The 243,043-nt window shown below is 50.9% G+C and overlaps 1 protein-coding gene and 1 long non-coding RNA gene across 8 annotated transcripts; one reads left to right on the forward strand and one right to left on the reverse strand.

Annotated features, from left to right (window-relative positions):
* Window positions 1,113-41,885, forward strand: LOC102168017. The gene is made up of 5 exons (XR_002340049.1): window positions 1,113-1,280; window positions 4,359-4,409; window positions 33,088-33,201; window positions 35,302-35,691; window positions 36,573-41,885. It is a non-coding gene; the product is annotated as an uncharacterized LOC102168017 (long non-coding RNA).
* NFATC2 (nuclear factor of activated T-cells 2) lies at window positions 62,273-226,076 on the reverse strand. Of its 7 annotated transcripts, none has more exons than XM_021077200.1 (11): window positions 225,279-225,796; window positions 190,218-190,715; window positions 185,315-185,486; window positions 141,881-142,083; window positions 140,488-140,660; window positions 125,967-126,107; window positions 110,591-110,646; window positions 110,061-110,187; window positions 106,761-107,450; window positions 73,762-73,849; window positions 62,273-66,737 (listed from the first exon to the last, which is right to left on the reverse strand). In XM_021077200.1, the coding sequence occupies exons 2-10, from the start codon at window positions 190,700-190,702 to the stop codon at window positions 73,806-73,808; spliced, it is 2,091 nt and encodes a 696-aa protein (XP_020932859.1). In that variant the 5' UTR covers window positions 190,703-190,715; window positions 225,279-225,796; the 3' UTR covers window positions 62,273-66,737; window positions 73,762-73,805. The 7 variants fall into 7 exon arrangements, with proteins under 7 accessions (XP_020932859.1, NP_001106923.1, XP_020932857.1 ...); NM_001113452.1 differs by lacking the exon at window positions 225,279-225,796 and adding an exon at window positions 208,579-208,939 and having other exon boundaries at window positions 190,218-191,220; XM_021077198.1 differs by lacking the exon at window positions 225,279-225,796 and adding an exon at window positions 208,257-208,561 and having other exon boundaries at window positions 190,218-191,220.

A 243,043-nucleotide genomic window follows, 5' to 3' on the forward strand; every position in this document is an offset into this window, starting at 1 on the left:
TAGAAGCGCCTGGCTTTCGGTGGGCAGCCGGCAGGGACCCTCCCAGAGACACGCCAGGTCCAGCCTCCTCGGGGGTTGCCCTCACGTCACGTCTCGGACACAAGCCGCAGTGATGTCACCCGCGGCCACGGTGCAGAGCTCCCCTCCGTGGTGTCTGTGGTCAGCCCAGGGCGCAGAAGTGTCTCCCTTCCTGGGCTTCGGCGTCCCAGTGAAGTCAGATTTCCTGGGCTGTGGATTCAGTTACCAGTAATTGCCTTGTGAACTGGCAGATGCAAAAATAAACATTTCTGGAGCCTGAAGCACACGGAGCTCTGGGGGTGGCCCGCCAGGCGGGCTGGGGGGAGAGCTGCGGGGAAGCCATCTGGCGATGGTGGCGCGGTGTCCGTCAGGCCCCGCACTCTGGGTCCAGAACACACGCCAGGAAGAAACCCAGCCCGGGTGCGAGCAGGCGGGCTGGCTTTCCCTGACTTGGAGCTGTGGGGAGGGAAAGACGAGGCCTGGGTCCATGGCGGAGTGTGGGCTTCCGCCGTCACACGGAAGGTGGAGTGGCAGTGGGGGGACCGTGCCAGGACCAGCAGTGAGTCACTTTTTCCACCACTTCCTGTCCCCCCTCCAAGTCTGCTGTCTCACGCTGTGGTTGCTCTGGGGAGGGAGAGCAGAGTCCGCCCTGGGGAAAAAAGGCAGATGCTGAGCCAGGGTTACAGGGATTGGCATCTTTCCCACTGGCCAGGTGTGAGGAAAGGAGGACCCCCGCCCCAAACACTCTCACACAAAAACCACCATTGCATAAGAATGGGCCTCCCTTCGCACAGAGGATAAAATCCTAATTCCCAAAATGTGGGCCCCGCCTCGCACTCCCCTGCCTGCCATCTGGGGCCTCAGCCCTAATATCTGTCCCCTGCTGTTCCTCACATTCCCTGGGCCCATCCCACCATCCGACTGCAGGGCGTTTGCACTGGCTGTGCCCTCTGCCTAGGATGTGGGTCTCAGGTCTCCGCCCACTTGTCACCGCCTCAAGGAAACGCTCCGTGATCGCTCTCTCTAAAATAGCACCCCCTGAATTTGATTCTGCTCTTCTCACCCTGTTTTTCTCCCCAGAGCTTTTGTCATTACGTGGCATGATGCCACCTAGCAGATGACTTACTGATGGTCTGTCTCCCCTAATAAAACGCCAGCTCCGTGAATGCGGGGACTTCTGCCTGTCTTGTTCGCTGGTGGGTCCTCGTGCCTGGAACAGAGCCTGGCGTGGTAGATGCTCCGTAAAGCGCAGTGGATGTGGGGTGAGTGTTGAATGTGTAATACGCAACCAGAGAAGAAGGCACGGAGCTGGGAGCTGCCCTGTGGTGTCCTGGACAGAAAAGGGCGCAGGGGGCAGATACAGCTGTGCTCACCTTGATTTGGGGAAACCAGGGTTGGGGGGCGGGGGATGCCAGGAAGAACCTTGCCTCCCAGGAGCGGTGATATGTTATGAAACTCATCTGTGGCAAGAGGAACACATGAAGAGGGAGGGCTTTGGTGTCTGACTGCTTTGCTTAAATCCCAGCCTTACCCCTTCTCCGCTGTGTGACCCTGAGCAAGTCAGACAGCCTCTCTGAATCTTTTTCTGCATCTAAAAACTAAAGCTTATAGTACCACCTGACAAGAGATTGAGGGCGGATCTAATGAGATCATACAGCTAGTGCGTTTAGTCCCATGCCTGGCACATGGGATGGCTGCAGTAATGTTAGCTTTAAAAAGATTTGGTTGTATGAGGGACTATCTCAATCTATTCTGGTTGGTATTACAAAATATCATAGACTGAGTGGCTTACAAACAACAGAAATTCACTCCTCCCCGTTCTGGAGGCTGGGAAGGCCAAGATCAAGGCTCTGGCAGATGTGCTCACTAGCGAGGGCCTGCGTCCTGCTTCCTAGCCAGTGGTGTTCTCACTGTGGCGGAAGGGGAAAGGGAGCTCTCTAGGGCCTCTTTTATAAGGGCATGAATCCCATCCCGAGGGCTCCAGCCTCATGATCTAATCACCTCCCACAGGCCCCACCTCCTAATACCTTCACGTCACGTGGGGGCTAGGATGTCCGCATATGCATTAGGAGGGGGCAGAACATTCAATCTGTAACACCACCCAACATATGGGCCGAGGAGGAAGATTAAGCCACTTGTTACTCTCTTTAGACTTTCACAGTCAGGCAATCCCAAATGTTCAACTGCTTAAGTCATGCTTCTTCTTTTTATGGGAAATCTTTTTACTTGCATGCCACTCTACTGAAAAATGCAGACCTCTTAAAAGGTAGATACAGTTATCAAACCTAACAGCTTTTCATGTATTTGGTGCACCTAAGGTCTGGAGACGGGTGTACTAATTATTGCTGCATAACAAATGACCACAAACTTAGTGGCTTTAACAACACCCAGATGAAACACATGCTGTTTGTGTGGGTCAGGAATCTGGGCACAGCTTGGCTGGGTCCGCTGCTTCAGCATCTTGCGGGGTTACAATCAAGACGTCAGCCAGGGCTGGGGTCTCATCTGAAGACTCAGCTGGGGACAGATTCATTCCAAGCTCACACACGTGGTTGTTGGCAGGAGTCAGAGCCTCAGTCCCTCCCTGGCTGCTGGGTGGGGCCCTCTCAGTTCCTTGCCACATTGGCCTCCCCAACATGAGCTGGCTGTTGACCGCATCAGCCTCCCCAACGTTGCTTCATCACAGCCAGCCAGCAGGAGGGTCTGCCAGCACGACTGAAGTCAGAACCTTCTGTAACCTAATCACAGTTGTGACCTCCCCCGCCACCCCCGACCTTGAGATATTCTGTTGCTTAGACACAAGTTACTCAAGGGGAAGGGGTTACTCAAGACACAAAAATGGAAATCATTGGGCTCATCCTAGAATCTGCAGGCAACAGAGAAGAGCTTGGGAGGTGTGAGCAAAGGTTCAGCTAAGTGGCCTCAATGTTATCACCTCTTTTGATTTGTAATAAGGTCCCTGAACCTGCCTACACGTTTCCGTAGGTCACCGCACAAGAAACCTTTGCTTTTTGGCAAAAGAACTGTCTCTCTTAGTTCATGTAAACAGGAGGCAGTAGATACCCATTGCTTGAGGGCGGTTGTGAAGGAACTTCTGTGACATAACAAAGGCAGGCTTCTCACCCTAAAGACCTGGTTGGTGGCGGGGTGGCGGGGAGTGCGGGGTCCTGGATTACCTTGCACATGGAGCCAGGGTCTCCAGGGAAGGGAGGGACTTAGATACCCAACCGTGGCCCCTCAAGAAATGAAATCAGGCAGGCACGTCCATCCGAGTGGGCTCTGAAACTCCCTCCTAACACCCACTGGCTGATAAGAAACCCACCTGCCAAAGTTCGAGAGCCCAGGTGAGCTTTGGGGAGGGCTGCTTCTGACAAGGCAAGTGGAGAAGCTGGAATCCCGTCAGGACCCAGCAATCCTAGTATGATTGATTGTCTCTGGGATCCGTGGCTGACCACCAACTAGGAGAAGAGGGATGGACATGTGCGGCCCATGGCCAACAGTGACCCCTAGTGGCAAGAAGAATTGATGCATGTAGCACATGGTTCAGACTTGCCCAGTTCTGTTGTTTAGAAGCAGGTCTGGTCCCGTCTTTGGACCAAGTAAATCCCAGGGATCTTGGACAATGGGAGTGGTGAGGAAGTAGGAGGCTCAGCAGTGTTAGATTTTCTGCTGATGAGGCTTCATATATATACTGAAAACATGAAAGCAGTAGGGAAATATTTGGGTACCTCATTGGTCATCAAGATTATAGAATATGCCAGAGGTCAAAAAACTTTTATTTAAAAATCACGTATGGGAATTCCCTGGTGGCCTAGTGGTTAAGGATTCGGCATTGTCACTGCTATGATTCAGGTTTGATCCCAGGCCTGGGATCTTCCACATGCTGTAGGCATGACCAAATGTATATATATATATATATGTGTAAAAAATATTTTAGCTCTGTCCCAGCCAATGAACACTGCTCTTGTAACCTGGCATCAGCCATAGACACTAAGTGAAAGAATGAGCATGGTTGTGTTTGAGTAAAACTTTATATAAAATCAGCCAGCCAGCCCTGGTCCATAGTTCACTGACCCCTGGAATAAACAGTTGAGGCTAGTCTTTCCACCTTTATAAAATGAATAAATAAATAAACATTAAAAAATTAATTAAATGAACGAATAAATGAAAGTTATCATAAACTGTTCTTTCCGCTTTGGGGTAAATGAAGCCCCATCCATGGATTTGCTAAGTATCCTTTTCTGCTTTAAATGAAATAGGGGTTCCTCGACACATTTTCAAATTGCTATGTCTTTCCTTATATACATGAGTTATTTATTAATTATTATTTTCTCTTTTAGGCTGATGGAAGCTCGGTTGTGGACGAGAGGAACGATGAGCTTTCAACTTTCGTGAGTTATCCTCAATTCAGTCATTTTCATACATATACACACACGTACGCGCTTAGGAATGTACTATTTGCGGTTGTGAAAATGCAGTTGCTCATCTTCTGCCTTGAGAGTCTGGAAAAGTTTATGAATCTCAAATAGTACCCGCTGGCATTGTCCGGTACCACACATCACTTCCCTTTCGTCTCGCCGCATGCTTACAATACAGGCTCAAGTTGGCATCAGAATTTTCCACTAGACAGTCTGCGAGTTCCAGCAGCGACTCGGAGGTGTTCCTCCCTCAAAGCCACAGCCGAGTTCAGGGCCCCGGGGGAGAAACCACCTAGTGAATTGGGAAAGGAGTCTGGGTCACAGGCAGAGGAATTTCCTTCCACTTTCCCCCTTTGCTCCTCTCCAGACAGACCTGCCTTTCCTCTTGGGTGTTATTTCTTAAAGACTTCAAGCAAAGCATTTAACCACAGGTAGATGTTCCTTACGTGGCCATAGATTCTGGATATGGGTATTTGGAAACTGTGGAGGTATTCTTTGTTAAAGTATATGAAATGAGAATTAGCTTCTAAATATTGTATAAGGGTTTGATCAGAGAAAGTAAATTACCTGGAGCCATTTCCCTGGGGAATCGGACCTTATGCAAATGTGGGAGCTGGCTCTCTGGCGCCTGTGAGCCTCTTTCTTTGAACATGATGCTGGGTGTCCAAGAAGGGAAGGATGGATGAGAACTGGGAGCAGGTGAGGATGAGCCAGAGCCACAGACTAGAAGCCCCGCCCAAGTGACCTGCAGGAGAAGGTGGCCTCCTTCCTCCCAGAACCAAATAGGCACCTGCCAGGATTCGAGGAGCTGGAGGCTGAGGGCTCGTTGCTGCCCCTGGCCAGGCTGCGTGCCCCCCGCACCCACCCTCCAAGCATAAGAGCTGTAGATCTGCTTCTCCACGTCTACCTTCCAAATCTTGCCTCAAATGCCTCCTGTGGCCCACGCTAACCAGAAACTATGCAGGGAAAGGAATTCTGCAAATTCCAACTTCGCTGAGTTGACACAATCCAAACCCGCCACAATGAGTACATCAAAAAGTAAATGGCGCTAAGCGAATTGATTTGGCCTTTTAGCAGAAATGTCACTCCCCAGCTGTCAGCTTAAATGTAGACATTGAAAATGTACATATGAAAAAGTTCTGCTATTGTAGGAAAGGCTTAGGGGTCAGAAAACGTAGATTCTGACTTTTAGAATTATTAGCTGTGTGACCTAGAACAAGTTACTTAACCTCTCTGAAAGTGCATTGCCTCACTTGTAAAAGGGGGGATTAAAAATACCTACTGTATATAGGTAATATGTACAAGATTTAGGACAATGATGGCATACAGTAAATGCTGAATTCATCCAGGCACATAACGTGCGTCAGATTGTGTGGTGCTGTTTTTAGAAGGTCATCACCCCACCTGAGGCTCTCACTGAACTGAATCCGTGACGTCAAGGGTGATGATTAAGTGACCAACATAAATGAACCAATGAACTATACCCCTGGGTACTAGGAAGAATGGGTGGGTTGCCCCATTTCAAAATAAGCTAAACTTTAGTAGTTTATCAATTAAGTGGCTGAGCCGGGACAAGATGCTTGACCTTCTTTTGATAGCTCACCCAGAGCCCTTTACCACCCAGCCTCGAGTCTCTCCTGCGTAGTGGAACATGTTGGGGGTACCACGAGGAAGCGGCTTTGTATTCAGAAGTGGTTGCTATTTACTTTCTCATCATTGCAAAGTTGTAGCAAATGGTTGGAGTTCTTCACAGGCTGCCCTGGAGAAAGACTTCTTAGAGACATGGAGACACGGAGCTCTACTTCCCTTCAGAGAAGTCTGGATGTTCTGCTTTGGCCAAGTTCCCTCTGGTCGTGTTCCTTCCTTCCGTCAGTCAGCCAGTCATCCAACAAAGTAGGTTAATAATCTACTATGAGCCAAGCACTGTTCTAGAATCTGCAAACACAGCAGTGAACAAAACAGACATGGTTGGTCCTGCTGTCACGGTATTTACATGCTTCTAAGGCTGTGGTGACCAGGCTCCAAGATGGCCCCAGTGATCCTTGCCTCCTGGTGTTCAGACCCATCTGTGGTCCCCTCCCACACTGGATAGGGATGAGTTACGTCTGCCTCTCTTTGTCACACACACACACACACACACACACACGTGTTGGAAATGCCTTCTGGGTGAGGTTGTGGAGACATCATGCCTTCTCTCATGCTCTCTCCCAAATCCCTCACCCTGAGAAGCCCCAGCTGCCGTGTTGTGAGGACACAGAAGCAGCCTGACGTGGCGGGCTCCCGCAGAGTGAGATCCCACGCCGTGGGAGGGAGCCATCTTGGAAACAGACCCTCCAGCCCCGGTCAAGCCTTCAAATGAGGCTGCAGCCCCAGAGGCACCTTGATTGCAGCCTTAGGAAAGAGCCTGAGCCAGAACTGCCCCCCTAAGCTGCCGCCACATTCCTGACCCACAAAAGCTGTAAGACAATCAGTGTTTGTTGTCTTAAGCCATTACGTTTGGGAGTAATTTGTTATGCACCAATAGATAATGAAGATGTGCGGAGAGACGGATAAAGCCTAGAAGAATCCCAGAGGAAGGTTAAGTCCTATGGAGAAAAAATAAAGCAGGAAGGGGACCAGGCAGGTGGTGAGAATCGCAGCTTTTAATAAGCCAGGCAGGCAAGGCCTCACTAAGGAGGTGACAGGTGATTAAGGTCTGAAAGGAGATGGAGGGTTTAACTGGGTGGAAGAGTGTTCCCGGCAGAGGGATCAGCAAGTGCAAAGGCTCTGGGGCAGGGGCTTGAGTGTGTCCGAGGGTCAGCAAAGAAGCTGATGAGGCTGGACCAGGTAAAGGGGGAGATGATAAAGATGAGGTCAGAGAGATGACAAGGGGCCTGGCCGTGAGGCACGGAAAGCTCCGTGATGAGCTGATGGTCATAATGGCTCGTGACTTGGGTGTGCCTCAGTGCCGGCCGTGGCTCTTCCATCATTGCTTCCTTCAGTCCTCATCAGGGGCACTAGCCCCATTTGCCGGAGGAGGAAACTGAGGACCACAGAAGTTAACTTACTTACTTAAGGCCACACAGTCAAGAGGTGACAGAGCCAGGAATTACACCTGTGTCTTAATCAAACTCGGGTCCTCCAGCCTGTGGGCTGGAATTTGGCCGGGGAGGCAGAAGCAGGGGCCCTGCCTGCCTCCCTGAGGCATCGTGACACCTCAGATGCTCTTTGTTTAAACTGGGATCTGCGGAATCCGTGTGGAGGGAGTTAAGTGCACATGTCTCAAGCCCGGGAGTGAGCACAGGCCATCAATGACCCGCTGGGGTGGAATTTGGGGCGCGCCCACAGTTCTGAGGATCAGCAAAGAAGCTTGGAGGCGCTCCAGCCCCAGGGACAGCAGGACCAGCCGAGGCCCCCTTGGCAGCGGGCACGGCGGCTCCGGTGCCGGCTCCCCACAGACATGCATGAGTCAGCGCCGGGCAGCCCCGCGCGGTCTGCCGGGGACACGCCGTTCTGCGGGGCCGCAGCTCCCATGGGGAGCCAGGGCTGAGCGGGCAGGGCCTCTGGAAAAATGCTGCGGTGGGTACACCCTGGCACTCCTCTGTGTTCCGTGCTGCCCCAAATTCGCCCGTGGCCTCCTGCCAGCCAAGTGGGATTCAGTACATTGGTTTTTTCAAAAAGCCAGTAGAGCACTTTTTGAGAAGTCCCAGGCCCAGATGTTAGGCTTTGCTGCTTTCTCTCCCCGGGTCAGAACAGCAGCATCGTGTGGACGGAGTGCCAGGTGCTGGGTGGAGATGCGTGTTGTTCTGTCACGTTTGGCCCTCGGCCCAGTCTTGGGGGTGGGGGTGGGCTGTCTCTATTATTCCCATTTTCCAAGTGATGAAACGGAGGTGCAGAGAGCTGAGAAAACCCGACCGAGGGTAGGAGGGAGTTCTCCCGCTGTGCAGTGTGACCCTTCTAGGGACCTTGGGTTAATCCAAGGTCACAGGGAGGGGCAGGGAGGGAGCTGAGGGCACCCCACCCCTCCCGCTTCCATGCGAGTGCTCTGTTCTTATAGGTGGGGCTTCTGGTTAATAGCATTCATCTAAATAAACAAGACTCCCCTTGATAATTTGTGCGAATAATTCAAAGTGTACAAAGCAGACTCTCAGTTGCCGCCTAATCAACATCCACTCTTTCTTTCTTCCAGAGTAAAGCCCCAGTTTTCATCAGTGTGGCATTGTGTCCAGTTAAAAGACCCCACTCCCAGCAGAGTCTGACTCCTGACCCCTAGAAGCCTGAGATTAAAAATGTCTTAAGCTACTAGGTTTGGGGGCAAGTCGTTATGCAGCAGGAGATGACCTATACAGACGGCGGGAATTAGCCAAGTGTCAGGAGGGAAGAGAAGGAGGGTGGGAGGCCCTTCTGGGCATGGGCCCCAGGTTGCAGGGGCCTAGAAGGAAGAGAGATTGGTATGAGCAGGACCCCAGGAGTCTGGCTGGGTTAGAGAGCAGGCTGCAGATGTCCATTCCACGAGGTCAGGAACTTGACCTGTTCACCCACCAACGTATCTCCAGTGCCGGGAATGTGAAGCCTGGCCATGCAGTAGGTGCTCAATAAATGTACAGGAAGGGTGGTCAAGGAAACTGAATGCAAAGGAAACCCCCCCCTCCTTTTTTTGGCTCGCCCGCAGCATTCGTCTAAATAAACAAGACTCCCCTTGATGGAAGTTCCTGGGCCAGAGATGGAATCTCAGCTGGAGTTGTGCTCTATGCCACAGCTGCAGCAATGCCAGAACCTTAACCCATTGCACCGGACCAGGGACTGAACCGGTGCCTCCACAGAGACAAGCTGGATCATTAACCCATGTGCCACAGCAGGAACTCCAAAGAAGAATCTTGAGAGGATTGCTCAGGGCACAAACCTGAGGCCGTCCTCCTCTCCGAGCCTGGACTGGTCCTCCAGCCCAAGGGCACCTCAGCTGGCATTTCAGCAGGATGATTGCCACCCAGGGAGGGTGGCCTGGGCAGAGGGGCTAAGGGACAAGAAGCGGGAGCAGAGGGGGTGCTGACACAGGCCTGCGGGCCAGGGGTGGCCTGGACCAGGCTGGCCACTGGGGAGGGGAGAACATGACGGGAGGGGGAGCATCAATTAGGAGGAGAGCCCACAGGACCTGCCCACGGATGGGCTGTGTGGGCCACAGGAAATGGGAGCCCCAAGGGACACCTACCTCTGTGGTACTGGGAGGATGCTGGGGCCGTTTTGGGGCGATGGAATACATCGGGGGCGTGATTTGGGGCAGGTCACTTAGCCTCTGCATCCTCAGTTTTAGTCATCAGTAAAGTCGGGTGAGCAGATCCTACCTGGTAGGGCTGTTGCAAAAATTAAATGCGATAATGGCTAAAGACAGCTGGAAAAAAAAAAAAAACAAGAAAAAGAGACCTTCATCATTTATATGTCATGTGTGCTTTATATGTTACACGTGTGACTTTTTTTTGAAGGGTAGTTGATTTACACGGTAATTTAGTTTCAGGTGTACAACATAGTGGTTCGATATTTTTATAGATGGTATTCCATTTAACGTTGTTATAAAACATTGACTCGATTCCCTGCGCTGTACAGGGCATGCTCGTGTCTTATTTATTTTGTATTAAATTCAAACCCTGGAGAAGGAGCAAGTTGGGGTGCTGCCAGGCACCAAGAGAGGTGTTCGCTTTTGGAATCTTTCCTCCCCCCCAACTTTATCACTGGGAAGAGACAAGCCACTCGAAGGAAACAAGAACCCTCTTGCTGAAAACTCACTTTTGCCAGCTGTGGCAAAAGCAAATTACATTATGTTTTTTTCTGCCTTCTGCAAATGGCACCCTCCTGAGACATGGCCTCTGCTCAAACCAGCAGAACCTCTGAAATAGGATGCTTCTTGGAACCACCACGTCCAGGCCCGCTCACATCTTGACATCATTCAGGGTCTAACTGTTCTGTCTCGCCACTACTGATGTATAGATTTCAGGGTTTCGAGGACTAACAGGGAACTGCAACATATTTGTGGGCTCAAGTCATTTCTTAGTTTTCAGACCCAATCGTGCTTGCTCACATAACGGCTGGCTCAGGAGCCTGACGTAGGTACCAGCTCTCCTGAGTGTCAGAGCTGCGTTATGTCAGTTTCTCCGATGCTCTTAAGGCCCCGACTCCCAGGCGAGTGTGCTCATCATCATGTGGCCGCTCTGAGACTCTAGATCAGGAATTTGGCTCCCCAGGAACATGTGGCCATCAGAGACATTTTTGGTTGTCACAACCTTGGGGGATGGAGAGGAGAGGGGTGCCACTGTCCTCTAGAGGGTGGGGACCAGGGATGCTGCTCAACACCTGCAGGTGCACAGAACCAGCACCCAATGACTGATCCAGCGCCCAATGTCAATAGGAATGAAGTTGAAAAACTGCTCCAGACTTACTTGTTTGTTGAACAAATCTTCAGTGTCTGCTGTGTATGCCAGGTTCAGCCGTTCAGCTAACACTGTGAATGAGACCAGCGAGTTTCCTCCCCTTCGTGAAACCAACATTCTGGTAGAGAAGACGGAGAAGAAACCAGCATACAGTGTATGTTCTAAGCCCGCTTCAGGTGATGAAAATTGCTGTGGGAACAGGATCCGTGTGTGTTTTGGTTCGCAGCTGTTTCCCTTGTACCTGGCTTGATGCTTGGCAGGGGCAGGGCCCGGGGATTTTTTTTCACTGTTTTCGTAGTGGCTAAGACTCTGTTAACTGTGTGCCCTTGGTCAAGGGCATCTCTGTGCCTCAGTTTCTTCATCTGTAAAATGGGGATTATCACAGGACCCACCTTGTAGAATTGTGGGAATCAAATGAAAGGATATGTCTAGAGGGCCTGGAACATTCCTGGCCCCCAGTAAATGTTCAGCAATGTTGCCAACATTCATTCATTCGTTTCTCCCTTCGCCATGGCTCCACAGAAACCACCTCTGCTCGGACCCCTGGTTCTATCTCTGCCCTTCGCCTTTGGCAGCTGTCGTTGGTTATGTGCCCAGCTCAGCGTAACAGACCTTCCAGCTGGTATAAAGAATGGTGACAAAAAGACTTGGAGAAGAAATGGGTATGATTGAGTGTGGTCCACGCCGTCACTGGGGAGAGCCCAGATGCAGCTCCATGGCGACAGATGGACCTTCAGATCCATCATGATGGACGTGAGTGACGACCATCTTTCATGTCCTGGCATGTTGGCAGCTTCCACAGGTCCCCCGCTGGCTTCTGACCTCCAAGTGAGGTTTCTCTTCTTCCACTGCCAACTTCTTATCTGTGGCCAGTTCCCAAGGGGGAGCTATGGTCTGAGATCTCGGTTTTCTGCCTAGACGAGTTAAGAGCATTTCGGTCACAAGTAAGAGGAAATCAGTTGAAATGGACTTAAGCCGAAAAAGGAAATGCATCAGCTCCTGTAACAGAAAATCAGGAGATGGCAGCATTCAGGATGCAGTGTTTCCAGGCATCTCTCTCCTTTGATCTCGCTTCCGCTCCCTGGGCTATGTTCTCAGGCAAGTTCTTCCTAAACGCTGGCTCAGCCTTCCTACCCCATCCTCACCAGCAACTCTGGACTCACGTTAAACAAGTTCAGGAACCTCAGCTGAAAGAGAGCATCCCTTTCCCAATAGTTCCAGCAAAAATCCTGGGGTCAACTGTGACTGCCCCATCTTGGGTCATGTGCTCATTCCTGAACCAGTTGCCATAGCTGTAGGGATGTGCTGTTTTGATTGGTCAGACCTGGGTCAGGTGCCTGCCCTTCTGACCCTCTGGCCTGGAATAGGGGTGACCCCACCCATACAACCTAGATTGAGAACAGAGGAGAGGTGTCCCCACCCAAAGCAAAGGAGAGAGCTGTTACAGCCTAAACGACAGATCCTTCTATTCCATCTCATTGAGCATAAAACCCAAAGGCTCAAGTTCCCAATTCCTCCCAGCTTAACCAGATAGTGGGTTGACACTGTCAGCCAGCTTTCTTTTTTGATGATCAGATGTCAGCATGGTGGGCCTTCCCACAAAAGATGGACGGCTTCAGGGAGGGTAGCACCCAGCTAGACCCGCCAGCCTTCCCAGCACCAACGGCTTCCTGGGTATGGACCAGAGAGCACACCCGACCCCACTGCATCTGCCCTGGAATGACCTCCTGGCCTTTCCGCAGAGCAAACGTTCCATGGGTTCCTTTCTCTCCATGTAAAACTCACCTAAATTTGAAGCAAACTCATGAAACTTTTGCTAAGCAAGCGATCTGGGTATGCCTGCAATTATTTTGCTGATCTGTTTTAAAAATTTAAATCCACTTGTATCTGATGTTTTTAAACTTCTCCCAGTGTCATCTGCTTTAAATAAGAACAGGAGTTAGAAATGACACTCTGGGAGTTCCCGTCGTGGCGCAGCGGAAACGAATCCGACTAGGAACCATGAGGTTGCGGGTTCGATCCCTGGCCTCGCTCAGTGGGTTAAGGATCTGCCATTGCCGTGAGCTGTGGTGCAGGCCGGCAGCTGTAGCTCCTATTCAACCCCCTGGCCTGGGACCCTCCATATGCCGTGGGTGTGGCCATAAAAAGCAAAAAAAAAAAGGAAATGACTCTCTGAACTTTCCTCGTGTTCAGTTGTTAATGGACTAAATAGGTACAAACTAAACTTCTTCATGCCATTAAAAACAAACACACCACACAATCTTTTCAGGACTGGCTTGGAATAGAAGCCATGGAATAACAACAACAGTAACAGTAGTTCACGTATATTGCACACCTTCTATGAGTCAGGCATTGGTCTAAGCATTTTATCAGTTTGAGCTGTCTACTAATATTGTCCCAATTTTATAGCTGAGGACACTGAGGCACAGAGAGGTGAAGTGACTTGGCTGGGGGATAATGGCTGGTGAATGACAGAACAGGAACGTGAAGCTAGCTGATCCAACGCCACTGGCCTGCAGGCCTAGGGCAGTCTGGTTCCCAGCCATTGACTGCATCTTAAGATGACTTCACTCTTGCTAGATGGTTGAGAGGTCACCCCGTTTTCAGGTTCATTCAGCAAAGGCCGCCTTTCATGACTGCTTGATGTTCTTAGAGTTAAGGCTGAGGACTCATATTGGTAAATGGGCGCTCAAAATTTCTTCCTCTGCCAAAGTTCTGTTAGCCTGCAATCCTCAAAGGCACTTCGCATATACAAACTTCAAAGCCAATTACATCCAGCCTGATGTGACCAGAGGGCGCCTCCCAAGGCCCTGGCAGAGAAGACAATTGGCAGAGGAGCTGTTTTTAATGATGCTTCATTTTGATCGAAGCAGAATAAATGTGTGAGTGCTCCAACAGCTATTTACCAATTCCAGCTATGGCCACTGACCCGCATCTAATACTGCTAATCACATAAACACAAGTTTTGTCCCCACCCGTGGAATACATTTCCAGCTCATCCCCACCTTCCACCCCCTCCCATTCCCACCCTCCAGCCAAGAAACCACTTTTGTTTGTCACTGACAATTGCCCTAATTAGTATTGTCTATACAGCAATACCAAGCCTGTTCCCTTTATTGCTCCTTGTCCCAAAATGTGCCGTTAAAACAGAGAGCTTTGAATTTTTGTAAAGTCTAAACAATCCTAAATGTGTAGGGCTGCATTTGTAAAAAAAAAAAAAAAAAAAAAAAAAAAAATTCAAAGAATGAGCCCAACTTCAGATTTCCATCTCTAACCAATTATATCTGTTAGGATTAGGTTTCACTAAATATAACAGAACCTCCACCCCAAATATGTTATGCCTGAAATAAGATCAAAGTTTGTTTTTCTCTCATAAAAGTATCAGAGATCCTGAGGACTGTCTTTCTGTTCTGCCATCTTCAGCCTCTGGCTGCCATCCTCAAGGTCCTCTTAGGATTCAAAGTGGCTGCCTCAGCTCCAGCCTTCACATCTACCTTCTGGGACAGCATTCGGAAGAGACCGAGGAGCAAAAGGACACTCACACCCTCTCTTTTACAGAGCCTTCCTGGCAATAACCCTACCCAAGTTCCTTTTTTGTCTCCTGGGCCAACTCATAATCGTGTGGCCATATCTACCTGGAAGGGATCCCCAGAAATGTAGTCTGGACATTGGCTGGCAATCAGCAGTCTCTGTCACCATCAGAGATGCAGTGTGACTAGATCAGCCCAGAAGAAGTTCTGACCACCCAGAACAGTGCTGGGGACCAGGGGGTCCCCCTGGTACTTCTCCCTCACTCATTGACCCTTGAGTCTTCATTACTCCGGACAGACTCCCTTTTGCCAGATCTGGGGGTAGAAGCGATTATTGGTTCTAGATAAATTCGGCTCAGCGACACCAGAGGAGCAGAATCCTTGGGGTCAGGGGTGTCTGTCCACACCCCACCCCCGAGGCAGCCCTGATCTCCGTAGTGGAGCATCTGCCCACTTTCACAGTCTTCCTGCCTCTACCCCATGCACCCCAAAAGAAAAATGTTTCAAGGCTCTGCTTTGCTTTTCTTTGTCTCCCTCAAGGTGGCAGTGCCAACATGTCGGCTTTTCTGCCATCTCCTTTACCTTCCTCCTCTTATCCTTAACCCCCCATCAGCTCTTTCTAGCATCCTAGAGGCTGGTTTACAGGAGGGGGCTCCTTCAAGGGGAGCCCGGTGGGATGGCCACGGAGGGGTGGACAGTGGAGTTGATCGGAAATCACTGAGACTCAAAGACCAGAGGGGAGAACTTGGGTTAAATCGCAGGTTCTCATCCAGGGCGATTTTGCCTCCTGGGGAAGTTTGGCGATATCCGAAGGCATTTTCAATGGGGTGGGGGGTCCCGGCATCTAAAGGGTAGAGGCCAGGAATGGCGCCAAATACTCTGCAGAGGTGAGCACAGGCCCCACAGCAAAGCATCCTGTGGCCCAGGATATCCAGAGCATTGAGGCTGAGATATTCTGGCTTAAAAGGACCTGAGATAATGTAGCTTCAGAGTTCAGAGCACGTGTCCTGAGGTCAAAAGTTTCGGCTCAAATCCCAGCTCTGCCACGTGGCAACTTGGTGACTTTGGACAGGCCCCCTGACCCCTCCAGCTGGTCTGCACATCTGGAGTGTTTGGGGCTTTCCGAGAGTCGAAGGAGCTCGTGGCCACAAAGTGTGCTGTACGGTACCTGCCGCCCGGACCTCCCCCAGGTCTGCAGAGTGGAATTAAGAGAAATCTATGTACTCTGGGGTTTCCAGGCTGAGGTTTATAACGCTTACATCCTGTCCTGAAACTCAAAAGAAAGCCAAAGGTTACGTCTACAGGGGAAGAACAAGGAACACATCTAACGGGATTATGCAAATATGGTTCTGGGCCGGAACCGAGAGGCGAGAAGGAAATGCTGCTGCAGACCCCCCCCGCCCCCCCAAAGCCGGGTGGAGGAGGGTGCTCAGAACAGCTGGCCCCCCACGACCCTCTTCTCCTGTAATTCTCCACTTAGGATTGTTGGGGGTGTGGACTGGGCCTTTCCCTGGCCAGATTTCGGATTTGATTTGGTCTCACTGAGATGGGGTTATTGCAGATGAGAGAAGTGAGTGTTCCAGAAAGAGCGGTCCAGGCAGAGGGACCAGCAAGGAGAAAGGCCCTGAGCGGAAGTGGGGAGCGTATTCCAGGTGGGAGGAGATGGGGGGAGGAAGATTCTGAGGGAATCTCTTGAAGCTGAGGCCAAGGGGATTTGCTGATGGATTGGATGTGGGCTACAAGAGTCACCAAGAGTGACCCCCAATTTTTTTTTTTTTTTTGGTCTTTTTGCCATTTCTTGGGCTGCTCCCACAGCATATGGAGGTTCCCAGGCTAGGGGTCAAATCGGAGCTGTAGCCACCGGCCTATGCCAGAACCACAGCAACGTGGGATCCGAGCCACGTCTACAACCTACACCACAGCTCGTGGCAACACCGGATCCTTAACCCACTGAGCAAGGCCAGGGATCGAACCCGCAACCAAATGGTTCCTAGTCAGATTTGTTAACCACTGAGCCATGATGGGAACTCCAGGAGTGACCCCAAATGTTTTGACCTGAGAAACTGTAGTGGGTTCAGTAGTGCCCCCTAAAGGATATGCCCAAGTTCTAATCTCTGGGAACCAGTGAAAATGACCTTATTTGGGATAAGGGTCCTTGCAGATATGATTAAGTTTCTCAGGTTGAGGTGTTGCCTTCATGGCTCAGCGGAAATGTATCTGACTAGTATCTGTGAGGATGCAGGTTCAATCCTTGGCCTTGCTCAGTGGGTTAAGGATCCAGCGTTGCCATGAGCTATGGTGTAGGTCACAGACGTGGCTCAGATCTGGTGTTTCTGTGGCTGTGGCATAGGTTGCAGATGTGGCTTGGATTCCATGTTGCTGTGGCTACAGCTCCCATTGACCCACAGCCTGGGAACCTCCATATACTCCAGGTGCAGCCATAAAAAGACAAAAAAAAAAAAAAAAAAGAGAGAGAGAGAGAGAGATGACCCTGGATCTCGGGTGGGCCCTAAATGCAATGGCAAATGTCTGTAAGAAGCAAGGGCCCAGAGGTACATGGGAAAGGCGCGTGAAGACGGGGCAGATATTGGCGTGATGTCTCCATGGGTCAATGGGTGCACCAAGAATGGCCAGGCAGCCACCAGAAGCTGTGGGTGGCATGGGATGGCTTGGCCCCAGAGCTTCCAGAAGGAACCAACCCTGTGGACACCTTGACGTTGGACTTCTAGCCTGCAGAACTGGGAGAGGATGAATTTCGGTTGTTTTAGCCACCTAGGCTATGCTTCCTTGTTTCAGCTGCCACAGGAAACACATACAAACGGGAAAGATGGAGTTGTCCCTGATGGAGGTGGAAAGTCTAGAAGGACGTTTGTGTAAAAACAGGTGGAGGGGAGGCACCCTACTAAGTCCTGTGCAGGGAAGCCGTGAGTGCCCACGGCTTGGACGGGGCGGGGGGTTGGACGTCGAGGGCCCAGCGTACCTGACCCTTGCTGTCCCACTTGGCACCTTCTTTGCTGCCCCTTCTCGTGCCTGGCCTCACGGCTTGGACCTCTGCCTAGTGCCCGCCAGGAAGGCCTTCCTCGTCTGCCGTCTGAACCAGCCCTGCCTCCTCCTGGGCCCCGTCGTCCACCTCCAGCAGGTGACACTCTCTGCAAGAATCTTATTCTTTGTTGGCTTTTGTTGTCTCTTTCCCTAACACCAGGGCGCACGCGTGCACGCCTTACACTGAAATTGACGCAGGGCCCGGGGCTTTCTCTGTCTTTATTTCATTTATCTTTCATTTCTTGGTTTTGCTCTTCATGCGTTGTCTTCTTTTATGACTCCCAGGGGTCAGGGCAGTGCCTGGTCCACCACTGGCCCCTGGGCAGCCTTTTCTGAAGCCCTTAGCTGGGGTTTGGTGACTGTACAGTCCCTTTTGCATCCTAGGCCAAGGGGTTGACGGTCCCGAAGTCCCCAGGGTGGAGATTCTTATTCACCAGGACTGGCTTAGGACTCAGAAATCCACATTTTTAGCACAGTTCTGATGCTGGTGGCCTGGAAGGGCTCAGGCTTTGTCAAACACCATCATCCAGCCTGCTCCAGGGAGGGAACTGCCACCGAGACGCCACCCTCCCAGGAGGCTCCTGCCTACTGGGACCTGGTGGTTTTATCACTGGCCTATCACCTTGCCATCTGGATGGTCCAGAGCTTGCACCCATGTCCAGCTCTAGGTCCTCCTGAGCCCTGTTGGGTGGGGCTTTGGACACACATAGGGTGTTTCTGCCCATCTCTCTCTGACTCAACCGGACGTGCGCTGGAGCAGGAAGGAGACTCCCAGCAGGACGCCCACTCTAGTGCCAGCCCTGCGATACCATCACCCCAGATGCCTGGTGACTAACCCACGGCCCCAAGGGCATCCCTGCGTGACAAGGGCCAGCATCCCTGGAGTTGAACCTCTCAAGACTTTCCACTCTGGGGAGAGTCAGATAAAGGCCAGGGCTTGAGGGATGGAGGCGGGGAATGGTGGGCCGGAAGTGGACTGGCAAGCTTGACCAGTGAGGGGCATGGCTTCCAGGGCTTTTGGCGCAGCTGACCTTCAAACTGATGTTTGACCCTGGAAAGCAGTGAGTGGCATGATGAGTTCCCGATGGCAGAGCTTCCAGCCTCGGGGAGCTGTAGGGCATTTCTGAGAAGACTCTCTGCTCAGCTGACGTCAGCTGCTTCTGCTAGAATGCCGTGTGGCATCCTGTCCTGTGAGCTGGCATTGTTGGGGGCAGTTGGCCTCCTGGGAGGACACTGGGCTGATAAAGACTTGGGATCTGAGGGTTGCAGCTGGTCCTGGGTTTGGGGTGACTACACATGGATCCATATATAAGGGTAACTTGGGTTGGCCTGCAGGGATGAGGCCGGGGAGAAGCAGAAGCCAGTGGGATGGGAGGTGGGTCGCTGACTTATTTCTATTTCTACTTGGACTGAGCAAAAGTGGCAGCTAGGATTGATGGAGGGGCCCCCGGCTATGCCAGACTGAACAGGGAAAATTCAGTTCTCGGTTTTTTCTCTGCCTAGTGCCCGCCAGGAAGGCCTTCCTCATCTACTTACAACACTTCAGATGCCAGATGGGTGGGTTTTCCCCACCTCAGGTAATTCTGTGACACCAGCTGCGTGTCCTGCAGTTCAATCCTGACACTAACCCCGCAGGTCAAGGGCTGAGTCCCGCCAGACGGTCCCTCCCCCTCTTTCAATGCTAATCTCAAGTCCAGGTTGTCGCCTGTGCTTCTGACTGACTGGCAATGAATGGAGGTTCCCACACTTCTGCTTGGGTTTGATGACTTGCTAGAGCATCTCACGGAACTCAGGAAAACAGTGTTCTTACTATTGCCAATGTATTAGAAAGGGTATTTTAAAGGATCTGGGAGTTCCCGTCGTGGCTCAGTGGTTAACAAATCCATCTAAGAACCATGAATTTGCGGGTTCAATCCCTGGCCTTGCTCAGTGGGTTAAGGATCTGGTGTTGCCATGAACTGTGGTGTAGGTTGCAGATGTGGCTCAGATCCTGTGTTGCTCTGGCAGTGGTGTAGGCTGGCAGCTGTAGCTCTGATTCGACCCCTAGCCTGGGAACCTCCATATGCCACGGGAACGGCCCTAGAAAAAGGGGAGAAAAAAAAAAAGGCTCTGAACAAGCAGATGAAGAGATACATAGGGGGTCCAGAAGCCTCCCAAGGGCAGGCGCTTCTGTCCCTGTGGAGCTGGGATGCGCCGCGCTCCTGGCACACGGATGTGTTCACCAACTCTGCATCCTTTACCTCGGGGGTTTTTGTGGCGCTTTATCACATAGGCGTGACTGATTCCGAACTCACTTTCCAGCCAGCCCTTCGCCTCTCTCTGAAGGGCGGGGGTGGGGCTGGAAGTTCCAAGTTTCCAATCACAGCTCCGTCTTTGTGGTGACCAGCCTGTATCCAGAGGCCACCCAGAGTCACCTCCTTAGAACAAAAGACGCTGCTTTCAGCCAGGAAATTCTGAGGGACTTAGGAACTTTGTGTCGGGAGCTGGGGTCAGACGCCACATATTAGAAGAAAGAGTGCTCCTAGCACCCCTGTTTACGAGGGCTTTGGGAGCTCTGTGTCAGGAACCAGGGTGAGCGACCTCTGTATATATATTCTCTATTATTTGACATGCCCTGCAAACATCTCACCTCATCTGTCTTCAGAGGTGGGGGAGAAGGAAAGGCTTGGGGCTAAGAATCGGAGGACTTAAGCTGAAGACTCACTTGGCTCAATTGTTGGGGAGCCTTGGGAAGCTTACAGAAACGATAGCAATGGCAGTGACCACAGCAGGGACAACAGCCCCCATTGCTTGGGCCAAGGTCTGGGCTCAGCCCTTTGGATGTACCCTCACACTGTGAAGGGCAAAGAGGCTCTAGAGTTGAACAGAGGTGAGATTCTGTCCCTTATGAGCTCATGAGGACCTTGAACGTGTCACTTAACCTTTGCAGGGTTAAAAGACAGCCATGATTTATTCACTAATCTCATTAATCTGAAGTCTAGGCAGGGCTCGGCGGGGACAGCTTGTCCTTGCTCTACACGGTGTCAGCCAGGGTGGCTTGCAGGAAAGCTGGCTTCTAGAATCCCTGAAGGCTCGCTACTCACCGCCGGTGCTGATGCAGATGCTGCTGAATGATGCAGAAGCTGATGCAGATGCTACTGAGTGATGCTGATGCAGATGCTGCTGAATGATGCAGAAGCTGATGCAGACGTTGCTGAATGATGCAGAAGCTGATGCTGCTCTGGCTGTGGGCTCAAACAGCTGGGGCTCCCCAGGCAGCTCTCTAACTGTAGGTAATCTCTCCATGGTCTGTCTAATTTGGTGGCTTTAATGTGGCTGGATTTTCTTACATGGCAGCTCAGGGCTTCAAAAGCCTATGTCCCCAAAGAAACCTACAAACTGTGTGGCCTTAGAAGTCCTTCTGTGTCACTTCTGCCACATCCTATTGTTAGAGGCAGTCAAAAATCCATGTAATTTTCACATTATGAGCTGTTGCTCTTCTTTCAATTTTTTCCAACCACTTAAAAATGTGAAAACCACTCTCAGCTCATGTGTGGTGCAAAAATAGGCAGTGGGCCCAATTTGGCACTTGGGCAGTAGTTTGCAGACACCTGAGCTAGATAACCAGCCTCGGGGCCCAGACCCTGGTTTGTTATGGAATTGGGGATGCAGTGAGAGAGACGGGTGGGGGCTAGCGGACCGTCCCAGGGACCACTGCCCAGGTAGAAATTACAGAGCTATCCCCTTACCAAGCCTGACTACTCTCCCCAAAGGCAAAAGTCTTTATGTTCAGGACGTTCAGCCTGTGGGTTCAGGAAGTCGAGAAATGGGGTCACTCCTCCATGGCCATGTAATAAGCCATGGCCTTGGGTGTGGAGGCGGGGGATACCAGTTGGTTTCAGCGGTCAGCTGGTTGGCAGGTCTGAGAAAAGATGAAAGCCACCCCTGGGCAAATGGATAAGTCTTCTTAGAGCAGCATCACCTCTCCCCTGCACACCTGTCTCCATCTGGGAGGGGGGCTGCGGGGAGCATATCTGCTCTGTTGACATGCTGGGGGATTATGAGTTTAAATATATGCAAAGGGCCTTATTGAGCCCTTGGCATAAAGAGAGCACTCAGAAAATGGTAGCAGTTGCAATTTGGGGTTGGCAAAGTCATGTCCTGAAGAGTGTTGGCCTCAGATAATCTTGAGTTCAGCTTTGCTAGCTGCATGACCCTGGCAAAATTACTTAACCTCTCTGAGGCTCAATTTCTTCAATGAAGTTATAAAACCAACCTTTCAGGATTAAACCAGATCATGCCAGGGGTGTGCTTATGGATTGGAAGCAACTAAGCAATGAGTAACTCTCCATTGTGAGGTTGTTGTTGTTGTTGTTGTTATTATTATTATTATTATTAGGCTGAGAAGAACCCACTTACTGTGTTGGATGGTAGCGACTCAGAGAGCATCATGGTATTATCTGTTGTTGCAATTTGAAACACTCTTTCCCCCAAGCCCTGAGCCTCGTGAAATACAGACATAAAAGGCAGTTAAGGACCAAAAACTTAGCCTCATTCTGATAAAACCAGCTGGAGGAGAGGCAGCCCCTTCCCACGGCAAGTTACCTTCCTGAAGCTGGGAGTGCCCCCAGTTCCTGGAGGCCAGAATTAGTCATGTGATCACACTACACGCTGGGGTGGCTGGGAAATGTAGTCATTATTCTGGGCAGCCCTGTGCGCTGTGAAAGCAGGGAGTGGGACGGATCCTCAGCTTCAATGATAGTCTGTCCAACGTAGGAGAAAACAACAACAACAAATTCATGATGCCTTGGATGTGTGGCCACAGTCGGACCTCTTTCTACTGCCGCCGGCACTGAATTTAGTTCTCCGCCAGGACGCTAAATTCTCTAAGTGGCCACTGCAGCCTCCCCGCAAGGGAGAGGGAGGGAGGGGGTGGGGCAGGGAGAGTCCAGCTAAATCCTCAGCTGTTTTCCTCTCTCCCACTGCTTGGGTGCCACTGTTCCCTTAGGAAGGGGTGTTTGTCCAGCGGGGGCACAGCTTCCTCTGCCTGGGCAGGAGTGAGGGGACGTAGATCCACCTGCTTTTGTCTTTAGACCACGACCTATCCCTCCCCTCAAAGCCCCCAGCGACCTTCCTTTGGATGGGTAGCAGTGAAAGAAATTTCTGGAAAGAGGTCATAGCCAGGCTTAAAGGCCCCTCAATTTCTGAAAGACTCTGGGGCCCGGTTCCCTTTGCCATGTGGTGCTGCAGAAGTGCTGAAAGCCAAGGAGAGGCAGCATGGGGCCGGGGCAGGTGCAGGAACCACACCTGAGGTGCCGGAGCACATGGGGCAGTGAGCCTGTTGGGAGGCTGCTCACCAGGGAGGTCTGGGTTTTCTACCTCCAGGGGACGGGGTGGGGTTAGGAAGGAGGCTGACAGGTTGCTCAGCTCCTCCTAATTCATTGCACGTGCTGCTGAGGACTGTGGCTTCACTTCCAGGAAAAACTCCCTTAGGGGCTGGGAGAAAATCTCTGTAAAATCCAGCTACCTGCTTTCCCATCTCCTGGCTTGCTGGTCGCGGTGCGGGCGTGAGTTCAAGAAAGAAGCCGGGAGGCAGGAGGCAGAGCCCGGGCCACTAGAGGGCGTTTGGGAGATGTGGCAGGTTCGGTTCCGGGTCCACGTATCTGCGTGGCCTCGGATGCACCTTCGTGTGCCAGGTCCTGAATCCCAAAGGGTGGACACGTGGCTCTGGCGGACCAGGGACAGTCCTAGGGGTTGCATTAATGGATATGTTTAAGCGCGTGGTTGTGCGTTTTTATGTTCGCCCTCCTTCTATCACATGATTGAGAGTAATGATTTTGTTTCCTTTTTTGGTCATTTTTATTTTCATTTTTGTAAGTAAAAAAAAAAAATGAGTCTACTTATATGCAGAACATAATAGGGGAGCTGGCAGTCAGCCATGGCCCAAATCCCAAGGGCAGGCTGGGCAATTGACCAGCACCCGTGTAGGTGATACTGTGGGCCCAGAACAGACCTGCAGGTGCTCTAGGATGGGAATGTTTTAAGTGGATTTTATAAAAGAAGGTGACAGGCATTAAAGTGGGTTTTCCAGGTCCATCCATGAAACCCTCTCCGGGCCAAGAGTTGCTAGAAAAAGGATTCTTTGGAGGCTCTCAGCAGCCGTGCCAGCATTGGGAATGGGCCCCGGCTGTCTCTCTTCCATCCCCAGTCCCCTGCCTCTGCTGCCCCATCCAGAGAACCCCTCCATCCTACTCTTTGATGGGCAATTTGGGCCGGCGTGTTGCTTCTCCCTGGGGAGGTGGACTCATGGTTTTTCTCCCCAAGTGCAGGACAAAACACTTGGGTTTTGGTTGAAAAGTTCACAGTGACATCCAACAGGTGCAAGAGGGGGAGTTGTGTTTGGGATTTTTTTTTAACCCTCTCAAATCATCCCAGAGCCTCACAGGCCAGTCCCGCAGTGCCACATGGAGCGCCCTTCCCCAGCACCCCCCTCCCAGGTTGGCCACGTAATACAGGAGCCCTCAGATCTGAGTCCCTGCTCAGCCATAGACGGGCTGTGTGACCTTGAGTGAGTGACTGTGCATCTCTGAGCCTCCATTGCCTCAGTGTTAAAAGGCAGCAATAGGAGTTCCCCTTGTGGTTCAGTGGGTTACGAACCTGGCTAGTATCCCTGAGGATGCGGGTTTGACCCCCGACCTCACTCAGTGGATTAAGGATCCGGCCGTGAGCTGTGGTAAAGGTCACAGATGTGGCTCAGATCTGGTGTTGCTGTGGCTGTAGTGTAGGTTGGCAGCTGCAGCTCTGATTGGACTCCTAGCCTGGGAACCTCCATATGCCACAGGTGCAGCCCTAAAAAGCAAAAAACAGGAGGAGGGGGCAGCAATAAAGTCAACCTCCCAATTGTGACATGAGGCTACCGTGACCCACGATGGATCCCTCCACCAACAGCAGCCTTCTGGGCGGCCAGGCTCCACAGCATCTCAAGAGGCCTCTGCTTCCCTTGGAAGCTGAGGCCAGACTTCAGGCTCCCCACCCAGCCTGGAAGGTGACAGAGGTGGCTACCCTAGGAGGACAGCTCGGGCCGGTTACTGCAACCACCAGTCTAGGTAAGAAAATGCAGGAGGGGTTCCAGAGATGTGTGTCTACGGATGTGCATCACAGTAGCATTTGTAGTGGCAAAAATTTTGAGGCACTCTAGATGTCACTTCTTATTAAGGTTTACTAAACGAATCACAGCACCACTATTAAGGGGAACACGCTTTGTTTATGCCGGTCTTTGCTGTATCTGCTGGCTGACGGCTCAGCTTTCACCTCCCCTTCCTCCTTCTTGGCACCCCCACTTTGTTTAGGTATTACCTCTTTTTTTTTTTTTTTTTTTTTTTCTTTTTAGGGCCGCACCTACAGCACATGGAAGTTCCCAGGCTAGGGATCAAATCAGAGCTTTAGCCAACAGCCTAGACACAGCCACAGCAATGCAGGATCTGAGCCAAGTCTGCAACCTACACCACAGTTCATGGCAATGCTGGATCCTTAACCCGCTGGGCGAGGCCAGAAATCAATCCCGTGTCCTCATGGATATTACTCAGATTCGTTTCTGCTGAGCCACAACAGGAACTCCCAAATCGACTCCTTTCTAATGCAGCCATGATGCTCCAGAGAAGCTGACCCCATCCCCAGACCCAGCAGTAAGCTCTAGCTAATCAAACCCGGGGGTGGGCAAATATACTCGGTGAAGGACCAGAGAGTAAATGCCCAAGGCTTCACAACCACGCGGTGTTACACTCATCAACTCTGATGCTGCAGCAGGAGAGCAGCCTCAGAGGATACAGACACAAATACCCCCGGCTTCTTCTGATAAAACTTGACTAGGAAAGCCAGTGGGCCAGGTGGGGCCCATCGGCTGTAGATGCCACCAGGCCTCAGCCAGTGCTGAACATCTAACTCCGCATCGGTGAGTGGTTTAGAAACCCCGTCTGAGCCCTGTCAGCACCAGGCGTAGCGCTGGTGGGAGTTACTGGTCTAACCTGCGATCAAGAGTGACTGAGAGGCCCTCTGTGGTCAGAGCAGGGCTCTCAGAAGACGTGACAGTGGATCTGGGACCTGAAGGCTGAAGAGCCAGTGACGTAGGAGCGGTGGAGGGGGTCCCTGGTGCAGGCAACGGCAGGTGCAAAAGCAGAAAGGCTTTGTTCTCAGAAAGAAGCCCAGGGCCTGGGGCAGAGGGAGGGAGGGACAGAGAAGGGGCCGGGAGGCGGGCCAGTGCTGGGCCTGCTGGTCTGGCGGGGAGAGTCCGCGTGGCCTAGGTGGGACAGGAGGCCATTAGAGAATTCATCAGAGGGTTCCCATGAGTTGTCTTGTGTCATAGCCCTCATGAAACATCCAGAAAGCTACATGACCTATGGTAGTGGTAGTTATCATTAAGAGATAATTATTACATTCATATTTTTGCTTGACTGTGCTGCTTAATTTTTCTACAATAATTTTATCTCAAGAGTCAGAAAAACATGGTCTTAGCATCCACTTTGTGGCTATGCAACTTGTGCTCTTTCACTAGGCCTCGTGCTCAGAAAAGCCCCACATTCGGCACTTTTGTCATCTTAAACCTCCTAGTAGTGTTATCCTTGAATTTGCGCTTTGTAAGTCTGATGGGACAAGGAGCATGCGCGTGAGGGAGACACGCACACAGTGTGTGCAGTGCTCTTCCACACGTGTTTACTGTCCCCTGTGTGTTCCCTGTTCCCCATGACATCAGAATCCTGCGGTACCCACCATGCGTGGCAGGTCAGTGAGACTTAAAGCAAATCCAAGGGAAGCGTGTCACTTTTGTGACCGAGCCGCACTGGGGACACTGTCAGCTCTGGGCGGCCAGGATTTCTGCCAGAACCAGAACTCGCTTTGAATGCTGAACAAAGGCAAAGGCAGAAAGAAACACGGATGACCCAGGAGCCCCTTCTGATGTGCGTTGCTTCCGTGTATCAGTCAACCGTTTACACGGAAAAGGATGGCCTGGAAGGAAAGGGGAAGATGGGGTGAAACGTCCAGTCCCTTCTCCTCTCAGTCCTTCCTTCCTTCCTTGCCAGGAAGGGGAAGGCGGAGTGTTGGTCGATGGGCCCCAAGAAGTGAAAGACACTCGCCCTCAGTATCAAGAAGAACTGGTTCCAGGACCTGCTGTGGGTCCCAAATCCATCTGCTGACAGTCAATCTCACCATCAGCCCATCTCTCCTTGGTTCTACATCCATGGATTCAGCCAATCGGGGATCATGCAGAACTGTAGGTACTTACTGAAACCCCGCCCCCATACAAGTGGTTCAAACCCTGTTGTCCAAGTGTCACCTATAGAAACAGATTGAATTCATTTGGTATGTGTTTCTACTCTTCTGGTGAGGAATGGAGTACACGTGCATGTGCAAGCTGCAAAACAGAAATTGTGTCATCTGGGTGGTTCTTCTTCCAGGTCAGATGCTCTTCTATTTGAATTTAGAATTGGGATCGTGCCATGAAAAATGGTTAGTAGAGTTCCCGTTGTGGCTCAGCGAGTTAAGAACCTGACCTAGTGTCCGTGAGTATGTGGGTTTGATCCCTGGCCTCCCTTGGTGGTTAAGGATCTGCCGTTGCCATGAGCTGTGGTGCAGTGTGCAGATGTGGCTCGGATCCAGTAGTGCTGTGGCTATGGTGTAGGCTGGCGTCTGCGGCTCCGATTCGACCCCTAGCCTGGGAACATCCATATGCAGTGGGTGTGACCCAAAAAAGAAAAAAGAAAAAGGGATGGCAAAAATGCATGCCATCTCTGAATTTAATATCTTATGAATTTAATGTAATGAAAAAATTAAATGTTTTCCTATATGTAGAACATTAAATAGCAAATAAAAAAACACCATAGCAAATGAAGGGAGATCACAGAAGAAAGAGAAAAGCTTTGTATTTTAGTGCCTTGAGTACCCGGAATGCTACTTTTTGAACAAGGGCCCTGCCTTTTCACTTCACACTGGGCCCTGCAGGTTCTGTGGTGAGTCCTGTGTCCCGTGTCAGAGAAACAAGAGACGAAATGGGGTGTGGGGGTGGGGGGGGCACCGAGTGGTGCTTGGCTGGCGAGGAGTTGGCTCTGAGCCCGGGCTGGCCTCCTCCCACCCACCTTCCCAGAGAGGAAGGAGCCAGGAGGTTTGTTTGCACTCAATTCAGTTAATCAAGTGGCTGGCCAGGCATCAGCGGTAACTGAGACTTTATCACAATATTTTCTTTGGCTCCCGGCTTCACCTTGAAGGTGAAGTGTGGGGAGGGGGAGCGGCTGCTCTGAGCTCACTCTCTGGGGTCCTTCTGGAGACGTGCGAGCACAAAGAAAGCTCATTCTTCTGCTCTGAAAAACAATCAGGCCCTTTCCCTCTTTTATTTATTTTTTCATTTTCAGTCCAATTTAGAAAGAGCTGGGGGCCGTGACTCAGTCCTGCCTCGGGCCCCTTGGAGAGGCCGCAGACGGGAGCAGGGGGCCCGGCTAATCTCCGGGAGCGGTATTTATGACCCTCTGGGAGGTGGAAGCAGACGCTGCCCCGCTGCCCCTGTCAGAGCAGCCGGGAGCTGTGGCCCTGGGGTGGCCCTGCATCCTTCCACAGCGACACCCTTGCCACGGCCAGCTCAGCTCCTCCAAAAGGTTCCTCTGCTTCTGGGGCCGGCGGGGCAGGGGAGCAAGGATGACAGGTGGCCTTTTCAAGGGCTGAGGGCGGGGTGATGCCCACAGTACCTTCGAACACCTTCCATGACCCCCCAGCCCCCCACTGAGGACCAGATGGGAGCAGGCATACTCTGGAAGGACGCCCTGTGCCCGGCGGACCCTCATGGTCAGGAGGAGAGGAATCGAGCAGGAAACACTACCCCAGACGCTGGGATGATGTCACCCTCTGCGGGCGGGGCTGTGGCATTTACTCACTGGGCCTTTCTGAAGCTTCCTCCCAGCTGGGCATCTGTCCGTCTGTCCGGCACACAGACAGGGTTGGGGAAGGAGCTTGGCTGTGCCCTCACTGCGGGTTAGTTTGAATGTCAGCGCGTGGTCTGTGGTGCCCTCCCTCACATGGCTGATGCAAGGAGGGCACATAGGGGTGCCCCATGCACGTTAGTTCTGCTTATAATCAAGGTGCCCCGAATCTAAAATGTCCCAGTTTTTAAATGACAGTCTGTCACGGGTTTCTCTTTGTCCCACCAATTGATTTTCTCCTTTTTCTTTGATAATAGCACTTCTGGATTTTAGCTGGGCTCATGGCCATCCTGAATCAGCTGCACCTTCAGCATGTATTCGTGGCCAAATGACCAGACTCAGGCCAACGCACTGGCTATGAGTTAAAGTGATACGGGCAGCTGCCAGGCTTTGCCCTCAAAGGCAGGACAACCCTCTCTTCCCCTCTTGCTGTTGGCTGAAAGCAGGCCCAGATGACGTGATGGTGGCCCTTCTAGAGGGTCACGCCCTGGAAAGGAGGCAGAACGACAAGTGGGAGGTAGCCTGGGTTCCCCGGCTCCCTGCTGCCTCCATGTCCATCTGCTTATCCTTGAACTGTCTTGGGAGAGAGAGATAAAATGAACCCTTTGTTGAGATGCTCATACTTGGGGTCTCCAGGTTCGCAGCTGGACCTGTACCCTAAGCGATTCCTTTGGCACCTGTCTCAAGTTTTAAAACAATACTATATCTGCAGGCTGGGCACTATTGGTGGGACCACTCATTTACAACCTCTGCCTTAGACTTGAAAATCTGACCAGTGAGGGGGATAAGACAAGAAATAAATCAGTTTGGTTAGAGAGGATCAATGTGTAAGAGTCATAATAATTAAAAGCTCAATAGGCTCTCGTGAGCTGTCTATGCCAAGGTGGTGCTAGGTGCTTTCCCTGAGGAATTTCCTTGAGATCATCAAGCCGAATCCTCAAATAATCCTATAAGGTAGACCCTTTTAAAGATGAGGGGGGGAGTTCCCGTCGTGGCGCAGTGGTTAACGAATCCGACTAGGAACCATGAGGTTGCGGGTTCGGTCCCTGGCCTTGCTCAGTGGGTTAAGGATCTGGCATTGCCGTGAGCTGTGGTGTAGGTTGCAGACGCGGCTCGGATCCCGCGTTGCTGTGGCTCTGGTGTAGACCAGTGGCTACAGCTCTGATTCGACCCCTAGCCTGGGAACCTCCATATGCCATGGGAGCGGCCCAAGAAATAGCAAAAAAAAAAAAAAAAAAAAAAAAGGTAAAGATGAGGGTATGAGGGCATGTGACATTGACTGTGAACTAAGACATGCCTTGCCTGGGGTCAGTGAGCACCTCTGGGCACCTGGGGCCAACAGGAGGCACAGGGGTCTCTGATGTGGTGCGTCCTAATCACCCCCTCTCATGTCACAGACGATGGGGGGCTGGGGTCCAGATAGAGAGGGAAGGGGACCCGCCCCTGAGCAGACACCCAGGTCGTGGCAGCATTAGGCCTTGAGAGAGGTGTCACTGCAGCGGGAAGAACAGACAGAGCAAACCTGCACGGGACCTGGCGATCCCCTCACTCATGGGCTGGGTATCAGAACCCCTGCCAGCTCGTTGGTAAGCAGCCCTGACGGGGAGCCATCCAAGGAGTCCCCAGGGTGTGTTGTGATGGAGTGGGGACCTCTCACTTAGTCCCCGAGCCCCAGGCTCCCATTCGCACCCCTGACTCAGGAGAGCGCCCCCCCAAAACAGAGGGGAGAAAGAGGCTGCAGTGCTCATGGGCGGCTGCAAATGAGGGGTCTCTGAGCCACCAAACTTCTGCCGAGCAAAGCTATTTTTTTTAATTTTAATTTTTTATTTAATGGCCACACCCCAGCTTGGGGAAGTTTCCCAGGCCAGGGATTGAATCCGAGCCACAGCTGTGGCAATGCCAGATCCTTAAATCCACTCTGCCAGTCTGAAGATCGAACCCAAGCCTCCGCAGAGACCCAAGTCACTACAGTTGGATTCTTAACCCACTGCCCCACAGCGGGAACTTCGAGCAAAGGCTATTTTTAACCAGAAGAAGGAGGCTTAGGGCATTGGAAGGATGTTCTGACAAATCCTTTGTTCCCAAGTGGACTCACAGGTGGTGGGTTTCACCCCACACTGTTCCCTCCTGAACCTCCTAGGTTTTTTGCAGATGGAACATATGGGAACATATCCCGGCTCTGCTGCTTACTGGCTGTGTGACCTTGGATGATTTCTCTAACCTCTCTGAGCCTCAACTTCCTCATCTGTACAATGGGGGAGATAGGAGTAGTGCCTTGGCAGGGTTGTGAGGACTAAATGAGTAATGCACATAGCTCATCTGTTTATGAATTTGCATTAGGAGTATTGGCTGAAACATTCTAGAAACAGCTATTTTTATTTTCTTATGGACCATGTCCTTAACTAGTGTGTTGGTTCCCATGGCTGGTTTCCTGGTGTAAGCCACAAACTCAGTGGCTTTAAACAAAAATTAGGATCTTACAGTTCTGGAGTTCAGAAATCCTGAAGTCAAGGTGTCAAAAGTTCCTCCTTGAGGGGGAAGATCCCTTCTCTTGCCTATTCTGCCTCCTTGACTCATGGCTCCTCCCTCCATCTTCAAAGCCAGGAGCATCTTGAAGTCTCTCTGTCACATCGCCCTCCCTCCCTCTGATCCTCCCATCTCTCTCTGTCTTTTTTTTTTTTTTTTGCTATTTTTCGGGCCACACCCGAGGCATATGGCCGTTCCCAGGCTAGGGGTCTAATTGGAGCTGTAGCTGCTGGCCTATGTCACAGCCATGCCAGATCCAAGCCGTGTCTGCAACCTACACCACAGCTCATGGCAACACAAGATCCTTAACCCACTGAGCGACGCCAGGGATCAAACCTGTGTCCTCATGGATGCCAGTCAGGTTCATTTCTGCTGAGCCACGACGGGAACTCCGCGTCTCCCTCTTGTAAGGAGCCTTGTGATTCCATGGAGCCGAACCTGATTATCCAGGGTAATCTCAAAATCCTTCACTTAATCGCATCTGCAAAGCCCCTTTTGCCGCAGAAGGGAACATTCGGGTTCTGGGGATTAGCACGTGGACACATTTAGGGGCCATTATTCTGCCTTCCACAACCAGTGATGGTGATTTAAGACTAGAATCGGACCTGAGAAGACATCTTTAAGGTGGCTTTTTGGACTGCAAACATTTTTTAGAGACATATGCAACAAAGTCCCAAATATCAGTGGTTCAAACAAGACTCATGTCTCATTGTCTCTTTCCCTCGCTCGCTCTATCAGGTCCCCACTCTCTCTGCCCTGAGGCTGTGCCATCCCCAGGGTGTTCCAGATGCCCCAGGTGTTCACTCCTGCAGCCTGGCCCATGGGAAGGAAGGAAGGGGGGAGCACACACCCTCTTTTTTTTATGGACGTGCCCAGAGGTCGGATCCTTCACTTCTGCCACCATCCTGTTGGCTAGAGCTTGGCCACACAGGCACGCCTAGCTGCAAGGAAGATTGGGAAATGTAGTCATTTTAGGTGGCCACGTGCCCAGGAAAAATGGGGGTCCTCATACTAAAGAGGAAAGGAGGAAATTAATATGAGTGGACAAAGAGCAATTCTGCCACGGGGCTAAAAGAAGAGAGCAAATTGAGAGCTCTGTCACAGACATGGGGCTGGAGGGGAGGAGAAGCAGCCCCTCCCTGGGGGGAGGCATAGAAATATCCATCACACACACGGTTAATAGCTTAGTCTCTGTCTCATCTCTTTCCTCCTTCCTAAGTGGAACCCTGCTTAGGTCTAGATCACAAAGGACTTGACTAAAAAGTTTTATCTCAAGGAGTTCCCACTGTGGCTCAGTGGGTTAAGAACCTGACTGAATAATCATGAGGATGTGGGTTCCATCCCTCCCCTTGCTCAGTGGGTTAGGGATCCTGCGTGGCTGCAAGCTGTGGCATAGGTCGCACATGTGGCTTGGAACCGGTGTTGCTGTGACTGCAGCATAGGCCTATAACTACAACTCTGATTCGACCCCTGGCCTGGGAATTTCCATATGCTAGATGCAGCTGTAAAAAGAAAAAAAAAGTTTGATCTCCCAGTCTCCCTGGAGACAATGAATGTGAGCAGAAATCTGCTGGGGATTTCTAGAACGGCTTTCAGTTTTCTGGTAGGTATACCCTCCCTTCTTGCTTCTCTAGCCTTCCTCTTCCTCCCAGAAGCTCAAGGGTTCTGCAGGTGCAGCAGCCACCTGACAGACATGATGTGTGAGCCTCCAGGAGAGCCTGGGTCCTTGATGGTAACACTGAGCCCCTACCATCTGCGGACTGCCTACCTACGGACTTCCTTCTACCAGAGAAACGTGAACCCCCTGTTTGCTTAATCCTCTTTGCTTTGGCAATTTGGGGTCTCCCTGGCCTGTGTATTTGTTGTCTTCCCTTGTACATTACAGGGAGGCTTGGATGGTAGGTTCTGCCCCTCTTTACACAGCCGGTGGCTTATCCCACCAGCCGAGGGAGCCGCCTATGGAGGAGAGAAAGAAGAGACAGTTGCAGTGGAAACCCATGCTTCTTCCCACCATTAACCAACTTGATCCTTTATTTATTTATTTATAAATGTGAAAACGATGTTCAAGGGATCTCAGGACATTTGGAGAAAACAAACGTCAGAAAAGGGAAGGATCAGAGTCGATAAACAGAATGCTTCACTCTGGAATAGGCAGAGAGAAGTCAGGGAGAAGAAGAAAAATGATTTTCATTCTACTTTTTATCTTTAGGAGCGTTCGGGAGACTGTTGCCTTGACAAGAGTAGGTTGTTGTGAAAATGGAGGAGTCAGAGAAGAAGGAGTCATTCTCGAAAGTGACAAATATGAGTACCTCTGAAAAGTTGGGTAAGTGGGCTGAGAAATAAGACACCGCCAATGATCAAGTTAGTAATCTGGAGTACAGAACTGAAGAAATCTCCCAGAATAGAGAAAGACAAAGCTGGGAAATGTAAGAGAAATGTCGAAACAAAGAGGATAACTCCAGGAGTTCCAACTGCTATAAAATGGGAATTTTGAAAGAAGAGAGAGACTGAAGGGGAGGAAGGCAATAATTAAAGAAATGAGAGGAGACACTCCCCTGCACCCCCAGAAAGACTCGCGTCTTCAATTACATGCTCCACCCGGTTCCATTTCCGACACATACTTATAGACATCAAGGGAAATTTTTGAAACACTTAAGAATAAAGAGCCTACCCTACAGGCTTTTGGAAGTAATAATTTTGAAAGTGGTAAACTACCAGAGACTGAGGATCAGATCAACACCAGTTTTGTCCTCCGCTCGGATGCCGGAAGTCGATAGGATGTGTCTTCTGTGTTCTCAGGGTGAAAGATTCTCAATCTAGGGCTCTTTATACAGCTAAGGAAAATTAATATATTCTTAGACAGTCAGGAATTTGGAAATTCACAATCCATGCGTTGTATGCAAAAAAATTACCCAAAGATTTAGGTCAACCTCCTGACAAAGAATCTCAGAAAGAGGATGACATATACAATATTTAAAAGTGGCAGGTGATAATTATACAGAAGAAGCAAAGACTTCGAGAAAGAAACTAAGAATATATGTTAGACCTGGCCCTCGGGGGATTCTCCTTTGAGCGGGAAAATTTCAGGGACTCGGGGTCACATGTCCTTCTTCATGGGTCTGCTCACCCTTAACAAATATGATTTACCTGGTGATGTCATAAGGGCTGTTTACTAGTTTTCAATTTTTTGAGTCAGCCTATTGACAGTTCAAAGAAGATTTCATTCTAAATTCTAGAACAGGATAATGAGAAATGATAGTAACACATGGAGACATTACATATCCAGGCACTGTTCTAAGCAGGTGGCATGAAGTAACACTTTTAATCTTCATGGCAACTTTATGAAGGAGCAGCTATGCGTATCTCCATTTTTTACCAATAAGGAAATGGGAACACAGAGAGGTTAAGCAACTTGCCCAAAGGGAACACAACAAAAAATGGCAGAGGTGGGATTTGAATTCAGGCATACTGACCTCAGGGTCCATGAAGTAAAAGTAATACAATGACACGCATAGGAGGACAAGTACAGGAGTCAGAGGAACTATGCCAATTTCCTCATCTTTCACTGGAAGGAATTGTTTGATATCATCTAAAGTTGATAAATCAAGAGGTGGAAGTGGACATACTGTTAAATCAGAAAAACTAGAGGAGTTCCCACTGTGGTAGAGTGGGTAAAGGATCTGACTGCAGTGGCTGAGGTCACAGTGGAGGCACAAGTTCAATCCCCCACCCCGTGCCGTGGTTAAGGATTGGGCACTGCTGCTGTGTGGCACGGGTTGCGGCTGAGGCTCGGATTCAGTTCCTGGCCCGGGAACATTCCAGAAGGGAACCCCCAGACTCCTGGGAAATGGCTGCGTGCCCCTCCCCCAGAGGGCAAGGGGGTTGGATGGTGGCACCCTGGGGGAGTCCAGAGAAGAGATTGCTGGCATTGCACCTAGAATCATACTTACAGGCATCTGGGACACTTGTAAAACCCTGCCTGGGTCTGGCAGCACCTCCCCAGGTCCCTGGAAGATATTGGGGAGGAGGGATCCCTGCAGTGTCAGGGTCTCTCCACCCTCAGCCCTTGTCCGCTCCTGGCTCTGCAGTCCCTTGGCCTCCAGGCCCCTTACCCCTCGGTGCCAGGCTCTCAGAGCCCCCTTTGGAGCCGCTGCCCAGGCCTCGGCCCCTCCGAGGGGTCCAGACTCTGCCCAGAGCCGCCCCTTCCCTGCGGCTCCGGCCGTGAGTCACGCGGCCGGCCGTGCCGCCTGCACTATCTGGGGAACCCGAGATCCCCTTTAATTCCCTCCAGCTGCGTCTCTGCAGGACTGAGGTAATCCGTTCTGGCGCAAGAGGAAAGCAGAGGGCTTGTTGTGTCTTTGTTTCATTCAAATGGTTTGGAGGATGACTCACTCGTTTTCTTCTTTCTTTCTTTTTAAACCAGGGCACCGTCTAGAAGTCGTTTTTGATTAGAAGTTGACCTCAGAAGTATGCGCGCATCATTTTGAAAACATCTGCCGGCACCACAGAAACCGACTCCGAATGAGAAAGGACAGCGTGGACCACGTCCAGGACCAGCGCCTTCCCACACGGCGCTCGGGGGTATCGCTGGCCTGGACCAAGGCTGGGATGTTGTCCCCGGCATGCGCCCGGATCCCCGTAGTGACCTGGGGCCAGCTGGGGGTGATGAGAGTGTCCCCATCGAGGTCGTCATCGCCCAGGACACTGGCTAATGTTATCGAGTCCTTATTATGGTCCATGCGGATCACAGGGAGTCATCCATCCTCGGCGCTTCCCGTCGGGCGGGAGTCTACAGGCTGAGTGGCATTGTCAGGTACCGCTCAGAAGCTGGGAGGTTGGGGTCTAAGATCAATGCCCTTGACCCACCTGGGCGGGACAATCTAGTGGGTGGAGTCAGAGGTCTCCTTAGGAACTGGAAGCCGCCAGGCAAAGCCTGCTCAGCCCCGAGGCTGTGAACCTGGTACCCGGTGAGGTGGGAGAGGGCAGCCAGAGGTAGTGGGCGGGGCCTGAGTGGGGTCTGAGGTCGGTGACAGGAAAGGGGGGGTGAGAGGTGGGTGGCACAGGGGTGGAGGGCAGCAGAGCACGAGGCTGACCGAGGACACGGTCCCTGTTACCTGCTGCACCTCTACTCTGTGCCAGGTGGCGGGTAGAGACAGGTGGGGCAGGCCGTGGTCATTCCCGAAGTTCGGTGGCTGGAAGGACTCGGGCCAGAAGAACCCAAGGGGGAGAGAGAAGCACCTCCAAGCAGGGGGTTCTGGAAAGCTCCCAGCGGGAGGGGCTTTGGCGAAGGGCAGGCTGGAAGGGGAGGGCCTGCGCAGGAGGGGAGCGAGCACCTGTGCGCTTAGGTGAGTTGCACACCTGCGGGTAAGAGGGTTGCTCCCTTTGGCAGTTCTAGGCCATCCACAAGGTGGGTTAGCCTAGACGGGGACGATGGGTCATAGCAGAGCAGTGACCGATACTGCGAGGGGGCGGGTGTCTCGCATCTCTGCCAGGAAAGGCGTGGAGGGCTGAGCACCCCCCACCCCAGAGGGCCCTCGGCTGGCACCCCTCGTGGCCAGGCCTGTGCGCCCCTCTGTGGGGTGTTCGCATGTTGATAAACCACCTGTGCCTGCTCAGGGCGTTCTTCCCCGGCGTTGCCATAACAAGTTGCCACAAGCCAGGGGCCTGAAACAACCAAAATCTGTTCTCTTACAGACGCGGAGGCTGAAGTCCTGAGTCGAGGCGTCAGCGGGGCCAGGCTCCCTCCAAAGGCTCTATCGACGGAGGAATCTTTCATCACCTTTTTTTTTCTAGCTTCTGGTGGCTTCAGATGTCCCTTGGCTTGTCACAGCAGAACCCCAGTCTCTGCCTCCATCTTCGTGTGGCCTTCTTTGTGTCTGTGCCTTTCCCTCCTCTCATAAGGACCCTTGTCACTGGATCTCCCCCCACCCCCAGTAATCCAGGATGAGCTCATCTTGAGATTATTAACTTCATTACATCCCCATGGACGCTTTTTCCAGATAAGGTGCCATCTCACAGGTTCCGGGAGGACATCGGGATCGGGGGCAGGTGCCATTCAACCTGCTCCACAGAAAGGCCCATTTCCCTCCAGGGGGTGGGCGCTTGCTGAGAATAGGAGCTGTACGTCTTCATTCATTCATTCATTCATTCATTCCACACATGTTGAGGGACCTCCCCTTCCACGTGCCGGGCACGCTGCTGGGGATACGGAAGCCAGGCAGACAGATCCCGTTCCTGCCCACACGGATCTGCCTTTGCACTGGGGGCGGCAGACCCAACCAGAACAGAGCCCCACACACACCCCCGCCCCCCACCCCTGCCGCTGCAGGTGGAGCTGCAAAGGAAGCCAAGGAGGGGCTAGACCAGCAGCACTGGGGGCAGGTGGAGCAGAGCAGCTCCAGCTGGGGTGGGGGCTCAGGGAAGGCTTCTCAGAAGAGGGGACACTGAAGCTGGACCCTGGATGCTGAGAAGGACCAGGTTGGGGCCTCTCTCTCACTTCTTGGCCATGCAACCTTGGCCAGTGGCTTCATCCCTCTGCGCCTCGCTTTCATAGCCTATAAAACAGGGACAGCAGCCACACAACCGCCTAGAACCATCATCCTGAGGTCTCAGTGAGTGAACCTACGGGGAGCCTTCACACCTGCAGAGTTCCTGGGACTCGCTGAATAGGCAGGAGCGAATCCTCCGAAAAGAATCCTTAAATGTTAACATTATTGGCGCATGGGCAGAGCCATGCACCCAAACATTTTGTTCATAATTTGAGGGATATTTATTTTAAAAAACCAAACGAGGCCCAGAGGTCGTCACCACGCAAAACTCTGCGCCTTCCACCTTCCTCATTTTACAGCTTAATGTGAGGCTTGTTTGAATCAGGTTTGGGGCCTGGGGCACCGTGTTTTTTGGGGGGGTTTAGGGCTTTATGGTCTTCACCCAGGCTGGGCAGAAGTACCTGTGGATGTTGGCTGCCACTTGGGGCAGAGCAAGTTGGATCCTTGGGACCGGCCAGTGGAGCCAGGGGTCCCCTACGTCATGCTGACTCCGGGGATGGACAGAGGTCAGGCTAAAGGTTGTTCTGGGGTGAGAAGGGGAGGAGGGGCAGAGAAGCAGAGGAGCTGCAGGAGGTCCCCCCCACCTGGGCTCTGGGATCCCGCCCTCTAGGGGGCAGTAGGGCTCCACGGAGAGCCTGGCTCCAGCTCCCAGGGGCCTCCTCTTCACCTTAGAATGCGCCCCAGGATTCAGCATCAGGGAAATTTCTGCCCAAACTTTGCCTTGGCTGGGCCGGGAGGATGTATCTGTTCCGACTCGGATGTGTGGGGGGAAATGCTCATTAGGAAGGAAAGGATTTAGTGTCTCGGAAACGTGAATGTTTCTAAAGAGGGACGCCTGACAGCTGTGCCCACTTAGGGGGCACCGTGGGCTCCCCGCCCGGCCACCTGACCGTGGAAGGAAGTTGGATTCCTGAGGCTCACAATAGCCACAGGCGAAGGCATGGGTTCATGGCCAGATTCAGGGGTGTAGACCCTCAAAACAAATCTCCGTGATCGGTTCTCCCCACGCATCTGAGGAGGCACCTGCTTCTCCTCCTCTCTTCTGGGGGAACGGGGATAGCCTCCAGTGTAGCACTGTGACCCCAAAGATCTGAGATTCAGGGGTCACACCCCCTGTGGCCTCGTGGTCCCCTCTGGGGGGAGGGGCAGCCTGATGCGTACATGTGCCTGAGGCACACAGACCTGGGTTCAGATCTTAACTCTGCCACTTCCTGATGTGTGCTCATCAGCAGGGGGCCTTTCTGAGCCCCCAGCCTCACCTGAAAAACAGGGGAGTCCTACCTCGCAGGGTGGCTGCCCTTCCTGGCCGTGGTTCCAGTGACACGATTCGTGTGGTCCAGGCACATGCTGAGGACTCGCCATCCCACCGCCTGCCGCCCTCCCTGCTCCGTCCCCCGCCTACTCCAGCGCCTCCCCTAACCTGCCCCCCCCCACTTACTCCATCCCTTCTGCGCCTTCTGTTTACAGTCTGTCTCCTGCTGGAACGTGAGCTCTCCCCCGCTGTAGCCAGGACACACATTCAACACCAGGAAATCCTGTCCAGGGCTCTCTTATCCAGTTCAGTCCCAATAAATCTTGGGGCTTGCTCACATGAATGGAGGGGGTTCTTAGCCAGTTATCCAGGCCTCAGTTTCCCCGGCTGTGTGCTGAGGCTGCCGGGATGAGAAGTCTCCAGGAGGCTTTGGGGCAGGTGAGCACACAGGTGTGCGAGCACCTGGCCCAGGCACTCGCCAAGGCAGGTTCACTTCCACCATCTTTGGGTTTCCAGGGTTTTCCACGGCATTATGGTACATCAGGAGCATCGCCACCCGCCGGCCCCCGAGGCCAGCTCAGGGCTACAGGCCACCGGCCACCTTCCATACAGACTCAACTAGTGAGGCCTGAGTGAGGTCTCTGCACCAGACACTCTCACACTGGCTCCTTCCACACACCGGTGGTGTGTGTGTGCGGAGGGGCAGGTCAGGGAGGAGGCCCCTGAGGCTCAGAGAAGTGGGTCCCTTGCCTGTGTAAGTGACACGTGGAACCTAGGACTGCCCCCACTATTCTGCATGCAGCACCAGGGAAGGAGGTGGCCTATGATGGGTGACAGAGCCCCCCCCCCATGGTGGCCAAGGGCAAGGGCTCCTGTGGCACATGGGTGGAGGTGGGCCTGAGTCCCAGTTTGGCAGTTTTCCCACCGAGTGGCCTCTGGCAGGTGACTTCATGCCTCTGATACCCCTTTCCTGTCAGTTGGGGTGATGGGGGCCCCCCAGCTGTGGTGAGAACGTAACTAGCCCAGGGACACACATCATTATGTGCTGAGTTCAGAGCTGAGCAAAGGAGGTGAGGAAAGCAGGTAACTGCCCCCCAAAGATGGGCAGGCCCTGCTCCCCAGCCCCTGTGCGTGGACATTACAAGGCACGGGGGGAGGGGGGATTAAGGCTACCAATGAAATGAAGCTCACTGAGCAGCTGACCTTATGATGCTGAGACCAGAACTGGGGGATCCAGGTGGGTCCAGTGGAACCACAGGGAAGTGGAAGAGGGAGCAGCAAGAAAGGCTGGACCTGCCACGGCTGGTTCTGAAGGCGGAGGAGGGGGCTGGGAGCCAGTGAAGGCAGAGTGGCCACCAGAAGCTGGAAGAGGCAGGCACACCCTCGAGCCTCCAGAAGGAACACAGCCCTACCAATGCCCCGATGGTAGCCCAGGGACCTCTGACCTCCTGACTGTAAGATGGTGACTCTTGTTGTCTTAAGGCACAAGTCGGTGGCAGTTGGTTAATGCAGTGACAGGACGCTCACACAGGACGGCTGAGTGACGGCAGCCTCTCAGGAGCAGGACTTGGCAGGATGAGGCTCGGCCTCAGACCTGCTGACAGTGGGTTAAAGCTTGTAGAACTTTACAAACAGGAGGAGATCCTTGAGATCATCCGGTTTAGCCTTTCAGAGCAGGACGTCCCCGGATTGGTCCCGAGTGCTGTCCCACGCAAAATGGCCCATGGGTGGGGACATGCTGTGTGGGGACGGTCCACCTTTCAAACAGTCACAGCACCCTTTTCTCTCTTAGAAGCTCCGAGAAGCTCTGCAGCAAAATGCAAGACAGGCTTTCTAATGTCAACTCAGCACTTGTGCCAAAAAACCTATTTCCCCTAATGTCACCCCCCCTCCCCGCCCCTGTAACATCGACCAACAAGTCACAGAGCCTGTGTTCTCTGGATGGGCTGATCTAGACAAGTCGATTCACGAGACAAATGGAGAAATTGAAGCCCAGTGAGGTGAAAGTACCTTGGAAAAGCCCGGCGGTTTGGAGGGGAATATAGGCTTCGGAGTCAAGGACACCAGGGTTTGCAGCCTGTCTTTGCTGCACCGGCCTCGGGGTCGTGGGGAAGCCACGTCACCTCTCAGAGCCTGATTCCTGTGGAGAAAATGCAGGTGATAAGAGTGGCTGCTTTGCACGGGCCCACGACGGGCAGTGTCCATCCATTTGAGCTGCTGTAACCAAGTGCCCTGGACTGGGGGACTTGTAATCACCAGAACCTTCTTCCTTCCAGTGTCAGAGGCTAGGAGTCTGAGCCCAGGGTCTGCAGAGAGCCCTCTCTCCTTGTTTCCTCATGGGGTGGAAGGAGAGCTTTCGGCACCCCAACACTCGCAGGCCATCACCCCGGGCCGTGCAGCTGGCATCTCCGAAAAGCATCTCCGAAGCCAGAGTTCCAGAGAGAACCGATTGCACAATGTATCCATTCATTCATCAAAGACGGGCGTGCCTGCCACACGCCTGGCTCTTCTTGGCGCTGTGAGCACAGCTGTGGACTAGACAGACTGTGCCCTGCCCTCCAGGAGCTGATCTTCTCATGGGGACAAAGAACAGTCGTGGGAAAGATCATGCCATAGGCCCTAGACGAAAAACGAGACACTGGGGTCTGGAGAAGGAGGGTGGCAGAAGGGTGCCCAGTACGCCATATGGGCTGGGAGGGGAGGGCAGTGCAGCTAAATCCTGGGGTTCTAGGTGTGGCAACAGGGTAGATGGTGATGTCATCTTGTGAGACGGCTTCATGGGAGGAGAACGATGCTTTGCAGGTCTGGGGCCATGTGATGAGCTCCGTTGGGTGTCAGGGTGAGGGAAGACCTGGCTGGAGCCAACGCACCTGGGCGTTGTTCGTCTCAGGATGGGAATCAAAGGAACAAGGTCCCGGTGGATGAGAAGACACAGAGTCCTGGGGCGGATGCCTGGGGAGCCTCCACTTGGGCTGTGGAGGGAGGACGAGGGGCTGGTGGGTGGAAGGAGGGAGACAGGTGCACAGGTGTCCAGAAAACCAAGGGCAAGGGCACAGGCTCACAAGGCGGAGGGAACCCAACAGAGCTGAGAAGCCCAGGAAGGAGAGAATCCAGAAGAATCCATTTGGTTCAGCCGGGGGAGGGCCCTGGTGGCTCCATGGGCCCTGGTTTTGGCGGTAGGCTGGGGGCAGAGGTAGAGGGGTGGGCAGGAGGAGAGGAAGCAGGGACAAGACTCATCAACAGCTCTTTGCTTTGCTGGGAGGCCGGGAGAGAGCCAGGCCAGTAGCTGGAGGTGGGGGGTGATGGCTTTTTCTATTTTTACTTCTGGTTTATTTAGACAGGGGACACCCAGCATGTTTAAATGCTGATGGTGGGGTGCCAGGAGGGGGGAGGGTGAATATAAAGGGGGAGGGTGACCAAGGGCAGAGGGGCAGGAGGGGGCTCCCCCAAAATCCTAAAACAGGGGTGGGACGGCCACCCAGGAGGAAGAGCCCAGACCAGGGGTAGAGCCAGCACACGGGCACCGGCTAAGGGGGGTACAGAGCTGGGCAGGGTGGGCGGCAGCCCTGAGAGCCCTGGGGACAGCTCATCACAGGCCTTTAAGAGTGATGGAGTCTGACTTGAGCCTTAGAACGAACATCTGGCAGCTGCGCTAGTGGGTGGAGGCGGCACAGACCAGTTAGAAACAGGGCTCACAAGCATCCATCTGCTTTGTGGAGATCCTGGTGGGAACGTCAAGATGCAGAGCAATCTGAGAGGTGGTGTGATTTGAAATTTAAAAGCACAGGATCTAGGGGACAGGCTGGGCTTGGATTCTGACCTCTTCCAACAGGCCGTGTGACCCCAAGCTGGTGCCTCGACCAGTGTGTGGTGTGTGTGTGCACGTGTGATTGTTATAAAACAAATGACCTCAAAACTTAGTAGCTGAAAACAACACAGGTTTATCATCCCATCATCTGTGAGCTGGAATCAGGAGCAGCTTAACAGCGTCTTCTGCTCAGGGTCACTCCGGGGGCTGTGATCAAGGCGGCACAGGGGCCAGAGTTCACTCAAGGCTCCACTGCGTAGCATCCACTTCCAGGCAAAATCAGCGGCTGTTGGCAGGATTCAGCTCTTCTTCAGTCCCTTACTGTCCAAGGCCAGAAGCTGCCCTGAGTTCCAAATGGAGTTTATCAAGTAGGCAGGGGATAAATGAGTCTGGAATTCAGGAGAAGGATCCAGGCAGGTGACATCAGTCTGGGAGTCCTAGGCATGCAAATGGTATTTAAAAGCATGCAGTCCAGGAGTTCCTATTGTGGCTCAGTGGGTTAAGAACCCAACTAGTATCCATGAGGACATGGGTTTGATCCCTGGCCTTGCTCAGTAGGTTAAAGGATCCGGCATTGCCGTGAGCTGTGGTGTTCGTTGCAGATGCGGCTCAGATCCTGCGTTGCTGTGACTCCAGCTCTGATTGGACCCTTAGCCTGGGAACTTCCATATATTGCAGGTGCAGCCCTAAAACAAACAAACAAACAAAAACAAACAAAAAACATGTGATTGGAAGACATCACCAAGGAAATAGGCGCAGATAGAAAAGAGGCCCAGGGGCTGAGCCCGGGGTCTCCCAGAGTTGGGGAGATGAGGAACCCGCACCAAATGGTGTGGAAAGGCCAGTGGGAGAGAAGAAGGCCTGGGGGCGTGGGGCCCGTGGGAGATGAGGATGCGCAATGGGCCGCTGACTTAACAGCCAACTGGGGTTGCTGGTGACTCTGACTACGTGGTGTCGGTGGGTGTGGAGGCTGATGGGAGTGAGTTCCAGAGAGGATGGGGGAGAGAGGCATGGGAGCAAGGGGACACGGCCAGGACGTCGAGGAGTCTTCTCCTCGAAGGAGAACAGAGGAATAAGACCACAGCTGAAGGGGGGCTTGTAAGCTCAGCAGTTATTAAAGTGGGAGAAGTCACTGCACGTTCATGTTCTGATCAGAATTGACCTAGTAGAGAAGGATGCTGGGCGGTGTTTTGCGAAGCAGGGGTGGTAGGGTGGTCTAAGGTGGGACCCCTGGAAGTATCGCGAGGCAAAGCCGAGGGAGCACAGAGGCCCTGATGGGATAGGAGCTCACGGTGGCTCCCTCCAGCTGCTTCCATTTTCTTCACTAAATAGGGAGCAAGGCTGGGGTGGTGGGGGCTGGGGACTGAGGGCTGGGGGGCGAGGAGGTGGTGAAGCTAGGAGTTTAAGGACAGAGGAGAAGCTGTGAAAGAGTCACCCAGAAGAGTCAAGAGTAGAGGTCAAGGAGCAATGGGCTCTGGTGTCCAGGTGGTGACGGAAGCCCTGCGTCACTGATGTCACAGGTGCACAGTGCGCTTATGTTTTTCTGTGGCCAAGTTCACGGGTACAGGCGCAGAGGAAACGGAGCATTGGATTTAACCAGCTTGGGTGGGTGGATGATGCTTGGCCATGGGATCTAAGCAGGGAAGGGGAGGAGGGAAAGGTGAGAGTGAAAAGATGGAAGGAGCCAAGGGTTGTAGGTGGGAGGTGGGATTATTGGCGTCAGGTGCTCGAGAGAGATGAGTGTCAATGAGGGGGTTTTGGAGACTGAGACAATGGGGGCTCCAGTTATTAGTCATTCATTAATTTCAAGGTTTATAGCCATGGTTCTAAGGGCTGTCTCAGGGCCGGGAACACAGGCATGGTCTGGGGCCTTGTCAGAAATGCAGGTTCTCTGGCCCCTCCCTAGACCCACTGAGTCAGAATCTTTGGGGGTGGAGCCAGCAATCTGTGTTTTCACAAGACCCTGCCCCCCAGGCTTTCTGATGGGCATGAAGCTTTCAGAACCACTGCTCTGAGGTTTGATGGCTGGAGAAGGAGGAGACGTGTCCCAGGACCAGAAGGATTTTAGACACTGAAAAGTTGGGAAGAGAGAAGGATCCTTTGTGGAAGATGAAACTGCTGAAAATTAAGACAGGAGTAGCGCTGAAGAAAGTGCCCTGACCCAGGAGCTAAAATTACTGAGACGCGAGGATAATGAGTGGGTGGAGAATAGTCTAGAAGTGGCAAAAAAAAAAAAAAAAAAAAAAAAAAAAGTAAGGAAGACCTCTACCCTGGAGCCCAGTGATATAAGGGCTGTGGGAGACCCCAGCCCCTCTGAGGGCATAGCAGACAGGACCATGGTCCCCAACGATGCCCGAACTCCTGGCGCTCATGTGTGTTACCTGAGGCAGCATTGGGAAGTTGGCAGGTGTGATCACTAATCTCCAGGTGGGAAGGCAGCCCCACCGCCCAGGTGGGCCCAGTGTAATCAGGGTCCTTATAAGAGGAGGCGGGGGCGTCAGAGGCTCGGTGGTGCCTGGCACGATGGGTGCTGCTTTGAAGACGGCGGCAGGCCCACAAGGCCCGGAAGTGGATTTTCTCCAAGAGCCTCCAGAGTGGACACAGCCCGGGGACACCTCGAGTGTAGCCAGGTGAGACCATTGTGGATTTCTAGCCTCCATGAGCTGTAAGGTGATGAATTTGCGTTGTGTTAAACCACTGTGTTTGGGCCCTGTATCCTGGATGCCAGCGGGGGCAGAGGGGGGTGGGGTCTTGGGAGGGCTGAAGGTTTCGGAGCAAAAACAGCAGGCACGACTGGGAGGAAAGCTCTGAGAATGTGGGGACTTGTGTCCAGGGGGTCATGAGAAGAGGGCGAAGGTGCGGCAACTGTGTTTCAGGGCCTGGGGGGCAGGAAGGGGGGGGTTGCAGAGCCTCCAGGGGACCTGCAAGTGGGAGATGCGGGCAGCCTGAGGGCCTGACACTAACACGGATAAAGGGCGAAGTCATTAGCCCTGCGGGTGAGGCCGTGGGTGGTGGGTGATGGGAAGGAGAGGCGTGTCCCCCCCCACCACCGCTGCCATGACTCTCAGAGGGGCCTGCACCCACTCTGGGCAGCGTGGGTCCCTGTCAGGGCAGCAGAGGTGCCACAGCGTGAACATCTGCAAGGCTGGTGTGGGAGGCGGCCCCGCCCGCAGGTGCCCTGGCTGCTCCGCATCCCCTGGGATATGCGAGTGTGGGTTTGGGGGCGCGGCAGGGCTGCAGGTGTGTCTGGGAGGGATTAGATGGAGAAGAGTTGCCTCCAGAGCGCATTAACCATAGAACGTGGCGAGCAGGAGCACCAAGCCCGCCGCAGCATCCCGTTACCTTGTCAAACAGACTCCCTGGGGAGATCGTGGTTCACATTCGGCTTGTAAACGGCAGCTGGCTGGCCGCCCTGCTCTTACCTGTCCCCGAGGAGCTGTTGGGCCACAGCAGCCAGCATTTTACAGGCAGGAGGGCCCCAGGTGATGGCAGGATGCCAGAAGGCAGATAAGAGCCTGGCGGGCTCCTGCATCCAGAGGGCGTGATGGTCTTTCGGACTATGGGCAGCAAAGAGAGAGGGCTCTTTCTAAAAGACAGCTTGGAATCCACAGATGTGTAATTAGAGGTGCATAAACTGAGCCACATGGGACAGAAGAAACGTCTCTCCTGAGTCAGATGTTCGGCTTTTTCAAATGTGTTAAATATTAGGAAATGAGGAATTTTCCATGCATTCCGGATGAGTCTATTGTTCCCACTGTCACTTGCATGTATGACTTTTGGACATGTTTGTTCATTCAGCGCACTCTTCCGGAGGGCCTCCCCAGGGCAGGGTCTGGGCACATGGCACTGAACCAAAACAAAGACTGTCTTTGCCCTCCTGGAATGTACAGGTGCACGCGAGAGGCTGTAAACAAGCAAACGGTTCTGCAAACGAGGGTTCTGTGTAGGTGACACGGGTGTCTGGGTGGGGTGGGTGTGGACCCCTCATTCCCTGTGGTGGCCAGGGGGACGTCCTCAGAGGATGAGATGTCTGGGGACCTGTAGGGTCGGGGAGAGCCAGGTCCACCAGCCTCTGGGGTCAGAGCATTGCAGGTCTCGGGAAAGCAGAGACAGAGGTGGCAAGGCGTTTGGACTGGGTGATTCCAGAAAGGGAGACTGGTGTGTGGTGAGAGGTGAGTCTGCAGAAGTGGTGGGTAGGGAAGGTTTTCGAAGAGCTCGACAGAAATCTAGATCATTCTAAAAGCAAAGGATTTTGCCCTGTGATTGGTGGAACCTTAAGGCTGTACACTGTTTCAGACCTGAGTGCCCAAGCTGCCTGCTTCTAGAAAGAAAAAAAATAGTGTCTGCAAGATGGCAGAAGAGCAATCATCTGCATATCATTCTCCCAGCGAACATTGATTTTTTTTTTTTTCTGCTTTACTGAGGTGTGACAAAGTTATAAAGTATTTAAAGTATAACTGACAGGAGTCTCCCATCTAACAAGCACACCCATTACTTTGTTACTTCGCCGTGATCTTTTTTGAATGTAAAAACCTTCAGGCTGTACTGTCAGCAGAGTTGAATCTACAAGAGCGTTATCAACTAGTCACCCTGCTTTACATTAGATCCTCAGAACTTTTATTGCAGCTGAAACTTTGTACCCTTTTACCAACCGCTTCCGATTTTCCCTGGTTTCCCCTGGGAACCACTTTTTTTCTGCTTCTTTTTTTTTCCCCTAGATTCCACATATAAGTGAAACCATGCGGTAGTTGTGTCTCAGTGTCTGATTTATTTCACTTAGCATAATGTCCTCCAGTTTCATCTGTGTTGTTGCAAACAGCAGGGTATCTTTCTCATGGCTGAATGCTATTTTATTTGTATATATACATGTATGCGTATATACATGTGTGTGTATACATACCTAACACATTTTCATTACCTATTAATCCATTGACAGATACTTAGATAGTTTCCATATCTTGGCTATTGTGAATAACGCTGCAATAGGGAGCATGGGAGTGCATACCTATTTTGACATTCTGTTCTCACGTCCTTTGGATACATACCCCAAAGTGGGATTGCCAAGTCATATGGCAGTTTCTCTCTTTAATTTTTCGAGAACCCTCCATACTGTTTTCCACAGTGTCTGTACCAATTTACATTCCCACCAACAGCACTTTTATAAGGGTTCTCTTTGCTCCACATCCTTGCCAATGCCTAATACCTTTGACTTTTTTTTTGATCTGAGTTTTATTGAAGTAAAGTTAATTCATGTGGTTGTGATAATTTCTGCTGTACAATTAAGTGACCCAGTCAGACATAGACACATATCCATTCTCTCTCAGATTCTTTTCCCACATAGATTATCATAGAATACTGGGTAGAATTCTCTGTGCTATAAGGCAGGTCTCTGTTGGCCAGTCACTCCATATACCTCGGTGTGCACATGCCAATCCCAACCCCCAGTCCGTGCCTCCCACCCCCCCATACCTGTCCCCTTTGGTAACTAGAAGTTTTTCAAAATCTGTGAGTCTGTTTCTGTTCTGCAGGTAAGTTCATTTGTATCCTTTTTTTTTTTTTTTAAGATTCCACATATAGGTGATGTATGATATTTGTCTTTCACTGACTAACTTCACTTAGTATGATAGTTTCTATGTCCATCCATGTTGCTACAAATGGCATTATTTCATTCTTTTTTAAGGCTGAGTAATATTCCATCCTATATATGCACCACGTCTTCTTTATCCATTCCTCTGTTGATGCACATTTAACTTGCTCTCATGTCTTAGCTATTGCAAATAGTGTTGCGATGAATGTTGGGGTACATGTATCTTTTCAAATGATGGTTTTCTGTGGATAGATGCCCAGGAGTGGGACTGCTGGGTCATGTGGGAGTTGTATTTTTTGTGAGGAACTTCCATACCATTTTCCATAGTGGTTGCACCAGTTTACATTCCCACCAACAGTCTAAGAGGATTCCCTTTTCCCCACAACTTCTCTGGAATTTTTTTTTTAATTTTATTTTTTATATATTTTTTTTAGGGCCACACCCATGGCATATGGAGGTTTCCAGGCTAGGGGTCGAATCAGAGCTGTAGTTGCTGGCCTACACCAAAGCCACAGCAATGCTAGATCCAAGCCATGTCTGTGACCTACACCGCAGCTCACGGCAACACCAGAGCCTTCACCCACTGAGAAAGGCCAGGGATTGAACCTGCATCCTCATGAATACTAATCAGATTTGTTTCCACTGATCCACGACGTGAACTCCTCCAGCTTCTATATAATTGTAGACTTTTGGATGATGGCCATTCTGGCTGGTGTAAGGTCATGCATCATAGTAGTTTTAACTTGTGTTTCTCTAATACTTAGTGATAATGAGCATCTTTTCATGCATTTTTTTGGCCATCCATATGTCTTCTTTGGAAAAATGTTGATTTAGATCTTCTGCTCTTTTTTTTTTTTAATTGGGTTGTTTGTTTTTTTTTTGATATTGAGCTGCAGGAGGTGTTTATGTTTTGGAGATTAATCCTTTGTCAGCTGCTTCTTTTGCAAATATTTTCACCCATTCTATGGGTTGTCTTTTTGTTTTGTTTATGGTTTCCTTTGCTGTGCAAAAACTTTAAGTTTAATTAGGTCCCATTTGTTTATTTTTGTTTTTATTGTCCTTGCTCTAAGAGGTGAATCTGAGAAGATAGTGCTGCAGTTTATGTCAGAGAGTGTTCAGCCTATGTTTTCCTCTAAGAGTTTTATAGTATCTGGCCTTAACATTTAGGTCTTTAATCCATTTTGAGTTTATTTTTTTGTATGGTGTTAGAAAGTATTCTAATTTCATTATTTTGCACGTAGCTATCAGTTTTCCCAGCACCATTTATTGAAGGGAATGTCTTTTCTCCATTTCTCGAGGTACGTTCTTGCCTCCTTTGTCATAGGTTAATTAACCATAGATGCTTGGGTTTATTTCTGGAATTTCTATCCTGTTCCATTGATCTATGTTTGTTTTTGTGCCAGTACCATACTGTGTTGATGACTGTAGCTTTGTAGTATAACCTGAAGTCAGGGAGCCTGATTCCTCCAGCTCCACTTTTCTTTCTCAGGGTTGCTTTGGCTAGATGTGGTCTTTTATGTTTCTCTACAAATTAAAAAAATTTTTTATCTGGCTCTGTGAAAAAATGCCATTGGTAATTTGATAGAGATTATGTTGAATCTGTAGATTGCCTTGGGTAGTATACTCATTTTGACTATATTGATTCTCCCAATCCAAGAACATGATATACCTTTCCGTCTGTTTGTATTATCTTTGATTTCTTTCATCAGTGTCTTAGTTTTCAGAGTACAGATCTTTTGTCTCTTTAGGTAGGTTTATGCCTAGGTATTTTATTCTTTTTGATGTGATGGTAAATGGGATTGTTTCCCTAATTTCTCTTTCTGACCTTTCATTGTTGGCATCTAGAAATGCAATTTATTTCTATGTATTAATTTTGTATCCTGCAACTTTAGCAAATTCATTGATGAGCTCTAATAGTTTTCTGGTAGCGCCTTTAGGATTTTCTTGGTACAGTATCATGTCATCTGCAAACAGAGTTTTACTTCTTCCTTTTCCAATTTGGATTCCTTTTATTTCTTCTCTGATTGCTGTGGCTAGGACTTCCAAGGCTATATTGAATAGTAGTGAGAGCAGACATCCTTGCCTTTTTCCTGATTTTATCCAAAATTCTTTCAGCTTTTCACCATTAAGAATGATGTTATCTGTGGTTTTGTTATATATGGCCTTCATTAAGGTGAGGTTCCCTTTATGCCCACTTTTTGGAGGGTTTTTTATCAGAAATGGGTGTTGGATTTTGCCAAAAGCTTCTTCTACATCTATTGAGATCATCATATACTTTTTATTCTTCAATTCGTTAATGTGGTTATTACACTGATTGATTTATGGATATTGAAAAATCCTTGCGTCCCTGGGATAAATCCCACTTGATCATGGAATATGATCCTTTTAATGTATTGATGGATTTGGTTTTCTAGTATTTTGTTGAGGATTTTTGCATCTATGTTCATCAGTGATATTGGCCTGTGATTTTCTTTTTGTGTGGTATCTTTGGTTTTGTTGTCAGGGTGATGGTGGCCTCATAGAATGAGTTTGGGAGTGTTTCTCCCTCTGCAGTTTTTTGGAATAGTTTCAGAAAGATGGGTATTAACTCTTCTCTAATTTTTGATAGAATTCTCCTGTGAAGCCATCTGGACGAACAGACTTTTGTTTGTTGGAAGTTTTTAAATCACATTGTCGATTTCAGTACTTGTGATTGGTCTGTTCATCTTTTCTACTTCTTCCTGGGTTAGTCTTGGGAGATTGTACCCTTCTAAGAATTTGTCTCTTTCTTCAGAGTTGTTTATTTTATTGGCATATAGTTGCCTGTAGTAGTCTCTTATAATCCTTTGTATTTCTGTGATGTCCTTTCTCCTTTCTCATTTTATTGATTTGAGTCTGCTCCCTCTTTTTCTTGATGAATCTGGATAAGGGTTTATCAATTTTGTTGATCTTTTGAAAGAACCAGCTTTTAGTTTCATTGATCTTTTCTACTGTTTTCCTCATTTCTCCCATCCAAGTGCTAACCAGGCCCGACTCTGTTTAACTTCCAAGATCAGACAAGATAAGGCACATTTGGGGTGGTATGGCCATAGACCTTCATTTCTACTTCATTTATTTCTGCTCTCTTTATGATTTTTTTCCTTCTGCTAACTTTGGGTTTTGTTTGTTCTTCTTTCTCTAGTTGCTTTAGGTATAAAGTTATATTGTTTATTTGGGATTTTTCTCATTTCCTGAGGTAGGCTTGTACTGCTATAAACTTCCCTCTTAGAACTGCTTTTGCTGCATCCCATAGATTTGAGTTGTTGTGTCTTCATTGTCATTTGCTTCTAGGTATTTTTTAGTTTCCTCTTTGATGTCTTCAATGATTAATTGGCTGTTTAGTAGCATGTTGTTTAGTCTCTATGTGTTTCGGGGGGGTTGCAGTTTTTTGTTGTCATTGATTTCTAATCTTATAGTGTTGTGGTCAGAAATGATGGTTGATACCATTTCAATTTTTTAAAATTTACTGAGGCTTGATCTGTGACCCAGAGACTGTTCCATGTGTGCTTGAGAAGAAAGTGTATTCTGCTGCTTTAGGGTGGAATGTTCTATAAATATCCATTAAATCCATCTTGTCTAATGAATCATTTAAGGCCTGTGTTTCCTTGTTGATTTTCTGTCTGGACGATCTGTCCCTTGTTGTAAGTGAGGTGTTAAAGTCCCCCACCATTATTGTGTTATTGTCAATTTCTCCTTTTAAGGATGTTAGCAGTTGCCTTATATACTGAGGTGCACCTATGTTGGGAGTATATTTATAATTGCTATATTTTCTTCATAGATTCATCCTTTGATCATTGTGTAATGACCTTCTTTGTCTCTTGTAACATTCTTTATTTTAAGATCTCTTTTTCTGATATGAGTTTTGCTGCTCCAGCTTTCTTTTGATTTCCATTAGCATGGAATATTTTCTTCCATCCTCTCTCAGATTTATGTGTCTCAGAGCTGAAGTGGGTCTCTTGTAGATAGCATATATATGGCCCCTGTTTTTGTATCCATTCAGCCAGTCTATGTTTTTTGGTTGGAGGATTTAGTCTATTTACATTTAAGGTTATTATTGATAGAAGTTCTTTTTTTTTTTTTTTTTTTTTTGTCTTTTTGTCTTTTTAGGGCTGCACCCATGGTATATGGAGTTCCTGGGCTAGGGCTCCAATCGGAGCTGTAGCCTCCGGCCTATGCCAGAGCCACAATAACCCAGGATCCGAGCTCAGCCTGTGACCTACACCACAGCTCACAGCAACACCAGATCCTTAACCCACTGAGCAAGGCTAGGGATTGAACCCATGTCCTCATGGATGCCAGTTGGGTAAGTTAACTGCTGAGGCACAATAGGAACTCCAGATATAAAAAGATCTTAATGCCATTTTGTTCATTGTTTTGAATTTGTTTTTGTTGGTCTTTTTTCTTCCCTTCTCTTGTTCTCCTCTCTTGTAGTTTGATGAATATCTTTAGAGTTGTGTATGGATTGCTTTTTCTTATTTGTGTGTGTATCTATTTTGCAGATTTTTGGTTTGTGGTTACCATGAGGTTTTGATATAGGAGTCTATAGATGTACACAATATTCTTTTTAAGTTGCTGATCTCTTAATTGCAAATGCATCTCCAGTACTGTGCATTTGTACCCATTTCTTCTCATGATTGCTGGTTTTGACATCAGATTTTTGTGTGGATGATTTCCTACCTTTACTATATGTTTGCCTTTACAGGTGAGCTTTCTCCTTTGTTATTGTTTTGCTTCTGGTTGTGACCTTTTCTTTTCCATCTAGAGACGTTCCCTTAGTAGTTGTTGCAAAGCTAGTTTAGTGGTGCTGAATTCTCTTAGCTTTTACTGTCTGTAAAGCTTTCAATTTCTCCGTCAAATCTGAAAAAGAGCCTTGCTGGGTAGAGTATTCTAGGTTGAAGGTTTTTCCTTTCATCACTTTAAGTATATGGTGCCACTCCCTTCTGGCCTGCAGGGCTTCTGCTTAGAAATCAGCTGAAAACCTTATTGGAGTTCCCTCGTATGTTATTTGTTGCTTTTCCCTAGCTGCTTTCAATATTTTCTCTGTCTTTAATTTTGGCCAGTTTGATTATTATGTGCCTCAGGGGTGTCCCTCCTTGGGTTTATTTTATATGGTATTCATTATGCTTCCTGAATTTGAGTGAGTGATTCCTTTCCGGTGTTAGGGAAGTTTTCATCTATTATCTAGTCAAATATTTTCTCTGACTCTTTTTATCTTCTCCTTCTGATACCCCTTTAATGTGAATGTTGGTGTATTTAAGGTTGTTCCAGAGTTTGTAGACTCTCCTCATTTCTTTTCATTCTTTTTTCTTTATTCTTTTCCACATCAGTGATTTATACCAGTCTGTCTTCCACCTCACTTATTCTTTCTCTGCCTCCTCTAATCCGCTATTAGTTCATTCTAGTGATTTTTCTTTTATTTTGGTTATTGTATTTTGGAACTCTATTTTCTTTTATTTTGGTTATTGTATTTTGGAACTCTATTTGTTTAATCTTTAAACTTCTATTTCTTTCTAATTTATCAATCCTGGCCTCCAGTTCCCGCCCCCCCCCCCAAGATCTTGGATTATCTTTACTATCATTATTCTTTTTTTTTTTTTTTTTTTTTTTTTTGTCTTTTTGCTATTTCTTGGGCCGCTTCTGCAGCACATGGAGATTCCCAGGCCAGGGGTCTAATCGGAGCCGTAGCCGCCAGCCTATGCCAGAGCCACAGCAATGCGGGATCCAAGCCGAGTCTGCAACCCGCATCATAGCTCACGGCAACGCCAGATCGTCAACCCACTGAGCAAGGGCAGGGACTGAACCCGCAACCTCATGGCTCCTAGTTGGATTTGTTAACCACTGCGCCATGACAGGAACTCCTACTATCATTATTCTAAAGTCTTTTTCATGGAGGCTGCTAATCTCCAGTTCACTTAGCTGTTTTTTTCTGGGGTTTTGTCTAGTTCCCTCAACTGGCTTGTATTTCTCCGCTTTTTCATTTCACATAGCTTTTTGTCTGGTCTCCTTTTCGCAAGCTAGGGGGTTGTACCCTCTTTTGCTTCTGGTATCTGCCTCCTTGTGGGAGAAGTTAACACAGGGGCTTGTTATAGGCTTCCTGATGGAAGGGACTGGTGCCTTCCCACTGGTGGGTGGAGCTGAGTCTTGTCCCTCTGGTGGGTAGGGCTTTGTCTCTGGGTGTTGATTAGAGGCAGCTGAGGGCCTAGGAGGACTTTAGGCAGTCTGTTTGCTGATGGGTGGAGCTGTGTTCCCACCTTGTGTTGTTTGGCCTGGGGCTTCTCAGCCCTGATGGGTGGTACCAGATTTTTCCAAAATGGCTACCTCCAAGGGAGGGCACACCAATGAATATTCCCAGCACCTCTGCCTCCAATGTCTTGTGCCCAAAACAAACCACAGCTGCCCCTTGCTTTCCCAGGATACACTCCAAGACCTGCAGATAGGTCTGACCCAGATTCTTAGGGAGTCCCTGATTTGCTCTGGGACCCTGTGCACATAGAATCCTGTGTACATCCTCCAAGAGTAGAGTCTTTGTTTCCTCCAGTCCTGTGAGGCTCTTGTGCACATGCCCCAATGGTCTTCAATGCCAAATGCTCTGGGGGCTCCTCCTCCCAATGCCAGACCCCTGGGGAACCTGATATGTGTTTTGGAACTCTCCTGTGGGAGAGCCTCTGTGATATAGTTATTTTCTAGTTTGTGAGGTGCCCACCCAGTGAGTATGGTATTGCTTATATCATAAAAGCACACCTCCTACCATCTCGATGTGGCTTCTTCTTTGTCTTTGGGTGCAGGGTATCTTTTTTGGTAGTTTTCAGCCTATTTTACTGATGGTCGTTCAGTGGTTAGTTGTAATTTTGGGGTTTTCATGAGGGAAGGTGAGCTTAAGTACTTATACTCCACCATCTTGTCCCAATCCCATGCTACCTTTGACTTTTTGATAATGGCCATCCTAACAGGTATGAGGTGATGTCCCATTGATCTTGACTTGCATTTCACTGGTGACCACTGATGTTGATCATCACTGTATTCTATTCCATTAATCCATGTGTCCGTTTTTATGCTAGTACAATTTTGTTTTGATTACTATGGCTTTAAATGTAATTTGAAATCAGGAAGTATGGTGACTCTGGCTTTGTTCCTTTTGCTCAAGATTGCTTTGGCTATCTGGGGTCTTTTGTCATTCTGTACAAATTGTAGGATTTTCTATTGCTGTGAAAAATATCATTGTAATTTCAATAGGGTTTGCATTGAACCTGTAGATTGCTTTGGGTGGGATGGACACAGGATAGCTTTCCATTTCTTTGTGTCACCTTCAATTTCTTTCATCAATATCTTACAGTTTTAAGTATATAGATTTTTCGCTCCCTTGGGTAAATTTATTTCTCTTGATATGTTATAAATGAGATGAGTTTTAATCTTTCAGATAGTTTGTTAGTGTATAGAGATACAACTTATTTTTGTATATTGATTTTTTTTTAATCCTGCAACTTTACCGAATTTGTTATAATAGCTTTTTGGTGGAATCTTTTAGGGTTTTCCCTATATAATATCATGTTATGACTATTATGAACAGTTATACACTAACATATTGGATAACTAGAAGAAATTCCTATAAACACCCAACATACCAAGACAATCATGAAGGAAGAAAAGTCTGAAAAAACTGATTACTCACTCAATTGGTAATCAAAATGGCTTCACTGGTGACTTCTGTAAAACATTTCGAGAAGAATATGAGTTCCTGTTGTGGCTCGGTGGGTTAAGAATCCGATATAGTGTCTGTGAGGATGTGGTTTCAATCCCTGGCCTCGCTCAGTGGGTTAAGGATCCAACGTTGCTGCAAGTTGCGGCAAAAGTAACATATGTGGCTCAGATCTGGTGTGGCTGTGGCATAGGCCTGCAGCTGCAGCTCCAATTCAACCCCTAGCCTGGTAATTTCCATATGCCATGGGTGCAGCCATAGAAAGAAAAAATAGAAGAGTTAATGCTGATCCTTCTCAAGCTCTTCCAAAAAACTGTGGAGCAGGGAACATTTCTAAACTCATTTTATGAGGCCAACATTACCCTGATAACAAAGTCAGATAAGGACACTATAAGGAAATTTGAGGCCAAAATTCCTGATGAACATTGTGATATTCACTTTAACAAAATTAAGGATAAAAAATGTATCATTATCTCGGTAGACACACAAAAAGCATTTGACAAGATCTGAGATCCTTTCATGATTAAAAACTCTCAACAAATTACGTATAAATGGAGTGTACCTCAATATGTCCAAGACCACATGAGAGAAGCCTACAGCTAACGTTATATTCAACAATTAAAGATTTTCCTCTTAAGTTAGGAACAAGACAACGATTTCACTCTCACCACTTCTATTCAACAAAGTACTAGAGTTCCTAGTCAGAGCAATTAGACAAGAAAAATAAAAGGCATCTGAATCAGAAAGGAAATGAAATTGTCTGTTTACAGATGACATGATCTTATATAGAGAAAGCTCTGCGATTCTACCAATAAATCTGTTAGAGTAAATGAATTCAGCAAAGTTGCAGGATACAAAATTAACAAAAATATTTTGTTTCTATATACTAACAATGAACTATCCCAAATTTACAAGAGCATTAATAAGTAAAATATACTTAGGGATAAATTTAACCAAAGAGTATAAAGGTCTAGTCACTGAAAATTATGAGACACTGAGAGGAACTGAAGGCACAGATAAATGGAGAGATATCCCATGCTCAAGAATTTGAAAAATTAATCTTGTCTAAATGTTTACACTACATAAGATGAATGGCATATTCAGTGTAAACCCTATCAAAATTCCAATAGCATTCTTTAGAGAAATAGCCTTTGTTTTCATAATTTGTATTTAACTATAAAAGACCCCAGATAGCTTAGCTTGAGCAAGAAGAACAAAGCTAGAGGCATCACACTTCCTGATTTCAAATTATATTATAAAGCTATAGTAATAAAGCAGTGTGGTATTGGCGTAAAAAGAGACACACAGACTAATGGAACAGAATGGTGAGCCCATAATAAACCTGTGCATAAATAGTCAATTAATCTTCAATAAGTGCACTAAGAATAGATAATGGGGAAAAGAAGTCTCTACAGTAAATGGTGGCATTGGGAAACCTGGATAGCCAAGTGCAAAAGAACAAAAAAGGACTCTTATTTCATACCAAAATCAACCCAAAATGGCTTAAAGATTTGAATGTAGGACCTGAAACTATTAAGATTCCTAGAAAAAAAATAGGGGAAAACTTATTGACATTTGTCTTCGCAATGATTTTTTGGATTTGGTACCAGTGCACAAGAACAAAAAAGCAAAAATCAGCAAGTGGGACTACATCACACCACAAAGTTTCTACACCGCAAAGGAAACCATTATCAAAACGAAAAGGCAACCTACTGAATGGTAGAAAGTATTTGCAAGTCCCCATATCCTGTAAGGGTTTAATACTCATAGTGTATAAGGAACTCATACCACTCAAAAGCAAAACAAACAGAAGTTCAATTTAAAAATAGGCAAAGGATCTGAATATTTTTTAAGACATACAAATGGCCAGCAGGTGTATGAAAGAATGCTCAACATCACTAATCACCAGAGAAATGAAAGTGAAAAACACAATAGGATATCCTCTTACACCTGTTAGGACAGCCATTATCAAAAAGTCAAAGACAGTTAAGTGTTGATGAGGATATGGAGACAAGGGAACCCCTTACATACTGTCGGCAGGAATATAGAGTCACACAGTCACTATAGCGTGGAAGTTCCTCAAAAAAAATTAAACGACCACATGATCCAGCATTCCCACTCTTGGGTAGATGTTTGAAGGAAATGAAAATAGGATCTTGAAGAGAGAGCTGTACGCCCACGATCACTGCAGCGTTATTCACAATAGCCAAGGTATGGAAACGACCTAAGTGTCTGTCTGTGGATGAACAGACAGAGGAAAATGTGGCAGGTGTGTGTGTGTACATATATACACATACAGAATGGAATATTACTCAGCCATAAGAAGGACATCCTGCTACTTGCAACAACATGGACGAAGTTACGCTATGGGAAATAAATCAGAGAGACACAAATGCTGTATGATCCCACTTATATGTGGAATCTAAAGAAAGTCAAACTCTTGGGGTTAGTAGATGCAAACTATTAATTTAAAATGAATGAACAACAAGGCCCTACCGTGTAGCACAGGGAACTTTATTCAATCTTCTGGGATAGGCCACGATGGAAAATATTTTTTAGAAGCATATATATATATATATATATGGATGGGTCACATTGCTATACACCAGAAATTGGTACAACATCGTAAATCAGTTACACTTTAATTAAAAAATAAAGTCAGATTCATGATGGCAGATGAGTAGAATAGTGGTTACTGTGGCTGGGGGTTGGGGAAACAGGGAGATTCGGTCGAAGGGGACAAACTTTAATTTCTGAGACCAATAAGCTGGAAACCTAATGTGCATCATGGTGACAGGAGTTAACAAAAATGCGTATTTGCAACTTGCTAAGAGAGTAGATCTCAAGTGTTCTTACCACCAAAAGAAGGTGTCTGGGTGAGGTGATGTGTGTGTTAAACTGATTTTGATGATCATTTTATAATTTTTAATATATCAAGATACTATGTTATGTATCTTCAGTATATATACTTTGTCGATCATACTGCAGTAAAGTTGGGGAAAAAATAAATGCCAAGGGAACAGGTGGAAGGCTTTATGTACGAGTGTGAGCATGAGTGTGATATGTCGTGGCCTCTGTGCAAGCAGGGAGGGATGGAGGGAACCAGGGCAGTGCAGTGGCTGCTCTGTCGTCCAGGCTGAAGATAAAGGTGGTCCAGGGAACGTGAAATAAAGAGGTGTGATTTCAGAGTTGGTAGATTCACCAAAACTTGCTGATGTGTGGGGGCTTGGGGGCAGTGAGGGGTCTAGGACCACTCCCAGGTTTTTGACTATGCAACTGCTTAGATGCCGTTGCCATAAATGGCTGGGGAAGAGCAGGTGTGCTAGAGGGTCAGGGTCGGGAGAGGAGATTGGGGAGTAGGAAGACGGGGGTTATCAAAGTGGAGACAAGAGAGTTACATGAGTCCAGAGTGTGTAGGTGAGGGTGTAAGTAAAATCTGGTGCCGGGACTGTCCTGTGAATGCTTTTCCTCAAGAGCCGTCCTGATGGTATTAATTGCAGAGGGTTCGTGATCACATCTCCATAGCAACCTTAACACTTTGAGGTCTGGCGGAAACCAGCAGCCCTGTGATCTGGGGGTATTTCTTAGGAAGTCCCATCGGTAGCTCATAGCCCTGAGCTGCTCCCACCTCGCTAAAAGAAAGGGGAAAACAAAAAAGCTACAATCAGATTGTCACTGTTCTTTGTGTCTGGAGTTCAGTGCAGAAGTTAAAATTTCTAGTAAACCAAGAATTCCTGGAAATCCTGGGATGGGGCAGGGGGTTCCGTCTCTTTGGTGGTAACTCCACATTGGACCGTTTACCAAGCTTTACTTCTGAATTGTACCAGGAGGATGAAGGCAGAGAGTTTAGAGTAGAAAACTCTTTTGGGAAAAGCTTGGTCCAGGCTTATCTTAACATGGAGTGCAGCTTACAGCACCCTTGTCTCACCCAGCTCATCCTAGCACCCAGGGCTCCTCACACAAAAGAAAAGACTTCGCTTTCATTTGTGAATGGTCCTTTTGGGCTATGCCTCTTTCACGGTTTTAACTCTTACTCAAGCTGGTCCTGCAAGAAACTAGTTTCCTCCCCCTTCATGAACCTGAAAAGGCTGTGTAGGAGTCAGCATTGTGTTTTCTCTGGGAAGGCCTGTTACTTCTTAAATTCCCATTTGCTACTAAGCCAGTGCTCTATTCCTACTCCTTCGGACAGAAGAACACTGCGCTGCTGTGTGGAGCAAAGGATGCTCACAGATTTCAAAGTCTCCCCAGGGAGGAGAGATTGGATACCCCCAAGTGTGTTTCCCTTTCATTTCAGGATTTGAAGATTGGATAAGCTCAAGTCTGGGGCTTTAACGACTTGACTAGAGTCTCCACTAGAGTCTCGAGTAGCTATTGAGTGAGCAAAACTCAAGACTTACTGTCAAAGCTCCGAATGTTTCCTTCTAGATATTGGGGAAATGAGCCTTGGGTGAATCAAATCCATTAGCTAACTGATGGGAGAGTATATCCATAGCTAACATTTATTAAGCATGCACCGTCTCTGAGGTAGGGACACTTACCTTCATCTTACATCCGGAGAGACCAAGCCACAGGTGGAATTTGACGGTGTGGCTCATGTAAATGTAGAACACAGACTTATTTTTTATTTTTGGTTTTTTTTTTTGCCTTTTCTAGGGCCGTTCCTGTGGCATATGGAGATTCCCAGGCTAGGGGTCTAATCAGAGCTGTAGCCGCCTGCCTACGCCAGAGCCACAACAATGCGGGATCAGAGCCACGTCTGCGACCTACACCACAGCTCACGGCAACGCCGGATCCTTAACCCACTGAGCAAGGCCAGGAATCGAACCCACAACCTCATGGTTCCTAGTCGGATTCGTTAACCACTGCGCCATGACGGGAACTCCAAACACAGACTTATTTTTTTATATGGCTGTATCATTATATCTTTGTTTTCTGCTTGAGATGGTTCTGGTTCTATTCTGGTTCTGGTCCAAGATGGTTCTATTCCGAAAAAGCGGCATAAGGTTTTCAGAAAGTGAGCTAACAGCCAGTTGTAGACAACTACAGCAAAAATCATAAGGGGGCAGAGTTGCCCCCTAGGGTGGGTGGATGGGGCTGGGGAAATATTTTCCGTGGGGCTTCTGTTATAAGCAATTTGAGTCCTCCTCGGATCACCATTTCAGCACCGTTCTGGTGGCCCAGTTTTGCACAATCCCACGAAAACAAAAAATACCGTGCCTTTTATCAGGAGAAGGCTGCTCACCAGGAAGGTCTCCTGGAAACTGGCTTGAACCCTAGAGGTGTGGGTGCTGGAGCTTTTGGGGGCATCTGGTTGACCTTGTGCTCTGAAGGAAAGAAATAGGAACTAGGCGGCCCCCAGCCACTGGAGGGGGCCCAGGGGTGTTTGAAGCCAGAGCTCCTGCATATGCTTGGAACACCTTACCCACGTGGTACCTCTGGTTCCAGGCACTAGAAGGGCGCTTGGAAAAATCCCCAAGAAGGTGGACCCCAAGTGCAGAGTTACGGTGGGCGGACTTGTCCCCAAAGGCTAGGGCCTGAGGCAGGGGCCCCACTTCCCTAGAGTTCGAGAGTAACGCTGAAGAGGTGGAGTGGAGTTTGAACAATATTATGTTAAGACTTAAATAGCAATCATTTCCTAACCCCTTAGGTGCTCCAGCCATAGGGGGGAAAAGCTGTTGTTAAGAAGGAAGAGGGAGATCCCATTGGGGCGTAGTGGAAACGAACCCGACCAGTATCCATGAGGATGCCAGTTCGATCCCCAGGCCCGCTCAGTGGGTTAGGGATCTGGGGTTCCCAGGAGCTGTGGTGTAGGTCGCAGATGTGGGTTGGATTCTGCGTGGCTGTGGCTGTGGCTGGCAGCTGCAGCTCCAATTCGACTCCTAGCCTGGGAACTTCCACATGCTGTGTGGGTGCAGCCCTCATAGGAAAAAAAAAAAAAAAAAAGAATGCAGATGGAAACTCTAGTATTTACGATATCTCTTTTTTTTTTTTTCGGTATCTAATTCTGTATGCGAGTTTAATGATTAAAAAAGACTACTTTTTTTTTTTTTTTAAACTTTGGGATTTTGTAAGACGTTCAAGCAGCAGACTGTTTCTGCCTTCCAAGTGACCAGCTTGGCCCTGTTCTCTGTAAATGCTCTGTGAGTCAGCCCAAGGTGGACATGATATGTCTATTTCCCTGGATGCTACTTCTAAAGCGGTCAAGAGAGAGGGATTACATTCAGTGGCGCTGTCGTGGAAGGAGCAGGGGGAGAAGGGGACAAACCCAGGCTGACCTCCTTGCTCCGTCACCTTGGGCTTCTGATATAAAATGGAAACGTCGGAGGTTAGACGGAGAATGGACAGGACCGACCCCACAGGGCAGAGACGGGCACTAAACCCACATACGGGTGCGTGTACTCCCCGCAAAATGTCCCATGCTGTGACCTCAAAATGTGAGAGAGTAGAGCATCTCTAGAGAAGAAAAGGCACACCAAAGTAGCCACTGCTTTCAACTGTTTTATTGCTAAACTATCATGATACAAGCCGTATAAAAATACTTTACATATAGCAAAAATAAACTACATTAAACTGGAGATTTAAAACGTTTTGCATAGGAATGTGATGTATTCAAACTCTGTTTTTAACAGTCAAGATTTTCAAAACCTAAGCCTTCCAGCGCCACCGCATGAGAGAGGACTTGTTTGCTGGAGAACGAGCAAGGACCCTCTCAACCTTTTCTCCCCTCGGGGGGCTGTAGAGGCGACAGGGGTAAGTGAGGTTTTTGACAAGGCGTGTGTCAGGATGCTTAGCTTGTCCCTGCGACAGCCCCCATCTGCTCAGGCCAGTCAGAGTGCTGAAAACACCTGCTAATAGGAACAGCAACATTTGTACCCAGAGCCTGAACCAGGCAGGCAGAGTTTATTTTAGTTAGCCAACTGTGTAAGGGCAGGCTGTTAAACCTTTCTTCCAGCACCCAACGCCCCAGCTCATTTTCAGAGGAGCCGGCTTAGGGAACACCACTAGCTCTCCAATCACCAAAAAAGTTGGTTTTTAAACTGAGTCAAGACTGTGATGTTGGCTATAACTCAATGCACTCTTGAAAGCTGAGAGAAACTGATGCGTGTGATCAGTTTCGAGTGATGTGGCTTTTTCTCAAACGTTTAGTTGGAAAACAGGGAAACCACTTGGACTGGCTTGTTTGGCTCCAGGAGATGTAATGCGCAAGCCCCAAGCTTGGACGATTCAGGGTTACGATGCTTTGGGTGCCGGCTGAGGAGCTGGCCCTCCAAAAGGGAGTTCAGGGAGGTTTACCCCAGCTTGTCAATGTCACAACCCCCGCGCCTCTTGTAAACGTAAAGCGAACAAAGTCGTTCACCAGACCCCTGACACTCTTTTGATTCCGAACAAAGAAAGCACTTGGAAAGGGTCTGACATGAAACTAAACAGACTCAGCCTCCCTCTAGTCCGGAGCGACAAATGAGAACACGTCCGCTTCCCATCTGTCTGCACCTGACAGCTCTGGCACGGGCCAAGGCTGGCTTCCTGAGAGGGCTGGCTTGGCCACTGGATGTCATCAAGAGAGGCCACACCAGTGCCTCCCAGTTCTGAGAGGGAATGGACTTGACTCCTCTAGGCTGGGTCTTTGCTGGAAAACTCTGGATGTCCTTTGGGTAATGCATATGGCGGTGTACCCGCCAGGACTCAGCTCCGTAAATGCCGAGGTGCACACCTGTTCCGTGAACATAACTGTGTTAAATCCCCCACCACAGCAAGGCGGGTTTGTTAGCTCAAAGTCACCAACTAGGTCACTTATTGGGGGCATCTAAACACTTTCCACTTCTCCTCAGTGACATGATGGAGGTGCGAAGCTGAGGTCGGCAGCACCCTCAAATCACAAACAGGTGCTTTCTTGCTCCGCAGAGCCCCACCCCCGGCCTCCCGCCCCCATCATTTCTCTGGAGATGCATTTCTTTTGGGAGACAGGTGGGCAACAGGCTCTGAGGTGGGATTTTTGGTTTTTTGTTTTTTTTCTGGAATGATTAACAAATTTCTAAGAATACATCCTTTTCTCTTAAGGGAAAAAAAAATCATCCACCAATATGTAAAAAGAGGCACTTGACAAAGATTTCTGACCACTTATAAATATCTTCTAATTCCAACAAGGATACGGTATTTTGAGACAGATGAAAAAGCATAAAAATACAGATAAGAAAATAAAATTTAATAACATATGAATGAATTTGGGTCGCTATTATATATTATCAAGCAGCAGTATTTTTGTACAATACAGGAAGACTTGCAAACTTTGGAAATATACTACATTCAGCAACAGGCTAGGTGTCTGTCAGAAGTGCTACATATTTACATGACCTTGGCCCTAGCAAGTGCAAACCTCCACCTAACAGATCCTTCTAACCCACGTGCAACACACCCATCAATAGTTCACACATCCTTATTGTCTTTCTCTCTGAGGACCTATTGCCTCTTCTCATCCTGAAAATATTTCATGAGCAGTTTACTCTTGGCAAAACCTCCTCCTGGCATGGGTAACTGACAAAACTTTCTCGATTGCTGTCCAAGTCTTCACACACGTTCTTTGGCCTCCAAACTAATGCTTTTCTCTTTCCTTTGCTATTTGGTATAGTTGTTTATAAAAGTGCTTCCTATAATATCCAGCTGGATGTCTTAGAACAAGAGCTCGTGAGTGTATTATACACACACGCACACACACACGTACATATATACGTACAGGAATTTGAACTACTAGGAGGCCCTTTGCACTAACACGGTTAGAATAGTGATGGAAAATGCGTTAGTCCGTTTTCACCCCATGCACAATGAAGCTGAGCAACTTTGCTACAATAGCAGGAAGGCGCTTGGGTAAAACATTCAGATAACTGAGGAAAGGCCAAATTCCCTCATGTGCAAAAAATGGCTCCTAGCCAGGTCAAGTGAGAACAGATCGCTCACCAAACACTTTAACCCTTCCCCCGTGAAGTCAGTATGGCTGGAGAGAAAGTTCTTTAGGTAAAGCTGCTTGTATAAAGGACTTTTGATTAAGGAGCAAGGATTCTACATCCCAGAAGCTTTGTGTGGCGGTCAGCTTCTTACTGGCATTCTGCTCGTTTAAAAGAATTGTGCTAAACTCGGCTTGGGGTGGACAGAAAAGTCCCCTGGTGTTGGGGGAAAAGAAATGACCAAAAGGTTACATGCACATGGCTGCCAAGGCCACAGCCTGGACATTCGGCCCTCTCCCGGGAGCTGGGGTCCCCAGGGCCCAAGTTCCCAGCCCAGGTCTCGGGAAGGTTGTACCTCTGGGTGATGAGAAAGCCAGGGCATAGAAAATCCACAGTGGGCCCTTAGCTGCCGCGATTCTCTTCTTAGCAGGAAGAGGAGGCCTAAGTACAGCCTTTTGGAGAGGCTAGGGCTATTTACACTCTGTGCTGATTACTAGGGAAGCAATTAAATAGCTAAAAAGGAGTCCCCGGCTGCTCCTGGGGTGTCCACAAGAAATGTAAACACATCTGTGTGATAAAAACTCACCTGCCAGGAGCTGAGAGGCTTTTATCTATCTGTAAAAATTGCACCAAAGGAGGAAGACGCTCGTGGGTCACAGGTGCACTCCACAGAGTGAAGCGCTGGGAGAAAAATCACGCGTCCCAGACAAGCGGTCTGAGCGGAGCGCTTCCCACTGAGGGCTGGGCGTGAGTGGGCCTGCTTCTCTTGGGGTCCCTTTTTGTGTTGTTTGAAGCAGCGAATGCAGATGTGTCCTTGAGGCCGAGGAGGTGGGGGGGAAGGCGTTACATGGGTTCTGGTGAAAATAACCCGTCACCTTTGGGGCCAGATCCTGAGCTTGACCGCTTTGAGTCTAGGCCTGAAAGGGACTTCCGCCCTCTTCCCGGTGGGGGGCGGGGGCGACCTACCCATGGAAACACTTGGGCCCGCCAACTGCCACACTGCTTAACTATTTCACTTAGCAAAAGTACCTGCACTTATTGTTCTACTTATTTCGGTGGCTTTAGTCCTTCTGCCATTTCTTCTCAAAAGTCAATGCACAAGCTTGAGATACTTCACTGCTTCTGGAGAAGCGTTCTGGCTGTTAGAAAGCGGGAGCATCAAAAAGCCAGGGAGCCTGTCGGGCGGCAGCAGACTGGGGTTTGCCCAGTGACGGGAGCCTGTAACCTCCAGGCCCAGACCAGGCGCTGCAGGGGGGTGGGGCTGCTGGCCGGGGTGGGGGGCCCATCCAGCGGCCCCCCCACCCCGGTCAGCTCTTGGAAGCAGATAAGAAAAAAAAAAAGCATACACATGTCATAACTTAAGGCCGAGAAATTGTAACAGGTGATCTTGTCGGAGTCGGTCAGTTTTTGCGTCTGAATCAGACCCTTTTAAATCAGGCTGTGGACCAGGCGATCCCTATGGAGGACCGGCCGGCTTCTCTGCCCGGAAGCTGGGTCACGTTCCTTGGGTGGCTCCGTCGGGGAGAACTCCTTTCCCTCAAAGCATACGAGGACAGCGTCGGGGCCTGAAGAGATGAAGCCGAGGGGCTGGGGTGCAATCGCAGCGCCCCCTCCCCGCTCCCCCACCCCCCACAGGCTGTCTACTCTCAGGCACGTGCCGGCGGCAGCAGTCTTGTGCAGAGTGCATTTGGGGTCAGCAGGCACTTGAGGATCAGATGGGACACCCGTGAAGTCAACCAGGATGCTCTTGGGGATTCAGAACAGAACTCAGCATGCAGAGGGCTCTCTGGCGTCTGCAGAGAGAGGTGGTGCTCCTGCACGGGGAGGTGGCTCGTGGTCAGTACGTGCGTGGTCCCGCGTGGCCTCCGGGCCAGGAGGTGGACACCAGGGAGGGCGGGGGGATGGGGAGAAGGCTCCGGGGGCGGCTGTGGACGGTGTCTTGCTGATGGCTGCTTCTACGTCTGAGTCCGGGCGGGAGGTCCTGAAAACTCCTTCCTGATAATTTCATTGACTACAAAAGGAGAGAGAGAGAGGGAGAGGCGAGTGAGAGGACACCAAACACACAGATCAGGTTAGCCTTCTCGAACCTAAAACGACCAGGCTATCTCTGAAAAAGACATTTGGGTTCCTTGCAATAATGCATGTGACACTCTTCGACATAAGAAATGCCTTCCTACCTTGTGACTTCCCCACCCCCACCCCATGACGACTTTTTGCGGTACAAGTGTATGAGTGAAAATTGCCCAAATGGTAACTTAAAAACTGCAGTGGCAGAAATGGGGTTGGGCCACGGGGCGTGATGGCATCAGGAACATTCTCCTTCTTAGTATTGAAGGCTCTCCTGTTATTACGTTGCCCGGAAAACACCTGCTGCCGTATGACTACAAGGCACTTCCGCGACCCACAAAACCGACGGCTCTCAAAAGAGAGACCTTTAAAAAGAGTGGGTGGGCAAAGACTAGCCACCCACACAAACCTGATCTCTCTCCCTTTTGGCACAACCAGGAATTCCTCCCCTCCACTGGTGGACGGTCAGCCATGAGCCTTCTCAAGTACCAAGAGTCTGCCAGGGGCTCTGGGAAGTTCAGTCACCCCCTACCCCAGAAAGATGCATGGCATTTAGCAGGGAATCAAGAATGCCAGGCCAGCCACTGGCGTCAAGGAGCCAGCTCTCCTCTTCCATCCTGGCCGCCCACCCGACCCCCGGTTCTTAGCATCAAGGCAGTAAGATCTGAGAACAGGGGCTGTTGCAAAAAGGTTTCCTCAGTGTTCTTGGGGGAAACGTCGCCACCAAGAGCAGCCCAGGAACCAGGCAAGGCTGTGCCCATGCCTTAAGCTGTGTGTGTGCACCTTCGGTTTTGCAGCTGGATTGTGCTGACCGGTCCCAGGAGCAGAAAAGGAGACGAGCCCCAGCAAAGGCGCATGACTCTCCCCTGCCCTCCTTCTGACACTCAATTCTTCCCACGGGCTCTTCCCACTTTGTTTTCTCATCTCGGCCTTATCCTAACATTACGGGGGGAAGACGAGCCGTGAGGGTTAACTGCCCAGATGTGTTTGGAGTCTCTCCAAAGTCAAGCTGGGCTCTCCTACGTCCAGGGTGCTCTTCCCTGGAAAACCCCTGCCTGGATGAGTCTGCAACGCCCAGCAGCAGGAGAAAGCAAATACGAACAGCTCTGGAACTGGATTAGCCAGGTTTGGCTCTCGGCTCCCTCACAATCAGGCTGTGTAGCTTTACCTCTCTGCCTCAGTTTTCTCATCTGTAAAGTGGGAATCATCAGCATGAGTCAGGACTGTTGTGAGGATTTGAGCATTGGTGTCTATACCTGCTCCTAGCATGAAGCCAGGAAAAGGGTGTTGAGTAGCTGTTGGCTCTGGTGGGTAGTAACGCCCCCGTGCTTTATGTGGGACTCTGTACCCATGGGCTGTTTTGTGGCAGAGGCCAGCCAGGCGTTGCTCACGGTTCTTCAGGTCTGTGCTGAAAGCCTGTGCAGGTTCTAGAGCCAGGGGGCCAGGGCTAGAACCCCACCTCTGCTGCTTCCTCGCCTGGTGAACCTTGCCTGGGTGATGTAACAGCTTTGGGTCTCAGTTTCCCCATCTGTAAACTGTGTATAAAACTCTGGCCTTCCTTCCGTGGTTGTGGAGGCACTTAAATGAGATAATCCAAGGAAGCAAATACTCACAGTGCCCGCTGGAGAGCAGGCGCTGGTTCTTAGAGCGCTGTGGACACAGCCTCTGTTCCGACACATTATGCAGATCTTTGGGTGTGGATGTATGAGGCTGTGTGAGAATAACGGCCATTTCTGACGCGTGGACCTGGATCTACTACGAGGAACTCAGAGGGCTGAATTCCTGTGCTCAGCTAACCATCGTTAATTGTGCACTGACTGTGTACCGGCTTCCAGGCAGCTCCCAGGGCCCCTGAACCAGGATCTGGATCAAGAAGGGCCCCATGTGGGGCAGGGCAGCCAGGGTCTTCGGGGAGGACAGTGAGGCAGGAGTGAAAGCAGAGTGCGGGGATGGGGGGCGGGAGATGGGGGGGGGGTGTCAGTGTGGCTTCAGGCGAAGCTTTTCAAAGCCCGGATTCTGAAGGGTTTCCTGTTTTCTCAACCTAGGAAACGAGAGGAGTCAATCCTCAATGGAAACTTTCCACAGGCTCAGCTTTCTAAAAATAGCTGGTGGGCAGAGATGCTGGCACCAGAGCACTTGCCAAAGGGTCGGTTCCCTTCTAAGCTCGGGGCCGGGTTCAGGGCTGGGAGGTGGGAGTCTGGCAGGCTTCCCCCTCCCCGTGGAGGGAAACCATCCTGGCTTTCTGAAAGCTACCTTCAGGTAGGGACTAACAGTCGAATCTAGAAACCTGGCCAACATGCTGTATCAGGACCTTCATGTGGCCGGGCGTGGGGCCGTGGCTGTGCACCCTGGCCCCCAGTGAGGCTCCCTCCTGCCCCCTTAAACCTCTCTGGGCAGAGGAACCTTCCCTTTTTGAAACCTCAGAGCTCACACCACTAGCTGTGGACAAGGAGAAAGTTCTAGAGCAGAAGCCTCTGCAACCTCAAGAAGTCACACTGGAAGGGAGAAGAGGGGTCTCCAGCTGCCCTTTCTTTGTGTCAATTTCATGACTGTCACCGTGGAATCCCTCCCTCGTGGGGAAAGGATGCTCCCCACTCAGCCCTGCCGCCTTGCGTCTGACGTCCTCACTCTGCGCCCCTGCGTGCTCAAGTCTCCTTTATCCACCCCCCACCCCCACCCCCTGCCCTGGGCCGTCTTCCCCTGATCTGGTTCCTGCTCTGACCTCGCCTCCTGCTGCCCTCCCCACCCCTGCTGCAGCAGACCGCACCAGCTTCCGTTCTATGTGCTCCCCACGCCTAGCTCCTGCCTCAGAGCCTCTGTGCTTGTTGGTCTCCCCTACCCCCTCCAGGTCTCTCCCCCCCACCCCCCGCAATGCTTTTCTTCCCCACTTCATTCAAGGCTCTGCTCCGTCTTGGGGAGGTCTGCCTGGGGGGCCATCCCCAGCACCCTCACCCTTGCCTGCAGTGCTTGGTCCCCCTATCTCCTGCATTGATCAGTTAATCATGTAGAGCTTTAGTTTCTGGCTCCCCCGCTATGTCCCTAGCTCCTGAAGAAGGCCTCCATGCATTAGCAAGGGCTCAGCAATTGGTACTCATGAAGGAGAAACCTGGGATTTGGCCCCAGGTCCGACTCTGAGGTCTGAGTGTTGAAACCCGCTATTCTTGATCACAGCCATCAGCACTTCGTTTCTTTGAGCATCTAGCCTGTGCCAAGCTCTGTACCTTTCTTCTCACCTCTTCCCAAATGGGGCCCCGGGCAGTTCTCCAAATAGCATCCCTCCTGCCCCATTCCAGCACCACCTTCCCCCACATTCCTCTCATGGGCTCCCACCTCCAGCAGCAAATACCAAAATGTCCTAATGCTTTGCTTGCTCCTCCTACACCACGTTACTGGAGTCACCTGTAACCCCACTGTACCATGCATAGCAGCACGCACAGAGCAGGTGCCTAATGCATGTATCTTAGCCCACTGCAAGGCCCCCACACCATAAGCCTTGGTCACTTGGTTTAGGGAAGCGGATTTTCCTGTGACCCAACGTACACATGGGTGGTCTGTTTGCCTGTCTGGAGCCTTTTCCTCCACAAAAGAATTTAAGCCATTCACATTTTTTGAGGGCTAATGATATGGTAGGCACTATGCTCATTAAGCCCTGAGTTACTTCTCAGACCAAACCTAGGAATTTAGTCACCCTCCTTTATAGATGGAGAAGTAGAGACAGGCAGGCACTTGCCATGGCAGGTGAAGGGGAGGGGTCAGGATTTGAACCTACGGCTCCTTTTATTAACCTGTATGCTATATGGCTCAACCATCTAGGCAAAAGGGCTGTGCTACGAAATTTGCTAGCCATCACCTTTCTTCTGGGCCCTGGGAGCCTCGGCCTCTTGTGTGTGACTCAGGAAAAGCCCAAGGGCAGCCTCTAAGTTAACAAAGCAGAGGAGGCCGTGTGCTGAGTGGTTAAGGTGGTCACTGAGCATCACTTTCTCAGAAGAGAATTGAGGCCAGCAGTGTTCGGTCTGCCCCAAGCACCCTGACCTTTTGTTACCCTTAGTGAGAGACACGGTGATGAAAACACGGCTGCGGAATACGGCTACAACCTTAGGGGCACTGTTAAGCCTGCTGCCCAAGGCCGAAGCCAGAAAGAAAAGGCAGACAGCTCGAAGTACATCAAAATTATTATGCATTTCTCTTTGAAACTTCAAAAAAGAAATCTAATAGTTTCAGTATATATGACAAAGGTTGTTCATATATAAAGAGGTGTGACAAATCAATAGCTATTCTTTAAAAAATGGCTATGGGCAAATACATATACACACATACACACACACACCAGGGGTCAACAAACTATTTCTGTAAAGAGTCAGATAAGAGTATTTTCAGCTTGGCGGGCTATGTAGTCCCTTAGCCCCTTACTCAACGCCTCTACCATGGCTATGTGCCAATAAAACTTTACTTAACAAAACAGGCCGGGGGCTGCCTTTAGCCTGAGACGTAGTTGCCAGCCTCTAGTGTATACACCAGTGGCACAGAAGAAAGGAAAGCAGCGTATGCTCGCGTCCCTAGTTTGGGGGGTTGGCACTGTGGGGAAGCCAATGCCTTTAACAACATCGTTCCTCCAACGACTCTCGGTTGACTCGTGTTAAACCTCTTAAAAGTGATGTCCGTGAGCATCCCCCGGAAATTTCGGGTTCACTTGCAGGCCCGGCCGCCCATGTGCTGACTTTTAGCCGAGCTCAGAGGTTCTGAAACTTCACCTGGCAGAAGAATGGCTCTCAGGGTTACCCACAGAAACCCACACAGACAGGCTTCAGGGACTGTTTAAGAGACTTTCCAGGGAATTTTGACTCTTCTAAGCCTTCTCGCCTTGAACTGCTGCCGTTGGAACTTTGTCCCCTGAGAAAGCAGCAACAGGAAGGAGAGGCCAGGCCTCATCCTGTTTCTCTCCCAAACCTCAAGCATGTTTTCTAAAGTCTGGTTACACCATGTGGGGGCCCTCGAGGGCTGGGGGGCCGGCCGGGGAGTCACTCCTGACCAGGGAGGCAGAGGCTGAGCTCTGGGGACCAAATGGGAGCATCTGAGAGTGAACGCCTTGCTTCATAGACCCTTGGGGCCCCTGCCAGAGCGGGAGGGGGGCGAACCAGAAAGCCCACGCAGTGTTCTCTGTATGGTCCGCCCCTGTCCTAACTGCTCTTACAGCAACGCGACTCTGAAGGCCAAGGGCAAACTCTGGGGCCCAAACTCTGCCCTGAGCGCCAGGCCTGTTTCCCCCACAAGAGGCTAAGGAGGAAAGTCACCCCTGTGACTTGGGTATCAGAATGCTTTCCACTCGCTAAGTGAAGCCCAACCTTCCCTCCCCTCCCGGCCCTCCCCCATGCTCCAGGGGGATTTGGGAGAAGATCTTTCCAGAAGGGCCCAGCCAGGCCAGACTTTAGAGGCTCAGTGGAAAGGATAAAAAACCCTTGATAGGCCTGTGGCCCAAAGCCGTGGGTGGGGTCCGCAGAGCTACGTGATGGTCAAAATTCCCTCTGAGGCAGCGCAGCTCAGAGCCAGCTCGCCCCGGTTCCCGGGCCCCCCGAGGTCAGGAGCACTGCCAACTTCTGACAGCGGGAAGGAAGAAGCGCGTGAAAAAGGCCCTTTGACTGAGGGGCTGACACTCAGCACTGATACTGCGGCTGCCTTTCTATCACCCCGATGCCCTGGGTATGAAACCCTCGGGAGGTACTCGGGCACCTGGTGGGTATCCAGCCAATGTGCGCTGGGTTCCTGCTGCCTTTTGGCTGTTAATGGGGTTGGAGAGTCACCAGGGGAGAATGTGCCAGGGACCCTCCCCCCACGAAGGTCGGAGGGTGGGGGAGCTGGCTCACATCTCCCCGGCCCCCGCCCTCTGGGAAAGGCTTCGGGGATGTCAGCCCCGCCGCTGCCGCCGCCCTGTGCACTAATGTACGCGGCAGCTGATGGTTATTTTTCCAGGGTTTTCACAGTGGGACGTCAGTGTGATGCTGCGGGGTCTGGCTTGGGAGGCCGTGAACCCCTTTTCACGGACAGGTGGACAATTTGAAAGCTACTGCCCAGCAGGAGGCCCGTAACCCAGCAACACTGATGCTGGCTGACTTCCGGCCGGCGAGTGCTCACCACGTGCTGGGCGCAGCGGGCACCGAAGCCGAGGAACAGCAGTAGCAGCCCAACAGCCAAGGCAGAGAAAGGTAGTGACACCCTCCCTGTCCCAGGTGGACTCTTTTCCCCTCAGAGCCGCCTGCTCCCTGTGCTATAAAGTCTATGGTAGCGCCCAGGCTCTTCTGTGAGGGCCCAGAGTCCGGAGTGGATGGAGGGGCTCCCCTGCTTGTAGCTAAGGCGAGGGGCTCGGCTAAGAAAACCACACTCGGCTCTAGCCCAGTTCCTGAGGCCGGTTTCACATCCAGAACCTAAGCGGTGAACGAACACCTTCCAAAGGGCACAAGAGAGCCCCCGGGGAGGTGGGGCTGAGAGCTGATGAGCCCACGACTAGAAATTACCTAAGGCCCCGGGGAATAGGAGGCTTCTGGGCTACCTGCCCCTTCTCGTTCCCCCAGTGCAGACTGTCCCACCACGGATGGAGAGCATTCCTTAACTGGGAACACCAAGCAAAGTGTACAAAACCAAAAAGGAGCTGGACAGGGCAGGAGCGGAACTTCCACAGACTGGAACCCAACCCGGCACTGCTGTCGGCACAGGGGGAGGGGCCCCTGGGAGAGCATGCAAGTTCCCAGAGCCTCCTCGCCACCCCCGACTCCCCACCCCAGCCCTGGAGAACCTCAGGTTTGCCCCCCAGGGCTGTCCCCTTACAGAGGAGTGGGGTCGAACCCTCTAGGAAATGCTGGAAGATGAGAGAGGGCCTTCAGATGGTAAAGTTTTGTTTTACTAAAAAAAAAAAAATTCAAGTTAAGGAAACACACAGCTGGAAAACACAAGGAAAGGCAGAAGATATCAATTACCTTTAACTTTGATTTCTCGGATCAAAGATCACAGTCATTCTGTTTCATAATATGTTTTGTATCCAGCTAAGGTGTGTGTCTATCAGCTCTGAAAAAGATTTGCAAAACCATTTTTGAGAAGAAAAAAAAATCACCTTCGACCTCTATTATGCTCCCAACTCACACTAATAGTATCCATTTCCAGAGCAGCTCTTAACCCAGGGCCACTCAAAACCCAGGCTCGAACTCAACCCTCTGGCTCTAGTTTAAGCCCCGCATCTGTCTTATTTTAACAATTGTGCCAGAATTAACCCCCAAACCAGGCTAATTATCACTGAGATGAGGGACTTTGAGTTCAGAGATCCCTAGTTCTTTGCACAAAATTCAGCGGCAAGAAGATGGTGGCTTGAGGGTTTTTTTTTTTTTTTTTTAAGCCAGACAAAAATGGCTCAGTTGCTGGTCTATCATAGGGTTTCAAATCATGGCCAACTAAAGGGATAGAATAACACTGGCATCAGTTGCAAAGAAAATCAGAATTTCTTGATGGATCTACTCAAATGTAATCCTCCTCCTTCAGGCTTTGATATAGGCTACATCTGACCCCTGCTTCCTTATGAGTGATACAACCTCAGTGCACATGCAAATTCCTGAGACTGTATGCTTTCTTCCTGTTTTTCTTTGGTCGACAGCACCCTTCAGAAGTGTAGTTGACAGGCGTTCAATTATATCAGATTCTCTCTTCCCTTTTAAATAACCCTGCTCTACAGCTTTTAAAACACTGGCTTTTCCCATTCCTTTCATTTTTTTTTTTTTTTTGGTTTTGTTTTTTGTTTTGTTTTTTTGCTTTTTAGGGCCATACCCACGGCAGATGGAGGCTCCCAGGCTAGGGGTCCCATCGGAGCGGTAGCTGCCAACCACAGCCACAGCAACGCCCGATCCGAGCCGCATCTGCAACCTGCACTACAGCTCATGGCAATGCCAGATCCTTAACCCACTGAGCGAGGCCAGGGATCAAACCCACAACCTCATAGTTCCTAATTGGATTCATTTCCACAGCACCATGACGGGAACTCCCCCATTCCTTTTAAATGGCCAAATTAGAAGGCCAGAGTCTGTTTTGAATACTTGCTTTAGAAAGACTTTCTGGGATTAATTTCTTGCAGGGAGTGGTCCAGCGTTTTACGAGACACAGCTTTATCTGCATCATTAGGACAAAATAACCAGCTTCCTGCTGCTCCTCCTTAGTGGGTGGGAACGCAGTTTGGACCAGGCATTTCGGGCCATCTCCTGAAGCAAAAAGGCCCCTGGCCAGTCCCAGGTGCTTGGGCGGGATGGCAGCTCCTGCGCCGTGCTTGCCTGTCTGTCCTACATGCCGGCCAGTTCCCATTCTGAGAGCAGAGGCCTTGTCTGACCACTCAGAGCCTTAAAATAACACCTCTGTCCCATCAAGGGCCAAATTAATGTTTCCAGCCCAGCCCTCACTCCTGAATTTCAACCTTGGATCTCTAACTGCCCCCTGGGCATCTCAAACTCAACAGGGTCAGAACCACGCTGCTGACTGTCACTCTTACCGCCCCCTGCTTCCGGTTGTTCAGGTCAATCTCGGTCACAGCCCACATCCCCTCCAGATGCAAATGCTTCTGGATTTACCCTCAAAATAGAGCCGGAAACCAAGAGCCTCTACCACCTCCTGTCTGGCTCCCTCACCTGTCTCCTTGCCTCTGTGCTGGGCTCTCTGGTTGCCACCCAACAGCAGGCGGTACAGTTGGAATTTAAAGTAGAGCACATGGCTCACTTGAGGGGAGAAAAAAAACCAGCTCCAAGGTGCTAAAATGGCCAAGACGTTTGCACTTGACCCATGCGGACCCTTCAGTTAGCAGGTGCCCTGCAGGTGTCCTAGGTCACACCCTTGGAGCAGCAGTTTCAATCAAAGTGGAACCCTGGGGACCAGGCTGCCATCTGCCGGTCCCCAGGAAGCCCAGGCCCGCTCTGTCTCCACCCCACCCCACCCCCCATCAAGTGTTCTGAGCGTTTCTAAAGCATCATCCTGATCAGTTGGTCTGCAGCCTTTTGAGGTGCAGCTTCATGTTTAGTCATGAAGTTTCATTCTTGAATTCTCTGCTTCCTGGGGGAAGGCTGGCACCAAGAGCCGAAGCAAGGGTCTGTTTTCATTCAACTAAGGCCCTGATCTCCACCACTCACCTCCCTGCAACCACCCCGCTTGGGAGGGGGCTGATCACGTGCCGTCTTTAATCCTCCCAGCTCTCTCTGGGGAGGCGGGGGGTTGGGGGGAGGCTCACTTCTCAGGTCAAGTGTCTGAGGCACAGAAAGATGGAGTGACCTGCCCAGGAATGACCCTGGCTCTACGGGTGCCAGGCCCGGGTCAGGGCTTCTACCTGCATTTGGAAGGTCATCAAGCCTGGGGGTAAATGCCGTTTTGCATCCGAAGGGCTTGACACAAAAGCAGTGTGTCAATCCACCCCTGTAAGTCTCACGACCTCTCCCTGAGCCTCAGTTTCCCCGCCAAATGGGATCAGTGAACCTCCCTGGAGAGATGGCTGCAAGGACTTGATGAGATGACGGTGCTGGCTTATTAGTCCTGGGCAGGTGTTTATGGACCGGTAAAGAAGGAGAACAGAAGAATGCGAGTGAAAAGGCAGGGAAGGAGACAGGCCAGGCCAGGCAGAGCACAATTCTATTTCCCTAGTCTCACGGATTAGAGGGTAAGTTAGGGTACGGATTGGAAACGGTTCACCAATGAATCAACACAGATAAACATGAAAGCACAAGGTCTCAACAGCTCAGATACAGAAATACACAATCTGTCACCTTGACCAAGCACACAACTAGCTTCCAGCCACCTGAGAGCATAGGCACATGTCTTTAAGCGGGATGGCGTTAGAGCAGAAGGCCTGTGTACACCTGTGTCATAGGAATTAGAACGGGTCCAAGGTCCACTGAGTTTAATGGTTCTATAATGAAAATACCAGTGTCCCGACCAGTGTGGAACATGCATCTTCTCCATTCTCCACTTTTTCCGTGATGACCCATCAACTTACAAACAACTCAGACCTTCTCTAGGCTCAGCTGCCCTGCCTGGGAAGACTAAGCAACTGCATGAATGCAGATCTGAGCTGAGCTCATCTGCCGGCCCTTTCCTCCAATTCAGCAGAATTTCTTCCGATGACATGCAGCAAAGAGGCACCTCTCCTCTCGAGCAACCACACGGCTTCTAAGGCAGCGACCACAGGCAGGAAAGCATTCTAAACAAACCACACTGGCTTCCGCGTCCTCCTGCCGTTTTATCACTGCCCCGGCCCCAAACCTCTGCTGAGAGGCAGCAGCCACCAAGCCAGCCCTGCAAAAGGAGCCGTTGTTGCCTTTTTTAAAAACAAAAAGAATAATGGTAAAAAACAGAAGCACAAGAAAAGAAACAGTGCTCCAAACCCACAGCTCAGCCTGCAATCGCAAATGAGATGCTAAGATTGATCCCGAAACATGTGGGAAGCCGTCGTCCTCTCTGGGGGTTGGAGGGAATTCAGCAAGCATTTATGATAAGACATGTGCGTGTCCTTGGCCTTGCTGATGCAGGAGAGGGGGCAGTGAAGCAGGCGGGTCGAGCGCTCCAGCCGGATGAGGGGCTGGAAGCCCAGAGCAGGAGGTCACCTCTCTTGTCACACAGTGCCAGAGAAGTTCCTCGTGGCCTCTCAGAAGGGGCCCCAAGCCCCAGGCCTGCCTCTGGAGACCTCTCCTTTGAAAACCAGCACCACCCCTGCTGCTTAGAAAGGACTTGCTGGCTATGTACCGACTCCTCCAGCCTCGTCTCCGCCTCCCCCTGCCATAAATTCACCTTCCAGATCATTCGATGTCCTTCCGTACGTGTCACAACCTGCTCACAGCACAGGGCCCCCCAACCCCAGCCAAGAAGGTTACCCCTCCAGACACCCACCTGTTCCAAAGCCCCACAGAAGCCCGCATCCCGAGAGGAGGCAGTCCCCTCTTCGTGGTCACATCAGCCTGAGGCATTTTGTCCTGAAACCTTCCCCCAGATGATTTGAGTCACATCTGCTTCCCTCTCAGGTCCCTCAGCCCAGTTTGGTGTGAGAATTGATGGACCTGCAGACTGTCCCCAGCAAGCACCTGGCAAGCCCTCACCCTCGGGCCCACCGACTGGCACCAACTCCCACCACCAGCCTGAGGAGGGGGAGGAGGGTGCCAGGCCAAGCACCCGAGGGACAGCAGATAAACCTGGGACCCCTGGGCTCCCCAGCCGACCCCGCCCAGGCCCAAGAAGTCACTAGCTGCCTGGAAAGAAACTTCACCAGGTTCAAGCAGGAACCAGACCTGCTCCTACATCTCTCTCAAAGAGAGTCAGAGGCCCAGGCCTGGCACTGATGGCTCTCAACGCAAAAGCTGCCTGGAGTGACCAGCACAGACTGTGTGTGTCTGTGACACTACGCCAGCTCTCCCGCAGGTACCTTAACCCTCCCAGGTCACGCAGACAGAGCCCCAACTCCTGCCTCACCCCCGATGAAACCTTTCGGCGATACAGTCCTTGCTATGGACTGAACTGTGCGCCCAGCTTGCCGTGCTGAGGCCCTGGCCCTCCCAGTGACAGTGTCTGGAGGTGGGCCTCTGAGAGGCGATGAGGGTTGGATGAGACCGTGAGGGTGGGCCCTCCTGGTGGCGTCAGTGGAGACACCAGAGAGCTTGTGTGCTTGGGCCCTGGGCTCAGCCGGAAGGCATCCAGTCACCAGAACCCCGTCACGCCAGCAGCCTGATCGCAGATGCCCAGCCTCCAGAGCTGCGAGAAGACTCATTTCTGCTGTTGACACCACTCAGTCTGTGGACGCGGTCATGGTGGCCTGAGCTACGACACTCCTGCAAGCCCCATTCTGCCCGAGAGCATTTCTAAGATCCCCGTGGCTCAGAGGGCAGGCTGCCAGCGAAGCCGCTGAGCTTAAGAGCTTGCCCAAGGTCACACTCAGGGGCAGGGTTGGAACTGGGAGCAGGTGCGGGTGCGGCCCCACCCCCAGGCCTTCTGGCCACCTGGCCCTGTGCCGGGAATGCTGCCTCTTCCCGTTATGTGTCTGAATCCTAGAATCCTACTCCTCTGCCTACATCCAGCCTCAAGGGCTGCCCGGGTTCCCCTGGCCACCAGCCCCTTCTCCTGTGCCTGCCCTCTGCTGATCTCACAAAGGCAGCCCTTCTGAGCCTGATAAGGCTGCACGGCTCTGCGGGTGGTGGCCAGAGATGACGCAGATGAGGGGCTGAAGCGCAGCCGAGAGGAGCTCACACCTGGGACAGGCTGGGGTCAAATCCAGCCTGCCGTGGACTTGATCCCCTGGCCCCATCTCCACCTGCCTGCAGAAAGTGGGCAATAATGGTTCTTAATTTTAGAGGGAATTTTAACAATTTTAGAGGGAATCAATGAGTTGACCCATGATGCTGTGAACAGCATCTGGCATGTGAGCCAATTGTTTAACGTCTTGGGCCTCAGTTTCCTCATCTGTAAAATGGGAATAACAACGTGCATCCCAGAGATGCTGGGCACTGCGTACAGTTGACACGATGCCAAGTTTAAAAAAAAAAGTGTTAATAGCTATTAATATTAACATCATCAGTACACATCCGTCCACCCCACAGAGAACACGTGGTTGACAGACTGGATTGCCTGGTGGCCAGACCACCTTCTTTCACCAAAGCACTTTCACCATGGAAGCCATTGCTGAATTTTCAGAACGGGTAGGTCTGAGGTCAGCTCAGCTGCCAGAGATGCGTTGTCACATCCTGCCGAGGGTGGGGGGGCCCTCCCAGGCCACCCTACCCCGTGCACTGCCTGCCTGGGCCAGCGACACACAGAACAGCCTCTGAGTCACCAGTATTCTGCAAACCAGAGGTCCCCGGAAGCCAGCCCTGGCAGCAGGCCTGCTTGGTCCCCAGCAGCCCCCACATCTTCCCAGCAAGACCCTGGGGCTTACGAGAAAAATGCCGCACCTCGTCCCAACCTGTCCTCAGCTCTCGGGATGAGTAAACATGGCAGTTCTGAGGCTCCTGTTTCGAGTAAGAAGCTGAGGTGCTAACTGGGAGGAGGGCAGATCGGGTGCCGCCAGGAAGGTGCCAAGCCCTGGGGGGTGGAGGAGGCCCCCTGCCTGAGCCAGCCTCCGGGGAGGCACACTCGTCCTGCTCTGGTCGAGTCCACGTCTCTCATCTCCATTTCCCAGGGCCTCAGTCCCAGCAACCTCCCCCAGGCCTACCCTTCACCCGAGTCAGACTTGGATGCAGCACTCCAAATCCACATGCAGCGCCACCGCATCGAGGCCAAGAGGGTGGTGCCTGAGCTGCTCCCCAAGCCTGGGAGCTTGGCTGCTTGGAAAGACAAGGGCAGGAGGTTAAGTCCATCTCCTCCACAGTTTCTAAAGGACCGCATGTGCACAGTGGGCGCCTTCTATGCTTGTACGCAGGGCCCTCTCTCTCACAGGTATCATCTCATTTACAGCCGCTGACAGTTCTGTAAGCACGTGCCAGTGTTCACGGAAGCTTCGCATTAGCTGGATCAGGGCGAACCCCACAGGTGCAGGCATTGGCACAGCCCTTCTGTGGCACGTGATTACCATGGTGATGGATCCTGGTTCGGGGGGAGGGTTAGCATGGCTCAGGCTTTAAGGACCCCGAATCTTGAAGCCCAAGACAAGACAACGTCAATGCCTCACTGGGACCTCATCTCGCCTTTGCTGCCATAGCCCCAGCACCAGCGACAGAGCCCAGCACATAGTAGGTGCTCAATAAAAATTTCATGGCAAAATGGTTGAATGAATGAACGAAACACAAACTCCTAACCGACTGGGATATAATCAGAATTTGCCCAGTTAGGTCTGGTTTTCAACGGTCTCCAGGGAACTGGTCTGAAACTCCAGGAAGGAAGTTGCTGGCCAGCTGTTCTATTAACTGTACGTGAAACCTCCTCATACATGTAGTAGAATAAAAATTACCATTATTTTATTATTTATATGGCACTTTTCTACAAAGCACGTCACAAAATATTACTGTAATCCCCACAGTAATCCCAGAGAGTAGGTTGACTGTCCCTATTTTATAGATGAAGAAACTGAGGCACAGAGAGATGAAGGAATATACCCAGCTTCTACAACTACGAGGTAGCCGAGCCAGGATTCAAGCCTACCCAGTCTGGCTCAAGCTATTGAAGATGGGAATTCTTTTGCAATTATCATCTGGCCACCAGAACCTACTTCTTCTCATGCAACTCAGAACAAAGACTGGTCCTTGGGAGACCTCAACTTTCATCAGGGTTACACAGTAGAAGTCACCCATATAGTATTTCAAGGAAAAATAGAGATGAGATAGCATGCATCTGGGGGGATGAACTGTAAGCAGCAAAGAGTGGCCTGGCCCCTTTCGGACCGTGATGCCAAGCCTGAGGCACATATCTAAGGGGTGAGATGGTGCTAGAGTATCATAAGCCCTAAAGTAGAACCAAATCCTGAGATTCAGAGAAAAAAGGCAGCTTCCCAGATGTAACTGGAGGCTCCCAGCTTGCTTCTGTTGGCAGTATTCTCCAGCAAAAGAGGAAAATTGAAGCTCTCTCCCCACAAAACCACCGGCAACCTGTATTTCTGGACTCAAGGTGGTGGCACTCTGATTCTGGCGTTGGGCTCTGACAGCATAAAAGGCATCCTCTCTCCAAAGAAAAGAATAACCATCTCAGCCTCCAGTCAGGGACCTATCTGACGGGGAAACCCAGGTTATCCCAGAGGGTGACAGAGGTGAGTGGCCACCAGACTGCAGCTATCCACAGCCTTCTAGTTAGAATTCCCCTTGGATGGATTTTTCCATCCCACCCAACCCACTGCTGGGACCCAGGGGATCCCACTTGGCTTGGAGCAAGGACACTCCTTTAAGATGGAGGATTATTTTCTTCCTTACTCTCCTCTAGTCCCTCCAGCCTTCCTTCTACACTCTAAATGCACCAAGCTCGCCCCAGGGCCTTTGCACTTGCTGTTCTCTCTACCAAGGCTGCTCTTTCCTTAGATATTTGCAAGGCTCTATCAGCCAGATCTCTGCTCAAATGTCACCTCCTCTCGGAGGCTCCCCTTATGGAATAGCACTCATGCCACCCACCACTCTCTGTTCCCCTCTACCCTGCTTTGCCTTTTTTCATAGCGCTTGCTCTATCTGGTGGTATTGTTTATGTTTAGACTGAAGAGGGCAGGGACTCGGAGCCTTGTTGTTGCCTGCAGTCCCCAGCAGGGCACAATAAATAGCTGGTGGGTGAACAAATGATTAAGGAACGATGGAACAAATGAATGGATGAGCTATGGCCTCGGAGGATTGGCAGCCCAGCATGAACGTCATTGAGGCCAAACACGGGGGCTCTAACCTCTGTCTCTGCAGAGCAGATTCCGAGACAAACAGCGACAAATCATGCTCCGCTGTCATAAGGGAGAAGCCGGGGCCTCTAAGCGCTCAGCCGCGGGTCCCCGCCTGGCTCCTGACTAGTGAAATCCCCGCTCAGAACCTGCACACCCACAAAGCACCTGGCGCCCCGTGAGGCGCTCAGCCGGCAGAGCGAACTGGGCCATGGATGGGCTGATGACACAGCTGTGGGGCTGGGTCCCCAACCTCAAGCTTTGTTTTCCACTCAGTCCGACTTCAAGGAGAAAGTGTCTCTCCACTTGGGAACAACTCTATCCTGAGCTCATTTCACACGCCAGCTGGGATGTGGCTGGAAATTGCCCATGAAAAGACCACAGCGGGAGGCCGGTTTTAAGAGCAGCGCGTCCTCAGGAAACCGGAAAGTCTCAGAATCAGAGGGTCGGCCTTTGCAGCCACAGCCCCTGCCATCCTGGCCCTGAGTGCACGCACGCCTGCTGGGCTTTCGGGGGCAGGGGGCAGGTTTAGGGAGCAGCCTGGTGACCTGGGAAGGGTACCCCGGCCCGCGCAGCAGAGTCAGAGGCCAGAACGACAGTGAGAGGTGGCTCCACCTTGACTTCTGTTACGAAAGATGACCTTGAGCAGATTTTAGAAGAACCCCACAGAACGTCAGCACTGCACAAGGTCCATTTCCCCCCACTGAGGCTGAGGATTTGAGGCCATTCTGTGCAGCTTGACAGGCTGACTCTCCGTGTCTGCAGACAAGCACAAGGATGCTTTCTGGGGAGTAACGAGCTGGAGACCAAACCTACCAGAAAATCAAGACCATCTACAAAGCGGCCGTAATCAAGAATGGTCGCAGGGGACCAGCTCATCCGGGAATAAAGCCAAGGGACCGGCAACGCAGGGACGAGGCCTGCGCTTATGTGGAAGCTGTATTTACAGCATGAATGGATCGCAGGCCTGTGGGGAAGGGATGACTTCGCAGTAGATGGTCTGGGGCCACTGCTTATCCCCAAGGAAAACAATGAACTTAGAACCGTAGGCTATACTGGCTACAAAACTCAAGTTCAGGGAGTTCCCATCGTGGCACAGCAGAAACAAATCCAACTAGGATCCGTGAGGTTGTGAGTTCCATCCCTGGCCTCACTCAGTGGGTTAAGGATCCAGCATTACCGTGAGCTGTGGTGTAGGTTGCAGACGCGGCTTCGATCCAGTGTTGCTGTGGCTGTGGTGTAGGCCGGCAGCTACCGCTCTGATTTGACCCCTAGCCTGGGAACCTCCATAGGCCACAGGTGCAGCCCTAAAAAGCAAAAGGAAAAACAAAACACAAACCCAAGTCTAGGTGGATTACAAACTTAAGTGTGAAAGATAAGACTGGAACGTATCTGGAAGACAATGCAGGAGAAGCTCTCTTTATAAGGTCAGGGTGAGAGAGGACTTCCTAAGCCCTGCCCGTCCAGTCTTGAGGGGCATCAGATTCACTGCAGGCCTCGCACAAGCGCAGCTTGCTGGGCCCAACCCTGGCATTGCAGATGCAGTGGGTCTGTGGGTGGGGCCCGAGAATTTGCATTTCTAACAAGTGCCCAAGTGACGCAGACGCTGCCAGTTCAGTAGGACTTTTCCAGTAGCACGGTCCCAAAAGACACTCAAAAAAGCGCAAACCTTGCCCAAACTCAACATAACTACATTAAGAGTCTGTTCGGGGAAAGATACCCACGTTACACCCAGAGCTTTGCAAACATTTTTTTGTTTTTTTGTTTTTTTGGTCTTTTTATGGCTGTACCTGCATATGAAAGTTCCTAGGCTAGGGGTCAAATCAGAGCTACAGCTGCTGGCCTGTACCACAGCCATAGCAAAGCAGGACACAAGCCAAGTCTGTGACCTACACCACAGTTCATGGCAACGCTGGCTCCTTAACCCACTGAGCAAGGCCAGGGATTGAACCTGTGGCCTCATGGATCCTAGGCGGGTTCGCTACCGCTGAGCCATGATAGGAACTCCTGCAAACACTTTAAAGATCTTACAGAATCAAACACTGGGAGGATGCAGAGCCAGGAAATTAGCTCACTGTGGCTGATGGGAGTATGAACTGGTACAACCGCTTTGGAAGACAATGAGCATTGTCTAACCAGCAGATGTGCAGCCCAGTGACCAAGCAGTCTCACAGGTAGCAACTCCTCTGTGTGGGTGCCCTGGGAGACAGAAAAAGAACATTCTGGAAAGCACGGTCTGTACCAGCATGGGGGAAAAAATCTGGAAACAGCCAACTGTCCACCATCGGCAGAATGGGAAAATGAGCTCTCCCGTGAACGACGACGCAATGGAGACGAGGAAAGAACTACAAAAACGACAACATACGAATACCAAGAACATCCCAGGAAAGCAAACAGCCAGAAGACTGCAGAACGGCTGCATTTATGTGAAGCTCACAAGCACGCAACATCAAGTGGTAAAACCATTTGGAAAAGGGAAAATCACAAAGGCACAAGAGAGCGAGCAGTGAGTCTAAGGTGGGAGGGAAGAAACCACATTCCGAACGGCAGGTTCAATCCGGTGCCTCCGCGGGAGGAACACACGAGGGAGCCTCGCCCCAAACCTCCAACTCAGTCTGATCCAGCTGCTCGTCTCCCTCCTGGGGGACAGGAAGTGCCAAGGACATGGCAACACCCATCGACGGCACGTCAGGGCTGCCATCAGCCAAACCCAGCCTGTGTGCAAACCACTGGGCTCCTTCGACGCCAAGACGGCGAGAGGGGAAGGACGAGGGGGGCCCGGACGGATAAGAGAAACAGAAAACCCATTTCAAACAACCCCCGTGGGCGAGCCTGCCCTGGATCCAGAGTCTGACAAACGGGGAAAGAAAACTTTGGGTATGTATGAGAATTTGAGCGCCGAGTTTGCTATTAAGGGGTTATTTTAACACACAACTGTACCTAAAATAGGTAAACAACAAGGACCTACTCTACAGCACAGAGAACTATATTCAGTATCTCGTAATAACTGAGAAAAGAATCTGATGGAGAATATTCGTATGACTGGATCACTCTGTTGACCACCTTAAACGAAGATATGGTAAATCAATTATATTTCAATTTCTAAAAAAAAGTTTTAAATACAAAAACCAATTAGGCAAAAAAAGAATTATTTTAGGTATGAGAATGAAAATCAAAGAAAAGTTTTCTAATGAATCCTCTTGTAGAGAAACACAGCTGGAAGGTTTGCAAATAAAATGTTTTCAAAAGCAGACAAGCGCAAAAGCAACGCTGGTGTTCTTTTTCTTTAAGCTCGGGGTAGGTACATGGTATTTTTCTGTGTTGTTATTTTTTATTTCTCACTTATATTTAATGAAGACAATCTGCTATTTCAAGGAAGGAAGAAGGAAGAGAGGAGGGAGGGAGGAGGTGGGGAAGGAAACGGCAAGAAGCAAGAAGGAAGACAAGACAGATCACCTCGCACCTACCGTGCAAGAACTGGCCTGGGGAACAACCACCGCGTGCCCCATGGGGAGTCAGGGAGGGGGCCTCCTGGTACACTTGGGGCAGGAGAAGGTCACCTCCTCTGAGAAGCCCTCCCTGATAGACCCTGTCCCAAATCTCTCGTAGCACCTATTTCTCTCCTTCACGGCATGCCTCTCCATCAGAGATACATGTCTCTGTTGTATTCGTGATCCTTCCCATTACACTGTAAGATTCACAGCGCAGGGACCGCCCCTCAGTGACCCAGCACCTGTCAGTTGACTCAGCTGGCCATGCCCGTCGAGTGACTGGGGGCTGGCATGTTCCAAGCACTTGCTCTGTGCTGGGTCCTGGCCTAAGAAAGCTACATGCATTAGCCATGCCGGATTCACAAGCCCTGGCGAGTTGGCCCTATTATCCTTTATTCCCATTTTGCAGGTCAGTAAACCAAGACTCGCAGGGACACAGCAGCAGGTGTCTGGGCCAGGATTTAAACGCAGGTGGGGATTCCAGGGCGCCAACTTGAGACCACTCTACCCTGCCTTCCTGCCTCGCCAAAAAATGTTGGCTTAATGCAAAAAAACAGAAGCCCTTTGTTCAAGCCTAAAATGACCAGCGTCAACCACTGAGAACCTGATTGATTGCGCCAGTTTTTCTCTTCCGCTAGCCCGTTCTAGGTCCTGGGCTGTTCCTTTGCATGCACATTTTCAGCTGCACTCGCGAGCCTGCATACCACACACACACACACACACACTCACACATGCACACGCACACAACTACATGTAGCCATATTAACAAACCATTCATGTAAGTTACCAAGTCAACACTCTTCGACTTGCTTTCTGCCTGGCACTTAACAGGTAGGTACCCAGCAAAAGTGGTGAGTGAAACTGACTAAACTGCAGGAAATTTGGGCCAGGGTGCCAAACCTTCCAACATAGAAACTAGAGGTGGCAGCCTCCGTGGGCAAACACCCCCGCCCATTCTCGCTACGATCCACACCACCCCCCCGCCCCCGGCATGCATGAGCCCTCGTGGGTGGAAACTCGAAGCTCCCACAGGAGGGGGCCCTAACCTTATCAGTCACTCCTATTTCAGCAGGAATTACTTTCAACAGATTGCTCTCCCTCCTGCCCTGCAGCCAACACCAGCCATGCAGAGGGAACTGCTAAAGGTTAGCAGCTCCCTCAGAGCAGCAGGTGCCCCAGGGCTGTGATCCAGAGTTTGCATTCGGGAAACTCTTCCCAGGGGGGTCCTGACCACGGTCAGTGCCCGGAGCCCACAGTGGGGTGAGCGCCCAAGACCTGCACACTCCGACATCAAAGAGCAGCGGGGATGGGCTGGGGGGGGCAGCGACCAAAGGGGTGGCGACTGCAAATGGGGCCAAAGACCTCGCCCCCTCCCCAGAAGCGACAGGAAGCCAGCCTGGGGCTGGTCCCCTCGGCTCTGGACGGCGTGAGAGGGAGAAGGGAGTTCCTGGGCGGAGGTGTGAATTTCTCAGAAGTCTGGAAAACACAAGGCTGGTTTCTGGTTTCTGCCCACAGAAACACCTGGAACCACAGGGGGAGGGAGGCCCCGCTGGCTGGGAGAGCCCAGGCCAGGCCCGGGGTGCAAACACCACACTGTTAACAGGGGGAGGGAAGCCCCGGGCCAGCTCTGATGCCCAGTCCAGCACATCCCAGGCCACCGCCTCAGGCTCCCGCCAGCTGGGCCCACGGGGATGCTGCCTTCATGAGGGTTAGGGGGCTGGAAGGCGGCAGGCAGCCAGAGCGATGGGGACCCGAGAGCCTGTGGCCGGCCTCCTGGCATGCAAAGCGGGAGAGCGATATGGGTCTCCCTGCAAAAAAAAAAAAGCGCTTCAGAGTCCAAAGGGAGCCGAGGCCAAGCAAACAAGGAAACAGGGGACCGGGAGGGCAGCACGAGGCTGCACCGACCCAGCGAGAGCAGCTGCCCTGCTCTTCAGGGAGCCTGCTCCTGGGTTGCACAACCGTTTCCATGGCACTTGGTTTTGCTGTCACAACAACCTCAGGATGGCCCGGCGCTGGGCAGCGCAGAGGCTGGAGGTGAGAAACGGCTTTTCTAGCAGGCCCCGCAGCCAGCACATTTTTGAAGGCCTGCCCCACCTGGTCCTCAGACTCTGCCTCTGTCAAGTCCGTCGGGGGGCCGTCTGAGGCCTGGGGAGCGTGACAGGAGGGGCGAGGGAGGGGGCATGGACCCACTGGAGCCTTCCAGGCTGTGCCCACGGAAGCGTGCTGCCCTCACTGCCACCCCACAAAGGACCAGCACCTTCACTTTTGAAAACGCCAGGCCGGCCAGATCATGCCCCACGCATCGTAAGATGCCCCGATTGTTACAATGAACAGAATTTAAACATTGCCAGAGAGGTTGAAGGTGACTGGCTAACATGTTACGTTTAAAGCCTATTATTAAACATTTATCACTTCACTTCTGCGATTCTCCTTTTGGATTAGTCTATTCCTCCACCCCTACCCCTGCATTTCTCGGACTTTTTCTCAGGCCTTTTGAAAACCTCACAGCCCTTGCTTCCAAAGCTGTCCGGATGAGGCCTGATTTTAGGACCAGGACACAAACCATCTCCCCAGGTTGTGTACGCTGTCCCGCCCTGCCAGCAGGTGCTTCAGAGTTGTTTATTTGTACTCCTGAAGGAATACGTGGCATCTTTCCCCCCAGAAAACCTACACAAGGCACATCTACGTAATTACTTGCTGGCTGTGCCACCTTGGGTCAATTACTTAACCTCTCTGGACCAGTTTCCTCATTTATAAAGCGGGAATAGTCTTTGCCTCATGGGGCTCTTATGAGTATTAAATGAGTTAATACAATGATGTCTTAGAAGAGTGCCTAATAAGTATTAGGTGCTATCATCATCATTAAAAAGAAGTATTATTGTGGCAGCTGCATGGTGACTAGTTTTAAATCATGGAAACCTCAGGCAGCACGTGATCTCGGTTTCACTCTGGGGTACTCGTTCAATTCCACGGACGTGTGGTGAGCGTCTCACATGTAGGGAAGTGGGCTAGACTCTGCCCAAAGGGGACATCAGAAAATGCAGTTGAGGGTCCCCTAGCATGTGCAAAGTCAGCCCAGGGGCAGGCAGGGTACAGACAAGTCAGGGGCAGCAGTCCTTAGCACGTGGACTTGAGCGGGGGAGGGAAAAAACACACAGAAACACCTGACAGGTGTGTGTAATCAACAGCAACTCCAGGGACCAGGTGTGTCTCCAGGCTCCGAGGAAGAGGAGAAGCCCATGGCCGCACGGAGAAGAGCCTCGAAATGCCAGTCAGATTTCAAAAGGCACCAGAGGGAGGGGAGGGCGTCCAGGCGGAGGATACGGTGCAGGCAGAGGCTCAGGGGCAAGAAGATCGCAGCACAGTCCCGTGTCCTCCACTCAAAGCCGGGAGGGGTGGGCGAGAAGGACGGATGATTCTGCATCCAAACCGTGGGAGATGTGCCCCTGAGTGGAATTAAAACTGTCTACTTCTAAATTCCTTTTTAAAAACATTAGCTTCTAGGGTCATTTCTAGAACCTGAAATGTGTCCCTTCCTTGTAATTTTCCTTAAAAGTAAATATGAGCATGTGACAAAGACGGAAAAGCATCCAGAAGCATAAGAACACAAACATCAGAAGGTCCCCCCTTCTGCTCCTGTCCCCAGCTGCTTGGTACCCCCTGCTGACTCTTATTTTTTTTTTTTTTGGTCTTTTTTTTTAGGGCCACTCCTGCAGCATATGGAGGTTCCCAGGCTAAGGGTCTAATTGGAGCTGTTGCCACCAGCCTATGCCACAACAACGCGGGATCCGAGCCGTGTCTGCGACCTACACCACAGCTCACGGCAACGCCGAATCCTTAACCCACTGAGCGAGGCCAGGGATCAAACCCGCAACCTCATGGTTCCTAGTCGGATTTGTTAACCACTGAGCCACAACGGGAACTCCTGCCGACTCTTATTCACAGATACTTAGGTTGCTTCTGATCGTCTGCTGGTATGAACAAGACTGCAAGCAACGTCCTGCAGCCCACACGCAGCAGGGGCCCGGAGAGCCGGGGCCAGGATCCCTGACATCAAGGCTCACTGTCGTGCCTGAGCAGACGGCCTCGACCTGGAACTGGAGGGAAGATACTAAAGAAGGGTTGGCAGGTCCCAAAGGCAGAGACTAGGTCCTTTCTATGACCCTGGACGGAGGATGATGATGGCGAGGAAGACGACAAGCCGACAGGCCCTCTACCCACCGTGGGCAGACCCTGCTACAGGCGCTTTCCTAGGTCATTTCACCTAAGCCTGAAGCACTGCTGTTATCCCCATCTTAATACAGATGGGACACTGAGGTCGCAGACACTACGTCACTTGCCTAAGGCCACACCTTGGGGGGAGGGACAGAAAGAGCAGGGTTGGGTGTGAGCTCCCTTTAGCGCTGATTGAACCTGGAATTCTTGTAGGGTATCCACGCAGGTGTGTCTGGGCAGGCAGGCAGCTTGGTGAGTCTGGCGGGCAAGCTACTTTTCTGGAGTCTCGGCCGATACGGCCAGTGAAGGGCCCAAGGTGAATGCTCCATTCTGTGTATGAATTGAATCCCGATCATTCTCTCACACAAATGCCTCCAACAGCTCACACTCCTGGGCCTCGAGCTTTGTGACCTGAGACAAACCTCGGCCTCGCACCTCCCTCGCTGGTCTCACAGGTGTGATTCGGAGATGAAGATTAGTCTCTGCCTTCCCGAGGTGCTCATTAAGTGGGGGGGACTGTTGTTAGCTTATAATTACTTCCGGTACTTGCCCGCCTGGCAAACACACCCTCAACCTGCAACCTTCCCCCTGCCAGCAGCTTCCCTTCCCTCCCGGAGTCAAACCCAAAGTTCCCGCTGCGGCCGCTGAGGCCGTCTGCCGTCCAGCCTTCCCTCAGAATCGCCCTTTCACACATCTCCTGGTCAAGAATCTCAGCTGCCCAGCCCTTTCTGCAACCCTCCACACAAACCAGGCTTCTTCCTAGCACTGGTCCATTGACACGCTGTTCCCTCTGCCCGGAATGCCCTTCCCCCGGGTCCTCCTGCAGCTCGCAGCTCTCTCAGCTCAGGACGCCTCCTCAAGGAACCTGTCCCATGACTGCCTCGGCCGAAGCTGCACCCTCCCTCCATCACCTGGCTTGCTTTATTCAGAGCACTGAGCACATCTGCAGTTCTCCTGACCTAGTGGTTGGCTTTTGATTAACGTCGTCTCTGGAGGCTTGCTCAGAGGAGGACCTAGGTCCGCTGGACTCACGGCTGTGTCCCTGCACCTGGCACAAAGCCCAGAAGCAGCTGGTGCCCAGTGAAGCGTCTTTCAAAGAAGGGAGGCACGAAGGGGCACCTGTTGACAAGCCGAGACGGCAAGTGCCCAGACGACATGGCTCCTGGCAGGTTCCCGAGGCGGCCAGCCTACCCCACCCTCGCGCTAAAGGAGGCTCTTCCCGGTATCTGTGGGCAGCCTCGCCGTCTCTAAACTGCTTTTCACACATGCCTCACCCAAGGCCACAAGCAAGGAAGAGGCAAAGCGGGGCTCCAGGGCAGGCTTCCTTTGACAGCGACTATTCATCAGCATCTTCTGACCCTGAAACCACTGTCCTGGGCAACTCACTCACCAGGGATTACACTGAGCTCAGCAACAGAGACGTTCCCAGCGGCTTCCCAACCCAGAGAGCTAAGAATTCTGCAGTGTGTGATACAGGCCTTTTCTGGACTGGACCCCCTCCCCACCTCCAAAAAACCTCCCTAGCATTGTAAAGCTGCTGTTTCCACCAGAATCAGACACTAAACCCTTCAGACTGGCGGCTCCTGACTGGGGGGCACTTCCGCCTGCCGGGCATATCTGGCAATCTTTGGAGGCGTTTTTGGTGGTCACAACTGGGGTGTGTCAGGGCTGGGGTGCTACTGGCACCTGGTGAGCAGAGCCCAGGGATCCTGCTAAATATCCTACAGCACACAGGATGGTCCCACAGCAAAGGACCCGGCCCAGATGTCAAGAGCGCTGAGAGTGAAAAACGCACTTGAGGAAAAAAGCTAATAAAGTATTTGGGGGGCTCCTGGACTGAGCCTGAGGAGAAGGGCTCCCTGAATATGGGGAGAATCAGCAATAACTGGACCCTTATGGCCTCTTTTGTTTTAGATTGTCTTCATACACTATAACCATCCGACATTATAACATACAGTCAGCCCTCCCTGTCCACCCTTCCAAACCCACAGATTCCACAACTGCAGGCTGAAAATATTCAAGGAAAAAAAACTCCAGACATTCCCAGATGCTTGGCAACTGTTTACACAGCATTTACCTGGTATCAGGTACTCAGTTAATCGAGATATGATTTAAAGTATACGTGAGGCTATGTGTCCACTATATTCAAATACTATGCCCTCTGGACTCTGGTATCTGCAGGGGCCCTGGAACCAATCCCTTGCAGATACAGAGAGATGACGATATATTTATTTAGCTGTTTGTTTGCTTTCCTAACAAGGAGGGAAGCTTCATAAAACCAGGGACTTGTTTCATGTACCGCTGTGTCATTATGACCTAAAAACTGCACTTGGCATATCAGGAGCCTTCAACAGACATTTGTGAAATAGATGAAGAAACGCCTAAGGATATTAAACAATACAAAATATCCCACCTCCTTTTGGCACTATTTTCCCATTACGATCATGTTTCCTGTGCAGAGACTCCAAATCCATTCTCCCTGTCTTCCACAGTAACAGGCTTTATTTAGCACTGCACATGGTTAGGTAAATATAAAAACTACATTGCCCAGCCTCCTTTGCAGCTCACTGGGGTCACATGATAAGGCTCTGGCCAATGAGGTATCAGGTGCAGGGCTAGAAGAAACTTGCAGGTCACGTACTTAAAGGAAAGGGGCATACATTTCTTCCTCCTTTCCTCTACCCTTTCTTCCCATCCAGGAGCCAACTTGGGTGGTGCAGATGAGGGTACCACCCTAAGGATGGCTGAGTGAGTGATAAGAGAGAAAGAGCCTAGTCTTTGCACCATGGAACCAGGATACCAGCCCTGGAATGCTTATACCTGTGCTGTTACATGAGAAAAAAGATCATCTATTTGGTTTAAGCTACTGTACTTTGGGTTTCAGTTATAGAAGCCTTTTACATTCTCATCGATATCTAACTTCCTCCTGCCATGCAAACTACCCTTAAACCACATTTTGGAGTGCCTGCGGTGGTGCAGCAGGTTAAGCATCCAGCACCGTCCCTGCAGCAGGTTGGGTTGCTGCTGTGGCATGGGTTTGATCGCTGGCCAGGGAACTTCCACATGCCATGGGTGTGGCCAAAAAAACAATATTAAAAAAATATTTTAAAACCACACTTAAAGACCCCTTAATGCTGCAAGAAATTTCTGAGCCAGCTGGCACTCGAGTTACTTTATGATTTCCCCTCGACACATGTAAGGAAGAGAACCCTTAGTGTACACAAGACTCTTCCCTTCCTGACGCCTCAGAATATCTGAGCACGTTGCTAAGCCAGAGGGGGGAGAGGGGAGGAAGTTACATTATTGAGATCCACCAAATGGTAAGGACAAAGGGACAAGCAAAAAAGCCCATTAAAATCTTAAAACATCAATTATGCTTAAATTTATGAGCTCATGATGATACCAAAAAAACACAACAGCAACAATCCTTAATTGATCAGCATTGGAGGATGTTAATGAACCAACCCATTATTTTAAAAACTGGTAAATACAGGGAAAGAATCGAGCATTCATCCCGCTTTTCCTATATGAATTCTACCATTGTTGATGAAGGCAAGTTTCTCTTTACAGAAGTTTTCCAGTGAACAGAAGAGGAAGGGAAGACGGACTTGGAACAGAATAGCGCCATTTTGCAATTCACACACCACTGAATTCATGGAGTTTGGCATCGACTATCAGCAGCTGCTAATGTCACCAGGAGGAGGGCAACCTGAGGGCATGTGCTTCCTGACCGAAAGATGCGCCAGCACCTGAGAAGCAGCTGCACCCCAATGAAACCTGAATCAATGCGATCACTAGAAACAACTGGGCATTAACCGGAAATAGGGATGACAGAGGAACAGGCTAAAGCTCACCATGAGGACGTAACTGGTAAAAGCCCGACTGTGAGAGGTTTTACAGGGTGAACAACCTGGTCTTTTTCAACCAAAAAAATTGCAAAATAATAATAATAATAAAACCAAAAAGGGGCTCTCTTATTTAATTGAGAGGGAAACCTCTAGATGACAGCAGTCTTAGAAACCAGGCATCCAAAAGCATTGTGCGCGTCTGGTCTGAATCCTGACTCAAACTATAAAATGATAAAAAAAATAATAATAATAACAAAGAAGAAAAAACCTTGTGATCTATATGAGACAACTGGAAATTTCAACACCAGATATTTCATTGGTTTTGGTTTTTGTTTTTTGGCTTTTTAGGGCCTCACTTGTAGCATACAGAGGTTCCCAGGCTAGGGAATGAATGGGAGCTGCAGCTGCAGGCCTACACCACAGCCACAGCCACAGGGGCTCTGAGCCTCCTCTGTGACCTACACCACAGCTCACGGCAATGCAGATCCTTAACCCACTGAGCGAGGCCAGGGATCGAACCCATGTCCTCATGGATACTAGCTGGGTTCGTTACTGCTAAACCACAAATGGGAACTCTGAAATTTCATGACTTTAAGGAATTTTCATTAAGTTTCATGCTGTTAATGGCATTACAAGTATTTTCAGAATCCTTTCCTTTTAGAGATATATACTGAATGAATATTTACACACAAAATTATATGGTTTTGGTATCTAGGGTTTGGGATGTGCAGGATTTGCTTCAGACTATTATTGTGAAATGGACGTGGTTGAAGATGAAGGCACAGAAGAAACCAAATTGGCTGGGAATTGACCACAATTGAAGCTGAATGGTGGCTAAGGGGGTACCTTGTGTTAATTTATGTATATTTATAACATTTCATCAAAAAAAAAGATGTTTTTAAATCTTGCCCCCAGCCACAAGGAGTGGAAGGGAGCTAACACCTTCCAAGTCCCCACTGTGCACCAAGGGCTGGGCTAGGCGGCCACAGATGTGAGTGATGTCACTTTCAGAAGAGTGATAACAATTGCAGGGGCCAAACAGGGGTGGATAGAAATTGCCTGAGTGAGGCCAGCCAAGTGGAAGAGGAGCAGTGACACCGGCATGCTGGTAAATACTGACGGACACGGCTTCCATCTTCAGGACACAAGAGGGAGTGCGGGGGGCTCCGGGCAAGGACATGCTCTGTCTAAAGGAGGCGATCTCTGCTCCCGGCCAGCTTTGACTTTGACTCCAGGTAGCCGCCGTGCAGAATGTGGGGCCCAGGGTGGCCAAATCCTCGGATTTTCCAAGGAAAGCCGGAAATCTGCATTTTTACGTGCAATCTCCTGGTTTTTAAGTGTTGGCATCTAATCCAAATATTTTTTTAAATACTGTGTGGGCCAAACAAAATATCTGCAGGCGAAATGCAGCCCACGGAACACCAGTTGGCCGCCCCGGTTCCCAGTCCCGGAGCAGACCACAACTCAATCCATCTGTAAGAAGTGGGAAGGGTGCATTAATCAACTCTGGGTCCCTTCTTTTTTTAGGCTTCCAATAAATCTGAGAATTCAAAAGACACCATCATCTTCCAGAAATCTATAAGCGACGGCTGTGGAACATTTCAAAGGCGTTCCCCACGTCGTCAGCTCCTACAACAGAACCTCCACTCTGTCCAGCGTTTTGGAAACTGACAACCAGGGAGTGGCCTTTCAGCTTGCCCGGGATGGTGGAACTAACAGGCTTCAGATGAAACCCATTTGTTGGTTTGCTGGATGCCTGGGACTTGGGTCCAAACCACTTGCAACAGGCCATCCCATCATAAAATCGAGCTGGGGTGCTCAGCGCTCATTATAAAATGACCACGGAGCACTCTGCTCCACTTGCCCGGCCAGAGATCTGATACCATGGCAGGTGAAAGGGATGAGGTGACTGAAAGTGGCAGGACTGGCTGCCAGGGACCTGAACAGACTCCCTCTTCACACTCAACCCCCGGTGTGCCTTTGACTTCACCTTGACCTCCTGGATGGGCAAAACAGGCCCTGCCCTGCCTTTATAGTCACGGGCTCAGCTAACCGATCCCAGGGTCAATAACAAATTAAAGAGGTGTCAGGAATGCAGTGGAGACGAGCCAGAGAAATGGTTTCATCATTTCCCAAGAACAAAGCTCCCCCCCAACGCTTTTTTTTTTTTTTTTTTTGAAAGGATGGAAAGAAAGAGAAAATGGTGCTAAAATAAAGTTAAATAGGTCCAGGACCAGAAAAGAGTCCTGAACCATACTCGAGGGCAACAAAAGACCAAATGCACCCAAATTTCAACTCTGCAGAATGGAATAAACCCAAGCTATTTCGTTACAGAAAGGTGGTTTTCTAATGAGAAAAATTAACTTTACTATTGATGTGAAATGGGCTTACTGATGCAGGAGAAGGTAGGGAGTACAGAGAAAAAAATCTGGTATTAAGATTTGATGAACTGCCCATCTCCCCACCCCCCATCTAAGTCACAGCTTCAACTAACTCAATTGCTTTTCAAGTTCTAACTGTTCTAGAAGGAACCACATTACAGCTCGAGCTGGCGTTGGGGAGTTATGTATTTTTTAACACACAAAATCACAGGCCCATTACAAGGACAGACCTGCATGGCATGAAGTTCAAAATAGTCACTGAGTCACTGCATCATTCTGAAACAGGCCACCTCTCAGGCATGTCCAGCTCATCCGCTAAGGCAGGAAGGACGCCCGGCACTTCTGCAGGCTGTGCCAGTAAGAGTCAAAGTCTAGAAGGGCCTTGGGGGGGAAAAGGCCTGGATGCTGGCCTTCTTGTACGTTTTGCTTCCTTCCCAAGGACAGTCACTTGTTTCCACCAGAGAAGAGCCTCATTCTGGAAGTGGAAATTAGACACAACCCCGATGACTCAGAATAGTTAAAAGCACGGGCTCTGACAGTGGGGCCATCGGATGACACCAAAGGATGTCTCCTTTGTCCTCTTTCTTGGGCCCTGTCTGCTCTTTGTGGGTCAGCTGCGGCTCTGGAATGCAGGCTGAGTGGACAGCAAGTCTGAGAACCGACTTTCTTGTGGTTTGGTAGCTTCTGACCTCGAAATGCAAGAGCACATTCCTTCGGAAACATCTGCTTTGCAGAATTTCGAAAAGATGCCTGAGCCTCTCCGGGTGTGGAGTCAGCTGGAAGGTGGCTCTTTGTACTGATGTAGGCCAGCAATGCTGAGCACACGTGATTGGGAATGAAAGGACATCAAAGCGGATGCCCAGCTATAAATCTGGGGTTCTGAGAAGGTAGGGAACCATCAGGAGGGGCAAAACAAAGATGCCCTTAGGGACAGAGAACTTCCTGAGGTTTTCTCCCCAGGAGGAGGCACCCAGACCTGCCACTGGCTCGGTGAAGTCTTCAACCAGGAGCTCTCGCAAATCTTGTGGGCTTGTGTCTAGGCAAGCCGTTTTCTGGGCTTTGGCATCTTCCTGTGAGACATCTAAACAGCCTTGGCTGAATTAACAAGTAGGAGCCCAGCAGGGGGACAAGGACCCAGACTAAGGGGCAGCCTCAGGACTCGTCTCCGAAGGCCAGCTCTGCCCCTACTACCTGTAGGCTGTCTTAGTCTAGTCAGGCTGCTGTAACAAAAAAAAGCCACTGGGTGGCTTATCAACAACAAACATTCATTTCTCACGGGCCTGGGAGCAGAGACGTCCAAGATCAAAGTGCCAGCAGCCAGGGGCTGCTTCCTCAGACGGCTGCCTTCGCATGAGAACCCCGCATGGTGAAAGGGAGCTCTGTGCGGTCTCTTTTCTAAGGGCGCTAATCCCCTTCAAGTCGCTTCACCCTGAGGACACAAGCACTCCCCCAAAAGGCCCCACTTCCTAATACCAGCACAGTCAGGGGGTTAGGCTTCAACACATAAATTGCAAGAAACACAGACACTGAGACTCTAGCAAGGGCCCCAAATTGACGACAATGATACTGCTGGTGGCCGATGGCAGAAGAGTATAGGAGCAACTACTGAGCACTCGCCATTCTCGCCAGGGAGGCTCCCATTTCCATGCACGCAAAAACCCTCACAGTTGGAAGCCATTATCATAAGTGACTTGCCTGAGGCCCCAAAAGAGTGAAGTGGGGAGGCCGGACTGAAAGCCAGGCAGGACAACTCCAGAAACGCTACACCCAAAGGCCCCCGAATGCAGGCTGGACCCTCAGACCAGACATCGCATTCCTGGGAAGTGGCCCCTGACATGCCCGTCCATCCACTGAGTGACACGTGTGTCCGAGCTGCCGGTGAGAGGACTTGGCCATCCACGGGGGACCTGTGGGTACACTCTGCTACCTTTCGTAGAATAAAGGGGGGACGTAAGACAGTATATTGACATATGCTCACGATTCCATACAGAAACTGCTACACGCTTCCCAGTGGGGAAGACACCACGCCCAAGAGGGTGGTAAATGAAAAACCTTACACATGACAATGGTCTGTGGCCCTGCAAAGCCTCCCAGTCCAAAAAGAGGTATCTCGTCCAGCTTCGGGCCTAGCAGTTCAGGAGGGTGGGAGTTAGGAAAAACTGCCTAAAAAAGGAGCCTGAGTGGAAAAGGTGGCAACAGTGATAAAAAGATGGAGAAATACTGCTCTAGAAAGTTAGGGAAAACTAGTATCGGGGAGCAGGGCTGCGATGGAGTAAGTCCTTGCTGGATATGTTTTTAATGTTGTTTTGTTTTGTTGAGCGTGTGAATGTATCACGTACATAAAATACAGATCTTTTTAGATGAACTTTTACAAGAATGCTGACCAAAGCCCTCGGCAGGGGCCTTGACTCTTGTCTGTGCCCACTAGAGACAGCCGTGTGAATTAAACTTGGCATTGGAGGTTTCAGGTGCCCGGCCCAGCCCCACATCCTGACACCGGAATCAGGCTTTCCGTGGCGCCAGAGGCCAGGTGACCATTTTGCTTGGTTGTCATCAGAGTAAGAGTCCCCTGGATTTTACTCTCCACCAGCGCCACCGCCCCCAGGGAGCAGCCGGGAGGCCCAGCCCACACGGGGCCACCATGGCAGCCGGGCACTCGGCCATGCTTGGCAGCAGTCTGGCTGTCTGTGGGCTTTTTGCACGCCTCTCCAAACAGGAGCTGCTTGTCACGGGTTTGCCGTGGGCACTGAGCAGCCCCAGTGAAAGCTCCCTGAGATGCTGAACAAAGCCTGTCCCAGAAGGTTTTCCCACCCTTGGCTCCTCTCCTACCTCCTGCACGTGGCAGGGTGTGTCCCTCTGTCCATTCTCCCCCCGACCTGGTTCTCGCGTGCTGGCACGTCCAGCCTCTGGGTAAAGAGTCTTCAAAAGGACACCCTGGGATCCTCCGCTCATGGCACAACTAGCAAAACATGGGCCCATGGTTCCCGCTCCACCAGGGCTGCACAGCAGGAAATGTGCTAACTGGACTTTCCAGCAGTCCCTGGGGCCAAGGCATCACCTCCTTGTGCAGGTAGACATCCCAGGGTCCCTGAAAGAAGCCTGGAAAGGAAGCCCTGAGCCTGTGCCCTGGGACCCGGTCCCCTGCTTCTGCCCACACGGAAGAGAAGGGCCTCAGGGTCAGCGGACCCTATTACCAAAGACCAGGATAGCCAATGTTTTAATTCTCTGACGCAAATATAGTCTCAAAAATTTGAACCAAGTCCTCCAAGAAGTCTCCTGAATTCATAAACAAAAACAGCAGCTCACATTTATCAAGGAGTACCCCTGGGCCGAGCCCTGTTCTAAAGCTGGGATGTGCATGAAGTCAATACACTGTCACCGCAGCCCCGTGAGGATGGCGCTGGGATCGTCCCCATCCCCTGGACGGGACATCGAGGCACCTCGAGGCTGGTCAGCTGCCCAAGACCCCAAGTAAGTACAATGCTGATATTCAAAGCTCCCTTCAAGGCGTCTCAGGGAGACAGGGTGAGTGAATTGGAAAACTGGGAACAAGGCTGGAGGAGTCCTACAAACAAGACCAGAGGCAGGAAGGCGCATGCGCAGCGGCTGCACCGCCCACAAAGACCAAAAGCAGTAAGGAGCATGCGCGGAGGTGGCCCCTGAGCCCACCTCGTCTTAAGCGCTGAAGCTGAACTTTCAGCCCAACGCTGCCTGCCAGCCCCGGGGCAACCGCCTCCTGAGAGCGCACAAGGTGTGGTCAGCTCCTCCCGGTGGCCGAGCAGCTTCCCAGGGTCAAGGGCAGGCTCCTGGCGGCTGCCCACACTTCATGGGTGGGGGTTCAGGGTTCATGCTAACTGGCCATGGTCTCTCAGGGGCGGGAGGACAGCTGGTGGCAGCAGGTGAAGCTGGGGCTCGGCTCGGTGGACCGCACATCTACACTCGGCTTCTCTGTGGTCTGCAAGGCAGACCCTGTGGGCCGCAGGCCGGTTCTCTCTCTGGAGCCTTTCCCTACCCTTTTTCCATGTGGAGTATTCTCACCAAACAACAGAGGCCCAGGTATTCAAGCAGCCAAGAGAAAGAAGAGGCTGGAAAAGACACCACCAGAAACTTGAGGGGAAACAGGATTATTGTGGTTTTGTTTTGTTTTCTTTTCTTTTCCGGCTGCCCCGCAGTATATGGCATTCCCAGGCCAAGGATCAGACCTGAGCCACAGCTGTGACCTGTCTCGCAGCTGTAGCAAAGCTGGATCCTTTAACCCAGGGTGCCAGGCCAGGGATGGAACCTGCTTCCTGGTGCTGCAGAGATGCTGCTGATCTCATTGCACCACAGTGAGAACTCCACCATCACTATTAATGGTGCAAATATTAATCGCTGAAGGTGTTTTACTTCCTTTGCTGACAACTTCAAGTTCAGATCTTAATGCCTGTTTGGCAGGTGGAGTATCTGAGCAGGAGATACGGTTTTCATAGGTGAGAAAACAGAGCCCCAGAGAGTTTAAGTAGCTGGTTCAGGCAAAGGTCAGAGCAGCCAACACCCAAACAGCTTGAAGCCCCTGGGTCTACAGCCTGGAACCCCCATAACTAGGCACCTTCATTAGAAGTGAGGGCAGGTCCCAAAGCTGGAAGATATAAAGTGAAGTACTTTTAAAACCACTTCGTAGGATCCCCTGGCACTGCTGTGAGCGTACACACTGGTACCACCACTTCCAAAACCCATCTGGCAAGGGCTCCAGTGCCAACCTTCTGTGTGGGCAGCAAGAGAAGAGTTCAAGAGTCTTCACAGAAGGTTTATTCATTAGACTGGCAACAGCCCAAACGTCCATCAACAGGAACACAGACACAGAGGTCACAGAATATCCCCCCAAGGGAATAATCCGTGACAACAGAATGAATGGACCTCAACTACACCCAACAACATTGCCGGATCTCACATCAAGCTAGTGGCTGATGGAAAGAAGCCAGTCGTGAGAGAGCACAGCCATGTGATTCTATTTCTGCAAGAAGGCAAAGTGAACCTCGGGGGTTAGACGGCAGGATAACGGCCACCTTTCTGCAGAAGGCCAAGGATGACATGGGGGCTCCTGGGGTGCTAAGATTCAGTGTCAGGCATGGTCCAGGTGGTAATCACACAGGGGGTCCTGGTGAAATGCAGAACCCACCAGCAATGTCTGCGTGTGCCTATACTTCAACATACAGAGACACTCAGATGTAGTCAATGGGTCTCAATGAGTGGTTTTTCAGTAGTTCACATGAAGAAGAGAAAAGCAGACTCTAAAACAGACAGCTTTGTGCTCTTCCTACAGGTACACACACACACACACACACACCCATCTGCAGCCCTTGCAGGCTCTGGCCCTCACTGGAACCTCATCCTTCCCCTAAGACCTTCACGGAAGGGGATGGAAGACCTCTTTTGAGTCCCAGGCCTCCCCCCATCCCCTGGTTCCTCTTGCCTGTGGCTGATTCTCGAGGTGCCAGGGTGGGCCCATCCCCCCAGAGCCTGTGCTCAGGTGGCCTGATGACCTGCAAAGTCCCAGCTCTTTAGAGAACCTGCTACCTGCACCACCCTGCAGGAGTCCCCTCTGAGTCCCAGGTCCCCAGTGCCTCTCCTGTGGGCCGGGGTCCTGCCCACCCCCTGCACAGCGCAAACACTCCCTACCTGCTCAGGGAAGGCGCCCTGGGCAGGAGAGGGTGCAGCCGCCCTTCTGCTCTGGGCAATGACGGTGGTCAGAACGCCCTGGAAACTCATCACATTTGGCAGTTCCACTGATATTCCAAATAACCGCACTAGTGAGAGGATGCGTAGGGCAGCCTCTTGTAAAATGTGTCCCCTACCCCACCCCCATAAGACTCCTGCCGTGGGAGTCATAGTCTTCCTGTCTGGGTTTATCTAAAATGAAATAAACCCCCTGTGTGCCAGCTCTTGCCTCCCTACTGTCCATTTTCTTTCTCTGTTTTTTGTTTTTTAGGGCCTCACCCAAGGCATCTGGAGAATCCCGAGCTAGGGGCCGAAATGGAGCTGTAGCCTCTGGCCTGCACCACAGCCACAGCAACATGGGATCAGAGCTGCATCTGCCACCTACACCACAGTTTACAGCAATGCTGGATCCTTAACCCAATGAGCGAGGCCAGGGATTGAACCCGCATCCTCATGGATCCTAGTCAGGTTCATTAACCACTGAGCCATGAAGGGAACTCCCCTACTGTCCATTTTCCATATGCAGCCAGTGCTTTTTTCAAAAGGTAAAGCAGATCACAGCGCCCTGCTGCCAAAAACCCACCAATAGCAGCCCAGGCCCCTGACCTCATGGCCTCTGCCACCTGCTGTTCCCTCTCCCTGAAAGACCCTTCCCTCACATCTTCCCCAAAGCCCACCTCCTCAGGGCCGGCCTTGCTGTGCACTTGGTCTGAGGGGCCAATGCACCCCATCCAGCCTCGCTCAGGCTCCTAACCTGCATGCTCTCCTCATGGCTTTTTTATCACCATCTGAAATATGCTTCTTTATCACCTGACACTCTGGAGTCTGCCTCCTTTACCAAAAAAAAGAAAAAAGAAAAAAGATACCCCAAGAGAGCAAGGACTTCTGACTTGCTCCAGTGCATCTCTGAGTCCCAGGACGGTGCCTGGCACAGAGAAGGCAGCCTGTTAATCCCAGTGGGTGACAGGAAGGGGGCTTGAGAGGGAGCGAAGGAGGGTCAGGCGAGGTGGTGGGGGGAAGGTTCGGAGGACGGCAGGCAGGGGGAGAGAGGGAAAAATTCGTTCCCAGTGGATGGGATCCGGCCACTGTTAGGGGCTGCTGGTCTTTCCCAGGTACAACCTGGGACTTTAGGACAAGAAACTAGTTGCAAAAGGGGAGAAGGGAACAAAGAAAAAAACCACAGTGAGTGTATGTGCAAAGCATGCCTTTCCGAAGGACTGTGAAAGAGTGCCTGCGCTGGGGCGGGCAGAGAAACACAAGGAGGGAGGGTACGGTCACCCTGGAATATCGCTTATTTTGCTATTAGCTCAAAAAAGACTTTTGGAAAATGTCTCCGAGTCCTTGGAGTGGAGAAAGTAGAAGCTGCGTTTTGGAGTTCCAAGAAAAAAAAAAAAAAAAACAACGGGGCCAAGACAGACAGTGTCTGTGTGCAGGAATGCAGTTTGGAAGAAGAGAGAGGGACCAGGTGGGAGCGCCAGACAAGACGTTCTGGATCATCAGCAAAGGTCGGGGGAAGATAACCCAGCGCTGGGACTTCCCGCGACCACAGTCGAGCCACGCAGTCAGCTTCTAAGTGATCTGCTTGCATCTGGACCCGAGTCCTCTGGTGACCCCTTTCTTTTCCAGTTGGCGGAACCTTCCTTTGACCCTCAAAACACTCAAGCCCAGCTCTCACAAACTTTCCAAGGAAAGTCAGCTTTGCCAAAATCTCCAGGCGAGTGAATGGCACAGGAGAACCAGCCCCCACCTTGGAGGCGTGCTTTGCTGGAGTTTGTGCAGCCAGATCTGTATTTCTCAGGAGAGACCTCTTTTGGGGACTAGGTGAAAGGGACAGAAGAGGACCGAGGATGCCTCCCAAACAGACTAGAGAAATGACCCAGGGGGTTCCAGTTTATCTGTCGAGAAAGAAATGCCCAAGAGCTGGATCCCGTCTTAATAAGGCCCACAGTGGAACCTGAGATGGCTCTGTGAGCGCAGAGGCCAGAAGGCATCTGTTAGACCCGAAACCCTGCAAACCAGGGGCCAAAGCTGCACCCACCTCTTCTTGGCACCTCCATCAATGGTGCAGCTTAGAGCTCATCACTGGGCACCACAGGCCACCAGGCACCTCCCCATCAGAGGGACCCAGGCTGGGCAGAGCCGTGGGGACAATGCCAGTCAAGCACAGAGCATCTAACCAGCAGCCACTTTGCTGCCTTTTGGGGACCACACGGGTAGAAATGATTCTCCTGCCCACTCGGGGCTTGGGCTCTAGGAATGTGAAGCCTGAATCCGGCATGTGAGGTGGGGTGCTGGCTCTGAACTCTGAGACTCCTTCAGCTCATTCTTCCCAAACGTTGGGGAGAGGGTCCCGGGCCTGCCACACTGTACAACTCCAAGGGCTTCATTCACACACAATGTGAACAGTGCACCCCTGGAGCTGTGTGCTCTCTCGCCTGTGATGGAGTAGTGGTTTTTTGTTTTGTTTTTTGTCTTTTTAGGGCTGCTCCTGCGGCATGCGGAGGTTCCCAGGCTAGGGATCGAGTCGAAGCTGTAAGTGCAGGCCTACGCCACAGCCACAGCAACACAGGATCTGAGCCATGTCTGTAACCTACACCACAGCTCATAGCAACTCCAGATCCTTAATCCACTAGGTGAGGCCAGGGATCAAACCTGCAACCTCATGGTTCCTAGTCAGGTTCATTAACCACGGAGCCACGATGGGAACTCCACATGGAGTAATTTTGCTAAGTGCCGCATCCCCCTCACTTTAGAGATTTATAATGTCCCCTAGCTCAGTAAAGGCTCTGAGAAGTCCTGCAGGACACACGTTTTTTAAAAACTGGTTTTATCAAGTATTTTTCCCTTTTTCAGCCATGGAACCCTCCCAAAAGCCCAGGAAACTGGGCTTGTGCAGAATGTATCTAAGAAAAGGTTCCATCAGAAGAAGCAATTTCACTGTACCAGGTTCTCCGAGACAGCCTTAGAGTCAGCTCAGGTTACGGCCCTGCTGGGACATCACCCTCACCGTGACCGTGAACCTCCCTGTGTTCAGAAAGACACTTAGGAGGCCCAAGAGGGTCTCCACTCTCGGCTGCTTTCTCCGTAACTCAAGCTTCTGTGAAAGCAGGAGGTGCCCCGTGGGTCTGGGGCTGCAGTGGACACTCAGAGGTTACCCCAGACCACCGCAGGCCACCTGGATAGCGACACATCGTGGATAACCAGGGACTGACCCCCCCGACCTCAGCCTGAGATGCTCGCCATTGGTCTGTGGCCTGGGGTGACGGGCAGGGTGGGAGGGGCTGGCACACCTCTCGCTCTAGAGACTCAACCAACCCCCAGCAGGGAGTCAGCAGGGGAAAGTTCCAGGCTCTGCTCGGGCCTCATTTATTGATGAAGCACCTCTGCCCCGACCCAGCCCCCAGGTGCACATGTGGAGAGAGGTCCGATTACAGCTACGTCTCATTTATCCGCTCGCTCGGGTAAGGCATTCTGCACTCGCTGAATTTTCCACACGATATACCCCCCCTTTCGGATAAGCACCCAAATTCTATCTTCACCATTTCAGGTGTGAATTGTTTCAGAATGGACAGCACTGGGGTCTGTCTTTGAAAACTGAACACAGTGACCCTAATTCAACCTGTCTTTGATTATTCAGGATAAGACAGATCAATTATTAACTCAGCAAAACCCTGAGGTCGGCCCTGTAAAGCACGTGGGGCTGTCTGGCCCAATACTAAGTGGTTCTAAGGATCTTTGTCGGATGTACTTGGAGGAAGTTTTTCAAAGTTAATTTTACTAGAGAGACGACATGGAGAGTGCAAGTCCCAGAAGCCACAGATAACTTGCATCATCAAAATTCTCTAAAGTCAAAGTCAACAATATCCGAGTGAGCACGCAAGGAGACCTGCCCCTGACAGGTCTGGGATCCAATCCCTGGTCTTTGCTTAACTACTGTGGCTCTTCCCAAGCTTTCTGCCTTATTTCCTACCCCTTGGCTGGGTTCCTGAGAGTAAGTTTTCCTGAACAATTGAGGTTTAAGGGTACATTAGATGCTACTGCCTGCAACACGCGAGGCTGGAGCTGCGGGTGGCAGCCAGCGGAGAAGGCTTTCCTTCTCCCGTTAAGAAATTCAAACCTCTGTTTTCCTGTTTCTGAGCCTTTTAGGGGAAGGCTGCTCTGTCTGCCCTGCCCTCTCCGTCCTTCAGCAGCACCTGGCTGACCCCAGGTGAGTCCTGACAACACCACGGGGCCCTCCTCTCTGCCGTCACAGACCAATGTCACATGCAGAGCCACTCCAACAAGGCTACCCTCCAGCTGGGCCCCCGCCCGCAAACTCAGGCACCTACAGACACACAAAGCTGCCTCTGCATCTGTTCCTTGGCCCAGGCACACCATCGGCCGGGCTCACCCCAACGGAAGCCTGCTGCTCCCCTCCCATCAATGAGCTGCTCTGTTCCGCTGGCACGGGGCAGATATGCCCGCAGCCTGCCTGCAAGCCCCCGATTCATGCGCCCTTCTGATAGAAACACTCTTCAACAAAGTTTCTCCCTCCACCCCGGCCTCCCCCAGATACACAAAAGAGGGCTATAGACTTTTTTTCTCTCTCTCTCCAGGAATAAAAAGTTGGCTTTCCTTCCTTTCTGTTTCCCTATCCTTGGTCTAAACTTGGCAAACGGAAAGAGAGTGGAAGTGGTTAAACTGACCCAGTTCGTGACCCAGGGGACACTCCTGGGGCCAGAACTGCCCTCATTTGCTCTTTGTGTTGCACTGGTTGTGGGGGGAGGGCGAGGTAACTAAAACTCACCACCCACCCCAAACCCCTGCTGGGAAATGATTCAGGCACCGGAGCTGGGTGAGGCTTTAAAGGCTTTCTCCTTTAACCCCTTTAAATGAAACAGGGGGACGCTGAGGCCCAAATAGGTGAATGAAGACACCCAGGCTGCAGGGTGAACTTGCGGGGGCGGGGGCGATGCTTCAGGGCACCGAACTCATGGGCAATGAGAAAAATAAACATCTTACCATCATCCAAGTAGGTCTGGTCCAAGTTCTGCTCCTGTTTGATCGTCACGCCCGAGGGTAATACTTCCTTTTGGTCACTGACTGGGGGTCCATTTTTGGCGGCTCTTTGGTTTGTGGCATTCTGCTGCTGAATGACCGTGGGGTAGGACCCGGGGCTCAGCCTCTGACCTTGACTGACAGGGGGTGGGCCGGGCCTGGTGGTGCCGGGTGCGAAGTTCTCGCAGTACATGATGTGCTGGAACTCCTGGTGGCTCCCACAGCGCAGCTGCTGGTTGGTGGGTGAGTAGTGGATCACGGGTGAGGCCTGCTGGTTGGCCGGACCGGAGTGGAGCAGGGCCGAGCTCTGGCCCTGGGAGCCGGTGTGCACCAGCACAGAGCGGTGGGCATCCGCGAGGGCCAGTGGGGTGGCCATGAGGGCCGGCTGCTGGTAGCCCAGCAGGCTGGGGCTCAGGCTCTTGCTCCGCTGGTAGAGGACGGCCGCCGGGTTCTGCTGCTGGTAGCGGGCGTCGGGGGACGAGAGCCCTGAGCGGAATTGCTGGCAGGGAGCCATGGTGGCCACGAGGCAGGAGGGGGACTCGGCCACCATTGGGTGCTGTGGGTAGTAAGGCTGGCTCCCCAGGCCCCCGTGGGCGGGGCTGCAGATCAGAGTGGGGTCATACTCGTCGGTGGGCTCTGTCTTGATGGCTGGGACTGTGAGAGGAGAAAAGCACACGCGTGCATCATTCTTAGGGCTGCAGGAGTACACAGAGGGTTAGCAGACGGTGGCTGGGCGCATGGCCTTGGGAGCCCAGGTGGGACCAAAGAATTGGACTCTGTCATCTATCAGCCTTGGGCAAGAGGCTCCCAGGGCAACTGTCTTACGTTAGAAATTTTACCCTGGGTGATAATCTTGAACTCCAGGCCTTTCTGACAGTGGGAAGTGGCTGGTGGGGTCTGAGTCAGCCCTGGGAGGTGGGCAGCCTTTCTGCCTAGGGGGAGAGCTCAGGGAAGAGCACTTGACCAATGTGAAATGATGCCTCTGCCTCCCTCCTCTGCCCTTGCAGCTCCCATTCCTCTTCCCTGCTCGTGGTCCTTCCTAACGCTCAGCATCTGAAACACCAGTGAGCACGTGCAATGTACTAGGATGTCAGCTCCCCCACTGGAACGTCAGCTCCTCAAAGGGAGGGTTTTTTTGTTGTCTTTTTTGTTCAATGCTGGGTCCCCAGCAGGTAAAATAGTATCTGGTACTTAACCGGTGCTCGATGTTTTCGGGACAAAGGGATGGCCAAACTGCGAGGGTCAGCCTTTCTCGTTAGTTCTGCATACTTTGGAGCAGTGAGGCTTGTGGCTTGGGCCTCAGTTTCCCCATCAGCTGGCAGGAAAAATCACATCTACCCAATGGAGCTGTTGGCAAGATTAAATGAACTATATCCCATCTCTTGGGGTAGAATGTGATGAAAGGGAGTATGGGAAAAAGAATGTACCTCTCTGTATGACTGGTCACTATGCTGCACAGCAGCAATTGACACAACACTGTAAATCAAATACTCTAAAAAAAAAAAAAAAAGATGAGGAGTTCCCGTCATGGTGCAGCAGAAACGAATCCAACTAGGAACCATGAGGTTGCAAGTTCGATCCCTGGCCTCGCTCAGTGGGTTAAGGATCTGGCATTGCCGTGAGCTGTGGTGTAGGTCACAGACGAGCTTGGATCTGGCATGGCTGTGGCTGTGGTGTAGGCCGGCGGCTGTAGCTCCAATTGGACCCCTAGCCTGGGAACCTCCATGTGCCATGGGTGTAGCCCTAAAAAGACAAAAAAGACAAAAAAAAAAAAAAAAAAGATGAAATGAGATGGTGTGAACTGTATGCACAGCGACTGTATACAGTAAGTGCTCCCTGCTTGCTGTCATTGCTCTTTTTTCTATACTACTATGCTTAGTGTTGGTGAGGTCACTGCTCACCTCTCCCTACCCAGGACGTCCACCAGGATTCGTACTTCGCCAACATCCTTTACTGAAGCAGCAGCTGCCTCATGAGCTGGGCATTAGTTTCCTTTCACTGGAGTAAATCAGTCAGTGACAGGACTGTCATCAAGCCGGGGGACTCCCGAGTGTTGGGGGCGGAGGAGGCAAAGGAGGTTCAGCCTCTACAGCCAAAAGGCAGCTTTGACACCAACCACAGAAACCCCTTCTCAGGAAGCCACTCAAAGACTGTCCCCAGGCACCTGGGCCCTGCATCCTCTCTCGAGCCAAGTTCAGACAACCAAGTGTCAGCACCGCGGCTCAGGGCGGGGGCTTGTCACCACCCTGGAGAGGTGAGAGCACATGACACCTAAGTGAAAACCTCTCCATTACGAAGGAAGGCTGAGCGGGAGATTCCCCAGATCCGGGTCCCATCAGGCCTCTGCCACCCATGGTGCGTCACACCAGTCCTGGGAATGCTCACAGGGGCCCCACGCACCTGTGGACAAAGCCAGCCCCTGGCCTCTGTGCTTCCGGCCGCCTGGAGGCGCCATGTGAAACTGTCGCGGGGTGAAAGTTAGACCCTGGCGAACATTCTCAGACTCTAAGTTTCCTGGGAAGGGGGCTGCAGGCCCGTCTCGGCTTTCGGACATTTGCAGCCTCTTTCTGCAGCTCTATCCACACGCCAACACACCAGTGATCTCAGTGTTACCTGTTACCTGAAGCCCGTCAACTCGCTATTATCTTTCATCTGAATCCCCCTCGGTTAGACCATCAGCCCCACCAGGACGGGACTGGTATCTGCTCCCTGCTGCACCTTCAAGTCGAGCACAGCGCCCGGCGCGCAGACACATGAATGAACGAGAAGTGGCGCTCGGCCCCTTCTTGGCACCGGCGAGCTTGGGTGGGGACGAGGCCTCTGGGCCTGTTATCCACCAGTAACTCCATTTGGCCACCAGCTGACCCCCCCACCGTGGGGTCCCTAAGATTCCACAGCTTTAGAGCACAATCAGCTTCTACTCCTGTCGTGACCAAATCTCGTCTCAATCAGGGACAAGAGTCGTTTGCTTTGCCACCTTCTGGTGAACAAGTCTATAGGTGCCCCTTTCCGATTCTGACCTCGCGAAGGAAGATGTTAATAACAACAGCAGCTCACATTGTTGACGTGCCCTGTGCCAGGCACTTTACGTGCATGAGATTTCTGTAACTCTCATAATAGGAAGGCGCCGTATGACAGATGAGGAAACTGGCGCTCAGAGAGGTTGAGTCACCTGCCCAAGGTTGCCCCGCAGATCACGGGTCCTCACCCGCATGCCGGAGCCACCTCTCCACACCCAAGGGGCCTTCAGAGAGAACTCCTTACCTGGGTGGTAGGTAAAGTGCTGAGGCTGACTTCGTTTTCTTTTCCCGTTGATGACGTAGAAGTTCACCTTCACCGATGCCCGAATGTGCTTGTTCCGATACTCGGGGATCTCCACAAAAAGCATGTTCTGGAGGAGAGGCGTTGTCCACAAGGTCACTACAACCACATCTCCGCTCCTGTCCCAGGCCCGAGGCTCGGCGAGCCGGCCCACCCCAAAGGACCCGCGGCACGACCCCTGTTTCCAGGCAAAATGCTAGTGGAGGGGAGCTTGACCTTTCAGCTGCAGAGAAGATGACGTAACCACTTACCCTCTCAAAGCGAATTAAGATGCCCCTGGCCCTGTCACAGAGCAGAGGGCCTGATAAACACTTAATCCACTCATCAATTCAGTACCTACTGAGCACCTGTTAGGTCCAAAGCCCTGGCACCGCGATGAAGGCAGGAAAAAAAGAGTAGCAAAGACAGCACAGGGGAGGCGGGGGAGGGGTGAAACAGGGCCGGGCGGGCGGGCGGCGCGTCCGGATGCTTACGGGCTGGCTCTTGTCTTTATCCACCGTGGCCTCCATCTCCCAAATCTGCTGCCCATCTGGAAAAATGTAAAAATGACCGACTTTGAAGGAACTCTTAGCAACCAAAGATGTGAGACAAAAACTCACCAACGCCTATGGGTCTTGGCTTCCATATTAGATCATTTCGGTAAAGGATATCGGTGCCTTTGTGCTACGTGTGTAAACCTGTGCATATATGTATTTTTGTTTCTATAGATGAATATTCCTTTTTGCAAAGGGAATGCACGTTGGTGACAGGAAACCAGGCAATGACACCAAAATAAGGAAAAATAGAAATTACCCACCATCCCTACACCATTATCTTTTTTCTCCATATCTGAATGTCTACGTATCTTTCTTTTTTTATTAAAAAAAAAAGTGTTGTTATGCACTTTTACTTTATAACATGCTTTGTTTGACCAAAGACCATTTCCAAAATGTTCTACATATGCCAAGACTATCACAGGGGCCCCATGACAGATCCCTGGCTGTCCCAGACACGGCTTCTTCGTTGTCTGAGAACACAGGTGGCTTACATATTCTGTCCTAAGAGGCTTAAATGACGTCCTGGCTCTGAGGCCCTGGAGAGGGTGGAAACACAGGCATCCAACCCTCCACCTTTCAGTCAACAGAGAGCCTGGATCTCCCAGGACTCATTTCAACAAGTGCCGAGAGCTTTCGCGCAAGAGTAAACGCCCCTTCCTTGGAGTGGAGCACTCGTTCCCCAGTTTGGGGCCAAGAAGTTGGGCCAAACAAAACCCTGCATTTGAAAATAATAGAATTCTTTTGCTGACCACCTACGTTGGCCAGTGGGCAGTTTTCAGCTGAAACAAATCGTTTCCACAAGTGTTTCCAGGGTGTTTGGTGGAACACTGGCTCTGAAGAATATTAGATGGGTTTACGAGAAAGGGAAGCGAGTTCGGCAAGCTAATAAGCAGCCGGAAAGTGCTGAGTCAAAGTCCAGTTGGGTTGCTTTACTGCAGGACTTCTCAGAGCCTTTAATCTGCTCAGGTATAGCGTAACCCTCCAAGGTGGACTAGAGCACGTGCCATGTATCATCCGGCCAAAGAACCCCCTCTCTTTGTAAGTACAACTACGAGCAGCTTCTGCAGTAGGTTAGATTTGAACCCATGTGGTCTTAGCTCTTAAGGTTCAAAGACCTGAAGACATCTGGTTTTTATCATTATTTGAAGTTTCTACTACCTCGTATAAAACCTATTTCCCCAAATAATAATCAATAAAACGTCTCGTAATTGCTACCAAAGATGATGCCATCTAGATGACCGGAAGAAAGAAGCACGGAGCCGGAGGAGCGGCCTCCAACGAGCCAAGGCTGCACATCTCAGCCTTAGGTGCGATTCCTGAAGTGACTGAGGAAGACACGGGTTGCTGTCCAAGCGGGAGAAGAAAAGGGCCATGCCACCCACGCTCGCTAGAGAGGAAGAGCCCTGGGGGAGGGACCACGTTATAATCATCACCGTCTCCCCAACACCCAGCCCAGTGCCGGTGCCTAGTGAACCCCTCCTGCCCAAGCGTACGCAGGGTCAGCAGCTCCAGAGGCTGCCACTGGGCCCGGGAAAAACCCAGCAGCTGACATCAGCCACTGCGCAAAAGCACAGATGGACAGACATCAAGGAATTGAAAGTTAAGACATCAAGACAGGGTGCTTGCCGTGTGCAAAGCCCTGGACAGAAGACGGAAAATCCCCATGTCTTTATTAAAGGCAGGTCAAAGGTCATCCGAGAGACCCCCCCCCCCAGATGGCAGTACGCGGATCCTCATAAAAAACACACTTATTCACCACCTGCAGTGTGAGCTCTGAGTCAGAAGATGAAGAAATTAAACTGCAGAGATGAACACCGTGCTGGTGCGTCGCCCTCCTCTTTAGCCTCTCACTGGCTGAACAGCTCTGCCGTCAGTGGCGCCAGGGCCCCAGGGCTCCGGGGGCTTGGTTCATGACCACGTGGGAGCCTCCCTCACTTGGAAAAGAAAGGACCATTTTCAGATGCTTCCCGACTGGGAGGAAAGAGAGAGAAGTACCTGGAAATGAGATTTCACCTAAAAATGCAGATCTTGTTCTTCTGAAAAGAAAGAAGCCAACCAGATGACCGAACCACGTGGGGCTCCCACGTGGGAACTTGACCACGGTGGCCTTTTCTGAGAGCGCTGTGCACCGCGCCTTCCCACAGCCCCACCCCGGCCCCGCATCTTCTTTCCAGGTCCCGTCTTGCGGGGGCGGGGGGGGGGGTCTTTGAGAGAAAGAGGCAGGTGCCGCCCCCAGAACAGAAGGAGGGGACCTGGCTGGGTTTCTGCAGAATGGCCCTCAGCTAGGACGCGCCTGATATGTTCTCACGATGGTACGGCAACTCACCCCCCAATACTATCGTGGGCAGCATCCCCCCTGTGCCGCTGCACACTTGTCCCCAAAGCGAGGAGCCCGGCCCCTCCTGTCAGGACAGAACAACCCTGCCCGCTGGACCGCAGGCCCTTGGCTCCAAGGACTTGACCTTCTCTCTGCTTCAGAATCAGGAGCACGTGCCCAGGAGGCCCTCGGCCACCAGGTATCCCAGCCCCCTGAGCTCCCATGTCAGCTCCGCTAAGAAGCCTGTGAGACTTAGGAGGAAATGCTGGCTCACCCCCGTGTCCTGTGTCACATTTACAGCAACCCCAAGCCTTCTCAGCGTGTCCCAGAGCCAGAATGGACCTCTCCTCTGTGTGTCACCAGAACACTTGCCATTTCATTCCTATGTACCCCAAACTCGGGAGCAGAGAGACCCAGCTTTGAGTTCCTGTGTTGCCCCCAATTAGCTGTGTGAGCCTGGATGAGATACTTGACCTCTCTGTGCCTCTCATCCAAAATACGATCATCATGGATTATCATAACACGTGCACACCACAGGCTCATCCCGGGAGAAGGGACCAGGCAGAGTGTAGGTGTTAGACAGACTTTGACAAGCGCTGTTATCAGAGCTGGTGGGGACAGATTATTTAAATATCGTCTCCTTTATCCTTTTTTGGCATGTGTTCCATAATGTGTTAATACTGGGGGAAAGAAAACACAAGCATTTTTCAATCAGAAAATAATACACATTCTTGAAGTTCCCGTTACCATTCTCAGCGGTAACGAACCCAACAAAGATGCAGGAGGACGCAGGTTCAATCCCTGGCCTCACTCAGTGGGTTAAGGATCTGGTGTTGCCAGGAGCTGTGGCCTAGGTCAAAGATTAGGCTCAGATCCTGTGTTGCTGTGGCTGTGGTGTAGGCCGGCAGCTACGGCTCCGATTCAACCCCCAGTCTGGGAACCTCCATATGTTATAAACACGGCCCTCAGAAAGGAAGGAAGGAAGGAAGAGGAAAAAGAAAATAATACACATTCTCTGATTGTGATCATAAACACCTCTGCCTGTAGGCGCGAGCGGAGGAAATTAACAAAGGCATGATGTCTGTGTGTCTGTGGATGGGAGACAGGGAGCAGAGTGCCTTGGTGTCTTTCCCTTCAAAAATGGGTCTTTTCACCATTATCTCAACTTTTTAAAAGCCCCATGGGCAGCTTCAGGCATCTAGCCTGGCTGTACCCCTCCTCTGGTGCCTGGACTCCTTGCTGAACCAGTAAGTCTCCGACGGGAAGGGAACCCTGCCGTGGCCCTCCTCAGTGCTCCAGCGCGTGCTGGGGACACCCCAAGGGGGCTGGGCTCTAAGGGAACCGTGTGGTGTGCAAAATACGTCCAGCCCATTTTCCTGGGCTCTTCTCCATTTCCACACCTCGCAGAGAACCTCAGCTCACAGGTCCTGGGGTTTCACCAAGAAAACATAGTAATCCCATCCTCTGAACGGAGCTTCCGGGAGGCAGTGAATGTCGGCAGGACTCTCCAGTCTAGCATCACTCTGTCTGCCTTCAGGTCCTGTCACTGCCATTTACTCGCTGTGTGGCCTCTGAGTGGTAGCTTAACCTCTCTGTGCCTCGCTTTCCTCATAGGCCAAATACAAGAGTTAATTGATTGACTTCAAAGAGCTATGGCAAAAACTCAAATAGAAACAAGTATAGGTCAAATCCTTAGCAAAACACCCAGCCCATAGCAAACGCTGTTATTGCTATTGTTCTTTGAGAATTTGTTGTCTCAGGTGCAACTTCAGGGAGAAAGACTTGGCTGACCCAAGTTTTCTGGCGGGTACCACAGCCTCTCATTTCATGTCTTTGCATTACACTTCTCATTGCACATTAATAAAATGGCATGAGAAATATCCACTGATGGAGACTGGTTGAGTTAATCATGGGCCACCCATACTTGGTATGTGACACCAGGTATAGAAGGACGGTCATGTTTTCTGACCTGGAAACGTGTCCCTGCTATATTACAAAGTGGACTATTTCAAGAGTGGCAGGAGCGTGTGTGCGTCACGACATCACTTCATGAGTCTCTAAGCATCTCTGCTTGTGCCTGGGGAGCCTGCGCCCCGAGCGGCCCGATGGTCATCCCGCTCCCCCACCTGGGACTGGAGGATGCGGCGAGACCTTCACGACTTCCTTCACGTGACTCAAAAAACACGCTAGAATTACGGACGATTTTAATTGGTGTGCCTTTTTTTGTGCATTTTGAAAATAAAGTTTTCTCTGAAGAAGAAGGTATGTTACAACTGCCTGTTGACCGGCTGGCTCCCAGGGACCTTCTGGGGCCACGATCTTAGCGGGAGGCCGGGAGTGAACTCCCAGCACCGACCAATCTCGTACCGCACAGCAGGGCCTCTGCAGGCTGCTGGGGCCTTCACAGGAGTCACATCTGTCTCCCTGCTCTCTGGGGCCCCCCCGACAAGGAGGCAGGGCCCTGAGTCCCACCAGGGTTCAGGAGAGAAATGGACTCAAGATCCCGCTCCTCGCCTGGGAGAGGACGCTGCTTCCTTCGTCAGCTTCCCTCCTGGCTCGGCCCTGGGACACACCGCCTTCCCTTTCCCTCCAACAGCCACGCCTGCCTTTCTCCACCTTCACCTGGACCAGTTCCTCCCCATCCTTCAGGACCAGCTCCGGGAGCTCCCCATCCTCTGGCATTTTCCACGCCCACCTCCCACTCTCTGACATCATTCGATCTGCCCACTGGTTTTCCAGCTCGCCCCCTGCGAGCCTCCGGGCACCCAGAGAGTGGGCCGCACAGCTGTCTTGTTCTCTGTTTTCTCCCTGGCACTACCTCTCTGGCGCTCAACAGTTGCTCAGTAAAACGCTGGCGGAGTAAACGGACAGACAGACCTCAGGATTTGCCAGTGCTTGGCCCACAGCCAGGGCTCAGGAAATGCCTGACCCCTGGCCTCTCCAGCCAGAAGAGGAATCACCTACCCTTGATGAAGAGTCCTTTTGGGGAAACGCCTGAGAAGGCAGGAGCCTGGATACAGGGGCAGACAAGCAATCAGACTCAACTGGACCCACTCAGCCTGAGTTCCATATGATCCACCTGCCACTCCCCACCCCATGTCTGGGGCTCTGGGAGAAGCTGCCCAAAACACAAGAGGCCCAAGAAGACCACGTTTGCTTCTACTGCTCTGGGCTGAGATGAAATAAAGGACTTCGGACTCTCGGAGCAGATGTTCGGGCAAACTTCCCCCGTCCTAAATTGAGAGGGGCTGGCAGCCAGCATGCAATCGGCTCTTCCAGTTCTTTACTCAGAGGGGAAGAGAAAAGAGCCAACTTCTTTGGGCAGACAGGTTGGGTCTAGAGAAGACTTAGCAAGACTCTGCAAGAGAAGAAAGAAATGGGGGGTGGGGAGCGATGCACAGCTCAAGCTTCGTTACAGCCTTGGTGTTAACTTGGCCGCGGAGCCGGGAGAACCCGCCTCGGGAGCCAGCATGTGTGCAGACGACAGCCCTCGTGCTTGGGTTGGTTGAGTGGTTTCTCTTTGCGGGCAGCTGTGGGACCTGATGACGGAGCAAAGCATCAGGAAGCGGCAGGGCTGGCGCGGGGTCCGTGTCGTGTCAGCGGCGGGCTCGAGTCAGCGCTCGGAGCAGAAGGGAGGGCGCTCGGACAAGGAGGGCAGCAAAGCCATCCTCGCCGGGCATGAGCGCGCCGCGGGGCTCGGGGCAAGCGGGCAGGAAAGCCAAGTGTCCGTTTGGGTTAGGAAACTGGGTGTGATGCTTCCCAGGCTTGGCTCTGCTTTTACAAATTAGCTAAATGAAGACGGCTGAAGTCAAGGCCAGCTGCGCTTTACGATGGTTAACTAGCCGAGAAACGCATCCTCCGTGAACTTAACGAGTGGAGCAGATGGGGGATCGGGAGGGGCCCCTTAGTTAGAATTTCAGCCCCCCCCCCCCCCGCCGCCGCCAAAGGGTACAACATTGGTCTTTACTGAAAGCTGGGGGGGAAACACCTCCATTCCCCAATCCCTCCCCCTCTCACCTGCCCACCCCTTCCTTGGAGGGCTCACCCACCCTATCCCCACATACACAACTGCAGCGGCTGCTCAGTCACCCCCCAGCTTCCACTTGTGCCCGCCTCCCCTCCCCCGCCACCACCATCCATTCTCCACCCAGATCGCCAGAGCACCTTCAAAATGTAAATGGGATCGTGGCACTCCCCTGTTTGAAAGCTTCCCACGGCTACTTGCTTTTGGAATGAAATCCGAACTCCTCCCCATGCCTATATGGCCCAGCCCCCTCCCCCCATGACTTCTCCAGGCTTGACGGGTATCACACTGTGCCCTGGCTCTCACCCTGCACCAGCTGCCTGCATCCACTTTCAGTTCCCCAAACACCCCCAGCTCTTCCCCACGCAGGGACCCTGGCACGGGGCAGTTCCTTCTGCCTGGGACAGTCTTCCCACCATCCACGTGGCTCCCTACTTCCCACCTTAAGGGCTCTGCTCAAAGCCACCTCCTCAGGGAAGTCCTCCCTGATTGCTCAGTCCATGGTTGCCAGATTTAATGAACTAAAACATAGACCATCCAGTTGAATCTGAATTTCAGAAAACAATGAATATCTTTTAACCTATCCGTATGTCCCAAACTCTGCTACTGCATGGGACACATCCATACTAAAGAAGTTAGTTGTCTGAGATTTGAATTTAACTCCACAGTTTCTATTTTTCTCCTGACCACCAGATCCTTCGTTCTTGCTCCTACGTCTGGTTTCCCTGCACTCTCCCCATCTCAAGGTGGCCTGCTTACAAACAAGTTTGAGACTGTCCAGCCCGAGGGCAGGGACCTCGTCTGTCACATGCCTCCCCCTGCCCCGCCAGCACTTGGCACAGCACGTGCACACAGTAGGTATTCAATGAATGTCTAGGGAGCACCTATGGAAGTCCTGGGGGCTGAGTGAGCAGAGCGAGGCCAAAAGAGCATGGACAGGTCATTTAATGTGGAGGCCGGACTTCAGCTCCTCTTGCATCCCATCCTAGAGGCGCCTCTTCTCAGCGATGCTCCACCCCAGCTCACAGAGCCAGTCCCTCTGGGAACGAGGAAGTGGGGGGTGTGGGACCCAGTCTTCCTCTGACGTGCTCTGTCGCCTCAAGCAAGTCAGCCAACCTCATTCTGCGAGCCAGCAAGTGGCCTCCCCATCTGTTAGTTGGGGGCAGGGGGTGGGCTGTCACTGAGGCGTGACAGCAGGAGTCTGATGGCTCCGGGGTGAGAGGAGGGGAGAAACTCCTGCCAGGAAGGGTTCTTCTCCCGGACAAGAAACCAACACAGGCCTGCCTTCCCTGCTTCCAGGGGACACGTGCAAGGTCAGCTGACTTTTCTGGGCACCTTCCATGGTCCGACCCTTTCAGATCTTTGATCTCCTTTTAGTGTTAAAATAACTACCGACTCCCTCTTAAAGATGGGGAAACTGAATCCCAAAGCACAAAATATGAGGCCTATCCAGGCTTCAAGCCCAGTCTGGATGATCCACAATCCAGCCTGCTTACGGCTTAGAGATCTACAATTTTTACTTTAAAAAAAAAAAAAAAAAAAAAAAAAAAAGGCGTTCAACCAAACATAAAGGAAAAAATAGCACAACAGGGTGTCAGACCGTTCATTAATAAAAGGTATTATGATTTTCTTGACCAGGGTGGAAATGCCCACCTGCTAATTGCAAATCACAGAACATCTGTTGGCGCCAAGAGCAATTTCTGATGGGGAAACACTACGACCCAAGTTAATTAGAAACCTCATTTCTCTGTGTCCTCTTTTGAAGGCATTTAAACAGCAGGATTCTTTCACTCCAAAGTCTGTTCTCTCATGCAAGAGGACTGAAATTTGGGCAACAATTCAGGCCTCTGAAAATAAGGCCATTTTCTCTGTCTCCAGTGGGGCTTCAGAGCAGCGAGCTAGCCTCTGCCTTTGGAGCAAAGCTTCACATCCCAGCCAGCTGCATCTAAGTGGTGGGCTCCAGCCCAGGGGACCGATGACACTGTGGACATGAGTCACCAAGGGCAAAGGTCTCCAGAGCCTTAGTCATGGTCAAGCCCAGCTTGGAGTCTGACCTTTCCCAGAGGGGAGTCCAAGGCAGAGAGGCTCCCAGACGAGGTCTATTGTTTCAGCAAACACCAGACCGCGTGGAACCAAAGCCGTGGAGAAAAACAGGTGGGAAGAGGAGGTGTTTTCTCGAAGACCGTTCCAGCGTTTCCAGGGTACTAATTCATGGAAAACTACTTAATTTAGCAAAAAATTTTTATTTTAAGCCTATGCATTTATATTTATTAAACAAAGCTCAAAATACAACCTTTGGGAACCTCCAAGTCATAAAATGACTCATATTCGGATGATGACTCAGTGGGAAAGAGGGAATTCCACCACCCACGCCTCCTTTCGAAAAAGTCAGTTTGCCCTCTCAACAGGTGATAGAAGCCTCTGCCATCAGACTGTTCCAAGAAAATCGTCCAACAAAACAAAACAAGTCCTCTTCAAACAATTTAAGTTTCAAAGCTGAGTAATCCAACACAGGCACGTTTCCAACCTACGCCCCCGCGGGACACAGAGAGCCAGGGAGCTCCTTGGCGGGGGCCGGGGGCCCTGAATTAAGAAAGATTTACCAGCTGAAAAATTCCAAAACCCTGTGTCATGTGGAGGAACCTTCCAAAACACTGGATCCCACCCAGGCGCGGCGAGTCGCTCAGAGCCATGGCAACCCCGTTTCCGCTGCCACATCACTTTTATTTTTGTGTCCTTAGATTTTTTCCTGTTTTGCAATGTTTTGCTGGGACCCCCGACTCCGCCTGAGGCCTGGGTGGCCGGGGGCCAGGGTTCCCAGCTGAAGTCAGGAACAGCCTGGACTTCCCGGCGTGAACTTCGCCTGGAAGGTTACACATTTTTTCAATTGCAGAGACTATAGAACGGCTTTTCAGCAATTGCTGAAAACAGTAAATAGGAAAGGTCCTGATCTGTTTGGTTCCTCTTCGTCCTCTTGAATGTGACTAGAGAGATTTCTGGGGGTGTTGGGGGGTGACAATAACAAATGCTGCTTGGGATTCCAGCTCTGTCACTAGCAGTGAGCTGACCTGGGGTCCATGGCTTGACCTCTGTGAGCCTCCGTTACCTTATCTATAAAATGGGGCTAAGGCTGCCAGCCTCTCAGGGCCCATGTGATTATCAAAGGAGATGACATGTTCATTCAACAATATGTATAAGCACCTATGAAGTGCCAGGGACTGTTCTAGATTCTGCAGATACCAGAGCAAACACCAAGTCTTCTTCCTCAAGGAACCCTAACCGGGGGGGGCAGGGGGGGGAAACAAGAAAACAAATGAGTGAACAAATAGACAAGGCAAATCCAATAGAGCTAAGTGCTACCAAGAAAAGAGGGCAGGACAATGGGACGGAACGGGACAGAGTGTGAGAGCTGATGGTCAAGGAGGAGCCTGTCAAGAAAATCCCCTGGGTGTGGAGAAGAGGGAACCCTCCTGCACTGTTGGTGGGAATGTCAGTTGGCACCACAACTATGGCAAACAGTATGACCGTTCCTCAGAAAACTAGAGAACTACCATGTGACCCAGCAATGCCACTCCTGGGCATATAGCCGGACAAAACTATAATTCAAAAAGACACATGCACCCACATGTTCACAGCAGCACTATTCGCAATAGCCAAGACATGGAAGCAACCCAAATGCCCACGGACAGATGAATGGATTATATATACAAGGGAATATTACCCAGCTGTAAAAAAGAATGAAACAATGCCATGTGCAGCAACTTGGATGCAACCAGAGATGCTCATGCTAAGTGAAGCAAAACCAAAAGAGAAAGATAAATACCATATGATATCACTTATATGTGGAATCTAAACTATGGCACAGATGAACCTAACTACAAAGCAGAAACAGACTCACAGACGTGGAGAACAGACTTGTGGTTGCCAAGGGGGAGGGGGGAGGGAGGGGGATGGCCAGGGAGTTTGGGGTTAGTAGATGCAAGCGATGACATTTAGAACGGATGAGCAAGGAGGTCCTGCTGTATAGCACAGGGAGCTAGAACTCCATCCAGTCTCCTGGGGTAGACCACGGCGGAAGATAAAATGAGAAAAGGAAAGTGTATGTATGTATGCCTAGATCCCTTTTGCTGTACAGAGGAAGTTGCCCCACACTGTAAGTCAACTGTACTCGAAAAAAAATTTTTTTAATCTAAAAATAAAAAAGAAAGAAAAAGTAAAGAAAGTCACCTCAGAGCTGAGACTTGTAGGAACAGAAGGATGCAACCCAGGAGGAAACAGCAAAAGCAAAGGTCCTGGGACAGAAAGGCATGTGGGGTGTTTGAGGACAAAGTGAAGATGGTACAGCTGCAGCCCAAGGAGCAAGGGGGCCGGTGAAAAGAGCCGCCATCCGAGAGGTGGGCAAGGGCCAGATCCTACAGGCTCTTGGGAGTCATGCAAATAATCAAAAATAGTAATAAAAATAATATAATAAGCATTATTATTACTGCTGCTATAAATAAGATGCCATTTTCCAAAACACCAAGCTTTTTCTAACTTAAGAAACACCACGCTACCCCTCTCCTACTGTTTTTCCACCGTTCTCCAATTTGTCATCCCGCTGGAGTGGAAACTGCCAATTCCATTTCAGTCCACGGCTATAAAAAGAACTTTGGAGCTGGTGGTGCCGATGACCCAACACGGGGGCTAAGATTAGCCCAGGAGGCTGTCACCTTTTCTTAATGTGAGAACCAGCTGGGGTTCCCCTGCCTTGGAAAACCTCAACTGTTCCACTCCGCCCCACCCCGCAGCAGCCCTGCCGGCCAAACTGTCCATGGAGATGGGAACGGGGATGCGTTTTGGAAAAAAGAAGTTGAGCAACAGGGATTCCCCCTGCAGAAGGCGGTCCTGGGCTGAGAGGCAAGTTCTTGGGGTCAAAAGAGCAGGACCAGCTCTCTGCAAATACGAGGCAATTCCCCCTTATCTGTCAGAGCCACCGGGAGCCAGACATCCCACGAGGGAAGCCCACCGCCTGTCTGGGGGCTGGGGGCACCTCGGATACCCTGGCTTGTCTGCTGGCATCGATCCAGGAACGGCATTCACCCAGGATTCTTTTCACAGAATGATCTGAAACGGGCCCTGCTGCCCTCAGTGACCACGGCAGAATTCAAGAGGCTGTCTCACCACAAAAGGGCTTAAGTCAGTGGCTCCAAGCTGCTGAAGGATATTCAGGCAAAGTAACCTGGTCTGGGGCTTTTTCAGAGTAGAACAACTGATGACCAAGGGTACAGACCCCAGAGCCAGGCTGCCTGGGATCCAACCCAGCACTGCCCTTTACCAGCTGCTGTGATGGCTAAGTTCTTTAACTTCTCTGTCCTCAGTTTCTCATCAGAAAAATGGGAGAAGAGGAGCTAGCTTGTAGGAATGTCACGAGTGATCAGGTTAATACATACAAAGTGCCTAGAAAAAAGCCAGGCGCATGGTTTATAATGATTACTTATTACTGTTTTTCAGTGTCTCTTGCATCCATGAGATAAACTCTTGCCCATCTTTGTCTTTCTACGGCCTAAATATGATAATAATCATAGCAGCTAGCATTTCATGAGAATCTACAACATGCCGAGCTCTACGTGAAGAGCCTCATCTGGTTCATCTCATTTAATCGCCTCATCTCAAAAGAAGTAAATCACCTGTATTTTACAGAAGAAGAAATGCTGGCTCAGAGAGGTGCCGGGACTCACCCAGGATGACAGAGCTACTACATGCAGATCATAGATTCGAATCCACTGCTTGTGGAAGTCAGAGGAAGGCCAGAGGATGCTGTCCTGGTCCTGGAGGGCCAGCTGTCCTGGTCCTGGAGGGCCACCAAAGCTGGGGAAGCTCACGCTTACTTGGTCATGCCAAGTAAGAACCACTCTCTCCTGCTCAAGAATCCACCATGACTCCCTATTACCTTAGTCATGTGCAGACTAAACCAAGGCCATGTCTCTACCTGGCACTGGGAGACCTCTCGGGTTCTGGGCTCATCAAAACAGTTCCTAGTATGAACCAGTTCTACTGCAGCCCCACAGCTTTGCTCTCAATCTCACAAGAGCCTCGCAAATTCTTGCCACAGAGTATTTTATACTGTCCCACCACCTGAAAAATAAGGCTCCCCCAAAATGAATCAAGATGCTTAAAAACACGCATGCTCCTGGAATCCACTACCACATGCAGGCCTTAACCCTAGGAAATAAAAAGGAATATTAGCTAATATAAAACAAGCATTTACTATATATATCCACAGGTTCCATATCCACAGAGACAACCAACTACAGATTAAAATATTCAAAAGAACACCCAGAAATATCCAAAAAGCAAAACTGTGAATTTGCCACTCGTTGGCAACTATTTACATAGCAGTGACATGAGCTTAGTCCATGTCAACTACACCCTCCTAAGTCATTGTCCATGTCAATTACACCCTCCTAAGTACTCTAGGGTGATCTAAACTATACGGGAGGATGTGCCTGGGTTCTCCCAAGTACCACACCACTGTATGCAAAGGATTTGAGCATCCTCAGACTGTGGTACCCACTGGGGTCCTGGAACCAAGCCTTGCAGACACTGAGGGACTGACAACTGCACCAAAGCTTCTGAACCCTTGATCTCATGACCATCCTGGGAGGTAGGACTGTCACCATCCTCATGCATTGTACAGACGAGGAAACCATTGCCCAGAGAGGTTAAGTAACTTGTCCGAGGTCCCACAGCTAGAACGTAGCAGAACTGGTCTTTGAACACAAGCAGACTGGCTGGAGAGCATGAGTCCTTACCTAGCCGACAAAAGGAAGGCAGAGGCAGTTACACACATGCCTGAGTTGCCGACGACAGCACAAAGCTGGAAGCGGCCTAATGCCCAACAAAAGGGGAATGGTTAAATCAGGTGCCCAACAAGCAGGCGAGAGAACGCGCTGCGTCCACTTACACGTCATTCCTCCTCTCCCCTCACGACACCATCACGGCTCCTCATGGCTGCAGGGACTGCCCACGTGCCTCCTAAACCACCTGCAAGCCCATCCATCCATCTCCCCTCTGGCACAGTCTGGATGAGTTTTTTTTCCCTCAATGGCTTCATTAAACCTCTTTAAGGCGTTCCCGTTGTGGCGCAGCAAAAACGAGCCCAACTAGTATCCATAAAGATGTGGGTTCGATCCCTAGCCTCGCTCAGAGAGTCAAGGATCCAGCATTGCCGTGAGCTGTGGTGGAGGTCACAGACGTGGCTCGGATCTGGCGGTGCTGTGGCTGTAGCTCAGGCCAGCAGCTGCAGCTCCAATTCAGCCCCTAGCTGGGAACCTCCATATGCCGCGGGTGTGGCCCGAAAAAGAAAAAAAAGAAAAAAAAAATCCTCTTTAAGATCACCTTCCATCTCTTGTGCTTTCAAAGTGTCAGGAGGCAATTCTCACACCCTGGTCACCGGGCCGGCCCATCCCAAGAGGAGGTTTTGCGTGCGTTGGGAAGAAGCAGCCCTTTCCCAAGACGCTCTGCCTCCTCCCGTCAGAAGCTGTCTTAGCAGCAGGGCTGGATGATGTGAGCAGTTTGAATGGCAGCCCCTGGGTTACTCCCATGCAGGGCAAACCCCACAGGCAGACAAGCTGCCTGTTACACTCTGGAGCATCCAAGGGCAGTGAGCTAACAAACATCAACACCCCCTAGAATTAACCTACTGAAATCATGTCCATGGGGGGGAAACAGGCAAGGCCCAGCGTCCCTAACGAACTGTTTAACCTGCCAGTTTCACTCCTCCAGGTCATTGTCTTTTTACCACGTCCGCGTTGGTAAACACACGAACAGCCCCTAGCCAGAAAGAAGATACATGTCCCGTAAACAGAAATACTAAATCTCTCATAGCAAGGAGTGCCACGTCAAAACAGTACCAATTCAGCCGATTTTTTTAAACTAAAAAACATGGCACTTCTGGGATAGGGTGAACCCATCACTGCCGAGGTATTAAAGGAAGTTTTCCATTTGTTTATTTCTGGAAGGGTAATCTGAATTCTGGAAGCAGTATGTATTTAAAGCTCTCATAATACCTATCCAAAATTCCACTCTAGGAATAAACTCTAAATAAACAAAAAAGATACACATGGAGATTCATGTAAACAAAGATTAATTAATCCTACAAATATACCAAGATTAACTGCATCACTATTTATAATAAAAAATATAAGCAGCCAAATGTTTATTGATTTACAATGTATCTGGTCCTGTTATAATGACCTGACATGTATCATCTCATTTAACGTCTATGAAACCCCTATGGAGTAAGAACTCTTGTTATTATCATTAAATACCTAAAGCAACGGAGGCCCAGAAAGGTAGCAAAAGCAAGATCTGAACCCAGGATATCCAGGCCCAGAGCATGCGTGATGAATCACTGCGATTAATGCCCCCCTCTTTTTTGTCTTTTTAGGGCCGCACCCACAGCATATGGAGGTTCCCAGGCTAGGGGTTGAATCGGAGCTGCAGCTACTGGCCTACACCAGAACCACAGCAATGCAGGATCTGAGCCAGGTCTGCTACCTACACCACAGCTCACGGCAACAGAAGATCCTTAACCCACTGAGCGAGGCCAGGGATCGAACCTGCATCCTCATGGATACTAGTCAGGTTCATTACCACTGAGCCACAATGGGAAATCTCTTTCCCATCGTTAATAATAAAAAGTGGGAAAAACTGTGTCTCTTTATGTGAAAAAAAATAATGAAAAAAAAAAGACTTGGGGTGGGAAAAACCTTATCATCTAACAAACCAGCCCAGGATCAGTTAAAATACACTGAGAGACATTCACACAGCAGTGACCCATGGGGACGGCAGATCACTGCAGTCACAGGAAACTTCTCACGGTAAGGAGAGCAGGACAGAAAAGTCCACATAAAAGGATCTACCCCCCAAACCAATGCCCCTGGGAAGAAACAGGTGGTCACTTCTGTACGACGTGCAAAGGGCCCCCTGACCTGTGGTCTTCTCGGTGAACACGACTTTGGACTCGGCCGTGAAGTTCTGCCCCGTGAGGATCATCTGCTGGCCCCCGTAGACCAGGCAGCTGTCGATGTCTTGTCTTTCCACCATGGGCAGCTCGTGGGCGGACCGCTGGGCTGAGGGCGAGAGAAGAAGGAGACACCGTGGTGATGGGGTGCCCACTCCGAAGAGGCGTTCCAATTCCACGGGAACGGGACACGACACGCTCTGCCCACCCTGGCCCACTTACTGTCACTGCAAAGTGGAACCCTCATCCCTGCCCACCAGTGACCCTGCCAACGTTATGTTCTCATCAAAGTGCCCTGAGCTACTTGGGCTTGTTTTTCCTAATGATGCTTCACTTCCATGAACCAAGGGATGGATGTCTTTCCTCTTTTTAAAAGGAAAGGAGTTGTTTTTTTGTTTGTTTGTTTTTTTGGTTTTTTGTTTTTTTAATTTTCCCACTGTACAGCAAGGGGGTCAGGTTATCCTTACATGTATACATTACAATTACATTTTTCCCCCACCCTTTGTTCTGTTGCAACATGAGTATCTAGACATAGTTCTCAATGCTATTCAGCAGGATCTCCTTGTAAATCTAAGTTGTGTCTGATAAGCCCAAGCTCCAAAAAAAAATAAAATGAAATAAAATAAAAGGAAAGGAGTGTAAGAATTTGATTTCTTTAATAAATGGATGGACAGATCAGCTTTTTCATATGAGAGTTCCTTTGCGAGAGTGTCCTTTCTTCTCCTGCATTTGACGTCAGCCAACACGCGAAGGGCTCATGCACGTAAACTTGAGGACCTGATTCCTGAAGGACTCCTGATTCCTGATTCCATCTTCGCTTTGGAATTCATTCGCAGTCCTGAACATGATCTGCCCCGTCACTTCTCTGACCACACTTCCTAGAACGACCCCCTTGCTCACTCCGCTCCAGTCACACCTGCAGAATGCTCTCACCGTCTCTCGGATGTACACAACACACCCCTGCCTTTAAATGTTTGCACATTCAACTTGCTGTCTCTGGAAGGTTCTTCCCCAATCACCTGCCTGGCTGCCTTTCTCACTTCTTGCAGCTTTCTAGGCAGATGCTACCTCCTCAGTGAGGCTTCTTTACCCCTCACAGCTAAAACAGCAGTACCCACTCTGCGTCCATCTGGCTGGCTGGCTAGGTCTCTCCTTCTCGTTCCCCTTTATTTTGCTCTATCCTGCTTAGTTCATCTCCAAAGAACTTCCTACTTTCAGATACACTGCATGTAGCTCTATCGGTTCCTCTGTCTCTCATCTCTTCCCCACAGGAATGGAAGCCCAGGAGGGAGGAGCATTCCTTGGTGCATGCTGTAAGCCCAGGGCTGGGGACAGAAGAGAGGACTCAGCCAGAGGTGCTTGGGATGGATGGATGGATGGATGGATGGATGGATGGGAGGGAGGGAGGGAGAAGATATGGATACAGATGTGTCTCAGTGCATCTTGGCACACACATATCTCTTGCTAGCTCTGCAGGCCCATCTCTACATCCTCTTCTGCATCTACAGTGAGAAATGGGACAGGCTGAGGGTTTAACCACAAGGATATACTCGAATGCTCACAGCAACCTTCTGAGGAAAGAAGTACTAGAATTATTCATCCTCGGGTAGGGAAACGAATGCCTAGAAAAAAGTCAGGTCAAGGGCATGTGCTGATGTAGATCTGAAGCCTCGAGACCTGGTCTGACCGGCTCCAGAGCCTCATCTCTTAGCCCCTGCAGCGCCCCCCTCCCCCGATTCTTCAGGAAGGGTTGCAGGAAAGAATCAAGACCCTCTCCGGATGCCTTTCCGGGGCAGGGTGAGAAAGAGGTCCCAGCCAGCACCAGGGACCATCTCCTCGGCCTCGCCTTGGCAGCGTGGGCTGAAGAGGCCGGCCCTCCTCCTGGGTGAGTCAGCCTGAGCTCCTGGCGTTCCTCCCAGAGCCCGAGAACTGGGCAGGGGGCCAACCCTCTCCGTGCCAGGGCCGCGGACCTCCCCATCCGGGAGCCAGGGCTGCAGCCACAAGAGGCCCAAGGCTCAAACCTAACCCTGCCCTCCTGGCCGGCCCGGGCCTCCAGGTCCAGCACCCTGTCCCATCTGCCCTGGAGTCACGATGAAACCTGTCCCTTGAAGAGCAGCCATGAACTTGCCAACATTTACGGAGCCCGCCGTGGACCAGTCACACCGAGACACTTTATGTCAACCATGCAGCCCCACAACTTGCAATGACCCAGCCCCAGGATGGTCTCTCCCCAGCCCAGGCTCAGTCCAGGCCCTCTGTCTCCAGGGCCCCACCAGCCAGTGTGGTTCTAAAGCGCTGCCAGTTAAGAGCACATATTAAAAGGACCTCTCTGCAGAAGCTGCTAATTTCTCCCACATGGGCTGGGCTATTAATCCTTTCTTTCAATAGGGGAGTTTTGTGTGACTTCCTAATTGAGCTGCCACAAATGGAGATTTATTAGCAGTGAAAACAGCAGCCACACCACCCAGAAGAGCAGGTCCAGGCTTTTAAGATCTGCCTTTGATGAGTTTGGGGGGCACGTGGGGGCTTTCGGTCCCGGGGATGGGTGGGGAGGCAGCAAGAGCCATCCCTCCCATTTTGCAGGTGGAAAGCCTGAGTCATCGCGCCTGGGCAAACTGGCCAATGGCTCCCAGCCAGCCAGGCCGGGGACTGGACGTGGCCGTGAGCTCTCAGCGCTGGGCGGGAGGCTGGCCTGAAGCTGCTCTGTGAATCACTGTGCATGGCTGTGAACACGACTCGGCTATTTCCTGAAGCAACCTCGTTGCTTCTCCCTCCAAAGCCTCACAGACTCAAGCACCCCACGGACTCTCCCTTTGCCAAATCGGCATTTCCCACCCCTTCTCTTTCCCTGAAAGAAAACCATCTTTTCTAATGAATATTTAAAGAGAGAGGACGAAAGAGTCCAGTCCGGCTTCCAGTCAGCTTTTACCTGGACTCCAGTCTTGTCCAGTCCAGTGTGGGGACTTCAGCATCACTGGATCACTGGGCGGAGGGGGCCAAGGATTAATTGCAGACCCAAGAGCCCCACCCCAGACCCACTGAACTCAAATCTGCAGCTTAAGCAGGAATCCAGGTGATCCGCATGCACCATCCAGCCCAAGATGCACTGCTTAGTGCTGGTTTACAGTCGAATCCTCTGGCCCTGATCCTAGCACAGTGTTTCTTAGGCCAGGCACTCTTGACATCTGGGCAGGGTAACTCCTTGCGGGGGGGGGGGGGGTCCTGTGCTCAGAGGATGTTGAACAGTATCCCTGGCCTCCACCCACCACGTGCCAGTGGCACCTCCCTCACGTGACAACCCAAACTGCCTCTACACAGAGCTGGATGTCCCCTGGGGAAAAAATGGCCACAACCGTCCAAGGCTGAGAATCACCATTCTAGAGATTCTGACTTCGGTGGTCTGCAGGGTGGGCCCCAGCATAGTTTTTTTCCCAACAATCCTTGCTGATTCCAGTGGCCAAACCACGTTTGACCCGAGGCACCATCATGCTAGGATAATGCAGGACCAGGGGACCACAGTGTCCCCTCTTTACTGCCGCTCGAGCCCTGGGGTCAGAACGTCATGGTTTCAAGTCCTGCCTCTGCCAATTCCTTGCTGTGTGACCCTGGGCAAGGCCCTTCACCTCTCTGAGTCACCCGTGCCGCCTCTGTAAAATCCTAAGACGACCTGCCCTGGCAGGTAAGCAGCACAAGAGATGCTGCGTGTAAACATGTGCACGTGGGAGGAAAACACGTGGTGAAATATGTTATCAAGCACCCAAAGGTCCATCGACGGATGGACGAACAAAACGTGGTCTATCTATACAGAAATATTAGTCACATTGCCACACACTCCACATGGATGAAGCTCAAAAACATGATGCTAAGTGAAAGAAGCCAGACAGAAAAGGGCACATATTGTCTGATCCCATTGGTACGTGTCCAGGACTGGCTAATACAGAGGCAGAAAGCAGGCTGGGGGTTGCTGGGGGCTGGGGAGGGACCCGGCTCACGGGTTTCTTTTGGAGGGGGTGAAAAAGTTCTGAAACTAGACAGTGGTGCTGAGTGCACAACATTGTAAGTGCACTTGATGCCACTGAGTTGTGTGCTTTAAAATGGTCGATCGTGTGCCTCGTACCACAATTTTTAAAAATCTATCTCATATAAGACAAAAAAACAGCTAGCAGGTGCCTGGCACAGGGTAACCATGCCAGCAACTCGTCTTTCCCATTGTTAACTTGCAAAATGCTGCTCTTGCCTTCTCGCTGGGTCATTTTCAAAGTGTCCTTTTCATCTGTTATCTGGCTGACACCAGAGCCCTCCCAGGTAATCAAGGAAGACGCTGCTGGTGCCGTTTTGCAGACAGAACGACAGGTGTTTGGAACCTTGCTTCGTGGAGGGGCAGCTCTGGCCTGTGGGAGGCCGCCGTGCTGGACAGTCCTCGGCCCCAGCTCAAGTCCCCCCAAGGTGACCCTTGCCCAGGGCTCCCCAGCTCTAAACCTCACTTTTCCCATCAGAAAAACGGGGCTGTTCACAGACCCACCGCACAGGCTGCTGTGAGGACTACGTGGGAGACAGCGCGTTGGGCTTGATAAATATTGGCCAGTATGGTGACAGCAAGAGCTGGCGTTCCTGGAGCAGCTGCCCCGTGCTTGGTACCACTGCTGTCCCGCCTTCGATATTTCACCAAGTCCGTGTGGCCCACGTCCACGTGTTTACACACATTACTGATCTTGTCCCTGCTGTTCTTGATGGATCCCAAACCGTAACCCAGGTTTCCTGATCCCGACTCCCAGTATTTTTCAAAGGGAGGTTTCCAGGTCACCTGTGGCCAAGTCACCTAGTGGGGCAGGGGGGAGCTTAATGAAAATGCAGCTGCCCAGGCCACACCCCAACCCACAGCCCCAGAAGCTCCTAGAGGAGGAGGCTGGATATTTGCATTTTGACAATCTTTCCAGGTGATTTGTTACACGCAGTCTGTTTGTGAGCCAAGTCCCACACTCAGAGGCCACCTGAGGCCAAGGGGACCTCCTCCAGGGGGGTGCCCAGCCTCCTCAGAGAGCCCAGAGGCAAAGCAAATGGATCCAATTAGCCTCTGAAAGAGGAACTGAAGAGAGGCAAACAGCAACCAAAATTACCCTCCTGGGGTCCACTTCCCTCTCGCTCTCTGATGCAACCTCCAACACCCATGGCCACCAATTGGGGTGACCCGGCCAGCACCTAGGGGAGGATGCCCCACCAACCCACTGGGCCTCCCAGGCCTGCAGCCGGCAGTCCCCACTGCATCCCACTCAGCTCTTTAACCCTCCGAGGGTCCAGGCCCTCCAAACCCCACGCCCTGCAGCACTCTAACCAAAGCCGGGCCACCATCCCCAGGCCATCCTCGGCCTGCTCTCACCTGGGGTGGGATCCAGTCCCCCTGCCCCCACGTAAGCATGGAGGTGGCCCTCAAAGCCAGGCGACTCCTCCAGGCTTCCCTCCTGCCCCCGGAATCCGGCACTTCATAAAGTGGCTCGGGGCTCCTAGGTTTTATGAGCTCTGAATCACCGGGGCGCTGTTGGTTTAGCCTGCGCCGGTGTTTATTTTCACTAGCGACGGTGGCTGATGGCGAGCAGAGCCCGGTGGCAAAGGGAAATTCACACCTCGAGGGGGTCCTCCAGGTCAGCCTGGAGAGGGGACATTACCGCCCACCTGTCTGCCACATGCCTGTCATGGGGCGCCTGGCCGAGAACCACGATCTCCCCAAGAACCTCAGGACGGAGGCGGGAGGGGCCGGTTGGGCGAACTGGGCTGTGCAGAGTGGGTGGGTTTCGCTAATAATAGCGGATCGTTAGAGCGGCCACAGAGAGCGCCTTGGACTCCAGCACTGCCAGTGCACACTAGTGCTGACATGACAGAACTCACATGTGAGAGGCAATTGATGGTCACGGGTCAAAGGATGCTGCCACATGACTGGCTGCATTTGAAGCCCAGCTCAGTGAGACCTAGCTCTGGGGCCTTGGGCAAGTCACTTGCTCTCTTTGCGCCTGTGTTTTCTCACCTAGAGAATGGGACTTAGTCGTGCTCAAACTCGGAAGGCTGGCTGCAGAGTTACTGAGCTAATGCACCAGGAAGCGTGCGGCACCTCAGCAGGGCTCCGGGCAGGTGGGTTGTGTTTATTTTTATTGCTAAACCTCATGAGACCACAAGGCAGGAGTTATTTCCATTTTGAAATGGAGGGCGCTGAGTTTCCCAGAGGAGAAGTCACGTGCTCACAGCCACCTAAGGCGGACAGGCTGAACTTGAACCCAGACTGTGGGATTCCCCTACCCAGAGGGGCCCCTTTTGAGTAACACAGGGAAGGACCCAGGGAAAGCCTCCAGCCAGCCTGGGGAAGGAGGGGCCCTCCCGTCCGTCTCGCTCTGGCCCATGCACCGACCACCCCTGGCCGCCGCGCCCCGGCTGCTGTAACCCTTCTTGTCTGCACACCGGGCCCCTGTCCTTGGCTGTGAGCCTGGCCGGGCTGAGCCTGGCTTGGCCCAGAGTGTGGTGCTGACTCAGGCCTTGCCCCCGGGGGGGGGGCGGGGGGGTGTGTGTGAGCAGGGCCAGCAGACTGGCCCCTGAGGCCCCCTCAGCCCCCTACCCTGGCCACAGCTGGGTCTTCCTGGGGAAGAGGGAGGGTGGGACAGAAGAACCCAATTCTCCCTGAGAATGGGCTTCCCGTCTGTAAGGGACCTGTCCGCATTCGCAGCACAGGCGCGGGGTGGGGTGTGTGCGGAACCAGGGCCCACAGTGCTTGAGGCCACCTTCTCTCTCTGGACCCCACGGAAAATGGAGCAGTGACAGCAGCCCTGCAAGACTGCAAGCCCCTCCCGTCCAATCCGCGCAGTCTGGAGCCGCAGGAAGATAATTACGGTACCTCTCCGATGGACTAGCCCCTCAAAAGCCTCCAGCAAACAAGGCCCCTCCAGGGATCTCCTCTAACTAATGAGCTCCCAGGTCACTGGGGGGCCAGGCAGCCTGGACAGAGAAGAGGACGTGGGTTTAATGCCCAGCTCTGGCCCTTCCCTTGTCAGCAACGTGACTAGCAAAGCATTCAGTCCTTCTGAAGTTCAACCTGCTAGACAGAAGCCCAGAGTCTTTAGGATACGTCTTGAGGTTTTGAGGAGGATAAAAGCGAGTGACATGACAGCGGGCGGCACCCAGTAGCTCTTCGATAAAGGGCATTTGGCCGTCACCACTGCCGCAGAACCAGCTCAGTCACAGGCCATGATCACATGGCTGGGACCAGATCCATCAGAAGAGAAGCCACCCCAATCCTGGGCTCCCCCAAATCCAGCTTTCCTATAACTGCCAACCCACAGCACTGGTCAGATAATCATCTAAGCTCTTTCTTAGCAGCAGGGCACGCTGCTTGCTGCCAGCTGACCTGAAACAATCAGTGTTTGTAAAACTCCCACACAGACCTCCTGCTGCCTGGGCTGGGAGCTCTCGGCTGTGACAGAGTGGCAGCCAGAGGTATGTGACATGTGCTTTGCAGGGCTACAAGGAGGCCCATGGGTGGGAAAGGATGAGACACACCACAAGAGAGGTACTGAGGTGATTCTACTGCACCGACGTGGGTACCAAGACCTTCCCCATTTTACAGAGGAGAAAACTGAGGCCCAGCACGCTCAGTCACGTCCCTGGGACTAAAGAGCTCGTAAGTGGCAGAGGCAGGAAGGTGAACCCAGGCCCCCAGTCCTAACCGTCACTCGAACCTGCTGCTTTCCATCATGTCAGTTTCTGAGATTTCTCAAGTGCAGTCCCTTGCTTCCTGCCTAAAAGCCACCTTGGAGAGCAAGGGCTGACAAAGGCTGGCTTACTTGCCCTCTGCCAGGTGCCCAAATTTCACCCAAGATTTAGCCCTACAGCATCTCGAGAAAAACAATCCACAGCTGAGCGGTGCGAGGGCGCCTCAGCCTCTAAGGGTCCCTGAGCTGGTCTCTCTGCAGTTTATAGGAGATGATGTCACCCGCTGGGGTTCTGGTTCAAATGAACCTGTCACTGGTGAGGGGGCTCAACCTTGGTGTCCGGCAGGCTGGGGATGTCACAGCTGGCATGACCCTTTCCTCGCTGTGTGACCACAGGCAATTAGTTGAATGTCTCTATGCTTCAGTTTGCCCATCTATAAAATGGGAACAGATGCTGAGTCCATGGTGTTCTTACGATGACTCAGCAGCCACAGAGAAAGTGACAGATAATTGCTCCTTTTCCTTCACCTCGTCCCAGCCTGTCCCCTCATCTCCTTTCTTCCTTCCTTTGGTCTTCAAGTATTTATTAGCATCACTCTGTGCCAGACACTGTGCCAAATGAATTTCAAAATATAAATCACAACATGCCAGGCCCTTACCTAGAACTGAAAGCTTCCTATTTCCCTTAGAATAAAAGCCAAAGTCTCCAGCTTCCTCTCAGACCTCATCCCCGACACCTCTCCCCGCCCCGTCACTCTGCGCAGCCTCCTTGGCTGCCTTTCCGCTGCCTGAAGACAGCAAGCTTATCCCTGCCTCAGGGCCTTTGCACGTGCCCTACCCTCCGGCTGGGCCACCCTCCCCTGTCACTCAGGTCCAGGTTAACATGCCATCTCTTCAGGGAGCTCTTCCCTGAGCAGCAGGACCAAGGCTGCTGCTCCCCCAGCCCCCAGTCACCAACACACGGTCCTTGTGACTTTCATCACGACACCTGGCTCTGTTTGAAACGAGGTCTTTGCCTGCTTGGTGACTGTGGGTTTTCCTCACTGGAACGTGACCTCCATGATGGCCAGGACTTTGGTTCACCGCTGAATCCCCAGTTCCTCACCTCCAAAATGCACGCCAAATAGATTTGCAATTGAAAGAATGAACGCGAAGGAGCCTGGGAACCTCCATATGCCGTGGGTGCGGCCCAAAAAAGACCAAAAAAAAAAAAAAAAAAAAGTTTCTGAAAGAGAAGATCTCTGCTACCTTCAGATAGGTGGCAAATTCTTGTGGGAATGTAAAGAGAAATAGCCCCAAAAGAAAAGAAAAGAATAAACTCCATCCAAATAAAATACTGATGCTCATAATAAAAAATTGGGAACATAACCAGGCAAGACACAGACTGGCAGAAAATAGTCATGATACATAAATCTGACAATGGATTCGTATCCACAGGCATAAAGAACCACTGCATAGAAATACGAGTAACTCAATAGAAAACAGGCAAAATCTTTGAACACTTCACCTGAGAAGACATATGTCAGCCAATAAGCATAGAGGTTAGGGCTCAGCATCATTAGTCTGCAGGGAAATGCAAATTATGGGTTACACACAATGAGATACAATTTTACACCCACTAGAATGGCTACAATTAAAAAGACTGACAAACGAGTTCCCTTGTGATGCAGTGGGTTAAGGATCTGGTGTCATCACTACAGCTTGGGTCACTGCTGTGGTGGCCCAGGAACTTGTACAAGCCATGGCTGCAACCAAATAAATTAATTAACTAAAGAAATAATAAAAGGACTGACAAAGCCAAATACTGGTGAGTATGTGGCGTGAGTAGGATTCTCATTCACTTTTTTTTTTCTTTTTAGGGCTTCCCTGCCTCGTATGGAGGTTCCCAGGCTCGGGGTCGAATAAGAGCTGTAGCCACTGGTCTACACCACAGCCAGAGCAATGCCAGATCTGAGCTGCATCTGTGACCTACACCACAGCTCATGGCAACGCGGGCTCCTTAACCCACCAAGCAAGGCCAGGGATAGAACCCGGATCTTCATGGATACTAGTTGGGTTTTTAACCCCCTGAGTAATAACAGGAACTCCTTATCTGCTCTTCACAGAGTGTAAAATGATTCAGAAAATACACAAATCAGAACATGTATTTTCCCCAGCGAACGCATCCGTGCTGTATTATTCCCCACCATGAAGTTCTAGAACAGGGAAAGAAAGCTCATCTCTGGTGACAGAAAGCAGCCCAGGGCTTGCCTGTGGGGGGGGGGGGCTGGGGCGGGGGCACCACTCGAGGGCCACACGGACTCTCAGGACTCAAGGAAAACACCCCGAAACGTCTTCTGCTGCTCACAAGGGCGCAGGCAACTGTCCAAGCAGCGGAACGGAAGACTTGCCGTCTAATTTACTCTGCCTGCATCACACTTCAGTAAAATACATTTATGTCACGAAGGGGGTGAGACTGACAAGAGCACGTGAGAAATTCCATGGTTGAGTCCACACCTCATACCCGCGCCCCCACTTCCTGCAAAACGAGCAAAGTGAATTTACACTCCATGCCCCGAGCAGGCCTGGCTCGGTGGCAAATTGCTCGAGGTGGTTCCTGAAATGTGATGAGCAGAGGGGCCCCTCGCAGGGCAGGGAGAAAACCCACAGGAGGGTCTCGCTGGACACGTCCGTTCCAGCTCATCGCTGCCCTCCTCTCCCGCTGCACAGCCTGCGGAGGCTGGTTTTCACGCTGTCATTTTTTTCAGCAGAAGTTCTAGAGACAGTTGCTATGTGCCAGGCCCTAACTAACACCCGCTGGTCCCTAACCTTCCCTGAGACAGGCTGACAAGCAAGGTGGGTGGTCAGGGCACAGGGAGAGGCACATGCAGCTAAGACCGGGAACCGGTGCTCTGGGTGGAGGTGACAGCAGAGGCAAAGCCTAGGAATCAGAGGCAGATCGGACCGGGGAACTGAGGGCCAGAGAGGGGAGTGCAGTCGAGAAATGCAGCCATGGGGAGCAGGGCAGTGGGTAGAAGAGCACCCCCACCAAGACTTCTCGTCCACCCAGAACCTCAGGTGACCTCACTCACAATCGGGGTCTTCGGCGACATAAATAAGGATGCGGATAGTCACCCTGGATGAGAATGCGCCCTACAGGCAGGGGGAGTGTCCTGAGAAGAGACCCCAAGGACACACAGAGGAGGCCCCGGGGTGATGGGGACAGAGATTGCAGCGTTGCATCTCCAAGCCAAGGAACGCTGGGGATCAACGGCCACCCCCAGAGGCCAGGAGAGAGGCTGCAACAGAGCCTCCAGAGCGAACTAAGCCGACACCTGCCTCCAGATCAGAGAGAACCCGTTGCCGTTGCTGTAAGGTTCCCAGGTGGGGGCTGGTTATGCCAGCCCTGGAAAACTCGTGCAAGGACGCCAGGGCTCCACCACCACAGGGAACTTGGTGTTGAACTTGGAGTGGACGCTGAGCACTCTGGGGAAAGGAGAACTGTCCCGTTTCAAGGGGGCTGCCTGAAACTGCCACTGTGTGGACGTTTCTTGTTGGGCAAGATGAGGGCGCTGCCTTCCAGCCTCTCCCATGTGCTCGGACAAGTGGGAGGCAGTGATCTGCCTGGAGCAGGGCAGGTGTGGCGGCCTCTAGAGCTGGGCTACTGCAGAAGATTCGAAATAATCTCTGCCGAGATTAAGGGAGGGAACTCAGAGTAGCTCCGTGGCAACACTGAAGAAATAGTGGAAACAGAAGCCCAGGAGTCTTGACCCCTGGCACACCGGCTTGTAAATAAACATAAGGAATCTGCATTTCCAGCAAGTAACTCCCTTTCCAAGAGGGAGCTCCAGCAGCTTGTGCAAGATTTTTCTACTAGATTCTAAGAATTCTCCCTTGATCTCTGAGGCATCGCATGAAAGATGCTTCCAAGGTAAATAAGTTAGCCTTGGAAATAAGTACCAGCCCAACGAGTGTTTTTCTCACCCACTCACCTTCCCCCATGGGTATACCCTAAGTCACTTAGTCCAACAACTATTTGTCATACGCACACCGTGTCAATGCATATTAGAGACTAATTTGTTTCTGGACTATTTCCCTAAGGACCACACAAACAGTAAGTCCATCAGTCCATAAATATTTACAGAACAGCCAGGCACTGATCCAGGAAAAGAGAACAAAGAAGGAGATTAAAATGACAGAAGCATCTGTCTTCCCTCTGTGAGAGGGAAAGTGGCCCTTTGGCAGCTCGGCTTGGTACTGCAAGAAGGGCTGGTGGCATAGAAACCAAAAGAAGGTGTTTCACAGAACTGGAAGGCTGCAGACCCTGTCCGTGCTACCTACCAAGTAAAAATGAGTGAATCACTTTACCGAGAACGTCTCGGTTTCCTTATCTGTCAGAGCACAGCAGTTGAATCAGCCAAACACTTTTTTAAAAGAATCCAAAAAAAAAAAAGAAAAAGAAAAAACCCACTCTGTTCAATGTGCCAACAACTTTATAACGCCCGGAGGATCTTGCTGGTGAGGCACGCAGTTCAGTGATGATCCCTAGTCTCAGACCAACGTGAGCTAAGGTGACTTGAGGGACCCAAAGATGGGGAGGAAGTGCGGATGGTCCCCCCCCGAGGCCTCCTGCACCCCACCTGACTCCAAACCGCAGCCCCATCCTGGAGACTGAGTCATTTGCCAGAAAGAAGAGACCGTATCTTCTCAAAATCCCCCAAATCACGGAGGAAGAGCCTGAGGCTCCTTCCCCAAACATCTTGAGATGCTCAAAACCAAGGCCAGGGCGGGGCAGCCACCACGACTAGCACTTGGGGGCCAGGGTGGGGTCTGCTGGGTAGAGGAGGGGAATTCCAGTGTTTCTGAGCTGATGTTTTCTCAAACCCTCGGGTGCCCTCGCTGTCTGCCACTGGGTCCTCTGCCTCCACCACCAGAGCACAACCTCACCACCACACCGGCCTGATCCGCATCCTGACTCACCAGCTGGAAGACATCACAGGCTTCCTTCATCCTTTTCCAAAGACCAACCAAGACCCAAGATCTGACTTCTCTCCCCACAAGGGTCCGCCCTCTGCCCCTGCTGGCTGAGCGCCAGCCTTCCTGAACCCTCTCTGCCTAAAATACTCACCCTTTCCCTCTCCTCATTAGTGTCTGATGAAGGTACCTCTGATGAATCCGAGCCACATACAGTTCCCAGCTGATCCACAGAGTATTTTTGAATTTGTTCCCACTTTTTAAAAATCAGGAGATGATTGGTTCATCTTGAAAAATCAGTAGATTTGGAATTCCCTTCATGGCACAGCGGAAACAAATCTGACTAGAATCCATGAGGATGCGGGTTTGATCCCTGGCCTCGCTCAGTGGATTAAGGATCTGGGGTTGCTGGGAGCTGTGGTGTAGGTTGCAGACATGGCTCGGATCCTGCGTTGCTGTGGCTGTGGTGTAGGCCGGCAGCTGCAGCTCTGATTAGACTCCTAGCCTGGGAACTTCCATATGCCGTGAGTGCAGCCCTAAAAAGAGAAAGAAGGAAGGAAGGAAGGAGAGGGAAGAAGGAAGGAAAGAAAGAGAGAGAGAGAGAGAGAGAGAAGAGGAAAGGAAAGGAAAGGAAAGAAGGTTTGGCCACACTGGGTCTACACTGCCACACAGAAACACTGGCTGCATTTGAGTAACTGCCTCCCAGTCTCGTCTCCACCACCTCCTGCTGCTGCCTGCCTACCCATTTCACTCATATCCACGACCTCCCTAAGTGTCCAGTATAAAAGGGGGGGGGACCTGAAACGAAACTGCATATGATATATGATCTTAACAACATGAAAAAAATCCTTAGAGGAAAGAGACTCAATATTAACAGCTTTTGTTTCTGAAGCAATGCTTACTTCTTTCCTTCTTTATGCCTTTAAAACTGACTTCTGAACTCTCAAAAGCTGAACAGACCATCAGCTTTGTCATGTCGCACTGCAAGATCCCACAACAAACTTGCCCAAACTCCCTAAGAGTGAGCAAAGCAGCTTCTTTTGAAGCCTGGGAGAGCCGAGCAAGGTCTCTGCTCAGAGCCCTTCCAAATGCCTCTCCGTACGACTCTGAAAATCTTCGGCATCTTTGTTTGGGTATCTTTATCTCCACCAGCTCATCATCTTGGTGAGGACAAAGGAAACATCCTGCTCACCTGCAGCCCCGCAGCCCCGCACCCGACACTGAGCGGATTCTCAATAAACACCCTGGGGTGGGCTGGGGGTGATGGGGACGCGTGGGTCCTGCATGCCAAAGCTCCTGTTCAAATCCCAGCCCTGCTGGGACAAATTACCCAACCCTTCACCTCTCTCCTGCCTCTTCTGTAAAAGGGGCATCATGACATGAGCGATTGCCAAGGGCTGCTGAATGGTTAATGAGCACTTAGCCCAGTGACTGGTGGAGTCACAGTTCTGTAAACAAGGGCCACCACGACAGTATGATTATTCTATTGAAAGAAGAGAGGAGAAAATAAAAGAAGGACCTGAAATACCGTGAGCTCAACGCAACTCCATCTACCCTGTTTGAGACCAACACAGCATTTACACATGTCAAACCTCCTCAGCTAAGCTGTAGGCTACTTATTAGCCACATTATTTTTTACATTAAACCCTCCACAGGTAAAATGAAGCAGAGTGAAACCCTTAAATGTGCTCTGGCCCTGGCCTCTCTGGTCAGCTTGGGCTCGCTATTGATCTCTGGGGGTCCTGCCCATTCTTGCTGGGTGCTTTGCCCAGGCTACCTCGCCCAGGCTAGAAGGTCACGTTGGGTGCACCTGCCAAGACGGACGGCGCCCAGAAGCCAACTTACAGCACTCAATGGGGTTAGAGGCCGTCTGCAGAGAGATGATCCTTCCGCTGGCCTCTGGAATGTGCACCCGGAAAACCAGCCTCACGCGCGTGTTCTTTCTCCCGATGTCGGTCTCGCCTTTCCGCAGCTCGATGTCCGCGTTCCTCAGCTTCAGGATCCCCGCGCAGTCGATGCTGCCAGAAAGCGGGGGACCCATTTACACCCCACCATCTCGGGGAACCGGAAAGGTCAGCCACAGGACCGGCCCAGTCAGAGGACCGACATAATTCCACCGCCAGCCCTGCGCCGGAGAGGGGGTGGGGGGACTGCAATTCCCTGAGACAAATATTTCAGCCAGGAATTTAGACTAAGATCGGGGGAAACACTTACCAAGTAATTAGCAAAAGTCCCCAGTGTCAAGTACTTCCCTAGGGAGATTCTGCCTGCCAACTGTTCTACTCTCAAAAATATCTGAGGCATTCCTGCTGTGACTGCAGCGGCTCGGGTCACTACAGAGGCGCAAGTTCAATTCCTGGCCCAGTGCAGCTGGGTTAAGGATCTAGTGTTACCACAGCTGCAGCACAGGTCACAGCAGCAGCTGAGATTCAGTCCCTGGCCTGGGAACTTCCATATGCTCCGGGTCTGGCCATTAAAAAAAGGGGGCGGGGGGTATCTGAAAACCTCAAATACACAACTGGTGAAAATTTGATTATGGACTATTCAATAGTAAGAGTGGTGTATGGACACAAAGTACCTTCCACTGGATCAGTGTGCCATGGTCACGTGAGAGCATGCTTATTCGCAGGAAGTGCACGCTTAAGAGTGTGACAGTAAAAAGGTATGATGTTTGCCATTAACTCTCAAACAGTTCAGGGACAAATGGAGAGAGAGGGACGCAGAGTAACACAGCAAATGTGAAATTTGGTAGCAATTGGTCAATCTGAGCAGACAGTACAACGGGAGCCCTTGGCATGTTTCTCGCAGTTCTCACGTTCGAGATCATTCTCTAATCATGTTTTTTAAACGCCAATACGTGGGTGCAAGGTTTCCCACACTTTAGCCACAGCCATATTAGCTCTGGGAGGTTAGATCTATCTAACCTAATCATCATTACCTAATAATTTTCGTTGAGTCAAAATTTTAAATGTAAATAAATCTGGCCTCATCCCAAGCAAAGTAATCCGAAGCTTCCTAAGAATTCTTTCTCTCAATGCACTTGAAAAAAAAGCTAGGTCTAGGACTTTCAAAATAGAAGCTTTAAAAGCCAGAACTCTCTATGGGTCCATCACAGATTGGGAACTATCATCCACAGCTGCTTCCATCCGTGTCACAGAGTCCCCTCTCCCAAAGCCCTGCCACGTGGCCCCCCTCACTTCCCCACGAAGACCCACGGCCCTCGGCCCCCAGCCCTTACGTGGCCCTCATGTTGTTTTTTGGCTCCAGCGGAATCTCCAGGACTTTGGTGTTGCCCACGATCTTCTCATAGCTGGTGGTGGTGACAGTTTTCCCCGTGATCCGGTGCACTTGATAGAAGGCGTGGGGCTTAAGGATCCGCTCGTCGGCCGTCCCGATGAAGATCTGAAGCCCCAGGGGCTTGTTTTCCATGTAGCCATGGAGCTGGGGGGGGAGAAGAGAAAACAGAATTATTGAAGGGTATGGTGGCTATTGTCCAACACACACAAAATATCAGAGATGCTCATGGGGTAGCAGAAAAAACACAGGTCTGACTGCTGCATTGTCTAGAGGCATGGACAGCTGGGAGCAACTGTGATGCCCAGCCAGAGGGGACTGCTCGGATAAATACAGGGATCCTCTCTAAAATGGGATATTAAGCAGCCATGAGCCATGAGCTCTACAGTAGACAGAACTGCACTTCTGGAGAAACACCCAGAAACTATGGTTGTTGGGGGTGGCGTGGCAGGGATGAGAGTGAGGATAAGAGATTGGAACAGGCAATTAACAGAAAAACGAATGATGATTAGCACAGAAGAGATGTTCAATCTGACTTGTGAACAGAAAAATACAAATTAAATAACCATGGGATACCATTTTTCTCCCATTAGGTGGACACCCATGTAGATATTTAAAAATATCAAGTGTTTGGGAAGCTATAAGGACACTTACAGCCACTCTCCCACAGTCAAAAGAAACATAAATTGGTATAATTATTTTAAAGCATATTGAAGTAGCAGCTATTAAAAGTACATATTCCCGAGTTCCCGTCGTGGCTCAATGGAAAACGAATCTGACTAGCATTCACGAGGACACAGGTTGGATCCCTGGCCTCGCTCAGAGGGTTAAGGATCCGGCGTTGCCATGAGCTGTGGTGTACGTCACAGATGTTGTTCAGATCTGGCTGTGGCTGTGGCGTAGGTCAGTGGCTCCAGCTCCAATTGGACCCCTAGCCTGGGAACCTCCATATGCCATGGGTGTGGCCTTGGAAAAAAAAAAGTACACATTCCCTATGAACTAATACATCCACTTGTTGGTATGTACCCTGGATGAAATGTAGTGTATGCAGGAAATATGCACCAAAATGTTTGCTGAAACAAACGGAATAATGAAAGAAGAGTTTTCCCTGATTGTGCTTATGAGTGATGATATGACACGTCCAGATCAGGAAAGACTACAACAGGAAAAGAAGGAATTCATGGGAAGACCCATGAATTCACCCGGGAAGATCTAAACACAGTGTTGAGAGAGCAAAGCAATTTGTAGGACAATATGGATGGCAGAATACAGCCTCTTTTTTTTTTTTAAATGCTAAATGTTTGTAATCCATTCATTTACACTCACAGGAATGCAAGACAAAAAGGTGTGGAAGGATGCACTCCAGACAGACCACACTGCCCTCATTTCTAGGGATGGAGGAGGAGATCAAGTTGAGAAGGTGGTCAACCAGGACTTGAACTCACAAAGTTAGAAGAAGAAGCTATGTGGGGAAAGAATTTGCAAGAGAATGGATGTGTGTATATGCATAACTGAATCACTCTGTTGACAGCAGAACTTAACACAACCTTGTAAAAACCCTAAGTTTTTCAAAGTCTGTGAGTCAGTATCTGTTCTGCAAAGAAGGAGACAGTTTGCGGGGTGGGGGGAATGTGCTGGGGGTGTGGGATGGAAATCCTATAACATTGGATTGTGATGATCATTGTACAACTAGAAATGTAATAAATTCACTGAGCAATTAAAAAATTAAGTTTTGTTGAAGTATTAAAAAAACACAATCTTGTAAATCAACGGTATCTCAATAAAACATTAAAAATGAAAAAACTTAAAGAACGGTCTAACCAAGATGTCAGATCATTAAGAGTATTTTTGATGTAAAAAAAAACCTAGAAGCAGAAGAGCTGCGTGGCAACTTGTGAAATTTAACACTGGTTTTGAAAACTATACATAAGAAAAGAAAAAAAAAAGGGTGTTGAGCTGAAAGATGGGTTTCTGCCTTGCCACTCCCAGCTGAGAAATGCTTGACAAAGCATGTAATCCCTCTGCGTGTCCCTGCTCCTTGGTGGTGGTAGTGGTGGCGGGCGGGCATGACAAGTGACAACTCGGTGAGATCGCATCCGTCCACAGAATTCTACAAAATTTCAGCAGGATCTAGTCAACTGCCAAAACCCCAAGACCCCAGGATGATAGACAACTTCACAGGGTCTAGAATTGCACCGTCCAACACGGTAAATACCACAACTAAACTGACAGTTTAGTTTCTCCGTCACGCGCGCCACACATTTCAAATGCTCGGTAGCCACCACTGGCTGGTGGCTACTGGAACGGATGGATGGCACAGTTCTGGACATGGCCATCCTCGAGAAGAGTTCTCCAGGACAGCGCCGGTCCAGAGCGATGGCATCCTCGCGAGCCCTCCCAAGTGCTACGCCGAGAGGCAGGCAAGCTAAGGGTGGGGCAGAGCCAGATGGCAGCCTTCTTCATCACCCGCCGGGCTGCCACCCACAAAATTTACATACGTGTCTGATACACACCCGAGAGGCACCCTCGGGCAGAGGTGGCAATGAAGTCGGTCTCTTACCCTCCCCCCATGCAAATTGAAGAGTAGGGCGCTGTTCGTGACCAAAAATCAAAGAAGAAGGGCAGCACTGAAAAGAGATTTTGTCTTTGTTGTTCTGGCTCTGCATTTGGACCCAAGGTCACTACCTTTCCTCGAGTCCTCTCCTGGATCCATCAGGAGCCGGTAAACACAGTTATCACACAGCAGCAAGGAGGAGAGTAGAGAAGAGACAGTGAGCTGAAGGGCGCGCAGTTCCTCCCGCCTCCCTGGGACCGGAGAGCAGAAATTGCGGGCTGTGTGGACTCAGAGGAAACAGCCAGAGAACACCTGGAGATAAAATCTGTCACGTCCCCCAGGCTCCACCTGCGTCCGGCCACCTCTGTCCCCTCGCCTGATGGCACGCTAGCCCAAGCCACCACTGCCTCTCCCTGGAATGACCGGCCCTGCTCCCTCACTGACCTCTTGCTGGTCTTTAACGGAACAGTCCACTCATCTTTAACAAATGCAAATCAGACCCAGATGTTCCCCTGCTAACAACCCTCCAAAGACTTCCTGGGGCCAGAGAATAAAGTCCAGTCTTGGTGCACGGTCTATGAGGCTTCCACAGCCCAGCCTGTGCCTCCCCGGCCTGCCACGGCACTAGGCTCCTCGTAACACCAGCTATCCTTCCATTCCCTGAGCACACCACGTGCTCTCCAACCTCAGGGCCTTTGCACAGCCATCCTGCTGCCTGGCACACTCTTCCATTGGCACACTGAGCTCTCGGATCTTCAGGTCTTTCCCAAAGCACATTATTTACAAACACCCAGTGCCAGAGCAGCTCTTTCAGCCTTGCAAGAGCCAGTGGGTTACAATTTCAGGAATTTTAAGAGCTATGAGATGTCACTTTGGGAGCCTGAAATCAGCCACGGTGAGAATTTCTGCACCACAAAAACTGGCCAATGCTACACATTGGGGCTCTTGATTTCCAGAGGACTGGCTCTTACACATTCGCTGGCACACCCCTAGAAGAGTTACTTCATTACCATCTGAAATTGTCTTGTTGGTTGTTTATTCGCTAGGCAGCTCTCTTTCTCACCTGAGCAGGAAGTCCATGGCAGCAGGAAGTGTGTGTGTTTTTGGTTCAACGTGATCAGTGAGCACATGGGATCCACGGTCACCAACGACAGGAGGGCGAAAGAGCTAAGCGTACACTGCCCACCGGCCAAGCACACGCACCCCACATTTTACAAGCATCCCCACGATTCTCGGGAGGGAGGATGGGCCTGTTTTATAGACGAGGAAACGGAGGCTGGCAGAGGCCTGGCAACTTGCCCTAACAGACCCTGTGAGCACAGGGCAGAGCCAGATGTGAACTCTGAGCCTTCCACCTCTAAGTCCACTCCCAGCACACTGTCTGTGCCCTTGGCATCTGGTCCACAGCAGCTCTCTGATCCACAGCCACAGGTCACAGAATGCAGATCAGGTCCCCAAAGGAAACACAAGCAAGTGCTAAATTATAAGATCAAGAGCATTCTTCCTGCTGAACAAGAGAGAAAGGGAAGGAGGAGGAGGAGGAGAGAGGGGAGGGGGAGAGAGAGGAGGGAGGGGGGCGGGGGAGGGGGGAAGAGAAACAGGCAACAGCATCCAAAACAAATAATGCTGCCCCTTGGGAGAGGAACCTGCATCTTTCGGCAGAACCTCTCTGAGTCCCAGAGCAGCCCCTGCCTGAGCTGAACTAGCTGACACCATCTGAGCAGATGGAACCCCCTCACCTCGTGCGGGCCCCCGTCCCGGGGACAGCAGAAAGGAGAAAGGATTTCACTCTGGGTCACACACATCCGGCTGTCGGTCCAGGCTGTGCTTCTTACTAGCAGCTGTGTGACCCCAGAGCAGTGACCCCACCTCTCTGAGTTTCCATTTACTCACATAAAACAAGGACATCAGCATCCACCCCCAGGGCTCTTTCAAAGGCTAGAAAAGACGACCTGGTAGGGCCCCAAAGCAAGCGCACGGGAGGTGCCCACGAAATGAGAAGTGTCCCTGTCATTGGAGGATGACACAAGCCACACCATGGAGGTGACGTGACAGAATTGGAGAAGCAAAGAACGAGTGGGAAAGACTCAGGATGGGAAAAACAACCCGAAACGACCTCGTGCACAGTGGAAGCCAGGCACTCACTCCGACTCCTCCGTGGGCAGTTAAACAGCCCCTGACATGGGGGCCCGGGGGTGGGGGGGCAGGGAGAAGCCTCTTTGCATGGAAAGCACACTTCCCCCACCCCCAGCTCCACCCTCCCCTTCCCCAGAAGGTGGGAGAAGGTGCCCAGAGCATGTTCATTCTGGAGGAGCCTTGCCAGCCCTCTGGAGGTTTGCTAAGAGCACAGGGCTATTTACCTGTGTCTAAAAACTGAGTGATTTGGGTCCTGCAAACAGAACTTAATGTCGTGGGATGGCGTGCCCTGCTCCCGAGGTCCCAAACGCCCTGCTGTCCTCATTTTAGGGAGACCTGGGTCTCGAGGCCTCTCTCCAGGCTTCGCCAAAGGTAGGGCCACCTCAGGAACGTGGCAAGCAGGGTCACCTCCGAGGCTCAGAAGACGCCAGCCCACTGCAATCTAGAAGCTCAAGGTCAGCCAGCCTCCAAAGGAGAAGTGGTTCCACTTCCTGCAGCCGAGGTGAGAGCGAAAGTTTTCTGCTTCTTGCCATTTCCCAGACAGTCTACAAGGTTCCAGGAAGAAGGGGGGCTTCTGAGGCACATCGCAGGGGCCTGATGCCCAGGGTGGGGGTGTCAGAGCTGCTTTCATCTGCCTAGCAACGCACAGAGGGGGACGCAGGGTGGTCCCTTTCTTGGATGAGAGAGCTGAGGCTCAGCAGGGTTAAGCAACTTGCTCAGGACCCTATAGTTCACAAGCACCAGGTAGAATCCTGGGGACGTGGCCACACGGTCTTCCTCTGTGTCCCAGCTGACTCCTGACTCCCCCAGATCCTGGACTGGGTATATTAAGACAGGCAGGTCCATCCCGCCAGCTCTGCCAGAGGAACCCAGAGGTAAACATGGTCTCCGCATCTCAGAGACTGCCCCCCCCCCCCGGTTCCCAGAGAAACTCCGCAGGCACACCCCTAGCCCCCAGTTCAAGCTCTGCCCATTCTCAGCAGCAAGGTAACTGTCCTGATGCACAGATCAAAGGGTACTGGTGGGGCTGATACTTACTTTCCCTTAGTCTTATTATAAAAGTAATAAACGTTCACCAGTCACTGTACAAACAATAGATGATATAAAAATATATAAAGAAAATACTGCCTCAGCTTTTTAGCTTCCTTAGTCTCTCCTTCTTGACTCTTCTTCTAGGCACAGAGAGAAACATACCTGGGGTTCTATTTTAGATATTGTTGCCACTAAATATAACATGACCATTTTTCTTTGCCACTAAATGCCGTTTGATGAGACCATGAGACCATCTCAAATGACTGCATACTCTCCCCCTGGGCTGAGATGGACAGAAGGCAAGGGAGAAGCCTGGGCACACGATTTGAGGAAGCCCTGGCTCTCAGGGCTGAGCAGATGCACACTGGGTCCCTGAGAGCAAGTCCTGCCTTAAATTCTGCCCCCTCCCCCCATTTCCATCCTCTTTTGGACCCACAGTTTTAACCCCTACAGCTGGGCGTTTAGGTTGTTCAAACAGTCCCCATTATATAATGAGGCAATGAGAACTCATGGATGACACTTTCTTGAAAATGATTTTTCTATCAACGCTGCTCTGAGCTTTCTAAATACTCTCAGATGGACGAGGCTGCCATCTCATCTGAAATGTGGGATTGATTTTCAAAATGGCAACTGGCCAAGGACACTGTTTTGAATTTGAGTAAAATCAAACTTTAACAATGTTAAGTAGCATTTTTTTTCTTGCTGTTGAATTGGGAATATGAGGAAATTGGTATCATCCTCAAAGATTACATTCTGAAAGAAGGGAAAGCCCATGGGGACGTTTTATTGTAATTCCCAATTGCCACACAGCGCATGGGGAGAAGGATTTCACAAATACACACGGATCTCAAATTCTGCCTTTATTTTTGGGTGCAAAAACTGCAGAACATAGCTGCTACCACAACCCCATGTCCATCTCACACACACACACACACACACACACACACACACAGTAGCCCATGATTTTACTCTCACCCCAGGGATCCCAACAAGCATTCTGTATCCATCTAATGAACACATATTAATAAAATCATTAAAAATCCAAATTCATGATAGCTTCCTCTGCCTCACCTCCATATGGGATCCATCTGAAAGTCCCATCCATTTGCGTTCCTAAAGTGCACTCACACCTACCGTCCTTTCCGCATCCATCACTTCCACCCTGGTCCAAACCACCCCTGTTTCCTTCCTAACGAGTTCCCCAGCATTCCCTCTAGTCCCCCCCACCGTTTTCCACCTGGTGACCAGAAGGACCTTTTGTAAATTTCAGTTGGCCATTAGTCACTTGCACTGGCTCCAAGGCCACGCTGATCTGGCCCCGCCCCACATCATGCTCCACCCCTTTCCATGGGCTCCCTGTGTCTCATCTTTCAGGAACAATCCACCTCCAACACCCTGCCACCCTCACCCCACCTCCACCCTAGTTAATTCCTAGTCATACTGCAGAGTGTGGCTCAAATATTACTTCCTAAAAAAGTCTTTCCTTGTTCCCTGGACAAGGTGGGGCCTCCCAGTAATAGTCTTCTCTGTTGTATTTCTCATAATTGGCAAGAAATAATTAGTTGCCCAAATTATTTGTTGCGTTTCTGTCCCCTTTTCATCCTCCTAAAGCTCCATGAACTATTCAACTGCCATTTTATAGATGAGGAAACTGGGACTCAGAGACATGAGGTCCCCAACCAAGCAAGCGGCAGTGTAGGAGTTTGAACCCAGGTCTGATGGCAGGAGGGATATTTCCTTCCTCTGCCTGATGTGTGACTGATACAAAAGGCAGAACAAGGGTGTCTTCCAGGCAAAACCTTCTGGTTGAAATACATAAACCTGGGAGCAGAGTCTGCAGAAATAGGGTGTGCCCAGATCTGTGGTAGACAATTTTGCAGTTATCTTTCAAAATTACAATGTACCCTCCCTTGGATGTAGTAATTTTGATACTAGTGAGTGGGTTATCCTATGGATGTCCTGGCAGGTATGCAGGAAAAAACAGCTGACAAAGTTATTCAATGCAGCACCTATTTTAAATAGCAACAGATTGGAAACAACCTAAAGGTCCATCAAAAAAGTAGTGGTTAAATCAGGAGTGGTACATTATGGACTATAACACTGTTATTTTCAAAAGAATGAGTATGTGGGGACCAGCATGACAGTTAACATGAATGGCAACCCCTGGAGTTGTGCAGTGCGCAATCTGGGCAACCATATGGGGCACTCCAAGGAAGCTGGTCATATACTGATATAGAATAATCTCCAAAATATACCATAACTATAGAAGGAACATATCTCAACATAATAAAGCCATTTATGACAAACCCATCATTATATAATACTCAACAGAGAAAAGCATAAAGCCTTCCCACTAAAATCTGAAACAAGACAAGGATGCCTACTCTCGTCACTTTTATTCAACACAGTACTGTAAGTCCTAGCCACAGCAAGAAGGAAGGAAGGAAGGAAGGGAGGGAGGGAGGAAGAGAGAAAGAGAGAGAGAAAGAAAGAGAGAGAGAGAGAGAGAGAGAGAGAGAGAAAGAAAGAAAGAAAGAAAGAAAGAAAGAAAGAAAGAAAGAAAGAAAGAGAGAAAGAAAGAAAAAGAAAGACAGACAGACAGACTATCCAAATCGGTAGAGGGAAAATTGTCACTACATGCAGATGACATGATACTATATATAGAAAACCCTAAGGAGGCCACACAAAAACTACTTGAGGTGATAAATGAATTCATCAAAGTAGGAGGATACAAGATTAACATTCAGAAATTAGTTGCATTTCTGTATACTAACAATAAAATAATAGAAAAGGAATATATTAAAAAATCACACCCTTTAAAATCCACCAAAAATAATAATAATAATACTTGGGAATAAACCTGACCAAGGAGGTGACTTATGTGCTGAGAACCATAAAACATTACCAAGGAAATTAAGGAGGATTTGAAGAAATGGAAAGATATCACATGTTCCTGGATTGGAAGAATTAATATTGTGAAAATGGCCAGACTACCCAAAGCAATCCACAGATATAATGTAATCAAATTACCTGTGACATTTTTTACAGAATCAGAACAAATAATCCAAAAATGTATATGGTGCCATTAAAGACCCAGAATTGCAAAAGCTATTCTGAGGAAAAAAAGTAAAACAGGAGGCATACCTCTTCAGACTTCAGACACTATTACAAAGCTACAGTAATCAAGACAGTGTGGTACTGATACAAAAACAGACATACAGACCAGTGGAACAGAGAGAACCCAGATACCTATGGTCAATTAATCTTCAGCAAAGGAGGCAAGAATATAAAATGAGAAAGACACAGTCCCTTCAGCAAGTGGTACTGGGGAAATTGGACAGCTGCATGTAAATTAATGAAACTAACTAAACACACCCTCACACCATGCACAAAAATAAACTGAAAATGGCTTAAAGACTTAAACATAAGACATGACACCATAAAACTCCTAGAAGAGCACACAGGCAAAACATTCTCTGACATAAACTGTACAAATGCTGTCTTAGGTCAGTCTCCCAAGGCAATAAAAATAAAAACAAAAACAAATAAATGGGACCTAATCAAATTTACAAGCTTTTGCACAGCAAAGGAAACCATTAACAAAATGAAAAGACAACGTACAAACTGGGAGAAAAGAGTTGCAAGTGCTGCAATGGGCAAGGGCTTAATCTTCAAAATATACAAACAACTCACACAACTCAACCAAAAAACCAAACAATCCAATCAAAAACATGGGCCTAAGTAGACATTTCTCCAAAGAAGACACACGGATGGCCAGTAGGCCCATGGAAAGATGCCTAACATCACTAATTATTGGAGAAATGCAAATCAAAACCACAATAGGGTACCACCTCACACCAGTCAGAGTGGCATCATTAATAAGTCTACAAATAACCAATGCTAGAGAAGCTGTGGACAAAAGAGAACCCTCCTACGCTGTTGGTGGGAATGTAAATTGGTCTAATGACTGAGAAAACAGTCCAAAGATTCCCCAGAAAACTAAATATGTACCATACGGTCCAATAATCCCACTCCTGGGCATATATCCGGACAAAACTACAATTCAAAAAGATGCATATTTACAGCAGCGCTATTCACAATAGCCGAGACATGGAAACAACCTAGATGACCATGGACAGATGAGTGGATTAGGAAGATGTGATACATATCTACAATGGAATACTAGTCAGCCATAAAAAAGAACGAAATAATGCCATTCACAGCAACATGGATACAACTAGAGATTCTCACACTAAGTGTAGGAAGTCAGAAAGGGAAAGACAAATACCATACGATATCACTTATACATGGAATCTAAAGTATGGCACCAACGAACCAACCTATAAAACAGAAACAGACTCACAGACATAGAGAACAGACTTGTGGTTGCCAAGAGGAGGGGGGATGGAGTGGGATGGATGGGGAGTTTGGGGTTAATAGACGCAAACTACTGCATTTATAAGGGATAGACAGTAAGGTCCTGCTGTAGAGCACAGGGAACAATACCCAATTCCTGGGACAGACCATGATGAAAAACTATATATATATATATATATATTTTTTTTTTTGTCTTTTTCAGGGCCGCACCCGTGGCATATGGAGGTTCCCAGGCTAGGGGTCTAATCAGAGCTGTAGCCACCGGTCTACACCACAGCCACAGCAACGCCGGATCCTTAACCCACTGAGCGAGGCTAGGGGTCGAACCCACAACCTCATGGTTCCTAGTCAGATTTGTTCCTGCTGTGCCACGAGAGGAAAACAATATTTTTTAAATGAATGTATATGTGTGTGTGTGACTGAGTCACTTTGCCGTATAGCAGAAATTGGTATAACATTGTAAATCAACTATACTCTAATAAAAAAAATACTATAACCATGAAACCATGAAAACAATCTCATCCATTTGTGTTTTTAAAGTGGGGGAAGGGAGTGTGTGTGTGCGTGTGCGCGCATCAAAAACAAAAGCAGAAATCAGGCCTTAATCAAAATAGCCACTGAATTTTGATCATTCCCAAAAAGGAGTTCTGTGGTCCCAGGACCCATGGTTGCAGCTCTCCTGAACCCAAAGTCTTGGTTACAATTTAACACAAATGAATGTAACATGAAAAATAAAGCCAAAACATTCATTCAAAGAAAGTGACCCCTCTGCTTTCCTCTGTGTGAGCCTTGACATTGCTCTTAAAGGCCACAAGGAAGAAAAACTAAAGCGACCCAGGCACAGATGCATGTGCAATGTCCCATCCCATCCTGTAGGAAAAGACCCAGGACCCACCCACGGAAACCTCAAGAGCAAGAGTCCAAGATGGAGGGCTTCAGCGAAGGAAGAAGCAGGCAGAGGTGCCAGGAGGCTCCCTTCCAATCAGGGCTGGGGGCCCACACCAAGAGAGAAGCAAACCACACTCCACATCCAGTGGAGCAGGGTGTAGGTGGCTCAATGTTCCAATCCAGGGAGAATTAAACTGCTTCTCAGAAGCCCTATCACCACCGCTAGGGTCTGAGCTGCCATCATCTCTTCCCTGAGCTCCTCCCTGGCCCATCTCCTGCCTGGACCACTGCGGTGGACTCCTCCCTGGCCCGTCTCCTACCCAGACTGTTGCAGTAACCTCCTTCCTGGTCTCCCTGCTTCCATCTTTGCCCACCTTTTCCCCTCCCCTGTCACATAGTCTTCACACAATCGCTAGAATGATCTTTAAAACTGTACCCTAGACCTAGCCGCTCCTCTGCTCAAATCCCCCAAAAGCAAACATCTTATTTGGATCAAAAAGCCAATGCCTTTAACAGGACTCCGAAGACCCTATGTGATCTGACGCCTCTTCTCCGTCTCCTGCCCGGCCTCCCCTCTCCCGCCACTGCAGCCACACTGGCCTTGTCTTCACACAAGCCAGGCACCCACCCCGCAGACCCCAGTCTCATGGTCTCAACACACGGGGTCTCCTCTGCTTAGAGGGCTCTTCTGCCATCTCCCCGGGGCCCAGTCCCCCGCTTCACTCAAACCTCTCCCCACATGACCCCTTAGCAGAGAGGCCTTCCCCCTACCACTCGCCCCAATGGGTCACCCACTCCCATCTCACTCATCCACCCAGCCCGCTTTATGTTGCAACAGCCATGTATCATCGTCTGATCTTCTGTGACATGTTTATTTGATTGTTTTCTGCCTCCCCGACCGGAGCATCAGGCACTTATCCGTCTGGTTCGCCAAGGCATCCGCGGTGCCTAGGACGCCACACAGGAGTGCTCGACACGTGAGCAATCCTGGGAGGGCAGTGAGTGACCCGGGAGGGGTCCGAGTGGCTACCAGCCCGCCCCACCCTCCCCTTCCCCATGACAAAGGGCGGCTCTGCTGCCCACGCTGGCTTCTCTCCAGCCCCAGCAGTTACCTCCCTGGCCCACAGCCACCATTGCGTCCTGCTCAGCCCGGGCAGGACTCGGCCGGTTGGACCACTCGTACCTGGACTCCCCTGTGCCCAAAAGAGGTGGCAGCATCTCCGGGGTGTGGTGGAAAAGGAGCCCCATGTTGATTTTCTCACCCAGGTGGGGATACCGCTGGCCAGGTATGTCCGGTCCAGCCTGGCTGGAGACCTCCGCGACCAGATGCCTCTGTGACAGGGCCACATGCTATTTTAGTTTTCATTTGAATTGGTGTCTAGTTGAGGTACAGTATTATATAACTTTCAAGAGCACAAAATAGTGACTCACAATTTGTAAAGGTTACATTCCATTGGGACGTCGTATAAAATATTGGCTCCATCCCCCGTGCGGTACAATATTTGAGCGCAGCTGTTTGTCCCTCTTAATCCTCTCCCCATCCTGCCCCGCCCCGTGTTGATAAGGCCACATTTTAAAATCACATGGTGAGCCCTTAAAAGAGAATGAGACACTTTGCACAGGCTCAAAAGCAAAAGCAGTCTGTCTCTCCCGGTTATTCTAAATTAAGAATCAAGTCATTCTATATTTCTCACATCACTGGAAATTAAAAACAGACACATCTACCACACAGTGAGCCCGCTGACTGCAGAGGGAGGCTTGATGGCCTGAAACATGCTAAATTTGTTTCCAATTACCATGTCCACATTTGAAACCCCGAGGAAGCCATAGAAAACAGTGTGGGGAGATCAGAGGCAAGGCACATTAGCCTAATGGGATTCTGAGTCCAAGGCTGCACCCCACCCCCTCTCCCCACAGCTCCCCCACTGCCCCCCGCCCCAGGGGTCTCTGAACAAAGAAACAGGATCACTTTGCCCCCCTCCCTCCCAGACACACCCTTCTTTCCCCGTCTCTGGTCCCGCCCATCCCTCTCCCCTCTCAGCCCCCCGGCTTCTGGTCCACTCGACAGAAACATCCGCTCAGCGTGGCTCCCCACCAGCACCCCCAGCCTGACCAACAAGCTCTCCACGCCAAGGAGCGACTGAGTCATAGAGGAGATGAGTCTGGAAGTCCTGGACTGAAATACGCAAGCCTTCTCAGAGTCGACCTTTGGAAGGAGTTTTGTTTTTTTGTTGTTGTCAGACGCTAAACAAGTCCTTTTCACATCTTCTCTCTGTACTCCTCCGTGGGCAGAACCAGCGCCATCACCAGTGTGAACGCCGGAGAAGCCAGACCATCAGGGGTCACAGCCCCGCACAGGCACTGACTCTGTCACGGTGGGGAAGCTGGTTTACCTCTCGGGCCTCAGTTTCTCCATCTGTAAATGGGACTGAGGACCACACACATCTCACTGGGTTGCTGGGAGGCTCAAGTGAGTTACACACAAAGCGCATCACAAGCATGCAGGAGATGTCAACTTTTTAAAAATAGTTTTTCACCCACGGCTGGGTGACTTTGAGCAATTAAAGTCCTCCTCCTAGTCTAAGTTCTTGGAAGACGTCATCCTGAAGGTTATTGTTCAGCCCTAAAACACAATGACCCGAGGATACACTTAGGATAACATGCAAATGCCTCATCACAGTGCACCAAACCCTGCACAGTGTGGCCGTTGCCCGTGTCCCCGACGTCACCCTCCCCACTCTGGTCCAGCCACATGGGCCTCCTGCTGCTCCTTCAATGGGCTGAGGCTGCTCCTACCTCGGGCCTTTGCACTTGTGCTCCCTCAGCCCAGAACATTCTTTCTCCAGGTCTTCCCACGGCTGGTACCCTCTAGACTCCTTGGCTCTCAGCCTAAATTCAGCGCCTGCTTTGAGCAGCCCAGCTGAAGTCAAGCCTCCCCACTGTCACTCCCCCATTCCTGTTGATTTCCTTTGATAAGCATTATCTTGTGCATTTGCTCATTGGCTATTGTCCGTCCCCTGACTTGAATGAAGGCTTATTCATCCCCGTGTCCCAGCACCTCGAACAGGACCTGGCATATAGCAGATGTTCAATAAATATTTGCTGAGTAAATAAATGAACAGATTAATTCTCGGGTTCCTATGTGGCCCAACATACTGCCAAGTGATTCATCCTCCAGTGACCCTGAGAAAGGAGGCTTATTCATGTCTCGAAGAGAATCCCCATGTTTGGAGTCTGCCTAAACTCACTACCGCTTGAGCCAGTCTGCAGGAATGTGTCTCACCATGAAAGAGACATGGTACAGCAGGCCAATTCCACTGAAGTCAAAGAGGAGACAAGCTCGGGCTGGAAAAATGAAGTGTACCATCCCTTCTCCAGGCAGCACTGAGGGGTCGACCCAGGGGGAGACTGAGGTGAAAGTGCAGTGACGTGGCAGCCTCTTGGAGATGATGAGGAAAAGTGGGGGGCACAGGCAAGGCCCTCTGCTGCCTGTGTGTTCCCCCAAAGACCAGACAAGGGAGAACATGCTTCAGAAACATTTCCCCAGGAATCTCTGACTCAGAGCATCGAGTGATATTGAGGATTGAAGTGTCTGATGTCTGCAGGGGACCTGGGCTCTGGGAGCAGAGAAGGGGGAACAATTGAGCCACCCTGGGGCGGGGGCAACTGAGGACTGAAGGCAGCTCAAGAAAACCTTGTGCCTGTATCTGACCCTGACCAGTGGTACCCAGATGCTGGGATGAGAACTCTGTAGCCAGCTCCGACAGCAGCCCCTCTGAACACTTTGATAAAACATCCCAAAGAAACTGCAGCTGAGCCTCACAGAAACACTCCACCAAAGACAGGGCCATCTGGGCGAGGCATAAACTTCGGCTCCTCCTCTTTCGCTTGGGCCAAAAGCTGAAAAAGAACCCCGGGGTTGGTGGGGTGGGAAAAGCCAGACCTTGTGAAATGCAAGAGAGTCAGCTGAGCCAGTCCAGGCATTAAAAAGGTGAGTTCTTCCCAATCAAATGAGCACCCTCCTGCCCCCACTGCAAAGGCCACGCAGGTCTCTCTGGATCCAGACCAAGAATTCTGAGTCACTTTTGCCACAAAGGGGAAAAAAGGAGAAGGCAGACGTGATGTGTACCTTTCCGCACTCTATTTTGGGATTTTAAGATCCAATTTCTTTCGTTTCAAAGGGTGGGTTTTTGGAGGGCTCTGCATAACTCCTGTACCGTGCACACGGCGAGACGGCGAGGAGACGGGCCTCTGTCGGTGACCTGGGGAGAGGCGGGGCCCCTTTGGCAGATCAACAAATCGCATCATCCAGGAACAAGGAGCCCGTTCTTGTGTGCAGCCGCACGGGGCCGGCTTTCATAACATGATGGAAGCATGTGGGCCGATCCGAGCTGACTCACCTCTTTCTGGAGGCAGCTCTGCGTTCAGTCCCTCGTTCGTCTATTCATTCATTCAGCAGAGGCCTCCCGGGAAGGGCTCCTCAGCTGAAAGCTGCTCCCGGAACACTCACTATACATCCCTTTGGTGAAGAATCGGGCACCTCTCTGGATGGATGGCACCCTCTGTGATTATCCTCATCCCACAATTTATTTAAGATGCGGGTTAAAAACAAACCAAAAAAAGCTAGTGAATCAGGATTTTTCAGCCTCAGTACTAGTGACCAAGGCTGACTTGGGGGCCAGATCTTTCTCTGTGGTGGGGACCGCTGTGCATGCTGGGATGTTTAGTGGCATCGCTGGCTTCCGCCCACTAGGTGCCAGTAACCGGCTCCCCCAGCCCAACCCAGCTGTGAGGGCCAAAAATGTCTCTGGATGTTTGTCAAATGTCCTCTAAGGGATAAACTCACCCCACTGAGAACCAGGCTTCAATTGCATTGACATCTGCGGGGAAGGGTGTTTTTCTGCAGAAAGTCTATACTGGAATGGGATCCCCTGTCCATCAGAAGGTACGCTGGGCAGGATCTTCAATGGACCCCTCTGATCCTTCAGTTTCTCACCTTTTCTTCCACCTTCCCTGGGTCCCACCAGCATCACCTCTTGCCCTGCCCACTGCACCCACCTCCCCAGTTTCCTCTTGCCCTGCCTCTGCCTCACCATCCGAAGTACATTCTCTACAAGCAGCCAGAGGGATCTTTTTAAAGCCAATCATCTCACATCACTCCTCTACTTAAAACGCACCCGTGGGCTTCCTGGTGTGTGAAGAATCAAGTTCAACTTCCACAGCCTGCAAGGTCCTGCACCATCCAATTCCTCTTCTCCCTCCAGCTTTAATCCCCACTGCTGCTTCCCTCATCCATTGCAGGCAGCCATACAGGCCTCCTTGTCGCTCTTCTGCCTCAGGGCCTTTGCACGTGCTGTGCCTTCTATTGAGAAGGCTCCTTCCCTGGTTCTCACCTGCCTGGTTCCATACTGTCACTCAAATAGCCGTTAAGTGTCATTCAAACTTCAATGAACCCGCACCTGAGGAGGAAGCCCCTGACAGCCCCACCAGAAAGTAAACCCTCTCCCCAGGCATGCTCTCCCATCACCGACTTTTTCCCCTGAAAACACGTCACCACAATCTGACATGGCCCTATTTACGGTTTAATCTCTTCAATGTCCATTTCCTCATTGGAATGAACACCTCATTTTTCTCCTTTACTGGGACGTAGAGTCGGGCACACGAAAGGTGCCTTATAAATAATCAATGAGTGAGTAATCCGTATATGCCGAACATCGTACAATGAGCGCAAGTTACCTCTGTTACAAGAAAAACAACTTGTAGAAAGTAACACTAGCCTCACTTGTGAGCACTGGCTTTCAAGGCCCCTGGCCCTTGCCACCTCCGTGGCTCCTAGAACATGCACCATCTCTGAAGTCCAGAAGGACCAGAAGGCTCACCTGGGTTTTACAGATAAAGAAACCAAGGTCCAGACTCATTTATCCTTCTACTAACCATAGATAAAGTGCCTAGAATGTGCCCCGCCGAGTCCTAAGTGCTGGAAAACTCAGCACTGAAAGAGACGGGATTAGCGGCAAGGAGGCTGGGGGTTTGGGACAACCTCGGTAAACATCCCCCAAAGCCCTGGTACATCTGCAGGTTTAACATCCACCGCTCTAGACCACAGGCTATGGCAAATCAGATGATACATGGAGGACCACATCTCTCAAAACTTCAACACTGTTTTCTAAAACCAGTGTTACCCTATCTTTTTCCAGGCCATCTGCTGTGGCAGAAACCACCTGCTCCCTATCGGTTCTCCATCTTCCCTTCCTTCATAACAGGATCCCAGTTGGGTGGCAAGGGTTCCAGCTGAGAGTCCACACCTCCCAGCACCCCTTGCAGATGAACGTGGCCACATCACTAGGCTGAAGTCAGTGAGATGTAAGCGAAAGCATGGAGGGGACTTGCAGAAAGGTTTCTGGGAGGGAGCTAACACCGCTGCGGAGCAGGCCCCTTTGCCCTGTCTTCTTTCCTCCTTGGAATTATACTGCTTGGAATATGGATGTGATACAGAGGCTCCAGCAATCATTTTGGACCATGAGGTGACCTCGAGTAGAACAGGACAGAGGAGGAGCCTGGATTCCTGATGACTTCATAGCACTTTGGACAACTCAGCTCTAGACTTCCACCATAAGAAAATAAGGTTTGGAGTGTTTAAAGCAACTGTCTCAGGGGGAGTTTCTGATGGAAGCAACTAAACCGAAGCCTAATTGAAAGATCCATCATCCCACCACCGTAACATCATTTCCTGCGTGTCCCTCTGCTGCATCTCAGTGGAAATAAGATGATCATGCTTAAGTGAGCCTCAGTTAAAAAAAAAAAAAAAAAGGAAAAGGAAAGAAACTCAAGATTCAAAGAGTAGGTGGAGATTCCACTGTGGCTCAGTGGTAATGAACCCGACTAGTATCCACGAGGATGCGGGTTCGATCCCTGGCCCTGTTCAGTGGGTTAAGAATCTGGCATTGTTGAGAGCTGCGGTGTAGGTTGTAGATGCAGCTCGGATCTGGCGTGGCTGTGGCTGTGGCGTAGGCCGGCAGCTGTAGCTCTGATTCGACCCCTACCCTGGGAACTTCCATATGCCAAGGAGATGTGGCCCTAAAAAAAAAGTAGGTAGTATTGCTGCACAAATCTACTTTAGAAAAGGCTTCAAAAAAATGATTTCTCTAAAAAGCCAGGACTGAAAGCGAATCTGAAAGAAACTGCCATATACAAAGGGTCGAATGATCCAACTGCTCAGAAACATTTTGGGTAAAGAAACCCCAGTCAGTCTGCGAGGCCGTGAGCCCTCTTTTGCACAACTGGAATGGGTGTCTGGAAAGGTTGTCTGACACACACGGGGTGACGAAGGTGCTCACTAGAAATAAAAGTGCTGCTTACTTTCTGTCTGGTTTCCGAATTGCTTTTTCCTGGTTGAAAGGTGCCAGGCCTGGCAGCTTTCTAAAAATTTAAAATTCAAGTCAACAAATATTTGTTGAGCACTGTCTATTCACAAAAAAAAAAAAAAAAAAAAAAAAAAAAAAAAAAAAAAAAAAAGCCATGCAGGGGCAAACTCGTATAAAGGGAAGATGCTATAATTTGTCATCATAATAACAAAAAGGACAACAAAAGCCACTAATCACTTAGTGAGGACTTGCTAAATATCGGGCATAGTTCTAAATGCCAATATCTTTTGACTCATTCAAGGATAACTCTGTGAGACAGATACTATTACTTTAGATAAGAGGGAACTGAGACACAGAGAGGTTAGGTAATTTCTTCAAAGTCACACAGCCAGGAAAGGAGAAGCCAGGTTTCCAAGCAGGGAGGTCTGGCCCCAAGGCCCATTCTCCTAACCCCGATATGATATTCTGCTCCTATTGCCTCAGTATGGGGGAGACGCCACACCCGCAAGTGGCCCCAGAGTGTCCCCACATCTCAATCGTTCTCTGGCCACATTCCCGAGCTTTTCCTGGACCATTAGTTACTGAATCTTTCTCTTTTGGCTATGACTTGTGTTTTTACTTATAGAAACTTATTTTTAAATAAATGTTCTATTTCTTACATAATATATAGCTAACAAATATTTATACAATGTATATTATATGCATACCATAAACAGTTATACGACCACTCTACATAACAAATAAGCCATAAGGATATATTGTACAACACAGGGAACATAGCCAATATTTCATAATAACTAAAAATAGGATATAACCTTAAAAAGTGACTCCCTATGTTGTATACTTGTAACATATAATACTGTACCTCAACTAAATATCCAACTTCAAAAGAATTGGTGAACTCTGAACCCTCCTGCACTGTTGGTGGGAATGTAAATTGGTACAACCACAATGGAAAATAGAATGGAGGTTCCTTGGAAAACTAAATATAGAACTACCATATGATCCAGCAATCCCACTCCTGGGCATATAACCAGACAAAACTTTCACTGAAAATGATACATGCCCCCGTATGTTCACTGCAGCACTATTCACAATAGCCGAGACATGGAAACAACCCAAATGTCCATCGACAGATGAATGGATTAAGAAGATGTGGTATAGGGGAGTTCCCGTTGTGGCTCAGTGGTTAACGAATCCAACTAGGAACCATGAGGTTTCGGGTTTGGTCCCTGGCCTTGCTCAGTGGGTTAAGGATCTGGTATTGCCATGAGCTGTGGTGTAGGTTGCAGACGTGGCTAGGATCCCACGTTGCTGTGGCTCCGGTGTAGGCCGGCGGCTACAGCTCTGATTTGACCCCTAGCCTGGGAACCTCCATATGCCATGGGAGCAGCCCAAGAAAATGGCAAAAAAAGACAAAAAAAAAAAAAAAAAAAAAAAAAAGATGTGGTATATATACACAATGGAATACTACTCTGCCATTAAAAAGAATGAAATAATGCTGTTTGCAGTAACATGGATGGAACTAGAGACTCTTGTACTAAGCGAGGTTAAGTCAGAAAGAGAAAGACAAATACCATATGATATCACTTATATCTGGAATCTAATATGGCACAAATGAACCTATCCACAGAAAAGAAACAAACCCATGGACATGGAGAACAGACTTGTGGCTGCCAAAGGGGAGGGGGAGGGAGTGGGATGGACTGGGAGTCTGGGGTTAGTAGATGCAAACTACTGCATTTGGAATAGATAAGCAATGAGATCCTTCTGTACAGCACAGGGAAATGTATCTAGTCACTTGTGATGGAACATGATGGAGGATAATGTGAGAAAAAGAAGGTATATATCGTATAACTGGATCACTTTGCTGTACAGCAGAAATTGACACAATGCTGTAAATCAACAATAATAAAAAAAGAATCAACAAACCCTTGAGTTAAAGCTACTAAAAATATTTGGATCCATAATAACCCTCTTCAAAAGCCATCAATAGACAATGCTGGCAAAATGCAGAAAGTTGTTGAGTGATGGGCATAGGGGGTTCATTGTGCCATTCTAAGTTTACGTATGTTTGAAATTTTCCATAACTGAATTTTTAATTTTTTTATTATTTTTTTTATTTTTAGGGCCACACCCACAGCATATGAAGTTGCCAAGTTAGGGGCTGAATTCGAGCTACAGCTGCTGGCCTACACACAGCTATAGCAACACCAGATCCTAGCCGCGTCTGCAACCTACATCACAGCTTACGGCAACGCCAGATCCTTGATCCACTGAGCGAGGCCAGGGATCGAACCTGCGTCCTCATGGATACGAGTCGGGTTCATTACCACTGAGCCAAAACAGAACTCCTAAATTTTTTAAAGAATAGCAATAAATAAATAAATAAATAAGATAAACTTTATGTCACTACTACAAATAGGAAGCCAGGAGCAATTGGCAATTGAAGGTGCACATACATACACAACAAAATTAAGGTGCCAAGGAAGTAATTATACTTTTTTTTTTTACATACTTATTAAGTACTACAGAATTCATCAACCAGTAAACCCCAGGGAACCCCAGTCTGCAGAACATGGACTGACACATAAAGTGTATCACAGGTGGTCCCAGCGAACAGCACAACCAGGGGTGGGAAACCAGGCAATCATCAGGGGACTGGTTAAGAAACTACCCAGGTTGGCACCCAGATGCAGGAGAGGCTCAGCAAACCTTTTGCTCAAGGTGCCGAGAAAAAAAACATACCCTGGCCCTGCCCGGTGCTAGGAGACAGGTCCTATGTGCAGAGAAGCCGTGGAAGAAGACAACCGACCCATGTATACAAAAATGATGTACTTTTCCTGAAATCGAAAGCGGCAATCCTTCAGGCAGCCACCTGCTGCCTGCCTGCCTTCCTCGTGCCGTGTGTGCACCTGCAGGGTCTCCAGGGGTGGACTGAGTGTTTAACAACCGGTTCTCCACAACTTGTCACATTTGCCCATTTCTGTGGTGTAAACACTCCTAGCTTGGCTGATTTCAACTGACCCATACGATGTCACCCGAGCTGGGAAGAGGTGTCCAAAGGCAGACCATTACTGACCATTGCCACTGCTCGGAGCCAATGCATGTAAATGACTCCAGGGGTGCAGATTGTGGGAAAACATAGTAGAATTCCTGAAAAATTAACAGTCAGCTCCCGTGAACCAGGACACACTGGCAGGGGCCCGTCCCTGAGCTCGCATGGGTCTCCACGCACATCTGTTGATGTGCCCATCTGCTCACGTAGCCAACTGTCCACTTCTCCCTCTTCTCCCACCGACGGAGGGCGTGCACACACACACACGTGCCCCTGGCCCCACTCTCTGTGAAAGGTCTACGGAGCTCGCCGTGGTCTGGCCCCCTCTCTGCTCTGCCCACCCTCATCTCCCTGCCGCTCCTGCCTCCTGCGCCCCCAGCAGCGCCACAAACGCCCTGCCTTCACCAGCCTGCGCTCCCGTGGCCCTGATGCTCCAGGCTCCCTCTCACTCCAGCAAGAGCTAAGCCTGGTCTTTCAATCCAATCACACACATCTTCCTGTCTAGACGAGGCCACTGGCTGCCAGGGCCCCTGAGTGAATGAATTCACAGCCCTCCACGCCCTGGCACCGCCGTGCTCTCGGCTGAGCTCCACGCGGCAAACCTGGGGGCCTGAGGTCCCTGCTCAGACCTGGCACGGCCCCGGGATTGTCCCAGAGACACAGAGGAGACGCTGCACCGCCGCTGGGAGCGAGCATGCGTGAGTGTGGCCTGGCGTGTGGCGTGCCACCCCCCGAGAACCGGGCGCCGGCAACACCACGGTTCATCCATCATCCTCGCGCTGAAAAGTGGGAAAACAAACAACAAAAACCTGGCCCAGCCTCATTTACTGTGTACCAAATACAAAAGCCACAGGAGAAAGGCCTTCCTCTTTGTGCTTCCCTTTTCCGGCCCAGAAACACCAACGGGCCAAGATAAGGGCAGCGTGCGTCCCCCGCCCCCCGCCCCCCGGATGGTTTCAAAGGGTTGGCAACCACCCACCCCCAGGCCCAGTCCCCCTGCGAATGGCCTCCCCCCTCCAGAGCCCGCGCTGGGAGCGGGAGGCGGCCGAGGCCCCACGCCAGGGACTTGGAAGAGGTTTAAGGCTCACGCAGCAGAAGGGAGGAAGCACAGCCTGTCACGAAGCGTGATAAAGCATCTCCTTATCTGGAGCTTTCCTTTTAACTGCCTCCAGTGAGCGCCAGGGCTGGGCCCCTGTCAAGGCCGAGCGTGTTCCTTTCATGTCGCCCTGTGTCACCCGGTCACCGCCGTGTCTGCGTGCACACAGAACTGGAGCATCAGCACTGGTGTCCTCAGCTCGGGGCCAGCATCTCCGAGGGGACTGGAGACTGAGCCTGCGAGCCTGGACCTCTGGTTAACCGTGCGGCCTTTGCAAAGTCACCCAGACCTTCTGGGCCCTGGTTTTGTCATCAGGCCACCAGAAGAAGAGGTTTCGAAGCAGTGGAACCCAGCCGTGTAGACGGGGGCTTGGGAGCTGGCCGACCGAGATCAAGTCCCGGTAGCTGAACTCACTGGCTGGTGACCTTGGGCAAGTCGAGCCAGGCCCTTGGAAAATGCTTCCATGTGTGTCAAGTGGAAACAGCACCTATTTCATAGAACCGGGAGGAGGGAAGGAGTTGTTCCACGTGCAGCTCTTAAAACAGGGCCAGCACATCGTCAGTGTCCACTAAACAGGATCCATCCTCTCTACTGTCCATTCAAGGGGTTGTGGACAGGGAACAAGGTTTGCAGGCATCGCATTGCATCTGCATGATATGAAATCAATGAGATACTAAGAAATCATTTTTCTCTTACAGGCCGTTCTGCTGACCCTGCCGCTCACGGGGCAAAGGCCTCAGATGGACGAGTGACTCTACCATGCCCTCGGGGAAGGGGCCCTCTGGGTACAGGATTCTCAGTTGCCTGGTCCTGGACACAGGCCCACTCCTCCACCTGAGGCTGCTCTTCAGGAACAGGCCCCTGGCCCAGCGCCCGAGGAAGGCAGCGGCCATCCCCGCGAGGCCAGGGTGCACGCAGGCAGGACAGAGTCCAGCCCAGTCCGCGCACAGCTACCTCCTCTGCGCCTAAGTCAGCACCAGGTCCCCAGGCAGGACGCTTTCCCGCTGGGACAGGCAGAAACACAGAGCCAAGAGCCTGGCCTGGGACACGGTGGCTCTGACCAGCAGCTTTCTCAGGCCCCCTGTGTCTCGGATCTAAGACTTGTCAGGGCCACAGAACACGGGTCCCCATCTGGTCAAGGGAGAAAATAGCCGATACCCACGGGGTGTCCTCTGTGCCATGAGGACTGAGTAACATCATACGCATAAGGGGCTGAGAACGGCCCCTGGCACACAGTAAGTGCTCAATAAATGGCAGCCTTACCGTCGCCACCAGCGCCACTGCTGGCAATTTCAAACCCTTCTCTACGGCAGCTCGGCGTCATCATTCATTTCTTTGGTTCACTGGTCCTCCTCAGAACAGAGAGGAAGGGTGGGGCCCCCGCTGCCAACCATGCCAAGCCCTGAACCAGGCACTGTGCCTCTCGATGTTAGCTCAGAGAGGGCTGAGTAAGCTGCCTAAGGGGCCCAGCTCCCAAGGGCTACAACTGGGAACCGCAAGCACATCCAGAGGCTTCCCTGGCCCCTTGCTTTTCTGCTACACCTGCTCCTCTGGTTTCCTCTCTGTTTAAAAATCTCCTTTTACTTTCAAGTGGAAACGCGGGCAGCACACATCAGTGACTCTCACACGTCACTCTTCAGAGGTTTGTTACTTCAGGCCCCCAGAGCTCTTTCCTCTGCTACTATTTTCCGATCTGTATTCGTTCCATCAGCGACCTACCCCGCCAAGAGCTGAGCAGGGCTCCATCCGCGTCCGGAGATGCGGGGCCTGCGAGGGGCGAGGGGCTGGAACTTGGCTGCTGGCAGTGGGGCCCCAGCAGGCCTCTCACAGCGAGGGAGAGCTTGTCACCTCCCGCGGCAGGGAGGTGAGAGGCTGAGAAGCCACAGCTTGCCAAGAAGGACTTTGGGAGAAAGGGAAATGGTTCGTTGTAGGAAGGCACAGTCACTCCGTAAAGATTAGCGAGGCCTGGGTGGCCGCCCGACCCCCGAGGTCCTCTGTTCACCGAGAGATGGTGGCGGAGAGGACAGCCACTTACTGTACCAAACGTGACGGCACACGGGTGTGCCAGCCGCCGGCCAGTCGGGCACACTTGGCAGTGAGGCCCTAATGGACACCCAGGCCCTGGGTCGTAGAGGTGACCTCCAGACGGGCCAAGAAAGACCCCACTTGACCCTGCAGGGCCGGAATCCCAGCGAGCCCCCAGCCTCCTTTCTTACAGGGGTTCGAGCATGACCCTGATAATTCAGCTCAAATAGAATGTGGCTCTCCGTCCTTTCAGATGCAGAGAGAGAGGGGAGACGCAAATGCCATCTTGAATGCCCGAAGTGAAGCTGGGCGCTGTGTCAGGGCTGTACGGTGGACGTCGCCCGGGCGGGGTCCGGCCTCGTCCAGCTCTGAGCTGGGGTCTCCTTTGGTGGCTGGCAGAATGCAAATCCATTCTGCAGCCCCCGGTTTTAGCAAGAGTGGCATCTGGAGGGACCAAGGGAGGCAAGCTGGCTCCCTGCTGTAAAGCTGTGCAGTTCAACTCCATTGCTTTCTGACCTCGAGGCCGACAATAAACGCACCTGTCCCCACTCCCAGGTGTAGGAGCTCACGCCAACTGTGCCGGCCAGTTAGACACCCCAGGGGGTCATCTGGAGAGGAAGCTAAGTCAGGCCTCGATTATCCCTCCTTTTTCCTGTGAAAAATCTGTGGGTCAGGATAGACCCCCCCCCCAAACAGAGGACAGTGCTGGGAGGGGGAAAGGCCAGCTTTATAATTCAAAGTCTCACTTCTACATTCAAAACAAACAAAAAAAGATTGCGCTAAATGCTTAGGCGTTAAAGTCAGTGGGATCTGGGTTTATTTTTTCAAGCCTTTCGGGGAAGAGGGAACAAATCCCCATCCAGGGTCACCCACGGGGTGCCCAGGGGAATGACGTAAGGGATGTGAACAAGCAAATCGGGCCTGGTTAGAACTTGGGGGGGCCCTAGGAGCCCAGGGCAGCCCCTAATTTCTGACCACTACGGCATGCAGGAAATGGGCCCAGTTGGCCAGATCTTCTGATTATTAACAGTAGCCAGAAATCCGGCTCCTTATGAGAAATCTCCTAATTCATAAGTGAGGGTAACTAGTGTCACTAGTTTGAAACCCTGACCATCTGTGGACAGACTCTGGCCTCAGGCTCTCAGCATGCTGTCACCTCTGCACGCTGACCGGGCTGGTCCTGAAGCTGGAACATTCTTCCTTTACATCTCTCAACACACCCCCTCAAATGTCACCTCCTCCCAGAAGCTGGCCCAGATTCCCAGAGGCAGAGGGAGCCACGCCACCCCTACCCCATCACATCCCTGATGTACTCAGCCTTCACCTCGGGAAGCAATAATAATAATAATAATAATAATAATAATAATAATAATAACCAGTATTTATGGGACTCACCCTCCCAGGCCCTCCGCACGATGCCTTACAGTCGCATCTTTTTTGAGCACCATCATCATCCCACTCAGTAGCCACAGAGAGGTTAAGAAACTTGCCCAGCATCACACAGCCAGTAAGTGGCAGAGTCAGGATTCAAACCCAGGCCCCCTGGCTCCATCCCCCGCTGCTATTAACCTCTTTGTTAAACCGCCTCCCTCATACCCAGTTCTCCCAGCAGACCGAGCACTCCCGGAGGGCGGACACTGAGCACATTTCTCGCTCCATCCTGGACGCACGGCTGACGCTCAGTAAATAGCTGCTGACTGAATGAAGGCTGCTGCCCAGCCCAGCCTCCGAGATATGCTGGAAGGTTCCGGGGGCGGGTGTTAGGGTGCCATTCCAGGGTCCTTCATTCTCAGCTGCTCGGCTGGGGGGTTGGCAGATGGGCACGAGAAATGACGAAAAACACCACTCCCATCCCAGCCCTGAGAGGGGACACAGATCTGACCACAAGGCAGGGCTTGCACCCAGGTCCCCAGCAAGTCACAGCCTCCCGAAGTCCAGCTGCCACCTGGCGATGCACTTTCCAAGGCTGTGCCTCTGCCCTAGGCGGGGGCAGCAACATGCCTCCCTACCCTCCTCGCCCACCAAGGGGTCAACATCAAGGAGCCCGTTCTGCTGCTCCCCTGGCAAGAAAAAGACCAAATCTACCCCCAAAAAATAGACACAAAAAGAAAAAATGCGGGGGAGCAGGGGCCACGGGTGTGAAAGAAAGTACAAGAGCACAGCTCTCTAGACACACACTCGGGGCTGCGTTGGGGACACGGTGTGAACTTGACGTGATCCCACTTCGGTACAACCAGCCCTCCGTAGAGACTAATCCGCCTTTAACACTCGCACCCGAGCCCACATTCGGACGGCCCCCCAACAGGCAGCCACCCCACGCGGGTCCTGCCACCTCTTCCACCCGCTCCACCCCCCCAACCCCTGCCCAGGCAGGACGGGCCGTGGAGGGTTAGTGGGAGCAGGAAGAAGATGAGGTAGGAGGCAAGAGGTGGCCTGTGCGGAGGGGGCACTTGGGACACAATAAACAAGCCTGTCGCCTTGTTCAGGGATGGACCCCGAGACCCCAATCCCAGCACCGCCCTAAAAGCACGCGTTCAAAGTCCAGCACACGCAAAGCTGCAGCCCCCGGGGGAACTCGGGCTCAACAACAATCCTCTCTTTGACTCAAAACCACAAGGAAACACCCACGGCATACTTCTTGATTAAAAAAGGAAAGTGAAAAATAAGGGTTTTTTTTCTCTTCTTCTTAATCATTATAAAACTAACTTGTGCCCATTCCATCAAGGCACGACTTCTGTTTGCCTTGGGCGAGCCCAAGCCACGGGGCCGCGGAAGCCTGAGCACGTCCCAGGGCTCTGAATTGGTCCTTCTTAATTGTTGTCACTTCCTTCCTCCATTTCCTTTAGCACAGGAAAGCCACGGAGGGGCCGCCCGTGTCAGCACATCCATCACCCAGGCTCCCCAGGCGCCGGGCACTGTTGGTCCCAGAGGCTGAGGCATCAGAGACGCTTGCTCAGCTGTCGTTCATGCACAGATGAAGTGTGCTCTGGACTGAGATGGTGCAGTGATGGACGGTGATGGGTGGATAATTGGGAAAGGGGGATGGAGCGGGGAGGGGAGGGAAGAATCTATCAGGCTATAGAAAAAAAAAAAAACACCCCAAGGAGAGTGGCAGTGGATGGCAGAGGAGGGGGTAGCTTGGGGGGTGGGGGGAGGGGCATGCCCACGGCACACAGGAGTTCCCAGGCCACGGATCAAACCAGAGCCACAAGAGTGACAACACTGGCTCCTTAACCCACTGAGCCACCAGGGAACTCCAGGGGTAGTTATTTTGATAGAGGAATCAGAGAAACCTTCTTTGAGGCAACAACTCAAGCAAGATTTGAGGGGAGCAGAGAAGAGGGCTGTGCGGATATTGGGGAAGTGAATGGCAAGTGCAAAGGCCCTGAGACAGGAGCAGACTTGGAGTGTTGGATGAACAGCGAGAGGCCGGTGGGTGAAAGCGGAGGCAAGCGAGGAAGAGCAGAGGCCCAGACGACAAGGGGCCTCGCAGTCCATAGTGTGGAGTCTCTGCGTCCTGAGTGAGAGGGAGATAGGAGGATTCAGTACAAGGGGCACTGTGGACTCAGTTGCATTTCAAACAGCTCCTCTGGCCGCTGTGTGCGGAGCAGACTGGACGAGGGCATAAACGAGGTGGGAAACCAGATGGGAGGCTGTAGCTGTCACCCAGACAAGGGAAGATGATGGCTCAGCCGCAGAGAGCAGAGCGAAGGGGGTAAGACACGGGGAGCCGGGGCCACCAAAGTATCAGCCTTACCCTCCCTGGCACAGACCCACAGACCTGTGACAGAGGCCAACAGGTAAACAGGATGCACGTAAAAGTTCACAAAGCAAAAAGAAGTGCATGAGAGGGACAACAAGAGCTGAAATCTGAAATGCTTCCGCTTGCTACCTGCGTAAGCCTTGCCCTGGGTTAGTCACCTATGTCCTGGGAGCTCCGTTTTCTCATTACAAAACAGCAGGAACCAATTCACAGGGTAGCTATGGGGAATGCAAGCTGATACTTAATGCCTGGCACGTTGCACGTGCTTGATAAAAAAAAAAAAAAAAAAAATACATTCCTGGAGTTCCTGTCGTGGCTCAGCAGAAACGAATCTGACTAGTAACCATGAAGATGCAGATTCAGTCCTTTGCCTCGCTCAGTGGGTTAAGGATCCAGCATTGCCGTGGGCTGTGGTGTAGGTTGCACATGCAGCTCAGATCTGGTGGTGTTGTGGCTGTGGCATAGGCTAGTGGCTACAGCTCCAATTTGACCCCTAGCCTGATAACCTCCATATGCCTTGAGTGCAGCCCTAAAAAGCAAACAACAAAAAAAAATTCCTAGCCTCTGCTTTTAACAGCCGGTGTGGTGCCAATTTAGTCACTGTGTAATCTACAATTCACATCACCTCTCTGAGCCTCCATCTAATAAATACAAGCTAATGACGATGGTTAGCTACCTCAAGTACTCAGTGGGAGACTGAATGAGACATTAACTTAGCAAAAAGCCTGGCCCTCAGTCAAATGGTAACTGAAGCCCTCAATAAAATGGTAGCTGAAACCCTCAGTAAGATGGTGCCCAAAACCTTCAGTAAAATGGCACATGAATCTGATACGCCAGTCATTCAGCTAGATGATTCTAAGTCTCCTTCTAGCTTAACCATCTCCAAACTCTAAAAAAGCCAGCTTCGAGTCCATGAATGAGTCAACTCTGTAGATAGGAAGCGATGCAAGTTAAGGCAGACCAAGGTGAAGAGAAGCTGGAGCTCCCACCACAAAGAGAACAGAACTAAAGGCAGGCACCTCTGCTCAGGTGATACCTACTGATCTAAGTCACAGAATCATGTAAGTTTAGAAGTGAGAGGGAGCTTATGGCCCCTCATTTTGGAGCCACAGCTCAGAGAGGAGAAGTGTGTGGGCTGAAGCTGCACAGACAGACAGGGGCGGGGTGGGAGCTGACGAGGCTCCCCCCACCGTCTGAGCCAGTCTGGTCGGTTGGAGGGTAAGAAAGAGAAAGCAATAAAAATCCCATCTGCAAGAAAGAAAGTAATGAAGTAGGGCTATCTTTAGACTCGCAGAATTGCCTTTCTTGCTGTCAAGAGTTAATTCAAATGCTTTAAAGGGCCAGGTAAGGTAAATGAGCTGAGAAATCAGGGCAAAGACTGATGAATACTAACCTAAGGATATTTACAGTCAGATTTTTTTTTCTCTCTTTAAGAATTATACTGGAGTTCCCATCGTGGCGCAGTGGTTAATGAATCCAACTAGGAACCATGAGGTTTCGGTTCGATCCCTGCCCTTGCTCAGTGGGTTAATGATCCGGCATTGCCGTGAGCTGCGGTGTGGGTCGCAGACGCGGCTCGGACCCCGCGTTGCTGTGGCTCTGGCGTAGGCTGGCCAGATTAGACCCCTAGCTCCGATTAGACCCCTAGCCTGGGAACCTCCATATGCCACAGGAGCGGCCCAAGAAATGGCAAAAAGGCCAAAAAAAAAAAAAGAATTATACCAACAGAGGTCCCGTTGTGGCACAGCAGAAATGAATCCAACCAGCATCCATGAGGATGCAAGGTCTATCCCTGGCCTCGCTCAATGAGTCAGGGATCCAGCGCTGCCATGAGCTGTGGTGTAGGTTGCAGACATGGCTCAGATTCCACATTGCTGTGGCTGTGGCAGAGGCTGGCAGCTGTAGCTCTGATTATACCACCATGGTCACTGCTAAGTTGCCTGGCATTTTTGTACAAATTAGAACAAGACACCCATTCCTCTGCACCCTTTGAAGACATGTGTCAGAACCCTGTCTTGATAAATATGCAAATATGAAAGGTGTCCTCATGATATGCAGTGCCTTGTGCAGTGCACAGTCTGTGCAACCATACCCAATGACACAGAAGACTTCCCTGGGCTACAAGTTGAGGACCTCTGCCTCCATTCCACGGTCATATAAAAGGCACTGAAATGCCACAGCAAAGGTCATGAGAAAACCAACAAACCAACAAAAACGTGATCACTGTCAATACTTAACTCCTAATCAGACCCCACCTCAGAACCAGTATCCAAAGTCACATCAAGAAGGCTTCTGCCTCAGGGCCTTTGCACTAGCTCTCTCTCCTACAATGCTTTCCCCCAGAGCAGTGACACAGCTTACTTTTTCAGTGCACTCAAAATTCTGGTTAAATGTCATGTCTTCAGAAAGTTCTTCCCTAAAGAGCATACTCACCACCTCACAGTCCTCTTCCACCACCCCCTATGCAGCCTTGTCTTTCTTTGTATTCCTTTTGTACCACCTGACAGCCTGTCAACTTACTGGTTTGCTGTATGTTTCCTTCCATGGCTCCGTGAGAACACCGGCTTTTGTCTGTTCTGCTCACCAGTCTAACCCCACCTTCACTCAGCAAACTTTTCCCATAAAGGACAAGACAGTAGCCATTTTAGGCTTTGCAGGCCATACAGCCTCTGTCGCAAAGACTCAACTCTGCCGCCATAGCACAACAGCAGCCACTGATAGTATATAAACCAATGAGCACAACTATGTTCCAATAAAACTTTATTTAAAGAGGCAGGTGGCAGGCCAGACTTGGATAGCACAGTTTGATGATCTGAGTTCTGGAAGAATGTGCCTCAGGCTCCAACATGCACACCAACCCCCAGGCGTTCTTGTAAGAGGCAGACTCCGACTCTGTGGGCTGCAGTGCAGCCTGGGATTCTGTGTTTTGAACAAGCCCCCAAGGGAGGTCTGGGCCGCTGGTCTGTGGACCAAACTGAGTGGGGAGCACCCAGCATGCGGCCTGGCATGTGGTGGAAGCTCATTCAATATTTGTCTGATAAATAAGAGCTAAGTGGAAAACCACTGTCCAGCTCAACGCTTTTCTTGCAACTTTTTCTACCACTGTGTCCTGCCCCTGCTGATGCCTCAATTGCTTTTATCTTCAATGTATCATTTTCTCATGGAAGAGAAAGGATACAGGCAGAGATACGGGACACAGCCAGGGTATGTGATGGATTGTGTTACATCACCAAGCCTGGGGTCAGGCAAGGCCAAGGCTTAACAAATGTTTGCTTGAGGCAGGTTCCAAAAACTTTCTTCATTAGAACAGTATTTATAGTTTTATAATAAATGTCAAATTAGGAAGATGGGATTCACATAACAGAAACCTGGTTTCATGGGGAGAGGTCGAGTGGCTTCAAGAAACGATGCCAAGAAGATCAACTCGGCCTCACTTTCTATACGGAAAATCCAAATACAAGGCTTTTTTTAAGCTCAACAGTAATATCCGCCTTGATCATTTATTGGGAATTTAAAACGGGCAGGGCACGCTGTCGAGTCCTTCATAAGTCGCAATGTTGATGACGCTGCTGAGAAGAGCAATGCGTCCAACCACGAGGGCAGACGCGAACCTCTTCTTGGAGGAAATTTAAGAAGCTGGTGACCCCGGGAAGGGGAGAGAGGCAGGTCTGGCCCTGCGCAGCTCTTGAACCTCTCAAATTCTTCATCATGAGAATGCATCCCCCCCAAAAAAAAAAAAAAATTAAGCTATAAAGAACCAGAGCAGCCTGCACTTGGCGCTGTCTCACACACATTCTCATCTCCTGCAGAAACCCTAGAAAAGCAGTACCATTCTGTCCCATGTGCCACCAGGGACACTGAGGCCCCAAGAGGTCAGACGGTCCATGTTCGCAGTCACACCACCAGTGTGATGAGACCAAGGCAGGCTGAAGGGCTAGGATGGTCAGGTAGGTCCCGGGACCAGCTGGACGCAGGTCCGATCAGCATGGATCACATGCGGGAGCCGTGCCGACATCTCAGAGGCCAAGTGCAGGCTATTCTGGCCTCTCTGGGTTCTCGGGCTCTGGCGCTCACACCAGGACATGCTCAGAACCATCCACAGGGGCCCTCCATCCACGACAAACCCCCTCCTCCGCCACAAGCCGGCTCTTGTTCGGCACCTGGGAGGGGCCTGCACTGCTGTGGCCAGACCCCCAGAGAGAAGGAAGCCAGGTGGTGGGGGCGACAGCGATGGCCGGCATGAGCCCGAACCCCCTGACATGGGGAAATCTGTCTTGCTGCTCAACCAGACTAGATTCATGTCCTGGCTTTTTTCAAAATACCTAAGCAACAACAAAAAGCCCCTGGGAACCAGCTGGAAAACTAGCTCAGGATGATCAAAGATGTTGGTCTTTTCTTGGTGGCTTTACCAGTTAAGTGTGCAGGCTTTGACCTAGACCCTCTAGGTTCAGTTCAAGGCTCATATACTTTCTGTGTGACCTTAGGCAAGTTACACAACCTCTCTGTGCCTCCAAGCACTGCCTGGAAATAAGCTAACTTTATATCCGTTTATACATAGAAGATACTTAAAACAATTCCCAACCTGACTCAGATCTTGGTAAATGCTGTTTTTCCCCTAATGTCATGATAAAACCTGATATAGACCCAACTCAGTCGGGCAGGAGCAGGCACTCCGAGCTTAAGGGTGCAAGCATGTTGAAAAGACTGAAGGGAAATACGAGGACGCCATGGGATCAGCTTCTCTCCAGGTGACAAAGGCTGTTGTTTGGTTTCTTTTTTATACTTTTCAAACAGTGAATACACACTAAGAAAAATGACGGAATAAAAACTACGTATATATGTGGGTATTTGATGCACAGATGCACATACATACATATTGTGTCTGTATATACACGTGGGTATATTTATAGGTAATATATTTACATATTTATATAAAATATGTATAATCTATGCAGGTCTAGGGTATATATATATGTGTGTGTGTGTGTGTGTGTGTGTGTGTATAAACACAGGCACCCACACATGCTTTTCCAACATGTGTCAGAGGGTTCAGAATCAGCCACGCTAAGCAGTGAGCCTGAGGACCATACACAGCAATGGAGATAGTCTGGCCAAGAAGCCCAAGAGATGTGCCTTGAAATTCAGCTCCACTGCCTCCAGGCTGCATGACCTCTGACCTCACACAGGGCACATGTTCCGTAAATGATGGGCACTCATGTCGTCTCTCTATCATGAGTATCTAGCTCACGGCCACTCCGGCTCCGGGGTCACAGCATGAAATCAAAACTTCCATGAGAGAACAAAGGCCCCCTTTTCTATCCTAACAGGACAGTTTGGAGGAAAATAAACAACGACAGGAAAGAGCGGCCACGCACGCACACTGGGCACTCGGGACATGCCAGGCCCCGTTCTGGGCACTTTACCCCTGAAGCCGTTCATCTCCGCAGAGACCCTAGGGCGCAGGCATTCATATCGTCCCCTCTGCTGAGTGGTGTGACCCTGAGCCTCAGCTTCCTCATCTGTAAATGGGGTTCATCAGAGCACTCCGACCTCCTGCAGGTGGCACACAGGTGAGCCTGGTCAGGGTTACTCGTGACCATGTGCTCCCTGGGGAAGTCACTCAGTGTGTCCGAGCCTCCTTCACAGAGACGAGCCAGCGGGCCTGCCCCAGCCACTCCCCATGACATGCTTGTCGCATAGGAAGTGCTCAATAAACAGATAAATTGTGAGTAGAGTCAGCCCACAGTCTTTCAGGAGGTGCAGAATAAGCAGCTCTGACTTCCACGCTGCCTCCCAGGGTCCCGAGAATGACTCTGCTGCTCGCATGGAGGGAACAGGGCCCCTGTGAGAAGCCGCCACCTCCCCTTTCTCTCTGGGCACGTGGGAGCCAACAGGTGCTGGCAAAGATTATGCTGAGTGCTCTTGTTTAGAATCCTAACAACTCTTCCCCGCCACTTTATCAGCCACCCCGTGGCATATGGACGTTCCTGAGCCAGGGATCAAATCCGAGCTGCAGATACGACCTGCGCCACAGCTGTGGCAACGCCACATCCTTGACCCGCTGCACCACAGTGGGAACTCCTAGAATCCTAGCAACTCAACAAAACAAAACAGATCATCTGAAAGATGTGGGTCCTCGTTACTTTCTCACTGAAGAAACTGCAGCTCGGCCAGTGACCCCGAGGGCCAAAGCTAATGAAACGCTAGGACCGCCTTGCTCCAAACAGCCTGCTCTGCCTCCGAAAGGGCAGCCCTGAGTGACAGTTCAGTGTGGGCTCTGGCTTTAAGCCTCCTAGGTCCAAATCAAAGCCACTGTCCACCAGCTGCGTGACATCAGTGAAGCTGCTTAACCTCTCTGTGCCCCAATTTCCCTGTCTGTAAAATGAGAGGAGTAAGTCTACCACCTACAGCCCCTGGCACCGCTGCAAAGATTAAGTAGGTCACTTGAAGGAAAGTACACAGTAGGCGCTCAGTAAGTGTAGCTATCACTGTCACCCCACCGTGCCTAGCCCGTAAGAGAGACTCAAAATTGTGTTTGTAGAACAAATGAACTTTCTTCTCCATGTTCCCACTGGTTGCCAGACACACTGCAAGCCTCGGGGTTAAGGTCTCCTTTTCCAACAATTATGTCACTAAGATTCTGGAAGCTTTCTTTTTTCTGCTTATACAGTGGGGGTAACGTCTGATGCTCATCCATGACCACTTATATCCTCACAGGAGCTGAGAGCACCTCCTGTTTACCTCCGTGTGTTTCTGGCTTGCAGACGTGTTAGCACAGGTGCCAGCCAACCCTGTGCCACTGCAACCCGAGCCTGTGCAGGCCCCGCCCCCGGACACCCTCCCTCCCCACCCGGCTCCCCCTCGGAGGCCAGCACCCATCCCCATGCTTCTACAAGCACAACCACTCCAGCCTCAGCCAGGGTTACAGGCAGGGGCCACAGCTGGCCCACGGCTGCACTCGGTTTGGACCCTACTCTCTTAAAAGATGTTTTAATTAATGGCCAGTATTGTAACCAAGACACTGGTAGAGACCAACAGCAGGGGGTAAGGACGGTTCCTCCCGATTTGGCCTCAGCACCCCCATCCTGGCCCCACTTCTCGCCCTTCAATAAAAAGGCTGGATCAAGCCACCCCTGGGGGATGTCTTCCCGCTGCAAACAGGAGAATCTCAGTGGGGTGGGCAGAGCTGTTCAACCCTGAGGACTCCTGCCTTCTGCAAGCTGACAACCACACGCACCCATCTCTCAAAAAATCCAATTATAAAAAAAAAATAAAAAAAAATAAAAAAAAAAAAACCTGACCCCCTTGCTGTACAGTGGGAAAATTAAAAAATTAAAAAAATTAAAAAAAATTTAAAAATCCAATTAGCCTGATTTTCAAAATATACCCAGAATCCAACCGCGTCTCATGCCCTCCATTCCCAATCCTGGTCCAGTCACTTCCTCTCTCGCCCAGACCACTGCAGGAGGCCCTGGCTAGCTCCCGGCCTCTTCCTGCAGCCCCTCCACAGCCTGCCCGCCTCAGCCGCGCCTCCGGCAGGATCCTGCTTACACCTAAGTCACGCCCAGCCTCCCTGGCTCCCACCCTCCTGCGAGTCACAGTATTCACTGTCCGAGGCCCGAGTGGGCCCATCTTCCTTCCCCGGAGCTGCCAGCCCCCACTCGTCTGCCTGACTCAGCCTGCCCTTCCCACGCAGGCCCCGGCCGGCCCTCCACGGGGAGCACCCGTCTCCAGAAACCCCCGCCTCCGAGTCCCTTATCTCCTTCTCGGCTCCAGTGCCACCTTCCCAGGAAGGCCTCTCTGACCACACCCGGTTCCCCTCACCCTGGTCGTTTTTCCAATCGTACTTATCACCCCCCAACATCCTATCGCATTTTCCTCTTTACCAGATTTATTGTTTATCTCGCTGCAGCCAGAACATCAGCACCGCAGGGGCAGGAATTTTTGTCTGTGTTGTTCACGGCCGTGTTCCCAGCGCCTGGAGAAGTGCCAGGCCCTAGCAGGCACGTGGTAAACAATTACAACAAACTGGATGAATGAGCAGAATAAAACCCCGGTGATCTCAGAGCACACCACCTCCTCGAGGCTGGAGGAGCACCGTTGCTCGCCTCTTGCCCTGTCCTCCTGCAGGTCTGGCTGAACCTCCCGCAGAAGCAAACGCAGCAGCCCTGATCAAGACGAATAAGCATCCGCAAGACCCGCTTCCTCTCTCACCGAGGCGGCCTCGCTGAGCACAAAATTTTACTCATCGGTGGAAGCCAGCACGCTCTGCCAAGTGCCAGAGAAGCGCAGCGCCCTGCCACAGCTTCAGGTTCGCCTGGTAAGGAGAAAACCCCACCTGGCTTCTTTCTCCCCTGTCTGAGATATCATTTAAAGTGAGTCGCAGATAGTATAAATGCTGAGATCCAACAGGCTGAGCAGCACTGCCCCACAATCTGTTTTACGAGATGAAAGCTGGAGGACTTTACTGGCCTCCTCCGGGCCGGGCAGGCGGCACCCCAGACAGGTGCGCCGCCACCCCCACCCGCCTTGTCCCCATGAAGCTCACGACTGGTACCCAGGATGAAATTGAGCTCAGGTTTCCGCATCTGCAAGGAATTTCTCCTCAAGGAACTGCCCATGTTTTTTCCATATGTCTGAACATCTGTGTGAAAGAATCAGGAATATTGTCTTTGGAGGTGTGTACTGCGGTTAAACAAGCCATGTTTTGATTACTTTATAACTAAAAGGATGGCTTTCCAATCTTTCTTTGAGTTGAAAACATGTCCCAGAGAGTGGTAAAAATAACATTTATTGAAAGCCTCAGCACAAAGATGGATGAAGAAAATAACCAAGTGTCCTCCCTGGGGAATTTCTACCCAGGATTCTGGTTGAAGGGTCTGGAAGCAGGCAGGGGAAGGATTAAATGACAATGGCATGATACAGGCAACTCTCAACCGGAGTATAATTAGATCCCATAAGCTGAAGAGCTATGGAAACGCTTAAAGCCCAACTTTGCAAAGCCGCCTTTAAATGGAAGTTTTTGTCCAAAGGACCACTGCTTGCTGCCCTGAAATAGAACCAGGAAATGATGGCGGGGTTCCACCAAAGGCATGTGGCTTTTTCGAGGTGAATCGCGTAGTTCCCTTTCTCTGATCCCCACAGGTCAAACTCACGTCAAAGAATTAAGGTTCCCAGGCTCCTCGGAAAGAATCATGAATGTGCTCCAGTCCCAGGGACTTGGAGCTTTATGGGACACCGCCCGGCCTGGCTGCTAACAGTGCTCCTTCTCTAACTGGACGAGTCTTAGAATTCGTATAAATATAGCCTCTCTCTTATCTCCCTTTCTTTTGATAAACCTTGAAGCAGTACAGTCCTTATTAACCCCCAGAAGATATGAACGTAAGGGTATTTGCCCTAAGCCAAATCTAACCCAAACTTTGCTTTAGTAGCCAAAACATAAACAATTCTATTTCACATAAGAACTCAGATTCCCAGCTCCCCTTAAAAAAATAAATAAATAAACTGTAAAACCTGGCAACTTTGGACCCACATTCCCACACGGCATAACCAAGGGGGGGCTGAGCAGTTGCTGTCTCCTTAGGACAAGGTACATACTGTGCTGTGCCCTACTCCCCACCATTCCCTATCGCACCCTGTCTGGCCAGTGCAGTTGTTTCCTTTCACTGTCCGGCCCCCATGAGCTGTCAGTGTGTAATCCTGTTTCTCCAAACTCTGCTTTGGTTCTCTCCTTGGTCCACTGCTTCTGGAGAGATGCAGCTTGCTGTTGAGGGTGTGGGAAGTAAATTCTTACACGTGGATACGTGCTAAGCCCTGTAGTGATGGTGTGTGTGGTCCTGGGCTGTTCCACAGGCCTGTGAGTTAGACAGTCTAGGGCTTTGCTTCTGAGCTCCAGGCTCATATACCCAGCTGCCTACTTGCCATCCTTGCCTGGATGCCTCACAGGCCCTTCCTAACTCCTGCACCCAAACTGAACTCGTTATCCTCTGCAAGTCTCACCACGTGGCATATGACCCCATCCTCTGCCCAGGGGTTCCTCGGCCTCCCGCATCTAGGCCAGACCATGTGCTGGAGATCACACCATGGAATCCGTCCTCACTGCCACTTCCTTGGCCTCGCCACCTGGATCTTCTACCTGGCGTTGCCACAGCCTATCAAATTCATCTCCTTGCTTCCTCCCTCTTAGGTACCCATGCCTTAGAAGGAAGCCCAAGTGATCCTAAAAATATTAAATCAAAGTCACACTCCTTCCTTATGCAGAACTCACCACTCTCTTCCCCTTGCCCTGCAATCAAACCCTAGTTCCTCATCTCTGCTTATGAGTCCTGCCAGCTACCACTCTCCAAGCTAAACTCAACTGACACTGGCCCTCCTTCAGCTCCCCAGACACACTACGTTCTTGCCTGCCTCAGGACCTTTGCACGTGCTGTGTCTTGTGCCCGGAACACTCTCCCACCACCTCCGAAAGAGACAGAGACTGAGAGAAGAAGTGCAACATTCTGCTCATTGCTGCCTTAATCACCTGCTCCAGGCCTCAGCTGGCAAGTCACCTCCTCAGCGAGACTCACCCTCTAAAGCAGGTTACCCAAGGAGTACTTTCTTGGCATAGTTTTGTTGAAGCAGTTACCCCCAAATTGTGAATCCAACAGATGAATCCCTAATCACCATCACGTCCGACCTTGACGTCCAGATGTGACCCCAGACTGCCCTTGTCTGGCCTCTTTGACCCCCTGGCATCTCAGCAATGGTCACACCAACTCATCCGGGTCTCCTTGGCATGTCCCAGTGCCCCCCAGAGTTCCCTCAGGGCAGCGACTGTGTCCCTTTCACCCATCACTACATCATGAGCACCTAGCACAGTGCCTGGCACACAGCAGGTCCTAGCCAAAACTGTCGCCAAACAAATGAGGCATGAGATCTGAAAAGTATTCAAGGTTTGGCACAAACTTTCTTCCATGACCAAGTGACATTCAAGAGAGAGAGAAGAAAGAGAAACAGCTGAACACAGCATATGCTTAAGATTTTACATTTTGTATTTAAAGAAAGGGAATGAAATGGCCATGTATTCATTTTATTTTCACATAAAGAGGAGCAAAAAACCACCAGGCATGCAAAAAAAAAGAGTGCAGTTTTATAGTGTGGCAAATAAAAAAGAGAAGCGCGGGACCAATCACGAAGAGGGGAAAAAGCAGCCACGGTGCAGTACAGAAATAGAAACAGATGTAGAGATAAAGAGAGACAGAGATCAAGAGAGAAACCAGCAGAAGCATCTAGACACGGTACAAAACTGGGCTTCGCTGCTCTTCTGGGAATGAAAGGGCAACCCTTCAGATCGGGAAAGGGGTGTTTGCACCTACTTAAAGGTTAAGCGCCCCTGTCTTCTTAAAGTACCCTCTTCATTTTTTCAAAGCAGTTTTTAAAAAACTGGCCTCCTATGTTAGACATTAGGAGTTGGCACATTTCATTTTGAAGAGAACCCAATCTATCCAAATGATTAAAAAAAAAAAAGAAGAAGAAGCCCACACTTTGGGTCTTTTGAGGCTATGGCTACAAATGTCTAAGTCCTACCCTGGGTTTTCAAAGTTATAAGGTAGAAGAAGGGTGGATCCACGGAGGCTGCTGGAAGGAGGGGCGAGCACTTCAAGCAGAGGGTCGTGGGCATCAGATCTGAGCATCCAGCCCATTCCCTTCCCTCGAACCCTCCGTGGCCGCAGCCCTGATGAATGGGTAACCAGCACCACACAGGGACAAGCTCACCGGACCAGTGGGGGGCACCCTTTCCAACCGAGGCCAACTAGAACCTCTCTGAGGATCAGAATTGGGTCCAATGAGCTGGCAAGGGAGCTAGAATTGGGACAGCATAGAAAATTGATAGGCGGGAGGTGGCGGCATTTTTCCCCAGGCTTTCTGTGCCGAGAAAGTTGGTCGGCAGAGAGCATGTAGAGCAGGCAAAGCCAAACACCCAAGTCCAAACCCCAGGCCACCGTTCAAAAGCTGTGACCTTGAACAAGTTCCCTGATGTCTCCTTGACCCACCTGTAACTGCTTCATAGGGCTTTTTTTTGAGGATTCAATACCTTAACACAGACGGCGCTTAGAACGGGGTCTGACATGCAGTAAATGCTAAGTGTTAATGATTATTCACATCATCTTGCTAAACTGTAAGTTCCTGAAGAGAAGGGTTGCTGGCTGTTTCGCTCATACCATATCCCAGAATCTAGAACCATGCCTGGTACATGGCAGGGCTCAACGAACATTTGTTGAGCCATCAGAGAACAAAGACATCGCACACTGAGCCCCAAAAGGACAGACACCATGGACAGAGCCTCCTAACTCTTCTCCTCACTGTTTCTTCCCTGCTTTTCCCATCCCGGGATGGAAGCCGGATTCTCCCGCATGGCTACCCAGGCTCCGAATGCTCTGGGCCCCTCCTCTCTCCCTCTGGTCCTGCACAGCCAAGCACACTGTCTTCCTCAAGTTCCCCTGACGTAGTCTACTTCCTTCTGCCTCCAGGCATTTGCACAAGCTGCTGGGCCTATGCATGTTCAGACCCAGTCTCTTCTTCAAGGAAATCTTCCCCCATCCACACTGGCTTCTCCAGTGTACACGCCTGGAACCCCAGGCGCTTTTTCTTCCTGCCACTTGCCACAGTTGGTACTTGATCATTTGCATGATTATGTAGTCAATAACTTTTTAGCTCCTAGATCACGCGCTCCATAGAGAAGACCATAACTTCTCTTTTCTTCTTCATTGTATCTCAGCATCACGCACAGTATAGAGCAAAAAGTAGATGCTCAACAAATACCTGAAGAATGAATCCACTTTTTGAATGGATTGACTGAGCAAAGCCCATGACTTCCTAAGTCCAGGCTCTTCTGGAGCTGAATCTCCCGGCCTGATTATATGCTAGCCCAGTGGCCTTCGCATATAATCCCCTTTTTCTGATCTGCTTTGAATGAGTTTCTCTCTCCATTCCAACCAAAGGCTTTGACTCCAACACACACTGACACCAGCCCCCAGGCCAGGAGGCTCCCATCCTAGAACAGGTAAGCCTAGATCAATAATGATAGGAAGACTTTCTTTCCCAATAATCAGTTTTCAAGCATGATGGAGTAAATAGAGCCAGACTAGTCCCACCGCCATAAACAACTATAAAATAGGACAAAAGTTTATCCGTCCACGGCTTTCAGGCATTAGACAGCAAGCAACATAAGACTGTGGTCCACGAAGAAAGGAAACAGGAGGTGAGCCCATGTTCACTCCAACTCGCTGCCTGGGGAGTTTCCCTACCATGTGCAGGGAGTGGAGTTCAAGCGGAACTGGTTGGGGGGAGGGGCAGAGTTCAGCGTCCCAGGCAGTGGAAGCAGCTAGAATCTGTGGGCAAAGCGTCAGAGAGGAGGAAGGTGCTAGGGGAGCTCTCCGAGGCCTTGGCCAAGGGCTGGGCGGTGGTGTGAGCACAGAGAAAGAACGTGCAGAGTTTACAGACAGAGGCAGCAATGGGGTGAAAAAGAGGAGCAGAGAGACTAGAGGCCGAGTGGGGCTGGCATATCGGAACTCCAGCCCACCAGAGAGGGGGTCACCTCCCCACCAAGTATCCCAAAAGGCTAGCCCTTAAGCACGAGGTCATGCCTTAGAGGAAGCGCCATTCTAGACCTGCCCTGACCTGGTCTAAAACCAAGGCTCAACTAGATCCACAAAAGCAGGAATCGAAGGCTAATTCCATGAAGTCGAAGGGCATGGGAAACACCCCGGGCTTCCCACAGGTCTCTCCTAACAAAGGGTAAAATCAAGCCTACAAAAGGTCAAAGTGATCAGCCAGCAACTGAATTACCTTTAGAGGAAGATAACAAAATCAGGTCTCTATAATATCCAGTACACACCAACGTCACAGTGTCAGAATACAGTCAACAATTAACAGAGACGCAAAGACAGAGGAAATTGTGACTCATGGTCAATGAAAAAAAGCAACAAACAGAAACACATCTCCAAAAAGGTGTGATGTTAGATTTGGAGAAAGCAACTGCCAGGATGTATCCGCTCCTAATATTATCACTGAAGTCCTCAACCAGGTGTCCACCCTCAAAGCTACCGGTGGAGATTTTAGGGTTTGGGGTTTGTGTGTTTGTTTTTTGTCTGAATGTACTTCATGTCCTGTAGCTCCTAACTAGTTTCAGGGGATGCTCAAGAATCTGCATTTTTAACAACTCCTCTGAAGGGTTTTGATGCACGATCAGATTCTTATCATAGAATACTTTTGCTTTAAGGCAAATACAAAAAAAGAAAAATAGAGTTAAATTAACTTAAATATATTAAGAGTCCAGTTAATTGAATTGGTTGGTGGGTACCAGTCAGCAGTTCTTAGTTAACCAGACTACACAATTAAGAATATTTCAACCTCAATTATTTTGGAGAAAAAAAGAACAGTTTTCTGCTTATTTTGAAAAAAAAAAAATCTGAGGTTCAATCAAAAGCCACAGACATAAAAGATAATGATTAAGGAAAAAACAGGAGGAAATGCTCATGGTATAATGTAAACTGAAAAAAAAATCTAAGAACAAACCCCTAAAACATCAAATATATAAATGTACAGTGCTAGACATTGCCATGTGTGTGAATAGGAAAAAAAAAAAAAAGCAACAGGAAATATATCAAAATATTAATGAGTATTTTATTTTAGGTAGTTGGACTATGTGTAGTTTTAACTTTTTCCTACTTCTCAATATATTGATTCTCCTGAATTGACTCTCATCTGAAATTTAAACACAAAATGACGGCTTCAGAAACCTTCAATACAGGAACCTCGGCAAAAATCTAGTCATTTCTCAATCAAAAAGAGAAGGAAGAAGTAGCCGGAACATGAATATCATTTCTATCCTTATCCAGCTCAGGAAGACTTTTTTCTCTGGCTTCTGACTCGCTGGATTAGCTTCTGATACTAATTCAATCTCAAATTTCCCATCACTCAGAAGAATAAGGGGCTGAGACACACATCTCAACCCAATAAGCACCCGACAGTAGCTTAGCAGAAGTGAATCAGCCAGTGACAAATAAGGAAACAAAAGGAAAAAAAAAACTCAAGTCAATACCTGAACCACAGGGTGGCCACCAGTTGGAGCTTTGACGGCTCCTCGGCTACCTTCTGTCTCGTAGTGGGCCCGGTGATGTGGCTTGGGCTGCACTTCAATCCGCAGCTCATAGGACCCTGACTGGTGGGAGAGCGGCCACTCAAGAGGAGGGAGGGATGCAGTCACTGGGATGCTGAAAGAGGAAACAGAATCAGTCATTCGTATAATAAATCATAACCAGTCGACCTGTATAATAAATATAAATGGCCCCTTTTCTGAAAATCACATCCAATGGGCATATGATAAAATGCTGGCTATTGGGGGGCACACATTTTTCAAACATAGTAAGTAGGGCTCTTCATAAGGTAGAGACCTTTTTCATTCTCTTTCTTTGCTCTTCCATCCTGATGAAGACAGAATGACTGTCTTCTCAATTTATGAAGCAAATTTCATGATATATTGGTTCTAGTGTGTGTCTAACCATTGTACCTTCTTTTCCTCTGGGAATTTTGAAGAATACCACTTTTCCCACCTCTTAAAAAAAAAAATAACCCTTAGCCAGGATGGTTTTCTTTTTCATGGCAGTGACTGTGGGAAAAGGAACACTGAAACAGAAATCAGGGGCCCCACTATGTCACTCATCTGTCCTGTGACTTGAGGTAATAAGCAATTTCATCTTTCTTATCCCCGGTCTCTATAATCACAAATGGACATGGCATCTGAGAGTTGTTTTTGTTCTTATTTCTGTGTCTGATGATCTTGACTAAAAGCAAATTTGGGGAGAGGCCATTCCCAGTCACAGTTACTACTTCTCAGGCCAAGTGCAGAACATCTAACCACAGAGAGGTGTCTGGTTTGGGTATAGATGAGCCAAACTACTCAGACTCGCCTCAATTAAATGAGGAGTAAAGGTCAAGAGCATGACTGGAGTTACATACCCAAGTTCAAGTCCCACCTGTAACGACCTGTGTGGCTTTGAGCAAATGTCTCCATCTCCCTAGTCTCCTCAATGGTGAAATGGCGATACTAAGATCATATAAAGAGCTTAAGCACAGTAACTGCTCAATAAATATCAGCTCTAACTATTTTTGTGATATATTGTATCTTTCACATAAAGTTACTTCCTGTAGATGATCTGACTACAGCATTAACGGCATTGAATAAGCATGCCTTTGCCTCTGAAGTTTAAGATCTTTGAGGGCATGCCATTAAGTTTTGGGTTTTTTTCCCATACAGTCTCAAGCCTACCCAGCACACACAACAGGTACTTGATATGAGGTTACGATTATGTCACTGAAGAGTTGACTGAGGTCTTGACAATCTATCCAGCCCATTGCCTCAGAGCCCTGGAGAACCTAAAGACATTTTCCCAAGATCACAGAGAAAGATACAGCCAAAGCTCCAACTTGGTCTCCTGACTCCCAGTTCAGTGTTCCTTCCACACCTCTACCCTGTCTCCTACGAGTTCATTTAAAATAGGTCCAAGAAAATATCTCATTTATGGAATGAGTTTAGAGCAATGCCTGACATTTGATGGGTCCTCAGTAAATATTCAGAGGGTAGGTGGCGGAATAAATGGAAGGATAACTGAATGAATGAATGAATGATCAGTTTTATTTCAAAGAACCCCTGTATGTTCAAAGTCGCTTTGAAGTTGTAAATGCAGGAATCTGTGTCACTAAGTCCTGATTTTTCACATGCAGCAGAAAAAATTAATCCAACAAGGCTATCTTTTTCTTGCTAAGCCCAGAACTGCTAGAAGCTAACACTATCAACTGGACTTAATTAAGCATTTGCAATGAAGCCAATTCCATTCCTTCTCTATTACAGCAGTACCAAGGGGAGGATGGAGGGGGTGGTACCCCTGTAAACTCCATCAGTGCTGGAGCCGAACTTGAACAGACAATGCAACTTACAATTACATCCTCACTGTGCAAGCAGATCTCCAGCCCTTCTTTCCAACCACATTGCCTCCTGAAGCCTCTCTAATCCTCAAGTCTCAGGGTGCCCAAAGTGCCTCAATTTCTGCCTTAGTAATAATTCCAAGATGCCTTCAAGCTTCTGCCTAAAACCAAGGCGCCAAGTTTAAATACTCTTACTCTCATGCATGCAAGTTAAAGACTTTTTAAGTTTGCAAAATAAGGCTCATTAAAAAATCACTTCACCCCTGTATTAATAACATTTAAAGTATCAAAAACTTCAGTGAGTAGAAGAGTCAGTGGAATATCTCTAAGTATCAACTCCTAATTTTGTTTGGCTCTGGAATAGGTCTTCGACAACTGAAATTCCATCTTAAGACTCAGACCATGGGAGGTGGTCCGAAATTCTGCATCTGAATTCCAGCTGCCTGCCGAGTTGTCCACACTCCTTGAGATAAACATCATCACGAGACTTCTTTGAAGGCCCATCCCTCTCAATCTTCTAGAAAATTCTTGCAAACCTCCCATTGGCTGGAACAGATTGAAGGGACCAAAGGATTCCAATTTGTCAGACTCTCAGATCAAGAAGGAAGGGTTTTCAACTACACTTTAATTTTTAAAAATTCTATGTTGTGAAAAAATAGGTAACAAGGCCCTAGTACATGGCATAGGGTCACTGTATAATAACCTATATGAGAAAAGAATCTGAAAAGGAACAGATATATGCATTTGTATAACTGAGTCACTTCGCTGTGCACCGGGAACTAACACAACTTTCTAAGTCAACTCTATTCCAATAAAGTTTACTTTTTAAAGTGGGGGGGGACGATTTTACATACAATAAAGTCTCAGAAAAATGCCTTTCAATCATACTTTATAACAATGTTCCTCCTCACTCCCAATCATTAAATAAGTCACGTTTTGGAGATCCATCTGTAGCAGAAAGAACAAGGAGTCAGGCATCTCAAATTCTGATTTCCAGCTTGGTCATTAACCAGCTGGGGGATGATGGGTCTGTCGCTTCACCTCTGTGAGCCCAGCTTTCTCAACCTGCACCAGGCACGGATCCTGAGGCGGCTCCGGGAAACGCTAAGCCTCAGAACTTCATGGCCCAATGGCCTGTGAAATCGCCAGACATACTGGCCACAGCTGGGGGCGGGCCCTCCACAAAGGCATCTAGGAAACTATTAGACCCAGAAACTCCTTTTCTTAAGGGACACGGACAGCTCTACGATGGCAGTCGTGTTCTCAGAACCTGCTTTGGAGGAACGGCCAGCCCAGAAGCTCCATATGGTCGGGGGGATCCACTTCCGTCGGTCAGGGGGTGGGGAGGGCGAGGGGAGTAAGCCAGGCCCAGTGGACAGGGCTCTGGGCTACTCTCAACCCCATGTCAATCCAAACGGCTCTACGTGACCTATTTTGGCATTCGACATTTCACTTGAAAAAAAAAAAGAAGCTTCCATTCTGCTAAAAGTAAATGACACTTTTGGGAAAACACTGGGAAAATGGTACCAGCATAAGGCTTCCATTCTTCATCTAACAAAACAATAGGGTAATATCTGTTCCTAATCTCCTTTCTCATCAGCCAATTGAAGATAAATGTAATACCAAACCAGGAGCATGTGAGAACTAAACGAAATAATCCCAGAATAACAGATATATGCACTTAGAATCGTGCCCAGCACATCACAAGCATCCTTAAGCGCTGGTGACTGCTACTGTCCCGACATTAGTGTCCTAACGGCTATTGGGAGCTCAGTCTCCTAGCATATGGCTCATCAATGAGGAAGCAAGAAAGTGCTTCCTCTATAAGGATACAATTCCCCAATACCAATAGCAGCTGGCTCTTTTGTGAGCTTCTACTTTGCGCAAATTCTGTGCCAAGAGTCTGGTATGTGTTAGGTCATCTAATCCCGAAAAAAAAAAAAAAAAAAACCACATCACGAAGTAGTACTATTATCATCCTCACCTCACAGGGGACGAACCAGGACCCAGAAAGGTGCTCAGTGAGAGCAAAGGACCTGATTGATTCACAGTGCCTGCCCTGGGCATGGCCTTAAAAGGGTACCCAACGAGGAGTTCCCGTTGTGGCACAGCATAAACAAATCCAACTAGTATCCATGAGGATGCAGGTTTGATTCCTGGCCCCACTCAGCGGGTCGGGGATCTGGCGTTACTGTGAGCTGTGGTATAGGTCACAGGCGCGGCTCAGATCCTGTGTTGCTGTGGCTGTGGCACAGGCCGGCTGTTGTAGCTCCAACGCAACTGCACGATGAGTGATGTCTGCTATGGGCACAGCAGGATGGCAGCAGCAGACATGCCCCTTACCACACAGCCGGTGAGTGGCAGAGCCAGGACTCAGATCCAGTCCTAGAGACCCCAAGCCTACATGCTGCTATTCATGCATCTCTTCAGGCTGCCAAGATTTTAAGCCCCTTAAGGATTATGACTCACACATTTTCTGAAGGCCTTCATGTCACTGACTGCAGTACTGAGGCACATAGCAGATGCCAAGAAACATCCATTCCTTTCATATAAGATCACAGATTCCACGTGTTAAGGCTTTTGCTCTGTGCTTTACTAGAACATCAGCTCCATGAAGGCAGAATTCTGATCCTGTTTTGTTCACCACTGTCTCCCCAGCACCTGTAACAGTGTCTGGCACGTAGCAGGTGTTTGATAAACACTCATTAAATAAGTGAACGAATGAATGAGCCAGGTGTCCTATGAGCAATCCCATGTGTCCCATGACTGCAGCCTCACTCCAACCACCCTGTAAGTTGGGGACACTTATACCCGTTTTACAGATTGGAAAACTGCAGCTCAGAGATTTTTTTTTTTTTCCCTTTTCAGAGAATTTAACTTCCCTTTCAAGGTCTCACAGCCAGAAAACGGGGAGCCGGGATTTAAAACCAGCCTAGACAAGTCTGAATCCCATGCTCATCACCAGAAAACCTTCTGTTAAAACTAGACCATGGAATCAATCATTTCGAAGCTGGACTCACCTGCAGATAGGAATGGCAGGCACCAGCTGCTTGGGCCAAGTTGGCGGTACCAGCAGGATGGACTCCGGGGCCGAGTTCCTCCTCTCCTCCTGCTCGCAGGGCCCCAGGAACTCCACGGCCGGGTAGATGTGGCGCGGCAGGCCGGCCTTGGGTGGGGCAGCAGACACGGGCGACGGGTCAGGGCTGGTCTTCCACATCTTGGGGGGGATCCCACAGGACGAGTCGGCGGCGAGGCTGTTCAGGGCATCCATGAGGACGGCAGAGCCAGCCGCGGGGGGGTACCCGGCGGGGGCGCCGTCGTCCCGGGGCTGTGGCGAGGGGCTCCGCGAGCGCTGGGGTGAGGCTCCCGGCAGCGGGGCAACCAAGGCCCCGGCGCACGAATGCCTCCGCTTGGCACCAGGCGACGAGGAGCGGGAGGCCGGACGGGGCACGGGCGAGTGGCGGCCCAGGCAGCTGTCCTCAGCGAGGCCGGTTCGAGGTGACATTATTGGCGAGGTTCTGGGGGAATAATGAGCGGGGATGTTTTGAAACTGGGGACACAGGTCGTCGGGCCCGCCGTTATTGGGCGAGACGCAGGGCGAGGTGTAGGGGGAGAAGGTGTCGGAAATGAAGCTGGCAGAGGAGCCGCTGCTAGCGGGGCTCAAGCAAAGCGGCTCGCGGTAGCCCTCGAAGCCGGGCACGGGCAGCGTGAACCTCGGGCTGGCGGCCACCCCCGGCGGGGGCGGCTGCTCCACCAGGAGGCCAGTGTCTCTCACGCGGAAGGGGCCCCCTGCCTGTATCAGTTCGTGGGATGGAGTGATCTCGATGCGCGGGCTCAGGCCCGAGGCCCCCGCTGGCTTGGCCGGGCTCAGAAAGCTCTGGGGCCCTACCCTATCCGGCTCTCCCAATCGGCCGGGGGGCTCGCCAGAGAGACTGGCTAGGGGGCTGTATGGCTTGAGGCCATAGTCCAGTACATCGTCGGGTCCGGAGGGTGGGCTGGCGACCTTATGTGCATTCGGTTCTTCTGGAAAGAGAAGGGGGGAGGGAGGGGTCTTTTTAAGCCTCTAAAACAGAACTCCCGATGCAGAGCAGTCGCAGGTTGGGTTTTTGTCTCCTGTTTGGTTTTCCTTTAATCCCCACCACACCAAACCCCAAGCTAGAATCTCCTTTCCCCAAAGAAGGAAAGGGAGGCCACTTCATCCCAGATTTCCTTGGGCACAGAGATCAAAGCGTTAAGACTGCAGTGCAGGTGCAGGAGCACAGCTGGTCCGAGCCAGGCAGCCTCCGCCAGAGACCTAATGGCTTCCAAACTTTCGTTTCAATGCAACCCTTGCAAGAAATGCAATTTCATTTCACAGTTCAGTTCACACCGTCATAGTCACTGGCAACTGAACAAAAGCTTCACAAAACAACAGTTACGCTGCTACCTGTGATGCACTATGCGCTCTTATCTAGCCCCTGTCTGGGGCGCTTTTATTTCAATGCGGGTCCTAACTCATGAAACAGATTTCCTGTCCCACCAGTGGGTCATGACCCACAGTTTGAAAAACACTGATCTAAGCCCATCTGATCATCCTCATGCCCAGTCCAGCTACTGGATACAACAGGAGGACACACCGGCTCTGGCGGCCAGGAAGCTCCGGGTTCAAATCCCAGCTGTTTATGCTCACGTGTTAAAAGTGGCTTGAGAACCAGGACTCGGTGAGTCGTGTCTCATTGTGTGCCATTTTACGGATGAGAAAACTGAGGTCCAGGGCAGGGAAGAAATTCACCCGAATACAGAACCAACAGGGCTAGAAATCCCATCCACAAGCCCCTTGGCCCCTAAAAGGCAGAGGCATCGCTACAGAGAGCTTCCCAAACTATCCAAATCCGTTGGATACAGAATGACCTAATTTCTTCTTTAATCGTGGCCACCTAGGCACAGGCTTCCACTGCCGCCTGGAGAGAACCCCCAGCTGGAGAGTGAAATTAGTGAGGGAACTAGCAACTTGTTCCAGCCACCCCTCGCCCCTCCTCCTTCAAGCTCCCGCAGCTCAACAGAGGCTCCCCCCCAACTCTCTCTGGCACCTTAGGGTACTTGGGTCAGCCTTGACTCCCCCTTCTCATGCCCTTAGATCCAATCCGTCAGCAAAGCCTGACCACTCTATTAAAATATAAACCAAGTTCATGTGTCGCCCATCCCCCACCCTGCCCCCTGAACTGTTGCAGTCACCTCCTCCCTCATCTCCCCATTTCCGCCCTCACACTCCACGGTCCATCCCCTCCCGCCCCCCTCTGCCACAGCAGTCTATTGAAAAGTGAAATCCACTTGAATGCCTTCTCCAGATGTCCCCTGCAGTCCTCAACACATTTGTCCCCAGCCTGTCCTGCCACTCCCACTCTCCCCACTTCTCCCCACGCCTGCTGACATCTCCTCTACTCTTTAAGCAGCTCCTGCTGTGGAGTTCTCGAGTGTGCCGTGCCCTCTCCCTGGAAACTCTCCCCCCAAGCTCTTCACCTGCTGCTTCCTTTAATCCCTTCCCGTGTCCGCTCAGTCAGCAGCCCCTGCAACAGGCCCATCAAAAAGATCATTGCCGTCCCCACGCCTGTGTCCTTCTCCACCCCATCTCCTTGCCATCTTTTCTCCAGCGACACCTGTCACCAGCTCATGTCACATCAGACATTCTCTCTCCAGGGAATCGCATCCTGCTAGATCAGGGGCAAGCAAACCACAGCCTGAGGGCCAAAGCTGGCCCACAGATTGTGTGTATAAATAAAGTTTTAATGGAACATATCCACTCCTATTTTTTAGACATGGGCACAGCTGGCTTCTGCACTCTAATAGCAGAGTTGGTGGTTGTGCACAGGTGATCCTTAGCCTTCTCAGTGCCCTCTCTGGGCTAACCTGGAGTAAGTGCTGCCTAGTTTAGCTGAGCTGATCTCACGGGGTTCAGATGGTGCCCTACCCCAGGTGAGAGCCCAGAACTGGATTTGCACAGCTCTTAGGGTAAAGGTAACCTTAACTAGACCAGACCCGAGCCTCACCTCTCTAGCTGCACCTCTCTTGACCCTCTCCTCACTCTCTGGACTCCAGCCAAACTGGTGGTCTTTCTCTTCTCGGAAAGCACCAAACTCATTTCTGCCTCAGGACCTTTGCACTTGCTGTTCCCTCTGCTCTCAGTAGCTCCTCCCCCACCCTCTTCTCTAAGTAACCAAAGCTGCTCCTTCACCAGAGTTTGCCTAAAGTGTCGTGTGCTCCCAGATGTCTTTCTTGACAGATCAAACCCCACTCACACTTCCCTACTCTGCTCCACTGCAATTATGTAATTCTGACGTGATTTGTCCATTGTCGGCCTCTCCTGCAACCTCCTGCCCCACCCACACCAATCAGTCAATTCCATGAGGACACTCACCTCTATTGTATTCCCAACACCTGGACAAGACCTGCTATGAGGCAGACCCTCCAAGAACATTTATTTGGTGGTCTGCTGCATAAATGAATAAAGTATGAAATATTTAAACTACTACTCAAAGATGCTAACATCTGAACCAAAAGGTAGAAAGCTATAACCTCAACAGAGGGTGATTTGGCACTATCTATCAAAATCCCAAACGCGTGCATCTTTGGAACCAAGCAATGTTGCTTTTAGATATTTATCCTGCAGATACACTCTCATGGGTGCAAAATGAGGTGTGCGTAAATTTGGTTAGTCCAGCCCTGTTCATAATCCCCAAAGACTGGGAGCAACCTACTGCCCATCAGCCGGGGGCGGGTTAAATTCTGTCATTCACACAGTGAGATACAATACAGCTATGAAAAAGGTTGAAGAAGTTCCTTTTGCATTGATAGAGAATGAGCACAAGATAGTGTTAAAGAGGCATAGAGTATGTATGGTATACAAACAGAGGACAAGCAAGGATACACACACACACACACACAGTGCTGATGGTTGCACAGGCTTGCTCTGGAAGTTACAGGTGACAGTGACCTCCTCCAGCGACGAGAACTATGTCATTCAGAGGAGGAGCAGCAAGGAGACCCTGATTTCTGTGTAACTTGGATTTCCAAAAGACACACTGTTATTTTACTTTAAGGTGGGGGGTGACATACATGATATACGGTAATGACACCCTGGTTTAGGAAGCAGGAAATGCAGTTCTGGTCCTCCTCTGCCACTCACTAGTTGTGTGACCTTGGAAAAGTCCCCCACCCACTCTAGGTCTCAACTTTCTCATTTATAAACCAGATCGGTCTCCTTGGCTGCTTCTGGCTTTGAAATCCTATCGTTTTTCTAGCTAGAGTCTGTGTGGTCCGGGCTGCTCGTGAAGCTGAAGTTCAACGTAACTTTGTATTGGTGCTTGCAAACACACACACACACACCCCGCTTCCTAGCAGGTAACAGAACATAGATTTTTTCATCTAGGAGGAGATCAATGTCAAATCCATGTCCAACCACATTCTGATGATCCATCGACCTGTGAACCAGCAAAACCAAACACAGAACGCCTCTGAGTGAAAATTCCATCCTTATCAGAAAAACTGCATTACGTCTTATCAGAAACACCCCCTCGGGGGCTGATGTGAACATGCACAGAAACTCGCCATCCAAACACACATGGCTCAGACGGCCAGGCAGCACTGAAGAGCAGCAAGGCCCACTTGCTGAGCAAAAGCATTTAAAGTATTTACATTGGTTTTAATGAGTCCACGCAGCAGAGGTTCTTTTTCTTTTCTTTTCTCTGAGATTTTGAAGGTTCAACCACAAGCTGGGAATGTGGAGGTAATTTATTACTGTTTAATGCTCAGTCCCCTGGGCACTTGACAGTAAATCTCACAGACAAAAGGCTCATCGTTAAATATGTCTGTAAGTAGCTAGGATTCTTCGCTATTTCTCCGTAGAAAAGTGCCACCCTTGCAGACAGCTCCCTTATGGCCCTGGCAGTGCCCACACAGCACTGGGCCAAGTTGCCTTCATCTCAGAAGCACCAGCTTCTCTCCGAAGGGCTTCCACAAAGCTTGCTTTTCTCACCACTTGTTTGATCTTCGCTATATCCATGTACCAGCAGTAAAGATTATTCACTTAATATTTCTATCTAAATTCATTCACATATTTAATTTTTTTTAAGGAAACGATACCGCTGCCACAAATGGAAAATTGATGTCACCTCCATAAATAGAAGGTAGGGTGAAAATACAATAAAAATAAAAGTTACCAAATTCAAGCGAGACAGGGTTGCTGGCCAAAGGCTCTGAGGCTGAGCCCCACTTTTTTCTTCCTCGGTCCTTTTTTTCTTAAGGTATCATTTTCACATACAGACGTTGAGGGCAGAGTTCAAAGAATTGCGCCAAATGTTATACACCCTGGTAACCACCACCTTCATCTTAGGATGTAGGACATTTTCCCACAACCCCAGAAAGCCTAGCTTTTCTAAAGCTAGAGGCGGCGAGAGGAAATGACGTCAAAAAAGAAAGGCGTTCAAGACACCGCAGCGCCCGACCGAGGCTCCACGCCTTCTGATTCAGGAGAAGGCGCTCTGCCAGGGGAATGGCGCTCACGCACAGTGATCTCACCTGTGGGTCCTGCAACCCACCCCACTTGCCACGGGAGGTACCCGTGGCCTCAGTATTCCAGAAGAGGCAGAAGGTGGAAGCAGGTGCAGATCCAGAGGTGGCTAGGTCCTCTGGGCCTCCATGCCTTTGCACATGCCATTCCCCTTATGCAGAACTCCCTTCCATGCCTCCGTGCTCACGTCGCCTGGTAAGTCACTATTTGTCCATCAAGATTTCACTTGGGCCACCTCCTCCTGAAAGCCCTCCCTGATTCCGTGGGCTGGACCAGACGCTACAGGCAATATAGTGTTGCCAGAACCTACAGAGTCATGCAGTGAAGTCTGTTAAGTATAGATTCACTCAACAGTCCCTACTAGACTGTGAGCCTTTTGAAGCAGATCAAGGTCAATAACGACCTCAGCAGCAGCATTTATTGAGAATTTACATGGCAGGCTCGGCTGTAAGCACATTACACGTAGTAAATTATTTATTTTCACAACCTATGAGATGGGTGCTGCTTATTCCCCTTTTATAGATGTGTTAACTGAGGCACAGAGAGGTGAATTAACGTGCCCAAGGTCTCACAGCTTGAACCCAACAGACCTGAGACCAGGGCTTCTCAACCTCAGAACTATCGACATTTGAGGTGAGAAAATTCTTTGTTGTGCAGGCTGACAGGTGTTTGGCAGAATCCCTGGCCTCTACCCACTAGACGCCAGTAGCATCCCCACTCCTTTCTCAGTTCTAACAACCAGAAACGTCTCCAAGCACAGCCAGATTTCTCCTGCAAGGCAGACTCGCTCCCAGCTGAGAACCACTGCTCTAGGCCCTAAAACCCCCGGCCACACCCGGGGCCTGAGCACCGGCAGAGGTGCCAAAGACAACTAGGAGCATCGACCCAACAGGAATGAGACACCTGCTCCCCATCAGCCAGGCAGGTCAAGCATTTCTGCAGCAGACGCCTGAAAGTTCCAGGACCAGCTTCCTCTCCTCAAGCTCCCAGGCACTCACCCCAACACCTGGGCCCCATGAATATTTGTGGAGATCTCTGGCCACTTTCAGAAACGGCACACAAGACTGGAGGCCCCTCCAGCCCCGCCTCAGCAAGGCATCTGCACTAGATCCCGGTCTCGGTCAGGGCACAGTGTTAGGGGCCCCCAGCTCTACGAGCCCCCTGCCCCCCGCCCCCAGCTGTGGGAAGCTGGGGACCTCTGAGTCTTCATGCACAACACGGCGCAGAGGTTGGTGACAACACCCACCTCTTCATTCACATAATCCACGTGAAGCCCCAAACCCCCAAAATAAACAATAAATGAGGCCTACCAGTATATCATTATTATTATTATGGGAAGAATGATCTTTTAAGTGGGAATTCTACGCTCTGTTTTCATTGCTTCATTTTACAACTTGAACATGTGACACCCACTAGCCCCCCAATGCCTTTAAAAAGCATTTTTTAAAAGAAAAAGGGAAGAAATGTTTATACAAACAAAATGGATTGGTCAGCAGTTTGGGAATTCTCTTTTTCTGCCAGCCTTTAGAAAAAAAACATGGAGTAGGTAAAACATGCCTTCTGTTCCATGCTTTGTACCCTTTCTTCTGGGCTATACCTGGCGCTGATCAACTAAATCTTACTAAAGTGTTAGTGGTACAGTGAGCTAGTTGCAATAACAAAAATGATTCTTGCTAATACGTCTCTACCAGTTACTTTATATCAAGATCCACTATGTATGCATTTAACATCTGCTAATATTTGTCTTACAAGAACCCTACCAAGCAGGTGAGTCTTACAATAACCCTACCAAGCAGGTGATAGAGTTTCCTCATTTTATACATGGAGAAAGTGAGGTTCAGAGAGGGTGAGTCATCTGCCCAAAGTCACACAGCTTCTAAGGGGCAAAGCTGGATTCAGTCTCAGGCAGCTTGGCTCCTCCACCCGCATAGCCATCACTCTGCCCTGCTTCTCCTGAAAGGGGATATTTCCTGGATAGTGTCACCTTACACCCACCCCATGGAAAGGAGGTACCCCCAGAATAGGAACTGCTCCGGAGCCCCATCAGGAGGCAGGCTGCCCTTGACAACTAAAGACATGGGTTCCTTTCTTCTGGAATACTCATTTGCCCCAGGAAATCCCTCCTCTGCCCCAGGAGTGAGTCAAGGATTACTTTAAAGATCCCACTCAGGCCACACGGAGCTCTCTGCCAGAGCCTGCTCTCCTGGAGCCTCTCTCAGGCCTGTTGCTCACCCTCAGGACACACGGCCAAGCCTGAGGCAGCTGTCGGTGCCAACCCGCCCGCCAAGAGATGGCTTTTGAAAAAAAAAAAAAAAAAGGAACAGCAAGAGAACCTCCTCTCCGCCTAGAACTACAGGCGGGTGGAATTTTCAGGAAGCAGAACAGAATGACCAAAATAGAAACCCAGCTAAGGAACCTCCACAAGGCGTCTGTCCTTTGGGGGAGGGGGAGGGGGAGGGACAGCATGAACCAGTGCTTTCAGGCTTGAAGGACTTGGAGGAGGGAAGGCAGGGCCTGGCCCTGAGGCCAGATGCCCTTCGGGAGGGCAGCGGGGGCCCCAAAGCTGCATCTGTCCCTGAGGGGACAGACCCACTGCTGGAGGAGCTCACAGCCCGAGATGCTGTGAGGCCCTGGCCCTGGGTTTGAGACATCACAGTCTGTTGCCATGGCAGCGTTCGGATGCCACAACCTGGCACCGCACATGTGCCGAGGGAGGACGGGGGACGAGATGGAGAGCAAGAATCCTGCCTGCCTCCGCGCCGCCCTCCCCTCCCTCCCGTGTGCCGGGGGCTGCACGGACTCGCCAGGAGAGGCGGAGGGTGGATGCATTTCTCATCTGGCGGCTTGCATCACCTACAGGAAAGGCCTTCGTTGAAAAGTTACAGATCGCCCTCGAGGACCAAAGTCGGTGCTTGGCACACTTTCCGCAGGGCTCCCCCTTGCCCCTGCTGCCGCCACCAAGCACACATGCCAAACAGTAACTGGATTCCCGATCCATGAAGCGTGTGTACCAATAATGACGGAGAATCAGGTGGTCACGCCCGTCAGTCAGAGATGACACACACAGACGCAGGGCGTGAGAGGTGAGAAATTCCATCCAGATAAGTCAGATCCAGAAATGCCAGAAAGGGAAGGAAGGCAGTTTACCATCCGTCTCGTCAACGTGGAACCACTGGAAAAAGTCACCTTGAACACTAAGCTCTCCGCTGACCTTGCCCCCGGCTAAGGCAGCTGTCTGCCTCCACCAGACAGGGCAGAAAGGAAGGCTCAGTCCTGCCTCTCGGGCAGCTGGCCATGAGGCCAGGCGCCAGCGACACAGGGCCCAGGACAATTTGCAAGCGACAAGCCTTCCAGACTGGCTACTGGCGTGGCTGTTTGCAAAAACACACGCACCCACAGGCTGACACATGTTCCTTTCGAAGAGAAGCGAAGAAATGTAGGGACTCGGCAAACCGTGCACCTCGAGGTCAGCTCAGCTTCTGGACGGGGCAGTGGGGCCCGGGCACCTGGCAGACAGGAAACCTCACCTCCGACCTCAACATAGGATGGAAAGAACCAGTTTAAAGTCACTCCAGGGGGGCCTCCTGCTTTCAAGAGGTTCAAAGACCTTCCTCTTTTGATTCATTCAAACAGGCGCTGTTCCCCGTGCCTCTCCCGTGTCTTCTGTCTCTGCAACTTACCGGCACTCTCCAGTCCCCTGTGTTACGGGTGGGACTCTGAGGGTCAGGGGTGCAGGGATTCACCCAGCATCACAAAAAAAGTCAGGGGCAGAGCGGGGGTTCAAATCGAGACATCCTTCAAATGCAGTCCAGTGCCTTTGGTATGCACCGTATGCATCCATCATTCAAGAGAGAAAATATCTCCATCCCGCCACAGGGCTCCCTGGCGGCCCCACCCGGCCAATAACCCAAATTCAGGGGACCCGCTAGCCTGCCTTCGTGGCCTGCTCTTGCCCATCTCCTAAAGAAAATCACACGGGACATACACGTCCCTTCTTTCGTCCACCTCATGCCTGAGATTGAACCACACTGTGTGCAGCTTCGGTTCCTTTTTTTAACTGCTGCGCAATAGTCCCTCAAAGGACTCCATCGAATGCTACTTATCTGGTCCCCTTGCTATCCTGCCCCGTGTTTTTCTTTCAAGAAGAAAGCCATTGGAGATGGCACTTGGGATTCAGGGAAGCCCAACTCTAACGGGAGAGAGTGCCTCCACATTTGCCAGGCAACACGCGACAGACAGCAGGGCTCTGCGGGGCTCGGCGGGGCTCCGCTTCCTCGCCAAAAGGAGAAGGAAGGATCTGGTCAGAAGAATTAACCAGAAATAGACCTCAGATAATCCTCCCTCAGAGAAAGGGCTCGCCAAGGCTAACCCATCCCTCGGGCAAAGGCCTGCACAGAGACACGTCAGCAAGGTCCCCCCACCTTTATGCCAGCACCTCCAAGAGCAGTCCCCATACTGAGTCGCCCAACCCCTGGCACAGCCTGCAAAGCTGATTTCCACCTTTTTCTCAGCCAACTTGAAATCCAAGTGGAAACTTTCCCCTTGAAGACAGCCGGGCTCCTGGAACCCCCAGCCAGGGGCAGAGACTTAAAATTAATACCCGATTGACGGGTGGGCTTTTTATTTACACTTGTCCCCAGGAGCTTTCACGTCGGTGCCATGTTCCCAGGGGTGGGCACACTTCATCAGTGGCCCCTGCCAACCCCAGTCATTAGTGACATTCCTCCTTTCTCCATGGCAACGGAGGTGATGTCACCCGTCGCGGATTTCAGACCTGCAGCCCACCTTCTCCAGATCACGCAGGTAAACAGCCCCTCTCTGTCTGTACAATGACTTTCGCAGGCACTGCAGATTTCAAGGCTTCCGCCCCCTCGTTGAACAGCCCCCCCTTTTTCAGGCAGGCCCAAGCAGGTTTGTTTTGATAAGGACCTTTATAAATCCTGAGCTTTGCAGGCAACTTTCTTACCTTCAGAAAGCTCACTCAGGCGTGGCCCAATTAAAATTCGCATAGAAGGACTGGCTTTTAGTAACACATCTTACTAACTAACACAGGCCCAGCTGAGAAAATGCTTTTTTTCCAAAACCTCAGGCTGGGACGCAGGGAGGGTCCCCAGTGCCAACTCAGGAAACACACTCTCGCTGCTTTTCCTATAGCTTCCAATCTACCTTCAACATGTTTCTCTTGCAGGGGGGGAAAAAAAGGCATTAAAATTAGATCTAAAGCAAGACTTTAGAGCTAAATGCCAGTCTGTAGGAAAGGCAGGGGACAGAGGAACAGGTTAAAAAAACACCAGAGGGATGCCACTGGCAAAATTCACTGTGTAGACAACAGCACAGGAAAAATGACCCTGTTTCTTCAACCAATAAATGGCAAGAAAACAGACCGATGGGGATTTTTATAAAATAAAAGACATAATAACAGCCGTGTCAACCAACTACAACGTGAGGCTCTTGTTTGGATTTTGGTTCAAACAAATTATCCACAAAGAGGTACTTGTGAAACAAGCAGGAAATTTAAACACTAGATATTTGAAATTAAGTATTGGAGTTTTTAAGGTTTGATGATGGGACTCTCAACAGTCTGTTCAGGCTAGGGGTTGAATCGGAGCTGCAGCTGCCGGCCTACACCACAGCCACAGCAATGCAGGATGCGAGCCACGTCTGCAACCTACACCGCAGCTCACGGCAATGCCAGATCCTGAACCCACTGAGCGAGGCCAGGGATCGAACCTGCAACCTCGTGATTCCTAGTCAAGTTCGTTAACCACAGAACCACAACAGGAACTCCAAGAGTCCTTATTTTTGAGAGCTGCATACTAATCTATTTATTAATCAAACATTAACCATCTGGTATGTGATTTAAAATCAGCAAGGGTGGGGATGCAGAGAATATGCTGAGGTTGGGTTGAAATAAGACCGGCCGTGCGCTGATGACTGCTGAAGCTGGGTGATGAGAACACGGGAAGTAATTATACCAACGTCTCTACTTTTCCTTATTTTGCAAAAAGTTCATAATAAAAGTTCGGGAAAAAGTCAAAGGCAGTTCCCTTTGCTCTGGGGGGACCCATGTCGGGCTCTGCCCCTGCTCCATCCCAGGAAGAGTTGAGCCTTCTTCCCTGAGCTCAGCTTGGGAACAATCAGCAAAAAACCTCACACCGGCCCCAGGGAAGCCGAGTTTGGCCAGAACTCTTCGGAGCCAGGGGCGATTTCCTGTGCTGGGGACCGAGGAAAGCGGAAGTCCCTCCGTGGGGGAAGCCACAAGACATCCACCACGCGGCACTTCCCAAGGCTGCCCCTTCCTGGCCCTGGCTCAGGGGGTTCCGGGGGCCAGAGCAGCACCACGGGGAGGGCCTGTGAGAGAGGCGGCCCAGGGAACCCTGCAGCCGAGGCAGCTGAGAAGGTTTCTGCAGCCAGCCGAGTTCCGGGGTGCAGGCAGGGGCCTGATGAAAGTTTTTAAAGTCAGAACTGATTGCATGTCTGTTAGGTAACTTGCTACAATGCCAACGTAAGCCCGGCAGCCAGTGGCTCCTCTCCAAAGACCATCTTCCCTTAAGGCTCAGGATTCATCAAAGGCCAAGGCAAAGACTCCTCCGAGGAGCCAATGCTCTCCCGAAGTCAGGTGACCCAGATTTCTCAGAGCCCATCACTGCTGGCCCCAGCACTGCCGCTGGATGGATGGTCACACAGCCCACGCTTCGTCACGCCACCCCAAGAAAACCTGCCATCAGCCCTCGCAAGAGCACTAGCCCCGTTTCATTTCACAGGTGAGAAACAAGTGCAGGGAACCAAAACCACTGCCCTGAGGCACGCGGCTAATAAGGAATTATGCAACTTTTCATCCATTTATATGGCAATGATTTATTGCATGCTTGCTAAATCCAGGCACTTTTGCTTGGCCAAGGTCATGCAGGTAGAAGACAACTAAGTCAGAATTTCAAGCCAGGATTGGTGCTCTAACTCGCCTGGCCAATGGCCTCTGGAGGTGGGGGGCCGTGTACCCCCGAAGGCATGCCCAACAATCCAGTGGGGCGTAGAAGGAAATACTTTTTAAAAATAGCAGAACACCCGTTTATATTCTGTCCTTTCCACTTTGATTTTTATTGCATGTTTTATAATGAATATAATCCCTCAGGACAGGCGTGAACACACCATTGATAATAAGTATCAAACCTCCAGGGTCAAAGCACCCCATGCTAGCGTAGGCAGGACCCTCAAAAGCTGGAGTCAGTGACATTCTGGCTGAACGACAGAGACTTGGGAGCCCAACAGCCTGGGTTCAAGCCCTGCTCTGCCACGTGCCCCTGAATGACTCCAAGCAAAAGGCAGCTGACCCCTCAAAGAATATGACTTCATGGGGCCTTCGTACGACTGGAAGATTCTAGTGCACAGCCAGGATTGAGAACCACTGGCCGCAGATGCTGCATTTTTCCAGTTTATTCAACCCCATCACCTACAGGACTAAAAAGCCTTGGGAACCAACCCAAATAATACAGCTCTGAGATCTGAAGCGCCTCCACCCCCCAATCAAAATCTGAGGCCACCTCGAGAACAGAAGGCCTTTAATTTGGAAGCAGGGATGACATGTGTTTACTGGTAAAGAAGGATTGAGGCAACTTTCTTCCTAGTTCTTTGGCCCCTTTGAGAGGGTCAGGGCTCAGGTCAGCCCTCAGTTCACCTTTCCAGCTGCACCTGGAGACACTATTTGTACAAAGCAGGCTTATTAAGGCCTGTCCTTAGCTCGATACAGACGGCAACGTCTCTGAATGTCACATGTGTTTAGCAAACCTGCTTGCTTAGGGTAGAGCTCTATTTTTAGCAAGCACCAAAAAAAGCTGCCTGAGACTATATCCCAGCACCTCGTTTGTCCCCATTTGTTTACCAGGCTGTGCCCCACACTGGCCTGGGGGCCAGATGAGGGCAGGACCACATCTCATTCGTCTCTCTACCCCCATAGGGCCTGGCACAGAACCAGCACTCATGAGTGGTTGCTGAGAGAAGGAGGTTTTGATTGTCCCCTGCGAATGGGTGGAGGGCAGGTGGCCCTGAGTGGAAGTGCTGGTGACATTAGAAATGGGCCACAGCGGGGTCTGTGACTCTACTTGAAAATGGTATAAGAGGTGGGCTGGGGGCGGAGGGGGATGCCTGTGGGGGTGGGGATGCCTGTGGGCCAGGGGTGTGGGGAGTGCAAGGGGGTCTGCGTGTGAGCAGTGCGCTCCTACGGTGTATGGGACCTGTGGCTTTATCAGCCTTTCAAAGCGCTGTGACCCAAAACGTTTAAACTCTACAAGCAATGGCCAGGAGTCCCTTGTCCCGTCTGAAAGGTCACAGTTGATGCCGCAGGCATCAGCTTACCAGGAATCGGCAGAGGGACACGCCAGACCCACTGAGCCAGGTGAGAAATGAGCACTTCAGAAAGGTTGGTCCCCAGCACGGCCCAGAGGAGAGCTGGCGCCTCTGCAGGCGACCTGGGATTGCCCGTACCCGCCCGTCTCTCAAGTAAAAACGGACTGGCTGAATCACAAGCACACAGGAAGCAATGAGAGCCAGCACACCCCTCTGCTCCAAGGTGGGGGCAGCAGCCCTGGGCACGGCTCCCTTAGCCCTGTGCCCATCCTTTCTACTGCCATGTACTTAGCCGTCTCCCTCAGTAGAAAAAAGCGACAGTCTACTTTGCATGTCTCTAGGCAAATAAATCTGAAAACCTAGATAGGCAAAATGGATACTTTCTTAGAAAGATAAAGTTTACCAAAATTGACTCCAGTAGAAGTAGAAAAAGTAAACGACCGACTCCCATCGAGACCATCGAGAAAGCCGTCGTAGCCCAGGCCCGTAAAAAGGCACCAGGTCCTGGAGCTCCCGTCGTGGCGCAGTGGTTAACGAATCCAACTAGGAACCAGGAGGTTGCAGGTTCAATCCCTGGCCTTGCTCAGTGGGTTAAGGATCCGGTGTTGCCATGAGCTGTGGTGTAGGTTGCAGACGCGGCTCAGATCCCACGTTGCTGTGGCTCTGGCGAAGGCTGGTGGCTCCAGCTCTGATTGGACCCCTGGCCAGGGAACCTCCATATGCCACCGGAGCAGCTCAAGAAAATGCAAAAAGACCAAAAAAAAAAAAAAAAAAAAAAGGCACCAGGTCCAGATGGCTTCACAGGGGACTTCTATCACAACTTTAGAAACTGGACACCCCCAACAATCCACACATTGTCCCTGAAGGAAAGACACTTAAGCCTAACAGCATACCGAAAAGTGAAAAGCACACTGTAGACATACCTCACTTGCAAACACTGCTGAAAGAAATCTTTAACAAAACACATCGAGTAGATGCCAGCCCCACCACCATAAGAAAATGTGCAGTGACAAGGGGGGTTAATGACAGGAATGTTTCAATATTAGGAAATTTATTACTATAAGTGAACATATTAATAAATTTTAGAAGAATAAAACCCTATTCTTCTGTAGGCACTTGTTATTATCTCTGACATAACATGACTATCTATGAGTATGACTCTCATTCCTAATCAAAACTCTCCACAAAACAGAAACAGAGGAATACGTCCGCCACAAAATTAAATCCATGTGCCCTCATCCTCAAGCCAACGCTGGAAGGTACTCCTGCTGGGGTCAGGAACAAAGCAAGGATGCCTACTTTCCACTACGAGGTGGATGCTACTGGAGGTACTGGTCAATGCAATTAAACAGGAGAAAACCATTAGAGTCTCAATTAGAGGCTCTAACTCCATGCCGGCAGGGACTAGGTCTTATTTCCTATTATATCCCTAGGATCCAGCACCGTAGGTGCTCTATAATCAGTTGGATGAGGACATGAATAATGACTCACATTAAGTGACACCTCTATTAACAAAATCGAGGATTTAATAAATGCTAGTAACAAATCACGCTATGTTAATAGATCTAAATGTGCTAACCCATTCAAGGCAAAGAACCCTACCGAGGTGAGTAGTCTCTTTTCAGCCATGTGACAGCTCTACTGAGATCCAGAGAGGTTAAGTGACGGGCCCAAGACCACTCTGGTGGTAAATGCTTTAAATTCCAGCCTTGCATGGTTCCCTTACCACCTGCTTTACATATGTTCCTCATCAAATGAGGGAATGAGGAACCCTCACCCAGTAGATCGGAAAGCAGCCTCCGGAGCAGGACTGCCAGGTTCCTATTTCGGCTCTGCCATTTACCAGCTCCGCTTCCTTAGGAAAATTCCTTTTCCTCTTTGGGCCTTAGCATCCTCCTCTGTAAAACGGGAGTAACAACGGTGCCTACCTGCTAAGGCTGGAGGGTAACGCATGAGCTAGTAAATGTCTGCCGCATGTTCAAGTTCCACAAAACGAGCATCTGACCTCCCCAAAACACCGAAGAGCCATCACCAATTTCGGACAAGGTCTGGCCCATGAGCAGTCCTCTTCCCGTCTTGGTTTTTTGCCAAGTCCATGCCTGGAGTGAAGGGTAACACCTCGCCTGCATCACCCACGTCCCATCACCTGGGACAAGGCCCGAGAGCACGAGAGAAGCTAGCGTTGGCCCTTGGGGAGTTCCCTCCTGCGGAAGCAGAGAGAGAGGTGACTGCTATTAACATCTGGGTGAGCCAGAATCCGACCCTGGACATCTGGAAGAGCTCGCTGTAGCCTCTCAAGGCTCATGACATCCTCTCTCCCTGAGCCGTGATGTTTCTGGGCTGCTGACTTCCCAGCAAGGAGTCGTTATTTTATAGATTCCAAAGCATAACTCCTCACTCCCAAAGCGGGGCTGCACATAATGACTTCTTTCCAAAGAGCACAGTTTGCAAAGGAGTAACTTGACGGTGGAGGAACCTGTCAAACGCTACCTCGGCCACTTGATCAAGACCAACCTCCACAGTGGTAAGTCATGCTGACGGTAGCGACAAGGATGTGACATGATGGAAATGGTCCCTGTACCTCTGCAGTCTCCCTCCTCCAAACCCTCAGCCCTGTCTACCCATGAGAAAAACGTTAAGACCCTACTGGAGGGATAGGCTACAATGTCCCGAACCAGTGCTCCTCAAACTGCCAAGCTCATAAAAAAACAAGGACAGTCTGAATCCAAATAAATTATGGACTTGGGTTCATCGCACTGCATGATACTGGCTCATAAATTATAACAAGTACATCCCATATACCAATGTAAGATGTTAATCCTAAGACACCTCTCGTACTATCTTTACAACTCTTTTGTAAATCAAAAACTGTTCCAAAAAATAAAGTTTATCAATAAGAAATAGACTCAGGGGCCTTCCCTGTGGTCACTTAGACACCCATCTGGCAGCCACCGAGCACCACTTGCCAAGAAAAACTATAAAAAGCACCTCCCATCAGATTTGGCTTGGAAACTATTTCCCCGGAAATCTCCCCTGCTGCAGGGAAGAAAAAAAAAAAAAAAAAAGTGCGTTGATTGTGAATCTGGGAGGGGTGTAAGTATTAGTTCCCTGCAAAATACGGCTTTAATCTTAAGGAACAGAAAGACCACTGATGCTAAAAGGATCGTTTGCAGATTCTTAATTGTATCTTTTCAAAGGAAAGGATGGCCTCCAGATTGCAACTCGAGAAGGCTGGTCTCTTTGGCTGGCTAATTATTTCCATCTCCAGCCAAAATACAGAATAAGGACTAATTACCAGCTTCACTTGGTATCTGAGTGAAGGGCATCCTCCAAAGTCAGAGCCAACCCCTCCCTCGAAGATCGCCAGGGAAGCCGTGGTGGAAGCGAAGTTAAAACTTCTCCGTCACCCGCCTAACACAGCATCTCTGGGAAACAGTAAGCCTGGGAGATTCCAGAAACGGCCGCCTACACACACCAGCCAGCACAATCCCTTCCTACTCTGTGGCCGCAGCCAAGCCCAAGTGCCTCTGGAAGGTACCAACAGGCCTGCCCCTGAGGCTCCAGTAAGCAATGGCTGGGCTAGGCTGTCACAATCAGGAAGCCTGGTTGGGGTTTTTTTTTTTTTTTTTCTTGTTTTGTTCCAAGACAACCTGCTACCCAGAAAAATACAGTGAGGTTGGTGTGCGACCTCCTCGTTTTGACCAAGGCTCCTGCGAAACACGTGAAATGCAGGCCCGGCCTGGGGAAATCCCCGCGCAGAGGGCACCAGGGGGCACAGACTGGCAGCCTGCTTAGACAGGAACAGCCTGCAGCTGCCCGCATCACAGGCCGGCTCCCCCCAGCCCCCACAGCCATCGTGACTCGTGCGGGTAAAGGGATCACTCAACAAAGCTCAGACTGAGCCGGTCGGGGGGATTTGCAAAGGCAGCAGAACCCGGGGAGGAAATGGGCCAGCCGCCTGACCTGAAGTCGAACCCCTCTCCCGCATCAGACACAGCCAGCCTCTTCCTAGTGTCAACACACAGTCCTCCACCACGCGCGGCTCACACCTCACACGCGGTGGTGCCCGAAGGTAGGAGGGCCGCTTCACACGCCCTCTTTTTGCACCGGCCCCTCCCCACGAACGCCATTCTTTAGCTTCCTCACCGCCTCCCTCCAAAGGCAAACTCACAGCTTTCGCTGCCCTCAGAGGACCCAGCAGCACGCAAGAGGCCAGCAGAGACCCCCGGCCACCCTCTGCTTTGCTACCACCGACCCTGAGGCAGAAGTAACTGGAAACTGACGCCCTACGGGCGGAATGAGCCTAGCGCCCCCTAAAGGTGGCTGCAGTCGCTGCCGCCTCGCGCCTTCCCTCCACCTGGCTGAAGAGGCAGCCCCTCTTCAGGTCCCCCAGGAAGTGTGGCATCTGGAGCAAAAGAGGGCCCTCTGCCCACTGCTCAGGCCCAAGCCCCAGCCCAGGCTCGAGGGCCAGGCCGGGGGGAGCCTCCACCGACCTTCGATAGGATTCAAATAGTCATAATCGAAGAGGATGGAGAAGTCGAACTCGTCTTGGGAACCGCCTCCAGGCTCGTGGCCCGGGGCGTCCCCGCCGTCGGGGTCCGGCTGCGGCTCCGGGGCGTCCATGGCGTGCAAAGCGGCGAGAGGGCGGCGGGCCGGGGGCGAGGGCAGACTCGGCTCTCTCCTGGGCCCCTCGCCGAGGGTGGCGACGGTGGCAGGAAGCGGGGCGGAGGGGCGGCTCGAGCGGCGGGGTCACTGTCCTCGTGGGGACGCACGCCGGGTCCGGGGATGGCGCGCCTGGCGCGGCGGGTCCTGGACGCGCCCCGGGGAGCAGAGCGGCGGCGCGAGCTTCCTGCTCCGGAGGCACCTGTTGCAGCCCGGGAGGGGGGGCGGGGACAGCGCGGCCGGGCCGGCGGGGGCGGGGCCGCCACCCGGGGACCAGCGGAGGGAGGGAGGGAGGAAGGGAGGGAGGGGAGGAGAGGCGCGCGGCCCCGGCGGCCTGGCGCCCGGGAGGAAGGAGGCCGCCCCCTGGGCCTGGCCGCACCGCCCGGGCACCGCGCGCAGCCAGCCGCCGCCAGGCGCTCGGGCGAGGCCGCCGCTCCCACTGTCCTCGCGTTGAGCGCTGCGCCCTTGCGGGACCCAGGCTCTAGAGGACAAAGCCGCCGCCACTTGTGTTGCCCTCCGTGACTGGCTGAGCTCAAGCTTTTTCCTCTTTTCCCTGAGGGGGAGGGGCTGCACCCACTCCCTTCTATCGCGGACCCGTGTCTCCAGGTGCCTCTGCGCGCCCACAGCTCTGGCATGATTTTCACCTGCATCAGTCACCTGTGTGCCCTGCGCTCAATTCCCCAAGGCCTGGCAAAGACCCACAGAGACGCTGAAAAGCGCGAGTCCCTCCCACCTTTACATCTATACTTCCTGGTCACTATCCTGTGCCAGGTGCCGGGGACCTAGCACGGGACTAGACACTTGCCCTGGGAAGCTCAGGTTCTGGTCGGGGAAGAAGGAATCAAGACCATCCCTGCAGAGTGTCAGGAGAAAACCCACCAGAGATACAGGGTAAAGGCTGGGGCCTGGGGAGGCTCTGGTCCCTTCCGTGGTCAGGTAGGGCCTCTCTGGGAAGGGGGCATTTGGACAACCCTGACTGACGGATGGGAAGATCTGGGGGAAGAATATTTGGGCAGCGGAAACCCAAAGAAAGCAAAAGCCAGGAGTTCATGTGTGGGAGCTGGAGCAAGGGGGGCAGTGCCGATGGAGAGGCGGCAGGTGGCAAGCATCCCCGGATGCTTGTTAAAAGGGCAGATTCCCAGAACCCTCACTGGAGCGCCTGAGTCCATAAGCCCGGAGTAGAGGCTCAGAAATGCGTATTTTTAAGCAAGCACCCAAGGGGAACATTATGAACAGGTACCCTTGGGGAAGGCTACCTAAGAACCCACTACTGCTCCCATGAAACACTTCCAGGGGGTCTCAGATCAAGTTAGCCAAAGTCAGGAAGCAGACTCACAGAGGTAGAAGGGAGACGAGAACAGGGGCCTTCAATGCTTACAGCACATTACGTTCACCTGGGACACTTTTTTGAACATCTGTGCCCAGGCTTCAATCCAAACCCTCTGAACAAGGACATCCTAAAGTGTATTTTTTTTTTTAATGACCTCGGATGAATCTAAAAGGCCACGAGTGTTGAAAATCACAGGCTCAGAAACGTAGGTGGGTGAGGTTCAGAGATTCCCTGAGAAGCACAGCTTGACCTCACATGGGGACTGGACTCCTTCCCCAAGTGCCAGCAGCATGGAGGACATGCACTCTTCAGGGAGAGGCATCTCTGGTCCATTAAGGGATTTGTGCGAAGCTATCAATCATCATTCGTCCCACAAATCTTGGCTGGGCACCTACGAGGCACCTGGCACTGCTACCAACCTTGGGGGTGTAGCCATTGGCAAAACATGGTCACTACCCTCATCCTACTTGTATCCTGTTAGCAAAGAGGCACAGCAATAAACAGGGTTTTCCAAATTGCACTTAGACCAGTGGGTCTTAACCCAAGCTACACCTAGACTCCCCTGGAGAGCTGTTTAAGAGAAAAAAAAAAAAAAAGTGGCTGGGCCCTGGGAGAAACTAGTTATAATGGTTGAGGCCTGAGCAGCACTATTTTGTAAGAGCACCATCCCCACCTGCCCAGTGCTTCCAGTGTGTAGCCCAGGGTGAGAATCAGGGGTTTAGACACAAATTCCGTTCCAGGAGCCTAGGTCTGGCTCAAGACTCATGAACTTTCAGCGTCTTGGGAAGCACTTTCTAGTTGGCAGAGCGTAAGCAAACCCTCTTTTTGGTTTCCTAAGCATCAACATACCTATACTGGGTGGATCCAACAAGCATCTTAGGGGAGGCTGATAAATTTAGGTGGAGGAGGGGAGACAGCTCAGATAGGTATCCAGAAAGAGATGGGTGTTCTTGAGCGCCTATGACAGGACTCAAACTCCAAACCCTCAAATTTGGTCAGGGATAAACAAAAGAACCAGCCTGCCCTTGAGCTATAGAAGAGGAGAAAGGCTGGCGTCCCCCACATGTGTCTCTTCTCATCCCCCCACCCACAATGATCAGTGCCTCTCCTCGAATGAACGTCTGTTGATTGGGCCCACCTGGGATCACTCCCCCTTCTCCTGATGACACCCCAGTGTGTTCCTTTGGGAAACTACGCTTGATACGATCTTGGCAAAATTATCAACCAAGTTGTCACACACTCTGCTGGCAAAGAGGTGAACAAATGACCCAGGCTTGGCCAATAAGAGATTTTGATCTCCACTAGCCTACGAGATCCACTAGGGCAGCGGTCATGATTGCCTCATTCACAGCTTTGTGTACAATTGATGTGTGGATGTGCGGATGGATGGATGAAAAGTGGATGGAATGATGGATAGATGGATGGATGGACGGATAGTTGGATAAAGAAATTTGATTGTCCTTGCCTACATAAGGTCCTTATATTTTTCTTTAAAAGCCTTTCTCCCTGAGGCTTACTCTGGCCACCCAGTTTTTAGGGCAAGAATCTAAGTTCTTACCCCCTACTGACATCCTCTTGAGATACTTAATGAGATGAGATAACAAAGGTAAAATCACTTTACAACTGATTTAACCACTACAAAAACTGCTGCCTTACAAGAATGATTCGGGACATTCTGAATAATATCCTAATTGCCTAAGTTGTTCCTCTAAACAGTGGATATATATTTAAAGTTTCTAGGAGCAGAGTTCTTTAAAGGGAAGAGGTTCAGACGATGCCCTGACCCATAACAGAGCTTCTGCTGGAGCACAGGAAAGTCGGAGGCTCTTCTTCTCTAAAGGCTGCTTTAGAAGGGTGGGACCTGGGGGAGAGGAATATTTTCATTTCCAAAATAAATACTTTGTGCTGTTAGCAGCAGGGGCTAGGAGCAGAATGCATGACCTTTCTCCATCCAGAGGCCACACCAGCAGGGTAGGAGTGAGATGGAAGCCTTGCCAGTATAGCTCTGCCAACCTTCCCTCTGCCTTGCTGCTAATCACCTTGCAAAGGCCCAGGCCTTTTAGTTTCTCTCCAACCAGAGTGCAATGGGAAGCTAGGGAGACCACTGAGAGTTTGAAATTCCTAGCACATGCTGGTCCTGTCTGACCCTGACCCAGGAATTCAGTTGCCTTCAAAAGCATTTACTCTAGTATATCATTACCAACTGAGACAAGTGCAGTGAAATGAAAGAAGAAAATCCAACAGAGGTTATACCAAGGAAACCTGATGTCCACAGGGAATTCAGGGAAGGCTTCTCTGGAGAGGTGATATTTAAGCTGAGACCAGAAAGTTGAGCAGAAGTTAGCCAGAGAATAGTGAGGGGAAGAACCAACAGCCAGCTGGGAAAGTATGTGCAAAGGCCCTGAGGCAGGAGCAAGTAGGAAGTATTAGAGGAACTGAAAAAAGACTGGAGGGGCAGGTGCTTAGGGATGGACCAGCAAAGGTTTGAGGTAAGGAAGGAAGGTTAGAGGGGCCTGGAGAATTTTTGGACCTAAGACCAATGAGGAATGATTGAAGTTTATTAGGCAAGCACATGACAAGATCATATTGGGTTTTTAAGCAGTTGCTCTGGGTTCTGTAGGGGGTGAGGTTGAAGCACAAAGACCAAAGTAGCAGCTTTGTTCACACAGCCATCCAGGCAAGACATAACGGTGACGGCAGTCGAGAGAGAAATCATAGACGCATATGAAAGGCGGACATACGCTCATCCTTGGGTCCATCCTCAAAGTATCTCTTTTCCTTCTCCTCTTAAAATGCAGCCTAACGTGAGTCCATGTGAATATAATTATCTAAGATGAACTTCCCTCTGGGCCCCTCCCACCCTACCCCAAGTGGCTCTGAGTCCTGAGACCCCCTCCTGGCAGGCGCCTCCCACGAAGACCTCTGCCCTCATTTCCCCCTTTTGGTATAAAGCTCGTTTTTAATCACAGCCTGGAGTTCTCCCCTGAAATCTGGATTCGCATAACCTGCTGTCCACCCAGCATATCTCCATCGGGGCATCCAAAAGGCTTCTCAAAGTGAGTGTGTCCAAGTCAAACTCTCTCATCCTCTAAAACTGCTCAAGTGTCACCCTCCCATTCATCCCACTCTCTGGCTGAAAACCAAGAAGTCCTTTATTCCTCTTCTCTGCTCACACTCACCTGCAAACTCTTGGCAAATACAGGAAGCCCTATCCTCAAAGCATAACCAAATGCAACCAAGCATGCTTTTTTAGCCCAAGTAGGTCCCCAATACTGTATGGGACACATTTAAATTAAAAACTCATTCATTTTTTTTCTGGAATTCAAAGTTAACCGGACATCCAGTATTTTTACATAGCAACTCTGGCTGTATCTCCAGATCCTTGAAGAATATCCAGCACGTGGTGGGTACCTGGCATTAAAAAGTAGCTAAAGGAGGAGTTCCCACTGTGGCTCCGTAAGTTAAGAACCCGACTAATATCCATGAGGATGTGGGTTCCATCCCTGGCCTCACTCATTGGGTTAAAGATCTGGTGTGGCTGTAGCTGGCAGCCATAGCTCCAATTTGACCCCTAGCCTGGGAACGTCCATGAGCCATATGTGCAGCCATGAAAGACAAAAAAATAAATAAAAAGGAGCTGAGGAATGAGTGAAACAGCAGTGCCCATCAAAGACTGCACGTGAGAGATCCCTGAGAACATGAAGTTGCATCAAAGGGAAAACCTGAGTCCCTGCTTCCCTCGGTTTCATGGGACTCATCAGGAATGTCTGGAAATCTGGTGTTTTGCACAATCAGAGGCCCAACCTCTAGCGTGGTTATAATACCTGTAATCATTTTTATGTAAACGACATTTCATCTGACTCAATGGCTTCAGGGAAATTCTGCCTGTACATTTTTTTTTTTTAAGAGAAAAGGAAAAAAAATGACGTCTAGAAAATGTTGTTACAGGAACTATGTTCTTGGGGTCATTATAACAAAACTGGTGGATTTGAATCCAACCACTGCCCCCCTCTTCCAAGACGACCTTCATGAGAGTCAGTGGCCCCCACAGACAGGAAGACCTCATTGTTTGGCCCAGGTAGGGGTGAATCTGCAGCACGATAAGGAAAGTCAAAGAACCAGGGGGAGCCCAGGATCCAATCCGAGTGCTTCTTCTAACTCAATCTGTGACCTTTAAGCAAGTCACCTGGCCTTTCTGTGCCTCAGTTATTCCATCGATAAAATGGGGGCAGTGACTTCGATACTATCTGAGGCCCTGTCCCAACTCTAATGTTCAAGGATGCTCAGATGTTAACCTGAGTAGCAGCCGGGGCCATCTTCACGGGGGTACAACCCGTGCAGTCACACAGCGTCTCCCTCTCAGAGGACCGCACGCTGGGTCTAATTCTCTGCCATCATCACCCTAAAATTCTTAATAATCTTTGAGCCAGGAGCTGCGAATATTCCTTTTACACTGGGCCCGGCAACTATGTCGTCCGCCCCTGTTAGCCGTGTGTAACAAATAAATCACACATTCTTATCACCAACTCCACATCCTGACAAGCCCCATCATAATAAAAGCCTGACCATAAAATGTGTTTAAATCTAATCCAGAAAGTAGGAGCATTCTTTACCAGAGTCCAGACCCCATCTCCCCTTAATTTAAGCACATCCTGGGATTATCACCCTAGATGTTAATATTTTAATTTACAGATGGGTGCATTTGACTCCACTGGGGCTGGAACCAGAGTGAGCCAAGTGAGGCAAAATTCAAGAGAGCACCAAAAACTCAGTAACTAAATCTATTTACTATTTTTGGAATTCCTGCAAAGGCACAGCAGGTTAAGGATCTGCTGTTGCCACAGCTGTGGTGTGGCTTGCATCTGCAGCTTGGATTCCCTGGCCCAGGAACTTCCATATTCTGAGGGTGCAACCGAAAAAAATATATATCTATATATATAATGTTTTCATGAAATGTTTTTTAAAAACCAAAATAAATGAAAAATAATCCACGGTGAGCAAACCACTACAATTTGAATAAAGACAGGACCAGTAACAGCACCGTGGAGAGCCATACAGGACCCTGAGGACAAAGGAAAAATGAATACTAGCAATCCTGTCTTTATTTAAAATTTTTATTTCTACTTTTTATTGTGGATTTTTTGCATCAATTTTGATTTCTAAAATATTACAGGAAATATTACTCATTTTGATTGTTGCGTTTTGGGGCCCCTCCCTTGCGTGTTGCCTCCCCCCAAAACCATCTTTCAGGAATGAGCTCCTTATGAATTGGAAAAACAGCAAGACAGTTTCAAACGTGACTTTCACACTAATCTACGATCGACCTCACCTTTTAAAGCCTGAACAGGTCTCCCCAGCTCTGAGAAAATTATTTTCCAGGATGGAGGTTGCAGCCAAAGGCAGTCTGTTGAAATCGGTGCCCCTCTTGGCGGGCACTGAAGGGACAAGCTCTAGGAAAGCAGGGATCTACCAAAAGCCAGAACCCAAATCAAGGTGTGGGTGGTAGAAAGACGCCCCATCTGACAGCAGCTGCAGCCGCAGGTCTGCAGCGGCTTGGTCAAGCCCATCCTGCAGGCATATTATGTTTGGCCTGGCCCATAATTTTTTTTTAACCTAAACTACCATTTTTTAGTTGGGAAGTTTCATAGAAAAATCCAGGTTGCCAATGTCTCCCCCAAATGGGAAGATCAGGCCACTGTGGGCTCAGATCCCCACATGGACTCGCCAGCTGGAGCTGCATAGGGGCTTCTTCCTCCAAACGATCCCGTTGCCAGGTCACCACCAGCCCCACCCAGTTGTCCGAATCCATCCCCCTGAGCACCCGAGCTCCAGACCCTGGTCCCAGGCTCCTGACTCCTCCCCGGTCCCTGCTCACCTACTTTGTCCTGGCTTTGCTGGTCCTCTTCATCCCTTGCTTCATAGCACATTCCCCTCCGCCTTGTGGAACTGACATTTAATGGGAAAGCACGGTCAGCACACTCACCCAGCCCTAAACTACCGTCCTTGCCTTTAATTAAGCAGGAGGTGCCACCGTCCCTCTGCCAGGGGAGCTTCATCTTCTACTGAATCAGAGCCTTCACGGCAGGCAGCAGAGGGCTGGTTGGTTAGGGGATGGAGCGTGGGTTAGTCTTTGCCCAACCCCACGACTATTTCTCAACCATCCACCATTTCCCTCCCTCCACGGTCGCCCTGCGTCACCCAAGTTGTCTTCCTAAAGGGTCACACCCCCAGGATCCTGAGCCTCAACTCCATCCTCTCCCCTGCTGTGTTCCGCAGGCTCCAACATCTGCGTCCGTGTCATCATCTTTGGGGATGACGAGTGATGCGGACAAGGAAGCTGGCTTCAAGGATCTCACAGCCACGCACCTCCAGCCTCCCTCCAGCTGGACCACATCCCGGGGCTTCCCACCTCCCACCGCCCCCTACCCCGCACCAAGCACAGGGCATCTGCTCTTGCCCGCTCTCCCGCCCCCACCATTCCTCAGTCAAAAAAATCACTAGACTTCATCAAAACTTCTAGTTATTTTGCATGTGAATGGCTTCACACCTGATTGTTTTTTCTCTCTCTTTTTTTTCTTTTTACAGCTGCACCCACGTTATATGGAAGTTCCCAGGCTAGGGGTTGAATCAGAGCTGCAGTGGCCCGCCTACACCACAGCCACAGCAGCGCCAGATCTGAGCCATGTCTGTGACCTACACTGCCACTTGCAGCAATGCCAGATCCTTAAGCCACTGAGCGAGGCCAGGGATCAAACCCACGTCCTCATGGATACTGATCGGGTTCTTAATGCACTGAGCCAATGGGAACTCCGTGATTGTGTCCCTTTATCTGACTTGCCACAAGGGGAAAAGAAAATCTGTATCTGGCTTTCAAATGCAAGTGAGCATTCCTTATGTTTTTGTTTTGTTTCATTTTTTCATTTGGGGCCACCCTGCAGCCTATGGAGTTCCTGGGCCAGGGGTCAGAGCTGAGCCACAGTCATGACCTAAGCTGCAGCTGTGGCAACGCTGGATCCTTCACCCACTGTGCCAGGCTGGAGATCAAACCTGCCACCCAGTTCTCCCAAGACACTGCCGATCCCGTTGCGCCACAGCAGGAACTCCATTTCTTATGTATCTCGGGTGTTCTCCCTACCACCTCCCATACCTGGCATGAGCAGATCCCCCACAGACACCCCTGAACTCATTGGTTGAGTGACTGAACTAGGTCATCCAGAAAAGGCCCCAAAGATTTGGGAGAAAATGGATTTATCCCAATCAGGAAGGACGCTTGGCGGTGAGTTGGCTGAAGGAAAGTACTAACTTGAATTTAATACCGTAAAGTAAGAGGGAAATGGCAGCTAACGGGAACCGACTGCCTCACAGACACGGAGAGCGCCCTGGCCACGATCTTGAAAGCTCCAAGCACTGCCATGTGTCACGGTCACTATCACCCCCACGGTTCAGTTGAAGAAACTAAGGCAGGGGGTAGGTTGTGATGTTACTTTTGAAGTCGCACATACCGCCACGGAAGTGGTTTTGTCCCACGGCAAGTCTGATACTCATTACTGAGTCACCCTGCTCCTGGGTTATTGGCTAAGGGTGGATGCGCTAAGGGACATTTTTGGACCAAGATGAAACGCTGAGAAAAGTCTTATGACTCCCGGTGATAGCAGAGAGGGGAGGAGGCGCTGACGCGGGGGTCCAGGCCGGGCTAAGAGGAAGACACATCTGAAAGGGTTCATATTCTTCACGAAGTGAATGGCATCTACCCAGGGGGTGCCCCAAACAGGGACCATCCCTGTAGAAGCCCAGGACTCTGGGAACGCAGTTTGAGAACCAACGAGGAGAAGGCACCACGACAGGGAAGTACCAACTTCTCCCACCTGCTCCTCCCGACACAGGCCCCTGCAGCAGCCTCCCACCGGGGTCTAAGCAGCCCCTCTTCCTGGCTAGAGGCCACAGTGGTCAGTAAGATCCCAGGGAGAGATGAAGAGCTCACACCCTCTCCCCAAAGTCTCCCCGTTACCACGAGCACACGCTTCCAACTGCCCACCAGAGCCGGGTCACCCTGCCCCCGGCCTGTTTCCCTGCTCTGTCTCCTCTCCTCCTCCGCTCTCCCCACTTCTGTTCCAGCCACACTGGTCTTGCTGGTCACGGAAGGTGCCAAGCACACGTCTCTCCTCAGGGCTTTGCACTCCCGGTGGCGTCTGCCTGCGGCGCTTCTCCGGGCAGATCCCTCTGCGCTCAGAGACCATGAGCAGGGCATCTCTTTAGAGAGGAAGGGACCACGAGTTAGCAACCCCCGCCGCTGTGGGTGGAATGACGTCCCCCGCCCAGAACATGCTCAAGTCCTGATCTCAGGCCGCAGGGCCCTTGCTGATGTGATCAAGGTCACGTGCAGCTCTTAGTGCTAAAGGCTCTGATCTGAGGACTGGCGTCCTTATGAGAAGAGGCGAGAACACACAGACACCCAGGAAGAGGCCGTGTGACGACAGAGGAGGAGAGAGGAGGGCAGCCGGGAGCCCAGGGACGGAGCGCAGGGAGCCCCAGGAGCCCCAGGAGCTAAAAGCGCCGGGGAAGGGGCCTACCCTAGAGAGAGAGAGAGAGAGAGAGAGAGAGAGAGAGAGAGAGAGAGCAGGCCCTGCCGACACCCTGATTTCACACGTTCAGTCTCTGAAACTGTAAGAGGACAGATCCCTGTCGTTTCAGGCCGCCCGGTTTGTGGTGACTTGTGATGGCAGCCACAGGAAGCTTGTACACCCACGCACCACACACGTATGCAGCGAGTCACTTGCCACCCTGTTCGCCTCTTTGGGTCCCGAGCCCGTCACAGCCCCTGCGTTATCTTGGACACTCCTGCTCGGCTCGCTGGGTGTTGGCTGAGTTGAGCCGCTGGTCGGTCTTGGTCCCTTTCTCCGGGCCCTTTGGTACAAAAGATGCTCTAACATGAAGAAAATGAATTAAATGGTCAAAGAGGCTTCTAACAGGGGATGGGAGTGAGCTGGGCCTTGTGGAAAGATGTGAAACAGGGGGAGCAGGGACCCCAGGTGGGAAGACTGGCAGAGCCAAGGTGGAGGGAGGAGGGAGCGGTGCCGGGGTGCAAGCCGACAGGTGTGGACCCAGCCCCAAGAGCAGAGGCAGCGCACGAAATGGAAGCGCTGGATCATCAGGCCAAATGAGCACCCAGCTGGGTGTTGGCCACTCAGAGAGGCTTTAAGAAAATGGGTCCCTCTTGGCAGGTCCCACTGGGAAAAGGAGGGGAGAGAGGCCACCAGAAGCTCCTGGGTGGGAGTTTCTGCTGTGGCACAATGGGTTGAGAATCCGACCGCAGCGGCTCAGATCACAGCAGAGGCACAGGTTTGATCCCCTGCTCCAGGGTGGTGGGTTAAATATCCAGCGTTGCCATAGCTACGGCGTAGGTCAAGCTGCCGCTCAGGTTCAACCCCTGGCCCAGGAAATTCCATGTGCTGCAGGTATGGCCATAAAAAATAAAAAATAATTCATGAATTAATTAAAGAAGCTCCTGGGTGGCCCAGAAAAGCATAGAAGAGAGAGAGAGACCCCCCACCGCAGACTGTGGAGGGCTGGCTCCGGAGGGACTATGGCCCATCTCTAGCTCCCCATCCAAGCAGCTGGTCCTGCTGCGGGAAGCAGAAGGGACAGGACCATACTGCCCTCAAATGCCAAGCTTTCGGCATCAGCTCGGTCCTCTAGCGGTACCTTGATCGTGCTTCACCTTGGTTTCTTCCTCTCTAAACGGGAGGATCATCTTCAGCGTATTCTGAGGTTATTTCGTGAGAATTCAGTAAAATAAATACCTGTAGAGTTCTTGGCCCTGCGGGCTGGGTCTGGCAGGAAAAACAGATGGTGCTCTTGCTATGATTATCCAGCCTACCAGGGAGCCACATGGCAGCATGGCATGGGTTCCAAGCTTCCCATTGAGCGATATGACCCTGGGACACTGGCTGCCCCTCCCTGTGCAACACTGGGTAGTCACTGGCTGGCTGAGGACTAAGGAGGAGACCCATGGGAAACCCTGGGGATGGCGCCTGGCACAGAGGTGGCACTCGATAAGTGGTTGCTGCTGTCATGGTCATCACTGTTGGCCGTAGTTGCTGCTGAGGGCTGATTCCTTCCAGACAACGACATGAAAGCGTGTGACTGTTGGATGACCCAGGAGGAAGCCTGCTTGGGTCCCCAGCCCTTGGTGGGAAAACCTGGAAGTCAAAACCACTGTCATTGTCAAAAGGAGGCAGGAGTGAAGGACCCAGAAAGATGGCACCATGCCTTGGAGTTGAAGTCTTAATTCTGTGGCCGTAACAGGCAGCATCACCCCTACTGTGCATCATTCATTCTTTTGTTCATTCCTCCAACCATTTAACAAAAAAAGGACCAAGCACCTTCTATGTACCAGGCTCTGTTCCAGGCACTGGAGCCACAGAGGCGAACTGGACAGTTGTGGTTTCTGGTGGCCGGAGTTCAGGTCTGGAGGAGGACACAGACACAGCCTGGACAATGGCCACCAGTGTGATGAGCACAAGACGGGATGTAGCAAGCAGAGGGTGGAGGCCCAGGGAACTCAGAGGACGCCTCCAACCCAGTCTGGGTGGTCCGAGTCCCCGATTCCCTGTCCAGCAAAGGAGCAAAAAGAGGAAACTGCCCCGCTTCTTCCAGGCCAGATGTGAAATCAGTCACTCACTCGTGTCGTGAGTGAGAGCCAGCCAGTGAGAGGCTGTGTGGGGAAGCATTTGGTGATTGGTTTAGGTTGAATGATGGCGGCGGGGGCGGGGGGAGGTTAAATATTGAACTAACGCATTGTACCCTAATAATAATGGCAGTTATTAATTATGTGGGTACTTTGAGCTTCGTATTGTTTAGGAAAAGATCGAAACTCTCCAAGGACTGGTAAGTGATTTGCTGTCATTCGCCCCCTTTGCTGCCTTGGGTGGGACCTCCCCCACAATTCAGCAAATAAAGGGTTAAAGCCTGGCCTGGCAGGGGAGTCCCTGGGGACCCTGCTCTGGTTGTTCTGATTGGTTGATATCTCAGTTGTTAAATCTATTAACAGATACTCCAGACAAACACACTGTCACTTCTTAACATGTGGGGAAACCGAGGCAGGAGGGAAGGTACTGGCACGAGGTCATGCAGCCAGCAGGTGGCAGAGCCAAGACATGAACCCCTGGCTCAGATCTCAAGCTCTGGACATCCTGGGTGTAGAAATGTCACCCAGGGTTCCCTGAGAGTCCCAGACACAGGAGACCCGCTTCTGTTCTCGGGGGGCTTACAATCTGGCTAGTAAAGTTCTTAATGAAGGCAGAGGAGCATCTGGGAGCATGGGTGACTCTCTCGGAAGTCCTGGGAATAGAGGGAGAGACCAGGAGGACTTTCTGGAGGAGGGGCTGTCTGGGGAGCCAGGGGGGTACTCAGCTCTGTGCGGACAGAAAGCAGTGCTGGCTTTGGCACTCCTGGCCGCCTGGGGGGTCTTGTCTTCCTCTGGCAGAAGCGGCAACCCCGTGCTTTGGTCTCCCTGAGGCCAGGGAGGCGTCCTCCCTTGACTCAACCTCCACTCGGGATGAAGCAGCTGCTGCCTCAGTCTCCGGCCTCTAACAGTGACGCTTAAACCCTTCCACCCTCCTACCCCTCTCTCTCTTTCTCCTCCAGGGTAGGTTAAGGAACAACGTGGAACTGGCAAGAGCCCAGGACAAGATCTGCCTCAGTTTCCTCACCTGTCAAATGGTGTGATGAAAAAATTACAATAATATTAGTAAGTTCCAGGGCCAACAGAGCATACGGTCAAGAGCCTGGGTTTGAATTACAGCCTCCATCACAACAGGAACTTCCTGATTAAGTCAAAACTTTCCTTAAAAAAGACACATGTACCCGCATGTTCATTGCAGCACTATTCACAATAGCCAAGACATGGAAACAACCCAAATGGCCATCAACAGATGATTGGATTTGGAAGATGTGGTATATATACACAATGGAATACTACTCAGCCATAAAAAAGAACAAAATAATGCCATTTGCAGCAACATAGATGGAACTAGAGACTCTCATACTGAGTAAAGTCAGAAAGAGAAAGACAAATACCACATGATATCACTTATATCTGGAATCTAATATACAGCACAAATAGATCTTTCCACAGAAAAGAAAATCGTGGACTTGAAGAATAGACTTGTGGTTGCCAAGGGGGAGGGAGTGGGATGGTTTGGGAGCGTGGGATTAATAGATGCAGACTGTTGCCTTTGGAATGAATTAGCAATGAGGTCCTGCTGTGTAGCCCTGGGAACTATGTCTGGTCACTTATGATAGAGCCTGATAATGTAAGAAAAAGAATGTATATATGTATGTGTAACTGGGTCACCATGCTACACAGTAGGAAAAATTAAAAATAAAATTTTTAAACCTATTAAGTCTTAATACCTAGAAAGCACTTGGCCCTGCCCCTTGCAGTCAATGCTCCTAATAGGTCTGCTCACCTGCCGCCCCCCCTTCCCCCCCCGGGCCCACCGAGGACGGCAAGAGCACGTTCCCCAGGTGCTAGGTGTTGTGCTAGGCACTTATGGTGTGACCACAGGTGAAACTGGCTGTCATTGTCCTCCACTGTCAGAAAATAATAACATGTAATGTATGTTAAGTGCATATAAAGCACAGAGTAAGTGTTTTATGTGCATGATTTCATACGATGCTCAGACACCCCTGTGAGGTCAGCACTGCTATTATTCCCTTTCACAGATCAGGAAATGAAGGCCTCACAAGCCATAATTTTAGCCCAACCTGTGTCCCTGTGAAGCTCTAGCAAGTCACAAAGTACCTTGAGAGGCTGAAAGTACTGCCTCTCTTCAAAGAATTTTTGCCCTGAAACGCAGGTTCTATAGCAACATAAGTTACTGTTTGCTTCTCTAATAGGCACTGCAGCTAATGTTTATCAAGCATTGATTATAAGCACAGCAGCGCCTACGATCCCACTGATTCAGGTGCTATCCCACCGAATCGCACAACTTACTGGAAGGGAGACACTAGTATTGGCTCCATTTTATAGATGTGGAAACTGAGGCACAGAGAGGTTAAGTCCCTTGCCCAAGATCACACAGCTGCCATGCATGCCAAGCAGAAATTCTAACCCAGGCACAAGGCAGGGGGTTTGGGTCCGGGAGTGAGCAGAGCTCACCCTGGGTTTGTTTATTCCTGAAATACTTTCCATCACCCCATTTCAGCTAAAACTGAACACACCTCTTTCGGATCATTTGTTTTTCCCAGGGCCTCGACCCACAACTGCACAGCAAGGTCAGTATCTTCTTACCAGGCAAATATTTCTATTCCCTATTTAATGACCCCACCCATCCGCGTGTACCCTCAGATCTGTCCCTGTGCTTGTGGCAGTGTTTGAGTTAAAGGGGCATTCGGGGTTTCCTCTGGAGACCCCTGTGCAGGGCACGGTCGAAGCGCCTCTCATGCCAGCTGCCTTTGATGCCTGGAATTGCATTCTGCGCGCCCAGGGGCCGCGGCGTGCCAAATGTCGTTCGCCGGGAACAATGCGGTGCCCTGTCTCCCACATGTGTACACACACTCGCTGGCACGCACGTCCTCACACCCCCTGCACACATGAGAGTGGGCTGCGGGCGGCTGGGCGATGCATGCGCACACCCAGAATCCACACACTTCAAAACCTTGAGAGAGGACCCAGCTCACACACCTGGCGCAGAGGTGTAGCCGCCTCAGTGAAATGTGAGGACTGTGTGAGGCCACACAGTAAAACAGAAGCCCAGCTTCTCTTCCCAGCTCCCTCTCTCGTAACTAATAGACCCAAATTTGGCATTAGTCCGTGCCCCCGCCCCTACCTCCAAACATCCGACACCGTGTTTCAGTATATACGACAGTAAAAACCAGTTCGCGTCCTTAATATATCTGTCGCCTGTCTCCGAGTATCACTTTTACAGACGAGGTGGTATTAGTAATGTTTCTTGGCCATTATGTCATAGGCTTGACCACTAGCAGAGGACAGGATAAACTGGTACCAGTTAAAATGTTCAAAGTGCTGGCAGGGTCTTGCTTTCAAAAGTGCAACTCAGCTAAAAATACATGTCATTGAGGTCCGCTGTGGCAAAGCACACCATTTACCTAACCCGAGGCATCTGGCCCCACGCCGATTTTCAAAAAAAAAGCCCCTCAGGTTTATTTACTGAAATTGTCATTTCTTCCCCCCTAGAACTTTAATCAGCCACGCAGAGCACAAAACCTACATTCAACTCTGATTTTATGACACGAGGCTAACTCCTCCTACGCATATTTATTTCATTTAACTCTTGCAGCCCTGCCCTCTGGGCAGTGCCCCCCACTAGTCAAACGGGCTGGCCTCTGAAAAACACATCACACCGCCTGCTTTCCACGTTTCAAGTCCGATTCATTAGTCTCCAGCCGAAACCCCTCCGCAATCCCAACCAGATGGGATATTTTCATATCATATCCGTATATGTTAAGCCCCTCCCGAAAGATCCAAGCAGTACGACTCCAGGACTAACTCTAGAGGAGGGGAAAGAGACAGAAACGCGGCAAGCAGAGTGTAATCAGACCGCAAACAAACTGATGGTACATTGCACTTTAAAGGGGGAGCTGGAGGACTGTATCCATCAGGCACATCAAAAAAAAGGGGGGGAAAGAAAATTGCTTAAATGTCCCAGAGCAGCTGCTGCTGTAACTGCTAAAAAGCAAACTCTTCCTTACTAGATGTACTAGCTAGTAAAATGCCAAGCCTGTTCTCCTAAAAGAAAAAAAGGGGAAAAAAGCGAAATAATGACAATAATGAGGAGGGGGGTGATAACGACAACACTAATACCGCGGAACCGCATCTGCTGTCAAAAGCCGAGCGCCGAAATGGTTAAGCAGCCCCTGGTGAGCAGCGAGAATCCCTCCCGGTGTCCCATGGAGGAGACAGTCCTTACGACAGACTGGCCTGGGGAATCCCGCCCGGGGCCACTCCACCGCCCCCGCGCGAAGTGGTCTGGAGTTGGCTTCCCCATCTCCCCTCCTCGGCCAGGGCGAGGGCGCTCTCCTCCCGGCCACGCTACCTGTGCGCCCTAGGACACCGGAGTCCCCGGGCCTCCCCGCGACCTCAGCCAGGAGCTGGAAGCGCTGCCCGGGAAAGAGCAGAAGGGAAAGGGCTGGGAGGCGGGAGGAGGAAGCGGCCGGAATAGAGGGCGAGTCAGTTACCTTGGTCCACAGACCCCATGATGCGGAGGGGCTGGCAGTGCCCCAGTCTGAACGCAGCCTCTCTCTGCATCTGGAGGGGACGGGGGCTCGGTGCGCGGGGTGAGAGGGGTCTGTTTGGGTAGACCACGAGCCAAGGGGGCGCCGTCCTCTCTAAAGCATGCTCGCGGGGCTGCCCTGGCCGAGGAGCCTGCGAGCGGCCCGGGAGCTGCGCGCCTCCCGCCTCCCGGCTCCCGGCTCCCGGCGCGGCGGAGTCGGCGCGGCTCGGCGCTCGGGCTTACTCGAGAGGGAACGCGACTTCCTTCCCCGCGCTCCGTGTTTATAGGCTTTCAATGCAGTAAAATAACGGGATTCCCTCACTGTTTCCTCCTGTTTATCCAGCGCCATGGAAACCACTGGATCCCGTCCATCTCCAAAACTAAGGGCTTTCCTGCAAACTTCACACTCAGGAATCCATGACGTCGCCTCCTCCGCGGCCAGCCAGCTCCGTGGCTCCCTCAGCCGCCAGCACAAGTCCCTGATTGTTTGGGAGAAAAGTCAGGGAGAGGGAGCGATGCGGGCGACGGCGAGGAGAAGGGGGTGGGGGCGTGGGAGTGTCCAAGTCGGCCTTGCAGGAGCTCCAGGCGGCGGTTTGCAAGGATTGCCCCAGCCACCGCCTTCCCTTTCCCGCTGCAGCTTCGCAGAAATCCTGCGCGAGGCACCCGAGCCCCCCGTTTCCCCAGCGGGGATCTCCCAGAGAAAGTCGCCCAGGGCTCAAACCAACACCCCAGGTGGTCGGGACCCCTGGACACCAACCCAGGGGCTCTTCCCAGTCCCTCGAGACTTCTGGCTGCCCAGATTTTTTCTGTGCTCTGGGCTGATGGGGGGGGGGGGGGCGGGGTAGGAGGGAAAAGAAATAAATAACGGTGCCTTGTGTCAACTCTCCAAGATTTTTTTTTCAAAGAAGTCTATTTTTAGATTCATTTAGAAAACCCAAGGTTTCCAGTGATGCTCAGAGGCTCCAGCAATAATGAAATGGCCAAAGAGACGCCGAAACCAGGCAACCCATGTGTTTACACATGTTCTGAATAAACAGGAAAATAAAGGCAAGGGATGTCATGAACTTTGCACGGTCTCCAGAAGAAGGTCGGTGGGATGCCACGCATGGCTGCCGTCGGTGGGCCCCGGACCCCGGAAGGCCAGTGGGGAGGGGGAGAGGTGCTGCTGTCACACCGCTCTTTCTGAACCTAGCCTGGTTCTGCCTCTTCACCTGCCTGCGGGGTGGGAAATTAGGGGCCCGCAGCTGAAGCCAGCTTTGAAAAGAGCCATTTCAGATACCGTTGTGGGCTCTGATAAAACTGCGGGGAGCACCAAGGCTGGTGACTCAGCGGCCCCTCCCCCCTTTTTACAGACAGACTTGAACTTTAAGAGGCATTGAGAGGCGCTGGCTCCGTCTGCGGGACCACTCGGTGTTCCACGCCCTGGCCCACAAGCGCCTCTCGGGGCTCTCAGACATGACCAGTCCTGCTGCAGACGTCGTCCCAGTAACTGGAAAAGCCCTCCATCCCCACCCAGGCTTCGCCCACCCATCGCGCCCCAAAGCCTGCCTCAGCCAGGGTGGCTTCCAGCCTGAGTAATGCTCTCCCTGCAAGAGCAGCCCCATCTGCCCACCTCCTGTGCTCCCAGCCTTGTGCGGCCTTACCTTGAACTCCCAGCAGCTGCCTCACAAGCGGGGAATCCCTCTCTCCCCCTTTCCAAAGGGGAAATGGAGGCACAGAGAAAGTGGGTGGCTTGCAGTTCCCGTTGTGGCACAGAGGAAAGGAATCCAACTAGGAACCACAAGGTGGTGGGTTCGATCCCTGGCCTCGCTCAGTGGGTTAAGGATCTGGCATTGCCGTGAGCTGTGGTGTGGGTTGCAGCTACAGCTCGGATCCTGTGTTGCTGTGTCTGTGGCGTAGGTGGGCACCTGTAGCTCTGATTCAACCCTTAGCCTGGGAATCTCCATATGCCACAGGTGTGGCCCTAAAAAGCCAAACAAAAACAAAAACAAAAAACCAGATGGTTTGCCTGTTGGTTTCCTTGGCAAATACTGGAGTGTAGCCTAGAAGGCCCTGGAAGAGATTCTTTTCAGGGAACCCTGCAGAGGCAGCCCCATCCCCTGAGACAAGCCCCATCCCTCTGTACCCCATCATCTGAGGCAAGAACAGGGTGACCCAGCATCCTGGTCTGCCTGGCATTGAGGTGGTTCCTAGGACACAAGACTTTCAGTTTTAAAACCAGGGAAGTCTGAGGCATGTTGGGACCCGCTGGTCACCCCAGGCTCGAAAGAGATTCTGCACTCAACTTCCTCCCGCAGTGATGCACGTGCAGGCAATTCCACAAACCATCGTCTCTGAACACAAGCCCTAGCCCAGCACCTACCATGTGCCAGGCCCCGACCTAGGCTCCTGCCCCTTGACCCCCTACAGAGTGATACCCTGACATGGTGAGAGGTCAGCCCTGCACCAGGCAACAGGGTAGCCACCTGCCACGTGTGGCCCTTAAAATTTAAAGTAATTAACAATTCAATAAAAGGTCAGTCAGTTCTTTGATGCACAGGCCACATTTCAACTGCTCAAAAGCCACACGTGGCCCGTGGCTCCCGAGGTGGACAGCCCAGAAGAGACCGTTTCCGTCACTGTAGAAAGTTCTACAGGGTAACATGGGGCTAGGCAACCCGAGAGGCAGGATAAAGTCCAGGCTTTGGAATCAGATGCTTGGCCCTGCCAGGGAGTCAGCTACCCACTCTGCAAGACGGGGATGCTATTAGTGCCTTCCTAGGAGTTGATGTCAGGATAATAAATGCCTAAAGTACACATACACACACACACACACACACACACACACGTATATGTATATACATTTATGCACACATGTATATTATACATAACATATGCATATGCACATGTGTATATATTATATTTACACACATATGTATTTTAAGCTTTTCTACCCTCAAAGAGTGAGTCATGCTTAAGCCAGAATTAATCCGGGTTGACCCTGTAGTCCATGGCCTTCCACTCCAGGCTTCCCTTTATTAAACCCTGTTGCAGCCTCTTTGCAACATCTGGTCCATTTCACCCTCCCCCCGAGCCTCATGCTGGGAGCCCAGTTTATGGATGAGCAAACTGAGGCCCTGTGAGTTGATGTCCCCACAGCCAATCCGGCTTGGAACCCACTTCTGTCTGGCCACAAAGCCCGCGTTCTTGGCACCACAGCCCCTGCCTCCCGGAGGCCTCCCTGGGCACCGAGGTCTTGGAGGCCAGAGGTGCGGCAGGAAACGAGCACGCGGGGCCTCCTCTGCCAGGCTCATTATCGGGGATAATTTTAGACTCGGTCCCACCCAGGCTCAGGTCTCAGAGGCGAGTCCCGATCTCCACAGGTGCCCAGCGCTGCCGAGAGGGGGACGCCTTTGGAACGTGGTAGAAGCAGCATTAGCCACATTTTTATAGAGCCCACTCTTTGTCTCAGTTAAGCATTTTTCCCTTTTAAAGCACGTTAATACTACAAGGGCCAGAGCGGGGGAGTCTCAGCTGAGTCACCTAATTTGCCCTTAGGAGCTGCAGCTTTCGGCTTCTCAGTTTAGCTGCTCCTCGGTTCCTCAGACAATTTCTTTCCTCTCGCGGTGCCAGGGCCAGAACTATTTTGTCCTTTTGAACTGAACCACCCACTGCTTTTCACTTCTCTCGAGCACTCTCCCTTTTTTTTAGGGATGCTCCGAGGGGGGTGGGTGGGGAGCTTCCGCCCACTAAATTATCCACGAAAACTCCCCAAAATAGAAGCTCTCAGCTGGGGTGGGAATGCGCCAGCATGTGAGGAAAAAGCCAAAGAGAGGCTGAATCAAAGCAAATAGAAGGCGTCCAGGTGGCCGTGGGGAGAAAGGCCCAGGGAGCCCGCAAGACATCTGGGCTGGAGGAGACCTTGACTCACCGGGGAAGCCTTTTATTAGAATCGCTTCCCTCCGAAGGCCTCATAAATAAGAAACGCAGGTATTTCTGCTGAGGCATCACTTCCTGGGGCTGCCCCAACCACTGCTCCAGCACCAGGAGGATGTCAGAGGACCCGGGCCCCTTCGAGGAGGGCAGCTGGCATCTATACTCCGGGGGTCCCCTTCACCTGTCGGTCACCTTGACCGCCGACCCGTTCCTGGTCAACGGCCATCAAAATGGACCTGGACGCCCCCGTGTCTCAAACACAGAAAGTGGGATGGACCCAGATGTATGAAAACCAGAAGGGGGAGGGTTACGGATCTTTGTCACGTGATCAATCATCTACCGAGCTCTTGCTGTGGGGCAGGTGTGAACCCATAGAATCCTCTTACCAATCCTTCCATTATCAGTGTACAGAGGGGGATACTGCAGCCCAGAGAGGTTTTGCAGCTTGCTCTAGGTTGCACAGCCAGCACGTGGCAGAGACGGGATTCGAACCCCAACCACCTGGCTCTAGAGCCCAGGTTCTGATCCACGAGGCAATGCTGCCTCTCAAGTGTTATCTCAATTGCTCCACTGGATTAGAATTACCTTCAGCACAAAGTCCAGAATCCTCTATGTGGCCCGCAAAGATCTATCAGACCCGCCCCACCCCTTCCAGCCTCATCGCTCGCCTCTTACACCTTTGAACTCCATGCTTCAGCCTCCAGACATCCTCAGCTTCCTCGTCCATGAAATGGATCTGTATCATCCTCTTAGGGAGACGTGAGGCTCTGATGACACTTTGTCTAATGAAGCACTACGTGCAGTGCCTGGTATGGTGGAAGCGCTCGATAACGGTACTAAAATTGTTACCTGGCCACTTCGTACAACAGTTCTGCAAGGTCTCAGATGGGCCAAAGGTAGCATTGCAGAGGTTTCCCATCCCCCTGAGGATACAAGCCAGCTACCTCACCATGGCTGTCCCCGGCCAGCCTCCAGGTCGGTCCCAGGGGCGCCCATCTGGGGAGTCCTAGTCTCGTCCAGTCCCCTCCCACCCCGTGTAACACTAGGACATTGCCAAAACGGTGGCGTGTGACTCCGGAGGCTAGGTTAGAGAAGAAGTGTGGCTTCTGCCTTGCTGTCTTGGATCCCTCACCCTGGGGGCAGCCAGCTGCCCTGCTGGGAGGACTCTCAGGCAGCCCTCTGGAGAGCTCGCATGGTGAGGAACTGAGGCCTCCCACCAAGAGCCAAGACCTCAGATGATGCAGCCGCATCAGTCAACACAGCGCTCCAGGCCCACGGAGATAGTACACACTTCTTCCTTTAAGTCACTAAGTGTGGAGGGAACAGCAGGTAACTAATACAATGGCCTCTGAGACCCTCCTGCCCCACCTGTCTGACCCCATGGCCCTCCCGGCCCATCCACTGTCCCACTGCAGCCTCACTGTCCTTCCCTACCTGGTCCCACCGCGTGGCTTTTATGCTTCCTCATCCCTTTGCCAGGAACCCTTTGTACCTGGATCTCTCATGGCCTGTGGCTTTCATCCTCTTGGTCTCAGTTCAGATGTCATCCTATGAACATATTCTTCCATGACCCTCATCTCCAAAATCGGGCCCTCTGCCCTAAAGCCTGACCCCTCCCCACAGATCTCAATCACAACACCTGCTGTATTGCTGCAGCGCCTTCACCACTTACCACAAATAAATTATATATTCACTTGGGTACCATAGGTCTCCCCTGCCTCCCAACTAAAACATAAACTCTACCAGGGCAGGGCTTTATTTCATTCGCTGCTGTCTCCTCTGCCCCAAGAATGATGCCTGGCATGTGGCTGGACCTCAACAAGGTTTGTTGAGTGAATAACAGAATACGAACATTGTCTCATCGGTTTGTTTACTCGGTTATGACTCATCTCCCCACTAGACTAGGAAAAGAGGACCATGCCTGCTTTACTTGGGGCTTGGAGTGATGTCTGGAAGCAGTGGGTACTCGGCAAATACTCCTGTCGTGTGTCTACAGCGTGATGTCTCCGAGACAGGCTCTCTCCCAAGCCCTCCGCACATCCTAACTCATTTGCTCTTCCCAACAAGTCCACAGGAGGAAAACAACTATTATCCCCATTTTACAGGTGAGGAAACTGAGGCACAGAGCCCCACGGTGACCAGAGAGTAAGCCCAGACAGTGGCCCCTGGCTCTGGAGCCGGACTCCCGGGTCCTCTCAATGACTGTCGAATGATTGGCCTGAGTGTCTGGCCCCCTGCTCAGCTGGCTGGGGAGGCCCCTGGCTCCATCACATGGCCGGGGAGGTGGAGGAGAGGAGGCTCAGCTGGGGCTGGCAGGGTCGGAGGAACGGGGCGGTGGCCGGGCAGCTGGAGAGGCTTTCCCCGTTTCCAAGCAATGGAAAGGTTCGCCTCATCTGGAAAGAACTCCCAGTTCCGTGGTTGTGGCAGGGACCAAGGTGTCTCCCCGGCCTGGTTCATTTCAAAATACATTGTCTTGCTTTTAATAGCCTCCCTGATCTGCTCTTGGAGGCTCTCATGACTGACTGTTCCCAAAATAATACCCAGCGCCGCTTTTTCCAACGCAGAAGTGCTGAATCTCACTACCTCCCAATCCGCCGCTGGCTGCCACCCAGAGCCCTGGTCATCCCAGGGTCCCCCGAGCCGGAATGTGCCCCAACAGGGAGATTTCCGAGGCATCTGGAGAGAACCCCGGACGCTGCCTGCCAGCTCATCGGGCTGCTTGCTGACTGCGAGTTTCCAGGGAGAGCCTGCCCCTCGGAGGGGCTCCCTCGGCTGCTCTGACTGCGGAGCCGGGATGGGACCAGGGGCCGGCGGAGCCCTCGGCCCTCCTCGGAGGCGGGAGGTTTTTCCTAGAAGCTGGAGAGCTGACGTGGAGAGAGAGGGAACCGGCTTGGCTGGCCGGGAGAAAGGGGAAGGGGGTGAGAAGGCACCATTTATCTCGTCTGCATCTTTCGGAGAGCGAAGCGGGGAGGAGTCAGGCCTTTCTCTTGTTTAAAAAAATGAGGGACATGGACCTAGAATTTTTCTCCTTTTTTTTTTTTTTTTTTGTGTGTGTGTGTGTGTGTGTGTCTTTCTTTTTTTGTAGGGCTGCACTCCTGCGACATATAGAGGTTCCCAGGCTAGGGGCTGAATTGGAGCTGCTGCTGCTGGCCTACACCACAGCCACAGCAACGCCAGATCTTTAACCCACTGATGGAGGCCAGGGATCGAACCCGCCACCTCATGGTTACCAGTCGGGTTCGTTAACCGCTGAGCCGTGACGGTAACTCCTCATGTTTTAAAAGTCAAAAGTCAATCAGCCTATCTTGTTGCTTTGTTTATTCATTCTACAACCATTGTCACATACTTGCAATATTCTGGGCACCGGGAGTGCACCCAGGAGAAAAACAGATGCAGAATGCTGTCCTCATGGGGCTTATAGTCCAGTGGGAGACTGAGCCACCACACAGGAGTTCCCACTGTGGCACAACAGGATCGGCAGCATCTCTGCAGCATCAGGATGCAGTTCAAGCCCTGGCCCTCACAGTGGGTTACAGGATCCAGCGCTGCCACAGCTGTAGCATAGGTCACAACTGAGGCTCGAATCTGATTTCTGGTCTGAGAACTCTGTATGTTTCAGGGCGGCCAAAAAAAAGAAAATAATAAAAATAAAAAGAGTGACCACACGAATACAGACAACATAGATGAGAAGTAACATGTGCCAAGGAAGAAACAAAGCGGAGGAATTCCCGTCGTGGCGCAGCGGAAATGAATCCAACAAGGAACCATGAGGTTGTGAGTTCGATCCCTGGCCTCACTCAGTGGGTTAAGGATCCGGTGTTGCTGTGAGCTGTGGTGTAGGTCGCAGACTCGGCTCGGATCTGGTGTTGCTGTGGCTGTGGTGCTGGCTGGCAGCAACAGCTCTGATTGGACCCCAGCCTGAGAACCTCCATATGCCACAAGTGCGGCCCTAAAAAGATAAAAGACAAAAAAAAAAAAGAGAGAGAGAGAAAAGAAACAAAAAATGGAGTGTGAAGGTAGAAAAGGATGGGGGAAAAGGAGCCAGGTTTATCCAGGGTGGTCAAGGAGGACTTCACTGAAGAGGTGATATGAGCAGAACCGAATGACATTGAGAACCAGCTATGCAGCTAGCTGGGAAACGCCTTGAGAGCAGAGGGAACAGCATGTGCAAAGGCCCTGAGGAAGTCTCCTTTATAGTCGTGAGCCTGCTGTCACTGGAAATATTCATTCTTTCTTACATTCAGCTAGTTTGCTGGGTACCTGTCCTGTGACCCTTGCTGCTGGGGATAGAGCAGGAAAACAAGACAGCGAATGCATGTCTTCATGGAACCCTCCATCCAATGGGGCAAGAGAGGTCAACACGCATGACAAAGTGAAAGTCTAGTGCTGTGACAAGAGAGGCTTGGGGAGCCACAAACACCTAAGAGAGCAACATAACCCAGTCATGGGGGTGGGGACTCCCAGGAACAGTGTCATCTACATGACAACAATAATAATAGTCACTAAAATTTATTGAGTGTTAAGACTTTGCCCTTTTCCCAAGTGTATGACTTGTATTAACTCATCTAATCCTCATAACCTTTAAAAGAAATTCAAATATTGTTTTCAAAAATGATAAAAGAGGTTAAATCACTTGCCCTTGTTCACATGATGGAAGAGACTGGAATCAAATCCCTAAAGAGACAGGAGATACACTTCACTTCCCCTTCTCCCCTTTCTGCTGACATGGGGACCTGATGGCAGGAGCTCAAGCAGCCCTTTTGGGCTGTGAGGTGGAAATGGTGCTAATGAAAACCAAGCTTCCAGTTGGAAGGAGCTCAGGTCCCTAAGGATCACGGGGCCTCCATATCAACCCTGGACCTCCCACCTAGAAAAACAAACATCTAACTTGTTGAAGTTACTGCTATTTGTAGATCTTCAATACAACAGCTAAACTTGCTTCCTAGTCCTTACGGGATTTACTTTAAGAGTACAAAAACATCAAATACACAAACACTGAGTAAGCTGATCAGATGTGCACTTCAGAGAGATGGCCACAGGTGAGGTTAAGAGTCAGGCTGCAGAGCCAGCTGGCCTGGGTGCAAATCCCAGCTCCACCCCTCCTCAACGTTGTGACCAAGTTACTGAACGTCCCTGTACCTCGGTTTCCTCATCTGTAAAATGGGGGTAATGGTATGTAACTGGAGAGCTGTCGTGAGGAGTTGGCATGGACCTGGTACTTGTACGGGAGCCCCCGGCTCTGGGGGTGCAGCTGTGGAGGGACATTCCCCACCTGTGCCCTCTGGTCTCAGTGAGGCAGGTGGGCACCCCCTCTCCCAGTGGGCACTGGTACATACCTGGAAGCCTGGAAAGATATCTGGCAGCAGCTCCAGTCCATCACTTGCAGCAGAGGAAACGGGCCATGAAGGAGAACGCCCGGAAGGGGCGGTCACCCAAGATAATGCCACTGGGCCCCGACGAGCTGCATCCAGAGTGGGGTGTGGACCAGGCCACGTGGCAGGGAGCCGCCTCCGCACAATCCAGCCCAGGAAGCCGGGCCTGGGAGCCCTGCACGGAAATGGGCAGGCGCCCGGCCGGGAGCAGCGTGCTGCCCTCTCCCCACAGCGGACTCCCTAGGAGATAAGAAGCCCCCGCTTCCTGAGGATGTGCTCTGAACCTTGCCGCTGGCTCCTCTGGGCTTGTCCAAATATTTCTTTGTGGAGCCATCCCTGTTTTTCCATTAATAAAAGTATTTTTGGGCTCCTGGCAACAATGAGTGAGTGTTACAAAAGAGGTCGGGCCTTCCAAGGTAAACACAGCTCATCCCGGACCCGGGTCAGCCGGCTCTGGGCCGCCAAGGGGGAAGCAGTGTTCTTATTCTGGGGCTCTCTGCGTCCTGAGCTGTGTGCCCATCCAGGAGAGGAGGCTCTGGTGCCTCTGCGGGGAGGACAGAGTCTCACACTCGAGCCGAAGGGCAGGGCTGTTCAGGATCCCCGGGGCTTTCCTAGGGCAATGCATGCCACATCCAGCCAGCCCCGCTCCAGCGGTCAGTCAGTCAGTCAACACACGTGTTGATGTCTTACTCTGGGTCCAGCGCCACACAGACGGAAAAGACATGGCCTCCCGCCTGGAGGAGCACAAGCCTTGAAGACATGTTAGCAGGGAGACCTACACGCGCAGGGTAAACGTCTTCCTGAAGAAGACTGTGGGTCCTGGGTCCAATTCGGTTCCGCCACTTACTGACCATGGGACACTGGGCAAGTGACTCAACCTCTCAGAGAGCCAGTTTCTGCATCTGCAAAGTTGGGGCGGTAATGAAAGCTAACACAAAGAACATGCTCAGGGGAGTTCCCTGGTAGCTCAGCAGGTTAAGGATCTGGTGTCAGTGCTGTGGCACAGGTTTGATCCCTGGCCCAGGAACTTCCACATGCCACAGGCACAGCAAATTTAAACAAAATGGAACAAACAAACAAACAAAACCATGCTCAGAGGAGAACAGTACGCAGTGCAGGATGGGTTATTAAATTATTACTGTTAGAGAACTGAAGCATACTCTGTCAAGGAAGCATTAGCCCTCAAAAATGCCTGCATGATTTTTATAGAAACCTTTCTAAATTTCATTAAACTTTATAAACTGTAAAAAAAAAAAAGTTAAAGAAATAATATTTGTTGAACAAAGGAATTAAAAAGTGAATGGATGAATGAAGGGACTCGATGTGTCAGTAGCATATTAGTAATTAATTGCTGTGTAACAAATCACCCCAAAATTTAGTCCTCAAACAACAATAAAAATTTACTCTCACCTAAAGTGGGCAAGAATTCAGAAGCAGCCTGGTTGGGGCCAGCATCTTTATCGCACTGAAATCAAGATGTTGGCCAGGGTTGCATCATCAGAAGGCTTGACTGGGGTGGGGGCTCTGCTTCCAAGGAGGCTCCCTCTGGGGCTGGCACATGGGCCCCAGGTGCCGGCAGGGGCCTCAGTTCCTCCCCCACAGGCCCCTCCTCAGGCTGCTTGAGCTTCCTCCTAGCATGGCAGCCAGCTTCCCTCAGCGCAAAGAGACAGAACCAGAAGCTGTGACCAATCCCAGAGGCTGCTTCCATCACTCCGACCACATCCTGCTCCTCGATGCAAGTTGCAAAGTCCAGCCCACATTCCTGGGCCAAGGAACGTGGCCCCCTCTTTGCCTTTTGAAGGGCAGTGTGTCACAGCACACACAGATTAGTTGAAAATCATCACAGCGGCCAAAAAGACTCCTTGGACCAGAAGGGCTTCAAATACCAGCTTCTGCAGACCAGATGAGAACACACTGCAGGAACCTTTTTACATGAAATGCTGGAATGGTCCAGACAAATCTGCAGTTGGCTGGGTAGACAGTGGGTGAAGGTATTTTAACTGAGGGGGTGTTGGTCAAAACGGATGGAACTGTGCACTCAAAATGTGCATTTCATTATATGCAAATTAAGATTTAGTAAAATTGACTTTTAAAAAATCCCAGCTTCCTGACTCAGGCTACTAACTGTTCCTACAGTTTCTTTGGTCTAGGTCAGGGGTGGACAAACTATGAACAAATCTGGCCCATTGCCTGTTTTTGTAAATAAAGTTTTATTGGAACGCAGCCATGTACATTTACATCTAGACTGTCTGTGTCTGTCTTCCTGACAAAATGGTTGAGTGGTACAATCGAGTCGCAGCAGAGACCAGATGGCCAGCAAAGCTGAAAACATCAACTGCTGGCCCCAAATATGTTTGTTGACTGAGCTTTAGAGGAAAATGAGAAACTTAATACTACTTAGATGCAGTTATTCTTGAGCCAAATGGATCCAATTTCCCAATCTTTTTATCCCAAAACTGCTCAGCTGACATGTGTGCATGGCAACTTCTCCCAGAGGCTGGCAGAAGCCAGAAGATCCACATCGTCCTCTGGAAGAGCCCTCGATTTGCCCCATTTGGGAACCATTTGATGTTTCTTTAGAAATGCCTTCTGGGGCGTTCCCATGGTGGTTCAGCAGAAACGAATCCGACTAGTAACCATGAGATTGCAGGTTCAATCCCTGGCCTCGCTCCGTGGATGAAGGATCTGGCGTTGCTCTGAGCTGTGGTGTAGGTCGCAGACTCGGTCGGCTTGGATCTGGCGTTGCTGTTGTGGTGGCTGTGGTGTAGGCCAGCAGCTATAGCTCCTATTGGACCCCTAGCCTGGGAACTTCCATATGCCACAGGTGCGGCCCTAAAAACCAAAAAAAAAAAAAAGAAGAAGAAGAAGAAGGGCCACTGCAGCCACTCTTTAGTGTCAGGGAACTCTTCCTGGGCTGGTAAATCAAGAAGAGGGTCAGCAAATAGAACCTGGCCCCGAGCACCAGGCACCAGCAACGTCACTCCTCCGGGAGGGCGTCTATTCCACCAACGGTGATTATCCACATTCAGCCTGCCTGCCTGCCTGCTTCCCTCCCTCCCTGCTTTCCACAGAGACATGTCCGTCCCCTGGATTCGCTGTGTGGGACAGATTCTCTCAAAGTGAGTTTTTGCATGGCGCTGACTCACTTTGCAGTCAGGCAGGCAGTCTAACATTGCACTGTAATCAACGTTAAGAGCAAAACTCATTAAAAACCAAAATGGGAGCTATGGATAGAAGAGCCGCAGGGAGAGAGCTGCCTGCCACTGGCCTCTCTCCCCAAACCTGAAAAGTCAGAGCATGGGACACAGGCACAAGCCATCTGCAGGTCTGAGTACCCACAGACCTTAAACTCTGACTGGGAAGGAGGGTCCTGGGGGTGAGAGGGACCTTACGCCATGGCCCGGTGGCGGAGAGGCGTCCTCCCAGGAGGCTCTAGATACTCGCTGGCTTTGCCCCCAGCCCCTAACCTCCCTGCCTTCTTCTGGAAACAGTGTCCCAATTCTTACTTAGAGATCAAAGCTTTTTTTCTTTCTTCTTTTCCTTTTGGTGTGGCGTGTAGCAACTTGATATGGGATCTCCATTCCCACCAAGGACTGAACCCGGACTGCAATGGTAAAAGCGCCAAATCCTAACTACTAGACCACCAAGGAGCTCCCAGATCAAACTTTTCTGACTCTCAGATCGTGCCGTTCAGGCATGTCGGAGGCTGAGTCGATCCCAATTTGGAGTCTGAGCATGTGACCCAGGTCCAGCTTCTCATCATCCAGAGCGACTGGCTCGGGTCAATGAGCGTCAGCCCTGGGACTGTAGTTTGAACCATTAGAGAAGGAAATCTCACCCACACATACCTCTTCTCTCGTCCCTCCTGAGAGAGAAGGATGTAAGCCTGGACCTGCTGTCAGCCGCCTCGGTGCACTGCATCTGTACAGCAAGCTGTCAGAAAAGGCGGGCAGCACAGAGGAAAGCCATGAGATAGAAAGGGATTAAGTGCTGCTGACAACATCTGAGCCCCTGAATCCAGCCATGCCTGAAACCGGGAGAAACTTCATGCCGCTTCTCACACATATGAAAACATTTTCTTTTTCAGTTAAGCCACTTTGAATTGGATTTTCTATCACTTGCCACGTCTCCTACTCCCTCCCCAAGAATTTGAAGTCGGGAAGTGTTGCCCCAGCTGCTGATAGTAGCCACCTTGTGACCATTAAAACAAGCAAACCAGAAAAAAAAAAAAAAAAAAAAAAAAAAAAAAAAGATAAACCAAGGGAAACAGAGAAATAGAGCCGGGCTTTGATGTGCAGTTCCTAAAACTCTCCTAACCACTAACGTGCCTGCTAACAAGATGATACACTTCCTGAGGTTTAAGCCCCTTTGAGTCAGGTTTTGCAGTACTTGTGGCCAAAAGTGTGCCCTGTGACACACTCTCACACGTGACACAGACATGATCACACGTATCTCCAGTTGCGCCAGTGAGGAATAGGGACCAGCTATGGAAAGCTCCAGCCCACAGCCCGCAGACTGAGCAGGGGCTCTACAGAGGCTTCCCTTCACTTCTCAGCCTGATTCCTGCCCTCCCCCTCCCCCGCCCTACAGGTGGGGGCTGCCAGGTGGCATGGGACCCTTCATGTGCAGCGCTCACTAGTCTCTGAGATGAAATCAAGGGTGACACTTTTAAGGGTGACCCAGGGGACAACTGGGGCTCGGACTTTACCCAGGTTCGCAGGAGCACAGGTCAAATAGCCAAGTCTTTCTCTGGCAATTCCCCTCACCCTCGTCCATACACTTGGAGGGATTCCTCCCCCACTTAAAAGCACGTCCTGGCTGTCAAAGAATGAGAGCTGGCAGGCCTAGAAGCAGATTTTAAAAGCGCTGTCTCTTCAAACCTTTTTTTCCTACCTCCCAATAAGCACCTTGACCCCACCATAGTGATAAGAGCAGTAAAACGGGTGCTACCAAAGAGCCCTCTCATGGAACATTTAATTCCAGTTCCAAGTGGAGCCTTATACCATGTTTTGTCATAAATCCACACATTCTTTTCTTCCAACCAGAGCTTCAAGGTAGAGCTTGCTTTGACATCTGGTGGCAAAGACCCCAGGATGCTGCCCATCCTTCTATGAACCTTCTACACAAACACACAAAATTGAGCCCTCCCCAGATGGTGTGCACGAGCCTGAGGAATCATAGGACTGCCTGCTGAAGATGTGGTCAGAAGGAAAGGGGAGAATCTCGAGCAGGGAACGCGATAGAACTCAGCGACACGGGGGCCTTCCTAGGCGCCCTCGGTATTCTTGGAGATGGTATCCCAGACGCCGCCAGAAACCAGGTTCTCCAAAAGACAGAGGATATTGAGGTTCTCGGGAATCAAAGAGAAATGTTAGCCCATGCTTCATGTGCCATCTGAAAAAATCCAATCTGGTGTAGACACCACTATGCCAGAGAGTGAAATAATAATACAACGTCTTTTCATACCCACATGGGAATGAAATGGGATGGGAGGAAGACAAAACAGGAGCGAGAGCAGGAGGCAGGAAGAGAGAAAGGAAAGAAGGAAAGAGGGTGGGGCGGGGTATCACGTGATTAGGGCCCACAGCCAATCAGCACGTGAAACTCCCCTGACCACTCTGATTGGCTCAGGGATGAGCACGTGGCCAAGTCGGGGCCAGTGTTTATACAGGGAGCCTTCACCTGAGCTTTCAACAGACTCCCTCTCTCCTGCTGGAAATGAAGGTAGAAGGATGTGGCCAACGTGGCAACAGGAGGGGCGAGCTGGTGTAGAGTGAGGGCGGCCGCGCAGGCAGCGCCCGGAGAGTGAGAGAGAGAGACCAAATTGCAGTCACACTGTTTGAACCCCTGAAGGCTCGGGCTGAGCCCGAAGTCCACTCCTGGACATTTTCAACGATAAACTTCCTTTGTATTTAAATCGGTTTGTGAGGTTGCACAGGGCATGGGGTAAATTTGAATTCTAGATGAACAACAAATAATTTTTTTTTTTTTTGGTCTTTTGTCTTTTTTTGTTGTTGCTATTTCTTGGGCCGCTCCCGCGGCATATGGAGGTTCCCAAGCTAAGGGTTGAATCGGAGCTGTAGCCACCGGCCTACGCCAGAGCCACAGCAACGCGGGATCCGAGCCGCGTCTGCAACCTACACCACAGCTCACGGCAACGGATCGTTAACCCACTGAGTAAGGCCAGGGACCAAACCCGCAACCTCATGGTTCCTAGTCGGATTCGTTAACCACTGCGCCACGACGGGAACTCCAATAAATAATTTTTTTAGCATATGTATGTCCTATGCAATATTGGGGATCTGCTTATACTAAAAAATTATTTATTGTTTACCTAAAATTTAAATTTAAGTGGACACCCTATGTTTTATCTGGCAACCTGTACAGCTTGGGCCAGGTTTCAGATTCCTTGAACCTGAGAGTGTCTTAACTCGTGTCCAGCCACACACCCTTCAACAGGGGCACAGGCGTAATGGCCCTGCCTCCCTCCACAGACCAGCTTCATGGTCCACCGGCAGGAACTTGCACTGTCACCGTCCCTCCACAGCCTTCTTTGGCCTGTGATTGGCAAGGATACCACCCTGGAAGTAAAGGCCCACTGCCGACCCGCCGACCCTCCTATTTAGAAATATCTCTGAGGAATCAGACCCTGCCAGGCGTCCTCTCGCTTCCTCCCCGGGGCCTTGTTCCAAGAGACACAAATTACAGCCCTCCTTTTACCAAAGAGTAAACTGAGGCTCAAAGGCTTTGTGATTCACATGGGGTCAGCCATGCTTCTTACCAAGTCCAGGTTCCAGGAATTACACTTCTGAGCGGGCGGGACCGGGGACCTAGCTGCTCCCTGAGAATCTTCCAGAGGAAGCCCTCTGGACAGAGGCAGGAGGCCTGGGGCGGGCTGAGTCACTGTGGCTGGGATGGCAGAAAACCCAGCAGGGTCCTTCCTGGAGGGGTTGCCAGGGCCTGGGCATGGGGTAAGAAGGGGGACATGGAACAAGCCACCCCCGGCAGCCCCGAGGCAGGAGTCCCCCTCCGACTTCTGGCCTCCGAGTTCCCAGCCCCCTCCCCTTGAAGGCTCCACACTTTCAACTTGAGTTTTGTTTATTCTTTTCCTTTTTTTCCCCCTCTGTTGTTACTGCTTTCAAAATAAATAAATAAAGCAAACCAACAAAGCAAACATCTGGAAAGCCTTGTGGAAAATGGCCTGTGGCTCTGACGACCCACCCTCCCTGGAGTCAGAACCCAAATCCCTGTGGGATTCGCAAGTGACCCCCAAATGCTCTCCGAGGAGAGACCCAGGCCCCTCTGTTTTCCTATCTCGTCTGGGGTCTCGTCCTTCCAAAATCACCAGCTCCAAGGGCGTGGCTCCCAACGCCCAGCTGTGACCCAGCGCCCCGCAGGCTGGAGGGCCTCCCTGCCCTGCACTCAGCACATCCCCAATCCCATCCCATCAATGTCCTTCCACTGGGGTCTCGCTTTTCCACTCCCCCACCTCAAACGCTGTCTCATCCTTCCTGACCCGTTATCCATTCTTCTCCCATTACCTCACCTCCTCCCCCTCCACTCCAACCAACCCCTCTCCCTCCCCCACTGCCAAAGGTATCTTCCCAAAGAATAGCTTGGATGCTAATATCACTCCCCTGCTCAACAACCTTCTATGGTTCCCCATTGCCTCCTGAAATAAGTACCAGCTTCCTCACTGTGATGTTAAACTCCCTGGGACGGGTGCCTGCCGCTTTGGTTCCCCATCATTCCTTTTTGCTTCTCTTGGCAACTCCACTCTGGGTTTTCTGGGGAGAAGAGGAAGGAGTCACACATCCCCCACTTTGAGTCCGTGTGACCCAGGCTGGGCTGACACATGTGCCACGTTCCCCTGAACACAGGAGTTGGTTCGGACTTGGCCACGTGAGCCGGGTCAGGCCACCACAGTCAACACAGCACCAGGCTTCTGGCACTACAAAGAAGGGTGTCTGTCTGTCTCTCCCTCCCTCTCCTTCCCCTCTCTCTGTTGGTGTCGCCAGGCTGAGAAGATGCAGGCCAGAAGCTGCTAAGGGCCACCTAGCCACCACCAAGCCAACTCAGGAGAACATAGAGTTGTGAGGTCAAGAAAGAAGTGGCCTTCAAAATATCTTAAAGTCCCTGGATACAGCTATGCCTGAAGCCAATTCTACTCACGCACTACATCTCCTGGCCCCCATTTTTGAAAGTCTGAACTGGTTTGGTGTGAGTTTCTGTCACTGGCAACCCAACAACATGGTTTCGGTTTCCTTTTCTAGCTGTACTCCCACTATTTCCCTCCACGTCTTTATACTTCTGAGAAAATGCTGCTGTGAACAGTTAGCAGAACATAGCCCACCTTCCAGCCTCTGCACCTTTAATCCTGCCCTTTCCTTGACCTGAAAGGCCCTCCTGACATCACTACTGAAACACTACTCTTCTTTAAGGC

Source organism: Sus scrofa, chromosome 17 (genome assembly GCF_000003025.6).
Source record: "Sus scrofa isolate TJ Tabasco breed Duroc chromosome 17, Sscrofa11.1, whole genome shotgun sequence".
In the NCBI taxonomy this organism is placed as follows: Eukaryota; Metazoa; Chordata; class Mammalia; order Artiodactyla; family Suidae; genus Sus; species Sus scrofa.

Coding starts and splice junctions, on each gene's coding strand:
- NFATC2 (XM_005673012.3), bottom strand. CDS start 208,708: ATGGACGCCCCGGAGCCGCAGCCGGACCCCGACGGCGGGGACGCCCCG. Junction 185,487..190,217: donor CCTGCCATTCCTATCTGCAG/GTGAGTCCAGCT, acceptor TTCCTCTTTCAG/CATCCCAGTGACTGCATCCC. Junction 66,738..106,760: donor CCAGACCTACTTGGATGATG/GTAAGATGTTTA, acceptor CTCCTTTTGTAG/TCAATGAAATTATCAGGAAG.